Source organism: Dendrobates tinctorius, unplaced genomic scaffold (genome assembly GCF_039654945.1).
Source record: "Dendrobates tinctorius isolate UK_male_01 unplaced genomic scaffold, ASM3965494v1 ptg000173l, whole genome shotgun sequence".
In the NCBI taxonomy this organism is placed as follows: domain Eukaryota; kingdom Metazoa; phylum Chordata; class Amphibia; order Anura; family Dendrobatidae; genus Dendrobates; species Dendrobates tinctorius.
In genome coordinates, this window is record NW_027361840.1 from 9,302,040 (window position 1) to 9,550,750 (window position 248,711).

General features: G+C 48.7%; 4 protein-coding genes across 8 annotated transcripts; 2 read left to right on the plus strand and 2 right to left on the minus strand.

Annotated features, from left to right (window-relative positions):
- The first annotated feature begins 40,859 nt into the window (after positions 1 to 40,859).
- On the plus strand, positions 40,860 to 136,114 carry CSPG5 (chondroitin sulfate proteoglycan 5). Of its 4 annotated transcripts, none has more exons than XM_073551189.1 (6): positions 40,860 to 41,296; positions 54,601 to 56,056; positions 114,417 to 114,605; positions 119,221 to 119,377; positions 128,152 to 128,199; positions 132,893 to 133,005. In XM_073551189.1, exons 1-5 carry the CDS (start codon positions 41,224 to 41,226, stop codon positions 128,152 to 128,154), a joined length of 1,878 nt encoding a protein of 625 aa, XP_073407290.1. In that variant the 5' UTR covers positions 40,860 to 41,223; the 3' UTR covers positions 128,155 to 128,199; positions 132,893 to 133,005. The 4 variants fall into 4 exon arrangements, with proteins under 4 accessions (XP_073407290.1, XP_073407291.1, XP_073407288.1 ...); XM_073551190.1 differs by having other exon boundaries at positions 40,861 to 41,296; positions 119,221 to 119,296; XM_073551187.1 differs by lacking the exon at positions 128,152 to 128,199 and having other exon boundaries at positions 40,863 to 41,296; positions 132,893 to 136,114.
- A 9,429-nt stretch (positions 136,115 to 145,543) lies between these two features.
- On the plus strand, positions 145,544 to 159,574 carry ELP6 (elongator acetyltransferase complex subunit 6). 2 transcript variants are annotated; one of them, XM_073551192.1, is made up of 7 exons: positions 155,554 to 155,931; positions 156,527 to 156,605; positions 156,693 to 156,763; positions 158,166 to 158,293; positions 158,565 to 158,754; positions 158,870 to 159,016; positions 159,238 to 159,574. In XM_073551192.1, exons 1-7 carry the CDS (start codon positions 155,734 to 155,736, stop codon positions 159,349 to 159,351), a joined length of 927 nt encoding a protein of 308 aa, XP_073407293.1. In that variant the 5' UTR covers positions 155,554 to 155,733; the 3' UTR covers positions 159,352 to 159,574. The 2 variants fall into 2 exon arrangements, 1 of the variants encoding a protein (XP_073407293.1); XR_012221331.1 differs by lacking the exons at positions 155,554 to 155,931; positions 156,693 to 156,763; positions 158,166 to 158,293; ... (1 more) ...; positions 158,870 to 159,016; positions 159,238 to 159,574 and adding an exon at positions 145,544 to 148,267.
- A 314-nt stretch (positions 159,575 to 159,888) lies between these two features.
- On the minus strand, positions 159,889 to 193,609 carry SCAP (SREBF chaperone). Its single transcript, XM_073551191.1, has 23 exons — positions 193,454 to 193,609; positions 184,686 to 184,900; positions 178,732 to 178,855; positions 176,606 to 176,763; positions 175,144 to 175,364; positions 174,945 to 175,050; positions 174,673 to 174,845; positions 173,935 to 174,061; positions 173,700 to 173,812; positions 173,522 to 173,616; positions 172,605 to 172,703; positions 171,343 to 171,555; positions 170,827 to 171,272; positions 170,517 to 170,708; positions 170,161 to 170,362; positions 169,972 to 170,087; positions 166,521 to 167,082; positions 164,882 to 164,967; positions 164,729 to 164,811; positions 164,414 to 164,580; positions 164,098 to 164,178; positions 161,971 to 162,177; positions 159,889 to 161,453 (listed from the first exon to the last, which is right to left on the minus strand). The coding sequence occupies exons 2-23, from the start codon at positions 184,805 to 184,807 to the stop codon at positions 161,208 to 161,210; spliced, it is 3,939 nt and encodes a 1,312-aa protein (XP_073407292.1). The 5' UTR covers positions 184,808 to 184,900; positions 193,454 to 193,609; the 3' UTR covers positions 159,889 to 161,207.
- A 6,016-nt stretch (positions 193,610 to 199,625) lies between these two features.
- PTPN23 (protein tyrosine phosphatase non-receptor type 23) lies at positions 199,626 to 219,057 on the minus strand. The gene is made up of 25 exons (XM_073551193.1): positions 218,817 to 219,057; positions 216,917 to 216,991; positions 216,658 to 216,785; positions 216,033 to 216,109; positions 215,125 to 215,174; positions 214,916 to 215,047; positions 214,680 to 214,760; positions 214,469 to 214,600; positions 213,329 to 213,376; positions 213,171 to 213,227; positions 212,995 to 213,053; positions 210,166 to 210,245; positions 209,933 to 210,047; positions 208,467 to 208,532; positions 207,847 to 207,992; positions 207,409 to 207,717; positions 207,158 to 207,312; positions 206,903 to 207,054; positions 206,506 to 206,685; positions 203,954 to 206,420; positions 203,693 to 203,877; positions 203,414 to 203,518; positions 202,712 to 202,850; positions 202,518 to 202,631; positions 199,626 to 201,747 (listed from the first exon to the last, which is right to left on the minus strand). The coding sequence occupies exons 1-25, from the start codon at positions 218,898 to 218,900 to the stop codon at positions 201,196 to 201,198; spliced, it is 5,688 nt and encodes a 1,895-aa protein (XP_073407294.1). The 5' UTR covers positions 218,901 to 219,057; the 3' UTR covers positions 199,626 to 201,195.
- Positions 219,058 to 248,711: the final 29,654 nt, after the last annotated feature.

A 248,711-nucleotide genomic window follows, 5' to 3' on the forward strand; every position in this document is an offset into this window, starting at 1 on the left:
CACTGGAGACTTCTAAGGTGGCCAGCAATGAGTCCAGACCTGAATCCCATAGAACACCTGTGGAGAGATCTAAAAATGGCAGTTTGGAGAAGGCACCCTTCAAATATCAGGGACCTGGAGCAGTTTGCCAAAGAAGAATGGTCTAAAATTCCAGCAGAGCATTGTAAGAAACTCATTGATGGTTACCGGAAGCGGTTGGTCGCAGTTATTTTGGCTAAAGGTTGTGCAACCAAGTATTAGGCGGAGGGTGCCAATACTTTTGTCTGGCCCATTTTTGGAGTTTTGTGTGAAATGATCAATGTTTTGCTTTTTGCTTCATTCTCTTTTGTGTTTTTTCATTTAAGACAAATTAAATGAAGATAATAATACCAAAGAATTTGTGTTTGCAATCATTTTCAGGAAGAAACTGAGTATTATCTGACAGAATTGCAGGGGTGTCAATACTTTTAGCCACAACTGTATAATACAGGGTGTAACTCGGGATTAGTAATGTATGTACACAGTGACTGCATCAGCAGAATAGTGAGCGCAGCTCTGGAGTATAATACAGGATGTAACTCAGGATCAGTAATGTAATGTATGTACACAGTGACTGCACCAGCAGAATAGTGAGTGCAGCTCTGCGGTATAATACAGGATGTAACTCAGGATCAGTAATGTAACGTGTGGTTGTCAGTGTATGGCGGTCATGTAGAGGGTGTTCTCCGATTTGCAGTACTCTTGGAGACCTCATTTATGTGCACTGTATACGGATCTTGTGCTTGTCTGTAATATTAACAGTTGGAATGGTTACATTATATCCCTTTCTGTTATTTGGCCGCTCTACCTTTTAGATCCGGATGCCTCGCTTCCTTTGTGGAGAGAGTTGGCCGTCATTGTCAACTCTGATCCCAGAGATCGATCTCTCGGTGTTTGGACTCCTCACAGACGTTTCGGCCAATGCAGGAAGATGAAATTTTCCTTTTGTTGTTTCCAAGTCTGGAGAAATCATCTGCTTCTCTCATTTGGGTCACAACATAAAATATGATGCTTATGAAATCTGTCCACTCCAGCTGGCGGATTGATTTATTTTTCATCCTTTGTTTTGTAGCTGAAGATACTGTAGTTGTGAATATGTGAGATCTGTTCTTAGTATATACACTGCTCAAAAAAATAAAGGGAACAGAATATAACTCTGTTTCTGCAGACCCATGCACATTTGTGGCCTGCTGGAGGTCATTTTGCAGGGCTCTGGCAGTGCTCCTCCTGTTCCTCCTTGCACAAATGCTGAAGTAGCGGTCCTGCTGCTGGGTTGTTGCCCTCCTACGGCCCCCTCCACGTCTCCTGGTGTACTGGCCTGTCTCCTGGTAGCGCCTCCAGCCTCTGGACACTACGCTGACAGACACAGTAAACCTTCTTGCCACAGCTCACATTGATGTGCCATCCTGGATGAGCTGCACTACCTGAGCCACATGTGTGAGTTGTAGAGTCTGTCTCATGCTACCGCGAGTGTAAAAGCACAACCAACATTCAAAAGTGACCAAAACATCAGCCAGAAAACATTGGTACTGAGATGTGGTCTGTGGTCCCCACCTGCAGAACCACTCCTTTATTGAGGGTGTCTTGATAATTGCCAATAATTTCCATCTGTTGTCTATTCCATTTGCACAACAGCATGTGAAATTGATTGTCAGTCAGTGTTGCTTCCTAAGTGGACAGTTTGATTTCACAGAAGTTTGATTTACTTGGAGTTAGATTCTGTTCTTTAAGTGTTCTCTTTTGTCTTTTTGAGCAGTGTAGGAAGAACATGGAAGAGATGTCTCTATCTGCGGAGCTGTGATCCCCTTCTTCATCCCTCCTGGTCACATACTGCTGGTTGTCATGTTATAGGGGTTGTCTCAGGTTCTTAAATTATTACAATTGCTAAGTTCTAATGTAAGCAACTTTCCAATTTACCTCTTAAGGAACATAGGGATTTTCAATTCTATAGTTTACATCTTGTTGCATAAGTTACTTGCTGGATAACTATGCAAGGAGCATGCAGCGGTTACAAGCTCTAAACAGCCTGTAAGTGCCGATGTAAAGATCACATCTAGTAGCAGCACTGAATAGGGCGCTATTCACATTAGTGGCCCAGTCATGCAAACTGTCAATCTTCAGGAGCGCACCAGCACCCGGGAGGTGAGGAGCACCGCACTCCTATAGGAAGATGGTCTCCTGCACCTGATGAAAGAAAACCAGTCATAAGGAGCTCTTAGTAATCACCCGGAGGGTTTGGCATAGGACTCAAGGTGGTCATCACTAGGAGTAAGGATGGTCGACGCTCGGGAACAGGAAGGACAGACAAGGATTAGATACAGGATGAAGGATGGAAGAAGCTCAGATACAAAAGGAAGTATCAACACGGTTCTGGTGCAGGCGGAAAAATGGACAAGGCTCAGGTAGAGGAGTAAGCATGAACCAGGCTCAGATAGAGGAGTAAGCATGGACCAGGCTCAGGTAGAGGAGTAAGCATGAACCAGGCTCAGATAGAGGAGTAAGCATGGACCAGGCTCAGGTAGAGGAGTAAGCATGAACCAGGCTCAGGTAGAGGAATAAGCATGGACCAGGCTCAGGTAGATGAGTGTTATCATGGAGCAGGCTCAGGTAGAGGAGTAAGCATGGACCAGGCTCAGGTAGAGGAGTAAGCATGAACCAGGCTCAGGTAGATGAGTGTTATCATGGAGCAGGCTCAGGTAGAGGAGTAAGCATGGACCAGGCTCAGGTAGAGGAGTAAGCATGAACCAGGCTCAGGTAGAGGAGTAAGCATGAACCAGGCTCAGGTAGATGAGTGTTATCATGGAGCAGGCTCAGGTAGAGGAGTAAGCATGGACCAGGCTCAGGTAGAGGAGTAAGCATGATCCAGGCTCAGGTAGATGAGTGTTATCATGGAGCAGGCTCAGGTAGAGGAGTAAGCATGGACCAGGCTCAGGTAGAGGAGTAAGCATGGACCAGGCTCAGGTAGAGGAGTAAGCATGAACCAGGCTCAGGTAGAGGAGTAAGCATGAACCAGGCTCAGGTAGAGGAGTAAGCATGGACCAGGCTCAGGTAGAGGAGTAAGCATGAACCAGGCTCAGGTAGAGGAGTAAGCATGAACCAGGCTCAGGTAGATGAGTGTTATCATGGAGCAGGCTCAGGTAGATGAGTGTTATCATGGAGCAGGCTCAGGTAGAGGAGTAAGCATGGACCAGGCTCAGGTAGATGAGTGTTATCATGGAGCAGGTTCAGGTAGAGGCGTAAGCATGAACAAGGACGGACAAGGCTCAGATGTGTGAGGAAGGATGGAAGAAGAATAACGCCAGAGTGACCTTCACTTTCATCTGTGTTGCTGTCCAATCAGCTTCTAAGTGGCATTGCCCAATTTGACCAGCAGATGGGGCCCTATATTCTTGTGTTACATGTGCACATTGGATTGTGAACTACAGCTCCCAGCAGGTGCATGTCAGATCCTTCCAGAAAATCTTTTTTTTGTGTCCTAGCTATAGAACTGCAATCTCTCCCATGATCCATCATTTCCAGCGGACATTACCGCCACCTTCCCCACCACGGCTGTAAGAGAGCGGCGGAGAAGCTTCTGGTCAATTGTAACCAATGAAGATGATCAGACGTGAAGTACGAAGGCCCCAAATCCTTTTTGCATACATGTAACATCTGGAGGATACTTTTTAGTGTAATCTTCATTTTGCTTCTTCTGAACTTTAATTCATCCCGATATAAGGGGCGTCTGAGGTGGCGAGGGCCACGGTGGGGCCACACTGGGCCGTGAGAATCTCTATTCATCGCTTTCATGTCTTCTCCATAGAAATAAGCGGCTCTGGGGGCAGGGGAAGGGGCGAGGATGATGAATGTGCAGGGAACACGTGTGATGAGAATACAGATCATGGGGGCGCCGACCTGTGCAGACCCCCCAACACCACTGTCAATGATTCCACACACCTTTACTACAGTAACAGCAGATTCCAGATTTCCTGCTGCCTGGGGTATACATTGAAATGACGCCCATCCTGGCAGTGAATGGATGTAATTCTGCTCTGTTTTTTGGCTTCGGCCTTGACAGTTTTCATTCTATTATAGAAACGAGGCTGAACCTCGATTCCCCAGTCAGTGCGATTATGGCAATACCAAACTTTCACCGATTGTTTTTCTTTCTTTTTCGTTTTTTTATGGTTGTACTATCGGTTTTAAAAGAGGTAGCATTTTTAATTCCCATCCTTTTTATTTTGTTTATACATTTAAAAACCTTTTTGTTTTTTTACTATATTTTTAAGTCTCCATAAAGCACTTGAACCTGCGATTGTCTAGTCGCCTATGCCATGGAGAGCAATACTACGTCGTTGTATTTTTAGGACAAATCACATTGTCTTTTGAAGTTCAGAATGTGACACAGGATAGCCACACTAGCAGAAATGGGTGAATTCAAGGAAAAAAAAACTAACATAAATACAGATGTAACTAATGTAGGAAGAAGACAGTTAGTCTTTGAAACATGTTGGAAAGTCCATTGGTCCCCGCCGCAACCACCAGCAAGTGAAACTGACGTGGTCAGGTGCTGACTCACATCACGAAGGTCCTGTATACCTGGAGCAGCTCACAGACGCCGGGAGCACGAGAGGCCGCTCACGTCTGCTCCACAGCTGGAGGTACACTGACAGGAGGCTGCCACCGGCCGGGGCAGCCCCTGTAACTCGTCTATACCCCAGTGTACAAACCCCCCCCCTCCTTTTCCAAGCGCTGGAGCAAAAAGCGCTATTTTAACCTGCACCGCTTACTGGAGTGAGGACTTCGCATCGCATTATCTTTACAGGTACCGCTCTCTGACTCGTGCATTTACTATTGCGGCTACTCTGCACAGCCGTTCACAGGCTGCAATTTGACTTTGACTTTTTTTTTTTTTCAAGCTACTATCAGGGAGAATTACCCTGCAGTATATAACCTGTTCAGTGATTTCAGGTTTTTACCCTCACTCATGCCTTTTTAGTTTGTGATTGTTCAGGTTGGAACTAAGATTGCCACCAGCATCTATATATATTCTTTTTCCCTTAAGCACTTCTTCTGAGGTCTTACAATTGACTATTAATAATTGCTATTTTCTCGCTATTATCCAGCTACATAAAGAGCACTTATAAGAGGTTTTTTTTTTTGTGTTTTTTTTTCTATAACCACCCAATTTAGATTTCCCTCTTCTTTGAGTGTTCCAAGCGCACACTAATACTATTAGTTATTTTACCTTATTTCTTTGACACCCTTTTGACAGGTGTCTTAGTGTTTGCTGCTGGAATTACACTCATACACAAGCGCCACTGAATCTCCATTTGTATAAACACAGATGTAGTAACCCTTAATGTGTCAGACAGAAGCATACTTTATTAACATAGCCACATAGCACATCAGAGTCAGAACCAATACTAGTACAGTATTTCAGCACCAGAGGCAGCATCACACCATACATACAATACCAGAACTACAATCAGTACAAAAATACAGCACCGCAACAATCATCAGTATATGAATACATCAACAGTTACAATCAGTACATTAATATAGCAAAGGTACATAAATACATCACCAGAACCATCATCAGTAAAGGAATACAACACCATAACCATCATAAATTCATGACATTATCACAAAAACTAATTAGTACAGGAATACAGCACCAGAACCACAATAAGTACATTAATACATCAGCTGATTCACAATCACTACGGAAATAGAGTACAGAGTACCAGAGTGACTATCAGTGCTGTAGGGTTTTGTACTCACTGTGCTGCGGTTGAGGTAGGCAAGGGAAGCAGTTTCTTAAAAATGTCCTGGCAGGTTTAATAAAACTGCATAAACCACTCAGGAAACCAAACAAAAGAACAGCCTTTTCCGGCACAAAGTGAAAACACAAAGTAAAAAGGCCATCCAATATTGCAGGCTCACCATAGTGTCTGGTTCTTTAGGCCTTAGCACAGACCAACCTACAGGAGATCCACACATCACCAGACCCAGACACTGAAAGAGACACCCGGTCTCCATTTTATCTGCCAAATCACACCCCTGTGGTGGTGATATGTGAGTAGTCATTCCCACCCATTTCTTTGGCCTAATAACTCTCAGCACTATATGTACTGGAGCATGCTTTCTGAGCTCACATCACCAAAGCTATCAACCGCAATGATGCATAGCTCCCCTGAAGGACCTTTCCAATGGCCATCTTACAGTACATAAGTCTGAATCACTTATTTCAAAGATTTACACGGAAATCCTGGTGTAAGCGCTCAACACAGAGCGCAGGATAAATGTGCGTCGAGCCTTAGTGTGATCTTTGGGAATCAGAATGAAAAAAAATCAACAGCAGGTGAAGAATTGGTTTTATTTATTTTTTACGTCGCACCTCGTGCGGTAGACGTAATTAGACAGCTTTATTCTTCGGGTCGGTGCGATTACAGTGATACCAGATTTATATCGGGTTTTTATGTTTGGCTGCTGTCACACAGTAAAAGACGCTTTTTAATTGTGAAAACTAGTTTTTGTATCTCCACATCTATGGAATAGAACTGCATTTTAACTGAAGTGCTGGATCAACCTCTTCTTTGTGGACTGCCTTCCCATGGCTGTAGGATCCTGTGCACTCGTGGATGAGCTGATCATATTCTTATAGAGCTATGGTTTTCCTATATTTCTGTTGACAGAGTCATGCGAGGTCTTGTTTTTTGCGGGATAAGCTGACATTTTTATTATTACCATTTTCGGATACATGACATTTTTTGATCGCTTTCTAGTCCGATTTTCGGGGGGCAGAATGAACAAAAAAACAGCAATTCAGGAATTGTTTTTTGGGGTTTCGTTCTATGCGTGTGGTAAAATTGGTAAGGCAGCTTTATTCTTTGGGTCAGTACGATTACAGCGATACCTCATTTATATCTTTTTTTATGTTTTGGCGCTTTTACAAAAAAAAACTTTTTATAGAAAAATATTTCTTTTTGCATGGCTTTATTCTGAGAGCTATAGCTTTTTTACTTTTCCCCTGACAAAGCTATATTGCAGCTTATGTTTTGCTGAACAAGATGACGTTTTCAAGATAGCATTTTTATTTACATTCGTATTTTTGATCGTGTTTTATTCCATTTTATTTCCAGCGGTATGATAAAAAAAAACATAGTTCGCCCCTTTTTTCTACAGCGTTTACTGAAGGGGTTAACTAATGGGACAGTTTTATAAATCGGGTCATTGTGGATGTGGTGATACCAAATATGTGTACTTTTTTTTTACATAAAAAATGTGTATTTATCGGTGTCATATTTTACATTTTTTTTATTTCTTAATTAAAAAAATGTAAAATATATATATTTTTTAAAGTATGGTTTAAGTAGCTTTCTGTAGCTTGGTGACCTGGGGGTTATCATGACGAACCCAGGTCATGGTAACAATTGGTGACAGCTGTCGGCACAGAACTGGCCCTGCGTATTTACACAAAGTGACCGTTTAAAGTCATGTTGGACATAGCATGTCATGATGCGAGAACTGACACCTGCTCATGATGTGCTATGTTCGTCATTTGGCGTTAAAGGGGTTAAAGCCAGCCAGTGAAAGATCAACTAGGGTTGTTCTCTTAGCTGTTTCTGTTCTTTACCCTGTACCTTTCTTCCATTTCTTTGTAGGAAGTAGGCAGCATATTCTCTAACAGTACATACTTAATACTTTATTTTGTATTTCATGTTTTACTTTACTCACTGTGGGAGCTTTCCTTTTTTCAGCACACTCCCTGCTGTAGGTAATTTACACTCTGCTCTGCCCTCCGGTTCTTTAGGAGGAACATGAACCACTTTACTCACTCTGGATCTCTTCTATTTCAACAAACTTTCCCATCTGTAGGTAATTTGCATTATGCTCTGCCCTATGGTTCTTTAGGAGGAGCGTGAAGCACTTTACTCACTCTGGGATCTCTTCTATTTCAGCACACTTTCCCTTCTGTAGGTAATTTACACTCTGCTTTGCCCTCTGGTTCTTTAGGAGGGACATGAAGCACTTTACTCACTCTGGGATCTCTTCTATTTCAGCACACTTTCCCTTCTGTAGGTAATTTACACTCTGCTTTGCCCTCTGGTTCTTTAGGAGGGACATGAAGCACTTTACTCACTTTGGGATCTCTTCTATTTCAGCACACTTTCCCTTCTGTAGGTAATTTTAGACTCTGCTCTGCCCTACAGTTCTTTAGGAGGATCATGAATCGCTTGACGGCCTTTCAGGTAGTATAGATCTGAGCTGCCATCGTCTAGTCTGTGCTTAGGGTTATCTCAGCTCACACAGGAATCACTAGGTGCTGAGTGGTCATGATATCTAGTCAGCACAGGAACCAGCATGGTCAGTTGCAGTTTTTAGTTTCTTACCCATTTTCCCGAGTGAATTGCTATATAATATTAACATTATCACCAGCCCACTCCATTTTTTGTGCGCTGAGAAGTCATAATGATGAAAATAGTTGTCAACACAAGGAAATATGTATATAATAAGTAGAGACAAGTGGTGCTACGAATGACTGCGCAAAAAGAGGTAGCCAAATAGGAAAAGAAAAGTTATAATGGAGCACACCCAAGCCTGAAGGACAATAAAACATGGCTTTATCGAAATTAGAAGTGCTAAACAGATGGAAAACTATAAAAACATTAACAAGATGACAGTAAGAAGGGAAAAGACATAATGGTCCCAATATATAAATATTTTATTATGTATACAGGTACACTACCGTTCCAAATTTTGGGGTCACCCAGACAATTTTCTATTTTCCATGAAAACTCATACTTTCATTAATCTAATGAGTTACCAAATGAATGTGAAATCTCGTCCAGACATTGACAAGGTTAAAAAAAAGCTTTTTATTTGAAATAATAATTATTCCTTCAGACTTTGCTCTCATCACAGAATGCTCCTTGGCAGCAATTCCAGCATTGCAGACCTTTGGCATTCTAGCAGTTAATTTGCTGAGGTAATCTGGAGATATTTCCCCCCATGCTTCCAGAAGCCCCTCCCACTTGTTGGTTTGGCTTGATGGGCACTTTTTGCGTCCCATACAGTCAAGCTGCTCCCACAACAGCTCAATGGGGATGAGATCTGGTGACTGCTCTGGCCATTCCATTACAGATAGAATACCAGCTGCCTGCTTCTTCCCTACATAGTTCCTGCATAATTTGGAGGTGTGCTTTGGGTCATTGTCCTGTTGTAGGATGAAATTGGCTCCAATCAGGCGCTGTCCACAGGGTATGGCATGGCGCTGCAAAATGGAGTGATAGCCTTCCTTATTCAAAATCCCTTTTACCTTGTACAAATCTCCCACTTTACCAGCACCAAAGCAACCCCAGACCATCACATTACCTCCACCATGCTTGACAGATGGCATCAGGCACTCTTCCAGCATCTTTTCAGTTGTTCTGCGTCTCACAAATGTTCTTCTGTGTGATCCAAACACCTCAGACTTGGATTCGTCTGTCCATAACACTTTTTTCCAATCTTCCTCTGTCCAATGTCTGTGTTCTTTTGCCCATATTAATCTTTTCCTTTTATTAGCCAGTCTCAGATATGGCTTTTTCTTTGCCACTCTGCCCTGAAGGCCAGTATCCCGGAGTCGCCTCTTCACTGTAGAAGCTGACACTGGCGTTTTGCATGTACTATTTAATGAAGCTGCCAGTTGAGGACCTGTGAGGCATTGATTTCTCAAACTACAGACTCTAATGTACTTGTCTTGTTGCTCAGTTGTGCAGCGGGGCCTCCCACTTCTCTTTCTACTCTGGTTAGAGTCTGTTTGTGCTCTCCTCTGAAGGGAGTAGTACGCACTGTAGTAGGAAATTGTCAGTTTCTTGGCAATTTCTTGCATGGAATAGCCTTCATTTCTAAGAACAAGAATAGACTGTCGAGTTTCACATGAAAGTTTTTTTTTTCTGGCCATTTTGAGAGTTTAATGGAACCAACAAATATAATGCTCCAGATTCTCAACTAGCTCAAAGGAAGGTCAGGTTTATAGCTTCTCTAATCAGCCAAACTGTTTTCAGCTGTACTAACATACTTGCACAAGGGTTTTCAAGGGTATTCTAGCCATTCATTAGCCTTCTTACACAGTTAGCAAACACAAAGCACCATAAGAACACTGGAGTAATGGTTGTTGGAAATGGGCCTCTATACACCTATGAAGATATTGCATTACAAACCAGACATTTGCAGCTAGAATAGTCATTTACCACATTAACAATGTATAGAGTGTATTTCAGAATCATTTAATGTTAGCTTCATTGGAAAAAAACTGTGCTTTTCTTTAAAAAATAAGGACATTTCTAAGTGACCCTAAACTTTGGAATGGTAGTGTATATACGAATGAAGACCCCGCTAATCTGGTATACAAATTGTGATATACAATGTCTGCAAAATATGTTTTCTGTTGGACTGTGCTAGAAATCCTCCATCCTATGACATTGTAAACTGTCAGTAGTAGGAATTCCTTCCCCCCAAGTGTTATCAACCCTGCCACTTCCTCTGGAGGAGCAGGAATGTTAATTAGCTAGGACACTTACGGTTACAACCATTTGGTTCCTCTCCACAGCTGAGAGAAAAAAGAGAGGGAAAAGCTCTTTGTCTGAAGCCAAGAGGTTTGGATAAACCTATCAGAGACTGCCCTGCGAAAACCATACAAGTATCCCCTCCCGTTTCTTCGTTTTTCTTTTCTATCTTTTATTTGGCAACCATGGCAATGAGAGTGGAGTGGTGTAAGCAGCAGAAGAAGGACACCCTTGCTGGGTTATGCACGTACCGAGGCATAGACGCCGCAAGCGGAACCAAAGATCAAATGATCGCGACTCTAGTGCAGCTGGACAATGACCAGAATCCAGCGGGCGCGGACGTTGGCCCAAGTGGCAATGGGGCTGCAGCAGAGGCTCCACTCCGGAGCGCTGGCCCCACATTCAATCAGAGCACGCTGGACCCCTACCTGCAAGCGGCCTTGGACGCACTCCCCGCCGAAGACAGTGAGGCACGGGGGAGGCTGATCCAGCAATATTGGCAGGAGGCCCAAGCCGAGCGCCAGGGCCAGGCTGAGAGAGCCGAGCGGGAGGCGGAGAGACGCGAGCGCCAAGCTGAGGCTGAGAGAGCCGAGCGCCAGGCGCAGAGGGCCCATGAACTGGAGGTACTCCAGCGGGGTGGGAATGCCCCCACAGCCCGAAGAAAAGGATGGTGACTTGGACACGTTTCTGCGAGCCTTTGAGAAAGCCTGCAGACAGTACCGTCTGCCCGAAGCCCAATGGGCCAGGTACTTGACCCCAGGGCTAAAAGGCAAAGCCCTGGAGGCGTTTGCTTCTCTTCTGCAAGCGCATGATAATGACTATGACGCCATAAAGCAGGCGCTGATCGCCAAATACCGGCTGACACCTGAGGTATACCGAAAGAAGTTCCGGCACCTCCAACGTGGCCCACACGATAGCTACAGTGAAGTGGTGCAAGGACTCAGGACTCACTTTGACCAGTGGATCCATGGACTGTCCGTTGAATCCTTTGAGCAGCTACGGGATCTGATGATCAAAGACCAGTTCCTGCAACTCTGCCCAGCTGAGGTCCGACAGTTCATCCTGGACCGCGAACCAACGAATGCGGACAAAGCGGCGCAGATCGCCGACAACTATGAGGCCAACAGGAAGCCAGAGACGCGGAGGCCAGTCACCACCAGCTGGAGAGGGGGTAAGCCTGCACCCAACCCCAATGCCCCAGCTAGCCGTCCCTCCGGAGGCCCTGTCCCTGTTGCCATCACCAGGCCTACTACTGACAGTCAGAACACATGACACATGCACAAAAACTGAACGGGTCATAAGACCCTGTTCACACCACCCAAGAACTAAGACACAAAAACAGAACACAGTATGACAAACGTGCATAAATACTCTGCTGTAAAACATATGTAACTGTAAGTAGCAAGTGCTAGTAAAAGATGTTAACAAAACCAGGGTATTTTGTTGAAACGTTTTTTTGCAAAAAAATGTACGCTAAGCCACTCCGCCGCGTCAAGGCATACCCTTCTCGGAGCAGTCCTATCTAATATATTTAAAAACCTGAACATGTGAATAATACCTTCATGAGCAGGGTTCAGAAAGGTGCTGCCCGGTATGGGCTCGCTGGGCAAAATGGCTTTTTATGCATGTCCCAAAGGAAAGAGGCGGGGATCTCCCAAAGCTTGCATAAGCAAGAAATCAATGGATTCAGAACACATGACACATGCACAAAAACTGAACGGGTCATAAGACCCTGTTCACACCACCCAAGAACTAAGACACAAAAACCGAACACAGTATGACAAACGTGCATAAATACTCTGCTGTAAAACATATGTAACTGTAAGTAGCAAGTGCTAGTAAAAGATGTTAACAAAACCAGGGTATTTTGTTGATACGTTTTTTTGCAAAAAAATGTACGCTAAGCCACTCCGCCGCGTCAAGGCATACCCTTCTCGGAGCAGTCCTATCTAATATATTTAAAAACCTGAACATGTGAATAATACCTTCATGAGCAGGGTTCAGAAAGGTGCTGCCCGGTATGGGCTCGCTGGGCAAAATGGCTTTTTATGCATGTCCCAAAGGAGAGAGGCGGGGATCTCCCAAAGCTTGCATAAGCAAGAAATCAATGGATTCAGAACACATGACACATGCACAAAAACTGTACGGGTCATAAGACCCTGTTCACACCACCCAAGAACTAAGACACAAAAACAGAACACAGTAAGACAAACGTGCATAAATACTCTGCTGTAAAACATATGTAACTGTAAGTAGCAAGTGCTAGTAAAAGATGTTAACAAAACCAGGGTATTTTGTTGATACGTTTTTTTGAAAAAAAATGTACGCTAAGCCACTCCGCCGCGTCAAGGCATACCCTTCTCGGAGCAGTCCTATCTAATATATTTAAAAACCTGAACATGTGAATAATACCTTCATGAGCAGGGTTCAGAAAGGTGCTGCCCGGTATGGGCTCGCTGGGCAAAATGGCTTTTTATGCATGTCCCAAAGGAGAGAGGCGGGGATCTCCCAAAGCTTGCATAAGCAAGAAATCAATGGATTCAGAACACATGACACATGCACAAAAACTGCATCTGAATCCATTGATTTCTTGCTTATGCAAGCTTTGGGAGATCCCCGCCTCTCTCCTTTGGGACATGCATAAAAAGCCATTTTGCCCAGCGAGCCCATACCAGGCAGCACCTTTCTGAACCCTGCTCATGAAGGTATTATTCACATGTTCAGGTTTTTAAATATATTAGATAGGACTGCTCCGAGAAGGGTATGCCTTGACGCGGCGGAGTGGCTTAGCGTACATTTTTTTGCAAAAAAACGTATCAACAAAATACCCTGGTTTTGTTAACATCTTTTACTAGCACTTGCTACTTACAGTTACATATGTTTTACAGCAGAGTATTTATGCACGTTTGTCATACTGTGTTCTGTTTTTGTGTCTTAGTTCTTGGGTGGTGTGAACAGGGTCTTATGACCCGTTCAGTTTTTGTGCATGTTTCATGTGTTCTGAATCCATTGATTTCTTGCTTATGCAAGCTTTGGGAGATCCCCGCCTCTCTCCTTTGGGACATGCATAAAAAGCCATTTTGCCCAGCGAGCCCATACCGGGCAGCGCCTTTCTGAACCCTGCTCATGAAGGTATTATTCACATGTTCAGGTTTTTAAATATATTAGATAGGACTGCTCCGAGAAGGGTATGCCTTGACGCGGCGGAGTGGCTTAGCGTACATTTTTTTGCAAAAAAACGTATCAACAAAATACCCTGGTTTTGTTAACATCTTTTACTAGCACTTGCTACTTACAGTTACATATGTTTTACAGCAGAGTATTTATGCACGTTTGTCATACTGTGTTCTGTTTTTGTGTCCTACTACTGACAGTCGCCTGTGTTTCACCTGCAATCGGACTGGTCATTTCCGTCACGCCTGTCCGGAAAAGCCGAAGAATCCCCCTGCCAAGGCCTCTGGGCCCAACGCCTCTGTTCTTTTGGTGGGAGGTGTGGATGGGAGGATTGACGACAACGTTCAACCTGTTCAGGTGGGGGCCCGTCTTGCTACAGGCCTCAAGGACACCGGGGCTGAACCGAACCCTCATCCGTCCTGGACTGGCGGCCCCTGAAGAGTTTGTTGAGGGGAAAACCCTGACTGTCACTGGGATTGGAGGCACCCGTTGTCCCTTGCCGGTGGCCCGGGTTTTTCTTGATTGGGGTGCTGGGAGCGGGTTGAGGGAGGTGGGAGTGTTTGAAAACCTGCCCACTGATGTTTTATTGGGGACTGACTTGGGGCAGATGGTTGCATACTATGTCCCTGACACCCTTCCCCAATCTGATAATAAGGGTAACGTTAACCCTGATGTTGATGATGATGATGATGGGAACTGAATGTGTTACCTGCTAATGCCTTGATGAGTAATGATGCCACTAACAACCATTCTTTCCCCAGGTATGATGCTGACGGTGATGTGAATGTACCAAAGCAATCTGATAACCATTCTTTTCCTAGGAAGGATGATGATAATGATGATGTATCTGTGCCGACTGAACCTGTTAACCCTTTCTTTGAAACGGTGGATGTGTCCACAGGTACCGAAGTGCTCAGCCCCATCACTACGCGGAGTTAGACGGCTGAGGAATCCCTGGCAGGAGCAAGCAACGGTGCTCAAGGAAATGGGGTGGTACATAGGGACCATGAGGAAGGTAATGCCATGCAGCTGACCAGTGCCACCGAGGAAGGTAACTGGCCCATAAGTAGCACTGCTCCTGAAGTGTTGGGGGTGGATGGGGAGGTAGAGCCCAGGGCAGCACCTGCTGGTGGGTCTGTAGAAATCCCCAGGGAGACAGCCTACATAGCAGCTGTCACACGCAGTCAGAGTGCCCAGATCGCAGGTAACGCACTGTCTTCTGGACCCTCTGCTGCTACAGGAGAGACTGAACCAGAGGTGAACCCAGAGCCGGTTCCAGAGGGTCCCAGTAAAGAGGGGACCCTGACGTCACTTCTGGCTGCCTCCAGCAAGGAGTTCCAGGCTGCTCTGCACTCAGATGTGAGCCTGGAGAAATTGAGAGGCCTCGCCAAGACGCCCACCTCCGAGTCTGATAAGGAGAAGGTGTTCTGGGAAAGAGGAAGGTTGTACCGGGAGACAGTGCCCGGAGATTCCCAAAAGGAGTGGTTGAGGGAAAGACAGCTGGTCGTCCCCTATCAGTTCAGAACTGAGTTGTTGCGGATTACCCATGAGATTCCAATTGCTGGACACTTGGGGATCAGCAAAACAAAGGCACGGCTGTCTCAACACTTCTATTGGCCCAAGATGGGGACAGATGTAACACACTACTGCCGCTCCTGTGCCACCTTTCAAAAAGTGGGTAAGGCGGGGCATGCTCTTAAGGCTCCCCTTATTCCTTTGCCGGTGATAGAGGAGCCTTTCCAGAGAATCGCGGTGGACATCGTAGGACCGCTGGCCGTCCCCAGCAGCTCTGGAAAGCGATATATTCTCACCGTGGTAGACTACGCTACCCGGTACCCAGAGGCAGTAGCTCTGTCTTCAACCAGGGCAGATAAGGTGGCTGACGCACTGGTGACCATCTTTTCAAGGGTAGGATTTCCCAGGGAGATGCTTACCGATCAAGGGACCCAATTCATGTCTCGCCTAATGGAAGCCCTCTGTGAGAAAATGCAGGTGACGCATCTGGTATCGAGTGCGTATCACCCACAGACTAATGGTTTGTGTGAATGCTTCAACGGTACCCTCAAACAGATGCTCCGCATACTGGTTGGGACCCAAGGGCGCAACTGGGAGCGGTACCTCCCACACCTGCTGTTTGCTTACAAAGAAGTTCCACAGGCCTCGACCGGGTTTTCACCCTTCGAGCTCCTGTATGGCAGGCGAGTCCGGGGACCCCTTGGGTTGATAAGGGAATCCTGGGAAGATGAGCCAAACCCCACAGAAGTGTCCATCGTGGATTATGTCATGCGCTTCCGTGACAAGATGCAGACCTTGACGCAGTTGGTGCATGACAACATGACGCAGGCTCAGGCTGACCAGAAGCACTGGTACGACCAGAACGCCCGGGAGCTGACCTACCAGGTGGGTCAAAAGGTGTGGGTGCTGGTCCCCGTACCAACGGATAAGCTTCAGGCAGCCTGGGAAGGCCCGTACGTCGTCCACCAACAGCTCAACCCGGTCACCTACGTGGTCACGCTTGACCATGCCCGGGGTAGGCGCAAGGCCTTTCACGTCAACATGCTGAAGGCGCACTACGAGCGTGAAGCTTGCGTCCTACCGGTCTGCAATCTGCCAGAGGATGGGGAGGAAGATCCCCTCCTGGACATGCTGGCCCAGGCCAAGGCCGATGGGTCCATTGAGGACATGGAGATAAGTGGTTTGCTAACCGTATCCCAGCGATTGCAGTTGATGGCCACCCTGGAACCCTTCCGGGCCGTGTTCACCAACCAACCGGGGAGGACGGAGTTAGCGGTTCATGAGGTGGACACCGGGAATCACGCCCCATTACGGCGAACACCTTATCGGAACTCTGACGCGGTGCAACAAGTCATGCGCCAAGAGATCGAGGAGATGTTAAGGCTGGGGGTGATTCGACAGTCCAAAAGCGCGTGGGCTTCACCTGTAGTACTCGTGCCTAAAAAGGATCGAACCACCAGGTTCTGCGTGGACTACAGGGGGCTCAACGCCATCACAACCTCTGATGCCCACCCGATGCCGCGCATCGAGGATCTGCTCGAGCGGTTGGCAAAAGCAAACTACATATCCATCATGGATTTGAGTCGGGGATACTGGCAGATTCCCCTGAGCCCTGAGGCGCAGGAGAAATCCACCTTTATCACCCCCTTTGGACTGTACGAGTCCATGGTCATGCCCTTCGGCATGAAGAATGCCCCTGCCACTTTTATAGAAACCAAGCAGTGGGGGCACCACAATGCACAGATGATATAGTGGGATCTAACCCCAGCCTATTCAAAATAGCATAAATATCAACAAGAAGAAAAGAGAATAAGCTATGAAATGGGGGATCACCACAAAACATATGATTGACTTAGAGAGAGACAATTTTATTGACACATAAACACCACAGACACTATAAAAACATTAAAAAGTCACACATGTGACATGGCAAACAAAGGCTCATAATAGAGCACCCACCCTATAGCTGCACCCCACAATAACAGGTGATCAAATACCAGCTCATATAAACAGCATACCACCAAATATCTGAAAATAATTGATGCCTCCAAAAATGGGAGAAAATAACTCCTGTACTTACTTAAAAACTTGAAAAGGCACCTAAGAGATCATGGATATGCATAAAGGCTGGTCACCCTAGCCAAAAAATCCCTATAATGGCAATCATACAAAAACATGCAATGCTAATATGACCCAGCGCCAGCAGCATGGACTAAAATAAAAAGAGTCCATACTCTGTGCATGAAACCTGGAACACTGGCGTCAAATGGCATAACCTGTGTGGGGTGGAAGCAGGGGGGAAGAAGATACCCGACGCGTGTCGCCACCTGCAGTGACTTCCCCCCTGCTTCCACCCCACACAGGTTATGCCATTTGACGCCAGTGTCAGTGTGCCATTTGACGCCCTTGCAAAACCCTTGACTGAACTCACCAAGCAGAGGCTACCCCAAACAGTCAACTGGACAGATGACTGTGAGGCGGCTCTCCAAGCTTTGAAAGCAGCCCTGTGCAACTCTCCAGTGTTGAGAGCAGTCGACAGCAGTCGCCCGTTTCTGATACAGACTGACGCCAGCGAGTTTGGCCTCGGTGCTGTGCTTAGCCAGGTCGACTCGGGGGACCAGGAGCACCCCGTGTTGTACCTGAGCCGGAAACTCTTGCCGAGGGAAGTGGCATACTCGACCATCGAGAAGGAGTGTCTGGCCATGGTGTGGGCACTGCAAAGTTTGCAGCCCTATCTGTACGGGCGCGCCTTCACGGTGGTAACCGACCACAACCCTCTGAGCTGGTTACACACAGTGTCCGGAACCAATGGAAGGTTGCTCCGCTGGAGCCTTGCCCTTCAAAAGTACTACTTCACTGTAAAACACAGGAGGGGCAGTGAAAACGGCAATGTAATGCCGATGGGTTGTCCCGCCGGGGCGAACCCGCTGAGGTGCGCATGGCCAATTACCGAGAGGTAATGCCGCCATAGCGCCCTCTAAAGGGGGGGAGGTGTGATACACAATGTCTGCAAAATATGTTTTCTGTTGGACTGTGCTAGAAATCCTCCATCCTATGACATTGTAAACTGTCAGTAGTAGGAATTCCTTCCCCCCAAGTGTTATCAACCCTGCCACTTCCTCTGGAGGAGCAGGAATGTTAATTAGCTAGGACACTTACGGTTACAACCATTTGGTTCCTCTCCACAGCTGAGAGAAAAAAGAGAGGGAAAAGCTCTTTGTCTGAAGCCAAGAGGTTTGGATAAACCTATCAGAGACTGCCCTGCGAAAACCATACAAAGCAGAGACAAAACAATCATATTTTTGTGATCTGAGCGGACCCGGCTTCGCTACGATGCCTCTCGCGAGGTCTTCGGGCTTCCAGAACCTGAATTATGGAGTACTCCCAAATAGAGTGGCCCAGTTATGGCATGTTTAGTGTTTTCGGATTCCACTTGGTAAATTACAACCAATGATGCCCTATATGTGTTTGTACGAGCTTTCCCCAAAGAGTTATGATCTTCATAAGTTTTGTAGCCAAATCATAACTTGGAAAGAGGGATGTGAGACTTCCCCAGACTGCCCCTTCCGTGATGTCACACAGCAGAGTCTATGTGCATTCCCTATGATATCCTAGTTAGTTGGAGCACAGCAGTCGAGCTGAGCAGAACCCAGATGAGTGGAGATGTGTGGCTCCGCCCTCTCCACCCCCCTTAAAGCCACATGGGATGCCTAACACCAACTGACCACATGTGAGTGTACTTTCTGTTCTTTCATCCACTTTGTTTTATACTTGCCTAATGTACATATCTTATGTCTCAATTTTATAGCAACTTTTATCTGTAATCACTGCCCTACCTGTTCGGGGAATAAATTATTTAATATTTAGTTTGTCTCCATGCTCTAAGAATCGAACTATACGCCTTTGTTAGATAATCGCTACTAATTTGTCAGGTTGGCTTCGAACCCCTCCCTTGAGTCTATAACTTAAGCGGAGAAACCAGGAGCTGGTGGCAGCACGTTGTGTACGGTTATTGCGGCTTGCTGGCAGTCCAGAAGGGTCTTATATTGCAGAATGAGGGGCTGCGGCCACAGCATTGATAATTCCCTTACTGCAGAAGCCTAATTGCCGGTTCACAACAGGCAGCCCATCCCGCGACTAATTATCCTAGGTGCAGTTCCCTTACTGACCTGAGGGTAAGGGGGCTGCCGGAGAGCTGCGAGTTCCAAAGTGGAACTGAGAAGTGGGATGTACAGAAATCCCCGCAGTACTTAGAAGATTGACAGCAGTGGTGGGGCACCCAAAATACCCCCCCTGCGGCAAATTGTAGAGCGAGATTAGCTTGCTGGATATTTTTGTCACATGGTGCCAGTGGTGGGATAACTAAGATAAGCCCCCACTGCGCCTGTGATAGCCGTGTGCCGGCAGTGTGTCTCGTCCCTCCGTCCGCTAATACACCCGTGTCAGTGGTGGGATTGTGACATAGTGGTGACACAGGGTCCGCTGTCCGTCACGTTTTGGTGGCAGCGGGACCCCCGTCAGTCCCCGTAAGTGGCGAACAGCGGTGGGCTGTTCATCACACAAATACAGAAGTAGTCCCAATAGATATATCTAATAAAGGGGATTCTTCACATGTTAAGGTATATCATGCAAAATACTAAATATCAACATAAAATGATCATACAGAATATATACAGAAAATAAATAGTCAATGGTGACAATTGTTACTGTGTGGTTTTAAAGTGCAAAGTGTCCAATAACATGTATAATATACAGTATGTGTCACATGTATCCACTAAATATCAAAAGTGACATGAAAGGTAAATGCCCAATAAATTATAAAAAATGAGGAATAATAGTATTGTACACTCACGCTTAGATACAATCAAAACAAAACATTGCTGAGAATTTTATCAAAAAGTGTACCTTATATTGGTTTATTGAAGGATATTCGATACTGGATGAAGACGAATATGACTTTTGGAAATAAACTGTTGTAACCAACTAAAATTCAGAATTGAAATGAGGGAGGTTATTTTAGGGCTATATATAGGTGCACTCAATAAACAATGATAGAGTAAAAAAAAAAAAAATTATATATATATGTAAAATGTACTTTCCTTTTAACATACGATGGTATTAATTATCAATAATTCACCATATGTGCCCGACTTGTTAAAATATTACAGTGAATCCCCAATTTACTATAAAAAAATCTTATCGTACTGATGCAATATAAAATAGCAGTTCTAAATATTAATGTCTAGCGCTACAAACTACTAAATATCCAGCGCTACAGACTGCTGACCAAAGTGCCGTAAGTACTAAAACCATGTACTAATAAGGGCGGATAGAGTCCAGAAACTTTGTGGAAAAAGCACCCTGTTCCAATCGGTGAGAAAAGGCTGTTAGTGCTGTGAGTACTAAGACCATACCGCAATATAGGCAGGTAAAGTCCGGTACCGTTATGGAAGAGGCGCCTTGTTCAGATCTGCTTATTAAACAAGCGGCTGCTCCTGGAGCTATGTCCCGGCCGGAGAACGGCTCCCTGAGTGGGCCGCTAAAGCACACGGAGATCGCGATGTGCGCAGTGAATGTTGGCAGGTTCTCTGAGAAACCAGGACCTGCGTAATGTCTTCAGGTCACGTGACCGGCAGAGTTATCGTGATGAACAGCAGAAAAATAAAAAATATAAAAATATACACAATATGCAGAAAGAGCCAATAGTCCTAGTCCCTACGCGTTTCGGAATTCTTGCGGATTCCTTCATCAGGGGTGATGATAGTATGAAAAAATATCACAAATCCCATAAGGATGTAACCATATAAATGTATCAGACATGATCACCAAGAAGACAATGCAAGTTTAGTATATAGCCATTAATAATGAGTGTGAATGTGTCCTAATAGACATCATCCTGATAGACTGGTGACTGTTGCAAAAGGACATGGAAACAAAAAATGGTAGACCCGATATGGCGCCTTTACCCAAAGAGTGTGGCTTCATCAGGAGCGGTCAGGCAGGAGGGGTCTATATAGTAATAAGTGCACTTACTAATGATTCAGTAAATGCCAACACGTGCGCAGCGCTCACAGGACGTCATACAAGGGTCGCCGGGGAAATAACTGTGTGAGAAATGCAACCCGGAGGACAGAGGAACGATGGGCAACATGTGGTCCTGCGTAGGATGCAGGGTGGCAATGCGGTCCAGCGTAGGATAACGGGTGGTGATGCAGTCCAGCGTGAGATATGGGGTGGTGATGCAGTCCAGCGTGAGATATGGGGTGGTGATGCAGTCCAGCGTGAGATATGGGGTGGCGCTGCATTCCAGCGTAGGATACGGGGTGGCGATGCGGTCCAACGTAGGATACGGGGTGGCGATACGGTCCAGCGTGAGATACGGGGTGGCGATGCGGTCCAGCGTGGGATACGGGGTGATGATGCGGTCCAGCATAGGATACAGGGTGACGATGCAGTCCAGTGTAGGATACGGGGAGGCGATGCGGTCCAGCGTAGGATACGGGGTGGCTATGCGCTCCAATGTGGGATACAGGGTGGCGATGCGGTCCTGTGTAGGATACGGGGTGGCGATGCGGTCCAGCGTAGGATACGGGGTGGCGATGCGGTCCAGCGTAGGATACGGGGTGGTGATGGGGTCCAGCGTAGGATACGGAGTGGCGATGCGGACCAGCCTGGGATGCGGGGTGACGATGCAGTCCAGTGTAGAATACAGGGTGGCGATGCGGTCCAGTGTAGGATACGGGGAGGCGATGCGGTCCAGCGTAGGATATGGGGTGGCGATGCGGTCCAGCGTAGGATACGGGGTGGTGATGCGGTTCAGTGTGGGATACGGGGTGGCATTGCGGTTCAGCGTGGGATACGGGGTGGCAATGCGGTTCAGCGTAGGATACGGGGTGGCAATGCGGTTCAGCGTGGGATACGGGGTGGCAATGCGGTTCAGCGTAGGATACGGGGTGGCAATGCGGTTCAGCGTAGGATATGGGGTGGCGATGCGGTCCAGCGTAGGATACGAGGTGGTGATGCGGTTCAGTGTGGGATACGGGGTGGCAATGCAGTTCAGCGTGGGATACGGGGTGGCAATGCGGTTCAGCGTAGGATACGGGGTGGCGATGCGGTTCAGCGTGGGATACGGGGTGGCGATGCGGTCCAGCGTAGGATACGGGGTGGCAATGCGGTTCAGCGTAGGATACGGGGTGGCAATGCGGTTCAGCGTGGGATACAGGGTGGCGATGCGGTCCAGCGTAGGAAAAGGGGGGCGATGCAGTCCAGCGAGGGATACGGGGTGGCGATGCGTTCCACTTACCGGAAGTATCGATGTAAATGGCCAGATACGACGGTGAAGAGAATACAAAGATGTGGAAATAAGAACAAATGAGATAAAAGTGAGAAAGGAATTGTAAACTGTATCCAGTTATTATTTTGAAGAGAGGAAGGGAAAGAAGGAAAATACAAAGATTTATAGAGAATTGTGAAAAATCAAAATGAAGATGAAATGATACAGTAATAATGACAAAATAATACAATGGAACATAAAAACAAATAAAAACAAGAAATGAAACAAAAAAAATAAAGAATGATAGAAGAGATATACTGTACTTTCTATATATGATGGTTGGGATTATGTTACTTCGGCGGTGGAGAATGGGAGTGTTACACACAGAGTCTGTTCCATTCCCGGTTCTTCCCGACGCGCCAGCTAAAGTTGTGTTGAAGAAACACAATGCTGCCATCAATCAGGAGACTCCGCGAGGTTACGTTTGAGTCTTGGGGAAATTTTTGCTTTTCCAGTTGCTTAGCTAAATCTCTGTGATCTAAGAGATCTCTTCTCTCAGACTTTATTCTGAGGATCTTTTTTTCTGGGACTGAATGTGACGTTCTACCCCCCCATAGGTCTTATGACTGTGCTCAGATGGATTCCGTGAAGGTACAGGCCGTCATTGATTGGGTACAACCTACTAATCTTAAAGCTGTACAGAGATTTTTTAGGTTTTGCTAATTATTATCGCACTTTTCAGTCATAGACAAACCTCTCACTGATCTGACTACGGAGTGCGCTGACTGATGTTGTTGATGCTGTTGATGCTCTCATGGTCTCCTTGTCTAAAGCTCCTGTCCTCAGTCACCCCGATGTCGAAGTCTAAGGGGTTTCTCCTCATGGAGAGTGACATGCCGGCTCTGGCATGCCAATATAAGAAGGCTTTTTCGCCGTGCAATGCTCCTCTGGGAAATTTTATATGGAAATTGCCTCTACGGAGGACAGAGGACTTGAGCTCTGTAGCGCCACCTTTTGGACGCCGACGTCTCTTCTGTGAGGATTGGTGCTGTTCTTTCGCAGAAGAATGACAGTTACTTTCATCCTCAGAAACTCTTGGTTGTTAAGAAAGCTTCCAGGTAATGGAGACGTTGGGTGGAGGGGCTAGGCGTAGAGTAACGGTCTGTAAATGTACTGTATGACGCCGCTAAGTGCTCGAATAGTAGACAGGCCCGGTGGGACATCTTTTTCTCTCGGTTTGATTTCTCTGTGTCATCTCTCCCTGGTACTAAGGATATTAAGGCTGATGCTTTACCACTTAGTTTTGTTCCTGACGAAAATCCAGTCAATATGAAGAGATGGTGGTGGGTGCGCTGGGGATTGATCTCAGACAGCACGTTGTCTAAGCTCAGGTTGGTGCACTGGAGGGTTTGCCACCCAGCAAGTTTTTTGTTGTCCTCATTTCACACTGATCGCCTTATTGAAGAACATGACTTGGTGTTGTCTGGACATCCTAGTTCCTCTGCCACCTGGATAGCTTACTAGTTTGTGAAGTTTTGTCAGCAACATCAGGGTTGGGGATCTCTGTGGGTCCAGTGGTCCCTTGTAGAAGGTGCTCCTGGGTTCGAATCCCTAAGCCTGTGTGTTTTTTGGTCGGCTTCTCTGTCTGCTGAGCCACAGCAGACACACCTTTTCTCCAGGACAGAACCTCCATCTGAACATGAATACATCACCGTATCCATCATTAATACATGAATATATCACCACACGTGCCATCAGTACATGAATAAAAAACCTGCACCACAATCATCACATGAATAAAACACCATAACCATCACTAGTTTATGAATATATTATCACAACCACCTTTACTACATGAGAACATCTCTAGAACCTCCATCAATACATGAATGCATGACCAGTATCACCAATTAAACATGAATTCAGTAGCAAAACCATCATTAGTATATAAACACATTACCACAAACACCATCAGTACATGAATTCAGCACCTGAACTACAGTCATTACATGGACACATCACCATAACCATCCTCAGTACACGAATGCAGCACCAGAATCACCATCAGAACATGAATAAAGCATCAAAACCAATATTGGTGCATTAATACATCAACAAGCTTAGAACTGCAAATAATGGCAATGTCCATCCAGACTCTTTGTTTTTTTTCATCATGCTGGGAGCTTAGATGTTGTCACAAATAAACATTTACCCCCCCCGGTACCTTACAGGTGGTATATTTTCTTATTGGAGTTCTCATTTTTTTATCTCCATCTAGTCCAGATGCTATGATGACTTTGCACATTCACATCTCGTCTCTGTAGACTTCCATCTTCTCTGGTCTTCTCTTGCACATTCGAACTTGGTGACATTAAAAATAAGTGTTATCGCAGTGCCCCTGTATACAAATATCTGTTCTACACTTTGCCGACGCCTTGAACAATTGCCTCTCACTGTGTTTTCTACACACAGTATGACCCCCACACTATCCTTCTTATGGTGCATGACCTCAACCTTATCTACACAATATTGCCTCCACACCGTGGCCCTAATGAACTAGAACTGTCAAATCATCCCTAGTTATTAGCTAAAGCCACTACACTTTCTTTATGAGCATCATTCACCTGCCACACCATCCCCTCTTATTAACTAAAACTTGGAAGTGTCATGCTGTCCCCCCTTATCAACTGCAAGTTCCACAATATCCCTCCTCATGAACAAAAGTAGCCACACTGTCCCCCCTGGGGAACTATAACCACCACACTGTCCCCCTGGGGTACTATAACCATCACACTGTCCCCTTGTGGAACTATAACCACCACACTGTCCCCCCTGGGGAACTATAACCACCACACTGTCCCCATGGGGAACTATAACCACCACACTGTCCCCCTGGGGTACTATAACCATCACACTGTCCCCTTGTGGAACTATAACCACCACACTGTCCCCCCTGGGGAACTATAACCACCACACTGTCCCCATGGGGAACTATAACCACCACACTGTCCCCCCTGGGGAACTATAACCACCACACTGTCCCCCCTGGGGAACTATAACCACCACACTGTCCCCCCTGGGGAACTATAACCACCACACTGTCCCTTTTTATGAACTATGGTCTTCACAACATCCCAACTTTACACTGCCTCCTCTCAATGATTTCCCCCCACACTGACCGTACCTCCACACTTCCCCCCCACGTTGCCCCTCTCCATTCATTCCCTGTACACTGCCCTTTCTCACACTTTTCCCCTTCTTCATTCTGTCCCCCATACCATGTACTCACACTAACGCCCTACACCCCGCCATCTATAATACAAGTCTGTGGTATGTCTGGCTCCGTGGAGCGCTTTCCACCCCCCTTACTTCGTCTCATCTTTTTGTGATCAGGGGGTCTCATCCCACCGCTGTCCGTTGTCTCTGCCCCTGTAACGCTGACGCTCAGATCTTCATTTGCATTCACGTCCGACTGTCAGCCCAGTCCCTTTATAATTACAATTAAAATCAAAAATCCCCTTCGTCTGGCTGATAACAGCGAGCAATAGATTTTACTCACTTGTCAGCCTCTTTCTGCCCTGATAATTGCCATAGCAATTGATTATTTCCCTTTAATTAACAGGTGGTCCACGGACATTCCCTTTAATTCCCCCAGGCTCTGCTTGGTCCAGGAGCGGTCTGGGCCTGTGATAATATTTAGGCACAGCTGCCCCGCAGTGATGGGGAGGGGACGGCTGCCATTGTTCGCTTGGAGGAGAGGACGAGCCATCTGCTTCCAGCCAGACACAGATTCCTTTGCACGCCGTCTCTTTCCCAGGGGTTCGCAGTGCGGAGGAATCCGGAGACCTGTGACACGCGCCATTGTTCTCGGCAGCTGCGCCACACAGCGATCCGAGACGACGGTGCACATGATCCATCGCATGGAAGGAATGGGGGAACGTGATATCGACTGCACGTAATAAAGCCCCATGTACGATCGACAAGTAATCCGGGGTCATACAGCAATCCGGGCGCACAGCCGCCAGTGTCGCACAGGGTCCTCGTCGCTGCACGCGTGCGAAGAGTTTGGCGCAGCATTTCTTACTCATTATTGAGTACTAGTTGGGCTGCAGCTGCGGTCACAGTGCACCATGTGGCGGCATCGAGGCGGATCATCCCTGAATTGCGGACAGTCGGACACTTGGATCAACCATTTCTGGGCTTTATATATTAATATTTTATTTCTTCTGATGCTTTTCGTTTTTTTGTTCTTACGGAGCCGCAGACGGGAGAGCAAAAAAACTGCATCCCAGCCGGAATCACTAAACCGTCAGTCTCAGGATGGGCGCGGGTCCCAATGAAATAACGACTGCCCCAGTAATCACTTTGTAGGGTTAGAAAACCACTTAACAAGATGATTTAAAAATCCTTAGAGATCTAACAAACTGAAGAGGTTTATTAATCCCTCCCTGAGGGTAGGAGAAAATAAAGTGGTTGATGTCAACGTCCCTGGTGGGCTAGAGGAAGTAATGTTGGTATCTCCACTGTTCTGGCACAATGAAGGAGTAGACGTCTGTATCCCTGATGGGTAAGGGCAGAAGTGGATGTATTCTCTAATACCTACGCTTTAATGGTTAATTATCTCTGTTGGGCTAGGGCAGAGAGGGGGCTGCTGTTTAATAACTGGTTAATGGCTACTAATCACTGGTGGGTTAGGCTAATAATGAGGATAATATCATCAACATCCCTGAGGGTCTGGAGCAGTGAAGGCCTTGTGTCTTATCTATGTGGTTTGAAGGTGAATGCTCCCTGAGGGTCTTGGGCCATAAACAGGTTGATGTAAGAAACCTTGTGGTCTAGAGCGGAGAAGAGCTTAGTCTTTTATGTTTGGCCTTTAAATATTAATTTTCCCTGGTTGTCTAGATCCATAAAGAGGTTGATCCCTGGCAGTCTGGTATACAGAAGCCCATAGAGTCCCTGGTGGTCTAGAGTCATTGTAATAATTAATCACTGATGAAGATCCAAGGTCAGCTTGGGCGTAGTATCGCACCTGGTGTGTAGTGGCAGCCCACCAATAGGCTTTAGTATTGTGGATGTGACATGGAGCAGAACACGCGTGTCACACGGCTTCATGACACGGAGTCCGGTCACTACAATAGAAGCTTTGTGCCGCTAAGTGACAGACGTCGTGCTCATTGCGGAATGTTTGAAAATGTAACAATTTTTAACTGTTTAAATAAAAGATTCTCATTGGCTACACCATGGTCACATGACCGACAGTTATACCGTATATAATAGTGAGACATCTAAGAAATGTCTCACAAGATGGGAGGAGGGTGAGTGCATGGAGTGTGTGAATGGATCTGATGGAGCAATGATGAGCTCGGCCAACAGCGTGGGAGCAGTTTCCTCTGCAAAGTCTGGGGGGATGGAGGGGGCCCTGGCGGAATATGTTGCGTTGGAGGCTTGTTTGCCGCCGTGCATCAGACAATCTGCACGTTGTATTCAAAAATCATAACATTGAACATCTCCCAAAATGCTGCTCCAAGTCTCCAGCTACAATCTAAAGATCAGCACCCACACAGACCTAAGCCCAGGTAGAGAATACGGCCCTTCATACACAAGAATATTGTACATAGGGGCAGTATTATAGTAGTTATATTCTTGTATATAGGGAGCAGTATTATAGTAGTTATATTCTTGTACATTGGAGCAGTATTATAGTAGTTATATTCTTGTACATAGGGGCAGTATTATAGTAGTTATATTCTTGTATATAGGGACAGTATTATAGTAGTTATATTCTTGTACATAGGGGCAGTATTATAGTAGTTATATTCTTGTACATAGGAGCAGTATCATAGTAGTTATATTCTTGTACATAGGGGCAGTATTATAGTAGTTATATTCTTGTACATAGGGGCAGTATTATAGTAGTTATATTCTTGTACATAGGGGCAGTATTATAGTAGTTATATTCTTGCATATAGGGGGCAGTATTATAGTAGTTATATTCTTGTACATAGGGTGCAGTATTATAGTAGTTATATTCTTGTACATAGGGGCAGTATTATAGTAGTTATATTCTTGTACATAGGGGCAGTATTATAGTAGTTATATTCTTGTACATAGGGGGCAGTATTATAGTAGTTATATTCTTGTACATAGGGGCAGTATTATAGTAGTTATATTCTTGCATATAGGGGGCAGTATTATAGTAGTTATATTCTTGTACATAGGGGCAGTATTATAGTAGTTATATTCTTGCATATAGGGGGCAGTATTATAGTAGTTATATTCTTGTACATAGGAGCAGTATTATAGTAGTTATATTCTTGTACATAGGGGCAGTATTATAGTAGTTATATTCTTGTACATAGGGGCAGTATTATAGTAGTTATATTCTTGCATATAGGGGGCAGTATTATAGTAGTTATATTCTTGTACATAGGGTGCAGTATTATAGTAGTTATATTCTTGTACACGGGGCAGTATTATAGTAGTTATATTCTTGTACATAGGGGCAGCATTATAGTAGTTATATTCTACATAGGAGCAGTATTATAGTAGTTATATTCTTGCACATAGGAGCAGTAATATAGTAGTTATATTCTTGTACATAGGGGGCAGTATTATAGTAGTTATATTCTTGTACATAGGGGCAGTATTATAGTGGTTATATTCTTGTACATAGGGGCAGTATTATAGTAGTTATATTCTTGTACATGGGGGCAGTATTATAGTAGTTATATTCTTGTACATAGGGGCAGTATTATAGTAGTTATATTCTTGTACATAGGGGCAGTATTATAGTAGTTATATTCTTGTACATAGGGGCCAGTATTATAGTAGTTATATTCTTGCATATAGGAGCAGTATTATAGTAGTTATATTCTTGTACATAGGGTGCAGTATTATAGTAGTTATATTCTTGTACACGGGGCAGTATTATAGTAGTTATATTCTACATAGGAGCAGTATTATAGTAGTTATATTCTTGTACATAGGAGCAGTATTATAGTAGTTATATTCTTGTACACGGGGCAGTATTATAGTAGTTATATTCTTGTGCATAGGGTGCAGTATTATAGTAGTTATATTATTGTGCATAGGGTGCAGTATTATAGTAGTTATATTCTTGTACATAGGGGCCAGTATTATAGTAGTTATATTCTTGTGCATAGGGTGCAGTATGATAGTAGTTACTGTATATTCTTGTACACGGGGCAGTATTATAGTAGTTATATTCTTGTGCATAGGGAGCAGTATTATAGTAGTTATATTCTTGTATATAGGGGACAGTATTATAGTAGTTATATTCTTGTACATAGGGGGCAGTATTATAGCAGTTATATTCTTGCACATAGGGGGCAGTATAATAGTAGTTATATTCTTGTACATAGGAGCAGTATTATAGTAGTTATATTCTTGTGCATAAGAGCAGTATTATAGTAGTTATATTCTTGTACACGGGGCAGTATTATAGTAGTTATATTCTACATAGGAGCAGTATTATAGTAGTTATATTCTTGTACATAGGAGCAGTATTATAGTAGTTATATTCTTGTACATAGGGGCAGTATTTTAGTAGTTATATTCTTGTATATAGGGGCAGTATTATAGTAGTTATATTCTTGTATATAGGGGACAGTATTATAGTAGTTATATTCTTGTACATAGGAGCAGTATTATAGTAGTTATATTCTTGTATATAGGGTACAGTATTATAGTAGTTATATTCTTGTGCATAGGGAGCAGTATTATATTAGTTATATTCTTGTACATAGGGGCAGTATTATAGTAGTTATATTCTTGTACATAGGGGCAGTATTATAGTAGTTATATTCTTGCATATAGGGGGCAGTATTATAGTAGTTATATTCTTGTACATAGGGTGCAGTATTATAGTAGTTATATTCTTGTACACGGGGCAGTATTATAGTAGTTATATTCTTGTACATAGGGGCAGCATTATAGTAGTTATATTCTACATAGGAGCAGTATTATAGTAGTTATATTCTTGTACATAGGAGCAGTAATATAGTAGTTATATTCTTGTACATAGGGGGCAGTATTATAGTAGTTATATTCTTGTACATAGGGGCAGTATTATAGTGGTTATATTCTTGTACATAGGGGCAGTATTATAGTAGTTATATTCTTGTACATGGGGGCAGTATTATAGTAGTTATATTCTTGTACATAGGGGCAGTATTATAGTAGTTATATTCTTGTACATAGGGGCAGTATTATAGTAGTTATATTCTTGTACATAGGGGCCAGTATTATAGTAGTTATATTCTTGCATATAGGAGCAGTATTATAGTAGTTATATTCTTGTACATAGGGTGCAGTATTATAGTAGTTATATTCTTGTACACGGGGCAGTATTATAGTAGTTATATTCTACATAGGAGCAGTATTATAGTAGTTATATTCTTGTACATAGGAGCAGTATTATAGTAGTTATATTCTTGTACACGGGGCAGTATTATAGTAGTTATATTCTTGTGCATAGGGTGCAGTATTATAGTAGTTATATTATTGTGCATAGGGTGCAGTATTATAGTAGTTATATTCTTGTACATAGGGGCCAGTATTATAGTAGTTATATTCTTGTGCATAGGGTGCAGTATGATAGTAGTTACTGTATATTCTTGTACACGGGGCAGTATTATAGTAGTTATATTCTTGTGCATAGGGAGCAGTATTATAGTAGTTATATTCTTGTATATAGGGGACAGTATTATAGTAGTTATATTCTTGTACATAGGGGGCAGTATTATAGCAGTTATATTCTTGCACATAGGGGGCAGTATAATAGTAGTTATATTCTTGTACATAGGAGCAGTATTATAGTAGTTATATTCTTGTGCATAAGAGCAGTATTATAGTAGTTATATTCTTGTACACGGGGCAGTATTATAGTAGTTATATTCTACATAGGAGCAGTATTATAGTAGTTATATTCTTGTACATAGGAGCAGTATTATAGTAGTTATATTCTTGTACATAGGGGCAGTATTTTAGTAGTTATATTCTTGTATATAGGGGCAGTATTATAGTAGTTATATTCTTGTATATAGGGGACAGTATTATAGTAGTTATATTCTTGTACATAGGAGCAGTATTATAGTAGTTATATTCTTGTATATAGGGTACAGTATTATAGTAGTTATATTCTTGTGCATAGGGAGCAGTATTATATTAGTTATATTCTTGTACATAGGGGACAGTATTATAGTAGTTATATTCTTGTACATAGGAGCAGTATTATAGTAGTTATATTCTTGTACATAGGAGCAGTATTATAGTAGGTATATTCTTGTACATAGGGGCAGTATTATAGTAGTTATATTCTTGTACATAGGGGCAGTATTATAGTAGTTATATTCTTGTACATAGGGGGCAGTATTATAGTAGTTATATTCTTGTACATAGGGGGCAGTATTATAGTAGTTATATTCTTGTACATAGGGGCAGTATTATAGTAGTTATATTCTTGTACATAGGAGCAGTATTATAGTAGTTATATTCTTGTATATAGGGTACAGTATTATAGTAGTTATATTCTTGTGCATAGGGTGCAGTATTATAGTAGTTATATTCTTGTACATAGGAGCAGTATTATAGTAGTTATATTCTTGTACATAGGGGCAGTATCTTAGTAGTTATATTCTTGTACATAGGAGCAGTATTATAGTAGTTATATTCTTGATTCTTGTACATAGGAGCAGTATTATAGTAGTTATATTCTTGTATATAGGGTACAGTATTATAGTAGTTATATTCTTGTGCATAGGGTGCAGTATTATAGTAGTTATATTCTTGTACATAGGAGCAGTATTATAGTAGTTATATTCTTGTACATAGGGGCAGTATCTTAGTAGTTATATTCTTGTACATAGGAGCAGTATTATAGTAGTTATATTCTTGATTCTTGTACATAGGAGCAGTATTATAGTAGTTATATTCTTGTACATAGGAGCAGTATTATAGTAGTTATATTCTTGTACATAGGAGCAGTATTATAGTAGTTATATTCTTGTACATAGGAGCAGTATTATAGTAGTTATATTCTTGTACATAGGAGCAGTATTATAGTAGTTATTTTCTTGTACATAGGAGGCAGTATTATAGTAGTTATATTCTTGTACATAGGGGAAGTATTTTAGTAGTTATATTCTTGTACATAGGAGCAGTATTATAGTAGTTATATTCTTGAAAGTCCTTTTACTTTATTATCTTTGAATCGTCCAGTGAGCGCGGTGCCTTTCTCTATTTACTTATTTAACCCTTTTTTGGCAGAGCAAGCACAGCTTCTGTCTAGGCACCAGCAGCCCTCCTTTTCTATTGGTAGCGCCAGTGTATATCTGTATACTAGTAGTTATATTCTTGTACATAGGACCAGTATTATAGTAGTTATATTCTTGTACATAGGGGGCAGTATTATAGTAGCTATATTCTGTATATAGGGGACAGTATTATAGTAGTTATATTCTTGTACATAGGAGCAGTATTATAGTAGTTATATTCTTGTACATAGGGGCAGTATTTTAGTAGTTATATTCTTGTACATAGGAGCAGTATTATAGTAGTTATATTCTTGTACATAGGAGCAGTATTATAGTAGTTATATTCTGTATATAGGGGACAGTATTATAGTAGTTATATTCTTGTACATAGGAGCAGTATTATAGTAGTTATATTCTTGTACATAGGAGCAGTATTATAGTAGTTATATTCTGTATATAGGGGACAGTATTATAGTAGTTATAGTCACAGTCGTCTTTCTTGCGGTCTCCTGCCCTCACAGTCGTTTTTCTTGCGGTCTCCTGCCCTCACAGTCTTCTTTCTTGCGGTCTCCTGCCCTCACAGTCTTCTTTCTTGCGGTCTCCTGCCCTCAGTCGTCTTTCTTGCGGTCTGCTGCCCTCACAGTCTTCTTTCTTGCGGTCTCCTGCCCTCACAGCCGTCTTTCTTGCAGTCTCCTGCCCTCACAGCCGTCTTTCTTGCATTCTCCTGCCCTCACAGTCGTCTTTCTTGCATTCTCCTGCCCTCACAGTCTTCTTTCTTGCAGTCTGCTGCCCTCACAGCCGTCTTTCTTGCAGTCTCCTGCCCTCACAGCCGTCTTTCTTGCATTCTCCGGCCCTCAGTCTTCTTTCTTGCATTCTCCTGCCCTCACAGTCTTCTTTCTTGCATTCTCCTGCCCTCACAGTCGTCTTTCTTGCAGTCTCCTGCCCTCACAGCCGTCTTTCTTGCATTCTCCTGCCCTCACAGTCGTCTTTCTTGCAGTTTCCTGCCCTCACAGTCTTCTTTCTTGCAGTCTCCTGCCCTCACAGTCTTCTTTCTTGCATTCTCCTGTCCTCACAGTCGTCTTTCTTGTGGTCTCCTGCCCTCACAGTCTTCTTTCTTGCGGTCTCCTGCCCTCACAGCCGTCTTTCTTGCATTCTCCTGCCCTCACAGTCTTCTTTCTTGCATTCTCCTGCCCTCACAGTCTTCTTTCTTGCATTCTCCTGCCCTCACAGTCGTCTTTCTTGCAGTCTCCTGCCCTCACAGTCTTCTTTCTTGCATTCTCCTGCCCTCACAGTCTTCTTTCTTGCGGTCTCCTGCCCTCACAGTCGTTTTTCTTGCAGTCTCCTGCCCTCACAGTCTTCTTTCTTGCGGTCTGCTGCCCTCACAGTCTTCTTTCTTGCGGTCTCCTGCCCTCACAGCCGTCTTTCTTGCAGTCTCCTGCCCTCACAGCCGTCTTTCTTGCATTCTCCTGCCCTCACAGTCGTCTTTCTTGCATTCTCCTGCCCTCACAGTCTTCTTTCTTGCAGTCTCCTGCCCTCACAGCCGTCTTTCTTGCAGTCTCCTGCCCTCACAGCCGTCTTTCTTGCATTCTCCTGCCCTCAGTCTTCTTTCTTGCATTCTCCTGCCCTCACAGTCTTCTTTCTTGCATTCTCCTGCCCTCACAGTCGTCTTTCTTGCAGTCTCCTGCCCTCACAGCCGTCTTTCTTGCATTCTCCTGCCCTCACAGTCGTCTTTCTTGCAGTTTCCTGCCCTCACAGTCTTCTTTCTTGCAGTCTCCTGCCCTCACAGCCGTCTTTCTTGCATTCTCCTGCCCTCACAGTCTTCTTTCTTGCATTCTCCTGCCCTCACAGTCTTCTTTCTTGCATTCTCCTGCCCTCACAGTCGTCTTTCTTGCAGTCTCCTGCCCTCACAGTCTTCTTTCTTGCATTCTCCTGCCCTCACAGTCTTCTTTCTTGCGGTCTCCTGCCCTCACAGTCGTTTTTCTTGCAGTCTCCTGCCCTCACAGTCTTCTTTCTTGCGGTCTCCTGCCCTCACAGTCTTCTTTCTTGCGGTCTCCTGCCCTCAGTCGTCTTTCTTGCGGTCTGCTGCCCTCACAGTCTTCTTTCTTGCGGTCTCCTGCCCTCACAGCCGTCTTTCTTGCAGTCTCCTGCCCTCACAGCCGTCTTTCTTGCATTCTCCTGCCCTCACAGTCGTCTTTCTTGCATTCTCCTGCCCTCACAGTCTTCTTTCTTGCAGTCTCCTGCCCTCACAGCCGTCTTTCTTGCAGTCTCCTGCCCTCACAGCCGTCTTTCTTGCATTCTCCTGCCCTCAGTCTTCTTTCTTGCATTCTCCTGCCCTCACAGTCTTCTTTCTTGCATTCTCCTGCCCTCACAGTCGTCTTTCTTGCAGTCTCCTGCCCTCACAGCCGTCTTTCTTGCATTCTCCTGCCCTCACAGTCGTCTTTCTTGCAGTTTCCTGCCCTCACAGTCTTCTTTCTTGCAGTCTCCTGCCCTCACAGTCTTCTTTCTTGCATTCTCCTGTCCTCACAGTCGTCTTTCTTGCGGTCTCCTGCCCTCACAGTCTTCTTTCTTGCGGTCTCCTGCCCTCACAGTCGTCTTTCTTGCGGTCTCCTGCCCTCACAGTCGTCTTTCTTGCGGTCTCCTGCCCTCACAGTCGTCTTTCTTGCGGTCTCCTGCCCTCACAGTCGTCTTTCTTGCGGTCTCCTGCCCTCACAGTCTTCTTTCTTGCATTCTCCTGCCCTCACAGTCTTCTTTCTTGCAGTCTCCTCCCCTCACAGCCGTCTTTCTTCCTTTCTCCTGCCCTCACAGTCGTCTTTCTTGCATTCTCCTGCCCTCACAGTCTTCTTTATTGCAGTCTCCTGCCCTCACAGTCGTCTTTCTTGCAGTCTCCTGCCCTCACAGCCGTCTTTATTGCATTCTCCTGCCCTCACAGTCTTCTTTCTTGCATTCTCCTGCCCTCACAGTCTTCTTTTTTGCATTCTCCTGCCCTCACAGTCGTCTTTGTTGCATTCTCCTGCCCTCACAGTCTTCTTTCTTGCAGTCTCCTGCCCTCACAGCCGTCTTTCCTGCTGTCTCCTTCCCTCACAGTCCTCTTTCTTGCAGTCTCCTGCCCTCACAGTCTTCTTTTTTGCATTCTCCTGCCCTCACAGTCGTCTTTGTTGCATTCTCCTGCCCTCACAGTCTTCTTTCTTGCATTCTCCTGCCCTCACAGCCGTCTTTCTTGCAGTCTCCTGCCCTCACAGCCGTCTTTCTTGCTGTTACCTGCCCTCACAGTCTTCTTTCTTGCAGTCTCCTGCCCTCACAGCCGTCTTTCTTGCAGTCTCCTGCCCTCACAGTCACCTTTCTTGCAGTCTCCTGCCCTCACAGTCTTCTTTCTTGCAGTCTCCTGCCCTCACAGTCGTCTTTCTTGCTGTCTCCTGCCCTCACAGTCTTCTTTCTTGTGGTCTCCTGCCCTCACAGTCTTCTTTCTTGTGGTCTCCTGCCCTCACAGTCTTCTTTCTTGCATTCTCCTGCCCTCACAGTCTTCTTTCTTGCAGTCTCCTGCCTTCACAGTCTTCTTTCTTGCATTCTCCTGCCCTCACAGTCTTCTTTCTTGCAGTCTCCTCCCCTCACAGCCGTCTTTCTTCCATTCTCCTGTCCTCACAGTCGTCTTTCTTGCGGTCTCCTGCCTTCACAGTCGTCTTTCTTGCAGTCTCCTGCCCTCACAGTCTTCTTTCTTGCATTCTCCTGCCCTCACAGTCTTCTTTCTTGCAGTCTCCTGCCCTCACAGTCGTCTTTCTTGCAGTCTCCTGCCCTCACAGCCGTCTTTATTGCATTCTCCTGCCCTCAGTCTTCTTTTTTGCATTCTCCTGCCCTCAGTCTTCTTTTTTGCATTCTCCTGCCCTCACAGTCGTCTTTGTTGCATTCTCCTGCCCTCACAGTCTTCTTTCTTGCATTCTCCTGCCCTCACAGCCGTCTTTCTTACATTCTCTTACCCTCACAGCCGTCTTTCTTGCAGTCTCCTGCCCTCACAGCCGTCTTTCTTGCTGTCTCCTTCCCTCACAGTCCTCTTTCTTGCAGTCTCCTGCCCTCACAGTCTTCTTTTTTGCATTCTCCTGCCCTCACAGTCTTCTTTTTTGCATTCTCCTGCCCTCACAGTCGTCTTTGTTGCATTCTCCTGCCCTCAGTCTTCTTTCTTGCAGTCTCCTGCCCTCACAGCCGTCTTTCTTGCTGTTTCCTGCCTTCAGTCTTCTTTCTTGCAGTCTCCTGCCCTCACAGTCATCTTTCTTGCTGTCTCCTGCCCTCACAGTCCTCTTTCTTGCAGTCTCCTGCCCTCAGTCTTCTTTTTTGCATTCTCCTGCCCTCACAGTCGTCTTTGTTGCATTCTCCTGCCCTCACAGTCTTCTTTCTTGCATTCTCCTGCCCTCACAGTCGTCTTTCTTGCAGTCTCCTGCCCTCACAGCCGTCTTTCTTGCATTCTCCTGCCCTCACAGTCGTCTTTCTTGCAGTCTCCTGCCCTCACAGTCTTCTTTCTTGCAGTCTCCTGCCCTCACAGTCTTCTTTCTTGCATTCTCCTGTCCTCACAGTCGTCTTTCTTGTGGTCTCCTGCCCTCACAGTCTTCTTTCTTGCGGTCTCCTGCCCTCACAGTCGTCTTTCTTGCGGTCTCCTGCCCTCACAGTCATCTTTCTTGCGGTCTCCTGCCCTCACAGTCGTCTTTCTTGCGGTTTCCTGCCCTCACAGTCTTCTTTCTTGCATTCTCCTGCCCTCACAGTCTTCTTTCTTGCAGTCTCCTCCCCTCACAGCCGTCTTTCTTCCATTCTCCTGCCCTCACAGTCGTCTTTTTTGCGGTCTCCTGCCTTCACAGTCGTCTTTCTTGCCGTCTCCTGCCCTCAGTCTTCTTTCTTGCATTCTCCTGCCCTCACAGTCTTCTTTATTGCAGTCTCCTGCCCTCACAGTCGTCTTTCTTGCAGTCTCCTGCCCTCACAGCCGTCTTTATTGCATTCTCCTGCCCTCACAGTCTTCTTTCTTGTATTGTCCTGCCCTCACAGTCTTCTTTTTTGCATTCTCCTGCCCTCACAGTTGTCTTTGTTGCATTCTCCTGCCCTCACAGTCTTCTTTCTTGCATTCTCCTGCCCTCACAGCCGTCTTTCTTCCATTCTCTTGCCCTCACAGCCGTCTTTCTTGCAGTCTCCAGCCCTCACAGCCGTCTTTCCTGCTGTCTCCTTCCCTCACAGTCCTCTTTCTTGCAGTCTCCTGCCCTCACAGTCTTCTTTTTTGCATTCTCCTGCCCTCAGTCTTCTTTCTTGCATTCTCCTGCCCTCACAGTCTTCTTTTTTGCATTCTCCTGCCCTCAGTCATCTTTGTTGCATTCTCCTGCCCTCACAGTCTTCTTTCTTGTATTCTCCTGCCCTCACAGCCGTCTTTCTTACATTCTCTTACCCTCACAGCCGTCTTTCTTGCAGTCTCCTGCCCTCACAGCTGTCTTTCTTGCCGTCTCCTTCCCTCACAGTCCTCTTTCTTGCAGTCTCCTGCCCTCACAGTCTTCTTTTTTGCAATCTCCTGCCCTCACAGTCTTCTTTTTTGCATTCTCCTGCTCTCACAGTCGTCTTTGTTGCATTCTCCTGCCCTCACAGTCTTCTTTCTTGCAGTCTCCTGCCCTCACAGCCGTCTTTCTTGCAGTCTCCTGCCCTCACAGTCGCCTTTCCTGCAGTCTCCTGCCCTCAGTCTTCTTTCTTGCAGTCACCTGCCCTCACAGTCGTCTTTCTTGCTGTATCCTGCCCTCACAGTCCTCTTTCTTGCAGTCTCCTGCCCTCACAGTCTTCTTTTTTGCATTCTCCTGCCCTCACAGTCGTCTTTGTTGCATTCTCCTGCCCTCACAGTCGTCTTTGTTGCATTCTCCTGCCCTCACAGTCTTCTTTCTTGCAGTCTCCTGCCCTCACAGCCGTCTTTCTTGCTGTTTCCTGCCCTCACAGTCTTCTTTCTTCCAGTCTCCTGCCCTCACAGCCGTCTTTCTTGCAGTCTCCTGCCCTCACAGTTGCCTTTCTTGCAGTCTCCTGCCCTCACAGTCTTCTTTCTTGCAGTCTCCTGCCCTCACAGTCATCTTTCTTGCTGTCTCCTGCCCTCACAGTCTTCTTTCTTGCGGTCTCCTGCCCTCACAGTCTTCTTTCTTGTGGTCTCCTGCCCTCACAGTCTTCTTTCTTGCATTCTCCTGCCCTCACAGTCTTCTTTCTTGCAGTCTCCTGCCCTCACAGTCGTCTTTCTTGCAGTCTCCTGCCCTCACAGTCTTCTTTCTTGCAGTCTCCTGCCCTCACAGTCGTCTTTCTTGCAGTCTCCTGCCCTCAGTCTTCTTTCTTGCAGTCTCCTGCCCTCACAGTCTTCTTTCTTGCAGTCTCCTGCCCTCAGTCGTCTTTCTTGCAGTCTCCTGCCCTCACAGTCTTCTTTCTTGCTGTCTCCTGCCCTCACAGCCGTCTTTCTTGCAGTCTCCTGCCCTCACAGCCGTCTTTCTTGCAGTCTCCTGCCCTCACAGCCGTCTTTCTTGCAGTCTCCTGCCCTCAGTCGCCTTTCTTGCAGTCTCCTGCCCTCACAGCCGTCTTTCTTGCAGTCTCCTGCCCTCACAGCCATCTTTCTTGCAGTCTCCTGCCCTCACAGCCGTCTTTCTTGCGGTCTCCTGCCCTCACAGCCGTCTTTCTTGCGGTCTCCTGCCCTCACAGTCGTCTTTCTTGCGGTCTCCTGCCCTCACAGCCGTCTTTCTTGCGGTCTCCTGCCCTCACAGTCGTCTTTCTTGCGGTCTCCTGCCCTCACAGTCGTCTTTCTTGCGGTCTCCTGCCCTCACAGCCGTCTTTCTTGCGGTCTCCTGCCGTCACAGTCGTCTTTCTTGCGGTCTCCTGCCCTCACAGTCGTCTTTCTTGCGGTCTCCTGCCCTCACAGCCGTCTTTCTTGCGGTCTCCTGCCCTCACAGTCGTCTTTCTTGCGGTCTCCTGCCCTCACAGTCGTCTTTCTTGCGGTCTCCTGCCCTCACAGTCGTCTTTCTTGCGGTCTCCTGCCCTCACAGTCGTCTTTCTTGCGGTCTCCTGCCCTCACAGTCGTCTTTCTTGTGGTCTCCTGCCCTCACAGTCTTCTTTCTTGCGGTCTCCTGCCCTCACAGTCGTCTTTCTTGCGGTCTCCTGCCCTCACAGCCGTCTTTCTTGCATTCTCCTGCCCTCACAGTCGTCTTTCTTGCAGTCTCCTGCCCTCAGTCGTCTTTCTTGCATTCTCCTGCCCTCACAGTCGTCTTTCTTGCGGTCTCCTGCCCTCACAGCCGTCTTTCTTGCGGTCTCCTGCCCTCACAGTCGTCTTTCTTGCATTCTCCTGCCCTCACAGTCGTCTTTCTTGCGGTCTCCTGCCCTCACAGCCGTCTTTCTTGCGGTCTCCTGCCCTCACAGTCGTCTTTCTTGCAGTCTCCTGCCCTCACAGCCGTCTTTCTTGCAGTCTCCTGCCCTCACAGTCGTCTTTCTTGCGGTCTCCTGCCCTCACAGCCGTCTTTCTTGCAGTCTCCTGCCCTCACAGTCGTCTTTCTTGCAGTCTCCTGCCCTCACAGCCGTCTTTCTTGCAGTTCACAGTCGTCTTTCTTGACGTCTCCTGCCCTCACAGTCGTCTTTCTTGCAGTCTCCTGCCCTCACAGCCGTCTTTCTTGCAGTCTCCTGCCCTCACAGTCGTCTTTCTTGCGGTCTCCTGCCCTCACAGCCGTCTTTCTTGCAGTCTCCTGCCCTCACAGTCGTCTTTCTTGCAGTCTCCTGCCCTCACAGCCGTCTTTCTTGCAGTTCACAGTCGTCTTTCTTGACGTCTCCTGCCCTCACAGTCGTCTTTCTTGCAGTCTCCTGCCCTCACAGTCGTCTTTCTTGCAGTCTCCTGCCCTCACAGCCGTCTTTCTTGCAGTCTCCTGCCCTCACAGTCGTCTTTCTTGCAGTCTCCTGCCCTCACAGCCGTCTTTCTTGCAGTCTCCTGCCCTCACAGTCGTCTTTCTTGCAGTCTCCTGCCCTCACAGTCGTCTTTCTTGCAGTCTCCTGCCCTCACAGTCGTCTTTCTTGCGGTCTCCTGCCCTCACAGTCGCTCTGCTCCTTCCTGGCAGGTGCAGCTGTTGCCCCCCAGGTGTGTGGCCGCAGCGCAGGATTTGGGGGCTCCGTGTGGCGCCCCCCGGCAGCGCCCTCTCCCCCAGTCCCGTGCAGGCTGCAGCTTGCAGTGGGCAGTTTCTCTCAGCAGTGAGTGGTGGTCCCGAGCCCCCTGCAGCCGGCACCCCCTCCCCTCATCCCTCCATCCCCTCCCCCTCCGTCATCGGCGGCGGCACAGAGCTCGGAGCTGCAGACAGTCCTGGGCTCCTCAGCATGTGAGTGGAGCGGACGTGCAGGCGCTGAGGGGCTGATCCCCGCTGCCCACCCTCCGCAGACCCCCGGGAGCTCGGCGATTCTGCAGCAACAGCTCACAATGGAGTCCTGGCTGCAGTGCTGGACTCTGGCTCCTCTGCTCTGCTCTCTGCTCCTCCAGTGCAGCGCAGGAGGTAAGTGACCATTACCTGCTGGGATTAGAGGGGGGCTCCAGCCTGACAATGGGGGGCAGCTGCAGAGATTCACCTGTGAGGGGGCACGTAATGCTGGCATGGCTGCACCTCCTGCGCTGATGGGGCTTTCTGCAGCCTGGGCATTAGAGGGGGCAGATGTTTGCATGTAACCATCCTATGGGGACATCCATGCTGCTGGGGGTATGGGGTGGGCAGATTTTTGCATGTAACCATCCTATGGGGACATCCATGCTGCTGGGGGTATGGGGTGGGCAGATTTTTGCATGTAACCATCCTATGGGGGCATCCATGGTGCTGGAGGGTATGGGGTGGGCAGATTTTTGCATGTAACCATCCTATGGGGGCATCCATGGTGCTGGGGGTATGGGGTGGGCAGATTTTTGCATGTAACCATCCTATGGGGCATCCATGGTGCTGGAGGGTATGGGGTGGGCAGATTTTTGCATGTAACCATCCTATGGGGGCATCCCTGGTGCTGGGGGGTGGGCAGATTTTTGCATGTAACCATCCTATGGGGGCATCCCTGGTGCTGGGGGGTGGGCAGATTTTTGCATGTAACCATCCTATGGGGGCATCCCTGGTGCTGGGGGGTGGGCAGATTTTTGCATGTAACTATCTTATTGGGGGCATCCATGGTGCTGGGCACAGACGCCAGCGCTACACTGGATGTAGTCATAGTGGTGGGGGTGTGAGGACTTAGGCACATCACTGAGATCACTCCCTATCTTTCCACAAGCCCCTAGCAACACGGCTCTCATCTCCAGATTACTGTTGCATGCACTGGCTCGTGTGGACCACAAGGGGTTAATGCGCTCCAGACAGTGGAAAGATGGCAGAAAATGGCAGCCTGACTCCTCCAGGTGGCGGGGGCGCCACGTCCTGCATTATCCTGAGGTTTCTCCATAGGGATCGATGCATCTGTCCATATACAGCCCCCTCCGCAGCGCCCCCCCATCCCCCTTGGTTTGGATCATGAAGCTAATTTTCTATCCTTCCTCAGACGGGGGAGGGGACGGAGCTCGGTCCTGGGGGGCAGTGCAGACCCCAGTAACTAGGCAGACGGCGTACATCACATGGTCACTGATGTATAGGTGGTGACACGTACCCTGCATAGCTTATACGACCGGTTATGGATAATGTGTGCAAAACTGTAAAGCGCTGCGGAATATGTTAGCGCTATATACAAATAAAGATTATTATTATTAGGTTTTATTGTCGCAAGTGGCACTGGGCCAGGCGCTGTACCCCAATGTCACCCTCTGCCATTACCACAAGTATACCCTGTGCTGTGCATCACAATGGGCGATAATGGCCAACGAGCAAGGGCGGCCAACGACGAGTCCAATCCATCCACATCGGGGTACAATACTGGTGCTGGGCATCCAAGTCCACCTCGGTTGGCGGGTCTTGGGGCCACAGCTTGGCTTTTTCTCACCAGGGTAAAGGTTCAGTTTGTTGCCGCACCTTGTACCTACTTAGCCTGATAAAGGTAGAATGGTTCTTTCTTCTGTTGAACATCCCAAATTGGCCCCCAATTATCTTTGTCCCGGGAGGGGGACTCTGGCTTCCATTAGTGAAGCTTGATGACATTTCCACCATATCTGCAGGGTTTTGAGGTCTCTCCACTTCCCATTTACTGTAATTATTCATTTCCTCTTGAGTGTCCTAAATATCTGAACTTATCACCTACACTGGGCCAGTCTGCCCCTCTCCATGCCACTTGGGGAAGAAATGTAAATTGCACCAAGCTCCACAGAATCGCATTGTCCAAGTTATCACTCTTTTGAAGACCCTTAACCCGGTGTTTGGACAGTTGTTAAGGAATTGACCTTCCAATGTGATGGCTCCTTTGTCCTGAGACCACAAGGGCAGATCAGGTGGAGAACAGAAACATTGTATCACTGGATATTCAACAATGGGGTGTCACCATGGCAACTACTCATTCATATTCAGGGCTCACTGACTAATCAGTCTTTTAAGACATGGAGATGTCCTGAACCCCTGATCCAGGGAGGTTATCAGTGGTGACATCATTAGGTGCCAATATAAGACGAGGAGATGTCCTGAACCCTTAATCCAAGGAGGTTATCAGTGGTGGCATCAGGAGGTGACAATGAGATGTCCCAAAGCCCCAATCCAAGCAGGTTTCAGAGGTGACATCAGGAGGTGCCAATATATAACAAGGAGATGTCCCACATTCCTCATCCAGGTTGGTTATCAGTGGTGACATCACTAGGTGCCAATATATGGTGAGGAGATGTCCCCAACCCCTAATCCAAGGAGGTTATCGGTGCCAATATCTGGCGAGGAGATGCCTCGAACCCCTAATCCAAGAAGGTTATCAGTGGTGACATCACGAGTTGCCAATATATGGCGAGGAGATATCCCAAACCCCTAATCCAAGGTCATCAGTGGTGACATCAGGAGGTGCCAATGTAAGATGAGATGTCCCAAAGCCCTAATACAGGGTGGTTATCAGTGGCGACATCAGGAGGTGGCAGTGTAAGACAAGGAGATGTCCCAAAGCCCTAATCGAAGCAGGTTTCAGTGGTGACATCAGGAGATGCCAATGTAAGACGAGGAGATGTCCCACAGCCCTAATCCAAGGAGGTTATCAGTGGTGACATCACTATGTGCCAATATATGATGAAGAGATGTCCCGAACCTCTAATCCAAGGAGGTTATCAGTGGTGGCATCGGGAGGTGCCAATATATGGCAAGGAGACATCCCAAACCCCTTATCAAAGGAGGTTATCAGTGGTGACATTACTAGGTTAAAAAATAAGATGAGGAGATGTCCCGAAAGCCTGATCCAGGGAGGTTATCAGTGGTGACATCAGGAGGTGTGGTGTCTGTTCACATGGGATGCATTTTGGATAGCACTGGGAAGCCCGCCTAATCTAATAGTATGGGCGTCACCTATAGGCTGTAAGCCAGATGCTCTGCATCGCCTGTGTGTGAACAGCGCTGCATACAGACCTTTTTTGTCCCTTAATATTCCAAAATACCACCCCCTCCATGGATTGGCAGGCTGTGAGTGGTTGTCTCATCAGCATTTTGGCACCTGTGTTAAATGGGTCCACTGCATCCTGTTAGTGATTTGTTTGAAGGCTTGGGCAGGTAAACTTCTCTGCCTTTTTTTCTGCTGGTTTTTCAATGTTTTGGAGGATCTTTAAGTCTTCGTTTTGCTGCTTAGTGATAGATTTAGTGATAGGACTCGCAAGTGTGAGGACACATGACGTTGGTTGCGAGCTTGCATATTTTGGCCATAATATCACCTAATACCTCACATATTTTTGTATGTGTTTTTTGCACTTTATTTTTCAGGGAGCAGTTAGGTCCATTTGGCTCTGTAAACTGTGGTGTCTGTTCACATGGGATGCATTTTGGATAGCATTAGGCAGTCTGCCTAATCTAATAGTATGGGCATCACCACCGATAGGCTGTAAGTCAGATGCTCTGCATCGCCTGTGTGTGAACAGCGCCGCATACTGACCTAAACCCTTAATCCAAGGAGGTTATCAGGGGTGATATCAGGAGGTGCCAATGTAAGACTAGATGTCCCAAACCCCTAATCCAAGGAGGTTATCAGGGGTGACATCAGGAGGTGCCAATGTAAGACTAGATGTCCCAAACCCCTAATCCAAGGAGGTTATCAGGGGTGACATCAGGAGGTGCCAATGTAAGACTAGATGTCCCAAACCCCTAATCCAAGGAGGTTATCAGGGGTGACATCAGGAGGTGTCAATGTAAGACGAGGAGATGTCCCGAACCCCTAATCCAAGGAGGTTATCAGGGGTGACATCAGGAGGTGCCAATGTAAGACTAGATGTCCCAAACCCCTAATCCAAGGAGGTTATCAGGGGTGACATCAGGAGGTGCCAATGTAAGACTAGATGTCCCAAACCCCTAATCCAAGGAGGTTATCAGGGGTGACATCAGGAGGTGCCAATGTAAGACTAGATGTCCCAAACCCCTAATCCAAGGAGGTTATCAGGGGTGACATCAGGAGGTGTCAATGTAAGACGAGGATATGTCCCAAAACCCTAATACAAGGAGGTTATCAGTGGTGAGATCATGAGGTGCTAATATCTGGCGAGGAGATGTCCCGAACCCCTAATCCAAGGAGGTTATCAGGGGTGACATCAGGAGGTGCCAATGAAAGACTAGATGTCCCAAACCCCTAATCCAAGGAGGTTATCAGGGGTGACATCAGGAGGTGTCAATGTAAGACGAGGAGATGTCCCAAAACCCTAATCCATGGAGGTTATCAGTGGTGAGATCATGAGGTGCTAATATCTGGCGAGGAGATGTCCCGAACCCCTAATCCAAGGAGGTTATCAGTGGTGACATCACAAGGTGCCAATATCTGGCGAGGAGATGTCCCGAACCCCTAATCCAGAGAGGTTATCAGTGGTGACATCACTATGTGCCAATATATGATGAAGAGATGGCAGGTATACGTACATACAGAGGACACACAGCAGGTATACATACAGTATATACAGAGGGGACACAGCAGGTATACATACAGTATATACAGAGGGGACACAGCAGGTATACATACAGTACAGACCAAAAGTTTGGACACACCTTATTCAAAGAGTTTTCTTTATTTTCATGACTATGAAAATTGTAGATTCACTCTGAAGGCATCAAAACAATGAATTATCACATGTGGAATTATATAATTAACAAAACAGTGTGAAACAGCTGAAAATATATCTTATATTCTAGGTTCTTCACCTTTTGCTTTGATTACTGCTTTGCACACTCTTGGCATTCTCTTGATGAGCTTCAAGAGGTAGTCACCGGAAATGGTTTTCACTTCACAGGTGTGCCCTGTCAGGTTTAATAAGTGGGATTTCTCGCCTTATAAATGGGGTTGGGACCATCAGTTGTGTTGTGCAGAAGTCTGGTGGATACACAGTTGATAGTCCTACTGAATAGACTGTTAGAATTTGTATTATGGCAAGAAAAAAGCAGCTAAGAAAAACGAGTGGCCATCATTACTTTAATGAAGGTCAGTCAGTCCGAAAAATTGGGAAAACTATGAAAGTGTCCCCAAGTGCAGTGGCAAAAACCATCAAGCGCTACAAAGAAACTGCCTCACATGAGGACCGCCCCAGGAAAGGAAGACCAAGAGTCACCTCTGCTGCGGAGGATAAGTTCATCCGAGTCACCAGCCTCAGAAATCGCAGGTTAACAGCAGCTCAGATTAGAGACCAGGTCAGTGCCACACAGAGTTCTAGCAGCAGACACATCTCTACAACAACTGTTAAGAGGAGACTTTGTGCAGCAGGCCTTCATGGCATAATAGCTGCTAGGAAACCACTGCTAAGGACAGGCAAGAAGCAAGAGAGACTTGTTTGGGCTAAAGAACACAAGGAATGGACATTAGACCAGTGGAAATCTGCGCTTTGGTCTGATGAGTCCAAATTTGAGATCTTTGGTTCCAACCACCGTGTCTTTGTGCGACGCAGAAAAGGTGAACGGATGGACTCTACATGCCTGGTTCCCACCGTGAGGCATGGTGGAGGAAGTGAGATGGTGTGGGGGTGCTTTGCTGGTGACACTGTTGGGGATTTATGCAAAATTGAAGGCATACTGAACCAGCATGGCTACCACAGCATCTTGCGGCGGCATGCTATCCATCCGGTTTGCGTTTAGTTGGACCATCATTTATTTTTCAACAGGACAATGACCCCAAACACACCTCCAGGCTGTGTAAGGGCTATTTGACCAAGAAGGAGAGTGATGGGGTGCTACGCCAGATGACCTGGCCTCCACTGTCACCAGACCTGAACCCAATCGAGATGGTTTGGGGTGAGCTGGACCACAGAGTGAAGGCAAAAGGGCCAACAAGTGCTAAGCATCTCTGGGAACTCCTTCAAGACTGTTGGAAGACCATTTCCGGTGACTACCTCTTGAAGCTCATCAAGAGAATGCCAAGAGTGTGCAAAGCAGTAACCAAAGCAAAAGGTGGCTACTTTGAAGGACCTAGAATGTAAGACATATTTTCAGTTGTTTCACACTTTTTTGTTAATTATATAATTCTACATGTGGTAATTCATAGTTTTGATGCCTTCAGAGTGAATCTACAATTTTCATAGTCATGAAAACAAAGAAAACTCTTTGAACGAGAAGGTGTGTCCAAACTTTTGGTCTGTACCGTATATACAGAGCGGACACAGCAGGTATACATACAGTTGTGGCCAAAAGTATTGACACCCCTGCAATTCTGTCAGATAATACTCAGTTTCTTCCTGAAAATGATTGCAAACACAAATTCTTTGGTATTATTATCTTCATTTAATTTGTGTTAAATGAAAAAACACAAAAGAGAATGAAGCAAAAAGCAAAACATTGATCATTTCACACAAAACTCCAAAAATGGGCCAGACAAAAGTTTTGGCACCCTCCGCCTAATACTTGGTTGCACAACCTTTAGCCAAAATAACTGCGACCAACCGCTTCCGGTAACCATCAATGAGTTTCTTACAATGCTCTGCTGGAATTTTAGACCATTCTTCTTCGGCAAACTGCTCCAGGTCCCTGATATTAGAAGGGTGCCTTCTCCAAACTGCCATTTTTAGATCTCTCCACAGGTGTTCTATGGGATTTAGGTCTGGACTCATTGCTGGCCACCATAGAAGTCTCCAGTGCTTTCTCTCAAACCATTTTCTAGTGCTTTTTGAAGTGTGTTTTGGGTCATTGTCCTGCTGGAAGACCCATGACCTCTGAGGGAGACCCAGCTTTCTCACACTGGGCACTACATTATGCTGCAAAATTTGTTGGTAGTCTTCAGACTTCATAATGCCATGCACACGGTCAAGCAGTCCAGTGCCAGAGGCAGCAAAGCAACCCCAAAACATCAGGGAACCTCCGCCATGTTTGACTGTAGGGACCGTGTTTTTTTCTTTGAATGCCTCTTTTTTTTCTCCTGTAAACTCTATGTTGATGCCTTTGCCCAAAAAGCTCTACTTTTGTCTCATCTGACCAGAGAACATTCTTCCAAAACGTTTTAGGCTTTTTCAGGTAAGTTTTGGCAAACTCCAGCCTGGCTTTTTTATGTCTCGGGGTAAGAAGTGGGGTCTTCCTGGGTCTCCTACCATACAGTCCCTTTTCATTCAGACACCGACGGATAGTACGGGTTGACACTGTTGTACCCTCGGACTGCAGGGCAGCTTGAACTTGTTTGGATGTTAGTAGAGGTTCTTTATCCAACATCCGCACAATCTTGCGTTGAAATCTCTTGTCAATTTTTCTTTTCCGTCCACATCTAGGGAGGTTAGCCACAGTGCCATGGGCTTTACACTTCTTGATGACACTGCGCACGGTAGACACAGGAACATTCAGGTCTTTGGAGATGGACTTGTAGCCTTGAGATTGCTCATGCTTCCTCACAATTTGGTTTCTCAAGTCCTCAGACAGTTCTTTGGTCTTCTTTCTTTTCTCCATGCTCAATGTGGTGCACACAAGGACACAGGACAGAGGTTGAGTCAACTTTAATCCATGTCAACTGGCTGCAAGTGTGATTTAGTTATTGCCAACACCTGTTAGGTGCCACAGGTAAGTTACAGGTGCTGTTAATTACACAAATTAGAGAAGCATCACATGATTTTTCGAACAGTGCCAATACTTTTGTCCACCCTCTTTTTTATGTTTGGTGTGGAATTATATCCAATTTGGCTTTAGGACAATTCTTTTTGTGTTTTTTTCATTTAAGATAAATTAAATGAAGATAATAATAACAAAGAATTTGTGTTTGCAATCATTTTCAGGAAGAAACTGAGTATTATCTGACAGAATTGCAGGGGTGTCAATACTTTTGGCCACAACTGTATATATAGAGGGGACACAGCAGGTATACATATATACAGAGCGGACACATAGCAGGTATATGTACAGCTCTGGCGAAACTTAAGAGACCACTTTCCAATGTTCAGTTTTTCTGATTTTTCTCTATATTTTTGAGTAAAATGTAAATTGCTCTTTTATTCTATAAACATCTGGCAACAAGTCTCCGAATTTCCAAGTAATAAATTTTGTATTTTTTTTTCTGACAAAGAAAAATGGTCAAAATTAAAAAAACAAAAAAAACGGTGCTTTCAGACCTCAAATAATGCAAAAAAACAAGTTCTTATTTGTGTAGAAACAACAATACTGATGTTTTACCTCAGGAAGAGTTCAGAAATCAATATTCTGTGGGATCCCCATGATTGTTAACCCCAGCTTTCCTGCGTCTTGGCTGCTTTCCTCCAGACTCTCACACGGCTTTTGGGTGACCTTATGCCGCTCCTGGGACACACATGTCAGCAGTTCTTCTTTGTCTGATGGCTTGTGACTCTCCATCTTCCTCCTGATTACATTCTGGAGGTTTTCAGTGGGGTTCAGGTCTGGAGATTGGGCGGCCATGACAGGGATTGGATGTGGTGGTCTCTTAATTTTTGCCAGAGCTGTATATATAAGGGACACACGGCAGGTATACATATATACATACATAGATTACACAGCAGATAAATAAACAGTGGGGGAAATAAGTATTTGACCCATTGCTGATTTTGTAAGTTTGCCCACTGACAAAGACATGAACAGTCTATAATTTTAATGGTAGGTTAATTTTAACATTGAGAGCTAGAATATCAAAAATAGAATTCAGAAAATCACATTGTATAAATTATATAAATATATTTGCATTTTACAGTGAGAAATAAGTATTTGATCCCCTACCAGACATTAAGAGTTCTGGCTCTTACAGACCAGTTAGACGCTCCTAATCCACTCGTTACCTGCATTATAGACAGCTGTCTTACATAGTCACCTTTATAAAAGACTCCTGTCCACAGACTCAATCAGTCAGACTCTAACCTCTACAACATGGGCAAGACCAAAGAGCTTTCTAAAGATGTCAGGGACCTGCACAAAGCTGGAATGGGCTGCCAAACCATAAGTAAGATGCTGGGTGAGAAGGAGACAACTGTTGGTGCAATAGTAAGAAAATGGAAGAATTACAAAATGACTGTCAATCGACATCAGTCTGGGGCACCATGCAAAATCTCACCTCTTGGGGTATCCTTGATCATGAGGAAGGTGACAGATCAGCATAAAACTACACGGGGGAACTTGTTAATGATCTCAAGGCAGCTGGGACCACAGTCACCAAGAAAACCATTGGTAACACATTAGGCTGTAAAGGTTTACAATCCTGCAGCGCCCGCAAGGTCACCCTGCTCAAGAAGGCACATGCGCAGGTCCGTCTGAAGTTTGCCAGTGAACACCTGGATGATTCTGTGAGTGATTGGGAGAAGGTGCTGTGGTCAGATGAGACCAAAATTGAGGTCTTTGGCATTAACTCAACTCGCTGTGTTTGGGGGAAGAGAAATGCTGCCTATGACCCAAAGAACACCATCCCCACTGTCAAGCATGGAGGTGGAAAGATTAAGTTTTGGGGGTGTTTCTCTGCTATGGGCACAGGACTATTTCACTGGATCAAGGGGAGAATGGATGGAGGCATGTACCATAAAATACTGAGTGATAACCTCCTTCCCTCCGCCAGGACATTAAAAATGGGTCGTGGCTGGGTCTTCCAGTAAGACAATTACCCAAAACATACAGCCAAGGCAACAAAGAAGTGGCTCACAAAGAAGCACATTAAGGTCATGGAGTGGCCTAGCCAGTCTCCAGACCTTAATCCCGTAGAAATCTTATGGAGGGAGATGTAGCTCAAAGCTGCCAAGCGACAGCCTCAAAATCTTAATGATTTACAGATGATCTGCAATGAGGAGTGGAGCAAAATTCCTCCCGACATGTGCGCAGACCTCATCATCAACTGCAAGAAACGTCTGACTGCTGTGCTTGCCAACAAGGGTTTTACCACCAAGTATTAAGTCTTGTTTGCCGGAGGGATCAAATACTTATTTCTCACTGCAAATACATTTATATAATTTATACAATGTGATTTTCTGGATTTTATTTTTGATGTTCTATCTCTCAATGTTAAAATTAACCTACCATTAACATTATAGACCGTTCATGTCTTTATCTGTGGGCAAACCTACAAAATCAGCAAGGGGTCAATTACTTATTTCCCCCACTGAATAGTATATAAAAGTAAAACACAGATGATACGTGAGCATACATATATATTCATGCTTTGATGTGAATGTACACAGAGATACGTGTACAGTGTGTGAGGGGCTGACACACTTAGCTGCCTCCTCAGGGAGACACAGGAACCGTTCTGGTAGAGACTCACCTGCAGGTTTATTGGGGATGGCATAAATCTTGGTAGGGTTCGGCAAAATAAACAGAGCCTTGTTCTCATAACTGTAAAACAAACAAAAACACAGACCTCATGAGTCCATTCCCTGCAGGGTTAACCTGCAGTTATCCCACACAGTCCTCAGCTCCTCCTGGAGCTCTGTGGGAGTTACTGCTCTCCCAAGACACAGCACCCCACTGACTCTCATGGCCAGGTATTGAACACTCATGTGCTGGTCATATGACCTTGACATCGCACAGGTCCTGGCAGGACTCTGCAGGTGTAGATACGATGGACCTCCGCCCACCCGCTCTATGAAGGTCCACTAAAACCAGCCCACTACATAGGTTCCTATTAACCCTCTCAACACTTAGCATGCTGGAGGCAAAAAACACTCTGGCTTTACATCACTGACTGCAGTATGCGCAGTGACACATACCTCCCTTCCCATACTATGTCATTGACCCTGTCACAAGTGGCATGTAAAAGTTTGGGCACCCCTGGTCGAAATTACTGATACTTTGAAAAGTTAAGCAAGTTGAAGATGAAATTATCTCTCTACACTATTGTGATTTCTGATGTTTTTAAAAATTACAAAAAGGAAAAGTTTAGACACCTTTGGAGATTTGTGAGCTCAGATAACTTTGACCAAAGCTTCAGACCTTAATTAACCTGTTAGGGTTATGACTTGTTTACCATCATTGTTGAAATTTTATCGGCTTTATAAAATCCCGGCCTCCTCTAACTTTGTGCCAGAAAACAACCATGAGATCTTCTAAGCTGCTGCCTAGCACTTTAAAAATGAAAATGGTGGATGCCCACAAAGCAGCAGGACAAGGCTATATGAAGATAGCAAAGTGTTTTCAAGTTGCCCTTTCCTCAGTTTGAAATGTAATTAACAAATGTCAGTTACCAGGAACAGTGGAGGTCAAGATAAGGTCTGGAAGACCAATAAAAATTTCAGTGATAGCTGCTCATAGGATTACTAGAGAGGCAAAACATAACCCCTGCTTGACTGCGAAAGAAATATTTAGCAGCCTCTGGAGTTGTGATACATTGTTGTACTGTTCAGAGAGACATGGAAAAATATAGACTTCATGGAAGAGTCATCAGAAGAAAACCTCTCCTATGTCCTCCTCACCATAAAATTCAGTGTCAGAAGTATGCAAAAGAACATCTAAAAAAGCCTGATTCATTTTGGAAACAAGTCCTGTGGACCGATGAGGTTAAAAATAGAGCTCCGTGGCCACAATTATCAAAGGTATGTGTGGAGAAAAAAGGGCATAGAATTTCAGGAAAAGAACAACTTGCCAACCATTAAGCATGGGGGCAGCTCAATCATGCCTTGGGGTTGTGTTGCAGCCAATGGCACGGGGAACATTTTACAGGTAGAGGGAAGAATGGATTCAATGAATTTTCAACAAATTCTTGATGCAAACATAACACCATCTGTAAAAAAGCTGAAGGTAGGAAGAGGAAGAGGATGGCTTCTACACATGGATAATGATCCTAAACGCACATCACAATCCACAATAGACCTCAAAAGGTGCAAGCTGAAGGTCTTACAATGGCCCTCACAGTCCCCTGATCTGAACATCATTGACAATCTGTAGCTAAACCTCAAAATAGCAGAGGATGGGAGACGCCCCAGGAATCTCACAGAACCGGAGGAATTCTCCAAGGAAGAATGGAGGAAAATCCATCAAAGAAGAATTGAAAGACTCTTATCTGGCTACAAAAAGTGTTTACAGGCTGTGGTACTTTCAAAATGGGGGAGCTACTAGGTACTAACCATACAGGGTGCACAAACTTTTGCATCAGCCCATTTTTTCTTTTTGTAATTTTTAAAATGTAAAAGATTAAAATGTATTTTTTTCCTTTGCCTAAAATATAACGGAAATGTGTCATCTGCAACTTTAGGCCTTTAAGATGATTTCATCTTGCTTAACTGTTCACAATAACAGTAATTTTGACCAGGGGTGCCCAAACTTTTACATGCCACTGTAAATACATACTGATGTACAAGAGGAATTCACATATAGATCCAGGCACATAAATATCCACATTGATCTGTAGCATGGATATACACAGTATATGTGTGATTCCGTACATACTGATCCAGGTAAGGATCACATATAGGTATATAAGAGAGTGCAGATCCCCCTGAGGTTACCTGGATGACGTTACCTGGATGCGCTCACACCTGCATGGTTAATACAGATGCTGTCACAGATATCTTCAGTATCACATGTATCCAGGATACAGATTTACACAAATACACAATCACGCACATCGTTACATGTATACACACCCATGTGCTGTAGTGTTATATGGGAGGTCCTCGCAGCAGTGACGCCTCGTACGACCCTCACAGTGCCACTAATAAATGCTGAGCCCCACAACCAATAGAGAAGTGCAAGTGATAAGTGACTGATTAGGGGGGCTCAAACACTTGGACCCCCGACGATTCCCACAGCAGGGATCCTGATTCCCCCAATGGAATGGCACTGTGACGGCCATGTGCAGCGGCGCTCCAGTCTAGGACACTGATGGATCTGGCTGACGTATCTCTCTCCGTCCCATAGAGTATGAATAGAGAGGTAGCGTCCGTAAGTAAGGACTGAGACTCAGTTCTCACATTTATTATTTTTTTTTCTATAGAACTAGTCGTCATGGTCTGTTTCATGCTACTCTACATATAAACATTTTTTGCTATTTTTTTTTAATCCAAATATGGCTGGATATCCCTTCCTTTCTCATAATGCTTCATTCCTGCCTTCAGAACAAAGAAAAAAAAACAAAACATTGCTGCCCCTTTAAGAAGAGCCGCATTCATAGTGTCTCATTATCATACGGGGGAATTCACATGACCTACATTCCAGAATATGGCTCAGGACTAACAACCCTGCGGGTGGAGTAATGTCTCCCCCTGGGTGATGGGGTTTCATCACTCAATACCCTTTTTTGACATTTTCTTTCTCTTTTTTTTTTGCTTTTTATCACATTTCCCCAACATTAGATGAAAACAATGGAAGCCTGAGCCACAACGTGGAGGAGAAATTCTCTGAATCCGCTGCTGGAGTCCTTCATTCTCTTCTTCAGACTGGCATGTTAGATGTGCAGTCGGCTGCTCGGAGACTAAGATCTGGTGATGAAAACTCATTCATAGACCTTAAATCCTCAAGAGAATACAAAAAGTCTTCAAAAAAGGCACCAGCTCCATCAAGTCAGAAGTCTTCAGAGGGTCCTGCTAGCCAAGTCAAGGAGGTCTCCTCTACTGCATTGGCCCACCGATCTGCTGAAGTACAGGAGCAGAACGAGTCGCTGGCTCATGGAGAAACCTTCAATGAGAAACCTCCGTCCCGGTCATTACTGTCTGAGCATGACCTTGACAATGTGGAGCCAGTGACCAGCCTGGTGTGGCCTCTGGGACAGGCAACCATTGACTTGGACTTTAGAAAAAGTTTGGTCAAAGGAGATCGACCGTCTGTGACCGAGAGCCAAGAAGATTCTGGAAGTGGTCAAGTTACACGTTCTGGATCTGACTTCATGGACTTGGAAACTTCCACTGCGTCCCAGACATCCACTATTGTCCTGTCTACAGAAAAAGCCATCAGCCCGGACTCTGCTGAGATCGATCATCTCCTGCAAGTCTCCAAAGAAACGGTCATTCAACCTCCAGCTTTTTCAGGTTCTGATCCTCGTAGCCCCAATATGTCTAGAAAAGAGGTCACTTTGGGGGCTGAGAGATCTCAAGAACCTGGGACATCCGGGCAGTCAACTGCCCAGGGAGCCCAAGGTGGCACGGATAAGACTCTGCTGGGTGAAAAATCACAAGAAGAGTTTTCTCCTTCTAGCATCCCTCATAATGGACATTTGAGACCCTCCGATTCCCCGTCCGACCAACTAGACATAGATTATAATGAACGTTCTGACATAGAGGACCACTGGCGACTTCCTCATTTTCCAGGGTCGCCTGCTGCTGGAAGTGACTCTACCAAGTCCATCCATGATAAACTTTCTCCGTGGCACAAGGCGGTCCATTACGATGACTTCCCGCCTTTTGATGAGACATTCTTTTACCCCACGCCTTCTTTCTATGCAGATGGGTATGAAGAAGTGGGTATCGAGGATGACGATGAAGATGAAGATTTGGATGAAGTAGATGACGACGATGACATCACCGCAAGGGGAGTTGGGGACATCCCTAAGATTGCAACCTTAACTCCAAAGATACAGACTCCAGTGGTCGATTCGAAGCTCACCGGGAGACAAGATGTTTTCTATCATGGAGAGCTATCACCGAAGTCCAGTCCTGACAGTAACCGAGACCAAACCCAAGAAAACAGTACGGAGTGCAGAAGCGGCTACGTGAGACGCAACAACTCGTGCAAGTCTGTGTGTGACATCTACCCAACCTACTGCTACAATGGCGGCCAGTGCTACATCGTGGAGAACACCGGCGCCTTCTGCAGGTAACACTATTACTAATGTTCTGTAATATTATTCGCTACTGTTATAATTCCACTGTACTGTAATAAGGTGTCACTGATATCAGCTGCTCCTCTGGTACAACTGCTGTGCTGCGCTGTACCGGAGGGATCTCTGCAACTGCATAATCACAGATTCTTTCTCTGAGGGGAGAAAACCTCACTCCACTATCATACAGATATTCCCAACTGACCCCAATAATCCCCTTGACCCCCTCAGCTGTGCTACAGGACAAGAGAAGTGGTACTGTGCAGTGTATATATACAGGACAGGAGGAGTGTACTGTGCAGTGTATATATACAGGACAGGAGGAGTGGTACTGTGCAGTGTATATATACAGGACAGGAGGAGTGGTACTGTGCAGTATATATATACAGAACAAGAGGAGTGGTACTGTGCAGTGCATATATACAGGAGGAGTGGTACTGTGCAGTGTATATATACAGGAGGAGTGGTACTGTGCAGTATATATACAGGACAGGAGGAGTGGTACTGTGCAGTGTATATATACAGGAGGAGTGGTACTGTGCAGTGTATATATACAGGACAGAAGGAGAGGTACTGTGCAGTGTATATATACAGAACAGGAGGAGTGGTACTGTGCAGTGTGTATATACAGGACAGGAGGAGTGGTACTGTGCAGTGTATATATACAGGACAGGAGGAGTGGTACTGTGCAGTGTATATATACAGGACAGGAGGAGTGGTACTGTGCAGTGTATATATACAGGACAGGAGGAGTGGTACTGTGCAGTGTATATATACAGGACAGGAGGAGTGGTACTGTGCAGTATATATATACAGAACAGGAGGAGTGGTACTGTGCAGTGCATATATACAGGAGGAGTGGTACTGTGCAGTATATATACAGGAGGAGTGGTACTGTGCAGTGTATATATACAGGAGGAGTGGTACTGTGAAGTGTATATATACAGGAGGAGTGGTACTGTGCAGTGTATATATACAGGAGGAGTGGTACTGTGCAGTGTATATATACAGGAGGAGTGGTACTGTGCAGTGTATATATACAGGAGGAGTGGTACTGTGCAGTGTATATATACAGGAGGAGTGGTACTGTGCAGTGTATATATACAGGAGAAGTGGTACTGTGCAGTATATATACAGGACAGGAGGAGTGGTACTGTGCAGTGTATATATACAGAACAGGAGGAGTGGTACTGTGCAGTGTATATATACAGGACAGGAGGAGTGGTACTGTGCAGTGTGTATATACAGAACAGGAGGAGTGGTACTGTGCAGTATATATACAGGACAGGAGGAGTGGTACTGTGCAATGTAAATATACAGGAGGAGTGGTACTGTGCAGTGTGCATATACAAGACAGGAGGAGTGGTACTGTGCAGTGTATATATACAGAAGGAGCGGTACTGTGCAGTGTATATAAACAGGAGGAGTGGTACTGTGCAGTGTATATATACAGGAGGAGCGGTACTGTGCGGTGTATATATACAGGAGGAGTGGTACTGTGCAGTGTATATATACAGGAGGAGTGGTACTGTGCAGTGTATATATACAGGAGGAGTGGTTCTGTGCAGTGTATATATACAGGACAGGAGGAGTGGTACTGTGCAGTGTATATATACAGAACAGGAGGCGTGGTACTGTGCAGTGTATATATACAGAACAGGAGGAGTGGTACTGTGCAATGTAAATATACAGGAGGAGTGGTACTGTGTAGTGTGCATATAAAAGACAGGATGAGTGGTACTGTGCAATGTAAATATACAGGAGGAGTGGTACTGTGTAGTGTGCATATAAAAGACAGGAGGAGTGGTACTGTGCAGTGTATATATACAGGAGGAGTGGTACTGTGCAGCGTATATATACAGAAGGAGCGGTACTGTGCAGTGTATATAAACAGGAGGAGTGGTACTGTGCAGTGTATATATACAGGAGGAGTGGTACTGTGCAGTGTATATATACAGGAGGAGCGGTACTGTGCAGTGTATATATACAGGAGGAGTGGTACTGTGCAGTGTATATAAACAGGAGGAGTGGTACTGTACAGTGTATATGTACAGGAGGAGTGGTACTGTGCAGTGTATATATACAGGAGGAGCGGTACTGTGCAGTGTATATATACAGGAGGAGTGGTACTGTGCAGTGTATATATACATGACAGGAGGAGTAGTACTGTGCAGTGTATATATACAGGACAGGAGGAGTGGTACTGTGCAGTGTATATACAGGACAGGAGGAGCGGTACTGTGCAGTGTATATACAGGAGGAGTGGTGCTGTGCAGTGTATATATACAGGAGAAGTGGTACTGTGCAGTGTATATATACAGGAGGAGCGGTACTGTGCGGTGTATATATACAGGAGGAGTGGTACTGTGCAATGTATTTATACAGGAGGAGTGGTACTGTGCAATATATACATGACAGGAGTAGTAGTACTGTGCAGTGTATATATACAGGACAGGAGGAGTGGTACTGTGCAGTGTATATACAGGACAGGAGGAGCGGTACTGTGCAGTGTATATATACAGGAGGAGTGGTACTGTGCGGTGTATATATACAGGAGGAGTGGTACTGGGCAGTGTATATATATACAGGAGGAGTGGTACTGTGCTGTGTATATATACAGGAGGAGTGGTACTGTGCAGTGTATATATACATGACAGGAGGAGTAGTACTGTGCAGTGTATATATACATTACAGGAGGAGTAGTACTGTGCAGTGTATATATACAGGACAGGAGGAGCGGTACTGTGCAGTGTATATATACAGGAGGAGTGGTACTGTGCAGTGTATATATACAGGAGGAGCGGTACTGTGCAGTGTATATATACAGGAGGAGTGGTACTGTGCAGTGTATATATACATGACAGGAGGAGTAGTACTGTGCAGTGTATATATACAGGACAGGAGGAGTGGTACTGTGCAGTGTATATACAGGACAGGAGGAGCGGTACTGTGCAGTGTATATACAGGAGGAGTGGTGCTGTGCAGTGTATATATACAGGAGAAGTGGTACTGTGCGGTGTATATATACAGGAGGAGTGGTACTGTGCAGTGTATACAGGAGGAGTGATACTGTGCAGTGTATATATACAGGAGGAGTGGTACTGTGCAGTGTATATATACATGACAGGAGTAGTAGTACTGTGCAGTGTATATACAGGACAGGAGGAGCGGTACTGTGCAGTATATATACAGGAGGCGTGGAACTGTGCAGTGTATATATACAGGAGGAGTGGTACTGTGCAGTGTATATATACAGGAGGAGCGGTACTGTGCAGTGTATATATACAGGAGGAGTGGTACTGTGCAGTGTATACAGGAGGAGTGATACTGTGCAGTGTATATATACAGGAGGAGTGGTACTGTGCAGTGTATATATACAGGAGGAGTGGTACTGGGCAGTGTATATATACAGGAGGAGTGGTACTGTGCTGTGTATATATACAGGAGGAGTGGTACTGTGCAGTGTATATATACATGACAGGAGGAGTAGTACTGTGCAGTGTATATATACAGGACAGGAGGAGTGGTACTGTGCAGTGTATATATACAGGAGAAGTGGTACTGTGCAGTATATATACAGGAGGCGTGGAACTGTGCAGTGTATATATACAGGAGGAGTGGTACTGTGCAGTTTATATATACAGGAGTGGTACTGTGCAGTGTATATATACATGACAGGAGGAGTAGTACTGTGCAGTGTATATATACAGGAGGAGTGGTACTGTGCAGTGTATATACAGGACAGGAGGAGTGGTACTGTGCAGTGTATATATACACAGGAGGAGAGGTACTGTGCAGTGTGTATATATACAGGATGAGTGGTACTGTGCAGTGTATATATACAGGAGGACTGGTACTGTGCAGTGTGTATATACAGGAGGAGTGGTACTGTGCAGTGTATATATGCAGGAGGAGCGGTACTGTGCAGTGTATACAGGACAGGAGGAGTGGTACTGTGCAGTGTATATATACAGGACAGGAGGAGTGGTACTGTGCAGTGTATATATACAGGACAGGAGGGGTGGTGCTGTGCAGTGTATATATACAGGACAGGAGGAGTAGTACTGTGCAGTGTATATATATACAGGACAGGAGGAGTGGTACTGTGCAGTGTATATATACACAGGAGGAGCGGTACTGTGCAGTGTATATATACAGGAGGAGTGGTACTGTGCAGTGAATATACAGGAGGAGTGGTACTGTGCAGTGTATATATACAGGAGGAGTGATACTGTGCAGTGTATATATACAGGACAGGAGGAGTGGTACTGTGCAGTTTCTATATACAGGACAGGAGGAGTGGTACTGTGCAGTGTATATATACAGGAGGAGTGGTACTGTGCAGTGTATATATGCAGGACAGGAGGAGTGGTACTGTGCAGTGAATATAGACAGGATGAGTGGTACTGTGCAGTGTATATATACAGGAGGAGTGGTACTGTGCAGCGAATAAATACAGGACAGGAGGAGTGGTACTGTGCAGTGTATATATACAGGAGGAGTGGTACTGTGCAGTGTATATATACAGGAGGAGTGGTACTGTGCAGCGAATAAATACAGGACAGGAGGAGTGGTACTGTGCGGTGTATATATACACAGGAGGAGTGGTACTGTGCGGTGTATATATACAGGAGGAGTGGAACTATGCAGTGTGTATATACAGGAGTGGTACTGTGCAGTGTATATATACAGGAGGAGTGGTACTGTGCAGTGTATATATACATGAGGAGCGGTACTGTGTGGTGTATATATACAGGAGGAGTGGTACTGTGCAGTGTATATATACAGGAGGAGTGGTACTGTGCAGTGTATATATACAGGAGGAGTGGTACTGTGCAGTGTGTATATACAGGAGTGGTACTGTGCAGTGTATATATACAGGAAAAGTGGTACTGTGCAGTGTATATATACCGGATGAGTGGTACTGTGCAATATATATATATATATATATATATATATATATACAGGAGGAGTGGTACTGTGCAGTGTGTATATACAGGAGTGGTACTGTGCAGTGTGTATATACAGGACAGGAGGAGTGGTACTGTGCAGTATATATATACAGGAGGAGCGGTACTGTGCGGTGTATATATACAGGACAGGGGGAGTGGTACTGTGCAGTGTATATATACAGGACAGGAGGAGTGGTACTGTGCAGTGTATATATACAGGACAGGAGGAGTGGTACTGTGCAGTGTATATATACAGGACAGGAGGGGTGGTGCTGTGCAGTGTATATATACAGGACAGGAGGAGTAGTACTGTGCAGTGTATATATATACAGGACAGGAGGAGTGGTACTGTGCAGTGTATATATACAGGAGGAGTGGTACTGTGCAGTGTATATATACAGGAGGAGCGGTACTGTGCAGTGTATATATACAGGAGGAGTGGTACTGTGCAGTGTATATATACACAGGAGCAGTACTGTGCAGTGTATATATACAGGAGGAGTGGTACTGTGCAGTGTATATACAGGAGGAGTGGTACTGTGCAGTGTATATATACAGGACAGGAGGAGTGGTACTGTGCAGTGTATATATACAGGACAGGAGGAGTGGTACTGTGCAGTGTATATATAAAGGAGGAGTGGTACTGTGTAGTGTATATACAGGACAGGAGGAGTGGTACTGTGCAGTGTATATACATGAGAAGTGGTACTGTGCAGTGTATATACACATGAGGAGTGATACTGTGCGGTATATATACAGGAGGAGTGGTACTGTGCAGTGTATATATATACAGGAGGAGTGGTACTGTGCGGTGTATATATACAGGAGGAGTGGTACTGTGCAGTGTATACAGGACATGAGGAGTGGTACTGTGCAGTGTGCATATAAAAGACAGGAGGAGTGGTACTCTGCGGTGTATATATACAGGAGTGGTACTGTGCAGTGTATATATACAGGAGGAGTGGTACTGTGCAGTGTATATATACAGGAGAGCTGGTACTGTGCAGTGTATATATACAGGAGGAGTGGTACTGTGCAGCGTATATATACAGAAGGAACGGTACTGCGCAGTGTATATAAACAGGAGGAGTGGTACTGTGCAGTGTATATATACAGGAGGAGCGGTACTGTGCGGTGTATATATACAGGAGGAGTGGTACTGTGCAGTGTATATATACAGGAGGAGAGGTACTGTGCAGTGTATATATACAGGAGGAGTGGTACTGTGCAGTGTATATATACAGGAGGAGTGGTACTGTGCAGTGTATATATACAGGAGGAGAGGTACTGTGCAGTGTATGTATACAGGAGGAGTGGTACTGTGCAGTGTATATATACAGGAGGAGTGGTACTGTGTAGTGTGTATATACAGGAGTGGTACTGTGCAGTGTGTATATACAGGAGGAGTGGTACTGTGCAGTGTATATATACAGGAGGAGTGGTACTGTGCAGTGTATATATACAGGACAGGAGGAGTGGTACTGTGCAGTGTATATATACAGTATAGGAGTGGTACTGTGCAGTGTATATATACAGGAGGAGTGGTACTGTGCAGTGTATATATACAGGAGGAGAGGTACTGTGCAGTGTATATATACAGGAGGAGTGGTACTGTGCAGTATATATATACAGGAGGAGTGGTACTGTGCAGTGTGTATATACAGGAGTGGTACTGTGCAGTGTATATACAGGAGGAGTGGTACTGTGCAGTGTATATATACAGGAGGAGTGGTACTGTGCAGTGTATATATACAGGACAGGAGGAGTGGTACTGTGCAGTATATATATACAGGACAGGAGGAGTGGTACTGTGCAGTTTGTATATACAGGAGTGGTACTGTTCAGTGTATATATACAGGGGGAGTGGTACTGTGCAGTGTATATATACAGGAGGAGTGGTACTGTGCAGTGTATATATACATGACAGGAGGAGTGGTACTGTGCAGTGTATATATACAGGACAGGAGGAGTGGTACTGTGCAGTGTATATATACAGGACAGGAGGGGTGGTGCTGTGCAGTGTATATATACAGGACAGGAGGAGTAGTACTGTGCAGTGTATATATATACAGGACAGGAGTGGTACTGTGCAGTGTATATATACAGGAGGAGTGGTACTGTGCAGTGTATATATATATACAGGAGGAGAGGTACTGTGCAGTGTATATATACAGGAGGAGCGGTACTGTGCAGTGTATATATACAGGAGGCGTGGTACTGTGCAGTGTATATATACAGGAGGAGTGGTACTGTGCAGTGTATATATACACAGGAGGAGCGGTACTGTGCAGTGTATATATACACAGGAGGAGCGGTACTGTGCAGTGTATATATACAGGAGGAGTGGTACTGTGCAGTGTATATATATACAGGAGGAGTGGTACTGTGCGGTGTATATATACAGGAGGAGTGGTACTGTGCAGCATATATACAGAAGGAACGGTACTGTGCAGTGTATATAAACAGGAGGAGTGGTACTGTGCAGTGTATATATACAGGAGGAGTGGTACTGTGCAGTGTATATATACAGGACAGGAGGAGTGGTACTGTGCAGTATATATACAGTATAGGAGTGGTACTGTGCAGTGTATATATACAGGAGGAGTGGTACTGTGCAGTGTATATATACAGGAGGAGAGGTACTGTGCAGTGTATATATACAGGAGGAGTGGTACTGTGCAGTGTATATATACAGGAGGAGAGGTACTGTGCAGTGTATATATACAGGAGGAGTGGTACTGTGCAGTATATATATATATATATATACAGGAGGAGTGAGTGCAGTGTGTATATACAGGAGTGGTACTGTGCAGTGTGTATATACAGGAGGAGTGGTACTGTGCAGTGTATATATACAGGAGGAGTGGTACTGTGCAGTGTATATATACAGGACAGGAGGAGTGGTACTGTGCAGTGTATATATATACTGGACAGGAGGAGTGGTACTGTGCAGTTTATATATACAGGAGGAGTGGTACTGTGCAGTGTATATATACATGACAGGAGGAGTGGTACTGTGCAGTGTATATATACAGGACAGGAGGAGTGGTACTGTGCAGTGTATATATACAGGACAGGAGGGGTGGTGCTGTGCAGTGTATATATACAGGACAGGAGGAGTAGTACTGTGCAGTGTATATATATACAGGACAGGAGTGGTACTGTGCAGTGTATATATACAGGAGGAGTGGTACTGTGCAGTGTATATATATACAGGAGGAGAGGTACTGTGCAGTGTATATATATACAGGAGGAGCGGTACTGTGCAGTGTATATATACAGGAGGCGTGGTACTGTGCAGTGTATATATACACAGGAGGAGCGGTACTGTGCAGTGTATATATACAGGAGGAGTGGTACTGTGCAGTGTATATACAGGAGGAGTGGTACTGTGCAGTGTATATATACAGGACAGGAGGAGTGGTACTGTGCAGTGTATATATACAGGACAGGAGGAGTGGTACTGTGCAGTGTATATATAAAGGAGGAGTGGTACTGTGTAGTGTATATACAGGACAGGAGGAGTGGTACTGTGCAGGGTATATATACATGAGAAGTGGTACTGTGCAGTGTATATACACATGATGAGTGGTACTGTGCGGTGTGTATATATACAGGAGGAGTGGTACTGTGCAGTGTATATATACAGGAGGAGTGGTACTGTGCAGTGTATTTATACAGGAGGAGCAGTACTGTGCAGTGTATATATACAGGAGGAGTGGTACTGTGCGGTGTATATATACAGGAGGAGTGGTACTGTGCAGCGTATATATACAGAAGGAACGGTACTGTGCAGTGTATATAAACAGGAGGAGTGGTACTGTGCAGTGTATATATACAGGAGGAGTGGTACTGTGCAGTGTATATATACAGGAGGAGTGGTACTGTGCAGCGTATATATACAGGAGAGCTGGTACTGTGCAGTGTATATATACAGGAGGAGTGGTACTGTGCAGCGTATATATACAGAAGGAACGGTACTGTGCAGTGTATATAAACAGGAGGAGTGGTACTGTGCAGTGTATATATACAGGAGGAGCGGTACTGTGCGGTGTATATATACAGGAGGAGTGGTACTGTGCAGTGTATATATACAGGAGCTGTAGTGCTGTGCAGTGTACCTACAGGAGGAGTGGTACTGTGCAGTGTATATATACAGTATAGGAGTGGTACTGTGCAGTGTATATATACAGGAGGAGTGGTACTGTGCAGTGTATATATACAGGAGGAGAGGTACTGTGCAGTGTATATATACAGGAGGAGTGGTACTGTGCAGTGTATATATATACAGGAAGAGTGGTACTGTGCAGTGTATATATACAGGAGGAGTGGTACTGTGCAGTGTATATATACAGGACAGGAGGAGTGGTACAGTGCAGTATATATATATACAGGACAGGAGGAGTGGTACTGTGCAGTTTGTATATACAGGAGTGGTACTGTGCAGTGTATATATACAGGGGGAGTGGTACTGTGCAGTGTATATATACAGGAGGAGTGGTACTGTGCAGTGTATATATACAGGACAGGAGGAGTGGTACTGTGCAGTGTATATATACAGGAGGAGTGGTACTGTGCAGTGTATATATACAGGACAGGAGAAGTGGTACTGTGCAGTGTATATATACAGGAGGAGTGGTACTGTGCAGTGTATATATACAGGAGGAGTGGTACTGTGCAGTGTGTATACAGGAGGAGTGGTACTGTGCAGTGTATATACAGGAGGAGTGGTACTGTGCAGTCTATATACACAGGACAGGAGGAGTGGTACTGTGCAGTGTATATATACAGGATTAGTAGGAGTGGTACTGTGCAGTGTATGTATGCAGGAGGAGTGGTACTGTGCAGTGTATATATACAGGACAAAAGAAGTGGTACTGTGCAGTGTATATATACAGGAGGAGTGGTACTGTGCAGTATATATACAGGAGGAGTGGTACTGTGCAGTGTGTATATACAGGAGTGGTACTGTGCAGTGTGTATATACAGGAGGAGTGGTACTGTGCAGTGTATATATACAGGAGGAGTGGTACTGTGCAGTGTATATATACAGGACAGGAGGAGTGGTACTGTGCAGTATATATATACAGGACAGAAGGAGTGGTACTGTGCAGTTTGTATATACAGGAGTGGTACTGTGCAGTGTATATATACAGGGGGAGTGGTACTGTGCAGTGTATATATACAGGAGGAGTGGTACTGTGCAGTGTATATATACAGGACAAGAGGAGTGGTACTGTGCAGTATATATATACAGGAGGAGTGGTACTGGGCAGTGTGTATATATACAGGAGGAGTGGTACTGTGCAGTGTGTATATACAGGACAGGAGGAGTATTACTGTGTAGTGTATATATACAGGAGGAGTGGTACTGTGCAGTGTATATATACAGGAGGAGTGGTACTGTGCAGTGTATATATACAGGACAGGAGGAGTGGTACTGTGCAGTGTATATATACAGGAGGAGTGGTACTGTGCAGTGTATATATACAGGAGGAGTGGTACTGTGCAGTGTATATATACAGGACAGGAGGTGTGGTACTGTGCAGTGTGTATATACAGGAGGAGTGGTACTGTGCAGTGTGTATACAGGAGGAGTGGTACTGTGCAGTGTGTTTACAGGAGGAGTGGTACTGTGCAGTCTATATACACAGGACAGGAGGAGTGGTACTGTGCAGTGTATATATACAGGATTAGTAGGAGTGGTACTGTGCAGTGTATATATACAGGAGGAGTGGTACTGTGCAGTGTATATATACAGGAGGAGTGGTACTGTGCAGTCTATATACACAGGACAGGAGGAGTGGTACTGTGCAGTGTATATATACAGGATTAGTAGGAGTGGTACTGTGCAGTGTATATATACAGGAGGAGTGGTACTGTGCAGTGTATATACACAGGACAGGAGAAGTGGTACTGTGCAGTGTATATATACAGGATTAGTACGAGTGGTACTGTGCAGTGTATATATACAGGAGGAGTGGTACTGTGCAGTGTATATACACAGGACAGGAGGAGTGGTACTGTGCAGTGTATATATACAGGAGGAGTGGTACTGTGCAGTGTGTATATACAGGAGGAGTGGTACTGTGCAGTGTATATACAGGAGGAGTGGTACTGTGCAGTCTATATACACAGGACAGGAGGAGTGGTACTGTGCAGTGTATATATACAGGACAGGAGGAGTGGTACTGTGCAGTGTATATATACAGGAGGAGTGGTACTGTGCAGTGTATATATAAAGGATGAGTGGTACTGTGCAGCAGCTGGAATATTAAAGGTCTGAACACATCGGCCTTTGGATGTAAAACAAATGACCCTGACTTTATACAAAGACTGAGAAATATAGACATTCAGATCTTCCTGGAAACATGGACGAGAGCTGAAGACGAATCTCTGGTGCCCATCGGATACAGGGAAATCTCTGTTCCTGCCCTGAAAAATAAAAACATCAAACAGGGCCGGAGCTCAGGAGGAATACTGATCTGGTATAAAGAGGAGTTCCACCAGTACATCAAACCAGTGAAGAGAGGAGGCAGCCACATATGGATCAGGATCAGCAGCTCCATCCTCACCTCTGTCTGATGTCCACCTCTGCGCCACCTATATACCACCACCAGAGTCACCCTACTTCAATCCAGACTGCTTGGAGATCCTACAAAGAGAAGCCGCCCACTATCAGGGCCTGGGCAAAGTTCTCATCTTTGGAGACCTCAATGCTAGAACAGGGAGAGAAACAGACTTCCTGACCACGGATGGGAACATCTACATATTTGGAGCAGAGAATAACGGCCAAGACTCAGTAGTCACAGAGAGAAACAGCTATGACAGTACAGTCAACAAAAGTGTAAAAAGCTCCTGAACGTATGCAGAAGTTTAGGACTTCATATTCTCAATGGACGAACCAAAGGAGACTCCTTAGGGAGGTGTACACTAAACTCCCATTTAGGGAGGAGTGTAGTAGATTATGCCATTACAGATATGAACCTGGCAAATATCAGCGCCTTCATAGTCTCCCCACAAACGCACCTGTCAGACCACAGCCAACTTCTTCTGTACCTGAAATCTACAGAGAAACCATCCACTCAAAAGCCTCAGCAGAGCGGCCTCTTCTCCCGGCCTCCATCCTATAAATGGCACAAAATGTCGGCATTATAGTATTATTATTATTTATTGTTATAGCGCCATTTATTCCATGGCGCTTTACATCTAAGGAGGGGTGTACATAATAAAACCAAGTACAATAATGTTAAACAATACAAGTCATAACTGGTACAGGAGGAGAGGGGACTCTGCCCGCGAAGGCTCACAATCTACAAGGAATGGGTGAGGATACAGTAGGAGGTGAGGGTAGAGCTGGTCATGCAGCGATTTGGTGGATCGGTGGTTACTGCAAGTTATAGGCTTGTCGGAAGAGATAGGTCTTCAGGCTCTTTTTGAAGGTTTCGATGGTAGGTGAGAGTCTGATATGTTGTGGTAGAGAGTTCCAGAGTAGGGGGGATGCGCGAGAGAAATCTTGTATGCGATTGTGGGAAGAGCAGATAAGAGGGGCGTAGAGAAGGAGATCTTGTGAGGATCGGAGGTTGCGTGCAGGAAAGTACCGGGAGACGAGGTCACAGATGTATGGAGGAGACAGGTTGTGGATGGCTTTGTATGTCATGGTTAGGGTTTTGTACTGGAGTCTCTGGGCAATGGGGAGCCAGTGAAGGGATTGACAAAGGGGAGAAGCTGGGGAATAGCGGGGGGACAGGTGGATTAGTCGGGCAGCAGAGTTTAGAATAGAGTGGAGGGGTGCGAGAGTGTTCGAGGGGAGGCCACAGAGCAGGAGGTTGCAGTAGTCAAGTATGCATAGTATGAAGAGGCTCCCAGCAGACCTGAAATACAGCGGATGCTCCACCACTTCTACAACTCCGAGTACCAGCCTAACCCAAAGGGAGTGAGTCAGCAAGAGCCAAGCAGGCTTCATGCCAAACCACCGCACTACCGACCACATCTACACCCTGCACAGCCTCATTCAGAGCCACGTCCACAATACAAAAGGCCTTTGATTCGGTGTGGCACCCAGTTTTATTCCTGAAACTGCTGGAGAGCGGAATAGGAGGAAAGACCTACGATGTTATCAAAAGCTCCTACACCGAGAACCTCTGCAGTGTGAGTGTGAACGGCAGAAGAACGGCCTATTTCCAGCAGAGCCGGGGAGTCAGACAAGGCTGCAGCCTAAGCCCAACGCTCTTCAACATTTACATCAGCGAGCTGGCTACCGCTCTGGAATCTTCCACAGCACCAGGTCTCACCCTCCACGACGCCCAGGTGAAATTCCTGCTGTATGCAGATGACCTGCTGCTTCTGTCACCAACCGAGAGAGGTCTCCAAGAAAACCTGAAAATCTTAGAGAAATTCAGCTCCACCTGGGCACTACCGGTCAACCTAAAGAAAACCAACATCATGGTGTTCCAGAAGAGAAAGAGAAAATCAGATCAGCACCCTTCATTTGTCCTCAACAACTGCACCCTTACAGGAACGGACAAATATACCTACCTGGGCCTAGAGATTCACCGGTCAGGGAGCTTCAAACAAGCCATAGAGACCCTGAAAGACAAGGCCAGCAAAACCTTCTATGCCATCCGAAGGAAACTCTACCATCTGAAGCCACCAGTGAGGGTCTGGTTAAAAATCTTCGACTCTATCATCGCCCCAATCCTCCTGTATGGCAGCGAAGTCTGGGGCCCTCACACCTACCCAGACTGGTCAAGGTGGGATTCCAGCCTAACAGAAATATTCCACCTGGAATTCTGCAAGCACCTTCTCCAAGTCCATCGGAGCACCTCCAACAGTGCTTGCCGGGCCGAGCTGGGCAGATTCCCTCTACACCTAACGGTTCTAAAGAGGGCACTTTCATTCCGGGCTCACCTACGTAGGAGCAATCCAAGCTCCCATCACCATAAAGCCCTGACACATGTAGGTGAAACAGAAAAAACTGGATCCTCGGAACAGCTCATCCAAACCCAACCTGACCAGAACACCAATCACAACAACCTGACAAAAGCCGGAATCAGGAAGATGGTAGACGAAGGCCAGGAGAGGTACGTAAGTGACTGGAAGAACGACATCATCAGCTCACAGAAACTGACCATGTACCAGAGTCTACAGAGAGACTACAGACTGGCTCCATATCTGGAGAAACTCCCGGACCCCAAAGACCGCAAGATCCTGATCCGGTATAGACTCAGTGCCCACAGTCTAGCCATCGAGGTCGGCCGACACAGGCAGAGCTACAAGCCCAGGGAGGAAAGACTGTGCCAACACTGTGACCAGGAGGCCCTGGAGGATGAGACCCACTTCCTGCTACACTGCTCCAAATACTCAGCAGTGAGGGACACTCACTTCAGGAGACTCTCACATCTCTTCCCGGATTTCATCACCATGAAGGAGGAAGAGAAAACATATATCCTGCTGGGGGAAGAAGAGAGAGCAGTGGAGATAGCAGCGCAATATGTGAGCGAATGCCATAGACTGCGAGAAAGAGAACTATGATATGCCATGGACTTCTATGGCTCCCACCCTGGATCTACCCCCATCCTCCTTTCCTACAGCCCCTACCCAACATCCCTACAGTCCCTATCCCTATTCCCTTCTGTACACTTGCTTTGGCAAAACTAATGTGTATTTAGTCCTGCCAATAAAGCTTCTTTGAATTGAATTGAATTGAATTGATATATACAGGACAGGAGGAGTGGTACTGTGCAGTGTATATATACAGGAGGAGTGATACTGTGCAGTGTGTATATATACAGGAGGAGTGGTACTGTGCAGTGTGTATATATACAGGAGGAGTGGTACTGTGCAGTGTATATATACAGGAGGAGTGGTACTGTGCAGTGTATATATACAGGAGGAGTGGTACTGTGCAGTGTGTATATATACAGGAGGAGTGGTACTGTGCAGTGTATATATACAGGAGGAGTTGTACTATACAGTGTATATATACAGAACAAGAGGTGTGGTACTGTGTCATATATATATACAGGAGAAGTGGTACTGTGCAGTGTATATATACAGGAGGAGTGGTACTGTGCAGTGTATATATACAGGAGGAGTGGTACTGTGCAGTATATATATACAGGAGGAGTGGTACTGTGCAGTGTATATATACAGGAGGAGTGGTACTGTGCAGTGTATATATACATGACAGGAGGAGTGGTACTGTGCAGTGTATATATACAGGAGGAGTGGTACTGTGCAGTGTATATATACAGGAGGAGTGGTGCAGTGTATATATACATGACAAAAGGAGTGGTACTGTGCAGTGTATATATACAGGAGGAGTGGTACTGTGCAGTGTATATATACATGACAGGAGGAGTGGTACTGTGCAGTGTATATATACAGGAGGAGTGGTACTGTGCAGTGTATATATACAGGAGGAGTGGTACTGTGCAGTGTATATATACAGGAGGAGTGGTACTGTGCAGTGTATATATACAGGAGGAGTGGTACTGTGCAGTGTATATATACAGGACAGGAGGAGTGGTACTGTGCAGTGTATATATACAGGAGGAGTGGTACTGTGCAGTGCATATATACAGGAGGAGTGGTACTGTGCAGTGTATATATACAGGACAGGAGGGGTGGTACTGTGCAGTGTATATATACAGGACAGGAGGAGTGGTACTGTGCAGTGCATATATACAGGAGGAGTGGTACTGTGCAGTGCATATATACAGGAGGAGTGGTACTGTGCAGTGCATATATACAGGAGGAGTGGTACTGTGCAGTGTATATATACAGGACAGGAGGAGTGGTACTGTGCAGTGTATATATACAGGAGGAGTGGTACTGTGCAGTGTATATATATACAGGAGGAGTGGTACTGTGCATTGTATATATATACTGGACAGGAGGGGTGGTACTGTGCAGTGTATATATACAGGAGGAGTTGTACTGTGCAGTGCGTATATATATACAGGAGGAGTGGTACTGTACAGTGTATATATACAGGAGGAGTGGTACTGTACAGTGTATATATACAGGAGGAGTGGTACTGTGCAGTGTATATATACAGGAGGAGCGGTACTGTGCAGTGTATATATACAGGACAGGAGGGGTGGTACTGTGCAGTGTATATATACAGGACAGGAGGAGTGGTACTGTGCAGTGCATATATACAGGAGGAGTGGTACTGTGCAGTGTATATATACAGGAGGAGTGGTACTGTGCCGTGTATATATACAGGAGGAGTGGTACTGTGCAGTGTGTATATACAGGAGGAGTGGTACTGTGCAGTGTGTATATATACAGGAGGAGTGGTACTGTGCAGTGTATATATACAGGAGGAGTTGTACTATACAGTGTATATATACAGAACAAGAGGTGTGGTACTGTGTCATATATATATACAGGAGAAGTGGTACTGTGCAGTGTATATATACAGGAGGAGTGGTACTGTGTCATATATATACAGGAGAAGTGGTACTGTGCAGTGTATATATACAGGAGGAGTGGTACTGTGTCATATATATACAGGAGAAGTGGTACTGTGCAGTGTATATATACAGGAGGAGTGGTACTGTGCAGTGTATATATACAGGAGGAGTGGTACTGTGTCATATATATATACAGGAGAAGTGGTACTGTGCAGTGTATATATACAGGAGGAGTGGTACTGTGTCATATATATACAGGAGAAGTGGTACTGTGCAGTGTATATATACAGGAGGAGTGGTACTGTGCAGTGTATATATACAGGAGGAGTGGTACTGTGCAGTGTATATATACAGGAGGAGTGGTACTGTGCAGTGTATATATACAGGAGGAGTGGTACTGTGCAGTGTATATATACATGACAGGAGGAGTGGTACTGTGCAGTGTATATATACAGGAGGAGTGGTACTGTGCAGTGTATATATACAGGAGGAGTGGTACTGTGCAGTGTATATATACATGACAGGAGGAGTGGTACTGTGCAGTGTATATATACAGGAGGAGTGGTACTGTGCAGTGTATATATACATGACAGGAGGAATGGTACTGTGCAGTGTATATATACAGGAGGAGTGGTACTGTGCAGTGTATATATACAGGAGGAGTGGTACTGTGCAGTGTATATATACAGGAGGAGTGGTACTGTGCAGTGTATATATACAGGACAGGAGGAGTGGTACTGTGCAGTGTATATATACAGGAGGAGTGGTACTGTGCAGTGCATATATACAGGAGGAGTGGTACTGTGCAGTGTATATATACAGGACAGGAGGGGTGGTACTGTGCAGTGTATATATACAGGACAGGAGGAGTGGTACTGTGCAGTGCATATATACAGGAGGAGTGGTACTGTGCAGTGCATATATACAGGAGGAGTGGTACTGTGCAGTGCATATATACAGGAGGAGTGGTACTGTGCAGTGTATATATACAGGACAGGAGGAGTGGTACTGTGCAGTGTATATATACAGGACAGGAGGAGTGGTACTGTGCAGTGTATATATACAGGAGGAGTGGTACTGTGCAGTGTATATATATACAGGAGGAGTGGTACTGTGCATTGTATATATACTGGACAGGAGGGGTGGTACTGTGCAGTGTATATATACAGGAGGAGTTGTACTGTGCAGTGTATATATATATACAGGAGGAGTGGTACTGTACAGTGTATATATACAGGAGGAGTGGTACTGTGCAGTGTATATATACAGGAGGAGCGGTACTGTGCAGTGTATATATACAGGACAGGAGGGGTGGTACTGTGCAGTGTATATATACAGGACAGGAGGAGTGGTACTGTGCAGTGTATATATACAGGAGGAGTGGTACTGTGCAGTGTATATATACAGGAGGAGTGGTACTGTGCAGTGCATATATACAGGAGGAGTGGTACTGTGCAGTGCATATATACAGGAGGAGTGGTACTGTGCAGTGCATATATACAGGAGGAGTGGTACTGTGCAGTGTATATATACAGGACAGGAGGAGTGGTACTGTGCAGTGTATATATACAGGACAGGAGGAGTGGTACTGTGCAGTATATATACAGGAGGAGTGGTACTGTGCAGTGTATATATACAGGAGGAGTGGTACTGTGCAGTATATATACAGGAGGAGTGGTACTGTGCAGTGTATATATATACAGGAGGAGTGGTACTGTGCATTGTATATATACTGGACAGGAGGGGTGGTACTGTGCAGTGTATATATACAGGAGGAGTTGTACTGTGCAGTGTATATATATATATATACAGGAGGAGTGGTACTGTACAGTGTATATATACAGGAGGAGTGGTACTGTACAGTGTATATATACAGGAGGAGCGGTACTGTGCAGTGTATATATACAGGAGGAGCAGTACTGTGCAGTGTATATATATATACAGGAGGAGTGGTACTGTACAGTGTATATATACAGGAGGAGTGGTACTGTGCAGTGTATATACAGGAGGAGTGTACTGTGCAGTGTATATATACAGGAGGAGCAGTACTGTGCAGTGTACACCCCTCAGTCAAAATGGCCAATTTGTGCCCAATTTATCATGTTTTCTCCCTGGTGTCATGTGGCTCATTAGTGTTACAAGGTGTCAGGTGTGAATGGGGGACAGGGGTGTAATATTGGGTGTTATCGCTCTCATACCAGTCATTGGCTCCTGATGGCAAAGAACTCTCTGAGGATGTGTAAAAAAGAATTGCTACTCCTCATAGAGATGGTCGAGGCGATAAGAAGATTGCCAACACCCTGACACTGTGCTGCACGACGCGGGCCAAGACCATACACATTGCTGCAGAGGTTACCGGGGTGGGGGATCCGCCTGTCAGTGCTCAGACCATACACATTGCTACAGAGATTACAGGGTTGGGGGGTCCGCCTGTCAGTGCTCAGACCATACACATTGCTACAGAGATTACAGGGGTGGGGGGTCCGCCTGTCAGTGCTCAGACCATACACATTGCTACAGAGGTTAAAGGGGTGGGGGGTCCGCCTGTCAGTGCTCAGACCATACACATTACTGCAGAGGTTACAGGGGTGGGGGGTCCGCCTGTCAGTGCTCAGACCATACACATTACTGCAGAGGTTACAGGGGTGGGGGGTCCGCCTGTCAGTGCTCAAATCATACACACTGCTGCAGAGGTTACAGGGGTGGGGGGTCCACCTGTCAGTGCTCAGACCATACACATTGCTGCAGAGGTTACCGGGGTGGGGGATCCGCCTGTCAGTGCTCAGACCATACACATTGCTACAGAGATTACAGGGTTGGGGGGTCCGCCTGTCAGTGCTCAGACCATACACATTGCTACAGAGGTTAAAGGGGTGGGGGGTCCGCCTGTCAGTGCTCAGACCATACACATTACTGCAGAGGTTACAGGGGTGGGGGGTCCGCCTGTCAGTGCTCAGACCATACACATTACTGCAGAGGTTACAGGGGTGGGGGGTCCGCCTGTCAGTGCTCAAATCATACACACTGCTGCAGAGGTTACAGGGGTGGGGGGTCCACCTGTCAGAGCTTAGACCATACACATTGCTACAGAGGTTAAAGGGGTGGGGGGTCCGCCTGTCAGTGCTCAGACCATACACATTACTGCAGAGGTTACAGGGGTGGGGGGTCCGCCAGTCAGTGCTCAGACCATACACATTACTGCAGAGGTTACAGGGGTGGGGGGTCCGCCTGTCAGTGCTCAGACCATACACACTGCTGCAGAGGTTACAGGGGTGGGGGGTCCGCCTGTCAGTGCTCAAATCATACACACTGCTGCAGAGGTTACAGGGGTGGGGGGTCCACCTGTCAGAGCTTAGACCATACACATTGCTACAGAGATTACAGGGGTGGGGGGTCCGCCTGTCAGTGCTCAGGCCATACACATTACTGCAGAGGTTACAGGGGTGGGGGGTCCGCCTGTAAGTGCTTAGACCATACACATTACTGCAGAGGATACAGGGGTGGGGAGTCCTCCTGTCAGTGCTCAGACCATACACATTACTGCAGAGGTTACAGGGGTGGGGGGTCCGCCTGTAAGTGCTTAGACCATACACATTACTGCAGAGGTTACAGGGGTGAGGGGTCCGCCTGTCAGTGCTCAAATCATACACACTGCTGCAGAGGTTACAGGGGTGGGGGGTCCACCTGTCAGAGCTTAGACCATACACATTGCTACAGAGATTACAGGGGTGGGGGGTCCGCCTGTCAGTGCTCAGGCCATACACATTACTGCAGAGGTTACAGGGGTGGGGGTTCCGCCTGTAAGTGCTTAGACCATACACATTACTGCAGAGGATACAGGGGTGGGGAGTCCTCCTGTCAGTGCTCAGACCATACACACTGCTGCAGAGGTTACCGGGGTGGGGGTCCGCCTGTCAGTGCTCAGACCATACACATTACTGCAGAGGTTACCGGGGTGGGGGGTCCGCCTGTCAGTGCTCAGACCATACACAATACTGCAGAGGTTACAGGGGTGGGGGGTCCGCCTGTCAGTGCTCAGACCATACACATTACTGCAGAGGTTACAGGGGTGGGGGGGTCCGCCTGTCAGTGCTCAGACCATACACACTGCTGCAGAGGTTACAGGGGTGGGGGGTCCGCCTGTCAGTTCTCAGACCATACACACTGCTGCAAAGGTTACCGGGGTGGGGGATCCGCCTGTCAGTGCTCAGACCATACACATTGCTACAGAGATTACAGGGGTGGGGGGTCCGCCTGTCAGTGCTCAGACCATACACATTACTGCAGAGGTTACAGGGTTGGGGGGTCCGCCTGTCAGAGCTCAGACCATACACATTGCTACAGAGATTACAGGGGTGGGGGGTCCGCCTGTCAGTGCTCAGACCATACACATTGCTACAGAGGTTACAGGGGTGGGGGGTCCGCCTGTCAGTGCTCAGACCATACACATTACTGCAGAGGTTACAGGGGTGGGGGGTCCGCCTGTCAGTGCTCAGACCATACACATTACTGCAGAGGTTACAGGGGTGGGGGGTCCGCCTGTCAGTGCTCAGACCATACACATTACTGCAGAGGTTACAGGGGTGGGGGGTCCGCCTGTCAGTGCTCAAATCATACACACTGCTGCAGAGGTTACAGGGGTGGGGGATCCGCCTGTCAGAGCTTAGACCATACACATTGCTACAGAGATTACAGGGGTGGGGGGTCCGCCTGTCAGTGCTCAGGCCATACACATTACTGCAGAGGTTACAGGGGTGGGGGGTGCGCCTGTAAGTGCTTAGACCATACACATTACTGCAGAGGATACTGGGGTGGGTTGTCCTCCTGTCAGTGCTCAGACCATACACACTGCTGCAGAGGTTACCGGGGTGGGGGTCCGCCTGTCAGTGCTCAGACCATACACATTACTGCAGAGGTTACCGGGGTGGGGGGTCCGCCTGTCAGTGCTCAGACCATACACAATACTGCAGAGGTTACAGGGGTGGGGGGTCTGCCTGTCAGTGCTCAGACCATACACATTACTGCAGAGGTTACAGGGGTGGGGGGTCCGCCTGTCAGTGCTCAGACCATACACACTGCTGCAGAGGTTACAGGGGTGGGGGGTCCGCCTGTCAGTGCTCAGACCATACACACTGCTGCAGAGGTTACAGAGGTGGGGGGTCCGCCTGTCAGTGCTCAGACCATACACATTGCTGCAGAGGTTACACTGGTGGGGGATCCGCCTGTCAGTGCTCAGACCATACACAATACTGCAGAGGTTACAGGGGTGGGGGATCCGCCTGTCAGTGCTCAGACCATACACACTGCTGTAGAGGTTACCGGGGTGGGGGGTCCGCCTGTCAGTGCTCAGACGATACACATTGCTGCAGAGGTTACAGGGGTGGTGGGTCCGCCTGTCAGTGCTCAGACCATACACATTGCTGCAGAGGTTACAGGGGTGGGGGGTCCGCCTGTCAGTGCTGAGACGATACACATTACTGCAGAGGTTACAGGGGTGGGGGGTCCGCCTGTCAGTGCTCAGACCATACACATTGCTGCAGAGGTTACAGGGGTGGGGGATCCGCCTGTCAGTGCTCAGACCATACACACTGCTGCAGAGGTTACAGGGGTGGGGGGTCCGCTTATCAGTGCTCAGACCATACACATTAATGCAGAGGTTACAGGGGTGGGGAATCCGCCTGTCAGAGCTTAGACCATACACACTGCTGCAGAGATTACAGGGGTGGGGGGTCCGCCTGTCAGTGCTCAGGCCATACACATTACTGCAGAGGTTACAGGGGTGGGGGGTCCGCCTGTCAGTGCTTACACCATACACATTACTGCAGAGGATACAGGGGTGGGGAGTCCTCCTGTCAGTGCTCAGACCATACACACTGCTGCATAGGTTACCGGGGTGGGGGGTCCCACTGTCAGTGCTCAGACCATACACATTGCTGCAGAGGTTACCGGGGTGGGGGGTCCGCCTGTCAGTGCTCAGACCATACACATTGCTGCAGAGGTTACAGGGGTGGGGGGTCCGCCTGTCAGAGCTTAGACCATACACACTGCTGCAGAGGTTACCGGGGTGGGGGGTCCGCCTGTCAGTGCTCAGACCATACACATTGCTGCAGAGGTTACCGGGGTGGGGGATCCGCCTGTCAGTGCTCAGACCATACACATTGCTACAGAGATTACAGGGGTGGGGGGTCCGCCTGTCAGTGCTCAGACCATACACATTACTGCAGAGGTTACAGGGTTGGGGGGTCCGCCTGTCAGTGCTCAGACCATACACATTGCTACAGAGATTACAGGGGTGGGGGGTCCGCCTGTCAGTGCTCAGACCATACACATTGCTACAGAGGTTACAGGGGTGGGGGGTCCGCCTGTCAGTGCTCAGACCATACACATTACTGCAGAGGTTACAGGGGTGGGGGGTCCGCCTGTCAGTGCTCAGACCATACACATTACTGCAGAGGTTACAGGGGTGGGGGGTCCGCCTGTCAGTGCTCAAATCATACACACTGCTGCAGAGGTTACAGGGGTGGGGGGTCCACCTGTCAGAGCTTAGACCATACACATTGCTACAGAGATTACAGGGGTTGGGGGTCCTCCTGTCAGTGCTCAGGCCATACACATTATTGCAGAGGTTACAGGGGTGGGGGGTCCGCCTGTCAGTGCTCAGACCATACACATTACTGCAGAGGTTACAGGGGTGGGGGGTCCGCCTGTCAGTGCTCAGACCATACACATTACTGCAGAGGATACAGGGGTGGGGAGTCCTCCTGTCAGTGCTCAGACCATACACACTGCTGCAGAGGTTACCGGGGTGGGGGTCCGCCTGTCAGTGCTCAGACCATACACATTACTGCAGAGGTTACCGGGGTGGGGGGTCCGCCTGTCAGTGCTCAGACCATACACAATACTGCAGAGGTTACAGGGGTGGGGGTCTGCCTGTCAGTGCTCAAACCATACACATTACTGCAGAGGTTACAGGGGTGGGGGGTCCTCCTGTCAGTGCTCAGACCATACACACTGCTGCAGAGGTTACAGGGGTGGGGGGTCCGCCTGTCAGTTCTCAGACCATACACACTGCTGCAGAGGTTACCGGGGTGGGGGATCCGCCTGTTAGTGCTCAGACCATACACATTGCTACAGAGATTACAGGGGTGGGGGGTCCGCCTGTCAGTGCTCAGACCATACACATTACTGCAGAGGTTACAGGGTTGGGGGGTCCGCCTGTCAGTGCTCAGACCATACACATTGCTACAGAGATTACAGGGGTGGGGGGTCTGCCTGTCAGTGCTCAGACCATACACATTACTGCAGAGGTTACAGGGGTGGGGGGTCCGCCTGTCAGTGCTCAGACCATACACATTGCTACAGAGGTTACAGGGGTGGGGGGTCTGCCTGTCAGTGCTCAGACCATACACATTACTGCAGAGGTTACAGGGGTGGGGGGTCCGCCTGTCAGTGCTCAGACCATACACATTACTGCAGAGGTTACAGGGGTGGGGGGTCTGCCTGTCAGTGCTCAAATCATACACACTGCTGCAGAGGTTACAGGGGTGGGGGGTCCACCTGTCAGAGCTTAGACCATACACATTGCTACAGAGATTACAGGGGTGGGGGGTCCGCCTGTCAGTGCTCAGGCCATACACATTACTGCAGAGGTTACAGGGGTGGGGGGTCCGCCTGTAAGTGCTTAGACCATACACATTACTGCAGAGGATACAGGGGTGGGGAGTCCTCCTGTCAGTGCTCAGACCATACACACTGCTGCAGAGGTTACCGGGGTGGGGGTCCGCCTGTCAGTGCTCAGACCATACACATTACTGCAGAGGTTACCGGGGTGGGGGGTCCGCCTGTCAGTGCTCAGACCATACACAATACTGCAGAGGTTACAGGGGTGGGGGGTCCGCTTGTCAGTGCTCAGACCATACACATTACTGCAGAGGTTACAGGGGTGGGGGGTCCGCCTGTCAGTGCTCAGACCATACACACTGCTGCAGAGGTTACAGGGGTGGGGGGTCCGCCTGTCAGTTCTCAGACCATACACACTGCTGCAGAGGTTACCGGGGTGGGGGATCCGCCTGTCAGTGCTCAGACCATACACAATACTGCAGAGGTTACAGGGGTGGGGGGGTCCGCCTGTCAGTGCTCAGACCATACACACTGCTGCAGAGGTTACAGAGTTGGGGGGTCCGCCTGTCAGTGCTCAGACCATACACATTGCTGCAGAGGTTACAGGGGTGGGGGATCCGCCTGTCAGTGCTCAGACCATACACAATACTGCAGAGGTTACAGGGGTGGGGGATCCGCCTGTCAGTGCTCAGACCATACACAATACTGCAGAGGTTACAGGGGTGGGGGGGTCCGCCTGTCAGTGCTCAGACCATACACACTGCTGCAGAGGTTACAGAGGTGGGGGGTCCGCCTGTCAGTGCTCAGACCATACACATTGCTGCAGAGGTTATAGAGGTGGGGGGTCCGCCTGTCAGTGCTCAGACGATACACATTGCTGCAGAGGTTACAGGGGTGGTGGGTCCGCCTGTCAGTGCTCAGACCATACACATTGCTGCAGAGGTTACAGGGGTGGGGGGTCCGCCTGTCAGTGCTCAGACGATACACATTACTGCAGAGGTTACAGGGGTGGGGGGTCCGCCTGTCAGTGCTCAGACCATACACATTGCTGCAGAGGTTACAGGGGTGGGGGATCCGCCTGTCAGTGCTCAGACCATACACACTGCTGCAGAGGTTACAGGGGTGGGGGGTCCGCCTATCAGTGCTCAGACCATACACATTACTGCAGAGGTTACAGGGGTGGGGGGTCCGCCTGTCAGTGCTTACACCATACACATTACTGCAGAGGATACAGGGGTGGGGAGTCCCCCTGTCAGTGCTCAGACCATACACACTGCTGCATAGGTTACCGGGGTGGGAGGTCCCACTGTCAGTGCTCAGACCATACACATTGCTGCAGAGGTTACCGGGGTGGGGGGTCCGCCTGTCAGTGCTCAGACCATACACATTGCTGCAGAGGTTACATGGGTGGGGGGTCCGCCTGTCAGAGCTTAGACCATACACACTGCTGCAGAGGTTACCGGGGTGGGGGGTCCGCCTGTCTGTGCTCAGACGATACACATTGCTGCAGAGGTTACAGGGGTGGGGGGTCCGCCTGTCAGTGCTCAGACCATACACATTGCTGCAGAGGTTACAGGGGTGGGGGGTCCGCCTGTCAGTGCTCAGACCATACACATTGCTGCAGAGGTTACAGGGGTGGGGGGTCCGCCTGTCAGTGCTCAGACCATACACATTGCTGCTGAGGTTACCGGGGTGGGGGGTCCGCCTGTCAGTGCTCAGACCATACACATTGCTGCAGAGGTTACAGGGGTGTGGGGTCCGCCTGTCAGAGCTTACACCATACACACTGCTGCAGAGGTTACCAGGGTGGGGGGTCCGCCTGTCTGTGCTCAGACGATACACATTGCTGCAGAGGTTACAGGGGTGGGGGGTTCGCCTGTCAGTGCTCAGACCATACACATTGCTGCAGAGGTTACAGGGGTGGGGGGTCCGCCTGTCAGAGCTTAGACCATACACACTGCTGCAGAGGTTACAGGGGTGGGTGGTCCACCTGTCAGTGCTTAGACCATACACATTGCTGCAGAGGTTATAGGGGTGGGGGATCCGCCTATCAGTGCTCAGACCATACACATTGCTGCAGAGGTTACAGGGGTGGGGGATCCGCCTGTCAGTGCTCAGACCATACACACTGCTGCAGAGGTTACAGGGGTGGGGGGGTCCGCCTATCAGTGCTCAGACCATGCACATTATTGCAGAGGTTATAGGGGTGGGGGGTCCGCCTGTCAATGCTTAGACCATACACAATGATGCAGAGGTTACAGGGGTGGGGGTCCGCTTGTCAGTGCTCAGACCATACACATTGCTGCAGAGGTTACAGGGGTGGGGGATCAGCCTGTCAGTGCTCAGACCATACACATTACTGCTGAGGTTACAGGGGTGGAGGGTCCGCCTGTCAGTGTTCAGACCATACACATTACTGCAGAGGTTACAGGGGTGGGGTTCCGCCTGTCAGTGCTCAGACCATACACATTGCTGTAGAGGTTACAGGGGTGGGGGGTCCGCCTGTCAGTGTTCAGACCATACACATTACTGCAGAGGTTACAGGGGTGGAGGGTCCGCCTGTCAGTGTTCAGACCATACACATTACTGCAGAGGTTACAGGGGTGGGGGGTCCGCCTGTCAGTGCTCAGACCATACACATTACTGCTGAGGTTACAGGGGTGGAGGGTCCGCCTGTCAGTGTTCAGACCATACACATTACTGCAGAGGTTACAGGGGTGGGGGGCCGCCTGTCAGTGCTCAGGCCATACACACTGCTGCAGAGGATGCTGGGGTGGGGGGTCCGCCTGTCAGATCTTAGACCATACACATTACTGCAGAGGTTACAGGGGTGGGAGAGTCCGCCTGTCAGTGCTCAGATCATACACAATACTGCAGAGATTACAGGGGTGAGGGGTCCACCTGTCAGAGCTTAGACCACACACACTGCTGCAGAGGTTACCGGGGTGGGGGGTCCGCCTGTCAGTGCTCAGACCATACAGATTGCTGCAGAGGTTACAGGGGTGGGGGATCCGCCTGTCAGTGCTCAGACCATACACACTGCTGTTGAGGTTACCGGGGTGGGGGTCCGCCTGTCAGAGCTTAGACCATACACACTGCTGCAGAGGTTACAGGGGTGGGGGATCTGCCTGTCAGTGCTCAGACCATACACAATGATGCAGAGGTTACCGGGGTGGGGGGTCCGCCTGTCAGTGCTCAGACCATACACATTGGTGCAGAGGTTACAGGGGTGGGGGATCCGCCTGTCAGTGCTCAGACCATGCACATTACTGCAGAGGTTATAGGGGTGGGGGGTCCGCCTGTCAATGCTTAGACCATACACAATGATGCAGAGGTTACAGGGGTGGGGGGTCCGCTTGTCAGTGCTCAGACCATACACATTGCTGCAGAGGTTACAGGGGTGGGGGATCAGCCTGTCAGTGCTCAGACCATACACATTACTGCAGAGGTTACAGGGGTGGGGGTCCGCCTGTCAGTGCTCAGGCCATACACACTGCTGCAGAGGATGCTGGGGTGGGGGGTCCGCCTGTCAGAGCTTAGACCATACACATTACAGCAGAGGTTACAGGGGTGGGGGAGTCCGCCTGTCAGTGCTCAGATCATACACATTAATGCAGAGGTTACAGGTGTGGGGGGGTCTGCCTGTCAGTGCTCAGATCATACACACTGCTGCAGAGGTTACCGGGGTGGGGGGTCCACCTGTCAGTGCTCAGACCATACAGATTGCTGCAGAGGTTACAGGGGTGGGGGATCCGCCTGTCAGTGCTCAGACCATACACACTGCTGTAGAGGTTACCGGGGTGGGGGGTCCACCTGTCAGTGCTCAGACCATACAGATTGCTGCAGAGGTTACAGGGGTGGGGGATCCGCCTGTCAGTGCTCAGACCATACACACTGCTGTAGAGGTTACAGGGGTGGGGGGTCCGCCTCTCAGTGCTCAGACGATACACATTGCTGCAGAAGTTATAGGGGTGGGGGATCCGCCTGTCAGTGCTCAGACTATACACAATGATGCAGAGGTTACAGGGGTGTGGGGTCCACCTGTCAGAGCTTAGACCATACACACTGCTGTAGAGGTTACCTGGGTGGGGGGTCCGCCTGTCAGTGCTCAGGCGATACACATTACTGCAGAGGTTACAGGGGTGGGGGGTCCGCCTGTCAGTGCTCAGACCATACACATTGCTGCAGAGGTTACCGGGGTGGGGGGTCCGCCTGTCAGTGCTCAGACCATACACATTGCTGCAGAGGTTACAGGGGTGGGGGATCCGCCTGTCAGTGCTCAGACCATACACAGTGATGCAGAGGTTACCGGGGTGGGAGGTCCGCCTGTCAGTGCTCAGACCATACACATTGCTGCAGAGGTTACTGGGGTGGGGGATCCGCCTGTCAGTGCTCAGACCATACACATTGCTGCAGAGGTTACTGGGGTGGGGGATCCGCCTGTCAGTGCTCAGACCATACACATTGCTGCAGAGGTTACTGGGGTGGGGGATCCGCCTGTCAGTGCTCAGATCATACACAATGCTGCAGAGGTTACAGGGGTGGGGGGGTCCGCCTATCAGTGCTCAGACCATACACATTACTGCAGAGGTTATAGGGGTGGGGGGTCCACCTGTCAATGCTTAGACCATACACATTGATGCAGAGGTTACAGGGGTGGGGGGTCCGCTTGTCAGTGCTCAGACCATACACATTGCTGCAGAGGTTACAGGGGTTGGGGATCCGCCTGTCAGTGCTCAGACCATACACAATGCTGCAGAGGTTACAGGGGTGGAGGGTCCGCCTGTCAGTGCTCAGACCATACACATTACTGCAGAGGTTACAGGGGTGGGGGATCCGCCTGTCAGTGCTCAGACCATACACATTACTGCAGAGGTTACAGGGGTGGGGGATCCGCCTGTCAGTGCTCAGACCATACACATTACTGCAGAGGTTACAGGGGTGGAGGGTCCGCCTGTCAGTGTTCAGACCATACACAATGCTGCAGAGGTTACCGGGGTGGGGGGTCCGCCTGTCAGTGCTCAGACCACACATATTGCTGCAGAGGTTACCGGGGTGGGGGGGTCTGCCTGTCAGTGCTCAGACCATACACATTGCTGCAGAGGTTACCGGAGTGAGGGGTCCGCCTCTCAGTGCTTTGACCATACACTTTGCTACAGAGATTACAGGGGTGGGGGGTCCGCCTGTCAATGCTTAGACCATACACAATGATGCAGAGGTTACAGGGGTGGGGGGTCCGCTTGTCAGTGCTCAGACCATACACATTGCTGCAGAGGTTACAGGGGTGGGGGATCAGCCTGTCAGTGCTCAGACCATACACATTACTGCAGAGGTTACAGGGGTGGGGGTCCGCCTGTCAGTGCTCAGGCCATACACACTGCTGCAGAGGATGCTGGGGTGGGGGGTCCGCCTGTCAGAGCTTAGACCATACACATTACAGCAGAGGTTACAGGGGTGGGGGAGTCCGCCTGTCAGTGCTCAGATCATACACATTAATGCAGAGGTTACAGGTGTGGGGGGGTCTGCCTGTCAGTGCTCAGATCATACACACTGCTGCAGAGGTTACCGGGGTGGGGGGTCCACCTGTCAGTGCTCAGACCATACAGATTGCTGCAGAGGTTACAGGGGTGGGGGATCCGCCTGTCAGTGCTCAGACCATACACACTGCTGTAGAGGTTACCGGGGTGGGGGGTCCACCTGTCAGTGCTCAGACCATACAGATTGCTGCAGAGGTTACAGGGGTGGGGGATCCGCCTGTCAGTGCTCAGACCATACACACTGCTGTAGAGGTTACAGGGGTGGGGGGTCCGCCTCTCAGTGCTCAGACGATACACATTGCTGCAGAAGTTATAGGGGTGGGGGATCCGCCTGTCAGTGCTCAGACTATACACAATGATGCAGAGGTTACAGGGGTGTGGGGTCCACCTGTCAGAGCTTAGACCATACACACTGCTGTAGAGGTTACCTGGGTGGGGGGTCCGCCTGTCAGTGCTCAGGCGATACACATTACTGCAGAGGTTACAGGGGTGGGGGGTCCGCCTGTCAGTGCTCAGACCATACACATTGCTGCAGAGGTTACCGGGGTGGGGGGTCCGCCTGTCAGTGCTCAGACCATACACATTGCTGCAGAGGTTACAGGGGTGGGGGATCCGCCTGTCAGTGCTCAGACCATACACAGTGATGCAGAGGTTACCGGGGTGGGAGGTCCGCCTGTCAGTGCTCAGACCATACACATTGCTGCAGAGGTTACTGGGGTGGGGGATCCGCCTGTCAGTGCTCAGACCATACACATTGCTGCAGAGGTTACTGGGGTGGGGGATCCGCCTGTCAGTGCTCAGACCATACACATTGCTGCAGAGGTTACTGGGGTGGGGGATCCGCCTGTCAGTGCTCAGATCATACACAATGCTGCAGAGGTTACAGGGGTGGGGGGGTCCGCCTATCAGTGCTCAGACCATACACATTACTGCAGAGGTTATAGGGGTGGGGGGTCCACCTGTCAATGCTTAGACCATACACATTGATGCAGAGGTTACAGGGGTGGGGGGTCCGCTTGTCAGTGCTCAGACCATACACATTGCTGCAGAGGTTACAGGGGTTGGGGATCCGCCTGTCAGTGCTCAGACCATACACAATGCTGCAGAGGTTACAGGGGTGGAGGGTCCGCCTGTCAGTGCTCAGACCATACACATTACTGCAGAGGTTACAGGGGTGGGGGATCCGCCTGTCAGTGCTCAGACCATACACATTACTGCAGAGGTTACAGGGGTGGGGGATCCGCCTGTCAGTGCTCAGACCATACACATTACTGCAGAGGTTACAGGGGTGGAGGGTCCGCCTGTCAGTGTTCAGACCATACACAATGCTGCAGAGGTTACCGGGGTGGGGGGTCCGCCTGTCAGTGCTCAGACCACACATATTGCTGCAGAGGTTACCGGGGTGGGGGGGTCTGCCTGTCAGTGCTCAGACCATACACATTGCTGCAGAGGTTACCGGAGTGAGGGGTCCGCCTCTCAGTGCTTTGACCATACACTTTGCTACAGAGATTACAGGGGTGGGGGGTCCGCCTGTCAGTGCTCAGATCATACACATTGTTGCAGAGGTTACAGGGGTGGGGGGTCCGCCTGTCCATGCCCAGATCATACACATTGCTGCAGAGGTTACAGGGGTGGGGGGTCTGCCTGTCAGTGCTCAGTCCATACACCCTGCTGCAGAGGTTACCGGGGTGGGGGGTCCGCCTGTCAGTGCTCAGACCATACACACTGCTGCAGAGGTTACCGGGGTGGGGGGTCCGCTTGTCGGTGCTCAGACCATACACATTGCTGCAGAGGTTACAGGGGTGGGGGATCCGCCTGTCAGTGCTCAGACCATACACACTGCTGCAGAGGTTACAAGGGTGGGGGGTCCACCTGTCAGTGCTCAGACCATAGACATTGCTGCAGAGGTTACCGGAGTGGGGGATCTGCCTGTCAGTGCTCAGACCATACACAATGCTGTAGAGGTTACAAGGGTGGGGGGTCCACCTGTCAGTGCTCAGACCATAGACATTGCTGCAGAGGTTACAGGGGTGGGGGGGCCGCCTGTCAATGCTCAGTCCATACACACTGCTGCAGAGGTTACCAGGGTTGGGGTCCGCCTGTCAGTGCTCAGACCATACACATTGCTGCAGAGGTTACAGGGGTGCGGGGGCCGCCTGTCAGTGCTCACACCATACACACTGCTGCAGAGGTTACAGGGGTGAGGGGTCCGCCTGTCGGTGCTCAGACCATACACATTACTGCAGAGGTTACCGGGGTGAGGGGTCCACCTGTCAGTTCTCAGACCATACACATGGCTGCAGAGGTTACAGGGGTGAGGGGTCCGCCTGTCGGTGCTCAGACCATACACATTGCTGCAGAGGTTACAGGGGTGGTGGGTCCGCCTGTCAGTGTTCAGACCATACACACTGCTGCAGAGGTTACCGGGGTGGGGGTCCGCCTGTCAGTGCTCAGACCATACACACTGCTGCAGAGGTTACCGGGGTGGGGGGTCCGCCTGTCAGTGCTCAGACCATACACACTGCTGCAGAGGTTACCGGGGTGGGGGTCCGCCTGTCAGTGCTCAGACCATACACATTGCTGCAGAGGTTACCGGAGTGAGGGGTCCGCCTCTCAGTGCTTTGACCATACACTTTGCTACAGAGATTACAGGGGTGGGGGGGTCTGCCTGTCAGTGCTCAGATCATACACATTATTGCAGAGGTTACAGGGGTGGGGGGTCCGCCTGTCCGTGCCCAGATCATACACATTGCTGCAGAGGTTACAGGGGTGGGGGGTCTGCCTGTCAGTGCTCAGTCGATACACCCTGCTGCAGAGGTTACCGGGGTGGGGGGTCCGCCTGTCAGTGCTCAGACCATACACATTGCTGCAGAGGTTACCGGGGTGGGGGGTCTGCCTGTCAGTGCTTAGACCATACACATTTCTGCAGAGGTTACCGGGGTGGGGGGTCTGCCTGTCAGTGCTTAGACCATACACTTTGCTGCAGAGGTTACAGGGGTGGGGGTCCGCCTGTCAGTGCTCAGACCATATACATTGTTACAGTGGTGGTGGGGTCAGCCTGTCTTTGCTCAGACCATACACATTGTTACAGGGGTGGGGGGGGTCCACCTGTCAGTACTCAGACAATACTCTGCACACTGCATCACATTGCTCTGCATGGCTGTTGTCCCAGATGGAAGCTTCTTCTTCTAAAGTTGATGCACGAGAAAGCTGCCAACACTGTGCTGAAGACAAGCAGACTAAGGACATGGATTACTGGAGCCGCGTCATGTGGTCTGATGAGATGAAGATAAACTTATTTTGTTCAGATTGTGTCACGCGTGTGTGGCGGCACCAGGTGAGGAGTACAAAGACAAGTGTGTCCTGTGTCCTGCCTACAGTGAAGCATGGTGGTGGAGTGTCATGGTTTGGGGCTGCATGAGTGTTGCCAGCAGTGGGGGGCTACAGTTCAATGTGGGAACCATGAATTCCAACATGTACTGTGACATGATCCCCTCTATGCAGAACCTGGGACGCATGGCAGTATTCCAACATAACGACCCTAAACACCTCCACGACCACCGCTGCCTTGTAAAGGCGCTGGAGTGGCCAAGCAAGTCTCCAGACCTAAACCCTATGGACTCTGTGGGGCCTAAAACGGAAGGTGGAGGAGCGTGAGGTCTCCAACATCCACCAGCTCCGTGATGTCATGGAGGAGGGGAGAGGATCCCTGGGGTCACCGGTGACGCTCTAGTGACCTTCATGCCCAAGAGAGTTAAGGCAGAAAATAATGGTGGCCACACAAAATATTGGCATTTTTGGCACAATTTTGCCATTTATCACTTAAGGGTGTACTCACTTTTGTTGCAAGTGGTTTTTATATTAATGGCTGTGTTACGTTATGTAGAGGACATCAGATTTACACTGTTCTACAAGCCGCACACTGACTACATCGTATCACAGTCATATCTTCAGTGTGTCCCAGGAAAAGAGAATAAAATATTTACAAAGATGTCAGGGGTGTACTCACTTATGTGGTATACTGTGTGTGTACATAAGCTGTCATGTAATAGGAATAATATGGATATTAACTTCTATCATTCCCCAGATTTTATATGTAGTTGATTTGGTCATTAAAACCCTAAACTGATTAAACTCAGCCCTGAAACGCTCTGTGCTGCTGAATCTGGATACATTATGTAGAAGAACGAGCGGAGTGGAGACGTTTCCATCTTTCACCGTTGAAGATATTTTTTCCTCTCTCTCCAGAATTCCCTGTGGGAGATTTGTCGACTTCACGTGGAAAGAATTTCTTGTGCTCTGACATCTCCTGGCAGCGAAGGGTGTCAGCGAGCGCAGGATCTACAGAGATCATCCGTTCAAAGGAAAAGTGGAATATCTGGAGTGGAACTTATTACAAAGAGACACAAGATGGATAGGAGGCATCAGTGATGTCACCTCTGATCTCTGGTGATGGATAGGAGGCATTCTCAGTGATGTCACCTCTGATCTCTGGTGATGGATAGGAGGCATTCTCAGTGATGTCACCTCTGATCTCTGGTGATGGATAGGAGGCATTCTCAGTGATGTCACCTCTGATCTCTGGTGATGGATAGGAGGCATTCTCAGTGATGTCACCTCTGATCTCTGGTGATGGATAGGAGGCATTCTCAGTGATGTCACCTCTGATCTCTAGTGATGGATAGGAGGCATTCTCAGTGATGTCACCTCTGATCTCTAGTGATGGATAGGAGACATTCTCAGTGATGTCACCTCTGATCTCTGGTGATGGATAGGAGGCATTCTCAGTGATGTCACCTCTGATCTCTGGTGATGGATAGGAGGCATTCTCAGTGATGTCACCTCTGATCTCTGGTGATGGATAGGAGGCATTCTCAGTGATGTCACCTCTGATCTCTGGTGATGGATAGGAGGCATTCTCAGTGATGTCACCTCTGATCTCTGGTGATGGATAGGAGGCATTCTCAGTGATGTCACCGCTGATCTCTAGTGATGGATAGGAGGCATTCTCAGTGATGTCACCTCTGATCTCTGGTGATGGATAGGAGGCATTCTCAGTGATGTCACCTCTGATCTCTGGTGATGGATAGGAGGCCTTCTCAGTGATGTCACCTCTGATCTCTGGTGATGGATAGGAGGCATTCTCAGTGATGTCACCTCTGATCTCTGGTGATGGATAGGAGGCATTCTCAGTGATGTCACCGCTGATCTCTAGTGATGGATAGGAGGCATTCTCAGTGATGTCACCTCTGATCTCTGGTGATGGATAGGAGACATTCTCAGTGATGTCACCTCTGATCTCTGGTGATGGATAGGAGGCATTCTCAGTGATGTCACCTCTGATCTCTAGTGATGGATAGGAGGCATTCTCAGTGATGTCACCTCTGATCTCTGGTGATGGATAGGAGGCATTCTCAGTGATGTCACCGCTGATCTCTAGTGATGGATGGGAGACATTCTCAGTGATGTCACCGCTGATCTCTAGTGATGGATAGGAGGCATTCTCAGTGATGTCACCTCTGATCTCTGGTGATGGATAGGAGGCATTCTCAGTGATGTCACCTCTGATCTCTAGTGATGGATAGGAGACATTCTCAGTGATGTCACCTCTGATCTCTAGTGATGGATGGGAGACATTCTCAGTGATGTCACCTCTGATATCTAGTGATGGATAGGAGGCATTCTCAGTGATGTCACCGCTGATCTCTAGTGATGGATAGGAGGCATTCTCAGTGATGTCACCTCTGATCTCTGGTGATGGATAGGAGACATTCTCAGTGATGTCACCTCTGATCTCTAGTGATGGATGGGAGGCATTCTCAGTGATGTCACCTCTGATCTCTGGTGATGGATAGGGGGCATTCTCAGTGATGTCACCTCCAGTGGCGGATTAAGTGGACTATGGGCCCGGGGCTGTTCATAAAACCTGGGCCCCTGTACCCCACTTCCCAGGAAAACATTTTCTGTCAAAATTTTGTGGCTCTTCTCACAAAAACACTGCATATGCTGATTTTTAGGTATACAAATTGTAACATTTATTAGACCATAAAAACAAAGAAAAATTACTTTTTTCTCACAAGAAATTGTATTGTATGGTCAAACAATATAAATAATATTAAATATTCCTCAAAATCAACAGTCAAAATATATAATGTGGTATATACTGGCCTGTATTTCTTCATACAAGGTAAACATAAGGCTACATTCACCGTACCGCATGTAAGTGCAAGTAAGAACATGTAAACATAATATTAAACAATAATTCAACATAATTATTTATCTCTACAGATGTATATCTGTGTGGGTGGTAGCCTAACAGGAAAACTGCAATGAGCACAGGCAACAATTTCTTAATGGACTAGAAACTCGGATTTTTTTTGACACTGAAGATCATAAACTGCTCACAGACTTTTTCGGCGAGATTTTTTGGTGCTAAAGTCGTTGATGATTTCTGAGAGGTCTAGACTCTTCAAAAGCTCCGCAGTGTGTGCACACAGCCTTACACAGGCTGCCTGCGACTGCCTGGCTGCTGTGTGTGTGAGTGACTCTGTATGACACTGAGGAAGGAAGCCGCCCGCAGGGAGAGCTCAGCAGCTGACTGAGCATGGAGGGAGGCTGGGGAGAGGCAGAGCATCCTCCTCCCAAATGGTGAGTGACCTGTGACCCACCTGCGCTAGCCGCTGCCAAAATCTCCTGAGTCCTGCTAATACTCAGTCCTCTTCTCTCCTCACTGTGCCTCGGCCGGCCGCCTCCACGCTTCTCTCCAGAGTCCCACAGCACAGAGAGGAGGAATTTCTGCTCCTGCCGTGCTGCGCCGCCACCACACACGTGCCGCCTGGGGCGGCCCGCCCCCCCGCAACCCCCTTCCTACGCCACTGGGCGGCGGCGGCTCACACATGCCGACCGGATTGGCCCCTGCCCTGGGCCCCCAAAAAACCTTGGGCCCGGGGCGACTGCCCCATCCGCCCCTATTAAGATCCGCCACTGGTCACCTCTGATCTCCAGTGATGGATAGGAGGCATTCTCAGTGATGTCACTTCTGATCTCTGGTGATGGATAGGAGGCATTCTCAGTGATGTCACCTCTGATCTCTAGTGATGGATAGGAGACATTCTCAGTGATGTCACCTCTGATCTCTGGTGATGGATAGGAGGCATTCTCAGTGATGTCACCTCTGTTCCCTGGTGATGGATGGGAGGCATTCTCAGTGATGTTACCTCTGATCTCTAGTGATGGATAGGAGGCATTCTCAGTGATGTCACCGCTGATCTCTGGTGATGGATAGGAGGCATTCTCAGTGATGTCACCTCTGATCTCTAGTGATGGATAGGAGGTATTCTCAGTGATGTCACCGCTGATCTCTGGTGATGGATAGGAGGCATTCTCAGTGATGTCACCTCTGATCTCTAGTGATGGATAGGAGGTATTCTCAGTGATGTCACCGCTGATCTCTGGTGATGGATAGGAGGCATTCTCAGTGATGTCACCTCTGATCTCTAGTGATGGATAGGAGGCATTCTCAGTGATGTCACCGCTGATCTCTGGTGATGGATGGGAGGCATTCTCAGTGATGTCACATCTGATCTCTAGTGATGGATAGGAGACATTCTCAGTGATGTCACCGCTGATCTCTGGTGATGGATAGGAGGCATTCTCAGTGATGTCACCTCTGATCTCTAGTGATGGATAGGAGGTATTCTCAGTGATGTCACCTCTGATCCCTGGTGATGGATGGGAGGCATTCTCAGTGATGTCACCTGTGATCTCTAGTGATGGATAGGAGGCATTCTCAGTGATGTCACCTCTGATCTCTGGTGATGGATAGGAGGCATTCTCAGTGATGTCACCTCTGATCTCTAGTGATGGATAGGAGGCATTCTCAGTGATGTCACCTCTGATCTCTAGTGATGGATGGGAGGCATTCTCAGTGATGTCACCGCTGATTTCTAGTGATGGATAGGAGACATTCTCAGTGATGTCACCTCTGATCTCTGGTGATGGATAGGAGGCATTCTCAGTGATGTCACCGCTGATCTCTGGTGATGGATAGGAGGCATTCTCAGTGATGTCACCTCTGATCTCTGGTGATGGATAGGAGGCATTCTCAGTGATGTCACCGCTGATTTCTGGTGATGGATAGGAGGCATCAGTGATATTACCTCTGATCTCTGGTGATGGATAGGAGGCATTCTCAGTGATGTCACCGCTGATCTCTAGTGATGGATAGGAGACATTCTCAGTGATGTCACCGCTGATCTCTAGTGATGGATAGGAGGCATTCTCAGTGATGTCACCGCTGATTTCTGGTGATGGATAGGAGGCATCAGTGATGTCACCGCTGATCTCTGGTGATGGAAAGGAGGCATTTTCAGTGATGTCAACTCTGATCTCTGGTGATGGATAGGAGGCATTCTCAGTGATGTCACCTCTGATCTCTGGTGATGGAAAGGAGACATTCTCAGTGATGTCACCTCTGATCTCTGGTGATGGATAGGAGGCATTCTCAGTGATGTCACCTCTGATCTCTGGTGATGGATAGGAGGCATTCTCAGTGATGTCACCGCTGATCTCTGGTGATGGATAGGAGGCATTCTCAGTGATGTCACCTATGATCTCTAGTGATGGATTGGAGGCATTCTCAATGATGTCACCTCTGATCTCTAGTGATGGATTGGAGGCATTCTCAATTATGTCACTGCTGATCTCTAGTGATGGATAGGAGGCATTCTCAGTGATGTCACTGCTGATCTCTGGTGATGGATAGGAGGCATTCTCAGTGATGTCACCGCTGTTCTCTGGTGATGAATAGGAGACATTCTCAGTGATGTCACTGCTGATCTCTGGTGATGGATAGGAGGCATTCTCTGTGATGTCACCTCTGATCTCTGGTGATGGATAGGAAGCATTCTCAGTGATGTCACCTCTGATCTCTGGTGATGGATAGGAGACATTCTCAGTGATGTCACCTCTGATATCTAGTGATGGATAGGAGGCATTCTCAGTGATGTCACCTCTGATCTCTGGTGATGGATAGGAGGCATTCTCAGTGATGTCACCTCTGATCTCTAGTGATAGATAGGAGGCATTCTCAGTGATGTCACCTCTGATCTCTGGTGATGGATAGGAGACATTCTCAGTGATGTCACCTCTGATCTCTGGTGATGGATAGGAGGCATTCTCTGTGATGTCACCTCTGATCTCTGGTGATGGATAGGAGACATTCTCAGTGATGTCACCTCTGATCTCTGGTGATGGATAGGAGACATTCTCAGTGATGTCACCTCTGATCTCTGGTGATGGATAGGAAGCATTCTCAGTGATGTCACCTCTGATCTCTGGTGATGGATAGGAGACATTCTCAGTGATGTCACCTCTGATATCTAGTGATGGATAGGAGGCATTCTCAGTGATGTCACCTCTGATCTCTGGTGATGGATAGGAGGCATTCTCAGTGATGTCACCTCTGATCTCTAGTGATAGATAGGAGGCATTCTCAGTGATGTCACCGCTGATCTCTGGTGATAGATAGGAGACATTCTCAGTGATGTCACCGCTGATCTCTAGTGATGGATAGGAGACATTCTCAGTGATGTCACCTCTGATCTCTGGTGATGGATAGGAGGCATTCTCAGTGATGTCACCTCTGATCTCTGGTGATGGATAGGAGGCATTCTCAGTGATGTCACAGCTGATTTCTGGTGATGAATTGGAGGCATTCTCAGTGATGTCACCTCTGATCTCTGGTGATGGATAGGAGGCATTCTCAGTGATGTCACCTCTGATCTCTAGTGATGGATGGGAGGCATTCTCAGTGATGTCACCTCTGATCTCTGGTGATGGATAGGAGACATTCTCAGTGATGTCACCGCTGATCTCTAGTGATGGATAGGAGACATTCTCAGTGATGTCATCTCTGATCTCTGGTGATGGATAGGAAGCATTCTCAGTGATGTCACTTCTGATCTCTAGTGATGGATAGGAGACATTCTCAGTGATGTCACCTCTGATCTCTAGTGCTGGATAGGAGGCACTCAGTGATGTCACCTCTGATCTCTGGTGATGGATAGGAGACATTCTCAGTGATGTCACCTCTGATCTCTGGTGATGGATAGGAGGCATTCTCAGTGATGTCACCTCTGATCTCTAGTGATGGATAGGAGGCATTCTCAGTGATGTCACCTCTGATCTCCGGTGATGGATAGGAGGCATTCTCAGTGATGTCACCTCTGATCTCCGGTGATGGATAGGAGGCATTCTCAGTGATGTCACCTCTGATCTCTAGTGATGGATAGGAGACATTCTCAGTGATGTCACCTCTGATCTCTGGTGATGGATAGGAGGCATTCTCAGTGATGTCACCTCTGATCTCCGGTGATGGATAGGAAGCATTCTCAGTGATGTCACCTCTGATCTCTAGTGATGGATAGGAGGCATTCTCAGTGATGTCACTGCTGATCTCTAGTGATGGATAGGAGACATTCTCAGTGATCTCACCGCTGATCTCTAGTGATAACGACGTTATCTCAGTCATTGTATGTTCATGTCCTATATTGGGGTCTTGGTCGGGCACAGATGACCCCATGTAGATGCTCTGTCCTCATGTGCTATTTATTATATTACTTGGATGTGCAGTCGGTGGAGAATTTCCTTGGTCACATTTGGTTTATGGCTGCGCGTTTTATGCTCCCTCCTCTGTCAGCGATTATAACCAGATTTCCTTACGTCTCTCGTGTCAGTTGTGAGCTGCGCAGCTTCTAAGATGTCAGATTGTGTCTCTCCTCCAGCGCCAGGACCTCCTGGGAGTCCGCAGCCCCTATTGTCCTTACAGTCCCTACAATCCTTACATATTCCATTGTCCCCACTGTCCCCACAATCCTTACTGTCCTTAGACCCCACAGTCCCTACATTCCCTATGCTGTGTTATAATACAGGTCATAAATATCTCACTATACATTCACCCAAGCAGAGCCCAGAGCGGAGGTGCCATATGGTGCCCCCCTGGACAAGTGTTACACAGTGCCCCCAATGGTGCCATACAATGATTAATACAATACTGCCATATAGTGCCCAGATCAGTGATGTCATACAGTGCTCCAATAGTGCCAGAGAGGGTGCCACATGGCGCCTGGCTAGTGTCATACAGCACACAGGATGTCAGTGGCATCCAGCACCTCCATAGAGTGCTCAGAGACGTGGCACTATACGGAGCACAGTCCAGGAGGGTGACACTGCCCAGAACGCTGCACTATGGCGCTCGTCTTGTGGTGCAGATTTACCTCCAGGATGGTGCCGAGTTGGGTGATTTGGCCATTAGTAAGCACCAGTCGTCCTGCGCCGATACTGCAGGGGGTGCGCTGATACTGGAGAGTGCCCCATAACAGTGCCAGTCACAGTGCCCCATAACAGTGCCAGTCACAGACGCTATACCCAGCACCATCCGCAGTGTTCTCCCCCGCAGTGCTGGACATCCTCAGCCACATTTACCCCATAAGTGTCAATCATAAATGTCTCCATCATAACCACAGGGCAGGCTGGCCCCGCAGCCGGAGTGCTGGGACCACTGACTTGTAGGTCTGATGGGTAGTGGGTATTCAGTACCACAGATTCAGTGCCACGGTCACACGCACAGTGCGGCGTCCTATATCTGCCCTGTATAAGTCCAGGCCTCCTCTTCATCCTCCTGTCGTCCTTCACGTCCCCGGTTATTTCCCATCCCACGACTTTTCGTTGAAGCGTTTTCACCCCGGTGATAATTCGGGTCACTGTGGATGTGTCCGAATACACCAGGGCCACGCAGTGAAAGGGGTCCCAGCGGCATTGTGCCGAGACAGAGCGGCATTGTGAGGATGATGCCTCAGAGGCAGCTAATCACCGCAGATTTTAGCTGACCCCACAGCTCCCACCATTGCCGCTGCCAACAGACTAATCGCATTTGGCAAGATCCCGCGCCAGCTCAGCCCTCGCCATGTAACAGGAGCAGCCATGAGACACGGGAGAGACCGAGCTTCACTGTGGGAAGTTTTGTGATGCAGATCACCCCCCCATTATAAAAGAGTCACATCTGAATCACTGAAAACAGGAATGTTCCTGGAAGAGAAAGCTGGACGGCGGCAGTGGTGCAAGATGGTGGGATGAATGAGGAATTCAACGCTTGGGAACTACAAGTCCCAGCATGGAAAAAACATGAATATTAATGAGCTGAAAGTGTTGTCACTATTAGTACTAACATGGGTGTCATAGACACTGAGATAGTGCCCCTATGTACAAGAATATAACTACTATAATACTGCCCCTATGTACAAGAATATAACTACTATAATACTGGCCCCTATGTACAAGAATATAACTACTATAATACTGCCCCTATGTACAAGAATATAACTACTATAATACTGGCCCCTATGTACAAGAATATAGCTACTATAATACTGGCCCCTATGTACAAGAATATAACTACTATAATACTGCTCCTATGTACAAGAATATAACTACTATAATACTGGCCCCTATGTACAAGAATATAACTACTATAATACTGCTCCTATGTATAAGAATATAACTACTATAATACTGCTCCTACGTACAAGAATATAACTACTATAATACTGTCCCTATGTACAAGAATATAACTGCTATAATGCTGCCCCTATGTACAAGAATATAACTACTATAATACTGCCCCTATGTACAAGAATATAACTACTATAATACTGCCCCCTATATGCAAGAATATAACTACTATAATACTGCCCCTATGTACAAGAATATAACTACTATAATACTGCCCCATGTACAAGAATATAACTGCTATAATACTGCCCCTATGTACAAGAATATAACTACTATAATACTGCCCCTATGTACAAGAATATAACTACTATAATACTGCCCCCTATGTACAAGAATATAACTACTATAATACTGCCCCTATGTTCAAGAATATAACTACTATAATACTGCCCCTATGTACAAGAATATAACTGCTATAATACTGCCCCTATGTACAAGAATATAACTACTATAATACTGCCCCTATGTACAAGAATATAACTACTATAATACTGCCCCTATGTACAAGAATATAACTACTATAATACTGCCCCTATGTACAAGAATATAACTACTATAATACTGCCCCTATGTACAAGAATATAACTACTATAATACTGCTCCTATGTACAAGAATATAACTACTATAATACTGTCCCTATGTACAAGAATATAACTACTATAATACTGCCCCTATGTACAAGAATATAACTACTATAATACTGCCCCTATGTACAAGAATATAACTACTATAATACTGCTCCTATGTACAAGAATATAACTACTATAATACTGCCCCCTATATACAAGAATATAACTACTATAATACTGCTCCTATGTACAAGAATATAACTACTATAATACTGCCCCTATGTACAAGAATATAACTACTATAATACTGTCCCTATGTACAAGAATATAACTACTATAATACTGCCCCTATGTACAAGAATATAACTACTATAATACTGCCCCTATATACAAGAATATAACTACTATAATACTGCCCCCTATGTACAAGAATATGACTACTATAATACTTCCCCTATGTACAAGAATATAACTACTATAATACTGCTCCTATGTACAAGAATATAACTACTATAATACTGCCGCCTATGTACAAGAATATAACTACTATAATTCTGCCCCTATGTACAAGAATATAACTACTATAATACTGCCCCTATGTACAAGAATATAACTACTATAATACTGCCCCTATATACAAGAATATAACTACTATAATACTGCCCCTATGTACAAGAATATAACTACTATAATACTGCTGCTTTGTAGTAGAACGAAGCATTTCCCGCTTTCATGCTCCCTGGCAGCCTCCTGGCATTGTGTATCACTCTTTCATTCCCCAGTCGTTACTTTTTATTCCCTTACATTCTGGACATTTTTCTTCCTCGGTATCTCGCTATTCGGCAGGGATCTCTGTAGTTATCTTGGTGATCCCGAAGGGTCACATGAGGCCATTACAAGGACGCAGTGTTGGTTTTGGTGAGGGTGAAGCAGGACCCCCTCCTGTCTTTCTTCTGCCTTTGTCTTTTCATCTTCCTCTTTCCGTCCCTGGATAAATCAGTTTGTTTTCTCATCACAGTCACCTTGAGGGTCTCCAGAATCTCTTATGGAGTCTCCTCTCCTCCTCGGCTTCCTGCATGAATGTGGCCATAAATATTCATGAATCATGATGCTAAACACTTCGCTTTCAGTTGCGATCTTTACTGCAAAGGAAGCAAATTCTTTTTATAGAAACCGTTTTCCCCGGCAGAGCCACAATCTGGGCGAGTAGGGGCCCGGGCTCCGCCGTGTCCGATGCAGCTCCGTCTGTGCGGATTCTGGGAGTCATTTATAATATGGCAGGAGGAGACTATGGAGGTGTAACCCACCCAAATCCCAGCGGTACCTGTCAGCAGCTCAGCAGTGGTGGTCCCGTCTTGCTGTTTTGGGCCCCCTCTTACCATCATTATTTTTTCGGTCGGACTGCCTGTACCTGCGCCTGCCGCAGTAATATCCCCTCCAGTCGCTATGACTTTCTAGGCATTTGCAGTAGCCTGTACTCAGCAGCTTCTCCCTGAATTTTGGCCATGTCTGTATTACAGAAGGGTCCTCAGCAGAATTATTTAGGCTGTGACTACTGTCACCTGCAGTGTGTTACTTGTCCGATGCTGCACTCATTTTCTAGGCATTGCAGTAGCCTGCACTCCGCACTCTCTCCCTGTATATTAGCTTTGTCTGTATAATGAGGCCAGAATTTGGTCCCTTGCAGAAGAACTTAGAACTTAGCCATGTCTTCTTTCCGAGACTGGAAAATGGTCCTCTATAAAAAAAAACTTTGGCTGGGACTGCCTGCACCTGCGCCTGCACTGGGGTAGCAGTGGTCTGGGGGTCCCTCACTCTGGACCCTGACCCTGTGGGTACATGCAGTAACTCCCTCCACATTCATGTGTTTCCAGTCTCTGGGCTTGGACTCATCTTGTTCATATTGAGTAGTCGTTGCGGCTTCATATGCTCGTGCTATCCCCCCATATTATGCATCACTGAGCCCCGGGAGGTGGTCCGAGACTGGCAGCCATAGCCCATAAGAGGCAGAAGCAGGCACCATACTGAAGATGCAGGCGCTTCCTCTGATACTACGAGCTTTTGGGAGACATCAGGCAGAAATTAACCGGCAGCTCTGGAAATTGTTGGAAACATTAAAATGGGGAAATGTAGCAGCCAGAATTGTCACATCATCCCCCAAAGTGGCCGGTCTTATGGGGTGTTCCCTATATACGGCAGGTCTTGTGGGGTGTTCCTGGTATACGGCAGGTCTTGTGGGGTGTTCCCGGTATACGGCAGGTCTTGTGGGGTGTTCCCGGTATACGGTAGGTCTTGTGGGGTGTCCACCGGTATATGGCAGGTCTTGTGGGGTGTTCCCGGAATATGGCAGGTCTTGTGGGGTATTACCAGAAGACTGGAGAAGAGCAAATGTTGTTCCTATCTTCAAAAAGGGGAAGAAGGTGGACCCAGGCAACTATAGGCCGGTGAGTCTGACTTCTATACCAGGAAAGATCTTTGAACAAATTATTAAACAATATGTATGTCAATACCTGGATAAGAATGAAGTGATTAAACAGAGTCAGCATGGGTTTGTAACTAATAAGTCATGTCAGACTAATTTAATTTCCTTCTATGACGGTATCACTGATTGGGTGGATCAAGGAAATGCTGTATAGTATATCTTGACTTCAGCAAAGCATTTGACAAAGTCTCTCATACAATCCTTATTGAAAAAATGACTAAGTATGGAATGGACAAGGCAACTGTTAGGTGGATTCATAACTGGCTTAGTGATCGGACCCAAAGAGTGGTCGTAAATGGCTGCACATCCAGTTGGAAGAATGTCTCAAGTGGGGTACCACAGGGCTCTGTCCTAGGCCCTGTATTGTTCAACATCTTTATCAACGATTTAGATGAAGGAATTGAGGGTAAACTGATTAAATTTGCTGATGACACAAAGCTAGGAGGGATAGCTAATACTAGAGAAGAGAGGGAGAGGATTCATAAAGATTTAAATAAACTGGAGAAGTGGGCAGCAACTAACAGAATGGTTTTTAACAGGGAGAAATGCAAAGTACTACATCTGGGCAATAAAAATGAAAAAAGCATATATAGAATGGGAGGAATAGGGCTAAGTGACAGCACATGTTAAAAAGACTTGGGTATACTAATAGATCACAGACTGAATATGAGTCAACAGTGTGATGCAGCAGCAAAAAAGGCAAATGCAATTCTAGGATGTATTAACAGAAGCATACAGTCTAGATCACGTGAAGTAATTATTTCCCTCTACTCCTCTTTGGTCAGACCTCATCTGGAATATTGTGTCCAATTTTGGGCACCACATTTTAAAAAAGACATCAACAAACTGGAGCAAGTTCAGAAAAGAGCGACCAGAATGGTGACCGGTCTGCAAACCCTGTCTTATGAGGAAAGGTTGCAGGATTTGGGAATGTTTAGTTTGCAAAAGAGAAGACTGAGAGGAGACTTAATAGCTGTCTACAAATATCTAAAGGGCTGTCACATTGTAGAAGGATCAACTTTATTCTCATTTGCACAAGGAAAGACTAGAAGCAATGGGATGAAGCTGAATGGGAGGAGACACAGATTAGATATTAGAAAAAACTTTTTGACAGTTAGAGTGATCAATGAGTGGAACAGGCTGCCACGAGAAGTGGTGAGTTCTCCTTCAATGGAAGTCTTCAAACAGAGGCTGGACAGACATCTAACTGGGATGATTTAGCGAATCCTGCTTTGAGCAGGGGGTTGGACCAGATGGCCCAGGAGGTCCCTTCCAACTCTACCATTCTATGATTCTATGATACCAGTATACGGCGGGTCTTGTGTGGTGTTCCCGGTATACGGCAGGTCTTGTGGGATGTTCCCAGTATACGGCAGGTCTTGTGTAGTGTTCCCGGTATACGGCAGGTCTTGTGGGGTGTTCCCAGTATACAGCATGTCTAGTGGGGTATTCCCGGTATACGGTAGGTCTTGTGGGGTGTTCCCAGTATACAGCAGGTCTGGTGGGGAGTTTCCGGTATACAGCAGGTCTTGTGGGGTGTTCCCGGTATACTGCAGGTCTTGTAGGGAGTTTCCGGTCTACGGCAGGTCTTGTGGGGTGTTCCCGGTATACTGCAGGTCTTGTGGGGTGTTCCCGGTATACGGCAGGTCTTGTGGGGTGTTCCCGGTATACGGCAGGTCTTGTGGGGTGTTCCCGGTATAATGCAGGTCTTGTGGGGTGTTCCCGGTATACGGCAGGTCTTGTGGGGTGTTCCCGGTATACGGCGAGTCTTGTGGGGTGTTCCCGGTATACGGCAGGTCTTGTGGGGTGTTCCCGGTATACTGCAGGTCTTGTAGGGAGTTTCCGGTCTACGGCAGGTCTTGTGGGGTGTTCCCGGTATACTGCAGGTCTTGTGGGGTGTTCCCGGTATACGGCGGGTCTTGTGGGGTGTTCCCGGTATACAGCAGGTCTTGTGGGGTGTTCCCGGTATAATGCAGGTCTTGTGGGGTGTTCCCGGTATACGGCAGGTCTTGTGGGGTGTTACCGGTATACAGCGGGTCTTGTGGGGTGCTCCCGGTATACAGCAGGTCTTGTGGGGTGTTCCCGGTATACAGCAGGTCTTGTGGGGTGTTCCCGGTATACGGCGGGTCTTGTGGGGTATTCCCGGTATACGGCAGGTCTTGTGGGGTGTTCCCGGTATAAGGCGATTCTTGTGGGGTGTTCCCGGTATACGGCAGGTCTTGTGGGGTGTTCCCGGTATACGGCGGGTCTTGTGGGGTGCTTCCGGTATACAGCAGGTCTTGTGGGGTGTTCCCGGTATACAGCAGGTCTTGTGGGGTGTTCCCGTTATACAGCGGGTCTTGTGGGGTGTTCCCGGTATACGGCAGGTCTTGTGGGGTGTTCCCGGTATAAGGCGATTCTTGTGGGGTGTTCCCGGTATACGGCAGGTCTTCTGGAGTGTTCCCGGTATACAGTAGGTCTTGTGGGGTGTTCCCGGTATACGGTAGGTCTTGTGGGGTGTTACCAGTATTCAGCAGGTCTTGTGGGGTGTTCCCAGTAAATGGCAGGTCTTGTGAGGTGTTACCAGTATACAGCAGGTCTTGTGGGGTGTTCCCGGTATACGGTAGGTCTTGTGGGGTGTTTCCAGTATACAGCAGGTCTTGTGGGGAGTTCCCGGTATACAGCAGGTCTTGTGGGGTGTTCCCTGTATATGGCGAGTCTTGTGGGGTGTTCCGGTATACGGCAGGTCTTGTAGGGAGTTTCCGGTCTACGGCAGGTCTTGTGGGGTGTTCCCGGTATACGGTAGGTCTTGTGGGGTGTTCCCGGTATACGGCAGGTCTTGTGGGGTGTTCCCGGTATACGGTAGGTCTTGTGGGGTGTTCCCGGTATACGGTAGGTCTTGTGGGGTGTTACCAGTATTCAGCAGGTCTTGTGGGGTGTTCCCTGTAAATGACAGGTCTTGTGAGGTGTTACCAGTATACAGCAGGTCTTGTGGGGTGTTCCCGGTATACGGTAGGTCTTGTGGGGTGTTACCAGTATACAGCAGGTCTTGTGGGGAGTTCCCGGTATACGGTAGGTCTTGTGGGGTGTTCCCGGTATACGGTAGGTCTTGTGGGGTGTTCCCGGTATATGGTATGTCTTGTGGGGTGTTCCCGGTATACGGTAGGTCTTGTGGGGTGTTACCAGTATTCAGCAGGTCTTGTGGGGTGTTCCCAGTAAATGGCAGGTCTTGTGAGGTGTTACCAGTATACAGCAGGTCTTGTGGGGTGTTCCCGGTATACGGTAGGTCTTGTGGGGTGTTACCAGTATACAGCAGGTCTTGTGGAGAGTTCCCGGTATACAGCAGGTCTTGTGGGGTGTTCCCTGTATACGGCGAGTCTTGTGGGGTGTTCCCGGTATACGGCAGGTCTTGTAGGGAGTTTCCGGTCTACGGCAGGTCTTGTGGGGTGTTCCCGGTATAATGCAGGTCTTGTGGGGTGTTCCCGGTATACGGCAGGTCTTGTGGGGTGTTCCCGGTATACGGTGGGTCTTGTGGGGCGCTCCCGGTATACAGCAGGTCTTGTGGGGTGTTCCCGGTATACAGCAGGTCTTGTGGGGTGTTCCCGGTATACGGCGGGTCTTGTGGGGTGTTCCCGGTATACGGCAGGTCTTGTGGGGTGTTCCCGGTATAAGGCGATTCTTGTGGGGTGTTCCCGGTATACGGCAGGTCTTGTGGGGTGTTCCCGGTATACGGCGGGTCTTGTGGGGTGCTCCCGGTATACAGCAGGTCTTGTGGGGTGTTCCCGGTATACAGCAGGTCTTGTGGGGTGTTCCCGGTATACGGCGGGTCTTGTGGGGTGTTCCCGGTATACTGCAGGTCTTGTGGGGTGTTCCCGGTATACGGCGGGTCTTGTGGGGTGTTCCCGGTATACGGCAGGTCTTGTGGGGTGTTCCCGGGATAATGCAGGTCTTGTGGGGTGTTCCCGGTATACGGCAGGTCTTGTGGGGTGTTCCCGGTATACGGCAGGTCTTGTGGGGTGCTCCCGGTATACAGCAGGTCTTGTGGGGTGTTCCCGGTATACAGCAGGTCTTGTGGGGTGTTCCCGGTATACGGCGGGTCTTGTGGGGTGTTCCCGGTATACGGCAGGTCTTGTGGGGTGTTCCCGGTATAAGGCGATTCTTGTGGGGTGTTCCCGGTATACGGCAGGTCTTGTGGGGTGTTCCCGGTATACGGCGGGTCTTGTGGGGTGTTCCCGGTATACGGCAGGTCTTGTGGGGTGTTCCCGGTATACGGCAGGTCTTGTGGGGTGTTCCCGGTATACGGTAGGTCTTGTGGGGTGTTCCCGGTATATGGTGTGGGGTGTTCCCGGTATACGGCGGGTCTTGTGGGGTGTTCCCGGTATACGGTAGGTCTTGTGGGGTGTTACCAGTATTCAGCAGGTCTTGTGGGGTGTTCCCAGTAAATGGCAGGTCTTGTGAGGTGTTACCAGTATACAGCAGGTCTTGTGGGGTGTTCCCGGTATACGGTAGGTCTTGTGGGGTGTTACCAGTATACAGCAGGTCTTGTGGAGAGTTCCCGGTATACAGCAGGTCTTGTGGGGTGTTCCCTGTATACGGCGAGTCTTGTGGGGTGTTCCCGGTATACGGCAGGTCTTGTAGGGAGTTTCCGGTCTACGGCAGGTCTTGTGGGGTGTTCCCGGTATACTGCAGGTCTTGTGGGGTGTTCCCGGTATACGGCGGGTCTTGTGGGGTGTTCCCGGTATACTGCAGGTCTTGTGGGGTGTTCCCGGTATAATGCAGGTCTTGTGGGGTGTTCCCGGTATACGGCAGGTCTTGTGGGGTGTTCCCGGTATACGGCGGGTCTTGTGGGGCGCTCCCGGTATACAGCAGGTCTTGTGGGGTGTTCCCGGTATACAGCAGGTCTTGTGGGGTGTTCCCGGTATACGGCGGGTCTTGTGGGGTGTTCCCGGTATACGGCAGGTCTTGTGGGGTGTTCCCGGTATAAGGCGATTCTTGTGGGGTGTTCCCGGTATACGGCAGGTCTTGTGGGGTGTTCCCGGTATACGGCGGGTCTTGTGGGGTGCTCCCGGTATACAGCAGGTCTTGTGGGGTGTTCCCGGTATACGGCGGGTCTTGTGGGGTGTTCCCGGTATACTGCAGGTCTTGTGGGGTGTTCCCGGTATACGGCGGGTCTTGTGGGGTGTTCCCGGTATACGGCAGGTCTTGTGGGGTGTTCCCGGGATAATGCAGGTCTTGTGGGGTGTTCCCGGTATACGGCAGGTCTTGTGGGGTGTTCCCGGTATACGGCAGGTCTTGTGGGGTGCTCCCGGTATACAGCAGGTCTTGTGGGGTGTTCCCGGTATACAGCAGGTCTTGTGGGGTTTTCCCGGTATACGGCGGGTCTTGTGGGGTGTTCCCGGTATACGGCGGGTCTTGTGGGGTGTTCCCGGTATAAGGCGATTCTTGTGGGGTGTTCCCGGTATTCGGCAGGTCTTGTGGGGTGTTCCCGGTATACGGCGGGTCTTGTGGGGTGTTCCCGGTATACGGCAGGTCTTGTGGGGTGTTCCCGGTATACGGCAGGTCTTGTGGGGTGTTCCCGGTATAATGCAGGTCTTGTGGGGTGTTACCGGTATACGGCAGGTCTTGTGGGGTGTTCCCGGTATACGGCGAGTCTTGTGGGGTGTTCCCGGTATACGGCAGGTCTTGTGGGGTGTTCCCGGTATACGGCAGGTCTTGTATGGAGTTTCCGGTCTACGGCAGGTCTTGTGGGGTGTTCCCGGTATACTGCAGGTCTTGTGGGGTGTTCCCGGTATAAGGCGATTCTTGTGGGGTGTTCCCGGTATACGGCAGGTCTTGTGGGGTGTTCCCGGTATACGGCGGGTCTTGTGGGGTGTTCCCGGTATACGGCAGGTCTTGTGGGGTGTTCCCGGTATAATGCAGGTCTTGTGGGGTGTTCCCGGTATACGGCAGGTCTTGTGGGGTGTTCCCGGTATAATGCAGGTCTTGTGGGGTGTTCCCGGTATACGGCAGGTCTTGTGGGGTGTTCCCGGTATACGGCGAGTCTTGTGGGGTGTTCCCGGTATACGGCAGGTCTTGTGGGGTGTTCCCGGTATACGGCAGGTCTTGTAGGGAGTTTCCGGTCTACGGCAGGTCTTGTGGGGTGTTCCCGGTATACTGCAGGTCTTGTGGGGTGTTCCCGGTATACGGCGGGTCTTGTGGGGTGTTCCCGGTATACAGCAGGTCTTGTGGGGTGTTCCCGGTATAATGCAGGTCTTGTGGGGTGTTCCCGGTATGCGGCAGGTCTTGTGGGGTGTTACCGGTATACGGCGGGTCTTGTGGGGTGCTCCCGGTATACAGCAGGTCTTGTGGGGTGTTCCCGGTATACAGCAGGTCTTGTGGGGTGTTCACGGTATACGGCGGGTCTTGTGGGGTGTTCCCGGTATACGGCAGGTCTTGTGGGGTGTTCCCGGTATAAGGCGATTCTTGTGGGGTGTTCCCGGTATACGGCAGGTCTTGTGGGGTGTTCCCGGTATACGGCGGGTCTTGTGGGGTGCTCCCGGTATACAGCAGGTCTTGTGGGGTGTTCCCGGTATACAGCAGGTCTTGTGGGGTGTTCCCGATATACAGCGGGTCTTGTGGGGTGTTCCCGGTATACGGCAGGTCTTGTGGGGTGTTCCCGGTATAAGGCGATTCTTGTGGGGTGTTCCCGGTATACGGTAGGTCTTGTGGGGTGTTCCCGGTATACGGTAGGTCTTGTGGGGTGTTACCAGTATTCAGCAGGTCTTGTGGGGTGTTCCCAGTAAATGGCAGGTCTTGTGAGGTGTTACCAGTATACAGCAGGTCTTGTGGGGTGTTCCCGGTATACGGTAGGTCTTGTGGGGTGTTACCAGTATACAGCAGGTCTTGTGGGGAGTTCCCGGTATACAGTAGGTCTTGTGTGGTGTTCCCGGTATATGGCAGGTCTTGTGAGGTGTTACCAGTATACAGCAGGTCTTGTGGGGAGTTCCCGGTATACGGTAGGTCTTGTGGGGTGTTCCCGGTATACGGTAGGTCTTGTGGGGTGTTCCCGGTATATGGTGTGGGGTGTTCCCGGTATACGGCGGGTCTTGTGGGGTGTTCCCGGTATACGGCAGGTCTTGTGGGGTGTTCCCGGTATAATGCAGGTCTTGTGGGGTGTTCCCGGTATACGGCAGGTCTTGTGGGGTGTTCCCGGTATACGGCGGGTCTTATGGGGTGCTCCCGGTATACAGAAGGTCTTGTGGGGTGTTCCCGGTATACAGCAGGTCTTGTGGGGTGTTCCCGGTATACGGCGGGTCTTGTGGGGTGTTCCCGGTATACGGCAGGTCTTGTGGGGTGTTCCCGGTATACGGCAGGTCTTGTGGGGTGTTCCCGGTATACGGTAGGTCTTGTGAGGTGTTCCCGGTATACGGTAGGTCTTGTGGGGTGTTACCAGTATTCAGCAGGTCTTGTGGGGTGTTCCCAGTAAATGGCAGGTCTTGTGAGGTGTTACCAGTATACAGCAGGTCTTGTGGGGTGTTCCCGGTATACGGTAGGTCTTGTGGGGTGTTACCAGTATACAGCAGGTCTTGTGGGGAGTTCCCGGTATACGGTAGGTCTTGTGTGGTGTTCCCGGTATATGGCAGGTCTTGTGAGGTGTTACCAGTATACAGCAGGTCTTGTGGGGAGTTCCCGGTATACGGTAGGTCTTGTGGGGTGTTCCCGGTATACGGTAGGTCTTATGGGGTGTTCCCGGTATATGGTAGGTCTTGTGGGGTGTTCCCGGTATACGGTAGGTCTTGTGGGGTGTTACCAGTATTCAGCAGGTCTTGTGGGGTGTTCCCAGTAAATGGCAGGTCTTGTGAGGTGTTACCAGTATACAGCAGGTCTTGTGGGGTGTTCCCGGTATACGGTAGGCAGTAAATGGCAGGTCTTGTGAGGTGTTACCAGTATACAGCAGGTCTTGTGGGGTGTTCCCGGTATACGGTAGGTCTTGTGGGGTGTTACCATTATACAGCAGGTCTTGTGGGGAGTTCCCGGTATACGGTAGGTCTTGTGGGGTGTTCCCGGTATACGGTAGGTCTTGTGAGGTGTTCCCGGTATATGGTAGGTCTTGTGGGGTGTTCCCGGTATATGGTAGGTCTTGTGGGGTGTTACCAGTATTCAGCAGGTCTTGTGGGGTGTTCCCAGTAAATGGCAGGTCTTGTGAGGTGTTACCAGTATACAGCAGGTCTTGTGGGGTGTTCCCGGTATACGGTAGGTCTTGTGGGGTGTTACCAGTATACAGCAGGTCTTGTGGAGAGTTCCCGGTATACAGCAGGTCTTGTGGGGTGTTCCCTGTATACGGCGAGTCTTGTGGGGTGTTCCCGGTATACGGCAGGTCTTGTAGGGAGTTTCCGGTCTACGGCAGGTCTTGTGGGGTGTTCCCGGTATACTGCAGGTCTTGTGGGGTGTTCCCGGTATATGGCGGGTCTTGTGGGGTGTTCCCGGTATATGGCAGGTCTTGTGGGGTTTTCCCGGTATAATGCAGGTCTTGTGGGGTGTTCCCGGTATACGGCAGGTCTTGTGGGGTGTTCCCGGTATACGGCGGGTCTTGTGGGGTGCTCCCGGTATACAGCAGGTCTTGTGGGGTGTTCCCGGTATACAGCAGGTCTTGTGGGGTGTTCCCGGTATACGGCGGGTCTTGTGGGGTGTTCCCGGTATACGGCAGGTCTTGTGGGGTGTTCCCGGTATAAGGCGATTCTTGTGGGGTGTTCCCGGTATACGGCAGGTCTTGTGGGGTGTTCCCGGTATACGGCGGGTCTTGTGGGGTGCTCCCGGTATACGGCAGGTCTTGTGGGGTGTTCCCGGTATACAGCAGGTCTTGTGGGGTGTTCCCGGTATACGGCGGGTCTTGTGGGGTGTTCCCGGTATACTGCAGGCCTTGTGGGGTGTTCCCGGTATACGGCGGGTCTTGTGGGGTGTTCCCGGTATACGGCAGGTCTTGTGGGGTGTTCCGGTATAATGCAGGTCTTGTGGGGTGTTCCCGGTATACGGCAGGTCTTGTGGGGTGCTCCCGGTATACAGCAGGTCTTGTGGGGTGTTCCGGTATGCAGCAGGTCTTGTGGGGTGTTCCCGGTATACCGGTAAACGGCGGGTCTTGTGGGGTGTTCCCGGTATACGGCAGGTCTTGTGGGGTGTTCCCGGTATAAGGCGATTCTTGTGGGGTCTTCCCGGTATACGGCAGGTCTTGTGGGGTGTTCCCGGTATACGGCGGGTCTTGTGGGGTGCTCCCGGTATACAGCAGGTCTTGTGGGGTGTTCCCGGTATACAGCAGGTCTTGTGGGGTGTTCCCGGTATATGGCGGGTCTTGTGGGGTGTTCCCGGTATACGGCAGGTCTTGTGGGGTGTTCCCGGTATACGGCGGGTCTTGTGGGGTGTTCCCGGTATACAGCAGGTCTTGTGGGGTGTTCCCGGTATACGGCAGGCCTTCTGGAGTGTTCCCGGTATACAGTAGGTCTTGTGGGGTGTTCCCGGTATACGGTAGGTCTTGTGGGGTGTTCCCGGTATACGGTAGGTCTTGTGGGGTGTTACCAGTATTCAGCAGGTCTTGTGGGGTGTTCCCAGTAAATGGCAGGTCTTGTGAGGTGTTCCCGGTATACGGTAGGTCTTGTGGGGTGTTCCCGATATACAGTACGTCTTGTGGGGTGTTCCCGGTATACTGTAGGTCTTGTGGGGTGTTCCCGGTATACGGCAGGTCTTGTGAGGTGTTACCAGTTTACAGCACGTCTTGTGGGGAGTTCCCGGTATACGGTAGGTCTTTTGGGGTGTTACCAGTATACAGCAGGTCTTGTGGTGAGTTCCCGGTATATGGCAGGTCTTGTGGGGTGTTCCCTGTATACGGCGAGTCTTGTGGGGTGTTCCCGGTATACGGCAGGTCTTGTAGGGAGTTTCCGGTCTACGGCAGGTCTTGTGGGGTGTTCCCGGTATACTGCAGGTCTTGTGGGGTGTTCCCGGTATACGGCGGGTCTTGTGGGGTGTTCCCGGTATATGGCAGGTCTTGTGGGGTGTTCCCGGTATAATGCAGGTCTTGTGGGGTGTTCCCGGTATACGGCAGGTCTTGTGGGGTGTTCCCGGTATACGGCGGGTCTTGTGGGGTGCTCCCGGTATACAGCAGGTCTTGTGGGGTGTTCCCGGTATACGGCGGGTCTTGTGGGGTGTTCCCGGTATACAGCAGGTCTTGTGGGGTGTTCCCGGTATAAGGCGATTCTTGTGGGGTGTTCCCGGTATACGGCAGGTCTTGTGGGGTGTTCCCGGTATACGGCGGGTCTTGTGGGGTGCTCCCGGTATACAGCAGGTCTTGTGGGGTGTTCCCGGTATACAGCAGGTCTTGTGGGGTGTTCCCGGTATACGGCGGGTCTTGTGGGGTGTTCCCGGTATACTGCAGGTCTTGTGGGGTGTTCCGGTATACGGCGGGTCTTGTGGGGTGTTCCCGGTATACGGCAGGTCTTGTGGGGTGTTCCGGTATAATGCAGGTCTTGTGGGGTGTTCCCGGTATACGGCAGGTCTTGTGGGGTGCTCCCGGTATACAGCAGGTCTTGTGGGGTGTTCCGGTATGCAGCAGGTCTTGTGGGGTGTTCCCGGTATACCGGTATATGGCGGGTCTTGTGGGGTGTTCCCGGTATACGGCAGGTCTTGTGGGGTGTTCCCGGTATAAGGCGATTCTTGTGGGGTCTTCCCGGTATACGGCAGGTCTTGTGGGGTGTTCCCGGTATACGGCGGGTCTTGTGGGGTGCTCCCGGTATACAGCAGGTCTTGTGGGGTGTTCCCGGTATACAGCAGGTCTTGTGGGGTGTTCCCGGTATACAGCAGGTCTTGTGGGGTGTTCCCGGTATACGGCAGGTCTTCTGGAGTGTTCCCGGTATACAGTAGGTCTTGTGGGGTGTTCCCGGTATACGGTAGGTCTTGTGGGGTGTTCCCGGTATACTGTAGGTCTTGTGGGGTGTTACCAGTATTCAGCAGGTCTTGTGGGGTGTTCCCAGTAAATGGCAGGTCTTGTGAGGTGTTCCCGGTATACGGTAGGTCTTGTGGGGTGTTCCCGGTATACAGTAGGTCTTGTGGGGTGTTCCCGGTATACAGTAGGTCTTGTGGGGTGTTCCCGGTATACGGCGGGTCTTGTGGGGTGTTCCCGGTATACGGCAGGTCTTGTGAGGTGTTACCAGTATACAGCACGTCTTGTGGGGAGTTCCCGGTATACGGTAGCTCCTGTGGGGTGTTACCAGTATACAGCAGGTCTTGTGGTGAGTTCCCGGTATATGGTAAGTCTTGTGTGGTGTTCCCGGTATATGGCAGGTCTTGTGGGGTGTTCCCGGTATACGGTAGGTCTTGTGGCGTGTTCCCGGTATATGGTAGGTCTTGTGGGGTGTTCCCGGTATACAGTAGGTCTTGTGGGGTGTTCCCGGTATACGGTAGGTCTTGTGGCGTGTTCCCGGTATACGGTAGGTCTTGTGGGGTGTTCCCGGTATACGGTAGGTCTTGTGGGGTGTTACCAGTATTCAGCAGGTCTTGTGGGGTGTTCCCAGTAAATGGCAGGTCTTGTGAGGTGTTCCCGGTATACGGTAGGTCTTGTGGGGTGTTCCCGGTATACAGTAGGTCTTGTGGGGTGTTCCCGGTATACAGTAGGTCTTGTGGGGTGTTCCCGGTATACGGCGGGTCTTGTGGGGTGTTCCCGGTATACGGCAGGTCTTGTGAGGTGTTACCAGTATACAGCACGTCTTGTGGGGAGTTCCCGGTGCACGGTAGCTCCTGTGGGGTGTTACCAGTATACAGCAGGTCTTGTGGTGAGTTCCCGGTATACGGTAAGTCTTGTGTGGTGTTCCCGGTATATGGCAGGTCTTGTGGGGAGTTCCCGGTATACGGTAGGTCTTGTGGCGTGTTCCCGGTATATGGTAGGTCTTGTGGGGTGTTCCCGGTATACAGTAGGTCTTGTGGGGTGTTCCCGGTATACAGTAGGTCTTGTGGGGTGTTCCCGGTATACGGCGGGTCTTGTGGGGTGTTCCCGGTATACGGCAGGTCTTGTGAGGTGTTACCAGTATACAGCACGTCTTGTGGGGAGTTCCCGGTATACGGTAGCTCCTGTGGGGTGTTACCAGTATACAGCAGGTCTTGTGGTGAGTTCCCGGTATACGGTAAGTCTTGTGTGGTGTTCCCGGTATATGGCAGGTCTTGTGGGGAGTTCCCGGTATACGGTAGGTCTTGTGGCATGTTCCCGGTATATGGTAGGTCTTGTGGGGTGTTCCCGGTATACAGTAGGTCTTGTGGGGTGTTCCCGGTATACAGTAGGTCTTGTGGGGTGTTCCCGGTATACGGCGGGTCTTGTGGGGTGTTCCCGGTATACGGCAGGTCTTGTGAGGTGTTACCAGTATACAGCACGTCTTGTGGGGAGTTCCCGGTATACGGTAGCTCCTGTGGGGTGTTACCAGTATACAGCAGGTCTTGTGGGGAGTTCCCGGTATACGGTAGGTCTTGTGGCGTGTTCCCGGTATACAGTAGGTCTTGTGGGGTGTTACCAGTATTCAGCAGGTCTTGTGGGGTGTTCCCAGTAAATGGCAGGTCTTGTGGGGTGTTCCCGGTATACGGTAGGTGTTGTGGGGTGACCCTGGTGTATATATGACTGTAGGATGAGGTGGCTTCTCTTGGTCATATTTCATGGCCGCTGCTGGCGTTCCGTGCGAGCTCGCTGTCTGTCCATCACATGCATGACTGCGCCGTGCGGCCCTCCATCTTACTCTCCGTATGTGCAGGAATGATTTATTCAGGAGGCACAAACTTCTCCTGAGGAGCAGGAATCTCCCACTGACCGCGAGAAGAGACGGCGGATTCTCCACAGGGATTTTTTTCCTTGTTCTGAACCAAGAGAAGAAATCAATGTAGAAAGTCACAGGACGTCGTCGATTGATCTCCTGAGTCTGCTGCGTTCATGAGAGGCGCCGGGCGAGACCTCAAATGGCCCATGTTATTGGATTCACAGCAGCACAAAGTATTTCAGCCCAGGAATGGCCAAAATTACAGTGCAGGTCGCCAGTCTGTGTGGGATCTTCTGCCGCGGCCGCTGTGATCTCTGTATACACCTTTTCTCCCCCCTGCTCAGCAGTGCCAGTATATATTGTCTACCAAGTGTCAACCCTTCATGTGCTGCTCCCAGTGCCGACCCCTGACCTGCCGGCTGTCCGCCTCGTGTCCGGGGCTCACGTGTCTTGTCTTTGCAGGTGTAACACGCAGGACTACATCTGGCACAAGGGGCTGCGCTGTGAGTCCATCATCACCGACTTCCAGGTCATGTGTGTGGCTGTCGGCACTGCCGCGCTCGTCGTCCTCCTGCTCTTCATGATGACTGTCTTCTTCGCCAAAAAACTCTATCTGCTCAAAACCGAGAACTACAAACTGCGCAAACGAAAGTAAGTGACCCCCCCCTAAGATGAATGTCTGTCCTACATAGGCAGTGAATCTAAGCCTGATGTGTGATGCTGTCTGCTGAGCCGTGTATCTAATCCTATCCTGTGTGATACTGACTGCTGAGCCGTGTATCTAATCCTCTCCTGTGTGATACTGACTGCTGAGCCGTGTATCTAATCCTATCCTGTGTGATACTGTCGGCTGAGCTGTGTATCTAATCCTCTCCTGTGTGATACTGACTGCTGAGCCGTGTATCTAATCCTATCCTGTGTGATACTGTCGGCTGAGCCGTGTATCTAATCCTCTCCTGTGTGATACTGACTGCTGAGCCGTGTATCTAATCCTATCCTGTGTGATACTGTCTGCTGAGCCGTGTATCTAATCCTATCCTGTGTGATACTGACTGCTGAGCCGTGTATCTAATCCTCTCCTGTGTGATACTGACTGCTGAGCCGTGTATCTAATCCTATCCTGTGTGATACTGTCGTCTGAGCTGTGTATCTAATCCTCTCCTGTGTGATACTGACTGCTGAGCCGTGTATCTAATCCTATCCTGTGTGATACTGTCGGCTGAGCCGTGTATCTAATCCTCTCCTGTGTGATACTGACTGCTGAGCCGTGTATCTAATCCTATCCTGTGTGATACTGTCTGCTGAGCCGTGTATCTAATCCTATCCTGTGTGATACTGACTGCTGAGTCGTGTATCTAATCCTCTCCTGTGTGATACTGACTGCTGAGCCGTGTATCTAATCCTATCCTGTGTGATACTGTCTGCTGAGCTGTGTATCTAATCCTATCCTGTGTGATACTGACTGCTGAGCCGTGTATCTAATCCTATCCTGTGTGATACTGACTGCTGAGCCGTGTATCTAATCCTATCCTGTGTTATATCATCTGCTGAGCCGTGTATCTAATCCTATTCTGTGTGATACTGTCTGCTGAGCTGTGTATCTAATCCTATCCTGTGTGATACTGTCTGCTGAGCCGTGTATCTAATCCTACCCTGTGTGATACAGTCTGCTGAGCCGTGTATCTAATCCTCTCCTGTGTGATACTGTCTGCTGAGCCGTGTATCTAATCCTCTCCTGTGTGATACTGACAGCTGAGCCGTGTATCTAATCCTATCCTGTGTTATATCATCTGCTGAGCCGTGTATTTAATCCTATTCTGTGTGATACTGTCTGCTGAGCCGTGTATCTAATCCTATCCTGTGTGATACTGTCTGCTGAGCCGTGTATCTAATCCTCTCCTGTGTGATGCTGTCTGCTGAGCCGTGTATCTAATCCTATCCTGTGTGATACTGTCTGCTGAGCAGTGTATCTAATCCTCTCCTCTGTGATACAGTCTGCTGAGCCGTGTATCTAATCCTATCCTGTGTGATACTGACTGCTGAGCCGTGTATCTAATCCTATCCTGTGTGATACTGACTGCTCAGCCATGTATCTAATCCTCTCCTGTGTGATACTGACTGCTGAGCCGTGTATCTAATCCTATCCTGTGTGATACTGTCTGCTGAGCCGTGTATCTAATCCTCTCCTGTGTGATACCGACTGCTGAGCCGTGTATCTAATCCTATCCTGTGTGATACTGACTGCTGAGCCGTGTATCTAATCCTATCCTGTGTGATACTGTCTGCTGAGCTGTGTATCTAATCCTCTCCTGTGTGATACTGACTGCTGAGCCGTGTATCTAATCCTATCCTGTGTGATACTAGCTGCTGAGCCGTGTATCTAATCCTATCCTGTGTGATACTGGCTGCTGAGCTGTGTATCTAATCCTCTCCTGTGTGATACTGACCGCTGAGCCATGTATCTATTCCTATCCTGTGTGATACTGACTGCTGAGCCGTGTATCTAATCCTATCCTGTGTGATACTGACTGCTGAGCTGTGTATCTAATCCTATCCTGTGTGATACTGTCAGCTGAGCCGTGTATCTAATCCACTCCTGTGTGATACTGGCTGCTGAGTCATGAATCTAATCCTCTCCTGTGTGATACTGTCTGCTGAGACGTGTATCTAATCCTCTCCTGTGTGATACTGTCTGCTGAGCTGTGTATCTAATCCTATCCTGTGTGATACTGGCTGCTGAGCCGTGTATCTAATCCTCTCCTGTGTGATACTGTCTGCTGAGCCTTGTATCTAATCCTCTCCTGTGTGATACTGACTGCTGAGCCGTGTATCTAATCCTATCCTGTATGATACTGACTGCTGAGCCGTGTATCTAATCCTATCCTGTGTGATACTGTCTGCTGAGCTGTGTATCTAATCCTATCCTGTGTGATACTGACTGCTGAGCAGTGTATCTAATCCTCTCCTGTGTGATATTGCCTGCTGAGCCGTGTATCTAATCCTATCCTGTGTGATACTGACTGCTGAGCCGTGTATCTAATCCTATCCTGTGTGATACTGCCTGCTGAGCCGTGTATCTAATCCTCTCCTGTGTGATACTGACTGCTGAGCCGTGTATCTAATCCTCTCCTGTGTGATACTGACTGCTGAGCCGTGTATCTAATCCTCTCCTGTGTGATACTGTCTGCTGAGCTGTGTATCTAATCCTCTCCTGTGTGATACTGTCTCTGAGCTGTGTATCTAATCCAGGCTCGGGCAGCACTACCCCGTCCTCTTGTTACATTGTTGCATGCTTGTGGATGGTGCCGGTGGAGTTTTCGCGGGTTGTGGACGCTTCGGTCTTTGCGGTGCGCTGTGTCTGCTGGTTCTTGGTCTGACTTTTTCATGGCTGCTCCGGACAAAGCTCCATCTGTCGGCCCCAAGAATAAGAAGCCCCCGCTGGGCAGCAGCTGTCCGCCAGCTTTACAGATCTGGACGAGGGTGGGGGTGCACGCTGGTATTGTGGGTGATCTGTCAGGCGGAGGTAACCGATGTGCGGGTGGTGGGGGCGGCGTCTGCATTTTACCACAAGCTTCACAGAGACCCGATGACCTTGTGCCAACCCAACCTGCGTCGGAATGATGTGCCCCGCTGGTCTCTTGAAGAGCCCTGCACCGTTGTTTCTGCATGGTGGGTCTTCTTGGAGAAGTCTACAGGTGCATCTTGGTGGTGTGGCCCAAGGACCAGTCTGGGAGTGGTCATGTGGCATTGAGTAGTCGATTCCCTTCCCCCACATAAAAGTGAGGACAGAGAACAATACAGTTGTGTGAAAAAGTGTTCACCCCCTTCCTGATTTCCTATTCTTTTACATGTTTGTCACACTTAAATTTTTTGTTTCCGATCACCAAACAAATGTAACTATTAGACAAAGATACCGCAAGATACCACAGGATGCAGTTTATAAATGAAGGTCTTTATTATTAAGGGAAAAAGAAATCCAAACCTACAGGGCCCTGTGTGAGAAAGTGACTTCCCTCCCCCACAAAAACATGAAGTAGATGAAAAGTTCCTCAAAAGCTAGACATCATGCAGTGATCCAAAGAAATTCTGGAACAAATGAAAAACTAAATGAGATCTATCAGTCTTGAAAAGGTTATAAAGCCATTTCTAAAGCTTTGGGACTCCAGCGAACCACCATGAGAACCATTATCCACAAATGGTGAAAACATGGAGCAGTGGTGAACCTTCCCAGGAGTGGTCGGCCAGCCGGCCAATATTGCCCCAAGAGAGCAGCGTAGACTCATCCAAGAGATCACAAAAGACCCCACAATAACTTCCAAAGAACTGCAGGCCTCACTTGCCTCAGTTAAGGTCAGTGTTCATGACACCACCATAAGAAAAAGAGCCAGCAAAAATGGCCTGCATGGCAGAGATCCAAGATGAAAACCACTGCTGATCAATAACATAAAGGCTCATCTCAGTTTTGCCAGAAGACATCTTGATGATCCCCAAGACTTTTGGGAGAATGTTCTGTGGACTGACGAACTTTTTGGAAGGTGAATGTCCCATTACGTCAGGCGTAGAAGTAACACCTCATTTCAGAAAAGGAACATCATACCAATAGTAAAATATGGTGGTGGTAGTGTGATGGTCTGGGTCTGTTTTGATCCAAAACACACCAGCAAGTCCACCTCTGAATGGATTAAGAAAAGCAAAATCAAGACTTTGGAGGGGCCTAGTCAAAGTTCTGACCATAATCCTATTGCAATGCTGTAAAGACCTTTAAAAAGGCGGTTCATGCTCATAAACCCTCAATGTGGCTGAATTATAACAATTCTGCAAAGATGAGCGGCCAAATCATCTCCAGAGCGTTGTAAAAACCTCATTGCAACGCTTGATTGCAGTTGTTTCTGCCAAGGGCAGCCCAACCAGTTATTAGGTTTAGTTTGCAATCACTTTCTCACCCAGGGCCCTGCAGGTTTGGATTTCTTTTTCGCTTAATAATAAAGACCTTCATTTATAAACTGCATCCTGTGATAATTGTGTTATCTTTGTCTAATATTTACATTTGTTTGGAAACATTTAACTGTAACAATATGAAAAAGAACAGGAAATCAGGAAGGGGGTGAACACTTTTTCACACAATTGTAGGTGCACGTTAGATTGTCAGCGCTTCTGTAGTAGAGCCACCTATTATCCTCCTGTCTCTGGCTTATAACAGAGATTAGATGTCTGTGTAGCCTATCACACATACAGTAGCATTAATCTGTGGCCTCTTCTCTCGCAGCAGGTACCGGACTCCCTCTGAGCTCCACAACGATAATTTCTCACTCTCCACCATTGCGGAAGGCTCACACCCAAATGTAAGGAAACTATGCGACACTCCATCTAAACTGTCCCCCCATGTCCGTGCAATGGCTTACTATGATAACGTTATCTGTCAGGTAACTCGTCTGTTTCATGTCTACCCTTCTGCATGCTGCAAGCTTCCCGCACTGAGCAGGGAGGGTTCAGAGAGCAGGGACAGGTGCACAACACCCCATTGTATGCCGGGACCCCAATATCCCCTACTGCATGACTCCACCTGTGCATTCACCAAATACACTAATTGACGAGGGAACGGAGCTGGCGTAAAGGTCTCCCTGCCTGCAATGGAGCTTCGAATGCTGCATGATGACTGCTAAGCTGCAAGAACAAGTCCTCTCCATCCATTGTATCTTCTACTCATCTTCATCTCTTCTACCTGCTCATCTCCTTCTCTTGTGTCCCCTCATCTCCTTCTCTTGTGTCTTCTCGTCTTCTTCTCTTGTGTCACCTTGTCTCCATCTCTTGCGTCTCCTCAGCTCCATCTCTTAAGTCTCCTCAGCTCCATCTCTTGTATTTTGTCTCCATATCTTGTCTCTATGTCTCAATCTCTTGTGTCTCCTCATCTCAATCTCCTGTGTCTCCTCATCTCGATCTCGTGTCCCCTCATCTCCTCTTGTGTCTTCTCGTCTTCTTCTCTTGTGTCACCTAGTCTCCATCTTGTGTCCCCTCATCTCAATCTCTTGTGTCTCCTCATCTCGATCTCATGTCCCCTCATCTCCTTCTCTTGTGTCTTCTCGTCTTCTCTTGTGTCACCTAGTCTCCATCTCGTGTCCCCTCATCTCAATCTCTTGTGTCTCCTCATCTCCATCTCTTGCGTCTCCTCAGCTCCATCTCTTGTGTCCCCTCATCTCAATCTCTTGTATTTAGTCTCCATATTTTGTCTCTGTCTCAATCTCTTGTGTCCCCTCATCTCAGTCTCTTGTGTCTCCTCATCTCGATCTCATGTCCCCTCATCTCCTTCTCTTGTGTCTTCTTGTCTTCTTCTCTTGTCACCTAGTCTTCATCTCGTGTCCCCTCATCTCAATCTCTTGTGTCTCCTCATCTCCATCTCTTGCGTCTCCTCAGCTCCATCTCTTGTGTCCCCTCATCTCAATCTCTTGTATTTTGTCTCCATATTTTGTCTCTGTCTCAATCTCTTGTGTCCCCTCATCTCAGTCTCTTGTGTCTCCTCATCTCGATCTCATGTCCCCTCATCTCCTTCTCTTGTGTCTTCTTGTCTTCTTCTCTTGTCACCTAGTCTTCATCTCGTGTCCCCTCATCTCAATCTCTTGTGTCTCCTCATCTCCATCTCTTGTATTTTGTCTCCATATCTTGTCTTGTGTCGCCTCATCTCCGCTTGCATCTCTTCTCAATCTCTTGTACCTCCTTGTCTCCATCTCTTGCATCTTGTCTCTATCTCATGTCTCCATCTCTTGTATCTCCTTGTCTCCATCTCTTGCATCTTGTATCTCCTTGTCTCCATCTCTTTTGTCTCCTCATCTCCATCTCTTGTGTCTTCTCCTCGTCTCCATCTCTTGTGTCCCCATCTCCTTCGCTTGTATCTCTTCATTTCCATTTCTTGTCTCCTCACCACCATGACTTGTGTCTCTTTGTCTCCTCATCTCAATCTCTTGTGTCTCCTCATCTCCATTTTTTGTGTCTCCTCGTCTACATCTCTTCTGTTTATTCATCTCAATCTCTTGCATCTCGTCTCCATCTCTTGGGTCTCCTCATTTCCATCTATTGTGTCTCCTCATCTCCTTTTCTTGCATCTCATCTCCATTTCTTGTACAGTGGCATGAAAAAGTTTGTGCACCCCTGGCCAAAATTACTGTTATTGTGAACAGTTAAGCAACTTGAATATTAAATGATCTCTAAACAGCCTAAAGTTTAAGATGACACATTTCCTTTCTATTTCTATATATTGTACACGCATATATTTTCATCTTTTACATCTTAAAAATTACAAAAAGGAAAAAGGGCTGATACAAAAGTTTGGGCACCCTGCATGGTTAGTATCTAGTAGCTCCCCCTTTTGAAAGTTTCACAGCCTGTAATCATTTTTTGTAGCCAGACAAGAGTCTTTCAATTCTTCTTTACGGGATTTTCCTTCATTCTTCCTTGGAGAATTCCTCCGGTTCTCTGAGATTCCTGGGGCGTCTTGCTTCCTCTGCTATTTTGAGGTCTAGCCACACATTTTCAATGATGTTCAGATCAGGGGACTGTGAGGGCCATTGTAAAACCTTCAGCTTGCACCTTTTGAGGTCATCTATTGTGGATTGTGACATGTGTTTAGGATCATTATCCATGTGTAGAAGCCATCCTCTTCCTCTTCCTCTTTTCACCTTCAACTTTTTACAGATGGTGTTATGTTTGGATTCATTGAAATTTCAAGAAATTCTTGATGCAGTCTTCCCCCTACCCATGAAATGTTCCCCGTGCCATTGGTTACAACATAATCCCAAAGCATGATTGAGCTACCCCCATAATTAATGGTTGGCGAGATGTTTTTTTCTGGAATTCTGTGCCCTTTTTTCTCCACACATACCTTTGATCATTCTGGCCAAAGAATTCTGTTTTATCCTCATCGGTCTGCAGGACTTGACCAATATTTATCAGGCTTGTTTAGATCTTCTTTTGCATACTTCTGACGCTGAATTTTATGGTGAGGACACAGAAGAGGTTTTCTTCTGATGACTCTTCCATGAAGGCCATATTTGTGCAGATTTCTCTGAACAGTAGAACAATGTATCACAACTCCAGAGTCTGCTAAATCTTTCTGAAGGTCTTTTGCACTCAAGCGGGAGTTCTGAATTGCATCTCTAGCAATCCTATGAGCAGCTCACACTGAAATTTTGCTTGGTCTTCCAGACCTTATCTTGACCTCCACTGTTCCTGGTAACTGCCATTTCTTAATTAAATTTAGAACCAAGGAGAAGGCAACTTGAAAACATTTTGCTGTCTTCTTATAGCTTTCTCCTGCTTTGTTGGCCTCCCTACATTTTCATTTTTAGAGTGTTACGCAGCTGGCTAGAAGATCCCATGGCTGCTGTTTTTGGCAAAAGGTTAGAGGAGGCTGGGTTTTTATAAAGCCGGTAAAATTGCATCATCTGTCCTTTCTTAACGCTGATAGTGAACAAGTCATAACCCTAACAGGCTAAGTAAGGACTGAAACCTTGGTCAAAGTTATCTGAGCAGACAAACCTCTAAGGGTGCCCAAACTTTTGCCTCAACTCATTTTACTTTTTGTCATTTTTAAAATGGGAAAAAAGACAATGTATTTGTGTGTGTGTGTGTGTGTGTGTGTATATATATATATATATATATGCCTAAAATGCAATGAAATGTGTAATCTTTAACTTTAGGCCTATTAGAGATCATTTCTTTTTCAGCTTAACTGTTCATAATAATGGTCATTTTGACCAGGGGTGCCCAAACTTTTACATGCCACTGTATCTCCTCTCTTCAGCTTTTGCATCTTGTGTCCATCTCTTGTGTCTCCTCATCTCCATTTCTTGTGTCTCCTAGTCTCCATCTCTTGGATTTCTTTAGCTCATTTCTTGTATCTTCTTGTTCTATTCTTTGTTTCCTCATTGCCACCGTGTTTCCTCTTCTCCATCTCTTGTATATCTTCGTCTCCATCTCATGTCTTCTCATCTCCATCTCTTGTATTTCTTTGACTCCCTCTCTTTTATCTCCTCGGCTCTATTTTTTTTATCTCCATTTCTCCATCTCGTATATCTACTTGTCTCCATCTCTTGCATCTTTTCTCCATCTATTGAGTCTCTTTGTCTCTTCATTTGATCTCTTTTGTTTCTTCAGTTCCATCTCTCGAGTCTCGTCTCCATCTCCTCCATCTCTTGTGTCTCCTCGTCTCTACTTCTTGTCTCCCCATCTCCATTTTTCTATTTCCTTGTCTCTATCTCTTGTATTTCCTCAACTCCATCTCTCATGTCTCCATCGCTCGTGTCTTCATCTCTCGTGTCTCCTCGTCTCCATCTCTCATGTCTCCATCTCTCGTGTCTCCTTGTCTCCATCTCTTGTCTCCTTGTCTCCATCTCTCGTGTTTCCTTGTCTCCATCTCTTGTCTCCACATCTCTTGTCTTCTTGTTTCCATCTCGTCTCCTCGTCTCCATCTCTTGTATCTCCTCGTCTCCAGCTCTTCTGTTTCCTCGTCTCCAGCTCTTGTGTTTCCTCATCTCCAGCTCTTGTGTCTCCTCGTCTCCAGCTCTTGTATCTCCTCGTCTCCAGCTCTTGTCTCCTTGTCTCCATTTCTTGTCTCCTTGTCTCCATCTCGTCTCCTTGTCTCCATCTCTTGTCTCCTTGTCTCCATCTCTTGTCTCCTTCTCTTGTCTCCTTGTCTCCATCTCTTGTATCTCCTCGTCTCCATCTCTCGTGTCTCCATCTCTTGTCTCCTTGTCTCCATCTCTTGTCTCCTTGTCTCCAGCTCTTGTCTCCATCTCTTGTCTCCTTGTCTCCATCTCTTGTCTCCTTGTCTCCAGCTCTTGTCTCCATCTCTTGTCTCCTTGTCTCCATCTCTTGTATCTCCTCCTCTCCATCTCTTGTCTGCTTGTCTCCATCTCTTGTCTCCTTGTCTCCAGCTCTTGTCTCCAGCTCTTGTCTCCTTGTCTCCATCTCTTGTCTCCATCTCTTGTCTCCTTGTCTCCATCTCTTGTATCTCCTCGTCTCCATCTCTTGTCTGCTTGTCTCCATCTCTTGTCTCCATCTCTTGTCTCCTTGTCTCCATCTCTTGTATCTCCTCGTCTCCATCTCTTGTCTGCTTGTCTCCATCTCTTGTCTCCTTGTCTCCAGCTCTTGTCTGCTTGTCTCCATCTCTTGTCTCCTTGTCTCCAGCTCTTGTCTCCTCGTCTCCATCTCTTGCATCTCGTCTCTGTTTTTCACATCTCAGCCGCTCTTTCTTTGTAATGTTTGCTATTGTTTTACTCTGCTATATTTAGTCTGCACTATTATGGACGCTGAACGTTTGTTTCCCATCTGTTGTACTTAACTCTGCACTTTACTGAGCCTCGGTCTTTACCCCTTCACTGCAGCGTCCTCATCCTCGCACACCTCTTTTGCTCTTAATGTTGCCTGTATGTGCAGCACTACAGGTTTCTACTGGATCCTGTAAGGGTCACACACAGACACAAGTCTGAGTTATTGGAGTTTCACATTCTGATTAAATCCATTTTGTCACATATATATGGGAGTCGCACACGATGTATACATCATTATATACGTGACCCTCTGAACCCGCCCTCCCACAGTGACATCCCAGATAGACGCTGCCTGCTTGATGTTCTTTCTATGTCCCACAACCCTCCTGTCACCCTTCATGGTCGATACCAGGTGTCCCATCATTACCGTGTATGTCAGACTGTGCGGAATAATCATTACTACCTGTAATACATGGCCAGCAGCAATACACAGGAAGAACATACACGGTAGAATAGTGAGTGCAGCTCTGGGGTATAATACAGGATGTAACTCAGGATCAGTAATGTAATGTATGTACACAGTGACTGCACCAGCAGAATAGTGAGTGCAGCTCTGGAGTATAATACAGGATGTAACTCAGGATCAGTAATGTAATGTATGTACACAGTGACTGCACCAGCAGAATAGTGAGTGCAGCTCTGGAGTATAATACATGATGTAACTCAGGATCAGTAATGTAATGTATGTACACAGTGACTGCACCAGCAGAATAGTGAGTGCAGCTCTGGAGTATAATACAGGATGTAACTCAGGATCAGTAATGTAATGTATTTACACAGTGACTGCACCAGCAGAATAGTGAGTGCAGCTCTGGGGTATAATACAGGATGTAACTCAGGATCAGTAATGTATGTACACAGTGACTGCACCAGCAGAATAGTGAGTGCAGCTCTGGGGTATAATACAGGATGTAACTCAGGATCAGTAATGTAATGTATGTACACAGTGACTGCACCAGCAGAATAGTGAGTGCAGCTCTGGGGTATAATACAGGATGTAACTCAGGATCAGTAATGTAATGTATGTACACAGTGACTGCACCAGCAGAATAGTGAGTGCAGCTCTGGAGTATAATACATGATGTAACTCAGGATCAGTAATGTAATGTATGTACACAGTGACTGCACCAGCAGAATAGTGAGTGCAGCTCTGGAGTATAATACAGGATGTAACTCAGGATCAGTAATGTAATGTATGTACTCAGTGACTGCACCAGCAGAATAGTGAGTGCAGCTCTGGAGTATAATACAGGATGTAACTCAGGATCAGTAATGTAATGTATGTACACAGTGACTGCACCAGCAGAATAGTGAGTGCAGCTCTGGAGTATAATACAGGATGTAACTCGGGATCAGTAATGTAATGTATTTACACAGTGACTGCACCAGCAGAATAGTGAGTGCAGCTCTGGAGTATAATACAGGATGTAACTCCAGACTCTATTGGTTATCAGTGATTAGAATCTTTGGTCTCTGTGTACAGATTGTTTATTTCTGTGGTGGAGAAGTATTTTCGGTTCAGGATTTGGTGGCATTTATGGGAACAGGCTGTTTAGAGTTGTCCAGACTTTATTAAGATGTACCATGTGTAGTCTTGAAAAGAGCAGACACTGAGGCTCCTCCCCTTATTGAGGCCCCTCCCCCATGTTGCTGCAGTTTCCGGGTTTCCGCTGTCACACTGGAGGTTTTGTTACTCGTTTTGTATAATATTCTGTTCTCACTGATACAGGATTGTATCTGCACATGTGGAATTTATGTTTATACACAACCAATCAGAAATAATCAGTGCTGTAGTGTAAAGCATGGAGGCAGAGCAGCACCTATAGGAAAGACATGGATTTCAGTCTATCTCTTGTTCCAATACGCCCTGATCATATCTGAGCCAAATAAATGGAAAGCTGCAGGGTAAAGCATGGAAAGGGCAGAACAGCATGCCCGATATTTAATAAGGCAGGAGATGGGATCTCTGACTCCAATAGACAACGCAGCTGAGCTGGAGTCACTGATCATAGCTGAGTTAAGTAGAGCAAAGCTGCAGTGTAAAGCATGTCAAGGACGTGGAGCTGGACTCTGTGATGAGACTGCGGGCAGATTTCCTCTTTTTAACCTTTTCTGCTGTATGAATGCAAATGGCCGAGGAGTGTGAGGGGTTAAGAGAGCTCTGTGCGCAGCAATATGGTTACAGGAGAAAGGACGGCGTCCGCGGCGTCCTGCCAAGTCTGCGCTTAAATCCGACATTTATCCCTTCACGCGACTGGCAGCATCTGGGCTCCCGCGGCCGGCGTCACCGGCCTGACAGTCCTGGAATAACCCGGTCCGAGGTGATGACATCACTCCCCGCGAGGATCAGCGCCGCAGAAGGAGCAGCATTGTGTGCCACGGGACACAGAAGTCTGACGGCAGGGGATACATTGTAGCAAACCCTCAGCAGTGTGAGCAGGAGCCGCTGCGAGTCTCCCACCCTAGAGGTTCTCCTATAGACTTACGCAGCTGGGGCGTCGTTACAGTGTATCAGTCTGGAGACTAGGGCAGGGGGGGGATTGTGGTCAGGATGAATATCCCTCCATGGCGGTGACTCGCGCTGAGTGAGGGATGCTCACTGGACCGTTGTGTGCCGAGACGGCTGTTGCTAGGCAACCAGATCCGGACTCCAGGCGAGAAAAAGGCCCAGGGACCACAATTACCGTCTGAGTGAACTGGCCGCGATTAATCCGCCGCCGAGGCTCCGACACAATGGCAGCTCACGAGTGAAATTCAAGGTTATGAAATATTTTTTTTTTAATAATTATTTTAGTTTTTTTTTCCGCTTTTCATTTTCAAAAGTAGAACGTCAGCCCTTATTAATTTCCCTTACACCCCCCCTATCAGTGACCGTGGTGGTACAGTCCAGTGCGCTTCTTTCATCTGTGACATGTGCAGGTCTGAGCAGCCAATCAGGAGTGTGGTGTGAAGTCATGTGATCGGTGACCCTTTATAAGCCGTCCTGGTGTGTGAGAGCATTTCTTTCATCTGTGACGTCAATCCCCGAGTACACCGTTCCCGCGCTCCCAGCACTCAGAATTGATATTTTTTTCTCATTTTTGAGGGTTTATTTGTTTTTGTCTGTGACAAGGGCGGGGCCGGTTTTGTTACTGCAAGCTCCCGGTACTCCCAGCAGTGACACATGTGACATCTTGACTGTGTGGCAGCAATCAGGGCCAAGGAGAACCCAGAGCTGGGGACGGGAGCGATTGAAGGGGTCTGATCTGTCGCCTGAATTGTGGGATCTGGGGTTGAATTGGGCTCCAGTAATCTGCATTGGAGGCGCCATCACAGAATCCCCCAAAATGCCAGACAGTTCAGGGGTCCAGAATAATGTTGGAGTCTGGTCTTTTTAAAGGGGTTTCCAGGCTTCATACAAAACCTTTAGACCCTTTCCAGATATTGTAAGGATCAGGGACTTCCCTTTCTGTGTTCCCTGCAGGTTACTGGTTACAGTGTATCACAGCCCCTGATTCCGGACCTATGCACTGATGCGAGTCATTCCGTGGACTTCCCCTTTAAATTTTCCATCCTTCACCGATGCGCTGTAGTCTGGAGCTACAATGGCTTTACTCTTGATACTCCGCAGTGAGAGCCGCTGTGCGTGATGTTCCCATCCATTGACCGCCCTGATAATAGATTAATGTGATGGTCTGTACGGGGAGGGGGCATTCATAGAGGCGCCCCCCCCCCGACTCAGTCTCTGATTAGGAGAGGTGCCAACGTCTCTGCTTCCTTCTCCTCTGCTGCTCGCTCTATAGTATTTTCTAGGTGGCAGCTCCCCTCCCCCGCCCGCTTCTGTGTCGGTGGCGCTGTACTTTATGCTCACAATCTGTTTTTCTTATTGACTGCAGTAAATTTTCATATCCGGCGAGAAAAAAAAATTAAAAATCTCATGGAAAGTAAGTACAATCCGCTATACTGTATGATTACGATAGGCGGCGCTATGCGTGTGATTGCCCTTTGAGAATAATTAGATGCATCATTTCACATTGTGGTTCATTTATTGTAAGCCCCCCTTTACTGTAAAACACAGCTTGGATTAAAGGGGCGAGCCACTACCAAACCTAAACACCATGGACTGCCCTCCTAATTCTACGGCCCCTATAGACGTCAGATTGCGGTCAATCCGATGGTCCTTAGCTGAAGAAGAAGTTGCAGAATGAACTATTAATGTCTGGTCTATCTGGTAAATTAAAAGATAAGTGTCTCAAAGACTATCTGTCAGCTGCTTATCTCCCCTTTATTAGAATAGCGCATCAATTCTGCGGGTGACAGGTTTGATCTTCTCTGTACTGGCTTCTCTGAAATACTTCTATAAACATCATATGGCATCATTTCTATTTATCATTAACTAGCTGAAGAGCCCGGCGCTGCCCGGGCATAGTAAGTAACTGTGGTTAGTTATAACAAATTATAATTATCCTCCATCCCATAGTCCCGTGCCCATATACCCATCACACATCCTCCATCCCATAGTCCCATGCCCATATACCCATTATACATATCCTCCATCCCATAGTCCCATGCCCATATACCCATCACACATCCTCCATCCCATAGTCCCATGCCCATATACCCATCATACATATTCTCCATCCCATAGTGCCATGCCCATATACCCATCATACATATCGTCCATCCCATAGTCCCGTGCCCATATACCCATCTCACATCCTCTATTCTATAGTCCCATGCCCATATACCCATCATACATATCCTCCATCCCATAGTCCCATGCCCATATACCCATCACACATCCTCCATCCCATAGTCCCATGCCCATATACCCATCATACATATTCTCCATCCCATAGTGCCATGCCCATATACCCATCATACATATCGTCCATCCCATAGTCCCGTGCCCATATACCCATCTCACATCCTCTATTCCATAGTCCCATGCCCATATACCCATCATACATATCCTCCATCCCATAGTCCCATGCCCATATACCCATCACACATCCTCCATCCCATAGTCCCATGCCCATATACCCATCATACATATTCTCCATCCCATAGTCCCATGCCCATATACCCATCATACATATCGTCCATCCCATAGTCCCGTGCCCATATACCCATCTCACATCCTCTATTCCATAGTCCCATGCCCATATACCCATCATACATATTCTCCATCCCATAGTCCCATGCCCATATACCCATCATACATATCGTCCATCCCATAGTCCCGTGCCCATATACCCATCTCACATCCTCTATTCCATAGTCCCATGCCCATATACCCATCATACATATCCTCCATCCCATAGTCCCATGCCCATATACCCATCACACATCCTCCATCCTATAGTCCCATGCCCATATACCCATCATACATATTCTCCATCCCATAGTCCCATGCCCATATACCCATCATACATATCGTCCATCCCATAGTCCCGTGCCCATATACCCATCTCACATCCTCTATTCCATAGTCCCATGCCCATATACCCATCATACATATTCTCCATCCCATAGTCCCATGCCCATATACCCATCATACATATCGTCCATCCCATAGTCCCGTGCCCATATACCCATCTCACATCCTCTATTCCATAGTCCCATGCCCATATACCCATCATACATATTCTCCATCCCATAGTCCCGTGCCCATATACCCATCTCACATCCTCCATTCCATAGTCCCATGCCCATATACCCATCATACATATTCTCCATCCCATAGTCGAGTGTCCATATACCCATCACACATCCTTGATCTCATAGTCCCGTGCCCATATACCCATCACACATCTTCCATCCCATAGTCCCGTGCCCATATACCCATCTCACATCCTCCATTCCATAGTCCCATGCCCATATACCCATCATACATATCCACCATCCCATAGTCGAGTGTCCATATACCCATCACACATCCTTGATCTCATAGTCCCATGCCCATATACTCATCACACATCCTCCATCCCATAGTCCAGTGCCCATATACCCATCATACATATCCGCCATCCCATAGTCCCGTGCCCATATACCCGTCATACATATCCTCCATCCCATAGCCCCATGCCCATATACCCATCATACATATTCTCCATCCCATAGTCGAGTGTCCATATACCCATCACACATCCTTGATCTCATAGTCCCGTGCCCATATACCCATCACACATCTTCCATCCCATAGTCCCGTGCCCATATACCCATCTCACATCCTCCATTCCATAGTCCCATGCCCATATACCCATCATACATATCCACCATCCCATAGTCGAGTGTCCATATACCCATCACACATCCTTGATCTCATAGTCCCATGCCCATATACTCATCACACATCCTCCATCCCATAGTCCAGTGCCCATATACCCATCATACATATCCGCCATCCCATAGTCCCGTGCCCATATACCCATCATACATATCCTCCATCTCATAGTCCCATGCCCATATACCCGTCATACATATCCTCCATCCCATAGTCCAGTGCCCATATACCCATCATACATATCCTCCATCCCATAGTCCAGTGCCCATATACCCATCACACATCCTCCATCCCATAGTCCCGTGCCCATATACCCATCATACATATTCTCCATCCCATAGTCGAGTGTCCATATACCCATCACACATCCTTGATCTCATAGTCCCATGCCCATATACTCATCACACATCCTCCATCCCATAGTCCAGTGCCCATATACCCATCATACATATCCGCCATCCCATAGTCCCGTGCCCATATACCCATCATACATATCCTCCATCTCATAGTCCCATGCCCATATACCCGTCATACATATCCTCCATCCCATAGTCCAGTGCCCATATACCCATCATACATATCCTCCATCCCATAGTCCAGTGCCCATATACCCATCACACATCCTCCATCCCATAGTCCCGTGCCCATATACTCATCATACATATCGACCATCCCATAGGCCCGTGCCCATATACCCATCATACATATTCTCCATCCCATAGTCGAGTGCCCATATACTCATCACACATCCTCCATCCCATAGTCCAGTGCCCATATACCCATCATACATATCCTCCATCCCATAGGCCCGTGCCCATATACCCATCATACATATCCTCCATCCCATAGGCCCGTGCCCATATACCCGTCATACATATCCTCCATCCCATAGTCCAGTGCCCATATACCCATCATACATATCCTCCATCCCATAGTCCCATGCCCATATACCCATCATACATATCCTCCATCCCATAGGCCCGTGCCCATATACCCATCACACATCCTCCATCCCATAGTCCAGTGCCCATATACCCGTCATACATATCCACCATCCCACAGTCCAGTGCCCATATACCCATCACACATCCTCCATTCCATAGTCAACCATTATGACATCATAATGATGGGCGGGGCTTGATACGCACACACTGTTTCCCCATTATGTAGATAGCGGCAAAATTGTTTGGTGAATTGGAACGCGCGGGGTTAAAATTTCGCCTCACAACATAGCTTAGGACGCTCTCGGGGTCCAGACGTGTGACTGTGCCAAATTTTGTGGCTGTAGCTGCGACGGTGCGGATGCCAATCCCGGACATACAGACACACACATACATACATACATACTTTGAGCTTTATATATTAGACTAGCTGAAGAGCCCGGCGGTGCCCGGACATAGTAACTAACTGTGGTTAGTTATAACAAATTATAATTATCCTCCATCCCATAGTCCCGTGCCCATATACCCATCATACATATCCTCCATCGCATAGTCGAGTGCCCATATACCCATCACACATCCTTCATCTCATAGTCCCGTGCCCATATACCCGTCATACATATCCTCCATCCCATAGTCCAGTGCCCATATACCCATCACACATACTCCATCCCATAGTCAACCATTATGACATCATAATGAGCAGTGGCAGGGCTTGCAACCTATGATGACATCAGCATCGCCATGGCAACCGTTGTGACATCATAATGAGGGGCAGGGCTTGATACGCACACACTTTTTCCCCCAGTATGTAGATAGGGGCAAAATTGTTTGGTGAATTGGAACGCGCAGGGTTAAAATTTCGCCTCACAACATAGCTTAGGACGCTCTCGGGGTCCAGACGTGTGACTGTGCCAAATTTTGTGGCTGTAGCTGCGGCGGTGCGGATGCCTATCCCGGACATACACACATACATACACACATACATACATACACACACACTTTGAGCTTTATATATTAGATTTACACCGCCCTTTAGATTGAATGATATTTGAAGAGAAAACCAGTTACCCTTCTATGAGCTCGACTTTTACTTATACTGGATTACTGTTGGACCATTAGTCAGTGATAAAACCCCCAGCAACTTGTATTTTGGGCAACACGTGATACATTATATATGAGATACCACGTTATATTATCTCACATATCACAAGACACATTGTGTATCAGATATCACATTGTAGATTTACTTAGATTTCCAGGTGTAAAGTGAAATGTAACATTGTTTTGGGGTGACTTTGTATCAGGTCCAGCACATGAGAATATCTGATTTGTGGGGAACCGCCATGGGTTCAGCCCTAACCCCACTTCCTTCAATACTTCAACTTACATTATGTGTCTGTTTTACAGGAGGATCCCAGTGCTCCTCAGAAGGTGCAGGATCTGCCCAAGGCTTGCCTGAAGGACGAGGAACCTTTCAACATACAGAACTCTCTTTCACCCAAACATGAGAGTGGTAAAGGAGATCCGGATATTGTGGATGTCAACTGTGTCCTTAACAACTTAACATGAGGAAAGTCGAATGGAGATAGATGACCTAGAAGATGCAAGAGCCATCTTCTCTGAACTTCTCCAGTGCTGAAGGAGCTGGTGAAAGAAGCCGATCACTGTCTCCTCCAGCACTGACAGGGGTTAAATGATTCATTACCACGCCGCCCCTCTAATGTGCCCCCATTCCCTTGGCATGCTTTGGTGTATTTTGTACAGAGATATGCAAAAAAAAAAAAAAAAAAGATGGAACTGTGATTTTTAAGGAATGATCCCAGTGTGTGATGATCGGATGTAGACTGGAGATATCATACTCTACAAGAAGGAAACTGATGTAGGTTAAGGTGCATCCCTGTCCCATGGACGCCGCCATTGTCTCTAAGATCCGGTGACATCACTAATACACTAAATGTGAAAGTAGATCCAATACAAGACTGTAGTCTGTGATGTCACTGCTTCTGATGACATCACAGCAGCAGATTGTGTCTGACATGTGAGCTTACATCATGGTCTGATCACATGCACTAACATCATCATCGCTTCGTCTGGTGACTTATGGCGCAGCTGCAACGTTTGCTTTTTAGGTGATTGGAGTTTACAGTGGAATCTCAGCGAGTCTGAGCCCGGTTTTTCCTTTTCGTGAGTCCCCAGGTGCAAAGCTAAAGGGAGTACAGAGGTTGCCCTTGTGCCTACCATCTCCAGACCTTGGGGTCGGGTTCCTCTTGGCCTTCCGAACTCCTTTCCATCTTTTCCAGTGCAAAAGGGAGTTTGGGCTGACCCGATCCTTACCTTTTTATGGGACCCAGGTGCATTGCTATAGGAGCTGCAAGGGTCACAACTGGACCCAAAAGCTACTATACTCCTGTACCTACCATCCCGGGACAGCAGGGTCCAGCTCTTGGCCTTCCTAACCACATGTAGAGAGGCGAGGTTGAGCTACTATTAGCATTTTGGTTTTTTATGTTCTTTAGAAGCAAAGCTATAGGAAGTGCAGGGGATGCACTCTGGCCCAATAGCTAACCTACCCTTGTGCCTACCATCCCAGGACAGCAGGGTCCGACTCTTCTTGGCCTCGCCAACATCCTTTCCTTTTTCCGGGCACCCAGGAGCAAAGATGAGGAGCTCAGTGGCTTATGATCGCAGGGGCCCAGTGGTACAAATAATGCATTAAGGCCAAGAAGTACCATGTTATGTCACTGGGGGCCCCATAGAAGCGGCATGTGGGCCCCAAGAGCTTTATCGCATAAGGTTCATACTTCTGTTAGTCTATAGCAGTGCTCTGCATCTGTAGAACTACAACTCCCAGCATGCCCTGACTGCCTGTGTTCATAGGTCGGAGACCACAGTTGTACTGGAAAGCAGTTTATAGCCCACACAAGATATGTCTGCGACGAGGATAAGCCCGTAATCTGCAGCCGGGACCACGAGTCTTGAGGTGACCGCTCTTATCTCCGTCTAATCCTCTTTTCTGGATTCAGACAGATAAGAGGGGTCAGTCTGTTCCTCTCCTAGAGACTTGTAAGCTGGGAGACTGCGGTCGGGTACTTTATGGCCTTATGCCAGTACAGCCTTATATAGGGATCGTTCGTTATCGGGATTCGGGAAGTGAGTGGTTCCCGGACTGGAGGAGACTCGGCCTGATGATGGATGCTGCCAGGACGTCAATGGTCATGATGGGTAGGGATCAGTGGGGACTTATATGATGTGGATTAGTGATCAATATTAATGATTGACATGAACATGGGTGGTGACCATCATCAATTTCGTAACGGTCAAGGTTAATGATTGGCCAGTGGGCATTGGGTAGTGGTCAAAGATTGTGATTGGGCAGGACATTGGGTAGTGATCACTACTGGTTAATGATTGGCTGTTGGGCAGTGATTACAACTGGTGATTGGCTGTTGGGCAGTGATCACTGCTTGTGATTGGCTGTTGGGCAGGACATTGTGTAGTGATCACTGCTTGTGATTGGCTATTTGGCAGGACATTGGGTAGTGATCACTGCTTATGATTAGCTGTTGGGCAGGACATTGGGTAGTGATCAGGACTAGTGATTGGCTATTGGGCAGTGATCAGTACTGGTGATTGGCTGTTGGGCAGGACATTGGGTAGTGATCACTGCTTGTGATTGGCTGTTGGGCAGGACATTGGGTAGTGATCACTGCTTGTGATTGGCTGTTTGGCAGGACAATGGGTAGTGATCAGTACTAGTGATTGGCTATTGGGCAGTGATCAGTACTTGTGATTGGCTGTTGGGCAGGACATTGTGTAGTGATCACTGCTTGTGATTGGCTATTTGGCAGGACATTGGGTAGTGATCAGTACTGGTGATTGGCTGTTGGGCAGGACATTGTGTAGTGATCACTGCTTATGATTGGCTGTTGGGCAGGACATTGGGTAGTGATCAGTACTGGTAATTGGCTGTTGGGCAGTACATTGGGTAGTGATCACTGCTTGTGAGTGGCTGTTGGGCAGGACATTGGGTAGTGATTAGTGCTGGTGATTGGCTGTTGGGCAGGACATTGGGTAGTGATTAGTGCTGGTGATTGGCTGTTGGGCAGGACATTGGGTAGTGATTAGTGCTGGTGATTGGCTGTTGGGCAGGACATTGGGTAGTGATTGATTCTGGTTGTTGGCAACTTTAATTGATTATGTTGAAGCCTTGGTTGGTGATCATCAGCGTATCTTCCCCTCAGAGATGGCACAGCGCAGGAGAGACACATGGACTGTTCATCCCAGAATGCCCCATAGTGAAGCGTTTCCTCTTATGACACATTGTAACGGGGGTCCCAACAGGACAGAGCTCAGGCCCGGCCCACCATCCTGCACCCTCCGAGACGTAGACAGGCATTGGACATGTGATGAGTGTTGTCTGGCGTGTGCGTGTGCCCTGCGTGTCCCGTTTTTCCGCTTGAGTCGGCCCTTGTACTACTGCCATGTGTGATTTCTAAAATGATAAAACAATGAAACCTTCGCTGTGCGCAGCCACATTTTTTTGTACTTTCACCCAACTTTTTTTGGAAATAATGTAAAATAAAAAGATGAAAAGGAAAATTAAACCGAAATAAAACGTTTTTAAAGTTATGACTCCGTACAATCACCAAAATCACCGTGTGCGTGTGAGTGGGGTCAATGTGTGTGTGAGTGTGCGCGTGAGTGGGGTCAATGTGTGTGTGTGAGTGGGGTCAATGTGTGTGTGCGCGCGCGCGTGCGTACGTAGGGTCAATGTGTGTGCCGGGTCAGTGTGTGTGTGCGCGGTCAGTGTGTTGCAGGGTCAGTGTGTGTGTGTGCGCGCGTGTGTGTGTAGGTACGTACATGCAGGGTCAATGTGTGTGTGCAGGGTCAATGTGTGTGTGCAGGGTCAGTGTGTGTGTATACGTATACGCCGGGTCATTGTGTGTACGCACCAGGTCAGTGTGCGCAGGGTCAGGGTGTGTGTGTGCGCGCGTGTGTGTAGGTACGTACATGCAGGGTCAATGTGTGTGTGCAGGGTCAGTGTGTGTGTATACGTATACGCCGGGTCATTGTGTGTACGCACCAGGTCAGTGTGCGCAGGGTCAGGGTGTGAGGCTCTATACAGTGGTATGTATAAGTTTGTGCACCCCTGGTCAAAATTACTGTTATTGTGAACCATTTAACCCTTTCAGAGATTATTTCATCCTTGCTGAAGTTACAGATGACACATTTTCTTTGTATTTTAGGCAGAAAAATACATATGTCATCTTTTATATTTTCAAAATTACAAAAAGGAAAATTAGCCTATGCAAAAGTTTGGGCGCCCTTGGACATTTGTGTGCTCAGACAGATTGTGGAGAAAAAAGGGCACAGAATTTCAGGAAAAGAACATCTCGCCAACCATTAAGCATGGGGGGAATCAATCACGCTTTGGGGTTGTGTTGCAGCCAATGGCACGGGGAACTTTTCATGGGTAGAAGGAAGAATGGAGTCAATGAAATTTCAACAAATTCTTGATGCAAACATAACACCATGTGTAAAAAAGCTGAAGGGAGGAAGAGGAAGAGGACGGCTTCTACACATGGAGAATGATCCTTACACACGTCACCATCCACTATAGACGTTCACGATTCCTCTGCTCGGAGTCTGGGGCTCGGCGATGGCCGGCTCTGCTGTCCTGTGCTGAGCTGTCGGTGATTTGATTGACAGCTTGGTTGAGCTGCCTGACTGGAAGGTGCAGAGATTTCCACAGGTGCTCCCTGTTCTTGGTGATTGCCCTGCGATCTCGGTGAGCTGTGAGGCCCAGATCATTGCCGGGTAAAAGCTTGTTCTCAGCTGGTGCTCTCTGCTGCGGTCTCCTGTACCCTGTGCTGTAAGTTCTGATCTTCTGCTGCTGACCGTTGGATCGTGTTCAGACTACCCGTTTGTTATAGCCCCTTTGCTTATCCACTATTTCTCCGGTATTCTGACCCTGGCATGTGACCTGACTTATGACTTCGTATTTTCCCTTGGTTCACTACGTGATCTTTTGGTATTAACCCCAGAATGTTTGACTTCACTGAATCCCGGCCTGTCCGTGGGTTGTGACTAGCGTCACACAGACGACTTCAAAAGTTGCAAGCTGAAGGTTTTACAATGGCCCTCACAGTCCCCTGATCTGAACATCATTGAAAATCTGTGGCTAGACCTCAAAATAGCAGAGGATGGGAGACGCCCCAGGAATCTCACAGAACCGGAGGAATTCTCCAAGGAATAACGGAGGAAAATCCCACAAACAAGAAATAAAAGACTCTTGTCTGGCTACAAAGAGCTTTTAGAAACTGTTATACTTGCAAAACGGGGTGCTACTAGATACTAAATGCGCAGGGTGCCTACACTTTTGCATACCACTGTATGTGCAGGGTCTGGGCGTGTGGTTCGGTGTACAGGGTGTCGGTGTATGGGGTCAGTGTGTGCAGCGCTATGTGCAGGGTCTGGGCGTGCGGCTCGGTGTGCAGGGTCTGAGTGGGCAGCTCTCTTTACGGGGTCAGGGAGGTCTATGTGCGGGGTGAATGTTTTCAGGGTCTTTCTGTGTTTCCGGCTTCATATTTTGCTCTGGGTTCGGGACGCTGTTTGTATTAATGGGGCTGTTTCAAGGTCGGATGAATGCCGTGTTTCCATGGTGACAGCCGGTGCGGTGGACGGGCCGCAGCTGGAGACGGTGGCGGCTTCGTGCTTTCCTGTGTCTGGATCAGAGGACGATAAAATGGGGATGGCCCCCCCAGATTGTGGCGTCCCCCCGACATCCCCGTAATTGGTGAGTGTCTAATGGGAAGTGAGAGACTGTCCAGGTATCAACTGTGACCCCAAGAGCTGACGCTCTACAGGACAAGTGCAGAACGTGCCCCATACACATAGCAGGCGGACCACAGGTCCCATCACATTCTGTCATTCTCAGTGCTTGTTCCTGAATGCCAAGACATTATCAGCCGTCCTTATCCATAGGGGCAAAAGACAGACCCAGATATCGGGGGGCAGGGAACTGCTCCACCAGGGATGGGGCAACTAATCCACCGGGGACGGGGTACTGCTTCAACAAGGATCGGGAAACATCCACCGGGGACGGGGGAATTGCTCCACCGGGGAACTGACTGATCCACCGGGAAACTGATCCACCGGACACCAGGGATGGGGCAACTAATCCACCGGGAACGGGGAAAACTTCCACCGGGGAACTGACTGATCCACCGGACACCAGAGATGGGGCAACTAATCCACCGGGGACGGGGTAACTGATCCACGGGGGACGGGGTACTACTTCAACGAGGATCGGGAAACATCCACCGGGAAACTGATCCACCGGAGACCAGGGATGGGGCAACTAATCCACCGGGGATGGGGAAACTGATCCACTGGGGACGGGGAAACTGATCCACCGGACACCAGGGATGGGGCAATTAATCCGCGGGGGATGGGGAAACTGCTCCACCGGGGACGGGGGAACTGATCTACCGGACACCAGGGATGGGGTAATTGATCCACCGGGGAACTGAGCCACAGGGGACGGGGGAACTGATCTACCGGACACCAGGGATGGGGCAACTAATCCACTGGGAACGGGGAAACTGATCGATGGGGGAACTGATCCACTGAGAACGGGAAACTGCTCCACCGGGGACTATGGAACTAAACCACAAGATATAAAGATGCAACTAACCAGAAGGACACCATGAACTTAGGCATCATAGGAAGTGACACTAAACCACTGGACACCAGACACCACAGAGCTCGGTACCCCCAAAGCTGTACATGATGGTGGCACTGTGAGCGCGGTTGGTTACACATATGTCACAGCCAGGACTTGGGGATCAGTCTGATCCATGTGGACCCCTGAGCTCCGCTCTCCTATGGGGGTCGTTCTTTTTCCATCACTGTGTTACAATGTCTCTGCTCCCATCATCACCTCCCAGGATCGGTGGATCGGCCCTACAGACGCCTTGCGGGGCCGCAGTTCGATCTGGGTCACTATAGTGGAGTCACAACTGGTTTCCAGTCACCTCCATCATCAGTGAGCGGAGCGGCCGCCGCTGTCCCATTACTGCGCTTGGTTAGGTCTCAGATTTACAGACGGATGCAGGAAATAAAGGGCAATCTCTGCCCTGTATATACTGGAGTATACAAGACAAGTCACACCGAGTACAGGACAGACAGAAGGGGCCCCGGGGCAGGAACAGTATTGGGGCCCTTATCCCAATAGCTCCTCTCAAAGCAAAACCCCACCTGCTGCCTGTGGAGCTGGATGTGGCCCCAGATCTCTTAGGCCCTCGGTGACTGGACAGATTGCATCAACGGCAGGTTCACCCCTGATACAGGCTTGGACTGGCCCATAGGCTAACAGGGGAATCCCCCGGTGGGCCCCGGTGCAATGTGGGCCCCCAACGCCACTGTATGTGCAGTACTTGGCATAATTCACTTGATTCCCTCTGTACAGAAAAAAAAAACATATCATCATTCATTAACCAAACTACCCAGTTTATTATATAGAGATATGGATACATTTGTGAACAAGGGTAGTGTAATATTTGTATGCTGGTGAAAAGTGGGCCCCCAAAGTCAATGTTACTGGTGGGCCCTTAGCACCCCAGTCCGACACTGCCCTGATATACCCCAAAATATCAACCCCGCACGCCACATTGAGGATTCTCTGGTCACTGTTATTATGGTGCCACTGTGGATATCGCTGTTATTATGGGGGCACTGTGGATATCTCTGTTATTATGGGGGCACCGTAGATATCGCTGTTATTATGGGAGCACTGTGGATATCGCTGTTATTATGGGGGCACTGTGGATATCGCTGTTATTATGGGGGCACTGTGGATATCTGTTATTATGGGGGCACTGTGGATATCTCTGTTATTATGGGGACACTGTGGATATCGCTGTTATTATGGGGGCACTGTGGATATCACTGTTATTATGGGGACACTGTGGATGTCGCTGTTATTATGGGGGCACTGTGGATATCGCTGTTATTATGGGGGCACTGTGGATGTCACTGTTATTATGGGGGCACTGTGGATATCGCTGTTATTATGGGGACACTGTGGATATCGCTGTTATTATGGGGACACTGTGGATATCGCTGTTATTATGGGGGCACTGTGGATATCGCTGTTATTATGGGGACACTGTGGATATCACTGTTATTATGGGGGCACTGTGGATATCGCTGTTATTATGGGGGCACTGTGGATATCTCTGTTATTATGGGGACACTGTGGATATCGCTGTTATTATGGGGGCACTGTGGATATCACTGTTATTATGGGGACACTGTGGATGTCGCTGTTATTATGGGGGCACTGTGGATATCGCTGTTATTATGGGGGCACTGTGGATGTCACTGTTATTATGGGGGCACTGTGGATATCGCTGTTATTATGGGGGCACTGTGGATATCGCTGTTATTATGGGGACACTGTGGATGTCGCTGTTATTATGGGGGCACTGTGGATATCACTGTTATTATGGGGACACTGTGGATATCACTGTTATTATGGGGGCACTGTGGATATCGCTGTTATTATGGGGGCACTGTGGATATCACTGTTATTATGGGGGCACTGTGGATATCACTGTTATTATGGGGACACTGTGGATGTCGCTGTTATTATGGGGGCACTGTGGATATCGCTGTTATTATGGGGGCACTGTGGATGTCACTGTTATTATGGGGGCACTGTGGATATCGCTGTTATTATGGGGACACTGTGGATATCGCTGTTATTATGGGGACACTGTGGATATCGCTGTTATTATGGGGGCACTGTGGATATCACTGTTATTATGGGGACACTGTGGATATCACTGTTATTATGGGGGCACTGTGGATATCGCTGTTATTATGGGGGCACTGTGGATATCTCTGTTATTATGGGGACACTGTGGATATCGCTGTTATTATGGGGGCACTGTGGATATCACTGTTATTATGGGGACACTGTGGATGTCGCTGTTATTATGGGGGCACTGTGGATATCGCTGTTATTATGGGGGCACTGTGGATGTCACTGTTATTATGGGGGCACTGTGGATATCGCTGTTATTATGGGGACACTGTGGATATCGCTGTTATTATGGGGACACTGTGGATGTCGCTGTTATTATGGGGGCACTGTGGATATCGCTGTTATTATGGGGGCACTGTGGATATCGCTGTTATTATGGGGGGCACTGTGGATATCGCTGTTATTATGGGGACACTGTGGATATCGTTGTTATTATGGGGGCACTGTGGATGTCTGTTATTATGGGGAGCACTGTGGATATCGCTGTTATTATGGGGACACTGTGGATATCGCTGTTATTATGGGGACACTGTGGATATCACTGTTATTATGGGGGCACTGTGGATATCGCTGTTATTATGGGGGCACTGTGGATGTCACTGTTATTATGGGGAGCACTGTTGATATCGCTGTTATGGGGGCACTGTGGATATCGCTGTTATTATGGGGGCACTGTGGATATCGCTGTTATGGGGGCACTGTGGATATCGCTGTTATTATGGGGGCACTGTGGATGTCACTGTTATTATGGGGAGCACTGTGGATATCGCTGTTATTATGGGGACACTGTGGATATCGCTGTTATTATGGGGACACTGTGGATATCACTGTTATTATGGGGGCACTGTGGATATCGCTGTTATGGGGGCACTGTGGATGTCACTGTTATTATGGGGAGCACTGTGGATATCGCTGTTATTATGGGGACACTGTGGATATCGCTGTTATTATGGGGACACTGTGGATATCGCTGTTATTATGGGGACACTGTGGATATCGCTGTTATTATGGGGACACTGTGGAGATCGCTGTTATGGGGGCACTGTGGATATCGCTGTTATTATGGGGGCACTGTGGATATCGCTGTTATGGGGCACTGTGGATATCGCTGTTATGGGGGCACTGTGGATGTCACTGTTATTATGGGGGCACTGTGGATGTCACTGTTATTATGGGGAGCACTGTGGATATCGCTGTTATTATGGGGACACTGTGGATATCGCTGTTATTATGGGGACACTGTGGATATCACTGTTATTATGGGGGCACTGTGGATATCGCTGTTATGGGGGCACTGTGGATATCGCTGTTATTATGGGGACACTGTGGATATCGCTGTTATGGGGGCACTGTGGATATCGCTGTTATTATGGGGGCACTGTGGATATCGCTGTTATGGGGGCACTGTGGATATCGCTGTTATTATGGGGGCACTGTGGATGTCACTGTTATTATGGGGAGCACTGTGGATATCGCTGTTATTATGGGGACACTGTGGATATTGCTGTTATTATGGGGACACTGTGGATATCACTGTTATTATGGGGGCACTGTGGATATCGCTGTTATGGGGGCACTGTGGATGTCACTGTTATTATGGGGAGCACTGTGGATATCGCTGTTATTATGGGGACACTGTGGATATCGCTGTTATTATGGGGACACTGTGGATATCGCTGTTATTATGGGGACACTGTGGATATCGCTGTTATTATGGGGACACTGTGGAGATCGCTGTTATGGGGGCACTGTGGATATCGCTGTTATTATGGGGGCACTGTGGATATCGCTGTTATGGGGCACTGTGGATATCGCTGTTATGGGGGCACTGTGGATGTCACTGTTATTATGGGGAGCACTGTGGATATCGCTGTTATTATGGGGACACTGTGGGTATCGCTGTTATTATGGGGACACTGTGGATATCGCTGTTATTATGGGGACACTGGATATCGCTGTTATTATGGGGACACTGTGGATATCGCTGTTATTATGGGGACACTGTGGATGTCACTGTTATTATGGGGAGCACTGTGGATATCGCTGTTATTATGGGGGCACTGGATATCACTGTTATTATGGGGGCACTGTGGATATCGCTGTTTTTATGGGGGCACTGTGGATATCGCTGTTATTATGGGGACACTGTAGATATCACTGTTATTATGGGGACACTGTAGATATCACTGTTATTATGGGGGCACTGTGGATATCGCTGTTATTATGGGGACACTGTGGATATCGCTGTTATTATGGGGGCACTGTGGATATCACTGTTATTATGGGGGCACTGTGGATATCACTGTTATTATGGGGGTACTGTGGATATCGCTGTTATTATGGGGGCACTGTGGATATCGCTGTTATTATGGGGGCACTGTGGATATCGCTGTTATGGGGGCACTGTGGATATCACTGTTATTATGGGGGCACTGTGGAGATCGCTGTTATTATGGGGGCACTGTGGATATCACTGTTATTATGGGAGCACTGTGGATATCACTGTTATTATGAGGACACTGTGGATATCGCTGTTATTATGGGGGCACTGTGGATATCGCTGTTATTATGGGGGCACTGTGGAGATCGCTGTTATTATGGGGACACTGTGGATATCGCTGTTATTATGGGGGCACTGTGGATATCGCTGTTATTATGAGGACACTGTGGATATCGCTGTTATTATGGGGGCACTGTGGATATCGCTGTTATTATGGGGGCACTGTGGATAGCGCTGTTATTATGGGGGCACTGTGGATATCGCTGTTATTATGGGGGTGTGGGGAGGTTGACCGGGCGGATGGATCTGCCTGTGGGGAGGGGCAGAGAGATAGCTCAGTGTAGGAATGGAAGCACTGAGATGAAGAGAAAATGGGTGCCGTGCTGTAGAGTGACCATTAGAGGGCAGTAGGGAGTATAGGAGGGGGTGATTGTGTAACTGCCAGGGGTCAAGGTCACTGTCATTGGTCAGAGGTCTCTGTCAGGTGATAGTGGGCGGAGCTACCACTGCAGGTAGTATAAAGGCTGAGGGAAGGTTCCAGAAGGTTCAGTCAGCCAGGGGAGCTCACTAGATAGGAGGGTCTGCTGTGAAGTGAAAGGCAGCGGAGGGCCCTCAGAGAGGATCTGACAGGAGAGACGGTTACGGGGGGTTGCCCAAAACACAGCAGCGGCAGACAGAGACGGTCTGTGAGTGACCAGTAACGGTGTACTCTGAACGGTGAAGTGCTGTGGTGGAAGTGCCTAGGGCAGCCACAGTGAGGAGAGCCACAGAGGACACCATGACGGTGACACAGAGGAAGTGAAGGTACCCGGGTCTGTGTGAGAAGGGAAGAGTATAATTCCTGTGACAAAGTTCTGGGAGTCGTCAAGGAAGGGTGACTAAACACGGACCTGTTGAACTCCATTTCTGTCTCAAGTCTCGTGTCTGTCGGCGTCAAGAACTGGGTCACCCCCCCCAGTTCTGTGGGATCAGCACACCTTCCCCGCCTATCAGCATCAACAACACTAGATCACGCCCTTGCTCAGCTCGACCACTACATTTGGCGTAGTCGGCAGGATCGTTGCTGCCAATACAAAGCCTGCCACCAAGTACCGGATTTTTCGGACTAGAAGACGCACCGGACCATAAGACGCACCCCAATTTTCAGAAGGAAAATAGGGAAAAAAATAATAATGTGTCAAATGGGGGTCCGTCTTACAGTCCGCAGTCAGCTTACCTGGGAAGGGATCCGGCACAGGTGGAGAAGTGGTCACAGGGGTCATTCAGTGGTCCAGGCTCGTGTGGTGGCGGCTCTGTGCTGGGGCAGGTTAGCTGTGCTGGGGCACCTGGGCTGTGCTGGGGCAGGTGGGCTGGGCTGGGGCAGATGGGCTCTGTGGGGTGAGGGTGGCGGCTCTGTGCTCCGGTGCAGGGGCGGCGGCTCTGCCATTTCCTCCAAGCCCGGAGGCCCCCGCACATCCCTTGCTGGCTGCCGCCATGTAGCGGTGGCCTACAGGAACATGGCCGCCGGTCCGGGAACGGCGCATGCGCAGGTTCAGATCTCGTCCCGAGATCTCGGGTGACGAGATTCAAATCTCGGCAACGAGATCTCGTCCCCCGAGATCTCGGGACGAGATCTGAACCTGCGCATTTGCCGTCCCCGGACCGGCGGCCATCTTCCCGGCGTCCATGTTCCCGTAGGCCACCGCTACATGGTGGCGGCCAGCAAGGGATGTGCGGGGGCCTAGGGGCTTGGAGGAAATGCCGGCGGAGCCGCCGCCCCTGCACCGGAGCACAGAAAGCCGCTGCACCGGAGCACAGCCCGCTGCCACCACCGCACTACAGAGCACCGCGGCACCCGCACCAGCCTCCAGCCATGATCGGAGGTTAGTATATTGCGACCATAAGACGCACCCCCCCCTTTCCCCCAAAATTTTTTGGGAAGAAAGTGCGTCTTATGGTCCGAAAAATACGGTAACAAAGGCCCCCAAGATGTGTGGGGTGAAGAATTTTTTTTCCTCTCCGTTCCCTGTGGATTACAATTTAAAAACTGGACTGTGGATGCTAGCTGTTAACAAGCGGATCCGGAGCGGAAAAGTGCTTTGTTAAAAATGGCTGTGGTAATTTGGCACCAAAAGAAGGAGACACAGGCGTTTACAACTGAACTGAATGACCCGGGGCTGTATCAAATCCGCCCCTGGGGGAGTGGTGTTCATCTGGAGAGACCTGCTGCGGCTGTTTGGCGCCATTCGGCTACTGGACCCCGTGTGGCATGAGACGCTGCAGCTGTCGGGGTATCGGGCGCCTGGAATGGCGGTGGTGCCAAGAAATGGAGACTCGTCGGGAGACCTGCCCAGGGAGTCTCCCCGCGGAACTGACGGGCCTGGAGGCCAGCCCTGCCGGATGGCGGGGTGAAAGTCAACGACCGGAGAGGGAGCGGTGGGAGAGCCTGCTGGGAGCTGCGGCGACTGTGAAGGTAAGCATGCCCCCGATCCTGCCAGCGGTACTCCAGGCAAACCTCAGCCCCACGCTCCATGTATCGGACAGACCACGGGGCCCAGACTCTGGCCCTCTGCCTCCCCGCCCGACTCCTTACGCCGTGGTACCTCCCGCTCTGGATGACGGCGCGGCCCCCGCCAAGGTGACTGCCGCTGCAGCGTTCCCACTCCCGGTCGCTGCTGAAATCGGACCATCAGCTACAGTGGATGACTCACCGGCAACTGCAGTCGCTGCTCCATCGGCGGCCCTGCCTGCGATTGATTTGCTGAAGCCTGTGATCGCCTTAAGTCCATCTGCGGCCTACCCCGCGGCCACACCAACGTCACTGTCAAAGATGACTGTGGCCTACTCACTACCGGAGTCTGCAGCTGCTTCTGCCCCGCCCTCGACCGCGGCCCTCCCACCGGACTCTGCGGCCTATGCCGGACCCTCCGCTTGGGTTATGGAGGTCATCGAAGGAAAGAAGGCCAGAGAGCGGGAGATTTGGGGGCTACTTCATGAAAAAGGAGAGGCTGGCATGGCGGTTCCACGTTCTATCGGGAGGCTGGTGCACGCGAATCGGGAAAAAGGATATGGCTTCATCCGGGATCGCGCCACTGGTGAAAAAGTGTATTTAAATGTGGCGTCCATCCGTCATGGCTGGTCTCTACAAGAAGGCGACTGGGTCTCTTATTATAAGGAGTACTGCCCCCGAGGTTACTACGCTGTGGCAGTAATTGCTTGTCCTGAAGATTATGTGCCCCCGTAAAAGGGACTCATAGAGACACCCCAAGAATCCCAGGACTTCACGGCTGTGGAGTCTTTGCTGAGTTGGCGGAACACCGGCCACAGGAGATGGCCCGGACTACCGGGAATTCGATGCACCGTTGTGCAATTCATAGGACAGTTCTGTGTCCAAGTTAAAAGAAATGTTATTTTTTTTTGTTCTCTCCTGACACAGCGGGGACGCATATGGGGAGTAGCTCATGGCAAACGAAGGGGGAGTATCCCTATCTGGTTAACATTTCGTTTTAGTGTGTTAAAAAAAAAAAAAAGGTAAAAGAAAAAAAAAAAATCTGTTTTGATAAAAACGTGTTGCAGCAAATATGGAAAAGTGTGTAGTGAATTTGAAATGTTAAGGTGTTATAGAAAAAGGAAAAAATGTGTGTCCAACAGGTCCCGGGTACGTGGAGTATGACGACCACAACTTACTAAAGTTGACAGGATGACGAGACAGGAAGAAGGTAGGCAGACCGGGGTACATGAATCAGGCACTCAGTGCGGCCCATGCCACTGCATTTGGCGTAGTCCGGTTATGAGAGTCTGTGTGACCAAGGGGTCTGTGTGACAAAGGATCTGCGTGACCGAGATGCTGACCATGACTTGTTTTACAATGCCAGGTCCCTGACACCACGTACACCCCAGGAGAATAGGTCGAGATTGTCGAGGACGACAATGGTTAAAGGAAGGGAGAATGTGGGGAGGTTAACCTGGCGGATGGATCTGCCTGTGGTGAGGGGCAGAGAGATAGCTCAGTGTAGGAATGGAAGCACTGAGATGAAGAGAAAATGGGTGCCGTGCTGTAGAGTGACCATTAGAGGGCAGTGGGGAGCGAGGAAGATAGTGGTTGTGTAACTGCCAGGTGTCAAGGTCACTGTCATTGGTCAGAGGTCTCTGTCAGATGATAGTGGGCGGAGCTACCAGTGCAGGTAGTATAACGGCTGAGGGAAGGTTCCAGAAGGTTCAGTCAGCCAGGGGAGCTCACTAGATAGGAGGGTCTGCTGTGAAGTGAAAGGCAGCGGAGGGCCCTCAGAGAGGATCTGACAGGAGAGACGGTCACGGGGGGTGGCCCAAAACACAGCAGCGGCAGACAGACGGTCTGTGAGTGATAAGTAACGGTGTACTCTGAACGGTGAAGCGCTGTGGTGGAAGTGCCTAGGGCAGCCATAGTGAGGAGAGCCACAGAGGACGCCACGACGGTGACACAGAGGAAGTGAAGGTACCCAGGTCTGTGTGAGAAGGGAAGAGTATAATTCCTGTGACAAAGTTCTGGGAGTCGTCAAGGAGCGGTGAATAAACACGGACCTGTTGAACTCCATTTCTGTCTCAAGTCTCGTGTCTGTCGGCATCAAGAACTGGGTCACCCCCCCCCCCAGTTCTGTGGGATCAGCACACCTTCCCCGCCTATCAGCATCAACAACACTAGATCACGTCCTCACTCAGCCCGCTCACTCACTGTGGATATCGCTGTTATTATGGGGGGCACTGTGGATATCGCTGTTATTATGGGGGCACTGTGGATATCGCTGTTATTATGGGGGGCACTGTGGATATCGCTGTTATTATGGGGGCACTGTGGATATCGCTGTTATTATGGGGGGCACTGTGGATATCGCTGTTATTATGGGGGCACTGTGGATATCGCTGTTATTATGGGGCACTGTGGATATCACTGTTATTATGGGGGCACTGTGGATATCGCTGTTATTATGGGGCACTGTGGATATCGCTGTTATTATGGGGGCACTGTGGATATCGCTGTTATTATGGGGGCACTGTGGATATCGCTGTTATTATGGGGGCACTGTAGATATCGCTGTTATTATGGGTACACTGGATATCGCTGTTATTATGGGTACACTGTGGATATCGCTGTTATTATGGGGGCACTGTGGATAGCGCTGTTATTATGGGGGCACTGTGGATAGCGCTGTTATTATGGGGGCACTGTGGATAGCGCTGTTATTATGGGGAGCACTGTGGATATCGCTGTTATTATGGGGGGCACTGTGGATATCGCTGTTATTATGGGGGGCAATGTGGATATCGCTGTTATTATGGGGCACTGTGGATATCGCTGTTATTATGGGGACACTGTGGATGTCGCTGTTATTATGGGAGCACTGTGGATATCGCTGTTATTATGGGAGCACTGTGGATATCGCTGTTATTATGGGGGCACTGTGGATATCGCTGTTATGGGGCACTGTGGATATCGCTGTTATTATGGGGGCACTGTGGATATCGCTGTTATTATGGGAGCACTGTGGATATCGCTGTTATTATGGGGACACTGTGGATATCGCTGTTATTATGGGGGCACTGTGGATATCGCTGTTATTATGGGGGCACTGTGGATATCGCTGTTATTATGGGGGCACTGTGGATGTCGCTGTTATTATGGGGACACTGTGGATATCGCTGTTATTATGGGGACACTGTGGATATCGCTGTTATTATGGGGACACTGTGGATATCGCTGTTATTATGGGGGCACTGTGGATATCGCTGTTATTATGGGGGCACTGTGGATAGCGCTGTTATTATGGGGGCACTGTGGATAGCGCTGTTATTATGGGGGCACTGTGGATATCGCTGTTATTATGGGGGCACTGTGGATGTCGCTGTTATTATGGGGACACTGTGGATAGCGCTGTTATTATGGGGACACTGTGGATATCGCTGTTATTATGGGGACACTGGATAGCGCTGTTATTATGGGGACACTGTGGATATCGCTGTTATTATGGGTACACTGTGGATATCACTGTTATTATGGGGGCACTGTGGATAGCGCTGTTATTATGGGGGCACTGTGGATAGCGCTGTTATTATGGGGAGCACTGTGGATATCGCTGTTATTATGGGGACACTGTGGATATCGCTGTTATTATGGGGGCACTGTGGATATCGCTGTTATTATGGGGGCACTGTGGATATCGCTGTTATTATGGGGGCACTGTGGATGTCGCTGTTATTATGGGGACACTGTGGATATCGCTGTTATTATGGGGACACTGTGGATATCGCTGTTATTATGGGGACACTGTGGATATCGCTGTTATTATGGGGGCACTGTGGATAGCGCTGTTATTATGGGGGCACTGTGGATAGCGCTGTTATTATGGGGGCACTGTGGATATCGCTGTTATTATGGGGGCACTGTGGATGTCGCTGTTATTATGGGGACACTGTGAATATCGCTGTTATTATGGGGACACTGTGGATAGCGCTGTTATTATGGGGACACTGTGGATATCGCTGTTATGGGGACACTGGATAGCGCTGTTTTTATGGGGGCACTGTGGATATCGCTGTTATTATGGGGGCACTGTGGATAGCGCTGTTATTATGGGGGCACTGTGGATAGCGCTGTTATTATGGGGAGCACTGTGGATATCGCTGTTATTATGGGGGGCACTGTGGATATCGCTGTTATTATGGGGGGCAATGTGGATATCGCTGTTATTATGGGGCACTGTGGATATCGCTGTTATTATGGGGACACTGTGGATGTCGCTGTTATTATGGGAGCACTGTGGATGTCGCTGTTATTATGGGGGCACTGTGGATATCGCTGTTATGGAGCACTGTGGATATCGCTGTTATTATGGGGGCACTGTGGATATCGCTGTTATTATGGGAGCACTGTGGATATCGCTGTTATTATGGGGACACTGTGGATATCGCTGTTATTATGGGGGCACTGTGGATATCGCTGTTATTATGGGGGCACTGTGGATATCGCTGTTATTATGGGGGCACTGTGGATGTCGCTGTTATTATGGGGGCACTGTGGATGTCGCTGTTATTATGGGGGCACTGTGGATGTCGCTGTTATTATGGGGACACTGTGGATATCGCTGTTATTATGGGGACACTGTGGATAGCGCTGTTATTATGGGGACACTGTGGATATCGCTGTTATTATGGGGACACTGGATAGCGCTGTTATTATGGGGACACTGTGGATGTCGCTGTTATTATGGGGACACTGTGGATATCGCTGTTATTATGGGGGCACTGTGGATATCTCTGTTATTATGGGGACACTGGATAGCGCTGTTATTATGGGGACACTGTGGATGTCGCTGTTATTATGGGGACACTGGATAGCGCTGTTATTATGGGGACACTGTGGATGTCGCTGTTATTATGGGGACACTGTGGATATCACTGTTATTATGGGAGCACTGTAGATATCGCTGTTATTATGGGGACACTGTGGATGTCGCTGTTATTATGGGGGCACTGTGGATATCTCTGTTATTATGGGGACACTGTGGATGTTGCTGTTATTATGGGGACACTGGATATCACTGTTATGGGGGCACTGTGGATATCACTGTTATTATGGGGGCACTGTAGATATCGCTGTTATTATGGGGGCACTGTGGATGTCGCTGTTATTATGGGGACACTGTGGATATCGCTGTTATTATGGGGGCACTGTGGATATCGCTGTTATTATGGGGACACTGTGGATATCGCTGTTATTATGGGGACACTGGATATCACTGTTATGGGGGCACTGTGGATATCACTGTTATTATGGGGGCACTGTAGATATCGCTGTTATTATGGGGACACTGTGGATGTCGCTGTTATTATGGGAGCACTGTGGATATCACTGTTATTATGGGGACACTGTGGATATCTCTGTTATTAGGGGGGACTGTGGATATCACTGTTATTATGGGGGCACTGTGGATATCACTGTTATTATGGGGGCACTGTGGATAGCGCTGTTATTATGGGGGCACTGTAGATATCTCTGTTATTATGGGGACACTGTGGATGTCGCTGTTATTATGGGGACACTGTGGATATCTCTGTTATTAGGGGGGACTGTGGATGTCGCTGTTATTATGGGGACACTGTGGATATCACTGTTATTAGGGGGGACTGTGGATGTCGCTGTTATTATGGGGACACTGTGGATGTCGCTGTTATTATGGGGACACTGTGGATATCTCTGTTATTAGGGGGGACTGTGGATGTCGCTGTTATTATGGGGACACTGTGGATATCACTGTTATTATGGGGGCACTGTGGATATCGCTGTTATTATGGGGGCACTGTAGATATCTCTGTTATTATGGGGACACTGTGGATGTCGCTGTTATTATGGGGACACTGTGGATATCTCTGTTATTAGGGGGGACTGTGGATATCACTGTTATTATGGGGGCACTGTGGATGTCGCTGTTATTATGGGAGCACTGTGGATATCACTGTTATTATGGGGACACTGTGGATGTCGCTGTTATTATGGGGGCACTGTGGATGTCTCTGTTATTATGGGGACACTGTGGATGTCGCTGTTATTATGGGGACACTGTGGATGTCGCTGTTATTATGGGGACACTGTGGATATCGCTGTTATTATGGGGGCACTGTGGATGTCGCTGTTATTATGGGGACACTGTGGATATCGCTGTTATTATGGGGACACTGTGGATGTCGCTGTTATTATGGGGACACTGTGGATGTCGCTGGTATTATGGGGGCACTGTGGATGTCGCTGTTATTATGGGGACACTGTGGATATCGCTGTTATTATGGGGGCACTGTGGATATCTCTGTTATTATGGGGACACTGTGGATGTCGCTGTTATTATGGGGACACTGTGGATGTCGCTGTTATTATGGGGACACTGTGGATATCGCTGTTATTATGGGGGCACTGTGGATATCTCTGTTATTATGGGGACACTGTGGATATCGCTGTTATTATGGGGACACTGTGGATATCACTGTTATTATGGGGACACTGTGGATATCGCTGTTATTATGGGGACACTGTGGATATCGCTGTTATTATGGGGACACTGTGGATATCGCTGTTATTATGGGGACACTGTGGATATCACTGTTATTATGGGGACACTGTGGATATCACTGTTATTATGGGGACACTGTGGATATCGCTGTTATTATGGGGGCACTGTGGATATCACTGTTATGGGGGCACTGTGGATATCACTGTTATTATGGGGACACTGTGGATGTCGCTGTTATTATGGGGACACTGTGGATATCGCTGTTATTATGGGGACACTGTGGATGTCGCTGTTATTATGGGGACACTGTGGATATCGCTGTTATTATGGGGGCACTGTGGATGTCGCTGTTATTATGGGGACACTGTGGATGTCGCTGTTATTATGGGGACACTGTGGATATCGCTGTTATTATGGGGACACTGCGGATATCGCTGTTATTATGGGGACACTGCGGATGTCGCTGTTATTATGGGGACACTGCAGATATCACTGTTATTATGGGGACACTGTGGATATCACTGTTATTATGGGGGCACTGTGGATATCGCTGTTATTATGGGGACACTGCGGATGTCGCTGTTATTATGGGGACACTGCGGATATCACTGTTATTATGGGGACACTGCGGATATCACTGTTATTATGGGGACACTGCGGATATCGCTGTTATTATGGGGACACTGCGGATGTCGCTGTTATTATGGGGACACTGCGGATATCGCTGTTATTATGGGGACACTGTGGATGTCACTGTTATTATGGGGGCACTGTGGATATCACTGTTATTATGGGGACACTGTGGATATCACTGTTATTATGGGGACACTGTGGATATCTCTGTTATTATGGGGGCACTGTGGATATCTCTGTTATTATGGGGACACTGTGGATATCTCTGTTATTATGGGGGCACTGTGGATATCGCTGTTATTATGGGGGCACTGTGGATATCGCTGTTATTATGGGGACACTGCGGATATCGCTGTTATTATGGGGACACTGCGGATATCACTGTTATTATGGGGACACTGTGGATATCACTGTTATTATGGGGACACTGTGGATATCGCTGTTATTATGGGGACACTGTGGATGTCACTGTTATTATGGGGGCACTGTGGATATCGCTGTTATTATGGGGGCACTGTGGATATCGCTGTTATTATGGGGACACTGTGGATATCGCTGTTATTATGGGGACACTGTGGATATCGCTGTTATTATGGGGACACTGTGGATATCTCTGTTATTATGGGGACACTGTGGATATCTCTGTTATTATGGGGGCACTGTGGATATCGCTGTTATTATGGGGGCACTGTGGATATCGCTGTTATTATGGGGGCACTGTGGATATCGCTGTTATTATGGGGGCACTGTGGATGTCGCTGTTATTATGGGGGCACTGTGGATGTCGCTGTTATTATGGGGACACTGTGGATATCGCTGTTATTATGGGGACACTGTGGATATCGCTGTTATTATGGGGGCACTGTGGATATCGCTGTTATTATGGGGGCACTGTGGATGTCGCTGTTATTATGGGGGCACTGTGGATGTCACTGTTATTATGGGGACACTGTGGATATCGCTGTTATTATGGGGGCACTGTGGATATCGCTGTTATTATGGGGGCACTGTGGATATCGCTGTTATTATGGGGGCACTGTGGATGTCGCTGTTATTATGGGGGCACTGTGGATGTCACTGTTATTATGGGGACACTGTGGATATCGCTGTTATTATGGGGGCACTGTGGATATCGCTGTTATTATGGGGGCACTGTGGATGTCACTGTTATTATGGGGACACTGTGGATATCGCTGTTATTATGGGGGCACTGTGGATATCGCTGTTATTATGGGGACACTGTGGATATCGCTGTTATTATGGGGACACTGTGGATATCTCTGTTATTATGGGGACACTGTGGATATCTCTGTTATTATGGGGACACTGTGGATATCGCTGTTATTATGGGGGCACTGTGGATATCGCTGTTATTATGGGGGCACTGTGGATATCGCTGTTATTATGGGGGCACTGTGGATGTCGCTGTTATTATGGGGGCACTGTGGATGTCGCTGTTATTATGGGGACACTGTGGATATCGCTGTTATTATGGGGACACTGTGGATATCGCTGTTATTATGGGGACACTGTGGATATCGCTGTTATTATGGGGACACTGTGGATATCGCTGTTATTATGGGGGCACTGTGGATATCGCTGTTATTATGGGGGCACTGTGGATATCGCTGTTATTATGGGGACACTGTGGATATCGCTGTTATTATGGGGGCACTGTGGATATCGCTGTTATTATGGGGGGCACTGTGGATATCGCTGTTATTATGGGGGGCACTGTGGATATCTCTGTTATTATGGGGACACTGTGGATATCTCTGTTATTATGGGGGCACTGTGGATATCGCTGTTATTATGGGGGCACTGTGGATATCGCTGTTATTATGGGGGCACTGTGGATGTCGCTGTTATTATGGGGGCACTGTGGATGTCGCTGTTATTATGGGGACACTGTGGATGTCGCTGTTATTATGGGGACACTGTGGATATCGCTGTTATTATGGGGACACTGTGGATATCGCTGTTATTATGGGGACACTGTGGATATCGCTGTTATTATGGGGACACTGTGGATATCGCTGTTATTATGGGGACACTGTGGATATCTCTGTTATTAGGGGGGACATGTGGCCCCAGGATTAGATCCTGACTTGGGGCCCCTATATTCGCACGAGTCCTGGTACTGACTTGCAGTGTCTAGCGCCCCCTGCTGGTTCCTCTTGGTTAGTGTAGTACATACATCTACACACTCTTCGTCCTCAGCTCTCTTCCTCCCTCTTTTGGTTAATCTGGGGTAGTGCAGCATGTATGCATGCAGTTTTCTCGCCCTCCGCTCCTTAGCTCTGCCACTCACAAGATGGCGGCGCGGATAGGATACGGTGGCCGAGATGAATTTGGTCTTGCAGGAAGTGCTGGGCTCTTTTTTTTCACCATAGTAACCCGCGGGCAGAGCACAATGTTCCCGGAGCTTTGCAGCCTGCTGGGGGCGGATCCTGAGAGCCCGGAGCGGGTGAGAGCAGCGCGGGCGTTGTGTCCCGGATACCCGCCCCAGTCTACAGCACCGTGCAGACAGAGGATGCAGTACCGCAGCTGCTATCACATTGTGCCCCCATTATGAGCATGACCCCCCATATAACAAGACCCCTCTTACTACGCGGCTGCTCCCTCCGCCATTGGTGGTGCTCGCACATCTCCTGCCTTTTCCTCATTTTCAGGTGTTCGTTGCTCGGTGACTTTGGCGCTGACCGTCGCGGGGGCTCCGGGTCGTTCTCCGCTTTGTGTCACGTTTCCGCGTCCCCGTGGTCTCGTCTGCAGTTTCCGCGCTTCGCTCGATGGTTTCCTCTGACTTCGTGGCGTTCTCTCCTCTGGTTATTGGAGGTTTTTGTCTCCGAGCAGCAGTTCTGCCATTTCATTAGTTTGGGCCAGTTCACACTAGGGGGTTTTTTTTGGTCGATCGTCTTCATTTTGTTATTTGCGTCTGGAGAAGACGAGCGACAAACAGAAAACATGTTTCACTAATTTCTGACTGTTCTGATTTTGGGGCTGCGATCGCTCCTGTCACCCATCGGTGGCCGCAGGCTGATAACACGTCTCGTCCTCTGCAGCGACAGTTTACCCTGATCAGCGGCCACAAGACGGACGCCGGCTTCCTGCTGCATCACTTCCTGTCCTACTACCTGAAGGGTAAGCCATACCGATGATGTCATGTATTGGAGGCGGGGCTTACAGTGTCGTCTCCAATGGTAACACACTTTTTTTTTATTTCGGCAGCCGGGTGTCGCGTCTGCTTCGTGGCCCTCGCGCAATCGTTCAGTCACTACAACATCATCGGCCAGAAGCTGGTGAGTGCCAGAAAGTGGATCATGGGTGTAACGGAAACATCGGCTGCCTCCTGTGTATCCTATTACATTCCCCTCCAATCTCAGGATCACTGCTTGCTGTCCGCACACCGTGATAATAGTTACATACATACCCATCAGTCACTGTGTACATACATTACTGATCCTGTATTATACTCCAGAGCTTCACTCACTATTCTGCTGGTGCAGTCACTGTGTACATACATTACATTACTGATCCTGAGTTACATCCTGTATTATACTCCAGAGCTGCACTCACTATTCTGCTGGTGCAGTCACTGTGTACATACATTACATTACTGATCCTGAGTTACATCCTGTATTATACTCCAGAGCTGCACTCACTATTCTGCTGGTGCAGTCACTGTGTACATACATTACATTACTGACCCTGAGTTACATCCTGTATTATACTCCAGAGCTGCACTCACTATTCTGCTGGTGCGGTCACTGTGTACATACATTAGATTACTGATCCTCAGTTACATCCTGTATTATACCCCAGAGCTGCACTCACTATTCTGCTAGTGCAGTCACTGTGTACATACATTACATTACTGATCCCGAGTTACATCCTGTATTATACCCCAGAGCTGCACTCACTATTCTGCTGGTGCGGTCACTGTGTACATACATTACATTACTGATCCTCAGTTACATCCTGTATTATACCCCAGAGCTGCACTCACTATTCTGCTGGTGCAGTCACTGTGTACATACATTACATTACTGATCCCGAGTTACATCCTGTAATATACCCCAGAGCTGCACTCACTATGCTGCTGGTGCAGTCACTGTGTACATACATTACATTACTGATCCTGAGTTACATCCTGTATTATTCTCCAGAGCTGCACTCACTGTTCTGCTGGTGCAGTCACTGTGTACATACATTACATTACTGATCCTGAGTTACCTCCTGTATTATACCCCAGAGCTGCACTCACTATTCTGCTGGCGCAGTCACTGTGTACATCCATTACATTACTGATCCTGAGTTACCTCCTGTATTATACCCCAGAGCTGCACTCACTAATCTGCTGGTGCAGTCACTGTGTACATACAGGATGTAGCTCAGGATCAGTAATGTATTATACCCCAGTGCTGCACTCACTATTCTGCTGGTGCAGTCACTGTGTACATACATTACATTACTGATCCTGAGTTACATCCTGTATTATACTCCAGAGCTGCACTCTTGATTCTGCTGGTGCAGTCACTGTACATCCATTACATTACTGATCCTGAGTTACATCCTGTATTATACCCCAGAGCTGCACTCACTATTCTGCTGGCGCAGTCACTGTGTACATACATTACATTACTTTCCCAGTACTTTACTCCGGAGCTGTGCTCCCTCTCAGGTGTTGCTTGCACTTTGCAGGGTGTGAGTCTGGTGAGCAGTCGGGATCAGGGGCAGCTGTCGTTCCTGGAGGGGCTGAGATCTTACACCCGCCTGCTCCTTACAGAGACCCCAGAGAGTGAAGCTGAGAATCCGCTGCGTTTTCTAAGGTTTGTGGTTATAGAAGAGTCAGAGATTTGGGTTTTGTGTCCTTCCCTGCTCTGGCTCTTCAGAGGCTTATGCCACGGACCTTCAAGTCATGTCCGTTATGCTTTACACTGCAGCTGTGCTCAGTTGGGTTTCGCATGAGGTCTGTACATGGAGGGCTGATTATATAACGGTGAGGACAGATGAGTATCGGGGCGGGTGCACGGGGGGGCTTCAATCAGGAGAGGACCCTGGAGAGAGCTTGTGATATCCTGACCGCTGTTCTCTCTTTAGGACGGGGAGTGACCTCAGACCCCTCTATGACTTCATTACTGCTGCCCTAACGCCCTCTGCAGGTGAACAGTGGAAATGCCCGGTGCTAATTATTGATGATGTCAGTGTGCTGCTCAGTCTGGGGGTCACCACCCTACAAGTGCAAGACCTCCTCCACTACTGCAGGGCGAGCGTGTGTCACAGGTACCAGGTGTGTGCCCTCCCTCATGGGACATCTACCACATTCGCTGTACTCCGTTATCGCTGCGTTATCTGTGGGTGTTGCATGGGACTGCAGGTGACCGCAGTCTTTTGTTCTCTCTCAGGGGGCCGTGGTTTGTTTGCTGCAGGGAGATGATGGATCAGAGGACTCTGATTACGAGCGGCTGCTGACGTCTCTGTGGCACCAGAGCGGGCTGGTCCTGCAGGTGGAGGGTCTTGTCACTGGCTTCTGTAAGGACGTGCATGGACAGGTGCGTTTATGATGGCACAGCTCCCCCCGTGGGCGGCAGACTCGTGTGTCGACCTTATCCCTGGTGTTACATTCACAATGTAAGGGATTGTACTGTTGTTGACCCGTCCTCCCACGGGGGCCGCAGTAATGAGGGGCCGTGCTGAAGAGACCTGTGAGCACGTAGTCAGTCGTGTGCTGCTTGTGTTGTGACTGGAGCGTTCTTCCCTGTACCCCTCACAGCTGACCATCACCCGGAGGACACAGGAGCGACACCGCGCGTCCATCTACCAGTACAAAATCCACGACAAGACCGTCAGCTTCTTCGCCAGAGGACTGTCTGCAGCCGTCCTGTGACCCGCAGACGTGAGGGCCGGTGCATCAGTAGCAGTATTAGGGGGCGCTGTAGACGAGATTGAGGGGTGGGGGGCAGCGAACGCCCAATCTTCATGGAAAGACTCCAGGAATCCATGGTGTGTGCACGGCTGCAGTCAGTGTTTTTTTTCTCGCTGATATGTTGAGGATTTACGGAACCACAGAGGAGTTTATACTGCAAAAATAAAATGTGTTGTGGATTTCACACTGTGCATGTCGTACGGGCCGAGGGTCCGGGGCGGAGGCACATACGGGCCGAGGGTCCGGGGCGGAGGCACATACGGGCCGAGGGTCCGGGGCGGAGGCACATACGGGCCGAGGGTCCGGGGCGGAGGCACGCGCTATATTATCTGAGCGACTTGTACTGAGCATGCCCAGTATAGATCGTCATCAGTGTAATCTGCGAGCTGACGCTTTGGTCACGGCGGGACATTGGCGCTGAGGTTTGGGGTCAGATATTCCCTTTTTTTCCCCCGCTGGGTCCTTCATGTAATGATCTGCTTCTGCTCAGCCAACAAATAACACGTTTCAGAGAAAGTTTTATGTAAGAAAATTACAGAAGATCAAAAAAAAAAAAATCTAAATTAAAATATTCCAAGAACCTAAGAGTCAGAACAGCAAACACTCAGCAGCTCCGACCTACAGCAAAATAAATTATAACCTTTACCAAAAATATTCTCCTCTCTCCCCGGCCGCCGATCCCTCCTGACATTAAACGGTAGTCGATGCAGCGGCTGCTGTCGGGTGGGTGACGGCACACAGGAGCAGAGCGCCCCCGGCTGCCATAATGATGCTCTGCGTTTTTTCAGGGGCCAAAGGGTCAGTGACATTTCCCATTAACGGCCTGATAGAAAGGGGGCAAGCTAGTATGCATCCCCCCCCCCCCCTTGGGGGAGGGATGTGGGGATACATTCAGCCTTCTGGATACTGCAGCCCCCACAATCGCTGTGCATGGTCAGCACATAGGGAGCCGCGGCCACACTGCATGGACCAGACTCGTCCTGATACCACTGCAGACTGTCACTCCTGCTGCAGAGCATTCCCCCACTTAGAGTACAGGGCGATCTTTGGTTAACCCTCTGCATATATGATTAGTAGTGAGAGCAGCAGCCTATTGCCACTCTCGGGACATAAATCTGCAGAGCCCGGTGATAGTGCGCCTACACTCCCCCCTACCCTGAAAGAGCCGCAGGACCCAGGTGCAGTGGACATTTTGGTAGTCGGTGGCTATGAGGTCATAGCCCTGCAAACTGCCCTAGCCCCAGAGCTTACGAAGCAGCTGAGGATGCCAGCAGGTAGGATGTTCCCCCGGCTCTGGTCCTGCAAATCTTTCTGTGCACCTCGTGATACCCCCCCTTCCCCCCGTTGCAGGGAGCTACTGGCCCCCATCTATGGTCAGGACACAGTTATGTCCTCCATTGCATTGGCAGGAGAGACGTGCGGTCCTCGATACTCAGTATCTTGTATATTGCAGCTTGTTCAGATCACATACAAGAGTTTTTACTGCTTCTTCCAAGTTCTTGTGACAGTGTTCACATTATCGCCTGCCCAATCTGTCCTTGAGGGTCCCAAGAGACCCTTATCCCACAAGTGCAAGGTGCACAACCCAGCAGCAGAGCTGGCGTTACACATCCGTCGCGTACGATCGCCAAGTGCTGCCGATTCATTACGAATCTTTCCGGGGTCCTGCATTTTCTGGGGCATTGCCGACAGCTGAAGGCCAAACCCTAGAAAATGTGGAGCTGTAAATTGTACAATTCCATTGGAAGTATAGTTAGAGACGTGAGGATATGGGTTTTTTTTGTCTTAGCTCATCTTTTAGTGATGGGATGAGCCCTTCAGTCGAGCTTCTCCAGGACAGATGGGACATAGACCAGGCTGAGCTCGCTGCCAAAGTCACAGACAATGGCTGCGTTGTCCAGGACCAGGATCTGCCGCGCCGGCTGCGCTTCCTCACACTTTCCCAGGTAGACGGTCTGTAGGAGGTCTCCGTAACCGATGTCCCAGAACGACACGCAGCCCTGGCCGCCAGTCACCAGCAGGTTGTCAGAGATGAGACCCAAACTGGAGCCACAACCCAAGTCCTGAGGAGCGAGAATGTGATGCCGTCAGACAGGACACAGCGGGGGATATAATGTCTACGGGACGGACAGGAGCCAAATGGGGACAGTCTGCAAGATCTCCTGCCATGTGAGGGGATACCGCAAGTGATGAGAGAGTGCTTGTTACTAGAGTTTCCCGAACATGTGCGGGTGTTCTCTGAGTATTTTGGGCGTGATCGTACATTGTTTGTGTCTCCGCAGCTGCATGATTTGCGGCTGTTAGACAACCTGAACACATGCAGGGATTGCCTGTTTGTTAGGGAATCCCCACATGAATTCAGGCTGTCAAGCAGCCACAATCACTCAGCTGCAGAGACACAAAATCTATGAGCACACCCAAAATACTCAGAGATCACACTCACTCATCACGAGATACTGCGGATTAACCCTTTGTATTGCATGAAATCTGATGATGTGGTGCGGCTTTTCTGTATCAGTCCTGTGTAAAGTGCCCATGTGCATGTCTTCACCAGCAGTAGGTAGAGATCCCATCACTCACTTGCTGTATGGAGTACAGCTTCATGCCAGAGCTCCGGTCCCATATACTGATCACATCGTCCAGGCCGCTGCTGATGACGTAGGATGCCGTGCACAACAGGGAGGTGATGTCTCCTCGATGCCCGTGCATGTGAGCGACCCGACTTCCAGTGAGAACATCCCATAAACAGATGGCTCCATCTTGTCCCCCACTGGCAAGGACCATGGTCTGCAGAGAAGGATTAGTAAGTATGGAGGTAGATATAGTATATATCAACTTCAGGAAAGTATTTTATAAAGTATCTCATACTATCCTTACTGAAAAAATGACCACGTATGGGATTGACAAGGCTACGGTTAGGTGGATTCATAACTGGCTCAGTGATCGTACTCAAAGTGTGGTGATAAATGGTTGCACACCTAATTGGAAAAGTGTTACGAGTGGGGTACCACAAGGCTCTGTCCTGGCCCCAGTGTTACAACTGGGGGACCACAAGGCTCTGTCCTGGCCAAAGTGTTACAAGTGGGAGACCACAAGGCTCTGTCCTGGCCAAAGTGTTACAAGTGGGGGACCACAAGGCTCTGTCCTGGCCCCAGTGTTACAAGTGGGGGACCACAAGGCTCTGTCCTGGCCCCAGTGTTACAAGTGGGGGACCACAAGGCTCTGTCCTGGCCCCAGTGTTACAAGTGGGGGACCACAAGGCTCTGTCCTGGCCCCAGTGTTACAAGTGGGGGACCACAAGGCTCTGTCCTGGCCCCAGTGTTACAAGTGGGGGACCACAAGGCTCTGTCCTGGCCCCAGTGTAACAAGTGGGGGACCACAAGGCTCTGTACTGGTCCCAGTGTTGTACAACACTTATGTAAATGATCTACATAAGGGAACTGAAGGTAAACTAATCAAATTTGCAGATGATGCAAAGCTAGGAGGGATAGCTAACACTAGAGAAGAGAGAGAAAGGATTCAGAAGGATCTAGAGAAGCTTGACCAATGGGCAACGACTAACAGAATGGTATTTAACAGGGAGAAATGCAAGATTCTAGATCCGGGCAAGAAAAACAAAAATTACATCTAGAATGTTAGAGTTGGAAGGGACCTCCAGGGTCATCGTGTCCAACCCCCTGCTCAAAGCAGGATTCACTAAACTCTCTCAGACAGATGTCTGTCCAGCCTCTGTTTGAAGACTTTCATTGAAAGAACTCACCACCTCTCGTGGCCGCCTGTTCCACTCATTTATCACCTTCACTGTCAAAAAGTTTTTTCTAATATCTAATCTGTATCTTCTCCCATTCAGTTTCATCCCATTGCTCATGTGCAAATGAGAATAAGGATGATCCCTCTACAATGTGATATTCCTCTCATTCTGTAAATGGGAGCTCTGTCCCAGGCCCTGTGTTGTTCAACATCTTTATCAAGGATTTAGATGAAGGAACGTGTGAAAAAGACTTGGGTATACTAATAGATCACAGACTGCACATGAGTCAACAGTGCGATACAGCAGCAAAAAGACAAACACAGTTCTAGGATGTAATAAGAGAAACATAGAATCTTGATCACGTGAAGTAATTATCCCCATCCACTCCTCCTTGGTCAACCTCGAAGGAAAACAGGGTCCAGTTCTGGGCAGAACATTTTAAAAAAGACATTCAAAAACTGGAGCAAGTTCAGAGAAGAGCTACCAGGATGGTGAGCGGTCTGCAAAGTATGTCCTACGCGGAACAGTTAAAACATCTGAGAATGTTTAGCTTGCAAAAAAGAAGGCTAAGAGGAGACTTAATATCTGTCTGCAAATATCTGAGGGGCTGTCATAGTGTAGAGGGATCATCATTATTCTCATTTTCACATGCAAACACTAGAAGCAATGGGATGAAACTGAAAGGGAGGAGACACAGATTAGATATTAGAAAAAACTTTTTGACAGTGAGAGTGATCAATGAGTGGAACAGGCTGCTACGAGAGGTGGTGAGTTCACCTTCAATGGAAGTCTTCAGAGGCTGGACAGACATCTGTCTGAGAGAGTTTAGTGACTCCTGCATTGAGCAAGGGGTTGGACGCGATGACCCTGGAGGTCCCTTCCAACTCTAAGATTCTAGGATTCTACAAGGTCCCAAAGGGGCAGCGTCTCTCCCCGCACCAAGTGCAAGCACTCACCTGATCTACATAAATGGCCGTTATTCCTCCTGAGTGACCCTGCAGTGTGAACAAGCAGCAAGCGTCCTCCAGACGGTACACCTACAGACAGACGAGACCCCGTTACGTATCACCGTACACCACAGTGCCAGAGTATGCTAGCAGGACCGACAGCCCTGGGCATGATAATCACGTTGTTCATGCAGCCATCAGAGATCCTACTTTCTGTAGAGACTTTCATTTTCCCAGTCACTGACAGCAAGCAGAGCTCTTGAAAACTGTAAAGAACTGAACTAGAAATAGTCAACTTCACAGAATATTGTCGGATCTCACTCACTCTCAGAGTGTGGTCCTGGCTGCCGGTCACGAGCCGCCCAGCCGCGGCCTTTAACACTGTGATTGGCTTCTGGTGGGCACATGACACAGTGTGAGTCAGGTGACAGCGGATGACGTCATCGCTGGAGTAGAGAGGAGAGCTGGGGATGGCGCTGCGGGCAGCTGCACCTGAAGAACGAGAACCTCGTCAGTACAAGATGGAGACCCCAGAATATTTACTCCAGGAGCGACCAGTGAAGAAATAGACTGACCAGTAAGGAAAGCACGGACAGAAGTGTCGGGAACGGACCGCGGGGTCTGACCGGAAGCCACTCACCTCTGAACTGTAACGGGCTGGACGACTTCCGCAACTCCAGACAGAAGAAATCCAAGGAGCCATTGAGCCGAGCGGCGACGATCCTGGAAGATGGAAAAACCTGTTATTACCGCCCAGTGATCTGCACGCACGGTGCCAGAAGTGAGGACATACCTGTGATTCAGGAAAACCAGTGCAGTGATCCCACTCTGACCATCGCCGTTACTGCAGCGGAGGACCCCCTCGGTGGCATCCCAGACCTACAGGGCGAAGAAACAAAGGAGCTGGTATAAAGCATCCAGCACATGGATAATGGATGGAGACAGACGAGGAGCCACGGCGTCGACTACATGACACTAGATTTTTCCTTAAAAGGGGTTGTCTGGTGAAAGCAACTTATCTCACCAATCTATGGGACCGGTCATAAGCTGTCTGCACAGGACGACCCCTAGAAACAGTTGGCATAGGGTGACTTATATGCAGGGGTCTTCATAGGCAAAGAACGGGGTCTGCAGTGCCACCGATCCTAGAAGTCAATAGTAACCTTTTAAAGCAAGGCTTCTCAACTTGTGAGACCAGTGAGGTGCCCCAGTTACTGGTGAGATGAAGTTGTGTGGGGGGCAGTTTTCCTAAAAGTGATGATATTCTGAGCAATACTTTCTATGAACAATCTCTGGCGACATTCGCTAATTTTTTATTTATTGCTTTGACACTTTGGGTAGAAAAGCTCTGAAGCCCCCGCTCCCACCCAGTCATCATCGGGCGACTTTCCATTTTTGCGCTTTCTTTCCCTCCCTTTCTTCTGAGCCATAGCTATTTTATTGCCCATCCCCACCGCCATGTGCGGCTGGGTCTGTGTGGGACCAGTTGTGCTGAATGACAACGTTCATCTTACCACATAATGTGTGAAATTACAGGGAAAAACCGCAGATTGGCTTTATGGTGTGTCATGAATGTTTTAATATTTAGGATTGGCACCTCCAGTAGGGGGCGCTATACTGTTCTTTTCCTTTGTGACAAGGCTATCTGCTCACCATAAGGTCTGTGCATGTGGTCTGCTGCCATTTGGATTTTTTTAGTACCTCGTGCTTCACGGTTGCAGCAACACAACCATATTCCCAGCTTACACTACGAGTTACGCACGACATCGCACCAGACAGTCGCCAAACAGCCGTAAACCTCTGCCAGGCACAACCAGGGGGCCTCCAACCTCTGCTGGGCACAGCGAGGGGCTCTCCAACCTCCGCCAGGCACAACCAGGGGGTAGTCAATCTATTCCCATGGGCCGCCAACCTCTGCTGGATGCAGTGAGGGGCTCGCCAACCTAATCCAGGCGCAGCCGGGGGGGGCAGTCAACCTCCGCCCGGCGCAGCCAGGGGGGGGGGGGGGGGGGAAGTCAACCTCCGCCCGGCGCAGCCAGGGGGGGCAGTCAACCGGCACAGCCAGGGGGGGCAGTCAACCGGCACAGCCAGGGGGGGCAGTCAACCGGCACAGCCAGGGGGGGCAGTCAACCGGCACAGCCAGGGGGGGCAGTCAACCGGCACAGCCAGGGGGGGCAGTCAACCGGCACAGCCAGGAGGGGGGGCAGTCAACCGGCACAGCCAGGAGGGGGGGCAGTCAACCGGCACAGCCAGGAGGGGGGGCAGTCAACCGGCACAGCCAGGAGGGGGGGCAGTCAACCTCTGCCCGGCGCAGCCAGGGGCTCGCCAACTTCCAACAGACATAACCAGGAGGCTGTCAACCTCTGCCGGGCACATCCAGGGGAGCGGTCAATCACCTTAAGCTCAGCTATACACCATTCACATCTGTATACCTCGAGCTTTCCGTTACTCCTCCCAGCTACAATGAGGTTTCCTTGTAGTCCCAAACTCCACACCGAACTGTCGAAATCTTCATCCCATCCGGAAACAGGTGAGGATGTGCCATTACAGAGCACCAGCTCTTCTGCAGAGCTCTTCCTCCTAACAAAAGCACAGCCGCCATCGGACCGGCTCCCGGGTGATCTGTTGCGCCCGCCTGGTATAAGCTGGCACTGTCCATAGGGTGCTGGGGAGAAGACAGGAGGAAAACTGCAGGAGGCTCCGTGCTCCTCGTAGGCCCGCTGCACCAGACTGCTGAAGTCGTACCCGCTGGACTCTGGCTCCGGCTTCACCAGTCCCGGGCCGCTCTCGGGTTCCTCCAGCTTCACCTGCTCGCAGAAGTTCGTATCGATCAGACTGGAAAGATCGGGTTGATCGTAGAAGAGCGGCGGCAGGGAGGGCGGCTGTCTCCTCTTCAAGTAACCGTTTTCCAAGGAGTCCGTGGGGAATTTACATTCAGGCAATTGCTCCCAGGTGTCCTGATAGTCGGAGATCCCACTGCTCTCCCTGCGCAGCCTGGAAGGGAGGAAAGGCAGACACTGTCAACGGCCGCACAGGACGCCCGGATGGGAATGTGCTAATACGCTGCCATGATGGCTGCATTACTGTCACATATAATCCCATAAAAGCAGATATTAATTTCTTATAAAAAACACCACCCAATGTGGAAGACTGACAGTGTGTGAGGATGATCCTGCTGAGCAATGATTATATAAAACACACAGACCAATACAGTTACCTAAAGGGACCCTGGTGTAACCCTAACTGACCCCGCCAGGCTGTGGAGGTTGGCACCCTAACGATTGTTTGGCGCCCTCACTCGACGGCGGCTAGCCCTCCCTTTCCTTAGTAGCCCCAATGCTATGCAGGAGGGAAAACATAGATTTCAAGATAAGAGATGAATTATAGATATGAGTGCAACGTTAGGGTTAATTTTCTATATCAAGGAAACTAGTATAATCCAGTAGGTATATTGTAAATGATACAAAAGATTTTTTTTAAATCGCGTAATTAATTTTCTGTCCCTATGACAACTCCTACTGGCACAATGTCCATGTGGAGTGAAAATTCCTTCCACAGGCGAATAACCAATCTTATTACAATTGATATAGGACCCTAAAACAGGAGAAGTGTACACCCATTATTACAGATGAGTACAAAAATTGATACAGGGCATATACCACCTCAGGAAGGAAATTAAAACAAAGGGACTTATGTCAGACGAGTCTCACCATCCACACGGTTCATCAGGAGGCCCGGTGGATACTGGCTAAGCCAGAGAGATAAGGTGCTCAGATGAAGCATGTGTTGTACACTTCCTCTGTTTTGGGGTCTTATTGTCCCCGGAGGACTCTGCATCCACTGGAGACCCTGACAAAGGAAAATCCTTTTTCCTCCTGGGTAAGATTTAGTGTTTTTCTCTTAGATCACTTCTCGCCAGACACGGGATCCAGAAGATCAAAAATACCCTCACTGTAGATTTCACAAAACCATCGACACCTGAACTCTTCACATTCAGGGGGGACTCGCGAAGCGTTGACGTCCTGCAGACTCGTCATTAGGAAAGGGTGTAAGATGGCAGAAGTCCTCGCTGTTACCTCCAATGGTGCATGGAGGGTCGATGTTTTATTGTGGGGAAGGACGCCATTTACAGACGCATTTCCTGCTCTCGGCTTATGTAGTCTCTACATTGGAGAGCTTTAATATCCATCTCTGAATTAACTTTCCCTTTAATTCTGCACTGACCTTGGTAATATCCCAGCAATGTGTTTTGCGCTTTGGAGAGGAATTGTTTCCCAGTATTAGTAATGCCGTATGTAAAGATCAGACAATTCTGTCCTTTCATACAATCAGTCGCTTGTTTATTCAAAGTGCCCTCAAAAAACTGACTTTAGGTTGTTTCAGGACCAAACATGAGTAAAAGGGGAACTTCTGGGCAATCAAACCGCTGCTGAGAAGTCTGGGAACCAAGGAGCCTTGGACAGCACAATACAGGCGTCAGGAATCAAGACACAATCCTGGGACTCTCCATCTCAGGTCCAGTAAAAGGAAGGAACCTTCGTCGGCTCTTCAGCATCTTAGGAGCTTTTCTCGGTAGGACACGATACGGCGTCTTCTGGTGACAGAAAGTGTCCGATAGATTTGTTCTGATGTCATTCATCTCTTGTGGTTCATCTTATCCTCCCGTAGATAAGGAGGTCTCTGGCGGAGGGGGGGGGGGGGGTGGACGGTCTTCAGATGGCTCCATCCTTAATTACGGCCACAGAGGGAGGGGGTGGGGTGCAGATTTCGGGGGCCATCGTGCACTACACATCCCAGGAGCTCCGGCACGCTCTTACAGGTTTCAGATGGAGACATGCAGAGTCTTTCTCTAGGAATAAAGTTCCAAGTTGCAGCTGAGCGGCTCATTCTGGCTTCAGTGTCTCTAAATTTTGTAAACTCTTGTGGAAAAAGGAAAATTCCTTGTAAATCCAGGTGGTGATTATTTGTCGGAGTTACAGGAGGTCCTTCTGCTGTAATGGACATTAGAGAATCTTAAGGCCCCGTCACACCAAGCGACTTACCAGCGATCCCGACACCGATATCAAGGTGTCAGGATCGCTGGTAAGTCGCTATGTGATCGCTGGTGAGCTGTCACACAGACCGCTTCACCAGCGATCAGCACAGCGATGCCGAGCGCCCGGCATCGCTGGCCATCGCTGTAAAAAATAGAATCAAAATAAAAAATATAGTTATTCTCACCTTCCGACGTCCCGTTCAGCCATCCTGCCTCTCTCCATGCTCCGGTCCCAGTGATCCTTTGCACGAATGACCGAGAGATGTCACGGTCTCGAGGGATAAAGTCTCGCGGTCATTCGTGCAAAGGATCACTGGGACCGGAGCGTGGAGAGAGGCAGGATGGCTGAACGCGACGTCGGAAGGTGAGAATAACTATATTTTTTTTTTTTTTTTTTTACACCTGATCGCTGGTCTCCCGCCTGTCACACACAGCGATGCGTGCTGGCCAGCGGGAGACCAGCGACCAAAGAAATGTCCAGAGGTTTCTTGCACCGATCAGCGATACTGGCAGGGGGGCCGCTCGCTGATCGCTGTCACACACAGCGATCTCGCTCGTGAGATCGCTGTTATGTCACAAAAGTTGTGACTCAGCAGCGATCTCGCTACCGAGATCGCTTAGTGAGACGGGGCCTTTATGACGACGCATTTCACTACAATCCTCCGAGTGCAGCACATAATAATATGGAGTTTGAGGATCAAGGCTCCGTTGATGATTGAAGCACCTAAGTGTATAAGCGGCAGCAGGTCACCATCATCCCAATATTCCTGTGCCCCATCGAGGGCTCCACATTTGGGGCGCACATTTTCCCTCGTCATATCATGCGTACAATGTGATTCTCCTCTTACCCTTGCTTGGGAATCACGTTAAGGCAGTCTCCCGTCTGAGCGTCCCACACTCGGATCTGACCGGCCAGGCAGCAGCTAACTAACAGCATCCCATCACTGGCGAGACACTCGATGTCCTGCGAGACAGCGGGAGAAGATGAGGACGAGAGTACAGCAGAAAAGGATACCTGATGAAGTCAGGCCACGAACCATGAGATGACCTCTCAGGACAAGCGGCACGATCTCGGTTTCGGGGGGCGAATACCCGTAGTCGTCACATGGCAGGTCCCCTTTCTTCCGGCGGCTGTGAGACAGACCGTTCTGCCCGTAGTTTTTAGGGCACAGCAGTCGGTAAAGACAGAAGAGGAGCAAAACCAACAGAATGCCAGACGCTAAACCCAAAGCTCCAACTCTGAGGAGAGAAAAGACTGATTTACTTCTGGGAGGACGGAAAGAGTCAAGGAGGAGGGGAAGCAGGGCGCGGAGGATGGGGGCATGGGACGGAAGACGATCATCGGGATAGGTAAGGCGGTATTAGGAGGAAGCTGCCATCTTTCTAGTCTTACTTGTACAGGGTGACGTCCACAGATCCCTGGGTTTTGGGCACAGACGGAGCCACTTTGATTTCCTCCGAACGTTCATCCCTCTGCTGCTGAAATATCTGTGAGTGCTGGACCTCCTGAGGATGCCGCGCCTCAGACACCTCCTCCGGGCTGAGATACAGGGTGATGGGGATCATGGGCAATATGCTGATGTACCTACGGCCGACACATTGAGACGAGGTCAAGCAGTGCGCACAAAACAAATGATAGGCACCCCCATGAGTACAGTGAGGAAAGAGTTAACATGCCATCATACAAGAGACCCCTTTCTTACCTCTTTGCCAGGGTGAGGTTATAGTAGCTGAAGAGCGCTGGCCAGTGCCGGAAGGACAGTTTTCGCCATGTTTCTTCATCTTCATTGCCCCAAGTGACCTCTGTGTGAGCCTGGTCCTCCTTAAGGTCTGGTACGACTTTGCTTTGGTCCTTACGTTGCCTCTCTGCCCAGCTGCCTCTGGAATTTCTCTCTAAGGCCCCTCTGAGGGTCTCCATCACTTCATTGTGGTCTCGTTGAGACTGATTCTCCAGGAGCTGAGAGGAGCCAGTGGGGAGGATGGAAAGGGAGCTCTGTGGGTCAGACGCTGGCATAACGGGTACAGGAATGGGTGGCACCACAGCGCCCCCTAGAGGGCTCTGCTCCGTGACCTGAACGGTGGTCAGGTAGGTATGGAGGCCGGCAGGGTCAGTATACAGCAGGATCCCGATCCACACCACAGTCCCTGCCTGTAGAGAAGAGACGTGTTATACAACGGCCATTTACAGAGCCAGGCAGCAGTCGTCAGCCTGCACTCACCATGATGATCCTCTGGGCCAGTCGCGTCCTGGCAAAAAAGTAGATGAGCCGCAGTCTTTTGGGCAGGCGCAGGTTTCGCAGGGGCTGCAGGGTGATGGTGTGAGGGGTGTTGGGGCGCAGGGCCTGCTGACGCTCGTATTTCGGTGCACGTGACAAAGGCTTTGATGGTGGCATGCAGGCCTCGGCTGGCATCCTCTTGTTCAGGTCCGCGAGCTGCCGGTAAGAGAGCGCTTGTTAGATGTCTTTCAGCAAGGTGGGCACTAGATCATAGAGTGTCTGACCCCAGCGTACCCATGAATCACATGTACATGGATGGCAAAGACAATGTGTAATACCCAACTTTTCATGTGGTGGCGCTGCAGGCGAACTAAATACTCATTACTGGGATCCTGCTGAACTGATGGATGGAGGCCCCAGCAGCGGGAGACCCAGCTTTCAGGATTATGGGGGGAGGGTATATGAAGGGACATGCACCAACATTGTGACATAAAGGTGAATAGCTTTATGAAAACCAAATCTGCGCAGAAATGTGGACATTTCACAGTTTTTTCTGGCTGCATTGTGTTTAGGTGGACGGACAGGGGCCCCATGTCCTGGCGGATTTACTACAACTGCTTACATTACAGCGGACATCTCTAGTTCATGGCGGTCACGAGTTTCCGCGTGTGGCGCGGCGGCTGCCTACAAAGCATCATGTTTAATAAAAGGCACCAATCTCTTCATAAATGTGGCGCATCTTTCATCAGGATGCTTCTTATCTCTGTCCCCATGGGCTCACACTAAATCATTTGCACTGAAGGATCACATGTAGTGATCACGACGCGGCTTGGCTTCATATCCCGCAGCTGCGGAATACAAGCTTCGGCACGTGCATCCACACGCCGGGGAGGATCCTCAAGGTCTCAGCCTTATCTGGTTTGCTCCGATTAGCTCTGTGACGGCCCTGCAGATTTCTGCTTCCAAGAAAATGCATAAGACGATCCCCAAAATGTACCAGGCAAGGGACTCATTTGACATTCCTTGGGATCTACATGTACGTTTGTGGAGATCTTTACAGCTACAAGAATTCCCACCATCACTGCACACATCCTGCCTCACTTCGGGCCACACTGATGGCTTCCTATTATTGAGCATGCAAATATGTAAGCAGGGTAACAGCAGTGCAGACAGCTACGGAGTCAGAGCGCCACCGTGGTGGCATGGAGTGTAACATCTTACATGGAGTCACTGTGCTCATCTGCTTTCCTAAACCCCTTATGTACCTCCATTCTGCGGATGTCGATGGATAATACGGTGGTGAAGAAGAACATCTGCAGGAAGAAGTCTGATACCAACCCGACCACAGCAAAGAGGCAAAACTCCTAGGAGAGAAGAAATGGGAAGAACATGAGAAGAGGAACATCCATCCAAAGCAGAGGACGTGCCCCGAGTGTAAGGAGAACATCCCCGTCCTCCACCTCCTAATCCTTCACTACAGACGACCTTCACAGATCGGTGTCAGGGGCACAAACCTAGTGTCACCACTCATCCTACAGGCGACCCCTATTTCCTAATGTCTAGAAATCCACCATTTGCCAATTGTGCCAAAACTGAGAACGTCGACCACTTTATGTGCGTATAAATCTTTAGAGCCAGGTCCAGCAGCCGGGTCAGTAGCCCATGGGTCCTAGCCAGGAGCCCTGTAAACCTCTTCCCACCATCAGCTCTTCAGATTACTCGGCCTGGTGAAATGTGGTGAAAGCGCCAAATCGGGTGATCAAAAAAGGAGCAGCGGATGTTGACTGGTAGAAGGTGATTTGCAGGGCTCTCATTCAGCAGCTATGGACTACTGACCCGGCCACTGGACCAGGGTCCTGCAAACAGATTCGCTCGTCTCTGACCACTAGTTCTATCTCTGGGGGTCCCAGAGAACAGCCCATTCTTCCCAGAGCCCGGCATTGACAGTTCTAGAAACCATTTCTGCTTTTGTTTCTTGCTCACACCTTTCATAAAAACTAGGCCAGGTTGTGTAGCCCCAGCAGGCGCCGCTCACGATGGAAAATCCTGCACACACCTGTATCTGAGGCAGCGAAGGTTCACCGAGTGCAGAGACGTAATGTCCTTCATGAGTAGATCTGATAGCGGAGCACACAGACACGGGGGAATCCCCGTACACCGCCGATCTCTGACCACGCCTCACCTGAATGGCAGGAACCAGAGTGAAATATCCAATCAGGATGATCCCCAGCTCCGTGGCCATGTTCTTCATGATGGACCAGCTCTCGTTACTTAACCCTGAACATGCCAGAGAAACCACAACATATATCAGAGGGGAATCCGTACATGTCCAAAACCACAAGGAACCACAGGTCACTCACCTTGTGCTATGCGGAGTTTCACCTCAAGGTCAACCGGAGTGGACACAACAGATTTCGTCAGCACCAAAACATTCTCTAATCCAATGACCACGACCAGATAAGGGAAGATCTCCCTGAGCGAAGAGACAAAGATGACTACAGCAGCCGAGATGTGGGGGTCCAGGACCCTAAACTAATGAAAGAAGGGTCCGTGGAGCAGGTTCTGCACGCCGCCTTCTCAGACACAGCTACATACCCGCCATTGAGGGTCGGAGTCAGCCCAAACAGGGTACACAGTCCCACAGACATCAGCAGCGAGCTCAGCACGGTCACCACCGCGGCCAGGGCCAAGCCCCACTTCGACTTCACCAGGTCGATCTTCCCTTTAAAGCATAAAAACAAGTAGATAAATAATAGCATGCACGCAACGACGATCAGAACACCCTCACTGCATATTACTAATATTATTATTGTCCCAAAGCAACTAAAAGGTGGAGCAAAAAATCCCGTGGATTAAAGGGCGATCCCAGCTGCGCTCTTCAGTAGCTCCACAGCCTCCCGGGTTTCTTCTGGCCGGTGGAGCAGAGCGCTGCTGGAGAATGAGCGTTCAGAGCAGCGTCATGCTCTCGCTCGCTGCACGTAGAGGAGCCTATGTCTCTGCAGCATCGGAAGAGAGCAGCGCACCAACACTGGGATCCAGCATAGAGCTTGTGAGTGCACGCAGATTTCCTAGGAAACTGCCTACCCCTTAAAGACTGCAGAGGTGGCTGATAACCTTGGCAACATGCTGGACACTGCCCTGGACTGAGGATTTTTAATAACCGGTAAATTACAAAGCTACTCATTTTTGGCAGCACTTTGCAAGTTTACTCATGCAAGTCTTAACAACCCCTTTAATATGTTTTGGGTATGCAGCTCCTATGCAGACCTATGGATGATTCTACTACCAGTCAGTGAGACCCCCCCCACCCCGTCTCTGTGAGCATGTACGTACTGGTAGAGAAGTAGATGTATGCAAACAGGATGAAGTAAGTGGTGACCAGAGGAATGAGCTCCGCGATCCCGATCTCCTCCTTGAAATGGACGTGGACGATGTTCTGCCCCTGGGTGGTGCAGTTGGTGCTGGGGTGCAGCTGTCTCAGACGGGTTCTCAGGCTGCTCAGGAACCTGCCGATATAACAGGGATGTAGTCTGAGACGTCCATACATAGGGAAAGGTTCATTACTCCGTGACATACGCTTACGTGGAGCAGTGCTCTGACCCTACCTTGCGTCGTATCTGCACAGCGCCAGCGTGATGGTGTAAGACACGATCCGCTTCCGATTGTACAGGCTGACGCCGCTCTGCTTTCCAGGGACCCCGAACAGCAGATCTGCAGGAGAGAGAAGAGAACGGGAATGACCCTCAGAAATCACTATGGTGGCTCCGAGAAGGCCGCTCCAGCAGCTGTAGGGGGGTCTCCTACCTCGGAGGGTGGCCGACGTCTGCAGAGTTTTCGGCTCATGTTGTTGGATGGTCCCGATGAGGTCAGGATCCTGGTTGAATCGTTCTTGATTGTTCTGCCAGAAGTTTCCCGGAGACAGGAGGAGGCAGCCATGTTCTGGGAGTTTCTCTCGGAGCTTCTTCAGTCCTGGCTGGAGGTCGGTCACCTGCAGACAGACGTCTTCAAGACTTGTCTCACTATTTCTGGGGAGGAAAAAAAAAAAGAAAAAAAGAGTAGTCCAGTAATGTGAATGAAAGCATAAAACTCGCCATTTTCAAGATCATTGCTTCCAGTCAGTGAAAAGATGCATTCATGTTAAACCTCAGAGACTAAATCCCTCCTGTCACGTGCCCGCTTCTCCGCATGTTACTTGGTGTTGTGCCTGCAAGGGTTAATCTATCTCCTCTCACTAAGTACAGCATTTAACCTCTGTCCTATGCTGCAGTGGGAGCATAAATCACACCTCGGACACAGACCACACACCCCGCTCATACACGCTGCCACCACTCAGCGAATACACGGGTGATGAGTCCCAGAAGTACCACTCTGTCTGCCAAACACCAGGATCACACACTCTAAGGCTATAGATTCTTTAGACCATACAAGGTTCAGACTTAAAGTTTTAATCTTTAATATAAAAGGTACAGTGCTTACAATAAAAGATATAAAAATGGAAACAAGAAGTGACATACAAATATGCAAAACAGTGATAAAATAAAAGTGAGAAACTTACAGAAGTGTCTAAACTTTGCAGTCTGTCATTCTGCTCCCTGAGGGGGGGGGGGGGGGGACTACGGAATGCCTCACACATCAGCTTGGCTGCCCCTCAGTCTGTGAACATCTTTCTTTGTGTAAAGGCCTAATTTATAGATTTAACCTTGGGATCAGATTTCTAGACCAGTCTCTTGTGTTAATATTCTAATTGCTGGTTTGTGACTGGACTATGGCTACTTTGCCAATGAATACATTATTTTTCTCTGAATGCTGTTTGTATAACTTTTCTTTCTCATAGTAAATAGATAGTGTCAGGCTGCAATTTGGCATCTCTCCATCAAAGACACTAGGTGGTGTGAAATGTTTCCAATTTTGTGTGTGTGTTCTCAGGAAGGCCCCCTGGGGGGCAGGGACCAGGAAAACTGTCTTCTCAGGATAATATAGGTTTGTGACCTTTGCGAGACCTGCAGCCTAAAACAGATGTTAATTACTGCTGGTCATACATATACCTATTTCACTACACCTCCCGACCAACAGGTGCAGCAAAATCCTCATCTCTTGGATCTGATCTACACCGATACACTGTAACAAGCCGACAGCTGTGCGAGCAGGACGAGATCTGGTTAGTGAGTAGAGGTGGTAGACATTATTACTGACTGTTACTAAAAACAATCAGCAGAATTGTAACTGCAAAATCTACCCCAACCCCATATACAGTTCTCAGACTTACCTCTCCCTGAGCACATGATTCCTGATCTCTTCCACCAATCCGAACACCCGGGATAGAGGCGAGCGGAAGACGTCCACCGCCAAGAAGTTCTTGTCCCAAGGCGAAACCACCGCCTTCACCAGAACCTGCTGGATGTATGCAACGGGCCGTCCGAGATACTGCAGAGACCAGAAGATACGTGTAACAGAGTGCAGCTCTGGAGTATAATATAGGATGTAACTCAGGATCAGTAATGTAATGTATGTACACAGTGACTGCACCAGCAGAATAGTGAGTGCAGCTCTGGAGTATAATACAGGATGTAACTCAGGATCAGTAATGTAATGTATGTACACAGTGACTGCACCAGCAGAATAGTGAGTGCAGCTCTGGAGTATAATACAGGATGTAACTCAGGATCAGTAATGTAATGTATGTACACAGTGACTGCACCAGCAGAATAGTGAGTGCAGCTCTGGAGTATAATACAGGACGTAACTCAGGACCAGTAATGTAATGTGTGTACACAGTGACTGCACCAGCAGAATAGTGAGTGCAGCTCTGGAGTATAATACAGGATGTAACTCAGGATCAGTAATGTAATGGATGTACACAGTGACTGCACTTCTCAGATACTACCCCAGCAGTGAGGTATATATGTACATTATTATTATAGCGCCATTTATTCCATGGCGCTTTACAGGTGATCTAATAACCATGTATAAGTATATAAGGGGACAATACAAATATCTCTCCGAGGATCTGTTTATACCAAGGAAGGTGACGGTCACAAGGGGGCATTCTCTGCGTCTGGAGGAGAGAAGGTTTCTCCACCAACATAGAAGAGGATTCTTTACTGTTAGGGCAGTGAGAATCTGGAATTCCCTGCCTGAGGAGGTGGTGTTGGCGAACTCAGTCGAAGGGTTCAAGAGAGGCCTGGATGTCTTCCTGGAGCGGAACAATATTGTATCTTACAGTTATTGTTAGGTTCTTTAGAAGGACGTAGATCTGGGGATTTATTCTGACAGAATTTTTTAGGCTGAACTGGATGGACAAATGTCTTTTTTCGGCCTTACTAACTATGTTACTATGTTATGTTACTATGTGAGGAGGGGTATACATAATACATACAAGTACAGTAATCTTAATGAATACAAGTCACGACTGGTCCAGGAGGAGAGGGGACCCTGCCCGCGAGGGCTCACAATCTACAAGGGATGGGTGATAATACAGTAGGTGAGGGTAGAGCTGGTCGTGCAGCGGTTTGGTGGATCGGTGGTTACTGCTGGTTGTAGGCTTGTCGGAAGAGGTCGGTCTTCAGGTTATTTTGAAGGTTTCCATGGTAGGCGAGAGTCTGATATGTTGTGGTAGAGAGTTCCAGAGTAGGGGGGATGCGCGGGAGAAATCTTGTAAGCGATTGTGGGAAGGAGATAAGAGGGGAGTAGAGGAGGAGATCTTGTGAGGATCGGAGGTTGCGTGTAGGTAAGTAGCGGGAGACGAGGTCACAGATGTATGGAGGACTCAGGTTGTGGATGGCTTTGTATGTCATGGTTAGGGTCTTGTTCTGGGGTCTCTGGGTAATGTCAAGGTGGAGCCAGTGCAGGGAGAAGCCGGGGAATAGCGGGGGGACAGGTGGATTAGTCGGGCAGCAGAGTTAAGAATAGATTGGAGGGGTGCGAGAGTGTTAGAGGGGAGGCCACAGAGCAGGAGGTTGCAGTAGTCAAGGCGGGAGCATTACACACATACTATATATTGTGCACACGGCACGTTTCCAAACGATTCGGTGTCACACTGCATTTTGGGGGATGTCGGTGCCTCATCCTTATCCTGGTACTAAGGTCAGTGATCAGATCCTTCTGGTGCAGATAACATCACACGTGGTCAGATAACAGGAAGGAGGACAAGGTCGCTGCTTGTTATGACTTGCTCGGTTTCGTCTTTCTGTGTGGCGCCGGCACAGCGTGCTACATTTGACACGGTTGCGGCCCTACTGCGACTCTTTGGCACGTCTGGGTCTATATAAGAGTCCTCAGCTGCACCATGGTCTTGCTCTTTGAGACGAAACCAATTTGGACTTTGCCCAATTTCCTAAACGCTGAATGGCAAATTGAGGATTCTACTGCTGGAAAGGTGAAGTAACTACTCACCCAGTCTGGGCGATCGCTGCGGTCGTCCGGGCTCTGTTCAGCTGGAGGTGGGGAGTAGTCCTTCACAGGTGTGATGTACTCGACAGGTCCTGTGCCGGGTAGGGGAAGCTTCAGGAGAGGAGAGCTGAGAAGGAAGAGTCAGTGACGGAGTTAATAAGATGAAGGCTCATCATTCACTTCTGGTCACTGCGCCAAAGCCGAGCTGATGGGGCCCACACTGTGCAGCCCTGGCCTGCTGGACCCCTCAAACTACACTCTTTAAATCCATGAAATCCAAGAAGCGTCCAGTAACAAACATGAGTAATCAATGATAGCGGCCTATTGGAGGCTATACAGAGAGAAGTGAAGGAAGGAGGAGGAAAAGGTGGTTTTATCTCACAGCTACACTGCTCAGTACTGCTGTGTAGTATCCTCTGTGTTGCAGTTTATCTCACCCCACTAGAGGATTCACAGCTACACTACTCATTACTGACGCATAATAGCATACATGTTATTGCTTTCACGTGTTATATCCCATCCAAAGCTGGGTTCATAGCTACACTGCTCAGTACTGTTAGAATTTCATCCGTATTATAGTTTTCTAGTAAGTACTTATCTCACCCAAGTGGCGGATTCACAGCTACGCTGCTGAGTACTGCTGTCCTCCATGCTGCTGAGATTCTGAACATGTGCTACATAGAGACAGGAGAGGAAGCAGTAATCCCTCATGTCTGTGTGTACCGTGTATGGGAGGAATAGGGGTGAAAATGCATATAATGGACAAAATTAATGTTATTCTCCACTTGAATCAGCTGCCCAGGCCTAGGATCACGACTCTGTGTAATTTCGGTAGAAGATAAGGATGCAGCAGTGACCACACAGGTCACATATAGATAACATCAACCCACAGTGTTATAGAGGGAACAGCACAAAAATAATCAACACCCACTCTGTGCCACAGCAAAAACTCACACTGCTCCACAAAGCAATGCATCATCTTCTCCACAGTCCTGCTAAGCACCTTAGAAGAGAACTCCGACAGAAGTGGTTCAGCCGGTAATATCAGTAACTGAAGCAAAGGTGAAATCTCCACCTAAAGACACCACCGTAAACTAGTGTGAGCCGAAACTGCGAGACACTATGTAAGAGCACCATACGACCCATCACATGACAGAACAGGCAGGAAGCAAAACACTACAAATATTATATATAGAACACTCAGACAACAAAGACATGATAGAAACTATAATATGGAAAACACTATCACAGGAAATATACACCTCATGTGTATTGTAGTAGTTATATTCTTGTATATAGGGACAGTATTATAGTAGTTATATTCTTGTATATAGGGACAGTATTATAGTAGTTATATTCTTGTACATAGGGGCAGTATTATAGTAGTTATATTCTTGTACATAGGGACAGTATTATAGTAGTTATATTCTTGTACATAGGAGCAGTATTATAGTAGTTATATTCTTGTACATAGGAGCAGTATTATAGTAGTTATATTCTTGTACATAGGGGCAGTATTATAGTAGTTATATTCTTGTACATAGGAGCAGTATTATAGTAGTTATATTCTTGTACATAGGGGCAGTATTATAGTAGTTATATTCTTGTACATAGGGACAGTATTATAGTAGTTATATTCTTGTACATAGGGGCAGTATTATAGTAGTTATATTCTTGTACATAGGGGCAGTATTATAGTAGTTATATTCTTGTACATAAGGGCAGTATTATAGTAGTTATATTCTTGTATATAGGGGGCAGTATTATAGTAGTTATATTCTTGTACATAAGGGCAGTATTATAGTAGTTATATTCTTGTATATAGGGGGCAGTATTATAGTAGTTATATTCTTGTATATAGGGGGCAGTATTATAGTAGCTATATTCTTGTACATAGGGGCAGTATTATAGTAGTTATATTCTTGTACATAGGGGCAGTATTATAGTAGCTATATTCTTGTACATAGGGGCAGTATTATAGTAGTTATATTCTTGTACATAGGAGGAGTATTATAGTAGTTATATTCTTGTACATAGGGGGCAGTATTATAGTAGCTATATTCTTGTACTCTTGTATTCTTGTAAAACTGTGCCGCTAACTATAGACCTGTCTCTAATCTTCCCTTCATCTCTAAACTGGAACGCCTGGTCCACTCCTGTCTTATCCGCTATCTCTCAGAAAACTCTGTTCTCGACCCTCTCCAATCCGGTTTCCGCTCTTTACACTCCATTGAAACTGCCCTCACTAAAGTTTCTAATGATCTAACAGCTAAATCAAATGGTCATTACTCCATGCTAATTCTCTTGGATCTCTCGGCAGCATTCGACACTGTGGATCATCAGCTCCTCCTCACTATGCTCCGCTCCATTGGCCTCAAGGACACCGTTCTCTCCTGGTTCTCCTCCTATCTCTCTGACCGCTCCTTTACTATATTTTTTGCCGGTTCCTCCTCCTCTCACCTTCCCCTTACTGTTGGGGTCCCCCAAGGATCAGTCCTAGGCCCCCTCCTCTTCTCCTTGTGCACTGCCCCTATTGGTCAAACAATCAGTAGATTTGGGTTCCAGTACCATCTCTATGCTGATGACACCCAATTATACGCTTCTTCTCCTGACATCACGCCAGCCTTTCTAGAAAACACCGGCGATTGTCTAAATGCTGTGTCTAATATGTCCTCACTATATCTGAAACTGAACTCCTGGTGTTTCCTCCCTCTACTAATGTACCTATACCCGACATTGCCATTTCTGTGTGTGGTTCCACTATTACTCCCCAGCAACATGCCCGCTGTCTTGGGGTCATACTTGATTCCGAGCTTTCCTTTGCCCCCCACATTCGATCAGTGGCTCGCTCTTGTCATCTGGACCTCAAAAACATTTCTAGAATTCGACCTTTTCTTACTTTTGACTCTGCAAAAACTCTTACTGTTTCTCTTATTCATTCTCGTCTCGACTATTGTAACTCTCTTCTAATCAGTCTCCCTCTTACCAAACTCTCCCCTCTCCAATCTGTCTTGAATGCTGCAGCCAGGATCATATTCCTCACCAATCGTTACACCGATGCCTCTACCTTGTGCCAGTCATTACACTGGCTACCCATCCACTCCAGAATTCAGTATAAACTTATTACCCTCACCCACAAAGCTCTTCATTGCTCAGCACCACCCTACATCTCCTCCCTTGTTTCAGTATACCACCCTACCCGCGCCCTCCGTTCTGCTGATGACCTGAGGTTAGCATCCTCAATAATCAGAACCTCCCACTCCCGTCTCCAAGACTTTACACGTGCCGCGCCAATTCTTTGGAATGCACTTCCCAGGTCAATACGATTAGTCCCCAATCCCCACAATTTTAAGCGTGCCCTGAAAACACATTTATTCAGACAGGCCTACCGCCTCAACACATTAACCTAATCTATCCCTGTGTGGCAGAGCCAAAAGTTTTACCATAACCAGGTTCCCAGCATCATGTTCCCACATGCTTTATGCATCCATTAGCCCTCTGTGTCTGTACTGTTACACACTTAACATTATGGCTGGTCCATACAATCAGGGCAACTGTTACCACCCACCTTTCGTGTCTCCCTCTTTCCTCATAGACTGTAAGCTTGCGAGCAGGGCCCTCATTCCTCTTGGTATTTGTTATAATCTACTGTATGTGATTATTGTTATGCTGTAATGTCTATTGTCTGTACAAGTCCCCTCTGAAATGTAAAGTGCTGCGGAATATGTCGGCGCTATAAAAATAAAATGCATTATTATTGTACATAGGGGGCAGTATTATAGTAGTTATATTCTTGTACATAGGGACAGTATTATAGTAGTTATATTCTTGTACATAGGAGCAGTATTATAGTAGTTATATTCTTGTACATAGGGGGCAGTATTATAGTAGTTATATTCTTGTACATAGGGGGCAGTATTATAGTAGTTATATTCTCTTATATAGGAGCAGCATTATAGTAGTTATATTCTTGTATATAGGAGCAGTATTATAGTAGTTATATTATTGTACATAGGGGCAGTATTATAGTAGTTACATTCTTGTACATAGGAGCAGTATTATAGTAGTTATATTCTTGTACATAGGAGCAGTATTATAGTAGTTATATTCTTGTATATAGGGGCAGTATTATAGTAGTTATATTCTTGTACATAGGGGCAGTATTATAGTAGTTATATTCTTGTACATAGGGGGCAGTATTATAGTAGTTATATTCTTGTACATAGGGGCAGTATTATAGTAGTTATATTCTTGTACATAGGAGCAGTATTATAGTAGTTATATTCTTGTACATAGGGGGCAGTATTATAGTAGTTATATTCTTGTACATAGGGGCAGTATTATAGTAGTTATATTCTTGTACATAGGAGCAGTATTATAGTAGTTATATTCTTGTACATAGGGGGCAGTATTATAGTAGTTATATTCTTGTACATAGGGGGCAGTATTATAGTAGTTATATTCTTGTACATAGGAGCAGTATTATAGTAGTTATATTCTTGTACATAGGGGGCAGTATTATAGTAGTTATATTCTTGTACATAGGGGCAGTATTATAGTAGTTATATTCTTGTACATAGGGGCAGTATTATAGTAGTTATATTCTTGTACATAGGAGCAGTATTATAGTAGTTATATTCTTGTACATAGGAGCAGTATTATAGTAGTTATATTCTTGTACATAGGGGCAGTATTATAGTAGTTATATTCTTGTACATAGGGACAGTATTATAGTAGTTATATTCTTGTACATTGGAGCAGTATTATAGTAGTTATATTCTTGTACATAGGAGCAGTATTATAGTAGTTATATTCTTGTACATAGGGGCAGTATTATAGTAGTTATATTCTTGGACATAGGAGCAGTATTATAGTAGTTATATTCTTGTACATAGTGGCAGTATTATAGTAGTTATATTCTTATACATAGGGGCAGTATTATAGTAGTTGAGATTCCTATGCGTTTATGGTATAACAGCCATTAGTCATAGAATATACAGGAACGAGGAAGAATCGCTCTGTATTTTTTAATTATGGATTTCCCGTTTTTACTGGATGAGATAAACAGAAGTTTTATTCCGGCATCGATCCTTTTACGCCTCTCAGTGAAATGTGACCAGTGAATATGCAGCACAGAGGACGATTCTCTATAATTGACTGCCCCATGATAAACTCCATTCTGATATTATATGTAAGAGTAAACAAGGTCGGGCTGATGAGGTGTTGCTGCTACTTGTAGTCCGCACCGTAGAGATAACACGTTTTACAGTGACAGCGGCCTTGGTGTCCGGGGTGACTCGGTGGTGACAGCCATGTGCCCCTACAGACAGGTTACAAACCCCGGTCACACATTCCGGATGCCGCAGGTCGCTGCCCTGTGTGCACACTGCGCCCTATAGCGGGGGCCGAGGCTTTCAGGAGAGGTCATTAGGTTTGTCCTGGTCTGGTGTAATACAGACGCAGCTCACAGGCCCGTCCTCCATCTCTGAGCCGGGTCATTATGTACTGACGGGACGCCTCTAAATATTGCACCATACGCCTCTGGACACACAAGGGTGTAATAGAGGGACAGCGATCAGCGGCGCCTGCAGTACATGGGTTCACCCGATGCCAGAAGACCACCATGTCCAGTGCGGAGGGGTGATGTGGCGGTACATGAATGACATCACACCCGCCGCTGACTTCCATCCTCATTATTTCCAATGTAAATTCTTACGGATCGGATGTACGAGGCTCCCGCTGTGACGGCATCTCATCTTACAGTGTTGTGGCAGCCGCTCCGCAGCGTCATGCAGCAGGCGGTATACATTACAGCTGCCTGACAGCAGCGGCACGAGATCTGCCAGAAATGCAGGCGGTGGAAAAATCCCATACACAAAGACCATGACAAGAAGTGTTGTCGTGGGGGACACAGTACATCCCGGTATTTCCTGCACGCTCTGGGTATCAGGACTCACCAGCAGGCGACGATGCAGAGCGCAGTGAAGACGATGATGGGGATGGGGTAGGACGCGCACAGCAGACCATGGCGGTAGAACGCCTGTGATATCTTCTCACGCAGCTTGTCAGTGAAGGGCATCCTCAGATGGTGTCACCTGCCCCCCATCACGAAACGCACCTGACAGGCAACTCCACAGGGGACGGGCGGCTTCCAAGACACACGAGCGGCGACCTGCGAGAGACAGAAACACAATCAGCAATGCACGAAAGTATAACCCCCAGCATGCTCTGCCAGGGCGCAATGACATCTGCTTTCTTACCGTTTTCAAAAAAAAAACTATCGTGTTACTACTGGAAACTGTCAACAAGCAGGGTTATCAGCCAAGCTGGAATGTGCCAAAAAAGGCCAACAAGCAGGACACGTAATGGAAAAATACCTTTTTTTTCCTGCAGTTTAACAGGAAAAACAAGTGATCAGTTATCAGTAACAGACCTGCTTACTGATGGTTTCCATGTATTTATGTATAGAAACAAAGCAAGAGTTTATGAGGTCTCGTTTGGTACTACACAGCAGTAATAATGCCGGCACTACCGGTAGTGACATTCATGGTACGCTCCACGTTCCTTGAATACATGATCCGGAGCAGAAAAATATACGGAAGGGGAACGAGAGAGAAATCTGCGAGACGGGCAGCTGACAGCTCCGGGTACAGCCACCTACAGGCCCCTGCCTCTCCGTACCATCCTCCAGGGCCATGTCCTCTGGGCCTGCAGTCACCCGTGAGAAAGAGAGAGGGCGACACACGGGTGATATAAATCATACCATATCCTACAGTTACGACCCGCGATCAGGATATAACGGCGTACTCTCACTGCATCCAAAATGCTGCGCTCTACTCACGCAGATAAATCCGCATGTGTGCAGTGAACCGCGCGGACTTACCGCATCTAATGATATCGACGCGATAACTGACACTGTGGCTGGTAATCCCGGGCGTGTGGGACACAGGGAGTAGTGAGTGCAGCTCTGGAGTATAATACAGGATGTAACTCAGGATCAGTAATGTATTGTGTGTACACAGTGACTTCACCAGCAGAATAGTGAGTGCAGCTCTGGAGTATAATACAGGATGTAACTCAGGATCAGTAATGTAATGTATGTACACAGTGACTTCACCAGCAGAATAGTGAGCACAGCTCTGGAGTATAATACAGGATGTAACTCAGGATCAGTAATGTATGTACACAGTGACTGCACCAGCAGAATAGTGAGTGCAGCTCTGGGGTATAATACAGGATGTAACTCAGCATCAGTAATGTAATGTATGTACACAGTGACTGCACCAGCTGAATAGTGAGTACAGCTCTGGGGTATAATACAGGATGTAACTCAGCATCAGTAATGTAATGTATGTACTCAGTGACTGCACCAGCAGAATAGTGAGTGCAGCTCTGGGGTATAATACAGGATGTAACTCAGCATCAGTAATGTATGTACACAGTGAGTACAGATACAAATATTGGATATTTTCCTCCACATCACAGAACGGACATTTTAGCCTTGACCACAATCTAAGAGAAGCAGACAGTCGCTCTCTCCCTCCATGTACTGGAGAAAAACCACAGGACGGCTCATTCATGGCAATGATTAGTTTCCGGCCTCAGACCTCGCTGCTCCTCTTTTACACCTTCCTGTTATTTTCTCGCCCTGTAACTCAGGGACGGTGTATAGAGAGTGACGTTTTGCTAAGTGCACGGCCTTCAGCCATTAGATGACAACGTTTCGGTCTGCATCACTGTAGCATTTATAGAGACGCTCTGCTACATACAATACATAGCAGCGCGTTGTTGGCGACATCAACCCATCTTAATGGAAAACGACAGTAAAATCCAGAGCCTTCTAGTGTTAATTAAGAAGCCCGAAGGACACTATGATGAATGGCCTTGGGTCGTGTACAGCATTACGGCTGTGGCTGCCCAGCAACCAGTAACTGTGCCCGGTCAGTGCAGTGTACGTCATGGATCTGCACTTACCGCATAAATCACTACAACTGCAGCGAGCACTTTGCATGGGACTGCAGCACAACATATAACCGGCACTACGCCATCTAGAGAGGAGTAAAGAATCTGCACTGCTCTCACGCTCCGGTCCACACTGCACCTCATACGTGTAAACACGCCAGGCACACGCCAATCCCATAACACAGATACATCAGCAGTTGTCTCTGAGTTACTGGGTGCAGACTATGATGCCTCACGTAAACGGCACACACAGTTATGAGGGATTCCTGCTCTCCTGTCTGTACGTAGTACATGCTCAGAAGCAGCAGCAGCATCAGGGGGATATTATACAGCAGTACTGAGCAGTGTGGCTGTGAATCCACCAGTGAGGTGAGATTAAACACTTACTAGAAAGTAGCAGCAGCAGCATGCAGGGCATTACACATTAGCACTGACCAGTTTGACTGTGAAAGCATCATGCAATATAAAACAATTCTTAAAAAGCTGCTGAGCAGTGTAGCTGTGACTCTAGCACTGAGGCGAGATAAAACACTAAGGCTATGTGCACACGGTGTGGATTCTGCTGCGGATCTGCAGCGTTTCAGGAGCTGCGGGTCCACAGCAGATTTAGATACGTTGTACAGTACCATTGTTTTCAATGTTAAACTGAGAAACGCAGTGCACATGCTGCAGATTTTTCCGCGTGGATTTGCTGCTGGTTCAAATCCGCAGCATGTCAATTCTTTGTGCGGAATCCGCAGCGGTTTCACACCTTATCCATTGTAGAGGTGTGAAACCGCAGGCTAATCCGCAGATAAACCGCACTTTTGACCTGAGATTTTACCTGCGGATTTTTACAAATCCACGCAAAAAAATCCACAGGACCAAAATCTACGTGTGCACACAGTCTAAGAATAGCAGCATTGGAGGACATTATACAGCAGGGCTGAGCACTGCAGCTGTATATTCACCAACTGGATAAGAAACCAATAAAAGGAAGCAGCAGCATGGAGAACATCATATAGTATTAAGGATGAAAGAGACAAGGGAAGGGGCTGTGCTGGCCATGTCAGGGGGGCACATCGGCCACGCGAGGTAAAGGGATGCGTTGACCACACCGGTCACGAGAGGGAAGGGGCTGCACTGGCCACACTTGGGGGTCACACCGGCCACGAGAGGGAAGGGGCTGCACTGGCCACACGAGGGGGGCACACCAGCCACGAGAGGGGGGCACACCAGCCACGAGAGGGGGGCACACCAGCCACGAGAGGGAAGGGGCTGCACTGGGCACACCAGCCACTAGAGAGAAGGGGCTGCACTGGCCACTAGAGGGAAGGGGCTGCACTGGCCACACTTGGGGGTCACACCGGCCACTAGAGGGAAGGGGCTGCACTGGCCACACTTGGGGGTCACACCGGCCACTAGAGGGAAGGGGCTGCACTGGCCACACTTGGGGGTCACACCGGCCACTAGAGGGAAGGGGCTGCACTGGCCACACGAGGGGGGCACACCGGCCATCCGCTTCATTATCACCATTTACTTTATGTGATTTACACCATTTTCCTAGTTATTCAGGAGACTTTAGAAAATGATTTACTGACCCCGGACCCACACAAATAGGAAGAGCCGTGACCTGTAACATTCAGAGACGACGACAAGCAGCGTTCCATGGTGATGTGATTGTGAGCGCTCCGGTGGAACACAGGGGGTGCAGTCTGTACTCGAGCCCCCGCACACACCCCGCTCTCCATGGATGGGCCATACTGACACTGTGCTCTGTCTATTACAGGCCGGGATATAAACACATGCTGCCTGTCCTAGGAAAATTGTATGGAAAGTCTCCGGAGTCACGTGACCTGCAGAGCTGGGGGAGGGGAAGGCCTGCGACTAAGTGACAGAGCCGCCTGTATCCCAGGACATGGCGGTGCCGCAGCTCCTGTACGGAGAGGTCAGCCGAGCTGCACTGCGGATCCTGCTCCAGAACACAACCCTCTGTGTGACCAGGGGGGAATGGAGCCACCTGTATATAGGGGTCCCAGCTGCGCTACAATCCCATGGGAAGCTAGAGCCCTGGGCGCAGTCACCGAGAGAATGATCAGTACACCGGGCGCCGCTTCTCCCCCTCCTCCGAATGCAACGGGCGCCGCTTCTCCCCCTCCTCCGAATGCAACGGGCGCCGCTTCTCCCCCTCCTCCGAATGCAACGGGCGCCGCTTCTCCCCCTCCTCCGAATGCAACGGGCGCCGCTTCTCCCCCTCCTCCGAATGCAACGGGCGCCGCTTCTCCCCCTCCTCCGAATGCAACGGGCGCCGCTTCTCCCCCTCCTCCGAATGCAACGGGCGCCGCTTCTCCCCCTCCTCCGAATGCAACGGGCGCCGCTTCACCCCCTCCTCCGAATGCAACGGGCGCCGCTTCTCCCCTCCTCTGAATGCACCGGGCGCCGCTTCTCCCCTCCTCCGAATGCACCGGGCGCCGCTTCTCCCCTCCGCCGAATGCACCGGGCGCCGCTTTTTCCCTCTTCCAAATGTACCGGGCGGCCACTTTTCCCCTCTGAATCCAGCATTTCCAGTGCTTATGAGTCGTTACACTGTATCAGTGCAGGATACAAGTCACATACCCACAGGAAGAAAACAGGGGCCCTGAGCACTGATGAGGCAGTCTCTCCCTGTGATACCACCAGCTGAGACATGGGCAGAGACCCCCACGGGAGCAGCGTCCACCACCCAAATTATTATATGTGGCACATGAAAGATTAGCCGAAAAGTATCACAGGAAGAAACAACAACCAGCGAAAAAGCCACAACTCCATGGGATAGGTGATAACTTCATGGGGTCGGAGTCGAGCACGAGAACTGTGGCTCCCTTCATTCTCTATGGGACCACCGGACACAGCAGAGCCCTGCAGTCGGCTGGTCCTCAGGACCCCCTGAAAAACGAATGGAGCGGCAGTGCGCATGATCAACCACCGCTCATCAGAGCCCCGCTCTCAGGATCAATGGGGGTCACAGCAGTCAGAGCCCCGCTCTCGGGATCAATGGGGGTCACAGTGGTCAGAGCCCACGATTGGGAAGCGATCCACATCTCATGGATAGGAGATAACTGCCAAATATGAGAATAACCCCGAACAGCGGTCCCCTCCCCCGTTACTGAGGTGTCAGTCCCACTACAGACCTGGGGTTCTGTTCACGAACCAGAAGGCAGAGGATGAACAGAGCTGCGCATGAAGCGAAACAATGGCGGGCCGCACTGCAGTCTCCTCAAGTTTCCCACAAACCCCCCGAAAGATAACGATATACTGGTAATCACCTGGGGAGGCCACGGGGCAGCGCCGGGAGCCGCTAGTAGCCCCACTACACGAGCAAATGGGGGCAGAGACGAGAACACTTGAACTTAACTCATCTTGTGCTGAAAATGAATCCGACGCTCCCATCTGCTGATTGGCTGTAATCTTCAGGATCCAGAGGATCCTGTGATCACTTGTGACGCTTTCATGCTGCCAACAGAAACATTGTGGCTATTATTTCCTCCTTATTATTGCCTCGTTCGTATCTCATCTATTTATTCTATTGATCCTTCAGTCTTCTATCATTCTGGGGGCGACCAATCACAAACCGCCATCTCCACGGCATCACCTGCCGCCCTCCCATCAATGCTCGGTGTAACGGCCGCAGCTTTCGGAGTTACTGGCAGACTTACACCTTTCTGGAGTGGTTTCAGATCTGCCTCTTTCTCGCATTCACAAAGTGGAGACTTTTTGCTACAAACACGAAACTTGACTCCCATGATAAAGAAAAGCCGACAACCTGTATCTTAGCTGGAGAATAAGAGATCAGACGAGCGGCGGATCTTAAACAGTGGCTGCAGGGAACAGGCCATCTAGGCTTCAGCCGGCCCACCGGTCACACCACCCGTTAGTGTTCTTGACAGTGTCCCCCAGGAGGACGTTACAGGAGCCGACCCTTCCATCTGCAACACACCCAGCACCACCTACAGAAGAGCTGCAGGCTCCAAAGCGCTAGAAACATTTTCAATAGAGTCAAGTGAGGAAGAAGAGGGCGCTTGGTGTCTTGAAGCGTCTTTCTCTCAAGCTCCAGACTTTGTTAGCAACCTGAGCTGCACCACAACTTATAATACAAAGTAAACGGAACCATCGTGTTAGAGATTTTGATCTTCCCAGGAGCAAGGCCGAGCTCGCAGGCTCCCGGCTACAGCAGCAAGGCCGAGCTCGCAGGCTCCCGGCTACAGCAGCAAGGCCGAGCTCGCAGGCTCCCGGCTACAGCAGCAAGGCCGAGCTCGCAGGCTCCCGGCTACAGCAGCAAGGCCGAGCTCGCAGGCTCCCGGCTACAGCAGTAAGCACGCCAGGATAACCCGCTACCTGAGCGCGCTCGCTCATCCCTAAACAGCATTCAGGAATCTCATTGATGCATTTCCAAGGTTGAGAGAAGCAAAGATAAAGGAAGGAGTCTTTACTGGACCTCAGATTCCTGAACTTGTTCAAGATGAGGAGTTTCTCCGTTTGATCCAGGGCAAGAAAAAGCTGCACAGGTCGTATTCACATTAGTGGGAACTCAAGAGCAGATAACTACGAAGAGTTGGTGGAAAATCTCCGGAAAACATGGAAGAATCTTGGCTGTAACAAAGAATCATTTCCTACATTCACATCTAGACTTTGTTCCACCAAACTGCAGCGCAGCGAGCGGCAAGCGCAGCGAGAAACGTCACCAAGATACTGCGGCTATGGAGAAAAGATAGCAAGGAAAACGGCGTCCATCAATGCTGCCGACCACTGCTGGACGATTGTAAGAGGAGGACGAGAGACGAGCAAAAGAATCGGCACTGAATGTGGAGAAATGCCGTAGAGCAATGTGTGTGACTGACTATAACTCGCGGTGGTGCTCAGACGTGTGTTACGTATTGGGATTGTTCCCAAGTTTCCACTAAAAAAATACTAAAAGATTGTCATAAAATATTCTGCATCTTCACATTTACAAAAGTAATAATTGTTCAAAGTTCTGAATTTTTTTTAACGTTATCTGTAGCAGAAAAAGGAAAAGTCTCCGATATAGAAACAAAGAAACTGAAGCTTCATGGTCAGATTTATAATCAGGAGGCGAAAGTAAGAAAAACGTGACGAGGTCCGAGGGGAAGCGATAATCGGAGGCCGAGCGGCGTCTGCTGCTTCTCCCCAAGGTCGGGCTCAGATACAAGAGCGAATGTCCCAGGGACGACCATCACCCTCATCACCCACAGGACGCCAAGCATCAGAGCAGCAGCATCCCCTCACATCAGGGAAGGTTAGCTGCCAGGAAAACACGCTGGCTGATCGCTTCCATTTACAGGCAGAATTATGAACGCAGCTCTGGATTAGGAGGGAAGAGGAGCTAAAGCAAATCACCGGAAATGATGCATTATGGGGGATAATAAAAGATTACTGATGGGGGAGGGGTGAAAAGTCACAGAAAACCCCAGAGCCCTCCCCACACAATGTATAAGAGAGACCCCCAGAGCCCTCCCCACACAATGTATGAGAGAGACCCCCAGAGCCCTCCCCACACAATGTATGAGAGAGACCCCCAGAGCCCTCCCCACACAATGTATGAGAGAGACCCCCAGAGCCCTCCCCACACAATGTATGAGAGAGACCCCCAGAGCCCTCCCCACACAATGTATGAGAGAGACCCCCAGAGCCCTCCCCACACAATGTATGAGAGAGACCCCCAGAGCCCTCCCCACACAATGTATGAGAGAGACCCCCAGAGCCCTCCCCACACAATGTATGAGAGAGACCCCCAGAGCCCTCCCCACACAATGTATAAGAGAGACCCCCAGAGCCCTCCCCACACAATGTATAAGAGAGACCCCCAGAGCCCTCCCCACACAATGTATAAGAGAGACCCCCAGAGCCCTCCCCACACAATGTATAAGAGAGACCCCCAGAGCCCTCCCCACACAATGTATAAGAGAGACCCCCAGAGCCCTCCCCACACAATGTATAAGAGAGACCCCCAGAGCCCTCCCCACACAATGTATAAGAGAGACCCCCAGAGCCCTCCCCACACAATGTATAAGAGAGACCCCCAGAGCCCTCCCCACACAATGTATAAGAGAGACCCCCAGAGCCCTCCCCACACAATGTATAAGAGAGACCCCCAGAGCCCTCCCCACACAATGTATAAGAGAGACCCCCAGAGCCCTCCCCACACAATGTATAAGAGAGACCCCCAGAGCCCTCCCCACACAATGTATAAGAGAGACCCCCAGAGCCCTCCCCACACAATGTATAAGAGAGACCCCCAGAGCCCTCCCCACACAATGTATAAGAGAGACCCCCAGAGCCCTCCCCACACAATGTATAAGAGAGACCCCCAGAGCCCTCCCCACACAATGTATAAGAGAGACCCCCAGAGCCCTCCCCACACAATGTATAAGAGAGACCCCCAGAGCCCTCCCCACACAATGTATAAGAGAGACCCCCAGAGCCCTCCCCACACAATGTATAAGAGAGACCCCCAGAGCCCTCCCCACACAATGTATAAGAGAGACCCCCAGAGCCCTCCCCACACAATGTATAAGAGAGACCCCCAGAGCCCTCCCCACACAATGTATAAGAGAGACCCCCAGAGCCCTCCCCACACAATGTATGAGAGAGACCCCCAGAGCCCTCCCCATATAAGGGAAGGTTTACCACTGTCCTGGTCTGTGATGACGCCACTACGTCTCGTACATTACAGGTATTGCGTCATGCAGCGTGGGGTGTGACGTCACATGGTGTGAGGTGATATTACCTGTGAGCGACGTTAGTGGCACCGCGACTGATCCTGCACTGGAACCGTATCCACAGAGCGGGGACGGAGTGGTAGTGTCCGGCACACACGGCTCCGTGCCGCCTCTCAACCCCCGACCCTTCCCCTCTCACCCGGCGACGCCCCCGAGCTCGGCTGTCACCGCTAGATATGCTCAGCCACAGCGGCGCCCACAGGCCGGAGGGGGAAGCGCACCAGACACCTGCTGCTACAGGGAGATAGCGGCGGCAGCAGCGACGCCTAGCGGCCACAAAGAGAACTGAGCTGTTACATTTTATTGACAAAAACAATAAGTTTCTTTTACACCTCAATATTCCCATTGCTTCCCCCTTATTCCCCACACCCCATGCATTCCTATGGGATTCCGCAATGCTATGCTAATACTGCGGTTTTTACCGCGGCGGAATCTCTTTGCGGTAAAAAACGCAGCATGCTCATTAATTTTGTGGAACCGCGGCGATCCCGCACCCATAGGAATGCATTGTTCTGCTTACTTTCCACATGTGGCTGTGCACACCATGCGGAAAGTAAGCAGAACAATTGCGGATGGTACCCACGGTCCGGAGGAGAGGAGACTGTCCTCCGGGCTTTGGGTACCATATCCCTGTAAAAAATAGAATTTAAAATAAAAATATATTGTTATTCTCACCTTCCTATGTCCCGCGCAGCCTTCCCGCCTCTCTCCACGCTCCTGGTCCCAGTAATCCTTTGCGACAATTACCGCGATGACGTCCGTTCTCGCAGGATCGCGAAGTCTCGCGGTCATTCGCGCGTCGTCATCGTGAATGACCGCGAGACGTTGCGATCCCGCGAGAACAGACGTCATCGCGGTAATTGTCGCAAAGGATTACTGGGACCAGGAGCGTGGAGAGAGGCGGGAAGGCTGCGCGGGACGACGGAAGGTGAGAATAACAATATATTTTTTTTATTATTATTTTTTACATTCTATCTTTTACTATTGGTGCCGCACAGGCCGCCTCAGTAGTAAAAAGTTGGTCACACTCGTCAAACACTATGTTTGACGCGTGTGACCAGCCTGTCAATCAGTTCTCCAAGCGATGCTACAGATCACTTGGAAAACGCTAGCATTCTGCAATCTAATTACGCGTGCAAAATGCTAGTTTTTCCACGGGAAAATCGCGGGAATTGAAAATGCAATTTTCCCGCGGAATGGAATTCCGGAATTCTCACTGTAATTTCCGCGAGAGTTCCGCTACGTGTGAACCCAGCCTTATTCTCCGCACTCCCGCCCCTTATTCCCCACCAGAGGCGTATCTAGGCTTCCTGGCACCCGGGGCAAGAATTTAGTTCGGCACCCCCACCCCACATCAAGTACATATGCGACTTGCACACTTAGCCATGTACCCACGAGCTGCTCTCCCTAATGCTCTCAATGTTCAGTAAAAAACTGAAAGCAGGAAGAGAAGCTCATTGTCAAGTATGAAAATCGCATATGAGTGAAGCGTCCATGTGAATGCATGGCACACTTTTAGGATTCTCCCTTGCTGATGTACGGTCATGTCAGCACAAGTATGTGATTTATATACTTCTGGCCACATTCCGACTAGACGTGCCCGGCCCCGCTCCGTTCATATTCATTGAGTGAGGCCACACACGTCTAGTCAGCATGTGACCGCATGTATGTAAATTACCAGCACGAGAGAATCCTGACAGCGTTCAGTGAGCACTGTGAGAATTCAGAAGTCTGCAGTCACATAGAATGTCTGCAGACTCAGCACAAACCTGGACAACCCCTGTAATGCTCCTAACAAATAAAAACATGAGAATTAGTCAGTATCACAAATAACATTTACATTCAGGTACCTTATAGATGACGTCATCTCTGGAGTCGTTCTCCTTGTTTTCTTCTTCTTGTCCAGACCCCATGATGAGTCTTCTCATCACCAGCCGTCTCTGCAGACTTCCATCTTCTCCGGTCTTCTGCAGCAAATCACACGATGCCCTTAAAGATAGAAGTGTCATTATAATGCCCCTAATAAAAATATTTGCACTATAATGTCTCCTCACACTAGTCCCCTCCCTCCTCATACTGTCTCCTCTAACATCCCTCCTGTTCACCATACTGTCTCCTCATATATTTACCCCCTCACTCTCTATACTGTCTGCTCACACATACCCCTGACTCCCCATACTGTGTCTGCACACATCCCATCACCCTCACTCCCCATACTGTGTCCACATACATTAACCTGTTCGCTCCCCATACTGTCTGCACCCAACCCCCATACTGTTTCCTCATACATACTCTGTGTCCTCAAATCTCCCCACACACATTAAATCCCCCCATCCCCACTCCCAAATCCCTCACACACATTAAATAACCCCCATCCCCACTCCCAAATCCCCCCACACATTATGTACCCCCCAATCCAAATCCCCCACACATTAACCCCATCCCCACTCCAAATCCCCCACACATTAACCCCATCCCCACTCCAAATCCCCCACACATTAAATAACCCCCATCCCCACTCCCAAATCCCCCAACACATTATGTATCCCCCACTCCAAATCCCCCCACACATTAACCCCCATATCCCCACTCTTTAACCCCCCACACACAGTAACCCCCATCCCCACTCATTAACCCCACTACACATTAACCCCATCCCCACTCATTAACCCCTATCCCCTCATTAACCCCCATCCCCAATCATTAACCCCCCACACATTAACCCCATCCCCACATTAACCCCCATCCCCACTCATTAATCCCCCCACGTTAACCCCATCCCCACTCTTTAACCCCCCACACATTAACCCCATCCCCACTCTTTAACCACCACACATTAACCACCATCCCCACTCAATAACCCTCCACTCATTAACCCCATCCCCACTCTTTAACCCCCATCCCCACAGTAACCCCCATCCCCTCATTAACCCCACTACACATTAACCCCATCCCCACTCATTAACCCCCATCCCCTCATTAATCCCCACTCATTAACCCGCCACACATTAACCCCCATCCCCACTCATTAACCCCACACACATTACCCCCACCCCCACACATTAACCCCCAACACATTAACCCCATCCCCTCTTTAACCCCCACACACATTAACCCCCCACTCATTAACCCCCCACTCATTAACCCCATCCCCACTCTTACCCCACTACACATTAACCCCATCCCCATTCTTACCCCACTACACATTAACCCCATCCCCACTCTTTAACCCCCCCACACACATTAACCCCATCCTCACTCATTAACCCCCATCGCCACACATTAACACCACCCCATCTCCCATCTTCGGTGGTTTCTTCAGCTCCACATTGGAGCACACTTACCACCAGCGCTGAGCGTTCGCTCTGGGCGCCGGGGAGTGACGTCAGCAGCGTGATCATATGACATGTCACGCTGCTGACGTCACTCTGGCCCGGCAGTCAGAGCTGCAATTGTACTGGCGTCTATACAGACGCCAGTACAATTGTTCCCTGGGAGCCGGCACGCGCACCTTCTCTGTGCCGGTTGTCAGCTTGACAGCTGACACAGAGAACCGCTGACTCTCAGGCCGGGGGGGGGGGCGGCAGACCGCTACATTAGGCGGCCCGGAATGCGCCCCCTGCCGGCGGCGCCCGGGGCAACTGCCCCGGCTGCCCCCCCTAGATACGCCCCTGTTCCCCACACTCCCGCCCCTTATTCTCCGCACTCCGGCCCCTTATTCTCCACACTCCTGCCCCTTATTCTCCACACTCCTGCACCTTATTCTCCGCACTCCTGCCCCCTTATTCTCCGCACTCCTGCCCCCTTATTCTCCACACTCCTGCACCTTATTCTCCGCACTCCTGCCCCCTTATTGTCCACACTCCCGCCCCTTATTCTCCACACTCCTGCACCTTATTCTCCGCACTCCTGCCCCTTATTCTCCACACTCCTGCCCCCTTATTCTCCGCACTCCCGCCCCTTATTCTCCGCACTCCCGCCCCTTATTCCCCGCACTCCCGCCCCTTATTCCCCGCACTCCCGCCCCTTATTCTCCGCACTCCCGCCCCTTATTCCCCGCACTTATCCTCCGCCCTCCTGCCCCTTACTCCCCACACTCCTGCCCCTTATTCTCCACACTCCAGCCCCTTATTCCCCGCACTCCCGCCCCTTATTCCCCGCACTTATCCTCCGCCCTCCTGCCCCTTACTCCCCACACTCCTGCCCCTTATTCTCCACACTCCAGCCCCTTATTCCCCGCACTCCCGCCCCTTATTCCCCGCACTCCCGCCCCTTATTCCCCGCACTTATCCTCCGCCCTCCTGCCCCTTATTCCCTACACTCCCACCCCTTATTCCCCACACTCCTGCCCCCTTATTCCCCACACTCCCGCCTTATCATCCACACTCCTGCCCCTTATTCCCCAGACTCACTGAGGTGCTGGACTGTTATGTGCTAGAAGAGGGTCTGCTCTCACCCGTGTCTAGATGGGGATGAGTGGAAGACGGTGTTCAATATGCCCGAGGGACCCTATGAGAACCGGGTGATGCCATTTAGGTTGACAAACGCTCACGCCGTCTTTCAGCACTTTATAAATGACGTCTTTAGTTACCTGGTAGGCAGATTTGTGGTTATCTATCTGGATGACATTAATTTATTCACCTGACCTTGAGTCCCATCAGGTACATGTCAGGCAGGTCTTAGATACTCAGCGACAATAAATTATATGTCAAACCATAGAAGAGTATGTTCTCGGTTGAGGAGATCCCTTTCCTAGGATATGTGTTATCATCCACCAGTTTTCACATGGATCCGGCGAAAGTCCGGGCGGTATTTGAGTGGGATCATCCTGAGGATTTGAAGACGTTACAAAAGTTTTTAGGTTTCGCCAACTACTACCGGAAGTTCATCAAAAACTTTTCAGTAGTAGATAAACCTCTCACAGATATGACCAAGAAGGGGACGGACTTGTCCAAGTGGTCCAGTCCTGCCAGGGAGGCATTTGATAAGTTGAAGAGGTGTTTTTCTTCTGCGCCGATCCTTATACAGTCTGACGTCTCTCAGCCTTTTATCATTGAAGTCGATGCGTCTGAGTGGGGGCTGCGTTGTGACAGGTGTGTCTCCTGGTAAATGGGTGTATTTTTCTAAAAAACTGTCACTGGCTAAGAAATTATGACATTGGTAACAGGGAACTTTTAGCAATCAAATGGGCTTTTTAGGAGTGGCGTCATTTTTTTGGAGGGAGCGGTTCACCCAGTGTCGGTAATCACAGATCATAAGAATCTGGTATACTTGGAATCGGCAAAACTTCTAACATCTCGGCAGGTAAGATGGGCATTGTACTCTACCAGGTTTAACTTTTTTGTCACATATAGGCCAGGGAGCAAGAACATTAAGGCGGATGACATATCTCCTCCCCCCAGAAAAGCAGCGCGATAAGTGTGAACTGGTACCTATTCTTCCAAAAGGGGTGGTGATGGCATCTATATGCTCCGATCTGGAAAAAGAGCGGTTGTTGACCCTCAGGGGGGACGCTTGGTATCGTCTCTTCCACAGGTAGCATTACGCTTCAGGGGCTGCATTCTGGCTCAGCTACCCTTGTTATATCCTCGATCTGTATCTTGTCTTATATAGCGAGATATAAGCTCTTATACCCGCTTATGGGGAGTTTTGATCTGGTTTAGCGGAGAAGCATTATATCAACTTGGGAATTCTTCCCCCATAGTGTGTGCCATTATTGGCAATATGAACTATGTATCTATTATTATGCTGGTTGTAGGTGTTCTCTATTTGACCCTTTTTGCAGGGTTCTTATCCATTGAGGGTATATTGGTGGTGAGACAGGGCACAGCCCTATTATAGGCTTACATAGTTTTGCTTGTGTTTAATGATTTTTGCTTTGTAGTGCTGTATATTTCAATAAACGATACGTCAGAATTTATTCTTAGTGATCCCTGGGTTATAAATGCTTCTCATCTCTTCCACTTCTCTATTGATTCAACTTTATTACCTCTAGTGACACCTGCTGGTGAGGCTGTGCACACCTGTATTTATTAGTTCCCTCTTGTGACACCTGCTGGGGAGGCTGTGAACTGCAGGCCTGTGAACTAAAGTATTTATTGACTATTCTGGAGATGGCTCCTATGTATTAAGTGTCATGAAGTCTTCTCAGGGAATATTAAAATGTGACATAAGACAATATTTTCCCTTTCTCAGCATTTATTTCATAACTTAAAATAGTATTATTCATCCTGTACATCAGCCAAACAGATATAAAATACACTGGAGATTACAGATTATGATATTCTTTTTCAGAGTTTTATGCGCTGAACTGACATTAAGTCATCGATCGTGTGATTTTCAGATTCTGGGATTTGATGACAAATTCACCAGAAAAATCAGATTTTAAAAGCAGCGCTGCCCGTTTAAGTATTGGTCGTCAACGCTATTGTATAATCCGGTCTGCAACTTACGGCACACGGAAAAGTGCGACTGCAGACAAGAAGCTGGATAAGGCCGGACCCCAGAGACCCCAAGCTTGCCAAAGGCCCATATCTTTGGAATGTAACACCGGGGCGCGATCTGCCACATGCACGGCCAAGCAAATCTCTGGCAGCCTGGAAGGGGTTAATCAGTGTCCTCAGCACCGTACAATGGAAAGTTCTGCTCCGTCCTCAGACGATGATCCGGCTTCTCGCCATCTCTGCTACTGTCAGTGAATGACCTACAGCTCCCAGAGAGGCAGCACAGACCCTGATCACACATCCACTGTGACAGACCCTCAGCTGTGCGAGGCTCCCAGCTGCTGGATGTTCACACAGATTCACTGACAGCAAGCAGAGATGGTGAAAGCAGTGACAAATTGAGACAAAAGTTAGAACTTTTCGAGATGGAATGAGAAGAGCGGCCAGATGCAAAGAGAAGCAGCTACTGTGACACTCAGCTCTGGGATAGAGAGGAAAAAAAAAAAAAAAAAAACGTCAAAAAAAACCAACCCAAGCAACCAGTCTAGAGTGGGAGGGTCGTCCCCAGCAATTCACACTCCGTATAATGGAGGATCCAGCCCCAGCAATGGCCAGGGTCCATCACCAGCTCCTCTCCAGCCAGCTCTGGGCTGTGGCAGACTGTGCTCCAGGAGAAAACCGCATCATTGCAACTGCAATGCAACATGCGATGCTGAGGAAACCGTCGGAACCCCTGGGAGTGGGGGGATGGGGACGGCCATAGATCTGATCGCAGCGGCTCCTCCCCAGACTTCAGAGGCTGCACATTAAGTCACGTGCATGGGCCGGAAAGTGAACATTTCCAGACGGGTCTATAAATGGCAGCCCGCTCCTCCAGGATACGGTCCGTCCATCACCCCTGCTCTGATCCAGTTATGAGAGCACCAGGTTCAGCGGAGGCTTCATGTTACCTGCCATAGTCGTCATCGCCTACGAGTCCAGTCAGAGGGTCCAGGTCTCTGCATCGAGCCAGGAATTAAGACATGAACAGACACAAGACCATGTATGAAGTCCTGGGGGGCACCGTGGCCATTGTCCTGTGTACAGTATAGGGTCCGGTTCTTTATAGCGATGACGACTTAGTTTAGTGTCACATTAAGGCTGCAGACGTGATATTGGGGTTTGGAGAGTATAGGAAATCTATAGGGTAATATTGGTGGCCTCTCACACCATCAGGTCATGTTCCCCAGGATGGTGGCCATTCTCATCCTCAGAGCGGTCAGACCCGTAACTGAGTAAGTCAGATTGAATCTCCTGATCCTAAAATCTTAGGTTTTATTCAGAGTCCACAGTGGGTCCAGCATATTGAGCGGATCGTCTTGGGATTTGCCGCCTTGTGCCAGGCCGCTGCCATTCTGGGGCTGGAGGAAGTTCTGCTTGTTCATCTTCTGCTTCCCTCGCTGAGAGCCGTCCAGACTGAAGGTCTCAGGGGTCAGAGATGCCAGCAGGGTGAGGGATGAGGAGGACGGTGTGGTGCAGGCAGCTGAGGGCTCGGGACTTGGCGCTGGGTCATGACTGTTTGCAACTTCTGCAGGGGCTTCGCCAGTTCCATTGCTGGTCGTCGAGTTTGGAGGAGTCTGTGCCTCAGGGATTATTGAAGCTGTAAGATCTGGATATGAGGAGCTCGGAGGAACCACCATCTGTATAATATCATGTGGAGGCAGCTCCGGGTCCGGCAGCAGAGGCGGTTGATAATGGTTGGTGCCCTCGGGGCTGCTGGAGCACGGCTTAATGCTCAGCTTGGCAATGGTTGCTTGGATGGAGCTGATGGGCATATCCCCTCCAAGTACGATGTCCTGGGGGTCCTGCAGACTGTAGACCTGGGAAAGTAAAAGGAAGATGTGATGGGAGTGTGACAGGTTCGGCAGGGCTCGATCCAGCTTCCTTGCAAAATAGTCACCAAGCTTCCCACGAAACAATACAGCTAAGCTGGAGTCATTAATCATACATGGAGAAATCTGCAGTGTAAAGCATGGGGCATGGACAAAGCTCTATATGAGACAGCTCAGACTTCTGAGAGCCTCAAACTCTCATACAAAATAGGGTCATTAACCACAACTGGGACTTTGTGGAGCAGAGCTGCAGTGTAAAGCATGCACAGAGCATTTTTGGATATAGTAGTAAAAAACTTGGCACTCAACTTAATGGAGGATTCCAATAGATTTTTTATTGCCGTCAAAATAACAGGAAGACGTTTAGGTCTGAATTAGACCTTCATCAGTCTGACATCTGATAAGCAGTGGATTCCGCATCAGTGCACAAGTGACCCGGTCCTGCCTTCATATATAGCCTTTGGGCAGGTTGCCTGTACGCACTAGAAGCAATGAAAGGTAAACTGCCCAAAGGCTATATATGAAGGCAGGCGCTGTACCGGGTCACTTGTGCACTGATGCGGAATCCACCGCTTATCAGATGTCAGACGGATGAAGGTCTAATTCAGACCTAAACGTCCACCTGTTATTTTGACAGCAATAAAAAAAATCTATTGGAATCCTCCATTAAGTTGAGTGCCAAGTTTTTTACTACAGATGTCTGATCCCATGTGGTTGGTGATGGACAGTAACACTTCCTGCCCCTGTGGACAACGCACCTTTTGTGAGGCGCTGGGCTGGGGCTTGCTGGTAGCTGGGGTGTAAAAGCCGTGTCTCTGTAGAAGCTGCTCCGCATGCTTCAGAACCGCCTCGTAGCAGAACTTCAGATGGATCTGTATGAACAGAGGAGAGAATTACAGAGGGACGACACTGCAGCTCTATACACGGGGACACAGGCTGGCGGGGCTCCTACCTTCTCATGGAGCATGTGCTTCCTCTGCTGTCTCATCTTCTTCACGAGCTCCGCCAGCTCCGGGATCCCATTACCGGCTTCCACTTCCTGCACAGCAGCATAAAGGAGGCAGAAAGCGCCCGTCCTCCCCACCCCAGAACTACGGGAGATCACAGAGGGTTAAATCCACAAAACCTCAGCACATGTACACCAGTCATTTGCCTGGGCGCTGTGATCCAACGCTAACCCCTTTCCAACATAGAACGTCATAATTCTGCTGTCAATCACCAGCCCCCAGGAAGTGAGCTCCCCGGCTCAGTCCTCTGACACCGAGAGCTGCGCTTCATATGAGAGCCGCATTTGTTCTAGGTCATTCTCTTTGTTATTCCAGGTAATATTTCTTTTACACCTCATTTGTAAAAATCTGTTTTCTGTAAATATAAATTCAACCGTAAGGTGAACAGCACAAGATTGCATTTGCTATCAGTCGCCACAGCTCCCTAAAGAAATCCAACAAAGAGCAACCAAAAGGCCGTCGGTGGCCCAAAATGGCAGCGGTAAAGTCAACTCTCTTGGAAGTATACAATGCAAGTGCAAAAATAAAAAATATTTGCGGTGAAAAAAGGTTATAGACCCCCTGGACTGTGCCCCAGAGGAGTCACCACGCAGCAGTGGTCAGGATCACTGTGGATCACCTGCCCCCCCGGGGTCCATGCTACTCACCTGCAGTGCACGACGATGGGCATGTGCAGGGGGCGCTGGTGCAAGTAGTGACTATGGACGTCCTGGATGAACCGCAGCAAGTTCCCTTTACTGTCAGGAAGACCCCTGCAATAAATGAATCCTCGTGATGTATACAGCTCCTCTGCACAGAAATGTGATCACACAAGCCCAATGTCCCCCAGCCCCGCAGTAGTGCGTCCTGCATCTGCCCCGGCTCCTTACTAGCACAGTGTCAGGCCGAGTGTGCTGTATGATGGGAGTTGTAGTCTCTGCACTTACAGCTCGGGCCAGGATGTAAACTGCAGGTGGATGATGGAGCGTTTCAGGCTTTGGTCCTTGTACTGGAGCGACATCACCCGCTCGACGTGCGTGTCAGCGACCTTGTGGCTGGTCAGGGTCAGCGTGATGTGCCCATGTAGCACCGGCTGCCCTCGCTCCGTAGGGAAATACCGCAATACTTTTTGCTGAAGGGATAATATAAGACGATAAGACAAAGCCAGATAAGCACAAACACCATCACCGGCCCCCTCGGGCACTGACCTTCTCAATCTCCAGGTCCGACACCAGCATGACAATCAGCGACACCTTCTGCTCGTAAATCATCAGCCAGAAATCGGAGGCAGTGCCCACCAGTGGGGCCTGAGTGGCAATGATGGTCGGGCAGTACGGAGAAAGGTCTTCAATCTTACTGGCATTGATGTAATCGTCCTTCCCAGACTGTAAGACGATGCGGTTTTTGTCGTAGGGCATGATGTCCTGGTGCCGGTTCTTCATGGTATAACAGCGGGCGATGGCAATAGACAGGTTCCTGGCTTCTTTCTCTTGGGCATCTTGGAACTCCTTCCACATGGCATCCAGCTGGGTTGTGGCACCAGGTGCTGGTTTGTCAAGAGCTGCAACCACGAGTCTGAAACGATCGAGCTCATTCAAAAGCCGCATGACGTGCTCCGGCTTCTCATACGGATCGTTCTCGATGAGTTGGATGCCCTTCGGTTTGAGGCCATCTTTAGAGTCTGCCTTAGTGGGCTGCAGGAGCGGCTGTCCCACTGATGTTTTGGAGCCGCCATGTTGGCTTTCAGGACTAGATGAAAGGAGATCGTCTGTGGTGGAGCTCTGCCGGTGAAAGACCGGGTCAGTAGACGCTTGGTTTAGGGGAGTCGTTCCTGGGGTCAGTGAAGGAGGGGGCCTCTGAGGCATGGCGGCGGAGGTAGATGCTGCTGGAGGCTTCACAACCAGGGACGGCTGTGGAGAAGGTGCTGGAGAAGGAACGACTGGAGCCGCAGGGACAATGGATCCACCTGGAAGCTGGCCAAGTGCTGGGCTGCCCGGAGGCTGTACATGGTGGACAAGGGCCGGAGCAAGAGGAGCACCCAATGGCATCTGAGGTCCAGGGTGTATCGAATTCATGCCATTGGAAGGAGGAATGGGGTGTCTGGCAGGAGGGCCATAAGGCATGGCTGATGGCACCTGGGAGGCAGAGGCAGCGGGTACGCTCTGCATTCCAGGAACCGCAGGATGAGAGAGAATCTGAGACGATGGCGGCTGACTCATGGGTAGTGTTACAGTGTGAACAGGCTGAGGGGGCGCTCTGGGCACAACGCCAGGAAAAGTAGGATGAATGGGCTGCTGTGCTGGGTTATCCTGGTGAGGAAGTGGATATCGCTGTGGCATTAGGTGAGGAAGCGGCTGCACGGCCTGATGCGGCGGCTGCACGGCCTGATGCGGCGGCTGCACGGCCTGATGCGGCGGCTGCACAGAAAACTGCGGAAATTGCTGCGGAGGCAGCACTGGGTTTACGAGAGGCATACGTGCTGGCTGTCCCTGTGGGTAAACACCCGGCTGCTGTGGGTGATAGGGGGCTCTCATCTGGGGGTTGAACTGATGTGGTACAGGAGTTGTAAATGGCAGCTGTCCAGGAAGAGGCTGGCCTGACGTGTCCATTCTAGGCTGGTGGTGTCCTTGGATGTGGAACATTTGGTTGGGGTGGCCTTGGGGTAAATGTGTAGGTGGCTGAACATAATTCGGAAGTCCACCTTGAGAATATGGGAAGAGATGACTTGGACCCATGGCTGGAAGCCCGGTGGTTGCCATATAGCCTTGCTGGGGCTGGATGCTGACTGGTGGCACAGCTGGCATCCTGGGTGCAGCATAGCTTGAGATGGGCCCTTGAATACTGTCCACTGTAGTTGTGGCGAGCCGAATGCCCTGTGCACCTGGAGGGGGTAGGCTACTTGCCAGTGACGGATTTGGTGTGCTAGGGTTCAGCGAGCAGGACACAACTGATACAGATGACGCTTGTCCTGTGCCAAAACCAACAACAGAATTTGGCTTAAATTGAGCTAAAGGAGACAATCCCGATGCAGACATGGGCAGGTGCTGGGGCGACGTTCTCTGTGGTGGCACAGCAGTACCCATGTAGCCTGGCGCCAGCGGGGCAGATACTGGATTGGGTTGCACCCTTTGTCCACCTGCTGAATACATATTAGGATTCTGTGATAAAGAATTAGACGGTACCTGACTGACAGATTGATGCATCAACTTTGGCGGGATGGCTGTGCCAGAGCTGACGGCAGGAAGGCCGCTGTAAGAGACTGGAGGGAATCCCGGACCAGGAACAGAACCCACAGCCATAGGTGGCATTTGCCCAGGCATGGCATTAAAAGGAATCTGGTTGAAAGGCATGGCTTGTGGGTCTGGCATGGGTGCAGTCGCCGTTCTCCCCGCTCCACCACCACCTGCAATGGGCATTCTTATTCCGCCATAGGCAGCTGGATCCATGGGAAATGCCCCTATGGCTTCTGCAGACAAGCGATCGAAATGGGCCAGCAGGGCATCCGGGGGTAAACTCTTCAGCTCCTCCGGGAGATCAGACATGAAGAGAGAGGAGAAGTGCTGCAGGTCCGCCAGATCCACAGCACGGATCTTTTCAAGGTCCTTGTCAGATACCTTCTTTTCCAGTGCCGGCTTGGGGGCCGTTGGTCGAGGAGGCGGCTTCTTCTTCATTTCCCTATTACACAGATGGTATATATTCAGGGCACATCCAGGGGCACCATGATCATAATACGTGTGCAGCACAAGACGCGTACACTTACCGCTCCAGGATCTGCAGCCGTATGGCTTGGGAAGCCTCGCATGCCGTCCGCGCTTTCTCTAGAAGTTTGCCCACTTTGCTTTCCAAGTCTGCATAGAAGTCTTTGCCCTCCTGACACTTCTTCATTAGGTCCTCGTAGGCCTCGTAGGAAGATATCAGGGTCTGCACAGTGTGGTTCCACCTGAAATGTAAGCAAAGATATAATAAAGGGGGCTATAAATAAAATGAAATATAAAAAAAAACCTTGCTTCTATTTTGCAGTGCTTAACTTCTTAGTGGATGTATCCTACACTGTAAAGCATGGAGGTTTACATTTAAATTTCTTGACCAGGACATACATGACATCCAGAATTAAACCCTCCATTTTTCACACTGCAGTCTTCACAAGAGGGGCTTACTTCTGCTCGGACTCCGCGAGCACCTTCCTGATTGGTGCGTACTTTACGTTGGCCTCGGTTAGCGCCTTCAGGATGTTCTCCTGGGCAGACAGGTTCTGGTCGGTGTAAACCTTCAGTTGGTCGTACTTCTTCAGCTGTTCAGCAAAGAGTTTCTGGGGGATAATAGAGGCTGGATCAGTGAGAAAGCCACTAAATCATACAAGACTAGAGGCGCACATGAACAACGAGGCTCCAGATGAATTCTGCCATCCTCACCTTCATCTCTGAGCGGTCAGTGGTGACCAGGGAGGTGGTGATGTCGTCCTTCTGTATCATGTCCCGCAGCTGTTGCTCCAGAGAAAGACGCTGCTCCTTCATTTCCTGCACCTTCCCCAGGATCCTCTTCAGGTTCTGTAGCACAGACTTGTCATCTGTAAGAAAGAAAAGCTTGAGAACCAGCAGAATAGTGAACGCAGCTCTGGAGTATAATACAGGATCAGTACCGGATCAGAGCTGTCTCTGCTCACCCTCAGTTAGTGTTGGCGCTGGCAGCGCTTGCTGGAGCTTATCTAGGGGTCCGCTCAGGAGCCGCAGGTTGCTGATATGCAGGTTCATGGCTTTGTGCAGCTCGGTGTTGGTGAAGCTCGCCTTCTCGTGCACCTCCATGTACTTTGTCCACTCTTTGCTCACTTCAACCCTCGCAGGTGAGACGGTCGGAGGTTCATTTGCCTTCCCTACCTCATCTTGCAGTTTTTTCTCCTCTTTTTCTTCTTCATCCAGAATATCCTTAATGTCTTTAAGAGACGCTTCCACATCGGTAAAGACTCCAGAGAGTGCTGGAACGGGACAAGTGTGGGATGATTGACAGGAGGCCATGACAGAGTGACAGCTGCAACTGGAGCATCGTTCATGTAGAAAAGGTGCAGGGAGCAGCAGTGTATGCCCCAAAGGTATATCACACTCACCCTGCATGGACTGCACCAGGCTGCGGACTGTATCCGGCCGCACGCTCAGCGCTGCACATTTCTCCATCAGCGACGGTGGGATGTGAGTGTACAAGTCCAGATTATCCACAGTGTCCGGATCCAGCTGCAGGGAGTCTGTGAACTGACTGGAACATACAAGAGAGAGTCATCCGTCACCGAAGAGAAAACCAGAGTGTTCAGGGCTCAAACTCACAATTTACTACTCTATTGGATTTTATTGGAATCTGTCAGTATGGTTGTGGACATACTTCCCGCAAAAAGCAGATCAGGGAGGCAGGTCAGTGTAAAGTGACACTAGGATGTAACTCAGGATCAGTAATGTATGTACACAATGACTACACTAGCAGAATAGTGAGTGCAGCTCTGGGGTATAATACAGGATGTAACTCAGGATCAGTAATGTAATGTATGTACACAGTGACTGCACAAGCAGAATAGTGAGTACAGCTCTGGAGTATAATACAGGATGTAACTGAGGATCACTAATATGATGAAGGCATACAGTGACTTCGGAGCTGCATTCATAGTTCCACTAGTTACATCCTGTATTTTACTCCACTAGGAATTAGCAATGCAATATGGCTATAAGGTGAACTTACTCGAGGATTTCATTTTTTGCCTCTATTTTGGAGATGATTTCACGTAGAAGTTTTGCCTTTTCCTCACTAGAGAAACAAAAATGAACCTGGGTTAAGATATAATAAGTTATGACAGATGAGGATACAGAAACAAGGCCGCTCAGGTGATCAGTAAATGCGGCGTTTAAAGCGCAGGACACACAGGAATCAGTGTCTGATGGATCAGCAGAAAATATGCAGAAACCTGGATTATACAGCGATGAATGTCTTGTATTGCTGGAGGAATTGGGAACAACCTGGACGAGTGGTTAAACCAGTTTAAAGGGGGGGGGGTTCACCTGACCATCCGCCTCCGGCAGAGACCTCCCCAGGCCTCTGTGCTCACCTCCTGAAGACATCATAGTACTCTGCTGATTACATGGAGGAATATGGCGCAGACAATAGAATGGCCGAAGCTGTGAGCACAATGGAGGAGCACAGCGAGCGTGGAGGGTGCCCTGACGTACAAGAAGTCACAAAATGCTGCTCTATATACAAGTGAGAATCAGTGGAATATTCCTGTGGTGGCAGCTCCTGAGGAAGGGACTGAAGACGCAGCAGTCACCATAATGTAAGGAAATTACAAGGAGCCCTTTTAAGTGTGTAACATGAAGTGAACCCCAACCTTTATCCACACCGGCAATTCCAGTGCAGGCCGAACGGGACAATGCATCAGGCGAACCATAAATTAGGCATCTGTCCATCAAGAGTTAATTGTGAAATAATCCCTGATATTACCAGGGGTAAAGATTCCTGCTAATCTGCAATTACTTTGGGACCCAAACTTTATTTTTATTACTAATTTTCTGAGACCCGCACCTTTTTCATTTTTTAACCCTTAGCCGACTTTTTATTGATACAATTTTGGGGTACACAGATTTTTAGTATTGCATTTTTTTTGGAGGAAGTGTGAACCCAAAATTCTACCGCTTGGGTGTTTTTTGGCATTTACCTTGCGGTTTAAATAATTGCCTATTTTGAAAGATTGGACTTTTTTGGACACGAAGACAAAAAATAAATTTCTTAATTATTTATTTTTTAATGGGGAAAGTGGGGGCGATAAAGTTTTAAATATAATTTTTATTTTGCTTACTTACTATATACAGTAATCACGCAGTATTGCAGGATATAGTAAAATTCATTTTCTATTATGAAGCCCAGTTCGTGGCGGAGCTCCACAAGACGACAAACATAGCAGTTACTGTGGCCTTCGGCAAGTCCATGGTTCCCGGGTCACTATATTGGCGTCAGTTAAATGCCGCTGTCAGATTGACAGCGGCATTTAAATGGTTAAGCTGCAGCAGCAATTAGAGCTTAGCTGCGGGTGCAGCAACACGAGGCAGATGTTAGCCGTGTAACAGTCGTCATCTGCCGGTAACGGGCAGAATCAGCTCCTCAGTCGGCTTCATACTTTCCGCAGCATCCTATAACGCACATGGATATCTGACCTGTAGAGAGATGAAGCCTCGTGTGCCGCCATTGGTACTAGCTTAGAAAAAATATCAGGTCCAGTCACGGCAGGATCAGTGGGATTAACTGGAAGAGCCTTCACTAATGGGGCCCCTAAAAGACAAAGAGGAAAAATAATAGAGCAATATATCGCTCCCTGCGACCGCTGTGCAAGTCATAAATCCTCCATTACATGACCGTCCGTGTGCACAGGGCGGGGGGGCGCACTCACCTTTCACAGCCTGCAGAGTGTCCAGCGCTGGCACAGACTCGTGGTAGATGAAATCATTGTCCTTCTTGGAAGAATTAAATCTATAAACACAAAATTCCAATTAATTTGAGCATAATACTAAATCCAAAAAACACACACTGACAGCAAGCAGGGGGTCCTAAAAACCAGTAAACAAATAGGAGAACTAGAAAAACTTTCTCAGAGATAATTTTAAGTCATTTTTTGAGACGCGTAACTTTCTTTAACCTTAATTTTTGTGTAGCGAGCTGGCGATTTAGTCAATACTATTATTGAGGTGCAGGCGACATTTTGATCTCTTTAAATTTAAATTTTTTGGGGTTGGGCTGAGAGAACCATCTATTTACGGCGTTGGTTAGTTATTTCACAGATAGGACATTCAGATAAAACGACTTATTTGCAAGAAACAGACTTGATAAACGAGGAGGAGGTGTCGCATTGTATGTTAGAAACGTGTAGTTCCTATCTTCAAAAAGGGGAAGAAGGTGGACCCAGGCAACTATAGGCCGGTGAGTCTGACTTCTATACCAGGAAAGATCTTTGAACAAATTATTAAACAACATGTATGTCAATACCTGCATAAGAATGAAGTGATTAAACAGAGTCAGCATGGGTTTGTCACTAATAAGTCATGTCAGACTAACTTAATTTCCTTCTATGATGGAATCACTGATTGGGTGTATCAGGGAAATGCTGTAGATATAGTATATCTTGACTTCAGCAAAGCATTTGACAAAGTATCTCATACAATCCTTATTGAAAAAATGACTAAGTATGGAATGGACAAGGCAACTGTTAGGTGGATTCATAACTGGCTTAGTGATCGGACCCAAAGAGTGGTCGTAAATGGCTGCACATCCAGTTGGAAGAATGTCTCAAGTGGGGTACCACAGGGCTCTGTCCTGGGCCCTGTATTGTTCAACATCTTTATCAACGATTTAGATGAAGGAATTGAGGGTAAACTGATTAAATTTGCTGATGACACAAAGCTAGGAGGGATAGCTAATACTAGAGAAGAGAGAGAGAGGATTCAAAAAGATATAAATAAACTGGAGAAGTGGGCAGCAACTAACAATGGTTTTTAACAGGCAAAAATGCAAAGTACTACATCTGGGCAATAAAAATGAAAAAAGCATATACAGAATGGGAGGAATATGGCTAAGCAACAGCACATGTGAAAAAGACTTGGGTATACTAATAGATCACAGACTGAATATGAGTCAGTGTGATGCAGCAGCAAAAAAGGCAAATGCAATTCTAGGATGTATTAACAGAAGCATACAGTCTAGATCACGTGAAGTCATTATTTCCCTCTACTCCTCTTTGGTCAGACCCCATCTGGAATATTGTGTCCAGTTTTGGGCACCACATTTTAAAAAAAGACATCAACAAACTGGAGCAAGTTCAGAAAAGAGCGACCAGAATGGTGACCGGTCTGCAAATCCTGTCTTATGAGGAAAGGTTGCAGGATTTGGGAATGTTTAGTTTGCAAAAGAGAAGACTGAGAGGAGACTTAATAGCTGTCTACAAATATCTCAAGGGCTGTCACATTGTAGAAGGATCAACTTTATTCTCATTTGCACAAGGAAAGACTAGAAGCAATGGGATGAAACTGAATGGGAGGAGACACAGATTAGAAAAAACTTTTTGACAGTTAGAGTGATCAATGAGTGGAACAGGCTGCCAAGAGAAGTTGTGAGTTCTCCTTCAATGGAAGTCTTCAAACAGAGGCTGGACAGACATCTGACTGGGATGATTTAGCGAATCCTGCTTTGAGCAGGGGGTTGGACCAGATGGCCCAGGAGGTCCTTTCCAACTCTATGATTCTATGACAGAACACACTTTAAACATCACCAGGGCTGTGGAATCGGTAATCCAAACCTCTGACACCGACTCCTCAATTTCCCCGACTCCCCAGCCCCGATCACAGAGCATGTGCATAAAGCGCAGCACAGATTCACCCCAACGAGTGACGAGCAAGCATGCTCAGATAACGTGCTAAGTATCTCAGGCGTGCTCGAATATGTTTCAGTGCCGGTTTATTAGGCAATCCCAGCATGTGTTGCAGCTGTCTAACAGCCGTGGGGATTCAAACACATTATTCGAGCACACACACGATATACTTGGATAACACATTATCCGGGCATGCTCACTTATCGCTAATATCAACTAAAATCCTAGATCGGGAACAAAACATTTCATAACTTTCCCAAATATTTATGAGAAAATTTACAGCATAATCTGCATTGAACTACTGTACCAACGTATTCTATATTTTAGGAGTCGGCTCCATAGCCCTGGACATCACCCCGACACTGCAGGCATCCCTCCAGGCGTTCAGGGAGATTAGGCCAATTTAATTCCTTAGGGTAGATCCTCTCTGCGGCGCCGTCAGGGTGTAGGGAAAAAGGTTTTACATTTTTAATCATTTCATTATTTTTTACTCCCCCTTCAGGGACTTGATCCTGCTTGTACTATATACAGCATCCACATAGTGAGGCTGGTGGGCAGTAGGCATTGGGCACCAGAACTACCGGGTCCAGCAATCATGACACTTAAATCCTGCTCTCAGAGACTGACAGCGGCAAATGAGAGACCCAACATCAGTAGGTAACAGCTGATCACTGCTGATAGAGGGAGACAGCAGAGGTATAACACAGCCAGCAGCTGTCCTGGGAGGCCGGGATCAGCTCCACAGCCCCCTCTCTGAACGCCTGCACCCGACGTGTGATGTCTGTATTGCATTAAGTAAATCTGAATGTTATACAGAAAAAAAAAAAAAGGTTTTTTTTCCCCCTTTTTACCACTTACTTGCCACCAATCACATCCATAGTGAAGCGCAGGGCTTCCTGCACATTGGACGGTTGACCCTAGGAGAAAGAAAGAGGACTGTCTACAAAACATTTCGACGAGGAGATACGGGGCGGTGCCCAGATGACGTCAGTGACAGTGGCCAGACGGGCGTCCACAAGGTGAGTGAATCTTACCTTCGACTGCTTGATCGCCTCGTTAAGTTTGTCTAGAGCGCTTTGTAAATAGGCGACCTGTAAAGATGGAAGCCGTGGTGAGAGCCAACAGACGAACGATCGCAGGTCAGACCGAGTCCTGCCCCGGACAGTTACAGTATATACACGTCTGGACCTACCTGCTCCCCATATTTCTGCTGTTCTTCTGCCTGTTTCCCCATGTGCAGCTGTGAAGAAGCAAAAAGAATATAATTACCATATATATCACATGTAATCACTGTAGGGGCTGAGCTGCAATACCACATACAGCCGTGACGCTGTTTTAAGATAAAGCCGCCATGCTTTCCTAATCCTGTAGAACCACAATCTATACTTGCTATAAATGCTGACATTTGGAAGCAAAAAAAAAAACTGTCTTAACCCTTTCATGATTGGCCAGTCCCTCCCCCACAGTCTCCATTTCTATTCTGAACTGATGCTTTCATCATAAGTAGATTTGAGCAAATTTTTCAAAATTCGGATCCAGTTACCATCGGTAGCGAATATTGTATTTGCAATAACATCATTCAACGCCAACCGAACATCATTGGAGTCAAAAAGGAGTAGAAATGACCGAATATGTTCTAAACCAATTTTCAAACATAAAATCGGCACAAATAGTTTACCAACATGAGACAAATATGGCAAATTCAGATTCAGCGACCAATTCCAAACATATTGGTTCAACTCTAATCATGATCATCGAAGTTTGGTGGAGGAATGGGATGGAGGAGAGTTGCAGAAATTGTATAAAAAAAAAAAAAAAAAAAAAAGCTCATGGCCGAGTGCTCCTGAGTATGTGGGTGTCAGAAGGGACAGGACAGCCGAAGGTGGACGGTGATTCGGCTGACAGCCATCTATGTGTATGGGGGCGGCTTTAGAGGCAGGTGCCATCCAAATAACACATCCAGCTCTCCAGATGCTGCGGTAAGATCCTCCGCTTGATCCATGCACCTACCCAACGTGTCATGTACCAGTCACATGTTGGTAAGGGGTTAAAATACAACCTCAGCTTTCTGTATCAGGTCTAGATGGTACTTGACATTTTTCCTGCATCGATACATTGGAACAAACAATCAGGACAGGAGAGAGGCTTCTGTGCGGACATGTAATTACTTTACACATTGGAGCAGCCCATCAGCTGTGAGAAGAATTGGGTGAGGACGTGTTTTCAGTCTGGAGGTTTCTATTCACTGACAGTGGTGAGAGACCGATGCAAGGATTTATATGGAGTTTTATTTCAGCTATGTCCGGGCACTGCAGTGCCACAGAGAACTCACATGGGCGATGGATGCAAAGTAGTAAATCTTCATCTGCACCAACTTCTTCCAGTCCTTCTGGATCTTGCCCAGAAGCGAGGCCGTCTCAGAGTTCTCCAGGGCTCGGCACGCTTCCTTGTAATAATCCACTACCTGTCGAGAGGAACACCGGCGATGAGGAGGAAGCCGGCAGGGCACTGTGACTGGACACATGTCCTCACCCGCATCTCACCTGAGCGCTGATACGCGCCACCAGGAAACTCTTCCTGTTATCCAGCATGGACTTCTCCAGCAGACACTCCTGGGCCTGACCCTGGGGGAGAGAATGGCACAATAAGATAAGATGGATGGGCCAAAACATACCACCCAAAAGTGCATCCACCACAGCGTCCCTGATGCTTCCCTAAGACATCCAATAGTTAAGAAATGGAAAAAAAAAAAATTAACTTGGTCCCGCTCTCTGCTCACCAGCATAAGGTTTATGTTGAGGTTCAGGATCTGGTGACTCATGTCCACACTGTAAGAATGAGTGAAGTGATCCCGCAGGTAGGAGAAGGCACCAGCCGCACACTGGAAGTGAGTGCACGAGATCTTCATCCCCTGCAAAAAAGCTGGAGCGATGACTGACAGGCAGAACAAATGAGGAGTAACGATAATTACCGACAGGCAGCACTAACCTCTTCAGAAACCCTCTTGTCCATAGCTCCAAGCATGGAGTGTAACGCCCCTGACAAGACAAAAAAGAAATTCAGTCCCAGAACAGCACTCGAATTACATAGCCATATACCTCCCCAGCATACCGCCATACACCATCGCAGGGCAGCGGCATATATTGCGCCAGTGCACCGCCATATACCGCCCGGCATCCCAGCGCACCACCGTATACTGTCGCAAGGCAGCAGCATATACCGCCCGGCATCCCAGCACACCACCAAATACCGTCACAGGGCACCGCCATATACTGCCCGGCATCCCAGCACACCACCACATACCGTCACAGGGCACCGCCATATACTGCCCGGCATCCCAGCACACCACCACATACCGTCACAGGGCACCGCCATATACCGCCCGGCATCCCAGCACACCACCACATACCGTCACAGGGCACCGCCATATACCGCCCGGCATCCCAGCACACCACCATATACCACCGCAGGGCACCGCCATATACTGCCCGGCATCCCAGCACACCACCATATACCGTCGCAGGGCAGCGGCATATATCGTCCCAGTGCACCGCCATATACCGCCCGGCATCCCAGCGCACCACCGTATACGGTCGCAAGGCAGCAGCATATACCGCCCGGCATCCCAGCACACCACCATATACCGTCGCAGGGTACCGCCATATACTGCCTGCCATCCCAGCGCACCACCATATATCGCCCCAGTGCACCGCGATATACTGCCCAGCATCCCAGTGCACCACCGTAAAGCGCCCCAACAGCCCAGCTCCACACAGCACCCCAATATCCCAGTCCAGTAAGGAATAGTCCGACATCCACCAGTCAGAGTCGAACAGAAAACACCTGCGGCCCATCCAACATGTCCCGGAGCCCCCCCCCCCCCCCCCATTACCTACCCAGATTGTACAGGACACAGGCCTGCTCATACTTGATATCAGCGTGCGTCACCGACTTCCCTGAGAAAATTTCCGTCCTGAGGAGGAAAGAGACATGTTACCTGCAGATAACAAAAATCAGCAGCAGAGCAGTGAGCCGGAGAAACCGTCCACATTCCCCACCACCTCCGGCTGCCACCAAGAGGACAGCAGGCGGGACGCAGCAAAGGATCATGAATTACGAGGCCTAGTACAAACAGGTCTGGGGTTTATTGACGCTAAGGCACATGAAACGTCATCATCGTATCTCTACTTGCTGTCAGTGAATGGGAACTACACCCGACTTGCTACTTATCAAAGCTGAGGATTTGTTACACTGTATCAACAGCACACACCTATCATCCATTCTGTACAACATGATCCAGTACAACAAACTGCAGCTGCGCCATCAAAACCAGAAGGGTATGGTCTCTGAATTTAAGTAGCAATGTTCTTGTTCACTGACGGAGAGCAGAGAGTGAAACAACAGTGGTGAGACATATATAAAAATGGAGACCCCCTTCCCTCCAGCCGCAGCCCCTCGCTACGAGTCACTCCACACACGTGGCGCTGTGCTGTAATGACCGGTGATCTGCGGGTCACTCACCACGTGATGGGCACAGCCGCCTCCTGCTCGACACCCATGGGGATGCGACTCTGCAGGTAATGGAGTTGGCCAAAGTATTTGCGTAAGACGCTGCATCCTTCGAAGTCTCGGGGGACGTTCACGGAGCTCTGAGGGGAGAGAGGGAGATGATTAAGAACAGACAGGGGGCAGTGCGGTGCTGCAGGAGGTCCACGTGCGGTGTAGGGACACTGTGCAGCCATTCTCCATCACTGCAGCTGCCCCCTCTCCCCATCCTCACCTGTCTCAGCTGCTCCAGCTTCTTCAACTCCTCATTGTAATTTTCTGGATTTTCACCGTAATTCTTCAGAACAAACTAAAAAAAAACAACACAAAGTAAATAAATTACAGACATCGGCAGCCCCTCCGGCCTCCGATGAAAACACACGTACACTGAGGGCCGGATGCCAGCCTCCACTGTTACTTCTCACAGCTGAGCGTTTGCTGCAGCAGCTGGCACAGGCTTGTGGATGAGCACCGCTCCTTTAAGAGACAAATGCCCGGGTGCTATATGCAAATACCCCCCATTGCATCAGGGCGGGACGGAGCCAGGCAGCAGTTATTAATGGGATCACACAGGAGCCGCCGCAGTTTCCTGCAATTACTATTAAGCTTCTCTGCCGCCGGGAGCGGAGGAGACTATGGCCGCTTCTAGAAGGATCCACCATCAGGAAACAGTCTCCCTCTGCACCAAGATCTCTGCTCGCTGACTGGGGACATTCTGCACTACACTCAGTGACTGAAGGATCCACCCGACACAGCTAAGGCCCCCGACAACCACCCACAGAGGGGGCCCCCCCTCACACCCCCGGGGTCCCTCTCATCTCCCCCGCACCCCCAGGCGCCCTCTCACCTTCCCCGCACCCCCGGGGGCCCCTCTCACCTTCCCCGCACCCCCGGGGGCCCCTCTCACCTCCCTCGCACCCCCGGGGGCCCCTCTCACCTCCCTCGCACCCCCGGGGGCCCCTCTCACCTCCCTCGCACCCCCGGGGGCCCCTCTCACCTCCCTCGCACCCCCGGGGGCCCCTCTCACCTCCCTCGCACCCCCGGGGGCCCCTCTCACCTCCCCTCACACCCCCGGAGTCCCTCTCATCTCCCCCGCACCCCCAGGCGCCCTTCACCTCCCTCGCACCCCCGGGGGCCCCTCTCACCTTCCCCGCACCCCCGGGGGCCCCTCTCACCTTCCCCGCACCCCCGGGGGCCCCTCACCTCCCTCGCACCCCCGGGGGCCCCTCTCACCTTCCCCGCACCCCCAGGCGCCCTTCACCTCCCTCGCACCCCCGGGGGCCCCTCTCACCTTCCCCGCACCCCCGGGGGCCCCTCACCTCCCTCGCACCCCCGGGGGCCCCTCTCACCTTCCCCGCACCCCCGGGGGCCCCTCTCACCTTCCCCGCACCCCCGGGGGCCCCTCTCACCTCCCTCGCACCCCCGGGGGCCCCTCTCACCTCCCTCGCACCCCCAGGGGCCCCTCTCACCTCCCTCGCACCCCCAGGCGCCCTTCACCTCCCTCGCACCCCCGGGGGCCCCTCTCACCTCCCTCGCACCCCCGGGGGCCCCTCTCACCTCCCTCGCACCCCCGGGGGCCCCTCTCACCTCCCCTCACACCCCCGGAGTCCCTCTCACCTCCCCTCACACCCCCGGAGTCCCTCTCATCTCCCCCGCACCCCCAGGCGCCCTTCACCTCCCTCGCACCCCCGGGGGCCCCTCTCACCTTCCCCGCACCCCCGGGGGCCCCTCTCACCTTCCCCGCACCCCCGGGGGCCCCTCACCTCCCTCGCACCCCCGGGGGCCCCTCTCACCTTCCCCGCACCCCCAGGCGCCCTTCACCTCCCTCGCACCCCCGGGGGCCCCTCTCACCTTCCCCGCACCCCCGGGGGCCCCTCACCTCCCTCGCACCCCCGGGGGCCCCTCTCACCTCCCTCGCACCCCCGGGGGCCCCTCTCACCTCCCCCGCACCCCCGGGGGCCCCTCTCACCTCCCCCGCACCCCCGGGGGCCCCTCTCACCTCCCTCGCACCCCCGGGGGCCCCTCTCACCTCCCCCGCACCCCCGGGGGCCCCTCTCACCTCCCTCGCACCCCCGGGGGCCCCCCTCACCTCCCCCCGCTCCCCTCATTGTCCGCTGCTGCTCCGCGGTCCTTACTTGTTTCACCGCCTGGTTGAAGCCGAACTCCCCGGCCTCCTTCAGGTCCAGCCATATCATGGGCATGCGGGGCACGGCCTCCATGCTGCGGCTCCGGGGCTGCGTCACCCGCAGGGACACACGGCCGACACCGCGATCAGTAACTCCCTGTCACACGACACGCACGGCCTGTCGGGAAGTGTAGTCCTCAGGGGTGACGTCATCCGGCCGCTCCCGGCTGTCAGCTGCTGATCACGTGTGCCGCACGTCCTGCTGGGAAGTATATAGTTCTCCACCTCACAGTCTCTGTGCAAATAACCGTAAATCTCCGGTTGACCTGTGACCCTCCGAGAACTGGACGGCACCTGACATATTACAGCAAAAAGTCCCGTAATTGTGCTCGGGCATTATTATATGTAGTGCGCATGCGCGAACACCGTGTGTCTATGTGATAGTCCTGCTCTGGTGGACTCAGGGTGGAACAGGCTGAGCACGAGGTCACTCCTTTTCCAACCTCAGGTGCCTGAGCCTATATTTCCACATGGTGGGATTTTGTGTCTCCAGAACATAGGAACCATGGGGACGCAATGCCGAGCACTAGGGGGCTTCCAGCGCCCCTCCATCGTTACTGTGTCCAGGGCAGTAAAGCGCCCGTCACAGTACCCCAGACTGTGAGAAGGACTGTAATCTGGAGTCTGCACTGTAAGCGTCCAGAGGAAAAGACCCCAGCTTATGGTAAAAGACCAACACGCTGAAAGGGAATGGACCAGGATTAGGGTATAAAATCTGCCCAACTTTAAGAGAAAGACCGCGGAGTCCAAGAGCAAAAGACCGCGGAGTCCAAGAGCAAAAGACCGCGGAGTCCAAGAGCAAAAGACCGCGGAGTCCAAGAGCAAAAGACCGCGGAGTCCAAGAGCAAAAGACCGCGGAGTCCAAGAGCAAAAGACCGCGGAGTCCAAGAGCAAAAGACCGCGGAGTCCAAGAGCAAAAGACCGCGGAGTCCAAGAGCAAAAGACCGCGGAGTCCAAGAGCAAAAGACCGCGGAGTCCAAGAGCAAAAGACCGCGGAGTCCAAGAGCAAAAGACCGCGGAGTCCAAGAGCAAAAGACCGCGGAGTCCAAGAGCAAAAGACTGTCCAGTCCCAAAAGAAAAAGACCGCGGAGTCCAAGAGCAAAAGACCGCGGAGTCCAAGAGCAAAAGACCGCGGAGTCCAAGAGCAAAAGACCGCGGAGTCCAAGAGCAAAAGACCGCGGAGTCCAAGAGCAAAAGACTGTCCAGTCCCAAAAGAAAAAGACCGCGGAGTCCAAGAGCAAAAGACCGCGGAGTCCAAGAGCAAAAGACCGCGGAGTCCAAGAGCAAAAGACTGTCCAGTCCCAAAAGAAAAAGACACCCAATCCCAGAGAAAAAGACCCCAGATTATGGTAAAAGATCAACACAGCTGAAAGGGAAATGCTCAGGATTAGGCCTCTTTCACCCTTCAGTTTTTTGCATCAGTCATAATCCGCCAAAAGGACGGATGGCGGATCCGTTATAGTACTGATGAGAACGGATGGCGCCCGTCCGTTTTTTTTTGACGGATCCGACAAATGAACAATTTTAAAGGAATCGCAGCCTGGAAAAGGAAAGAGAGAGAGAGAGAGAAGAGAGAAGAGAGTGAGAACATTTTTTTTTTTGTCCGGCACTCAGAAAGAATTTCGGGTTAAATGAGTGTCTGGAGGGTCCGCCACAGAAAAAAACGTTGCAAGCTCCGTTTTGAAATCTTTGAGGATGTTAACGGACAGGAACTTTTGGCGGATCCGCAAAAAAAAACGGATGCAACGGACGGCAATCCGTCACAATCCGCCAATAATGGAAGTCAATCCTCAAAAGAAAATTGAGGATCCGTTTTTTTTCAAAACCTGGCGGATTGTGACTGATTGTAAAAAACTGAAGTGTGAAAGAGGCCTTAGGGTATAAAACCCAATAACAGGAGGACTGGGCTTCCCCCCAGTGGTGAGATATTATAGGGCAGCCATATTATACATCCCAATAACAGAGGGAGGACTGGGCTGCCCCTCAGTGGTGAGATATTATAGAGCAGCCGTACTATACATCCCAATAACAGAGGGAGGACTGGGCTGTCCCTAAGTGGTGAGATATTATAGGGCAGCCATACTATACATCCCAATAACAGAGGGAGGACTGGGCTGTCCCTCAGTGGTGAGATATTATAGAGCAGCCATACTATACATCCCAATAACAGAGGGAGGACTGGGCTGCCCCTCAGTGGTGAGATATTATAGGGCAGCCATACTATACATCCCAATAACAGAGGGAGGACTGGGCTGTCCCTAAGTGGTGAGATATTATAGAGCAGCCATATTATACATCCCAATAACAGAGGGAGGACTGGGCTGTCCCTAAGTGGTGAGATATTATAGGGCAGCCATATTATACATCCCAATAACAGAGGGAGGACTGGGCTGCCCCTCAGTGGTGAGATACTATAGAGCAGCCATATTATACATCCCAATAACAGAGGGAGGACTGGGCTGTCCCTCAGTGGTGAGATATTATAGGGCAGCCATATTATACATCCCAATAACAGAGGGAGGACTGGGCTGTTCCTAAGTGGTGAGATATTATAGAGCAGCCATATTATACATCCCAATAACAGAGGGAGGACTGGGCTGCCCCTCAGTGGTGAGATATTATAGGGCAGCCATACTATACATCCCAATAACAGAGGGAGGACTGGGCTGTCCCTAAGTGGTGAGATATTATAGAGCAGCCATATTATACATCCCAATAACAGAGGGAGGACTGGGCTGTCCCTAAGTGGTGAGATATTATAGGGCAGCCATACTATACATCCCAATAACAGAGGGAGGACTGGGCTGCCCCTCAGTGGTGAGGTATTATAGAGCAGCCATACTATACATCCCAATAACAGAGGGAGGACTGGGCTGTCCCTAAGTGGTGAGATATTATAGGGCAGCCATATTATACATCCCAATAACAGAGGGAGGACTGGGCTGTCCCTAAGTGGTGAGATATTATAGAGCAGCCATATTATACATCCCAATAACAGAGGGAGGACTGGGCTGTCCCTAAGTGGTGAGATATTATAGGGCAGCCATATTATACATCCCAATAACAGAGGGAGGACTGGGCTGTCCCTAAGTGGTGAGATATTATAGGGCAGCCATACTATACATCCCAATAACAGAGGGAGGACTGGGCTGTCCCTAAGTGGTGAGATATTATAGAGCAGCCATATTATACATCCCAATAACAGAGGGAGGACTGGGCGGCCCCTCAGTGGTGAGATATTATAGAGCAGCCATATTATACATCCCAATAACAGAGGGAGGACTGGGCTGTCCCTAAGTGGTGAGATATTATAGAGCAGCCATATTATACATCCCAATAACAGAGGGAGGACTGGGCTGCCCCTCAGTGGTGAGATACTATAGGGCAGCCATATTATACATCCCAATAACAGAGGGAGGACTGGGCTGCCCCTCAGTGGTGAGGTATTATAGAGCAGCCATATTATACATCCCAATAACAGAGGGAGGACTGGGCTGCCCCTCAGTGGTGAGATACTATAGGGCAGCCATATTATACATCCCAATAACAGAGGGAGGACTGGGCTGTCCCTAAGTGGTGAGATATTATAGGGCAGCCATATTATACATCCCAATAACAGAGGGAGGACTGGGCTGTCCCTAAGTGGTGAGATATTATAGAGCAGCCATATTATACATCCCAATAACAGAGGGAGGACTGGGCTGTCCCTAAGTGGTGAGATATTATAGAGCAGCCATATTATACATCCCAATAACAGAGGGAGGACTGGGCTGCCCCTCAGTGGTGAGATATTATAGAGCAGCCATATTATACATCCCAATAACAGAGGGAGGACTGGGCTGCCCCTCAGTGGTGAGGTATTATAGGGCAGCCATATTATACATCCCAATAACAGAGGGAGGACTGGGCTGCCCCTCAGTGGTGAGATACTATAGGGCAGCCATATTATACATCCCAATAACAGAGGGAGGACTGGGCTGTCCCTAAGTGGTGAGATATTATAGGGCAGCCATATTATACATCCCAATAACAGAGGGAGGACTGGGCTGTCCCTAAGTGGTGAGATATTATAGAGCAGCCATATTATACATCCCAATAACAGAGGGAGGACTGGGCTGTCCCTAAGTGGTGAGATATTATAGGGCAGCCATATTATACATCCCAATAACAGAGGGAGGACTGGGCTGCCCCTCAGTGGTGAGATATTATGGAGCAGCCATATTATACATCCCAATAACAGAGGGAGGGCTGGGCTGCCCCTCAGTGGTGAGATATTATAGGGCAGCCATATTATACATCCCAATAACAGAGGGAGGACTGGGCTGTCCCTAAGTGGTGAGATATTATAGAGCAGCCATATTATACATCCCAATAACAGAGGGAGGACTGGGCTGCCCCTCAGTGGTGAGATATTATAGGGCAGCCATATTATACATCCCAATAACAGAGGGAGGACTGGGCTGTCCCTAAGTGGTGAGATATTATAGGGCAGCCATATTATACATCCCAATAACAGAGGGAGGACTGGGCTGTCCCTAAGTGGTGAGATATTATAGAGCAGCCATATTATACATCCCAATAACAGAGGGAGGACTGGGCTGTCCCTAAGTGGTGAGATATTATAGAGCAGCCATATTATACATCCCAATAACAGAGGGAGGACTGGGCTGTCCCTCAGTGGTGAGATATTATAGGGCAGCCATATTATACATCCCAATAACAGAGGGAGGACTGGGCTGCCCCTCAGTGGTGAGATATTATAGGGCAGCCATATTATACATCCCAATAACAGAGGGAGGACTGGGCTGTCCCTAAGTGGTGAGATATTATAGAGCAGCCATATTATACATCCCAATAACAGAGGGAGGACTGGGCTGTCCCTAAGTGGTGAGATATTATAGGGCAGCCATATTATACATCCCAATAACAGAGGGAGGACTGGGCTGTCCCTAAGTGGTGAGATATTATAGGGCAGCCATATTATACATCCCAATAACAGAGGGAGGACTGGGCTGCCCCTCAGTGGTGAGATATTATAGGGCAGCCATATTATACATCCCAATAACAGAGGGAGGACTGGGCTGCCCCTCAGTGGTGAGATATTATAGGGCAGCCATATTATACATCCCAATTACAGAGGGAGGACTGGGCTGTCCCTCAGTGGTGAGATATTATAGAGCAGCCATATTATACATCCCAATAACAGTGGGAGGACTGGGCTGTCCCTAAGTGGTGAGATATTATAGAGCAGCCATATTATACATCCCAATAACAGAGGGAGGACTGGGCTGTCCCTAAGTGGTGAGATATTATAGGGCAGCCATATTATACATCCCAATAACAGAGGGAGGACTGGGCTGTCCCTCAGTGGTGAGATATTATAGGGCAGCCATACTATACATTCCAATAACAGGAGGAGGACTGGGCTGTCCCTAAGTGGTGAGATATTATAGAGCAGCCATATTATACATCCCAATAACAGAGGGAGGACTGGGCTGTCCCTAAGTGGTGAGATATTATAGAGCAGCCATATTATACATCCCAATAACAGAGGGAGGACTGGGCTGTCCCTAAGTGGTGAGATATTATAGGGCAGCCATATTATACATCCCAATAACAGAGGGAGGACTGGGCTGTCCCTAAGTGGTGAGATATTATAGAGCAGCCATATTATACATCCCAATAACAGAGGGAGGACTGGGCTGTCCCTAAGTGGTGAGATTTTATAGGGCAGCCATATTATACATCCCAATAACAGAGGGAGGACTGGGCTGTCCCTAAGTGGTGAGATATTATAGGGCAGCCATATTATACATCCCAATAACATAGGGAGGACTGGGCTGTCCCTAAGTGGTGAGATATTATAGAGCAGCCATATTATACATCCCAATAACAGAGGGAGGACTGGGCTGTCCCTAAGTGGTGAGATATTATAGGGCAGCCATATTATACATCCCAATAACAGAGGGAGGACTGGGCTGTCCCTAAGTGGTGAGATATTATAGAGCAGCCATATTATACATCCCAATAACAGAGGGAGGACTGGGCTGTCCCTAAGTGGTGAGATATTATAGGGCAGCCATATTATACATCCCAATAACAGAGGGAGGACTGGGCTGCCCCTCAGTGGTGAGATATTATAGAGCAGCCATATTATACATCCCAATAACAGAGGGAGGACTGGGCTGTCCCTAAGTGGTGAGATATTATAGGGCAGCCATATTATACATCCCAATAACAGAGGGAGGACTGGGCTGTCCCTAAGTGGTGAGATATTATAGAGCAGCCATATTATACATCCCAATAACAGAGGGAGGACTGGGCTGTCCCTAAGTGGTGAGATATTATAGGGCAGCCATATTATACATCCCAATAACAGAGGGAGGACTGGGCTGCCCCTCAGTGGTGAGATATTATAGGGCAGCCATATTATACATCCCAATAACAGAGGGAGGACTGGGCTGCCCCTCAGTGGTGAGATACTATAGAGCAGCCATATTATACATCCCAATAACAGAGGGAGGACTGGGCTGCCCCTCAGTGGTGAGATATTATGGAGCAGCCATATTATACATCCCAATAACAGAGGGAGGACTGGTCTGCCCCTCAGTGGTGAGATATTATGGAGCAGCCATGTTATACATCCTAATAACAGAAGGAGGACTGGGCTGCCCCTCAGTGGTGAGGTATTATAGGGCAGCCATATTATACATCCCAATAACAGAGGGAGGACTGGGCTGCCCCTCAGTGGTGAGATACTATAGGGCAGCCATATTATACATCCCAATAACAGAGGGAGGACTGGGCTGTCCCTAAGTGGTGAGATATTATAGGGCAGCCATATTATACATCCCAATAACAGAGGGAGGACTGGGCTGTCCCTAAGTGGTGAGATATTATAGAGCAGCCATATTATACATCCCAATAACAGAGGGAGGACTGGGCTGTCCCTAAGTGGTGAGATATTATAGGGCAGCCATATTATACATCCCAATAACAGAGGGAGGACTGGGCTGCCCCTCAGTGGTGAGATATTATGGAGCAGCCATATTATACATCCCAATAACAGAGGGAGGGCTGGGCTGCCCCTCAGTGGTGAGATATTATAGGGCAGCCATATTATACATCCCAATAACAGAGGGAGGACTGGGCTGTCCCTAAGTGGTGAGATATTATAGAGCAGCCATATTATACATCCCAATAACAGAGGGAGGACTGGGCTGCCCCTCAGTGGTGAGATATTATAGGGCAGCCATATTATACATCCCAATAACAGAGGGAGGACTGGGCTGTCCCTAAGTGGTGAGATATTATAGGGCAGCCATATTATACATCCCAATAACAGAGGGAGGACTGGGCTGTCCCTAAGTGGTGAGATATTATAGAGCAGCCATATTATACATCCCAATAACAGAGGGAGGACTGGGCTGTCCCTAAGTGGTGAGATATTATAGAGCAGCCATATTATACATCCCAATAACAGAGGGAGGACTGGGCTGTCCCTAAGTGGTGAGATATTATAGGGCAGCCATATTATACATCCCAATAACAGAGGGAGGACTGGGCTGTCCCTAAGTGGTGAGATATTATAGGGCAGCCATATTATACATCCCAATAACAGAGGGAGGACTGGGCTGTCCCTAAGTGGTGAGATATTATAGAGCAGCCATATTATACATCCCAATAACAGAGGGAGGACTGGGCTGTCCCTCAGTGGTGAGATATTATAGGGCAGCCATATTATACATCCCAATAACAGAGGGAGGACTGGGCTGCCCCTCAGTGGTGAGATATTATAGGGCAGCCATATTATACATCCCAATAACAGAGGGAGGACTGGGCTGTCCCTAAGTGGTGAGATATTATAGAGCAGCCATATTATACATCCCAATAACAGAGGGAGGACTGGGCTGTCCCTAAGTGGTGAGATATTATAGGGCAGCCATATTATACATCCCAATAACAGAGGGAGGACTGGGCTGTCCCTAAGTGGTGAGATATTATAGGGCAGCCATATTATACATCCCAATAACAGAGGGAGGACTGGGCTGCCCCTCAGTGGTGAGATATTATAGGGCAGCCATATTATACATCCCAATAACAGAGGGAGGACTGGGCTGCCCCTCAGTGGTGAGATATTATAGGGCAGCCATATTATACATCCCAATTACAGAGGGAGGACTGGGCTGTCCCTCAGTGGTGAGATATTATAGAGCAGCCATATTATACATCCCAATAACAGTGGGAGGACTGGGCTGTCCCTAAGTGGTGAGATATTATAGAGCAGCCATATTATACATCCCAATAACAGAGGGAGGACTGGGCTGTCCCTAAGTGGTGAGATATTATAGGGCAGCCATATTATACATCCCAATAACAGAGGGAGGACTGGGCTGTCCCTCAGTGGTGAGATATTATAGGGCAGCCATACTATACATTCCAATAACAGGAGGAGGACTGGGCTGTCCCTAAGTGGTGAGATATTATAGAGCAGCCATATTATACATCCCAATAACAGAGGGAGGACTGGGCTGTCCCTAAGTGGTGAGATATTATAGAGCAGCCATATTATACATCCCAATAACAGAGGGAGGACTGGGCTGTCCCTAAGTGGTGAGATATTATAGGGCAGCCATATTATACATCCCAATAACAGAGGGAGGACTGGGCTGTCCCTAAGTGGTGAGATATTATAGAGCAGCCATATTATACATCCCAATAACAGAGGGAGGACTGGGCTGTCCCTAAGTGGTGAGATATTATAGGGCAGCCATATTATACATCCCAATAACAGAGGGAGGACTGGGCTGTCCCTAAGTGGTGAGATATTATAGGGCAGCCATATTATACATCCCAATAACATAGGGAGGACTGGGCTGTCCCTAAGTGGTGAGATATTATAGAGCAGCCATATTATACATCCCAATAACAGAGGGAGGACTGGGCTGTCCCTAAGTGGTGAGATATTATAGGGCAGCCATATTATACATCCCAATAACAGAGGGAGGACTGGGCTGTCCCTAAGTGGTGAGATATTATAGAGCAGCCATATTATACATCCCAATAACAGAGGGAGGACTGGGCTGTCCCTAAGTGGTGAGATATTATAGGGCAGCCATATTATACATCCCAATAACAGAGGGAGGACTGGGCTGCCCCTCAGTGGTGAGATATTATAGAGCAGCCATATTATACATCCCAATAACAGAGGGAGGACTGGGCTGTCCCTAAGTGGTGAGATATTATAGGGCAGCCATATTATACATCCCAATAACAGAGGGAGGACTGGGCTGTCCCTCAGTGGTGAGATATTATAGGGCAGCCATACTATACATCCCAATAACAGGAGGAGGACTGGGCTGTCCCTAAGTGGTGAGATATTATGGAGCAGCCATATTATACATCCCAATAACAGAGGGAGGACTGGGCTGTCCCTAAGTGGTGAGATATTATAGAGCAGCCATATTATACATCCCAATAACAGAGGGAGGACTGGGCTGTCCCTAAGTGGTGAGATATTATAGGGCAGCCATATTATACATCCCAATAACAGAGGGAGGACTGGGCTGCCCCTCAGTGGTGAGATATTATAGGGCAGCCATATTATACATCCCAATAACAGAGGGAGGACTGGGCTGCCCCTCAGTGGTGAGATACTATAGAGCAGCCATATTATACATCCCAATAACAGAGGGAGGACTGGGCTGCCCCTCAGTGGTGAGATATTATGGAGCAGCCATATTATACATCCCAATAACAGAGGGAGGACTGGTCTGCCCCTCAGTGGTGAGATATTATGGAGCAGCCATGTTATACATCCTAATAACAGAAGGAGGACTGGGCTGCCCCTCAGTGGTGAGATATTATGGAGCAGCCATATTATACATCCCAATAACAGAGGGAGGACTGGGCTGCCCCTCAGTGGTGAGATACTATAGAGCAGCCATATTATACATCCCAATAACAGAGGGAGGACTGGGCTGCCCCTCAGTGGTGAGGTATTATGGAGCAGCCATATTATACATCCCAATAACAGAAGGAGGACTGGGCTGCCCCTCAGTGGTGAGATATTATGGAGCAGCCATATTATACATCCCAATAACAGAAGGAGGACTGGGCTGCCCCTCAGTGGTGAGATATTATAGGGCAGCCATACTATACATCCCAATAACAGAAGGAGGACTGGGCTGCCCCTCAGTGGTGAGATATTATGGAGCAGCCATATTATACATCCCAATAACAGAAGGAGGACTGGGCTGCCCCTCAGTGGTGAGATACTATAGAGCAGCCATATTATACATCCCAATAACAGAGGGAGGACTGGGCTGCCCCTCAGTGGTGAGATATTATGGAGCAGCCATATTATACATCCTAATAACAGAAGGAGGACTGGGCTGCCCCTCAGTGGTGAGATACTATAGAGCAGCCATATTATACATCCCAATAACAGAGGGAGGACTGGGCTGCCCCTCAGTGGTGAGGTATTATGGAGCAGCCATACTATACATCCCAATAACAGAAGGAGGACTGGGCTGCCCCTCAGTGGTGAGATATTATGGAGCAGCCATATTATACATCCTAATAACAGAAGGAGGACTGGGCTGCCCCTCAGTGGTGAGATACTATAGAGCAGCCATATTATACATCCCAATAACAGAGGGAGGACTGGGCTGCCCCTCAGTGGTGAGGTATTATGGAGCAGCCATATTATACATCCCAATAACAGAAGGAGGACTGGGCTGCCCCTCAGTGGTGAGATATTATAGAGCAGCCATATTATACATCCCAATAACAGAGGGAGGACTGGGCTGCCCCTCGGTGGTGAGATATTATAGGGAAGCCATATTATACATCCCAATAACAGGAGGACTGGGCTGCCCCTCAGTGGTGAGATACTATAGGGCAGCCATATTATACATCCCAATAACAGAGGAAGGACTGGGCTGCCCCTCAGTGGTGAGATATTATAGGGAAGCCATATTATACATCCCAATAACAGAGGGAGGACTGGGCTGCCCCTCAGTGGTGAGATATTATGGAGCAGCCATATTATACATCCCAATAACAGAGGGAGGACTGGGCTGCCCCTCGGTGGTGAGATATTATAGGGAAGCCATATTATACATCCCAATAACAGAGGGAGGACTGGGCTGCCCCTCAGTGGTGAGATACTATAGGGCAGCCATATTATACATCCCAATAACAGAGGAAGGACTGGGCTGCCCCTCAGTGGTGAGATATTATGGAGCAGCCATATTATACATCCCAATAACAGAGGGAGGACTGGGCTGCCCCTCGGTGGTGAGATATTATAGGGAAGCCATATTATACATCCCAATAACAGAGGGAGGACTGGGCTGCCCCTCAGTGGTGAGATACTATAGGGCAGCCATATTATACATCCCAATAACAGAGGGAGGACTGAGTTGCCCCTCAGTGGTGAGATATTATAGAGCAGCCATACTATACATTCCAATAACAGAGGGAGGACTGGGCTGCCCCTCAGTGGTGAGATACTATAGGGCAGCCATATTATACATCCCAATAACAGAGGGAGGACTGGGCTGCCCCTCAGTGGTGAGATATTATAGGGCAGCCATATTATACATGCCAATAACAGAGGGAGGACTGGGCTGCCCCTCAGTGGTGAGATATTATAGAGCAGCCATATTATACATCCCAATAACAGAGGGAGGACTGGGCTGCCCCTCAGTGGTGAGATATTAAAGGGCAGCCATATTATACATGCCAATAACAGAGGGAGGACTGGGCTGCCCCTCAGTGGTGAGATACTATAGGGCAGCCATATTATACATCCCAATAACAGAGGGAGGACTGAGTTGCCCCTCAGTGGTGAGATATTATAGAGCAGCCATACTATACATTCCAATAACAGAGGGAGGACTGGGCTGCCCCTCAGTGGTGAGATACTATAGGGCAGCCATATTATACATCCCAATAACAGAGGGAGGACTGGGCTGCCCCTCAGTGGTGAGATATTATAGGGCAGCCATATTATACATGCCAATAACAGAGGGAGGACTGGGCTGCCCCTCAGTGGTGAGATATTAAAGGGCAGCCATATTATACATCCCAATAACAGAGGGAGGACTGGGCTGCCCCTCAGTGGTGAGATACTATAGGGCAGCCATATTATACATCCCAATAACAGAGGGAGGACTGGGCTGCCCCTCAGTGGTGAGATATTAAAGGGCAGCCATATTATACATCCCAATAACAGAGGGAGGACTGGGCTGCCCCTCAGTGGTGAGATACTATAGGGCAGCCATATTATACATCCCAATAACAGAGGGAGGACTGAGTTGCCCCTCAGTGGTGAGATATTATAGAGCAGCCATACTATACATTCCAATAACAGAGGGAGGACTGGGCTGCCCCTCAGTGGTGAGATACTATAGGGCAGCCATATTATACATCCCAATAACAGAGGGAGGACTGGGCGGCCCCTCAGTGGTGAGATATTATAGGGCAGCCATATTATACATGCCAATAACAGAGGGAGGACTGGGCTGCCCCTCAGTGGTGAGATATTATAGAGCAGCCATATTATACATCCCAATAACAGAGGGAGGACTGGGCTGCCCCTCAGTGGTGAGATATTATAGGGCAGCCATACTATACATCCCAATAACAGAGGGAGGACTGGGCTGCCCCCCAGTGGTGAGATATTATAGAGCAGCCATATTATACATCCCAATAACAGAGGGAGGACTGAGTTGCCCCTCAGTGGTGAGATATTATAGAGCAGCCATACTATACATTCCAATAACAGAGGGAGGACTGGGCTGCCCCTCAGTGGTGAGATACTATAGGGCAGCCATATTATACATCCCAATAACAGAGGGAGGACTGGGCTGCCCCTCAGTGGTGAGATATTATAGGGCAGCCATATTATACATGCCAATAACAGAGGGAGGACTGGGCTGCCCCTCAGTGGTGAGATATTATAGAGCAGCCATATTATACATCCCAATAACAGAGGGAGGACTGGGCTGCCCCTCAGTGGTGAGATATTATAGGGCAGCCATACTATACATCCCAATAACAGAGGGAGGACTGGGCTGCCCCTCAGTGGTGAGATATTATAGAGCAGCCATATTATACATCCCAATAACAGAGGGAGGACTGGGCTGCCCCTCAGTGGTGAGATATTATAGGGCAGCCATATTATACATCCCAATAACAGAGGGAGGACTGGGCTGCCCCCCAGTGGTGAGATATTATAGGGCAGCCATATTATACATGCCAATAACAGAGGGAGGACTGGGCTGCCCCTCAGTGGTGAGATATTATAGAGCAGCCATATTATACATGCCAATAACAGAGGGAGGACTGGGCTGCCCCTCAGTGGTGAGATATTATAGAGCAGCCATATTATACATCCCAATAACAGAGGGAGGACTGGGCTGCCCCTCAGTGGTGAGATATTATAGGGCAGCCATATTATACACCCCAATAACAGAGGGAGGACTGGGCTGCCCCTCAGTGGTGAGATATTAAAGGGCAGCCATATTATATATCCCAATAACAGAGGGAGGACTGGGCTGCCCCTCAGTGGTGAGATATTAAAGGGCAGCCATATTATATATCCCAATAACAGAGGGAGGACTGGGCTGCCCCTCAGTGGTGAGATATTATGGAGCAGCCATATTATACATCCCAATAACAGAGGGAGGACTGGGCTGCCCCTCAGTGGTGAGATATTATAGAGCAGCCATATTATGCATCCTAATAACAGAGGGAGGACTGGGCTGCCCCTCAGTGGTGAGATATTATAGGGCAGCCATACTATACACCCCAATAACAGAGGGAGGACTGGGCTGCCCCTCAGTGGTGAGATATTATAGGGCAGACATACTATACATCCCAATAACAGAAGGAGGACTGGGCTGCCCCTCAGTGGTGAGATATTAAGGAGCAGCCATATTATACATCCCAATAACAGAGGGAGGACTGGGCTGCCCCTCAGTGGTGAGATATTATAGAGCAGCCATATTATACATCCTAATAACAGAAGGAGGACTGGGCTGCCCCTCAGTGGTGAGATACTATAGAGCAGCCATATTATACATCCTAATAACAGAAGGAGGACTGGGCTGCCCCTCAGTGGTGAGATACTATAGAGCAGCCATACTATACACCCCAATAACAGAGGGAGGACTGGGCTGCCCCTCAGTGGTGAGATATTATAGAGCAGCCATATTATACATCCCAATAACAGAGGGAGGACTGGGCTGCCCCTCAGTGGTGAGGTATTATGGAGCAGCCATATTATACATCCCAATAACAGATGGAGGACTGGGCTGCCCCTCAGTGGTGAGATATTATGGAGCAGCCATATTATACATCCCAATAACAGAGGGAGGACTGGGCTGCCCCTCGGTGGTGAGATATTATAGGGCAGCCATATTATACATCCCAATAACAGAGGGAGGACTGGGCTGCCCCTCAGTGGTGAGATATTATAGGGCAGCCATATTATACATCCCAATAACAGAGGGAGGACTGGGCTGCCCCTCGGTGGTGAGATATTATAGGGCAGCCATATTATACATCCCAATAACAGAGGGAGGACTGGGCTGCCCCTCAGTGGTGAGATATTATAGGGCAGCCATATTATACATGCCAATAACAGAGGGAGGACTGGGCTGCCCCTCAGTGGTGAGATATTATAGAGCAGCCATATTATACATGCCAATAACAGAGGGAGGACTGGGCTGCCTCTCAGTGGTGAGATATTATAGAGCAGCCATATTATACATCCCAATAACAGAGGGAGGACTGGGCTGCCCCTCAGTGGTGAGATACTATAGGGCAGCCATATTATACATCCCAATAACAGAGGGAGGACTGGGCTGCCCCTCAGTGGTGAGATATTATAGGGCAGCCATATTATACATGCCAATAACAGAGGGAGGACTGGGCTGCCCCTCAGTGGTGAGATATTATAGGGCAGCCATATTATACATCCCAATAACAGAGGGAGGACTGGGCTGCCCCTCAGTGGTGAGATACTATAGGGCAGCCATATTATACATCCCAATAACAGAGGGAGGACTGGGCTGTCCCTCAGTGGTGAGATATTATAGGGCAGCCATATTATACATGCCAATAACAGAGGGAGGACTGGGCTGCCCCTCAGTGGTGAGATATTATAGGGCAGCCATATTATACATGCCAATAACAGAGGGAGGACTGGGCTGCCCCTCAGTGGTGAGATATTATAGGGCAGCCATATTATACATCCCAATAACAGAGGGAGGACTGGGCTGCCCCTCAGTGGTGAGATATTATAGGGCAGCCATATTATACATGCCAATAACAGAGGGAGGACTGGGCTGCCCCTCAGTGGTGAGATATTATAGGGCAGCCATATTATACATCCCAATAACAGAGGGAGGACTGGGCTGCCCCTCAGTGGTGAGATATTATAGGGCAGCCATATTATACATGCCAATAACAGAGGGAGGACTGGGCTGCCCCTCAGTGGTGAGATATTATAGGGCAGCCATATTATACATCCCAATAACAGAGGGAGGACTGGGCTGCCCCTCAGTGGTGAGATACTATAGGGCAGCCATATTATACATCCCAATAACAGAGGGAGGACTGGGCTGCCCCTCAGTGGTGAGATATTATAGGGCAGCCATATTATACATCCCAATAACAGAGGGAGGACTGGGCTGCCCCTCAGTGGTGAGATACTATAGGGCAGCCATATTATACATCCCAATAACAGAGGGAGGACTGGGCTGCCCCTCAGTGGTGAGATATTATAGGGCAGCCATATTATACATGCCAATAACAGAGGGAGGACTGGGCTGCCTCTCAGTGGTGAGATATTATAGAGCAGCCATATTATACATCCCAATAACAGAGGGAGGACTGGGCTGCCCCTCAGTGGTGAGATATTAAAGGGCAGCCATATTATATATCCCAATAACAGAGGGAGGACTGGGCTGCCCCTCAGTGGTGAGATATTATAGGGCAGCCATATTATACATCCCAATAACAGAGGGAGGACTGGGCTGCCCCTCAGTGGTGAGATATTATAGAGCAGCCATATTATGCATCCTAATAACAGAGGGAGGACTGAGTTGCCCCTCAGTGGTGAGATATTATAGGGCAGCCATACTATACACCCCAATAACAGAGGGAGGACTGGGCTGCCCCTCAGTGGTGAGATATTATAGAGCAGCCATATCATACATCCCAATAACAGAGGGAGGACTGAGCTGCCCCTCAGTGGTGAGATATTATAGGGCAGCCATACTATACATCCCAATAACAGAGGGAGGGCTGGGCTGCCCCTCAGTGGTGAGATATTATAGAGCAGCCGTACTATACATCCCAATAACAGAGGGAGGACTGGGCTGTCCCTCAGTGGTGAGATATTATAGGGCAGCCATATTATACATCCCAATAACAGAAGGACTGGGCTGCCCCTCAGTGGTGAGATATTATAGGGCAGCCATATTATACATCCCAATAACAGAGGGAGGGCTGGGCTGCCCCTCAGTGGTGAGATATTATAGGGCAGCCATATTATACATCCCAATAACAGAGGGAGGACTGGGCTGCCCCTCAGTGGTGAGATACTATAGGGCAGCCATATTATACATCCCAATAACAGAGGGAGGACTGGGCTGCCCCTCAGTGGTGAGATATTATAGGGCAGCCATATTATACATCCCAGTAACAGAGGGAGGACTGGGCTGCCCCTCAGTGGTGAGATATTATAGAGCAGCCATACTATACATCCCAATAACAGAGGGAGGGCTGGGCTGCCCCTCAGTGGTGAGATATTATAGGGCAGCCATATTATACATCCCAATAACAGAGGGAGGACTGGGCTGCCTCTCAGTGGTGAGATATTATAGAGCAGCCGTACTATACATCCCAATAACAGAGGGAGGGCTGGGCTGCCCCTCAGTGGTGAGATATTATAGGGCAGCCATATTATACATCCCAATAACAGAGGGAGGACTGGGCTGCCCCTCAGTGGTGAGATATTATAGGGCAGCCATATTATACATCCCAATAACAGAGGGAGGACTGGGCTGCCCCTCAGTGGTGAGATATTATAGGGCAGCCATATTATACTTCCCAATAACAGAGGGAGGACTGGGCTGCCCCTCAGTGGTGAGATATTATAGAGCAGTCATATTATGCATCCCAATAACAGAGGGAGGACTGGGCTGCCCCTCAGTGGTGAGATATTATAGGGCAGCCATATTTGAACAACTGAGGTTGATATGGAATGATAAGGATAACAGACATTGGATAGAAATCGAGAAACATGTCATAAAATCCCCAAATGTTGCATCGTTCTGCTACTCATATATCATTACCGGACCTAACCCCGGCGATGGTAGGATATTGTATCTGCCACTAACAGTGGAAGCGGCGCTGGAAGTGTGGAACATTCTAATCAATAAACTGCACACTATTAAACTGGCGCTCTGTAAAGACCCATAGAGACTTTGGAGCGGTGTATTCCGGACCTCCAGATTCATATCTGGGAGTACTGTTGGTTGGAGATATTTATGAGGAAGAAATATTGTTATCCTTCTCTACAATCAGAGGGAAATATCTCCTCTCACATAAAGATCATTATAAATATCTACAAGTAAGACATTTTCTACAGGGAAAAAATAAATAATCTCACAACCCTACACGATGCTCCTCACCCCAGTGCGGCAGATGAGAGCGCTGCCTGTAAGCTACAACCATACGCTGGAGGAGACGTTCCCCTCTCTGGACTTGTACCTCCACAAATGGGAGACTGATCTACAATGCGGGATCACCCCGGGTCAGTGGCGGACGTCCTTCTCAATGATAGGGACACACTCTAAGTGCCCCAATCACCTGGAGAACGCCAGAAAGCTGCTGTGCAGGTGGTACTTCACACCATACAGCTTGTCTAAGATCTACCGCAGCTCCCCAGATGTGTGCTGGAGGTGCGGAGACGCCAACGCAGATATGTCACGTCTGGTGGAGGTGCCATAAAGTGAAGCAGCTCGGGGACGCAATCTCCCATCTAGTGTCTCAGATTAGTGGTATCCCAATGAATCCCAATGAATATTTGGAAGGAGCAGACGCTTCTGGGCATTGACCTGGATTTGGTCCCGTACAGGTGTATGGCTGCACAAGTTACAGGCATTCGGCTGCACAAGTTACAAGTGTATGGCTGCACAAGTTGCAGGTCTATGGCTGCGCAAGTTACAGGCATTCGGCCTCACAAGTTACAAGTGTATGGCTGCACAAGTTGCAGGTGTACGGCCTCACAAGTTACAGGTGTATGGCTGCACAAGTTGCAGGTCTATGGCTGCGCAAGTTACAGGCATTCGGCCTCACAAGTTACAAGTGTATGGCTGCACAAGTTGCAGGTGTACGGCCTCACAAGTTGCAGGTGTATGGCTGCACAAGTTACAGGTGTATGGCTGCACAAGTTACAGGTGTATGGCTGCACAAGTTACAGGTGTATGGCTGCACAAGTTACAGATGTATGGCTGCACAAGTTACAGATGTATGGCTGCACAAGTTACAGATGTATGGCTGCACAAGTTACAGGTGTATGGCTGCACAAGTTACAGGTGTATGGCTGCACAAGTTACAGATGTATGGCTGCACAAGTTACAGATGTATGGCTGCACAAGTTACAGATGTATGGCTGCACAAGTTACAGGTGTATGGCTGCACAAGTTACAGATGTATGGCTGCACAAGTTACAGATGTATGGCTGCACAAGTTGCAGGTCTATGGCTGCGCAAGTTACAGGCATTCGGCCTCACAAGTTACAAGTGTATGGCTGCACAAGTTACAGATGTATGGCTGCACAAGTTACAGGTGTATGGCTGCACAAGTTGCAGGTGTACGGCCTCACAAGTTGCAGGTGTATGGCTGCACAAGTTACAGGTCTATGGCTGCACAAGTTACAGGTCTATGGCTGCACAAGTTACAGGTGTATGGCTGCACAAGTTACAGGTGTATGGCTGCACAAGTTACAGGTGTATGGCTGCACAAGTTACAGATGTATGGCTGCACAAGTTACAGGTGTATGGCTGCACAAGTTACAGGTGTATGCCTGCACAAGTTACAGATGTATGGCTGCACAAGTTACAGGTGTATGGCTGCACAAGTTACAGGTGTATGGCTGCACAAGTTACAGGTGTATGGCTGCACAAGTTACAGGTGTATGGCCTCACAAGTTACAGGTGTATGGCTGCACAAGTTACAGGTCTATGGCTGCACAAGTTACAGGTGTATGGCTGCACAAGTTACAGGTGTATGGCTGCACAAGTTACAGGTGTATGGCTGCACAAGTTACAGGTGTATAGCTGCACAAGTTACAGGTCTATGGCTGCACAAGTTGCAGGTGTATAGCTGCACAAGTTACAGGTGTATGGCTGCACAAGTTACAGGTGTATAGCTGCACAAGTTACAGGTGTATGGCTGCACAAGTTACAGGTGTATGGCTGCACAAGTTGCAGGTGTATGGCTGCACAAGTTACAGGTCTATGGCTGCACAAGTTACAGGTGTATGGCTGCACAAGTTACAGGTGTATGGCTGCACAAGTTACAGATGTATGGCTGCACAAGTTACAGGTGTATGGCTGCACAAGTTACAGGTGTATGGCTGCACAAGTTACAGGTGTATGGCTGCACAAGTTACAGATGTATGGCTGCACAAGTTACAGGTGTATGGCTGCACAAGTTACAGGTCTATGGCTGCACAAGTTACAGGTCTATGGCTGCACAAGTTACAAGTGTATAGCTGCACAAGTTACAGGTGTATGGCTGCACAAGTTACAGGTCTATGGCTGCACAAGTTACAGGTGTATGGCTGCACAAGTTACAGGTGTATGGCTGCACAAGTTACAAGTGTATAGCTGCACAAGTTACAGGTGTATGGCTGCACAAGTTACAGGTGTATGGCTGCACAAGTTGCAGGTGTATGGCTGCACAAGTTACAAGTGTATAGCTGCACAAGTTGCAGGTGTATGGCTGCACAAGTTACAAGTGTATAGCTGCACAAGTTACAGGTGTATGGCTGCACAAGTTACAAGTGTATAGCTGCACAAGTTGCAGGTGTATGGCTGCACAAGTTACAAGTGTATAGCTGCACAAGTTACAGGTCTATGGCTGCACAAGTTACAGGTCTATGGCTGCACAAGTTACAGGTGTATGGCTGCACAAGTTACAGGTGTATGGCTGCACAAGTTACAAGTGTATAGCTGCACAAGTTACAGATGTATGGCTGCACAAGTTACAGGCATACGGCCTCACAAGTTACAAGTGTATAGCTGCACAAGTTGCAGGTGTATGGCTGCACAAGTTACAGGTCTATGGCTGCACAAGTTACAGGTGTATGGCTGCACAAGTTACAGGTGTATGGCTGCACAAGTTACAGGTGTATGGCTGCACAAGTTACAAGTGTATGGCTGCACAAGTTACAGGTGTATGGCTGCACAAGTTACAGGTGTATGGCTGCACAAGTTACAAGTGTATGGCTGCACAAGTTACAGGTCTATGGCTGCACAAGTTACAGGTCTATGGCTGCACAAGTTACAGGTGTATGGCTGCACAAGTTACAGGTGTATGGCTGCACAAGTTACAAGTGTATAGCTGCACAAGTTACAGATGTATGGCTGCACAAGTTACAGGCATACGGCCTCACAAGTTACAAGTGTATAGCTGCACAAGTTGCAGGTGTATGGCTGCACAAGTTACAGGTCTATGGCTGCACAAGTTGCAGGTGTATGGCTGCACAAGTTACAGGTGTATGGCTGCACAAGTTACAGGTCTATGGCTGCACAAGTTGCAGGTGTATGGCTGCACAAGTTACAAGTGTATAGCTGCACAAGTTACAGATGTATGGCTGCACAAGTTACAGGCATACGGCCTCACAAGTTACAGATGTATGGCTGCACAAGTTACAGGCATACGGCCTCACAAGTTACAAGTGTATAGCTGCACAAGTTGCAGGTGTATGGCTGCACAAGTTACAGGTGTATGGCTGCACAAGTTACAGATGTTTGGCTGCACAAGTTACAGATGTTTGGCTGCACAAGTTACAGGCATACGGCCTCACAAGTTACAGGTGTATGGCTGCACAAGTTACAGGTGTATGGCTGCACAAGTTACAGGTCTATGGCTGCACAAGTTACAGATGTATGGCTGCACAAGTTACAAGTGTATAGCTGCACAAGTTACAGATGTATGGCTGCACAAGTTACAGGCATACGGCCTCACAAGTTACAGATGTATGGCTGCACAAGTTACAGGCATACGGCCTCACAAGTTACAAGTGTATAGCTGCACAAGTTGCAGGTGTATGGCTGCACAAGTTACAGGTGTATGGCTGCACAAGTTACAGATGTTTGGCTGCACAAGTTACAGATGTTTGGCTGCACAAGTTACAGGCATACGGCCTCACAAGTTACAGGTGTATGGCTGCACAAGTTACAGGTCTATGGCTGCACAAGTTGCAGGTGTACGGCCTCACAAGTTACAGGTGTATGGCTGCACAAGTTGCAGGTGTACGGCCTCACAAGTTACAGGTCTATGGCTGCACAAGTTGCAGGTGTACGGCCTCACAAGTTACAGGTCTATGGCTGCACAAGTTACAGGCATACGGCCTCACAAGTTACAGGTGTATGGCTGCACAAGTTACAGGTGTATGGCTGCACAAGTTACAGGTGTATGGCTGCACAAGTTACAGATGTATGGCTGCACAAGTTACAGGCATACGGCCTCACAAGTTACAAGTGTATAGCTGCACAAGTTGCAGGTGTATGGCTGCACAAGTTACAGGTGTATGGCTGCACAAGTTACAGGTCTATGGCTGCACAAGTTGCAGGTGTATGGCTGCACAAGTTACAGGTGTACGGCCTCACAAGTTACAGATGTATGGCTGCACAAGTTGCAGGTGTATGGCTGCACAAGTTACAGGTGTATGGCTGCACAAGTTACAGGTCTATGGCTGCACAAGTTGCAGGTGTATGGCTGCACAAGTTACAGGTGTACGGCCTCACAAGTTACAGATGTATGGCTGCACAAGTTACAGGTCTATGGCTGCACAAGTTACAGGTGTATGGCTGCACAAGTTACAGGTGTACGGCCTCACAAGTTACAGGTGTATGGCTGCACAAGTTGCAGGTGTATGGCTGCACAAGTTACAGGTGTACGGCCTCACAAGTTACAGATGTACGGCCTCACAAGTTACAGATGTTTGGCTGCACAAGTTTCAGGCATACGGCCTCACAAGTTACAAGTGTATGGCTGCACAAGTTACAGGTGTATGGCTGCACAAGTTACAGGTGTACGGCCTCACAAGTTACAGGTGTATGGCTGCACAAGTTGCAGGTGTATGGCTGCACAAGTTACAGGTGTACGGCCTCACAAGTTACAGATGTATGGCTGCACAAGTTGCAGGTGTATGGCTGCACAAGTTACAGGTCTATGGCTGCACAAGTTACAGGTGTATGGCTGCACAAGTTACAGGTGTACGGCCTCACAAGTTGCAGGTGTATGGCTGCACAAGTTACAGGTGTACGGCCTCACAAGTTACAGATGTATGGCTGCACAAGTTACAGGTGTATGGCTGCACAAGTTTCAGGCATACGGCCTCACAAGTTACAAGTGTATGGCTGCACAAGTTACAGGTGTACGGCCTCACAAGTTACAGGTCTATGGCTGCACAAGTTACAGGTGTATGGCTGCACAAGTTACAGGTGTATGACTGCACAAGTTACAGGTGTATGGCTGCACAAGTTACAGGCATACGGCCTCACAAGTTACAAGTGTATGGCTGCACAAGTTACAGGTGTATGGCTGCACAAGTTACAGGTGTATGGCTGCACAAGTTACAGGTGTATGGCTGCACAAGTTACAGGCATACGGCCTCACAAGTTACAAGTGTATGGCTGCACAAGTTACAGGTCTATGGCTGCACAAGTTACAGGTGTATGGCTGCACAAGTTACAGGTGTATGACTGCACAAGTTACAGGTCTATGGCTGCACAAGTTACAGGCATACGGCCTCACAAGTTACAAGTGTATGGCTGCACAAGTTACAGGTGTACGGCCTCACAAGTTACAGGTGTATGGCTGCACAAGTTACAGGTGTATGACTGCACAAGTTACAGGTCTATGGCTGCACAAGTTACAGGCATACGGCCTCACAAGTTACAAGTGTATGGCTGCACAAGTTACAGGTGTACGGCCTCACAAGTTACAGGTGTATGGCTGCACAAGTTGCAGGTGTACGGCCTCACAAGTTACAGGTGTTTGGCTGCACAAGTTACAGGTGTATGGCTGCACAAGTTACAGGTGTATGACTGCACAAGTTACAGGTCTATGGCTGCACAAGTTACAGGCATACGGCCTCACAAGTTACAAGTGTATGGCTGCACAAGTTACAGGTGTACGGCCTCACAAGTTACAGGTGTATGGCTGCACAAGTTGCAGGTGTACGGCCTCACAAGTTACAGGTGTATGGCTGCATAAGCTACAGGTGTATGACTGCACAAGTTACAGGTGTACGGCCTCACAAGTTACAGGTGTATGGCTGCACAAGTTGCAGGTGTACGGCCTCACAAGTTACAGATGTATGGCTGCACAAGTTACAGGTGTATGGCTGCACAAGTTACAGGCATTCGGCTGCACAAGTTACAGGTGTACGGCCTCACAAGTTACAGGTGTATGGCTGCACAAGTTGCAGGTGTATGACTGCACAAGTTACAGGTGTATGGCTGCACAAGTTACAGGCATACGGCCTCACAAGTTACAAGTGTATGGCTGCACAAGTTGCAGGTGTATGGCTGCATAAGCTACAGGTGTACGGCCTCACAAGTTACAGATGTGTGGCTGCACAAGATACAGGTGTTATGGCTGCACAAGTTGCAGGTGTATGGCTGCACAAGATACAGGTGTTATGGCTGCACAAGTTACAGGCATACGGCCTCACAAGTTACAGTTGTATGGCTGCACAAGTTACAGGCATACGGCCTCACAAGTTGCAGGTGTATGGCTGCATAAGCTACAGGTGTACGGCCTCACAAGTTACAGATGTGTGGCTGCACAAGATACAGGTGTTATGGCTGCACAAGTTGCAGGTGTATGGCTGCACAAGATACAGGTGTTATGGCTGCACAAGTTACAGGCATACGGCCTCACAAGTTGCAGGTGTATGGCTGCACAAGTTACAGGCATACGGCCTCACAAGTAACAGGTGTATAGCTGTACAAGTTACAGGTGTACGGCCTCACAAGTTACAGATGTATGGCTGCACAAGTTGCAGGTGTATGGCTGCACAAGTTACAGTTGTATGGCTGCACAAGTTACAGTTGTATGGCTGCACAAGTTACAGGTATACGGCCTCACAAGTTACAAGTGTATAGCTGTACAAGTTACAGGTGTACGGCCTCACAAGTTACAGATGTATGGCTGCACAAGTTGCAGGTGTATGGCTGCACAAGTTACAGGCATACGGCCTCACAAGTTACAAGTGTATAGCTGCACAAGTTGCAGGTGTACGGCCTCACAAGTTACAAGTGTATGGCTGCACAAGTTACAGTTGTATGGCTGCACAAGTTACAGGTGTATGGCTGCACAAGTTACAGTTGTATGGCTGCACAAGTTACAGGTGTATGGCTGCACAAGTTACAGGTGTATGGCTGCACAAGTTACAGGTGTATGGCTGCACAAGTTACAGTTGTATGGCTGCACAAGTTACAGGTGTATGGCTGCACAAGTTACAGGTGTATGGCTGCACAAGTTACAGGTGTATGGCTGCACAAGTTACAGTTGTATGGCTGCACAAGTTACAGGTGTATGGCTGCACAAGTTACAGGTGTATGGCTGCACAAGTTGCAGGTGTACGGCCTCACAAGTTACAGATGTATGGCTGCACAAGTTGCAGGTGTATGGCTGCACAAGTTACAGGCATACGGCCTCACAAGTTACAAGTGTATGGCTGCACAAGTTGCAGGTGTACGGCCTCACAAGTTACAGATGTATGGCTGCACAAGTTGCAGGTGTATGGCTGCACAAGTTACAGGCATACGGCCTCACAAGTTACAAGTGTATGGCTGCACAAGTTACAGGTGTATGGCTGCACAAGTTACAGGCATACGGCCTCACAAGTAACAGGTGTATGGCTGCACAAGTTACAGGTGTATGGCTGCACAAGTTACAGGTGTATGGTCTCACAAGTTGCAGGTCTATGGCTGCACAAGTTACAGGCATACGGCCTCACAAGTTACAAGTGTATAGCTGTACAAGTTACAGGTGTATGGCTGCACAAGTTGCAGGTGTACGGCCTCACAAGTTACAGATGTATGGCTGCACAAGTTGCAGGTGTATGGCTGCACAAGTTACAGGCATACGGCCTCACAAGTTACAAGTGTATGGCTGCACAAGTTGCAGGTGTACGGCCTCACAAGTTACAGATGTATGGCTGCACAAGTTGCAGGTGTATGGCTGCACAAGTTACAGGCATACGGCCTCACAAGTTACAAGTGTATGGCTGCACAAGTTACAGGTGTATGGCTGCACAAGTTGCAGGTGTACGGCCTCACAAGTTGCAGGTGTATGGCTGCACAAGTTGCAGGTGTATGGCTGCACAAGTTACAGGCATACGGCCTCACAAGTTACAAGTGTATAGCTGTACAAGTTACAGGTGTATGGCTGCACAAGTTGCAGGTGTACGGCCTCACAAGTTGCAGGTGTATGGCTGCACAAGTTGCAGGTGTATGGCTGCACAAGTTACAGGCATACGGCCTCACAAGTTACAAGTGTATGGCTGCACAAGTTGCAGGTGTACGGCCTCACAAGTTACAGATGTATGGCTGCACAAGTTGCAGGTGTATGGCTGCACAAGTTACAGGCATACGGCCTCACAAGTTACAAGTGTATGGCTGCACAAGTTACAGGCATACGGCCTCACAAGTTACAAGTGTATAGCTGCACAAGTTACAGGCATACGGCCTCACAAGTTACAAGTGTATAGCTGCACAAGTTGCAGGTGTACGGCCTCACAAGTTACAGATGTATGGCTGCACAAGTTACAGGTGTATGGCTGCACAAGTTACAGGTGTACGGCCTCACAAGTTACAGGTGTATGGCTGCACAAGTTACAGGTGTATGACTGCACAAGTTACAGATGTATGGCTGCACAAGTTACAGGTGTACGGCCTCACAAGTTACAAGTGTATGGCTGCACAAGTTACAGGTGTACGGCCTCACAAGTTACAGGTGTATGGCTGCACAAGTTGCAGGTGTATGGCTGCATAAGCTACAGGTGTACGGCCTCACAAGTTACAGATGTATGGCTGCACAAGTTACAGGCATTCGGCTGCACAAGTTACAGGTCTATGGCTGAACAAGTTGCAGGTGTATGGCTGCATAAGCTACAGGTGTACGGCCTCACAAGTTACAGGTGTATGGCTGCACAAGTTACAGGTGTATGGCTGCATAAGCTACAGGTGTACGGCCTCACAAGTTACAGATGTATGGCTGCACAAGTTACAGGCATTCGGCTGCACAAGTTACAGGTCTATGGCTGAACAAGTTGCAGGTGTATGGCTGCACAAGTTACAGGTGTATGACTGCACAAGTTACAGGTGTATGGCTGCACAAGTTACAGGCATACGGCCTCACAAGTTACAAGTGTATGGCTGCACAAGTTACAGGTGTACGGCCTCACAAGTTACAGGTGTATGGCTGCACAAGTTGCAGGTGTATGGCTGCATAAGCTACAGGTGTACGGCCTCACAAGTTACAGATGTGTGGCTGCACAAGTTACAGGCATTCGGCTGCACAAGTTACAGTTGTATGGCTGCACAAGTTGCAGGTGTATGGCTGCACAAGATACAGGTGTATGGCTGCACAAGATACAGGTGTTATGGCTGCACAAGTTACAGGCATTCGGCTGCACAAGTTACAGTTGTATGGCTGCACAAGTTGCAGGTGTATGGCTGCACAAGATACAGGTGTATGGCTGCACAAGATACAGGTGTTATGGCTGCACAAGTTGCAGGTGTATGGCTGCACAAGTTACAGGCATACGGCCTCACAAGTAACAGGTGTATGGCTGCACAAGTTACAGGTGTATGGCTGCACAAGTTACAGGCATTCGGCTGCACAAGTTACAGGTGTACGGCCTCACAAGTTACAGGTCTATGGCTGCACAAGTTGCAGGTGTATGGCTGCACAAGTTACAGGTGTATGACTGCACAAGTTACAGGTGTATGGCTGCACAAGTTACAGGCATACGGCCTCACAAGTTACAAGTGTATGGCTGCACAAGTTACAGGTGTACGGCCTCACAAGTTACAGGTGTATGGCTGCACAAGTTGCAGGTGTATGGCTGCATAAGCTACAGGTGTACGGCCTCACAAGTAACAGGTGTATGGCTGCACAAGTTACAGGTGTATGGCTGCACAAGTTACAGGCATTCGGCTGCACAAGTTACAGATGTATGGCTGCACAAGTTGCAGGTGTATGGCTGCACAAGATACAGGTGTATGGCTGCACAAGATACAGGTGTTATGGCTGCACAAGTTGCAGGTGTATGGCTGCACAAGTTACAGTTGTATGGCTGCACAAGTTACAGGTGTATGGCTGCACAAGTTACAGGCATTCGGCTGCACAAGTTACAGATGTATGGCTGCACAAGTTGCAGGTGTATGGCTGCACAAGATACAGGTGTATGGCTGCACAAGATACAGGTGTTATGGCTGCACAAGTTACAGGCATACGGCCTCACAAGTAACAGGTGTATGGCTGCACAAGTTACAGGTGTATGGCTGCACAAGTTACAAGTGTATAGCTGCACAAGTTGCAGGTGTATGGTCTCACAAGTTGCAGGTCTATGGCTGCACAAGTTACAGGCATACGGCCTCACAAGTTACAAGTGTATAGCTGTACAAGTTACAGGTGTATGGCTGCACAAGTTGCAGGTGTACGGCCTCACAAGTTACAGATGTATGGCTGCACAAGTTGCAGGTGTATGGCTGCACAAGTTACAGGCATACGGCCTCACAAGTTACAAGTGTATAGCTGCACAAGTTGCAGGTGTATGGTCTCACAAGTTACAGGTGTATGGCTGCACAAGTTACAGGCATACGGCCTCACAAGTTACAAGTGTATAGCTGTACAAGTTACAGGTGTATGGCCTCACAAGTTACAGATGTATGGCTGCACAAGTTGCAGGTGTATGGCTGCACAAGTTACAGGTGTACGGCCTCACAAGTTACAAGTGTATGGCTGCACAAGTTGCAGGTGTACGGCCTCACAAGTTACAGGTGTATGGCTGCACAAGTTGCAGGTGTACGGCCTCACAAGTTACAAGTGTATAGCTGCACAAGTTACAGGCATACGGCCTCACAAGTTACAAGTGTATAGCTGCACAAGTTGCAGGTGTACGGCCTCACAAGTTACAGGTGTATAGCTGCACAAGTTACAGGCATACGGCCTCACAAGTTACAAGTGTATAGCTGCACAAGTTGCAGGTGTATGGTCTCACAAGTTGCAGGTCTATGGCTGCACAAGTTACAGGCATACGGCCTCAAAAGTTACAAGTGTATAGCTGCACAAGTTGCAGGTGTATGGTCTCACAAGTTACAGGTGTATGGCTGCACAAGTTGCAGGTGTACGGCCTCACAAGTTACAGATGTATGGCTGCACAAGTTGCAGGTGTATGGCTGCACAAGTTACAGGCATACGGCCTCACAAGTTACAAGTGTATAGCTGCACAAGTTGCAGGTGTATGGTCTCACAAGTTACAGATGTATGGCTGCACAAGTTACAGGCATACGGCCTCACAAGTTACAAGTGTATAGCTGCACAAGTTGCAGGTGTATGGTCTCACAAGTTACAGGTCTATGGCTGCACAAGTTACAGGCATACGGCCTCACAAGTTACAGGTGTATAGCTGCATAAGCTACAGGTGTACGGCCTCACAAGTTACAGGTGTATGGCTGCACAAGTTACAGGTGTATGGCCTCACAAGTTACAGGTGTATGGCTGCACAAGTTACAGGCATACGGCCTCACAAGTTACAAGTGTATAGCTGTACAAGTTACAGGTGTATGGTCTCACAAGTTACAGATGTATGGCTGCACAAGTTACAGGCATACGGCCTCACAAGTTACAGGTGTATAGCTGCATAAGCTACAGGTGTACGGCCTCACAAGTTACAGGTGTATGGCTGCACAAGTTACAGGTGTATGGCTGCACAAGTTACAGGTGTATAGCTGCATAAGCTACAGGTGTACGGCCTCACAAGTTACAGGTCTATGGCTGCACAAGTTACAGGTGTATGGCTGCACAAGTTACAGGTGTATGGCTGCACAAGTTACAGATGTATGGCTGCACAAGTTACAGGTGTATAGCTGCATAAGCTACAGGTGTACGGCCTCACAAGTTACAGGTCTATGGCTGCACAAGTTACAGGTCTATGGCTGCACAAGTTACAGGTGTATAGCTGCATAAGCTACAGGTGTACGGCCTCACAAGTTACAGGTGTATGGCTGCACAAGTTACAGGTGTACGGCCTCACAAGTTACAGTTGTATGGCTGCACAAGTTACAGGTGTATGGCTGCACAAGTTACAGGTGTATAGCTGCATAAGCTACAGGTGTACGGCCTCACAAGTTACAGTTGTATGGCTGCACAAGTTACAGGTGTATGGCTGCACAAGTTACAGGTGTATAGCTGCATAAGCTACAGGTGTACGGCCTCACAAGTTACAGGTGTATGGCTGCACAAGTTACAGGTGTATGGCTGCACAAGTTACAGATGTATGGCTGCACAAGTT

What these genes read in the sequence shown, in the direction of transcription:
- CSPG5 (XM_073551187.1), top strand. Translation starts at nt 41,224, where the DNA reads ATGGAGTCCTGGCTGCAGTGCTGGACTCTGGCTCCTCTGCTCTGCTCT. An exon ending in CCTCCAGTGCAGCGCAGGAG is followed by an intron (nt 41,297 to 54,600) that starts GTAAGTGACCAT and finishes CCCCAACATTAG; the next exon opens with ATGAAAACAATGGAAGCCTG. An exon ending in TACAAACTGCGCAAACGAAA is followed by an intron (nt 114,606 to 119,220) that starts GTAAGTGACCCC and finishes CTTCTCTCGCAG; the next exon opens with CAGGTACCGGACTCCCTCTG.
- ELP6 (XM_073551192.1), top strand. Translation starts at nt 155,734, where the DNA reads ATGCAGTTTTCTCGCCCTCCGCTCCTTAGCTCTGCCACTCACAAGATG. An exon ending in ACATCATCGGCCAGAAGCTG is followed by an intron (nt 156,764 to 158,165) that starts GTGAGTGCCAGA and finishes TGCACTTTGCAG; the next exon opens with GGTGTGAGTCTGGTGAGCAG. An exon ending in GCGTGTGTCACAGGTACCAG is followed by an intron (nt 158,755 to 158,869) that starts GTGTGTGCCCTC and finishes GTTCTCTCTCAG; the next exon opens with GGGGCCGTGGTTTGTTTGCT.
- SCAP (XM_073551191.1), bottom strand. Translation starts at nt 184,807, where the DNA reads ATGCCCTTCACTGACAAGCTGCGTGAGAAGATATCACAGGCGTTCTAC. An exon ending in CTCTGCATCGTCGCCTGCTG is followed by an intron (nt 178,856 to 184,685) that starts GTGAGTCCTGAT and finishes CTTCCTTCTCAG; the next exon opens with CTCTCCTCTCCTGAAGCTTC. An exon ending in ATACATCTACTTCTCTACCA is followed by an intron (nt 174,062 to 174,672) that starts GTACGTACATGC and finishes TATGCTTTAAAG; the next exon opens with GGAAGATCGACCTGGTGAAG.
- PTPN23 (XM_073551193.1), bottom strand. Translation starts at nt 218,900, where the DNA reads ATGGAGGCCGTGCCCCGCATGCCCATGATATGGCTGGACCTGAAGGAG. An exon ending in AGGCGATCAAGCAGTCGAAG is followed by an intron (nt 213,054 to 213,170) that starts GTAAGATTCACT and finishes TCTTTCTCCTAG; the next exon opens with GGTCAACCGTCCAATGTGCA. An exon ending in ATGGATGTGATTGGTGGCAA is followed by an intron (nt 210,246 to 212,994) that starts GTAAGTGGTAAA and finishes TTGTGTTTATAG; the next exon opens with ATTTAATTCTTCCAAGAAGG.